Source organism: Chiloscyllium plagiosum, unplaced genomic scaffold (assembly GCF_037043375.1).
Source record: "Chiloscyllium plagiosum isolate Xiang-an unplaced genomic scaffold, Cpla_swu_hap1 HiC_scaffold_5, whole genome shotgun sequence".
Taxonomy (NCBI): domain Eukaryota; kingdom Metazoa; phylum Chordata; class Chondrichthyes; order Orectolobiformes; family Hemiscylliidae; genus Chiloscyllium; species Chiloscyllium plagiosum.
Genome location: NW_028270143.1, coordinates 118424016 through 118712373, shown reverse-complemented (window position 1 = coordinate 118712373; position 288358 = coordinate 118424016). Strand labels below are relative to the sequence as shown.

Here is a 288358-nt window from a genome sequence, read left to right as displayed (position 1 = left end):
GCATACATAAGGTCTAGGCAGCTAAGAACAGAAGGGGCTCTGGAAGAATATCGGAAGAGTAGGAGAAGTCTTAAATGAGGAATCAAGCGGGTGAAAAGGGGTCATGAAATAGCTTTAGCAAGCAGAATTAAGGAGAATCATAAAGCATTTTATTCTTATATAAGAAGCAAGCGGGTAACTAGAGAAAGGATTGGTCCACTAAAGGATAACGAAGGAAGGCTGTGTGTTGAACCTGAGAGAATGGATGAGATTCTGAATGATTACTTTGCATCAGTGTTCACTGAGGAGAGGAACATGATGAATGTTGAGATTAAAGATAGAAGTTTGATTAGTCTGGATCACGTTGACATAAGTAGGGAAGATTTGCTAGAGGTTATTAAGGTGGACAAATCCCCAGGACCGGATGGGATCTATCCCAGGTTGCTGAGGGAGGTGAGAGAGGAAATAGCTGGGGCCCTGACAGATATCTTTGTGGCATCCTTAAATACAGGTGAGGTGCCGGAGGACTGGAAGGTTGCTCATGTTGCTTATGTTGTCCCCCTGTACAAGAAGGGTAGTAGGGATATTCTGGGTAACTACAGGCCATTGAGCCTGACGTCGGTGGTGGGAAAGTTGCTGGAAAAGGTACTGAGGGATAAAATCTATTTATATTTAGAAAGGAATGGGCTTATCAGTGATAGGCAACATGGTTTTGTGCAGGCGGTGGGTGGGGAGATCGTGCCTTACCAACTTAATAGAGTTCTTTGAGGAAGTGACCAAGTTGATAGATGAAGGAAGGGCTGTTGATGTCGTATACATGGACTTAGTAAGACATTTGATAAGGTTCCCCATGGTAGACTAATGGAAAAAGTGAAGTCATATGGTGTGCAGGGTGTTCTAGCTAGGTAGATAAAGAACTGGTTAAGCAACAGGAGACAGAGAGTAGTAGTTGAAGGGAGTTTCTCGAAATGGAGAAAGGTGACCAGTGGTGTTCCGCAGGTGTCAGTGTTGGGGCCACTGTTGTTTGTAATACACATAAATGATCTGGAAAAGGACACTGTTGGTATGATCAGCAAGTTTGCAGATGACACAAAGATTGGTGGAGTATCAGAAAGCATAGGGGACTGTCAGAGAATACAGGAGAATATAGAGAGACTGGAGAGTTGGGCAGAAAAGTGGCAGATGGATTTCAATCTAGACAAATGTGAGGTGATGCATTTAGGCAAGACTAATTCTAGAGCGAATTATACAATGAACAGAAGAATCTTGGGAAAAGTTGATGGGCAGAGGGATCTGGGAGTGCAGGTCCATTGTACCCTGAAGGTTGCTGCAGAGGTGGATAGAGTGGTCAAGAAGACATACAGTATGCTTGCCTTCATTGGACGGGGTATTGAGTATAAGAGTTGGCAAGTCATGTTAACATTTAACAAGACATTGGTTCGGCTGAATTTAGAATACTGTGTACAGTTCTGGTTGCCACATTACCAAAAGGATGTGAATGCTTTGGAGAGGTTTACGAGAATGTTGCCTGGTATGGAAGGTGCTCGCTATGAAGAGAGGTTGAGTAGGTTAGCTTTATTTTCATTAGTTGAAAAGGAGATTGAGGGGGAACCTTATTGAGGTTTATAAAATCATGAAGGGTGGATAGAGACAAGCTTTTTCCCAGGGTGAAGGATTCAATAATGAGAGGTTATGTTTTCAAGGTGAGAGGTGGAAAGTTTAGGGGGATACACGCGGCAAGTATTTCACACAGAGGGTGGTGGGCGTTTGGAATGTGTTGCCAGCAGAGGTAGTCGAGGCAGGCATGGTAGATTTATTTAAGATGCATCTGGATAAATGAGTAGGTGGGGAGTAGAGGGATACAGATGCTTAGGAATTGACCGACAGGTTTAGTCAGTACATTTGGATCGGCTCAGGCTTGGAGGGCCGAAGGGCCTGGTCCTGGGCTGAAAATTTTCTTTGTTCTTTGTTCTTTATAAATGATTTGAATGAGAGGATGGGAGGCATAGTTAGTAAGTTTGGAGATGACACCAAAATTGGTGGTGTAGTGGACAGTAAAGGAGGGTATCTAAGAATACAACAGAATCTTGATCAACTTGACCAGTGGGCCAAGATGTGACAGACGGAATTTAATGCAGATAAATGTGAGCTGTTGGTTTTTGGTAAGACAAACCAAAGCCCTGGGGGGTGTTGTTGAACAGAGAGACTTAGGGGTGCAGGTACATATTGCTTGAAAGTGGCATCACAGAAAGACAGGATAGGGAAGAAGGCATTTGGCATGCTAGCCTTCATCAGTCAAAGCATTGAGTTCAGGAGCTTGAATCATCCAAGGAGCAGGAGAATCGACGTTTCGGGCATGAGCCCTTCTTCAGGAAGGACTCCCGAAACTTCGATTCTCCTGCTCCTTGGATGCTGCCTGACCTGCTGCGCTTTTCCAGCAACACATTTTCAGCTCTGATCTCCAGCATCTGCAGCCCTCACTTTCTCCTACAGGAGCTTGGATGTCATGTTATGGCCATACAAGACATTGGTAAGGCCACTACGTATAATTTTGGTCACCCTGCTATTGGACGGATGTTATGAAACTGGAAATGGTGCAAAAATGCTTCACAAGTATGTTACTGAGACTGGAGGGTTTGAGTTCTAATGAGAGTTTGGATAGGCTGAGATTTTTTCCCTGGAGTGTCAGAGGCTGGGGGTGACCTTATTGAGGTTTATAAAGTCATGAGGAAAATAGATAAGGTGAATAGCTAAGGTCTTTTTCCCAGTGTAGAGGAGTCCAAACTAGAGGGCATAGGTTTAAGGTGAGGGGGGAAAGATTTAAAAGGGAACTGAGGGGTAACTTTTTCACACAGAGAGTAGTGGCTGTATGGAACAAGCTGCTAGAGGAGTGGTAGAGTTGGGTACAATTACAACATTTAAAAAGACATTCAGACAGGTACATGGATAGGAAGGGTTTGGAGGGTTATGGGCCAAACTCGGGCTGCTGGGACTAGTTCAGTTTGGGCAATCTGGTAGGCATGAACAAGTTAGGCCAAAGGGCCTGTTTCTATGCTGTATGACTCTATGACTCTATAGTAAGGCTGAGACTATGGCCATTGCTGCCCAGCCTTGATGATATTCACAGCCTTTTCCTTTTTCACCTTCCCGCAAACCTCTTCGTTGCTCACTGTCTTTCCAACTGGCTCACTCCATCCTAGGATCATATTTCACAACTTTCTAGTCTTCTAACTTCCTAACTTAGTTTTAACTTTCTGTTTTACTCTGAAGGCAACATAACAATGCAAGTTGTTTGTGTAGGTGTTTGCTTATGTCACAGGGAAATCCATTAAAAAGTGGCCTATTTTTTGCAATTCCATCCTTCATGGGATGTGGGCACTACAGGCTGGACAGCATTTATTGCCCATCCCAAGTTATCCTTGATAAGGTGGTGGTGAGCTGCCTTCTTGAACTGTTGGAGTCCATTTGCTGTTGGTAGGCCCACAATGCCCTTAAGGGAGAGAATTCCAAGATTGTAACCCAGTGATAGTGAAGGAATAGCAAAATATTTCCAACTCAGGATGGTGAGTGGCTTGGAGAGGAACTTGCAGGTGGTGGTGTTCCCTTGTAACTGCTACCTTTATCCTTCTTGATGGAAGTGGTCACGGGGTTTGAAGGAACTGTCAAAGGAGCCCTGGTGAATTTGCTTGAAGGTACACAGTGCTCTGCTACCGAGCATTGACGGTGGAGGGAGTGGATGCTTGTGGATGTGGTGCCAACCAAGCGGGCTACTTTCTCCTGGATGGTGTCAAGGACCTTGAGTGTTATTGAAGTTGCACCCATCCAGACAACTGGAGAGTATTCCATCACACTCCTGACTTAGAGTCATAGAGATGTACAGCACTGAAACAGACTCTTCAGTCCAACTCGTCCATGCTGACCAGATATCCTAAACTAATCTAGTCCCACCTGCCAGCACTTGGTCCATATCCCTCTAAATCCTTCCTATTCATATTCCCATCCAGATACCTTTTAAATGTTGTAATTGTATCAACCTCCATCACTACCTCTAGCAGCTCATTCCATACACACACCACCCTCTGTTTGAAAAAGTTGCCCCTTAGGTCCCTTTTACATTTTTCCCCTCTCACTCTAAACCTATCTGTGTGAGTTCTGGACTCCCCCACCCCAGGGAAAAGACCTTGCCTATTTATCTTATCTATGCCCCTCATGATTTTATAAACCTCAAAAGGTCACCCTTCGACCTCCGAGGCTCCAGGGAAAATAGCTCCAGCCTGTTCAGCTTCTCCCTATAGCTCAAACTCTGTTTCCTACAGCAGGGAGACTGGTTTGAATGTGGTATTCCAAAAGTGGCCTAGCCAATGTCCTGTACAGCCACAACATCCCAGATCTGTTCAGGCTGCTTGATGTCACATTCGGTCAAATGCGGCCTTGATGCCAAGGGTTGTCACTCTTACCTCACCTCTGGAATTCAACTATATGAACCAAGGCTGTAATGAGGTGACTAGCATAGTGGCCCTGGCAAAGCCCAAACTGGGCATCATTGAGCAGGTGATTACTGAGTAGATGCAGCTTCCTGGCACCTTCCATCACTTTACTGATGATCGAGGGTAGGCTGATGGGGTGGCAATTGGCTGGGTTGGATTTGTTCTGCTTTTTATGTACAGGACATCCCTGGGCAATTTCCACATTATTGGGTAGATCCCAGTGTTGGAACTGTATTGAATAGCTTGTCTAGTGGAGCGGCAAGTTCTGGAGTACAAGTCTTCAATACTATTGAGGAATGTTGTCAGAGCCCGTCGTCTTTGCAGTATCCAGTGGCCCAAACCATTTCTTGGTATCACGTGGAGTGAATCAAAATGGATGAAGATTTGCTTCAGTGATGGTGTGGACCTCTGGAAGAGGCTGCGATGGATCATCCCCTTCAGCCTTATCTTTTACATTGATGTTCTGGGCTCCCCATTACTGAGGATGGGAATATCTGTGAAGCCCCTTCCTCTGTCCACCACCATTCACGACTGCAGAGTTTAGATCTGATGCAATAATGTTGAATTATTTTGATTTATCACTATGTTGTTTGGCACACAAGTAATCCTGTTTGGTAGCTTCAACAGGTTGACACCTCATTTTTAGGTATGCCTGATGCTGGCAAGCTCCTGACATGCTTCCTGCACTCTCCATTTGAACAGATTAATCCCCTGACTTGATGGTTATGATGGAGTGGAGGATATGGTGAGATTGGGAGCAGAGTACTGAGCTGAGGAGACATTTCTTTACCCAGACACTTGTGAGTCTGTGGAATTCTCCACCACAGAAAGCTTCAAGTGTTTTTTAGATGATTCGATTAGATTCCCTACAGTGTGGAAACAGGCCCTTTGGCCCAACCAGTCCACACAGACCCTCTGAAGAGGAACCCACTCAGACCCATTTCCCTCTGACTAATGCACCTAACACTATGGGCAATTTAGCATGGCCAAATTCACCTGACCTGCACATCTTTGGACTGTGGGAGGAAACCAGAGCACCCAGAGGAAACGCACACAGACACGGGGAGAATGTGCAAACCCCACACAGACAGGTGGGAATCGAACCTGGGACCCTGGTGCTGTGAGGCAGCAGTGCTAACCACTGAGCCACCGTGCTGCCCAATGTAGTTGAGACCAAAACATTGCATGTTTTCAAGAAGGAGTTATGTATAACTCTTAAGGCTAAAGGAATCAAAAGGTAAATGGAGAAACGGGGAACAAGATACAAAGTTGGATAATCAGCCATGATCATAAATCAGCTATTCCCAAACTAGTCCAGACGGTCAGGCCATTATCACTTTGCTGTCTTTTGGAGTTTGCATATTGGCTGCTGCTTTCTCAATATTAGAACAGTGTCTACTCTGCAAAACTACTTTGTTAGCAGGGTGGGGTGGGGGGGGGGGGGGACATGTAATGTTGAGGACGTGAGGAGGCAGCAAAAGGACGTGGACAGGCTAGAAGAATGAGTGAAGAAGTGGCAGATGGAATGCAATATCGGAAAGTATGAGGTTATGCAATTCGCCAGGAAGAATAGAGGCATAGACGGTTTTCTAAATGGGGAAAGGCTTTGGAAATCTAAAGCACAATGGGACTTGGGAGTTCTAATTCAGGACTCTTTTAAGCTTAACATGAAGGATCTGTTGGCAGTTTGGAAGGCAAACACAAATTAGCATTCATTTCAAGAGGGCTAGAGCACAAGAGCAGAGATGTACTGCTGAAGCTGTGTAAGACTCTGGTCAGACCACATTTGGAATATTGTGAACAGCTTGGGCCCCAAATCTAAGGAAGGATGTTGGTGTAGGAAGGGGTAGAGAGGAGGTTTATGAAAAGGTTCCTGGGGGTGAAGGGCTTGTCGTATGAGAAGCAGTGGAGGACTATGGGTCTGTACTCAATGGAGTTTAGGAGGATGAGGGGGATCTGATTGAAACTTACAGAATACTGATGGATCTGTCAAAAATGGACATGGAAAAGATCTTTCTATCAGTAGGAGAGACAAGGAGCTGGGGCACAGTCTCCGAGTGAAGGGATGACTTTAGAACTGAGATGAGGAGGAATTTATTCAGACAGAGAGTGGCGACACTGTGGAGCTCAGAGGGCTGTAGAAACCAAGTCATTGAGTGTATTTGAGACAGTTTTGATAGGTTCTTGATTAGTAGGGGGATCAAGGGTTACTGGAAAAGGCAAGTTGAATGGGGTTGAGATAGATATGAGCCATGATCAAATGGCAGAACTGACTCAATGGGCTGAATGGCCTAATGCTGCTCCTGTATTTTATGGCCTTCTGGTCTTTAAGTGCTTTGTGGAAATTCAAGCTTATAACAAGTTCTATATATGCTTTCATTCTTCCCTCTTCCCACTGAATTATCAAGCACTGCATCTATTACAAATCATTGGGGTCACGGAAATCTCTGTAGCTGTCTCCACAGGTATAAATTATTCAAATTCTGTCTCAACATTTTAGCTCTTGATGGGCTGACACATTTCTCCTCATTACCCCTTCTGGTCTCAAACAAAAATCCCACATCTAAAGGTATTTGCAGGAACTAGGGCCCTCATTTTCCACACCAATAGTTCTTATCCCCTCAGCAATTCATTTGTCTGTTCTTGAATGTTACCACTATGTCTGGGAAAATTCTTTTCATGACACTGCTTCAATACTAAACAGGATTCAGAGACTGATATGAAACTTATATGAGAGATAAACTCCTGCCCCAAATCAAACTTGGGTGTCCAATCCCTCAGGTGCTCTTGTGCTGTCATCTTTCTTGTCTCTCCTAAGTTTACTGAAACACTGGCATTTTCTTTCAACTTTCTTCTCATGTTCTATCCTCCAGAAACTGTCCCAGCCTTTGATTTAAATGCCCTTGGCCCAGCTCACAAACCTGATGAAGGGCTTATACCCGAAACATCGATTCTCCTGCTCCTTGGATGCTGCCTGACCTGCTGTGCTTTTCCAACACCACACTCTTCGACTCTAATCTCCAGCACCTGTAGTTTCTTCTTGCTTCCTCCATCTCACAAACCTGCAAAATCTTTGCACCCAATGATCCTGGTCTTTTGTACGACCCCAAAATGATTCCCTCCATCAGTGTGTGCCATTTGCTTCAGCGACCTCAACCCAAGCTCTGTGACTCCTTCGCTAATCCCTCCCTTGTTACCCCCTTGTTATACTTTAATAGACTCCTTTAAAAGTCCGGGGAATTTTGTTACTGTTTTTATCTTAATGCCAAACAATGTGTGGGTTGTAGATTTTTGCTGGGTTTTTTAAAATGTGATGAAGAAAGACCTGTGTCCAGTCATTAGGATTCAGCATTGTAATCACTACGGTCTAGTTTCACAGGGAATGAGGGCTTGTTTTGGGGTGGTTCAGTGGTTAGCACTGCTGCTTCACAGCACCAGGGTTGTGGGTTTGATTCCAGCCTCGGGCGACTGTCTGTGTGGAGTTTGCACTTCTCCCCATGTTTGTGTGGGTTTCCTCCAGGTGTTCCAGTTTCTTCCCACAATCCAAAGCTGTGTAGATTAGGTGAAACGACCATGCTAAAATGCCGATAGTATCCAGGGATTTGCGGGCTAGGTGGATTAGCCATGGGAAATGCATGATGTGGAGGTGCTGGTGTTGAACTGGGATGAACAAAGACAGGTTATAATCCAATAGGTTTATTTGAACTCACAAGCTTTCGGAGCACTGCTCCTTTATCAGGTATAGCCATGGGAAATGCAGAGATAGGGTAGGAGGTGCAATGCTCTTTGGAGGGTCAGTGCAGTCTCAATGGGTCAAATGGCCAGCTTCCACACACTGTAGTGATCCTATGATTGTCCTTCCCTAAAGAGCATTGGCAAATCAGACGGGCTTTCACACTGTTTACAGGCAACTGGCATAGTTTCAATTCCCAAAATATTTCAGCATGAATATATTTTTGAAAAGATAAAACAGATCCTGATGGTTGGCATTTCCCATAATGGGCTTTGCTGGTAAATATTCGACTGGTTACAAGGATGTTTTACTGGTGGTGGTTACCACTCAAAAAGAAGTAAAAACAGGGTCCTGGTTATTCTGACGGTGGGAAAGGTGGCTCGCTTCTACATAATCGCAGTTCTCAGTCAGAAAAAAAAGTTAAGCAGCTCCTGTTTGCAGTTACATTCATGCTGGGTGTCTTTGGAGAGGGAGTGTCAATGCTGTTGATGCCTTTCGAGGGAGGTGGGCACTACAGTGGGGGGGGAGGTGGAGAGCTTTATTTCCCCCTCTAACCCCCTGTTAGACCATAAGACCATATGAAATAGGAGTGGAAGTAAGGCCATTTGGCCCATTGAGTCCACTCCACCATTCATTCGTGGCTGATGGGCATTTTAACGCCACTTACCCGCACTTTCTGGTATCCCTTAATTCCTTGCGAGATTAAGAATTTATCAATCTCTGCCTTGAAGACATTTACCATCCCAGCCTCCACTGTGCTCCATGGCAGCAAATTGCACAGGCCCACCACTCTCTGGCTGAAGAAATGTCTCCTCATTTCCATTCTAAAGCTGTGCCCACGAGTCCTAATATCCCCGCATGATGGAAACAATTTCCCAGCATCTGCCCTTTCTAAGCCATGCATTATCTTATAAGTTTCTATTAGATCTTCCATCAACCTTCTGAACTCTAACGAATACAATCCCAGGATCCTCAGCCGTTCACCGTATGTTAGGCCTACCATTCCAGGGATCATCCATGTGAATCTCCATTGGACACGCTCCAGTACCAGTATGTCCTTCCTGAAGTATGGGGCCCAAAACTGGACACAGTATTCTAAATGGGGCCTAACCAGAGCTTTATAAAGTCTCAGTACCACATCACTGTTTTTATATTCCAACCCTCTTGAGGTAAATGACAACATTACATTTGCTTTCTTAACCACGGACTCAACCTGCAAGTTGACCTTTAGAGAATCCTGGACTAGCGCTCCCAGATCCCTTTGTACTTTGGCTTTATGAATTTTCTCACCATTTATAAAATAATCCATGCCTGTGTTCCTTTTTCCAAAGTGCAAGACCTTGCATTTGCTCACATTGAATTTCATCAGCCATTTCTTGGACCATTCTCCTAAACTGTCTAAATCTTTCTGCAGCCTCCCCACTTTCTCAGTACTACCTGCCTGTCCACCTAACTTCGTATCATCGTGACTTCACCAGAATGCCACCAGTCTCTTCATCCAGATCATTTATATATAAAGTGAACAGCTAGGGCCCCAACACTGAACCCTGTGGGACCCCACTTGTCACCGGCTGCCATTCCGAAAAAGAATCTTTTATCCCAACTCTCTGCCTTCTGTCAGACAGCCAATCCTCAATCCATGCCAGTAACTCACCTCGAACAACATGGGCCCTCACCTTACTCAGCAGCCTCCCGTGAGGCACCTTATCAAAGGCCTTTTGGAAGTCTAGATAGATAACATCCAATGGGCTTCCCTGGTTTAACCTACCTGTTGCCTCTTCAAAGAATGTAGATTTAGCCCCTACCCTCTCTCCCTGCTCCTACCAACCCCCTCATTCTTGATTGTTTTCATTGTCTTTAATAGGTTTTGCTTGTAAATGTTTGTTTGGCTATAGGATGATTATTGGTGGTAGTTAAAAGAAAAGAAAACAAAACCTAAGTGATTTTGGTGGTGAGAAAACTGCTCGGTTGTGCATGGTAACACCCCTAGTCGACCCAGGAGGCTATCTCTGCCAACTGTCAGCCCCTTAGTTGCAGTTACATTTGTGTGTTGGTGCCCTTGGAGAGGCAGCATCTGATGTCCATCAATGCTCCTGATGTCTTCAGACAGAGATGGGCACCATGGAGGATACAGTGTTTTATTTCTCTCTCCAACTCCATTTTGATTTAACTCTTACCACTCCTCCAGCCTCCACATCCAAAGGATCGTAGGCTGTCATTTCCATCACCTCCGGGGGGGGGGGGGCGACCATAACCCGACAATATCCTCCTCCCCTCCTTTGTCAGCCTTCCACAGGGATCATTCCTTCCGGGACATCTGATCCATTTGTCCTCCATTCTCACAGCCCCATGGCACCTTCCCATGCAACCACAGAAGGTATAATGGCTGCCTATTTCCTTCCTCCCTCCTCACTATCCAAGGCCCCAGACACACCTTCCAGGGGAAACAGAGATTTACTTGCACTTCAGCCAATCTAGTCTACTGTATTGGCTGCTCACAGTGTGCTCTCTCTATATTAGGGAGCTGAAATGAGACTGGGTGACCCCTTTGCAGAACACCTACATTCGTTCTGTAGAAAAGACCCTCAGCTTCCAGTTGCCTGCCACTTTCTCACACCACTGTGTTCCCACACCAACATTTCTATCACAGGCTTGCTGCAGAGTTCCAGTGAACCTCAGCACAAGATCGAAGTGCAGCATCTCATTTTCCAGTTGGGGAACTTGCAGCCTCTAGGACTCAACATTGAGTTCAATAAGTTGAGAGCCTGACTCCATCCTTCCATTTTTTTTTGCCCACCCCCACACCCATTCCTTTTTGCCCACCCCCACACCCATTCCTGTTACCCATTCTCTCTTTCTCTCAGCTCTCCTTACCATTAGTCAGCTTCTCTTCTGTCCTGGCCTACTATCAACAATCCCCATGATTGCCTACCTCTTCCAGCTCTCTCTCTCTCTCTGGCTCCATCTCCACTTACCTCTCCTCCCACCCCACCTCACCTGGTCTTCAGCATAAATATCATTTTATTTCCTCACTGATGTCAGTTCTGATGAAGAGTCACCAGAGTTAACTCTCTTTCTTTCCACTCAGATGCTGCGAGACCTGCTGAATTTTGACAGCAGTTTCTGTTTGTTCTGAAAGTCACAGTGGAGTTTGATGACAACTGCAAAGCATCTTCCTCAAATCACCTCTATCTGCACCAAAGTGCCAGCCAATTGTGTTACTTCATTTGTTCTGTTGTGACCAGACCTGTTGAGTTCCCCAAGTTTTTCCAGCTCTTTATGGATACATCAAGTTCTTAAGCATGTGTGTGCATGTGTACATGTGCGTGTGCGCACGCTCGTGTGTGTGTGAGAGACAGAGTGACGGGGGGGTACTCCCCTTCTTTATTTACCCATCTCTCAGTTGGTTACAACAAGGTTTTGTTAAAAAGGGTCCCTTCCATGTGGATGGCTTATTCCCAGACCAAGTGGTTTTATATATTAAACAGGCACTAATTTAACCAGGCTTTATTAAGTTTACACAACACTGGGTTTACTAGTTATTAAACATGAAAGAACTGATAACACAAGACACATACTCACAGATTAGGAATGAGAAATGAAGGCAAAAGAAGCATAAATGTTAAACACTATACAGATCAGTCTCTCTGTCACCATTAGTGAACAGGGGTAGTGGAATGCCAATAGTTGAACAGTCAATTTCAGGATTATTAGCTTGGGCAGGTTTGTTGAAATTCTTTTGTCCTGATTCCTTTTGATGGTGGGTCATTGATAGCACTACAGCAAGAGAGCCTTTCTATTGTTCTGTTTCTTTTTGACTGGCTTGTTGGTTAGCTAACTTCTAGCACTTAGCATAAATGAGTCATTTTACCTGCAATGCAGGGGTGAGTAGTGGATTACTTTTTGACTGTGACTTTCATGGCATACTAGAGCTCAGTCTCAGGATAGCACAACTTCTACAAGTACGCATAATCCAAGGTCACAGTTGGTTTAAACTCCCTTTTCCAGAAAACACAAAACACAATAAACCAACAAAAGTTGTCTTCCTGCTGAAGATAGGGGGAATGGTGGAGATATTCACTCACCTTGTTACCTCTTCCTGTCATGTCTGTCTCTCTCTCTATTTGAAGTTTTCCAAATACTGTATAGGCCCAACATTCCCAAAGTCCTGTGGGACTCTATTAGACATCATTAAATTTATAACTGTGGTCTTTTTGAAAATATGTAGTCTTTTTTAAAAAAGAAAAATAATATTTTAGCATTAAAAGTTAAAATGTCCGTAGTACTTTGGCCTTCTGTCTGTCATCATGACAGCAAATATATCATCTTGTGTTGAGAGCAGGACACCCAATGAGGAAAGTTGAGTACTAAAACAAAATGTGAAATCTTCCAAATTCAATGAAAAGAAACAACTCAACATGCCCTGAAGTCAGCAACCCAGCAGAGGCATTGAATTAAACAGACAAACGTCTTGTCCAGTCAAATAAACAACACAATAACATGCAGTTCTGCAAATGTGAGTGGAAGTAATGATGAAAAGATGGCCGGAAAGCATCAAGGAAACATCTGCTGTATAAGTGTTATTGGGAACACAGAGATTAACTGACAGCCCAAGATGGTATCTTGTACAAAGAATCTGTTATCCCAAAGGAGTTGAAAAAAGGGATGCCGATGTGCATTCATACAAGCCATCAAGTAATTCACAGAAGTGTTACAGTTAGAGGAGGCCATTTGGTCTACTGTTCTAGCACCAGCATGCATTGAGTCCAGACTGAAGAAGACAAGAGAAATGCTGTACTGTTTATATATGTGCAATGAGATTAAGGTCCAAACTAAGTAAACTGCTGAATACCTCATGACATCAGATAGATTTTAATCAGTAAAGGAATGAAAGGTTTTGGGGAAATAACAGATAAAATGGAGTTGAGAATGATCAGACCAGACATGATCTCATTGAATAGCAAAGCAGACTTGATGGGTTGAATGGCCTATTTCTATATCTTATGGTCTTATGACATCCCAGACACACCATGTGGATGAAGTCTGGAGTAGAACTGTTCATGCTCACAGGAGCTGATGATCTCCTCCGCATTAAATGCTGGGAGTTAGACCAGTTTACATCAACAAAGACCCGTGAGAGAATAGAATGCATGAAAGTACGCTTGACGACATTCCAGACAGTGTGAGGAGTGAGAATGGCCCTCAATTCATGAGTGAGGAATTCAGCCACTTCATAAAACGTTCAGGAAATTCAACACCATACGTCATCTAAATACTATCTCCAAACAAATGGAAAGGCTGAAGTGACAGTGCAAAATCACCAGATTAAGCAAATCCAACACAAACTTGTACAAAGAAACTTGCAACCAGAGAACTACACCTGCTGAAGGCATGGAAAGTATCCTAGTCCAAAGATTAATGTCATGTGACACCCTAACTACACGTCCAATAGTGAAAACTAATATTGACACCAAAAGTAGTAAAGAGCCATGAGTGACAAAATTAACTTGAAATAATAGGAAATCAAATTTCACATTGATGAAACTGCCGAGCCATTTGTGCATTGCAGAGATATTCAGAGTGCAAACACTCAACATTCTCAACAAGAATAAGCCTATGTGGCAACTTGCGACTTGTGTTGGGCAGCTGCCACCACAATCATAGACAGAGAACTATGAATGACCACACATACAGGTGCAGCTCAAGACATTCACGCACATCTAGAGAGGGCTGTGCCTTCACAGCAAGGAACTGATCAGGAAGATGTAATCTCACCACAATGCACAGAGGAAACAATGATCACCAATCCCAGAGACTCCATCATTCCCAAGCAATAACAGTGCATCAGCAGCAACAGTTCCCATATCAACAGCACTGTCTAGAGAAAGAACACCACTGAGCGAGCGTGCGGATATCAGACAAGCAACCAACAATAATGCACACATGTACTATTATGAGAATTCACAATTTACAGACTATGTATGAAATGCATGTGAAGAAACTGATGAAAATGGAACTGACTAGAATGAACACAGCTTTGTTCATGAATGATCATTTTCTTTGTGATATGCACACATGTCAGGTAACTTGCATAACTTGTAACCACACATAAAATACATCTACTTTACAAAAAGGAGGATGTTTATAAAAGTGCAATCATACTTATCATACTGGCTGGTTTTCCATAGTCTAGTAACTTCTAGTACTTGTGTATGTGCCTTTGTGTGTAGCCTGTGGCAGCAACAGTTCCCATACCAACATCATTTAAAACAAAAACAATCAAGGAAAAGTAACAGAAGATTACTGCCCATCATTTCCTGGCCTTAGGTTAAGGTCATGAGTTGCTGACTGATCCTGAGCGGAATGACTTGTTTTAAGTAACTGGATGGCATACTGCTTGATCCTGAAATCTGCTTTCCGCTAGCTCAGCCTTTTCCACTCTCACCCTCATCAGGCTCTTGCCTCTCTGAGACTGCCATTCCCTGGAACCCATTCACACTCTCAGTGTGCTCTCAGTCTCTCAGAATATTCATCTCATTAATCCACTCTTGTCACACTCTCTCCCCTCGCCATAATTTCAATTAATGCACTGCATAAATTGATTTTACAATTGCAAAGATATCCATGCAATAAATAAGTATAATGTAAGCACGAAACTCAAAAGGGGAGGGTGAAGCTGCAAATATTTAATGAAGCAAATGGGAAAAAGAACAGAGGTGAATCAGAGGTGAGAGTAATGCCCTATTTGTAATATAAATCACCTTTCATGATTTCAAAATGTCCCAAACCACTTTTCCGCTAATTAAATACTTTTCAAGTGCAGTCTGTATTAAGTGACTTTGCAAAATACAAAACCAATTTGCACAAAACGTGTCTCAAAACAGGACTGAATTAAGTGAGCAGCTGATTTTTTTTTGGAAGGGGTCTCTATTAGATACCAGAGACAACTTCCATGCTCTTCATCAAAATAGTGTCACTGGACTCTTTAATCACATACACAGGAGTGAAAGGGCTCTTCTGGTGTCATGGTAGTGTCACTATCTCTGAGCCAGGAGACCCCGGATCAAGTCCTACCCACTCCAGCATTGAGTAATAACAACTCTGAAGGGGTTAAGTTGAAAGTACCTCACAGGAATGGAGTTTTCCCACATGACCTTTGAACTCAGAGCCAGAGTGGTACAGACTGACACCCTGTTTATGAATCAAAGAAATGAGCTGAAGAAATTCACCATAATAAAGAACTGAAGTACAGCTTCCATTTTTGTCTCAATAGTTCCTCCTAAACCCAGACACAGAAGTGGCATTCTTGCTTCACACTTTGACCCATCGAGTGAGGTCTGTCTGTTTAGCACTGAAATTCCTGATGAAGGGCTTTTGCCCGAAACATCGATTTTCCTGCTCCTCGGATGCTGCCTGACCTGCTGTGCTTTTCCAGCACCACACTACTCAGTAGCTAGACCCTGTGCTACTTTTTTCCTCAATGTTGCCTTTTGAAAGTTACCAATATATCAATGTCCGCCAACCTTTCAGGCACCACATGAGAAATCAGAACGACTTGCTGCATTAAAACAATTCCTCTTCCACCCACTGGTTTCTCTGCTCATTATTATTAGTGTGTGGTGTTTGGTTATGAACACTCAAGGGACTGTTACTGCTAATTTCCTTTCTTGCATCTCCCTTAATTTGGAAACTCTGTTTTTTAAACCTCGACCTGAGCAGAGGATGCTCAGGTCCGGAATACACAAGGGCTAGAAACAAAAACCAAAAGGACCGCAGATACTGGAAATCAGAAACAAAAACAGAAGTTGCTGGAGAAGCTCAGCAGGTCTGGCAGCATCTGTGAAGTGAAACCAGAGTTAACATTTCGGGTCAGATTACCTTTCCTTGCGAAAGGGACCCTAAACGTTAACTCTGGTTTCTCTTCGTAGATGCTGCCCGTCTGGCTGCGCTTTTCCAGCAATTTCTATTTTTGTTATGGGGCTAGAAACATCTCACCTGCCCAACATCATTCTGACACCCCTTTCCCTTCCATCTTGATGGTCGAAAGTGGCTGTAGTGAATGACAGTGACGCTGCAGAAGTGCAAAAATGTTGAAAGCAAGACATTTCACTGTCAGAAAAGCAGTCGGCGGAATTCTCTTAATGTTGCAAGGCTGGAAAATTATCTTGCATTGGTCATAGCTGAGGTTTCATTTTACAAGTGATTTACAATGGAGGAGATGGCTATTCATCTCAAACTGTGGTTGATGCTTTGTTGATAAACCCCTTCCCTTCTTCCATCATCCATCGAGCTCATCCTCCTGTTCCCCATCCCTCACATACTTATCCAGAGATACCCTTTCAATGCACCACACAGACGGGTGTTCAAAGGCTGTGAATTCAGTCGCATTCTGGTCTGACAAGTTGTGCGAGTTATTTAGGTAACTATCCTACTGCCTTAATTTAAATTCAGATGCCATTCAGGTGAAAAGTAATGGTATTTCTGGAGCAGCACATTGTTGCACACCTTTCCCTTTAGGAATGGCTGGAGGTGGGGCAGAGAGTATCTTATGGTTAGGTTTGATATTCCAAAGATTGTGGATTTAGATCTCACCATGGCAGCCTAAGATGTTGAATGCAAGATTTTAGTATTTCTTTTAAGAAAGTGGTAATAAAAAGCTGGTATTGGGAAAAGTGACAATGACACGATTGGATTATCATAAAAACAGGAGAAAGTGAGGTCTGCAGATGCTGGAGATCAAAGTTGAAACTTTATTGCTGGAACAGCACAGCAGGTCAGGCAGCATCCAGGGAACAGGAGATTCGACGTTTCGGGCACAGGCCCTTCTTCAGGAATGAGCAGAGAGTGTTCAGCAGGAGAAGATAAAAGGTAGGGAGGAGGGACTTGGAGGAGGGGAGTTGGAAATGTGATAGGTGGAAAGAGGTCAAGGTGAGGGTGATAGGTCGGAGTAGGGTGGAGGCGGAGAGGTCAAGAAGAAGACTGCAGGTCAGGAAGGCGGTGCCGGGCTGGAAGGATCCGGCTGAGACAGGGTGGGGGGAGGGGGGATGAAGAAACTGGTGAAGTCCAAGTTCATCCCCTGCGGTTGGAGGGTTCCCAGTCGGAAGATAAGACGCTCCTCCTCCGACCGTCGGGTTGTTGTGGTTTGGCGGTGGATGAGTCCAATGACCTGCATATCCTCGGTGGAGTGGGAGGGGGAGTTGAAATGCTGTGCCACAGGTTGGTTGGGTTGGTTCGTCCGGGTGGCCCAGAGGTGCTCTCTGAATCCGGGTGGCCCAGAGAGCACCTCTGGGCCACCCGGACGAACCAACCCAACCAACCTGTGGCACAGCATTTCAACTCCCCCTCCCACTCCACCGAGGATATGCAGGTCATTGGACTCATCCACCGCCAAACCACAACAACCCGACGGTCGGAGGAGGAGCGTCTTATCTTCCGACTGGGAACCCTCCAACCGCAGGGGATGAACTTGGACTTCACCAGTTTCTTCATCCCCCCTCCCCCCACCCTGTCTCAGCCGGATCCTTCCAGCCCGGCACCGCCTTCCTGACCTGCAGTCTTCTTCTTGACCTCTCCGCCTCCACCCTACTCCGACCTATCACCCTCACCTTGACCTCTTTCCACCTATCACATTTCCAACTCCCCTCCTCCAAGTCCCTCCTCCCTACCTTTTATCTTCTCCTGCTGAACACTCTCTGCTCATTCCTGAAGAAGGGCCTGTGCCCGAAACGTCGAATCTCCTGTTCCCTGGATGCTGCCTGACCTGCTGTGCTGTTCCAGCAATAAAGTTTCAACTTATCATAAAAACAGCCAATGGAAGACCAGTGTAGAGCTAATATCACTGGAGCTGGTAATAAAAATTGTAAAACTCTCAGCATGTAAATTCATCACAATGGAGTAAAATGGTAGTATCAGTAACGGTGAGCAGGTAACTATGGGATTGTTCTAAAAGAAACCCTGATCTGGTTTCCTTTAGTTTAGGTGAGACACTGTCCTTACATGGCCTGGCCTCTCCAAGACTCACAGCAATATAATTGACTGGTAACCTGTGCTGTGCACTACCTCCAACTCAGAAGGTCTCAGTTTATGTCCCACCTGTCCTGGACATGTGTCGTAACATGTCTCAGCATTTAATACCCATCCCTAATTGCCCAGAGGGCAGTTAGAAGTCATCCACAGTACTGTGGGTCTGGAGTCACGTGTCATGTAGTTTAGTGGCATACATCCGCCATGGTAATTAGTGAAATTGGAATTCAATTTACAAAACAAAACTGGAATTAAAAGGTGTCTATATAACTGACTTCATAAAAACCCATCTAATGCTCTTTAGGGAAGCAAATCTGCCATCCTTAACTGCTCTGGCCTACATGTGTCTCCAGACCCTAACTGGCCCTGACACCAACCGGGAATGGGCAATAAATATTGGCCTAACTGGTGACACCCACATCCTATGAAAGGTTTTTTTTAAAATGCGAGGTTATTGAAGTTTGGACTTGGACTGTGGTTTGTAGCTGGAATTTTAAAACTTCGACTTAGTTTTCACTCAAGTTTTAGAACTTTTTTTTGAAAAGTTAAGCCAACCCTTTCTGTGGCTTTGTTTCTCCATTTTGCACATTTTGTTGCCTGAAGGTGCTGAGTGCTAGGCTCCGATGCCAAGCCTGCTAGCAGTCCTTTCATGCCCACACAGAGCAGCCACTCTCCATGTGAAGGCTGACAGACAAAGGTTGGCAGGGATGTGTCTGCTGCACATTTCCTGACCCTGTAATGAGACTGAGGAAGGAAGTAGCTGCTGGACTTGTATCAGTTAATGAGGTGGCACAGTGGTCAGCACTGCTGCCGCACAGCGCCAGGGACCCAGGTTCGATAACACCCTTGGGCCAATGTCTGTGTGGAGTTTATGAGTGCTCTCTGAGGATGTGTGGATTTTGTCTGGATGCTCACGTTTCCTCCCACAGTCCAACAATGTGCAGGTTGGGTGGATTGGCCAAGTTAAATTGCCCACACTGTCCAGAGGCTTGGTGGCTTAACTATAGTAAATGTTGGTTAGAGTGAGATGTTCTTCGGAGGGTCAGCGCAGACTCAATGGACCACATAGTCTCTATCTGCACTGCAGGGATTCTATAATAGCACAAAGCCAGGAACTGGTTAAAATAAAAGCAAAGGTGCTCTGAAGAACAGACATAACTGACTCAAAAGATTAACTTTCAACAGATAGTGCCTGAGTGTCTCCAGCATTTTCTGTTCTTGTCCCATGATTGGAACCTGGGACCTTCAGGTCTCCCTGGTAGAGAAATACACTGAATCCCATTACCCACAGAACGACGATATATCTATAATCGATTAAAAACATTTCATATCTCTGTGCACATCCTGGAACATTGTACATTGTAAAATGATATAGCCATATTGATAATGGGTCTGGGGTGGGGAACTTCCCCATTCAAATGGGGAAATGAGAGAAGCTGAGGATGTTCTGTTTAAAGTGGAGAAAGATAAGGGCAGATTAAAGGGAACATTCAAAGGTCCCCAATCTAAGGAAGGATGTGTTGGCCTTGGAAAGGGTCCAGACGAGATTTCCAAGAATGGTTCCAGCAATGAATGGCTTGTCATATGAGGAGCGGTTGAGGACTTTGGTCTGTACTTGTTAGAGTTTAGAATGATAAAGGGGAGATTTGATTGACACTTACAGAAGACTGGGAGGCCTGGATAGTGCAGACCTAAAGATGATATAAGAGTTGGGAGGTCATTTTGCAGCTGTACAGAACATTTTCAGACTACTTTTGGAATATTGTGTGCAATTCTGGTCTCCCTGCTATAGGAAGAATGTTGTGAACTTGAAAGGGTTCAGAAAAGGTTTACAAGGATGTTGCCAGGGTTGGAGGGTTTGAGTTATAGGGAGAGGGTAAATAGGCTGGGGCTGTTTTCCCTGGAGCATTGGAGGCTGAGGGGTGACCTTAAAGAAGTTTACAAAATCATGAGTGGCATAGATAGGGTAAATAGCCAAGGTTTTTTCCCTGGGGTGGGAGAGTCCAAAACTAGAGAGAATAGGTTTAAGGTGAGAGGGGAAAGATTTTAAAAGGGACCGAAGGGGCAACATTTTCACGCAGAGGGTGGTGTGTCTATGGAATGAACTGCTAGAAGAAGTGGTAGAGGCTTTTAAAAGGCATCTGGATAGGAAGGGTTTAGATTAGATTCCCTCCAGTATGGAAACAGGCCCAACAGGTCCACACCGACCCTCTGAAGAGTAACGCACCCAGACCCTTCCCCCTACTCTATATTTACCCCTGACTAATGCACCTAACACTATGGGCAATTTAGCATGGCCAACTCATCTAACCTGCACAACTTTGGATTGCAGGAGGAAACCAAACCACCTGGAGGAAACCCAAACAGACACAGTGACAATATGCAAACTCCACACAGACAGTCACCCAAGGCAGGAATTGAACCCAGATCCCTGGTGCTATGAGATATCAATGCTAACCACTGAGCCACCGTGCTGCCCTAAGGTTTAGAGGGATATGGGCCAAGTGTTGGCAAATGGGACTAGATTTATTTAGGAAAACTGGTTGGCATGGAGAGTTGGACTGAAGGGTCTGTTTCTTTATGACTGTATGATTCTAATAGGAGAGACTAGGACCTGATGTCACAGCCTCAGAGTGAAGAGAAGTCCCTTTAGAACGTAGATGAGGAGAATTCCTTCAGCCAGAGGTTGGTGCACCGGTGGAACATTTTGCTGCAGAAGGCTTTGGAACCCAAGTCATTGGAGTATATTTAAGACAGAGGTAAATAGGTTTGTGTTTAGTGAAGGGATCAAGGGTTACAGAGAGAGTAGGAATGAGGAACATATCACCTATGGTGGAATAGCAGAGCAGATTCAATGGGCTGAATGGCCTATTTCTGCACCTCTGTCCAATGCTCTTGATCTTCTGAAGGGTATTGCTAAGGTAAATAATGCAGGTAAGTGTGTGAGCAATCAGAGAATAACAGTTCAGCGTAATTGAAATTTAAGGTAAAAGAAATCAGAGTGTAACAGATTTGTAGAGCTAGCAAAACCTCACTGTGCAATTTCACTGGTGGATTAGCAATTGAAATATCGAAGCATAACTGCTGCACTACCTGCAGCGATCCCCAAAGATATCTGTGACTGGAGTTCTCCACACGCAATCTCAGTGACCTTTTAGCAAGTGCTTCTACCTCCATGGATGGATCTTGACAAACCGTGCTTTCCGAAGCAGGAGAATGGAGCTACAGAAATCCTATAGGAGCTGGGGTTCCACTGGAGGCACTCCCACCTCTGAAACAGGTGGTTCTCGCTTCAAGTCACACTCCAGGAGCTGACTGCTAAAAAACGAAGATTGATGTTCCCACGCAGTACTGCGGAAATGCTGCACTGCCAGAGATATTGTCTTTCAGATGAGATTTACACCTAAATATTTGATCAGAACATCAAATGCTATTTGAGTCATCGGTTTTCAGACTTCATTCTTTGCTTCATTTAATTGTCTCTAACTGCAAACTCTCTGTTCCATTACCACCCTGTGGAAGGCATAAGAGATAAATTTCCATAAACTGCTTAGGGATCAGCATAATGCTACAAGCTTACTGGAGGGTCAGAGATTGAAAGAAAAGATTGGAACACCAGACAAAACCGAACGTTTTCTAATGTTTCAATACCATCTTCCAGGAAAAGTTCAATCCCTGATTGAATCTAAAGTTCCCAAATATTCACCAGAAAGCATTAAAAATATTCTTTTTGTTTGACTTCCCCAATGAAGTATATTTGGAAGCACTAGATTTCTGAGCACTGTTACTTTACCAGATGGCTGATGTCTTTGATGAGAGAGCAGCGCTCCAAAAGCTAGTGCTTCCAAATGAACCTGTTTGACAGTAACCTGGTGTTGTGTGAATTTTAACTTCAGTTGTCTAAGCTTGCATAGGCCTCCTTTATGTACCTGATTTAAGTTCACAATCTTTCTTGTCATCCAAGGTTCCCAAATCTTGCCATCCTTATCCTTCATTTTCACAGGAGTGTGCTGGTCCTGAACTGGCCTTTAAAAGATTCCCACATGCCAGATGTGGATTTACCCCCAAACAGCTCCTGCAATCTACATTTTCCAGTTACTTCCTAATATTGGGGTAGTTGGTCTTCCCCCCAGTTTAATACTTTCACCTGAGGACTACTCTTATCCTTATCCATAAGTAACTTAAAGTTACGGAATTATGGTCACTGCTCCCGAAATGCTCTCCCACTGAAGCTTTAATCACTTGGCCAGGTTATTACTCTAATTTCAGGTCGAGTATAGACCTTTCCCGAGTTGGACCAACTACATAATGTTTCAAAAAACCATCTTGGACATGCCTAATAAACTTCGCACCTCCACGACTAACCAAACCCACAGCACTATGGGAGGCCCAGTCAAAATAGGGCAAGGTCAAATCACCCACCACAACAACCCTGGTGTTTTCATATTTTTTCCATAATCTGTCTACGTATCATAGAGTCCCTACAGTGTGGTCCTACAAGTTCACAACAACTCTCTGAAGAGCAACCCACCCAAACCCATTCCATTACATTTTCCCCTGACTAATGCACTTAACCTACACTTCACTGAACAATATGGGCAATTCATCCTAACCTGCATATATATTGTGGGAAGAAACCTGAGCACCTGGAGGAACCCCATGCAGACATGGGGCGAATGTGTAAACTCCCCGCAGACAGTCACCTGATGCTGGAATTGAACCTGGGTCCCTGGTGCTATTAGAAAGTGAGGATTGAGTGCTAACCGCTGAGACACCATGCCACGCCATCTGTTCATCTAACTCCTGCTGGCTGTTTGGAGGCCTGTGGTACAATCCCATCAAAGTGATTGCACCCTTCTCAATCCCAGACTCCACTCATATGGCCTCGCTGGATGAGCCCTCCAAGGTGCCTGCCGTCTGTGAGTTACTCCTGGAATCATTCTTGTAACTTGCTTCTGCACTCTCTCTGATGCATTCTCACCTTCCTATAATGTGGCACCCACAACTGTACACAGTACTCCAGCTGGGCTGTAACAAGTGTCTTATACAATTTCAATATCACTTACTTGCTCAGGTACTCTATTTACCTATTATTAGAGTTGAGGATACTCTATGCTTTATAAGCTGCTCTGTGCACAAGTCCTGCCACCTTCAATGATTTGCGCCCATATACTCCAGGTCCCTCTGCTCCTGCACCCGCTTTAGAACTGAAGCTTCTATTTTGTGTTGTATTCAATGTTTTTTCTACCTAGGTGCATCACCTCACATTCCTCTGTATTTAATCTCATCTGCCACTAATCTGCTCACTCCATCAAATTGTCAATGTCCTTTTGGAGGCCACACTGTCCTCCTCATGGTGGTACAGTTTTTCCAAGTTTAGAGTCACCTGCAAACTTGGAAATATTCCCTCACACGCTGTTGGCCCAGGGGATGCCCACACATCAAAGCAGCAAGCTTGTGAACTGGAGTTACCCAAGCCCAGCCACAGGCTTGAACTGGTTCAGCTCAGAGAAATGGCATAAGGTGTAAACCCTTATTTGGTGGAAGAGTAATGAGGTAATCCTAATAGTGGCCTTCAGACAATCAAATACTGAAAAGGCACAGGGTTGCCAGGTGAACAAGACACCACAGTTTGAGAAGGTTAGGAAAAAGGATAAAAATGAAGGATTTGGGGCATGCTAGCAGCGAAAACTCCAGAGATCAACCTTCATGAAGTTGAGGACCCTTTGCTTGGAAATATGGAGATAACACCAAAGACCTGGGAGAGATTGCCTGGCCAGGGTGCATTCCTATTCTTGGGTATTAGTCTTTGATTTTGTTGAATGTTCATAGAAACATCATAGAAACCTAATGGGAATACACCATAGATTATGGTCTTGTATGAATTGCATGCCTTAACCTTTTCTTAACCAAACAGTGTGAATTATATGTCTGTTTTAACTTAACTGATAAAGTTGGTAGTTAATTGAGACAGATTTGACTCTCTTTCTCTTTGTGCTGAGCCAATACGTGTTGTTGAGGGCAGAAACCAGGCAACAACACCAAGACCCAGATCATTAGTATATATCAGGAAACAAAGTAGTGCCAATACATACCACTGGGGAGCTCCACTACAGACCTTCCACCAACATGAAAAATATCCATTGACCATCCCGCTCTGATTCCGATCACTCAGCCTATTTTGTATCCACCTCATATTGACCATCTGATGCCTCATCATACAACGTTTGTTCATGTGACATTTATCAAGATTATCACAAGGCAGCTGAGTACCATTATCAAGATAGTGATGAAATATGAACAATTGATTTTTGAATTCCAATGTCTGATTTTAATACCTTGGCTTTCATGAACTTAAATGGCTTTTTAAAAAGGTGAAACATTGACATTAAATGGTCACAACAATCATGTGATGATTAGCCTAACTTAATCCAACCGAAGTGAAATAAATAAAACTGGCTGAAAAGGCAGGGAAGCTATTCAGTCCAGTTAGATATCAAAATGTTTTCATCTCCTCCACAAATATCAGAAAATACTGGAGAAGCTCAGCAGGTCTGTCAGCATCTGTGGGAAGAAAACGGTTAACATTTTGAATCTGGTGGCTCCTCATCAGAACCCGCTGAGTTTCTCCAGCAATTTCTGTTTCAGTTTCAGATCTCCAGACTGCAGTTTTTTTTGTTCTATCTTCATTTCCATGTTGATTTACACTTTCGTCACAATTTAAAGATGGGAATCTCACTCACAACTCGCAACCCTTAAACAAGCGAGAATGAACAGCAGTCAATTGGCCGAATCAAAGGTATATGTATTTCGCCCGAGTTCCTTGCACATCATAACCCTCACTTTTCAACTCTAACAACAACAGATGCATCATCCACAAGTCTCATGTCAGAACCCACATGATGAAATTCAGATGCCCAGAACTCAAACTCACACAGGAAAAGATGCTATTGAAAACTGACATCCAAGAAATTCTCTGCTATAAGTCCACTGGTGAAAACTGAATCTGCCCACAAACCATTGATGGCCATAAATTCATAGATTCATAGACTCATGCAGTGCAGAAAAGGCCCTTTGGCCCATCAAGTCTGCACCAATGAAACTGCCTCTAACGGTGCGCTCATTCCAATTTCATGTTCTTGTCCCATATCCTTGAATGTTATGATATTTGAAGTACTCATCCAAATATTTTTTAAAGATTGTAAGGTTTCCAGGTACCACTATCTTTCCAGACATTTCATCCCAGATTCACACCACGTGCTGAGTGAAAAAGTGTTTTCCCCAAATCCCTTCTGAATCTCCTGCCCCTTACCCTAAAACTATGCCCTCTCATGATTGACCCTTCAACCAAGGGGAACAGCTGCTCTCTATTCACCCTGTCCATACCCCTCATAATCTTCCATACTTCAATTATGTTTCCCCCTCGGTCTTCGCTGCTCTAAAGAAAACAGTCCAAGCCTATCTAGTCTCTCCTTATACCTCAATTTCTCCATCCCAGGCAACATCCTGGTGAACCTCCTCTGTACCCCCTCCAGTGCTTCCTTCCTATAGTGAGGTGACCAGCACACAAAACTCCAGTTGTAGTCTGACCAAAGCTCTGTACAACTCCAACATTACCTCCTTGCTCTTATACTCCATGCCATGACTGTTGACAGCAAGTGTCCTATATGCTTTCTTAACTATCCTATTCACATGTTCTGCTGACTTCACAATTGCGTGAATAATTACCCCAAGATCCCGCTGTTCCTTTCAGCCCCTCAGTGTCCTGCCATTCATTAAATACTCCCAGACCTTGTTTCTTCTTCAAATGTGCATCATCTCACACTTATCAGGGTTAAATACTATCTGCCACTGGTTTGCCCATTTCACCAACCCGTCTACATCTTCCTGTAACCTGCAACCAATTTCTTTGCTACTAACCACTCTACCAATCTTGATGTCATCTGCAAATTTGCTTAACATTCCCACCACATTTTCATCAATACCATTTATGTATATAACAAACAGTAAGGGTCCCAGTACTGTTCCTACTGGTACACCGTTGGACATCGGCCTCCAGTCATTCAAACAAGCTTCTACCATTAGCTTTAGTGTCCTATTGCAAAGCCATTTCTGAATTCCATGTGTTTTAACCTTCTCAATCAAACCTTGTCAAAAGCTTTGTTAAAATCCACATAAACCACATCAATTGAATTTCCCTCATCCCCTTGTTAGGCATGATCTCCCTCTGACAAAGCCATGTTGACTATCCCTAATTAACCCATGTCTTTCCAAGTGGGTATTAATTTGCTCCTTCAGAATTTTCTCTTATACTTTCCCTACCATTGACGTGAAACTCACTGGTCTTAAATTTCCAGGTTCATCTCTACCACCCTTTTTGAAAAGTGGAACCACATTCACTGTCCTCCAATCCTCTAGTATCTCCCCCGTAGCCAGTGAGGAATTAAAAAAATAGTGTCAGAGCCTCTTCAATTTCTTGCCTTGCCTCCCACAGCATCCTGAGATGCAATTCATCTGGGCCAGGAGATTTGTCTGCTTTTAATTCGAATAGAGTTTCCAATACCTCCCTATTTCCAATGTCAAAATGTGCAAGTTCCTCACAGTCCCTTTTCCTGAATTCCATACCTATATCCTCCTTTTCCAGAATGAAGGCTTGAAGAGGAATATTAATTCAACACCCTCTCATATCCTGTGGCTTCACACACAGGATGTCCCCTTAGTCCCTAGAGGGCACTACTCTTTCCCTGGTTAACCCCTTCCCTTTGAAGTACTTATAAAATATTTTAGGATTCTCCCTAACCCTTTGTTATGCTGCCTTTTCGTTTTTTCTAATTGACTTCTTAAGTTCCCTTCTGTGCTTCCTGTACTCGTCTCGGGCCACAGATAAATTGCTCCCTTTGAACTTGCCAAAAGCCCCACTCTTCCTCCTCATCCAGTCCTGAATTGTCCCAAACATCCAGGGTTCTCTGAATCTATTTCCCTCTAAAGGGTACTAAAGGGTATATGTTGGACCTGTACTCTCCTTCTTGAATGCCAACCTATTGCTTTGCTGTAGACTTACCCACAAGGAGCTGTTCCCAATCTACTGTAGCCAGATCCTGGTTTATTTTAATAAAATCTGCCTTCCCCCAATCCAAAGCCATCTTTTGCAGGCCATTTTTCTCCTTGTCCATAGTAAACACAAAGGAGCTCACTAAAAGCTGCTTCCCAGAATCCAGAGATTGTGTTTGCAGCACTTAGCCCATCATCGAGTGTGCACCAGAGAAACAGCACAGTGCTGCTGATGCTTTATCAAGGATCCCCGTCGACAGCGCAAACTATTTGCTCAAGAAGGCAAGGCCTTAACTATATATCCAAGACATTGACTTCTCCACCTCCTGATGCTGCCTGGCTTGTTGTGTTCTTCCAGTCTCCTGCCTGTCTACTTTGGATTCCAGCATCTGCAGTTTTTTATTGATTCTAACATGTTGCTTGTCAGCCACAGCGAAAAGGTTGCAAGAATTTCTCGAGGATCAGGTGCATCATGAGGAATGTGTACAGATACACACAGTTTGCCTGCAAGGTTGGACCTAATAGATGTCCACAAAGCCTATAATACAGCCGAACTTTGAACAATACCTTCACATCAGTATTGCCAAAAACGTTTTGGTCTACAGTGAGTCTACATGGTCCTGCAAGCTCTCTGCTTGGATGTTTTACAGAAGATCTGTCAGAGACATCTGAATACTTCCAAATACTGGGCCAGAGTGCAGCAATCTGTATGGTGGCCAAATATCTCACCTTCCCTTAAGGATGTGGTCTCCAACTGTGCTACTTGTATTACTCATTGACAGGAGCAAAAATAATCTTTTTTACCCTTGTCCTTTCCAGCTAGGCCACAGGAATACCTTGGCATTGAGCTCTTTGAGTTTCAGTTTTTCTCATCTTCATCACCCATTGCTCCCGATGGAGTAAGGTCCAGAAGCCCAACTCAGAGGCTTCAAGAACCACTTTGAAGTCTATGTTTCCCATGCATGGAATCCAGGGTGTAATCACCGCAGGCAATAGGCCCCAATTAACAAAGTTGTGTTTCCAATCCCTTGTAGCCTTATATGGTTATGTTCATAAACTATTCACCAAGATACCCTCAAGCCACTGAGGAAGCCAAGAGAGGATATGGACCATAAAAAAAACTTGGTGAGAAAGCATTAAGATTAGCCCTGCTTGGTTCACGCCATCACAGGATAGCTTCTCCTATGCCAGCGTCTGATGGGCAACATGTTGCAAACCCAACCTCCCTTCCTTTACAAATGGCAATTGCCACCGTGCAGGACCATGGGCAGGTAGATCAAAATGAGGAACGCTATACCACAGGTCACACTCACATCTTTAACTGGATTCACAGGACTCACCAGGGACGAGTGAACCTAGGCATGGTTCAGGGACCAACTGCCCAAGGGCATGGTGCAGGCAGGATCTTAACAATTAGGTTCAACCTTGTCCGAACACCAGTTGGCATCGTCTGGAGTGCTTAAATTTTGCTAGAAGTGGACAACAACTCAGGGATGTAAATATAACACAGTGACTAATTTATCCAAGAGGGAGCTCAGGAAATCCTCTTAACCCAACAACTAGTTACAATGTGGAGCTCACTGTTACAAAGAGACAGAAAGCTGGTTACACTTCAGCTGCATGCTCCTAATTTATTGGCACCATGCGCAGGAAGTGGGGGGCAAGTCAGAGGGTCATCTAAATGACCTTGACCAAAGTTGTCATTAACAGATCCAGGCAGTAGGCAGTGGAAGGGAGATAGTGCCTGCTCCACTTATGTGGTTATCTCTGCTCTCATGCGTCCATGGAGAGGGAGCATGCTGTGTCCATTGATAGGATGGAGACGTTAGAGATTGGTGGGCTGGACTGGACTGGACTGGGCCAAGCTGGGCTGGGATGCATCATCATCATCATCATCATCATCTTGGAAAACATTATTTTGATTCAGTAAGTTTTTGTTCATCTTTTATGTTTCCGTTTATGTTTTTGTTACGATGCCCATCAGGGGATAGTTAATCATTTCTTAATTTGAGTTTTGGAAGAGTAGATCTACATTTTTTCTTTCACAGGATGTGGGCATCCCTGGCAAGACAGCAGATGTTGCCTGTCCCTAATAGTACTTGAACTGAGAGGGCAGTCAAGAGTCAACCACACTGCTGTGGGTCTGGAGTCACATGTAGGCCAGACCAGATAAGGACAGTCCATTCCCTTCCCAAAGGACATTAGTGAAGTAGAAAGGCTTTTATGACAATTGTTTATGGTTATTATCACTGATAATTCACTACTACAGATAACAATCAAGGCCAAAATATTGTATGATTGGGGTGGCACGGTAGTTCAGTGGTTAGCACTGCTGCCTCACAGCACCAGGAACCCAGGTTCAATTCCAGCCTTTGGTGACCGTCTATGTGGAGTTTGCACATTCTCCCTGTGTCTGCGTGGGTTTCCTCCGGGTGCTCTGGTTTCCTCCCACAGTCCAAAGATGTGTGGGTCAGGTGAATTGGCCATTCTAAATTGCCCATAGTGTTAGGTGCATTAGTTAGACGAAAATGAGTTTGGGTGAGTTACTCTTTGGAAGGTCAGTGTGGACTTGCTGGGCCAAAGGGCCTGTTTCCTCACTGTAGGGAATCTAATCTAATCAAGAAGGAGTTGGATATAGCACTTGGGGCAAAAGTAATCTCAGGATATCAGAGAAAAGCAGGAACAGGTGATTTATTTGAATGATCAGCCATTGATCATAACAAATGATGAAGCAGTCTCAAATAACATACTCCTGTTTTCTTTACTGATTCCAAAGATGTTAATTAAAACTCTACCGGGTGTTAATTTGGGATTTGACCCTGTGTCCCAGACCACTGCCGTAGATTTCTGAATTCTGACATTATCACAATGCCACCATCTTCCCCTACAGGAATGTGGGGTGTGGGGGGCATTTAAATAAGAATATGAGGGTAAGATGAAAAAACATTATGTTGGTGCTGTTAGAGAAATGCCTCTTTGTCCTCTCCAAAGCAGTGCCATGGATTTTCTCTCTTCCACCTGAGAGAGCAGACGGGTTCTTAATTTAACATTTAATTGGAAAGATGCTCTCTCTCCCCACAAGAGGCAGCTCTCCCTCGGTACTGCACAAGAATGTCAGCCTGAATTGGGATTTGGAACCATAACCTTCAGGGTTCTGATTCAGGGTTTGCAGCGCAACGGAGGCAGCAATCCTTGAAGCTAATGTATTACTCGAGAAAGACATTCAGGGAATTTCAAAAATATCTCCACAAGATTACAGTCAGGGATATGGCACTGAAAATGTTCTTTTTAAATTGAGAAGTGAAGACCTTACAAATTTACAATATCCTGATATTAACGGAATGAGTAGTTTACATCAGCAATACTTGCTTGGAAGCTGATTGCCACATCAGGCTCCTGGGGTTATGGCCAATGTAATCCAAATGTCAGAAAGTGGCTCATTTCCTATGAACCATTCTGCACAGTGATTTATCTGATTTACAGCAACGCATTTACTGGAGTTGATGAGCAGTTTCAGCATTATCTTCTGAGAGTGATTGTCTGCAACTCAAAATTTCATCCACTGCTTTATTACACTTGCAGCAGTCAGTAAATTGGAACACTGGAACTGTTTCTGGTGTATTCCTTCATCCTAGGAGGAAATTGATTTGAAGGAGGCAATGCCTTTCAGAACAAGTTTTCATCCTTTTTTCTTTATCCTGAAGTTGCTAACTATTGTTTGAAATGATACTCCATTAAATTCGTGTTGGTGTTGGCTTCCCATCGGATTGAACATTAACGATAGCGAGGTGATGGCCAAGTGGCATTATCATTAGACTATTGACTCAGGGAACTCAGCTAATATTCTGTGCGCCTGGGTTCAAGTCTTGCCACAGCAGATGGTGGAATTTGAATTCGATAAAAATAATCTAGAATTAGGAATCTACTTACGACCCTGGAATCATTGTCAATTGTTGGAGAAACCCATCTGGTTTACTGATGCCCTTCAGGGAAGGAAATCTGCCGTCCTCACCTGGTCTGGCCTACATGTGAGTCCAGGTGCACAGAAATGTGGTGGACACTCAGCTGCCTTCTGAAACCAAGCAAGCCACTCAGTTGTATCAATTGCTCAGCAGGTGGACTGCTGCGGTTCAAGAGGGCAGTTCATCACCACCTTCCAAAGGGCAACTAGGGATGAGCAATAAATGCTGGTCGGCTAGCAACACCCACATCCCATGAGTGAAATAAAAACAAGAATAGAATTAGGAACAGGAGATAATCCCAGAGCTCCTCAGGCCTGTTCTGTCATTCAGTAAGATCCTGATTGACTGACAGACGGTGGCCATTCTTCATGAAGTCAATTGATCCATTTTAAGAAAAACAGAAGTCACAGCTGTGAGCTGAATCCTGCTTTCATTAGTTTTACAGAGAAGTTACCTTAGGCAGTAGTCGGAGCCAGATTTTCAGTGCAGGATGGGGAATCCCCCATCCAAATAAGTTCTGGTTCCCAACCCCATGCCATTCCTGTGAAGCAACTTTGCAACATAAATGGCCGAACTGACCTGGAGGCAACTTGGTGCCCAGTTCAAAACATTGAGGGCCTTACTGGTACCAGTAGCAAAGACAGACACCGAAGGGTGCTAACTAATTGCTGTCTTGTCCAATCCACCTGTTCAAGATTTTAAAAAGATGGAGCAGGTGCTTGTTAAATATCCAGAAACTTGTCTGAAACCCAATCCGCTATCATAACTGGAAACCTGAACTGAGAACAGTGGAGCCTTCCCCAGTTGACCAGACCTGTTGGTACCTGGATCTTTGAGGCTCCAACAGGTAGTTTTTCATATCAGGTTGTCTTATATGGCCGAGACATGAGAGGTGAAGGTAATGAAAATGTAAGATTTGGAGGGACCTTGACAGGTAAATGCCAAAAGGATGGTTCCCCTAATGAGGGAGCTTGGATCTAGGGGAGTTAAGTCCACATCAGATCAGCCACGATATTAGTGAACAAGGGAGTAGGTTCAAGGGACCTAGTGACCAAACTCTGCACCTATTCCTTACATTTTGTTTCAAATGTAAGTTTTCTTGAGGACGTAGAGATTCAGGGGTATTGTCGGGCCACTTTTGCATCTGACTTCACACCCCCCACCACCCTTCATCCCCTTTCCTGACTGTCGCCACATCCTCCTTCCACTTATCAGGATGATCCAGTGGGATCCCCACACCAATGTTATAGCCAGAGAGTGGTAGGGGGTGAAAGCAATGCTTGTGTTGAAGTGCAATGTCCAGCTCTCAACAGCTGAATACTAACAACCAGTGCTGGGAAAATTCATTTTTATCAGATACACAAAATGGCAACAAAAGATTGGTCACCTGTTAAACAGGTAAAGGTAAAATTGCTACAGTCCTATTGGATCACTCATTGGAGAGAGAGACACTCATAGGGGTTTAACCTGAGGGTCAGAGGTTGAGAAAGAGAGTAACTGCAGAAGGTGTGGGAATTGAACCCACACTGTTGGCTTTAACTCTATGTTATAAACCAGCTGTCTAGCCAATTGAACTAACCAGCCCCGTCACCCATTGTTCACCTCACCCAATTCTGTCGACCGACAGGAAATCTGAGCGGCATGCAAAACACAAGGTTGACCTCTTGCTCTGCATCCATTCTTTGAACTGGCTATGCCTCAGTTTTAAAATGCTCATCCTTGTTTACAACCCCCTCATGGCCACAGTCTCCACCAACCCCACGCCATTCTGATATCTCTGTGCTCCTCCAATTCTTGCTTCTTGAGCATTCCTAGATTTCTTTTCAGCGGTGCCATTGGTGGATACAGCTTTAGCTGTTTGGCCAGAGTTCCAGATCTGGACGCTCAGCCAATCCTCACTGACTAGCTCTTGACCAAGCTTTGGGGCCATCTGTCCTAATATTTCCTGCTGAAAGTCGAATTGTATTTTGTCACTGTCGTGTGCTCTGCAACACTTTACCATGTTCTAGATATTCAGGTTACTATTGTTGTTCATTGTGTCTTTCCGTGCTGTTCAGGTTCAACCACGTGGACTGATAGCTTGGGCAGATATTGGGCAACTTCATGACGGGATACCAAAGCAACTGCCAGCACCAAGGATTAAAGCACAGAGAAGACTGACAGGGCAAAAATCTGCAGGTTTTGCTCTGAATTCCATTGCCTAACGTTCAGAGTACCCTGAGCAGCTGCATCACTGCATGGTTTTGGAATTGCACCATCTCAGAACGTAAGGTCCTACAACGGATAGTGAGGACAGCTGAGAAGATTATCAGGGTCTCTCTTCCCTCCGTCACAGACATTTACACCACTTGCTGCATCCGAAAGGTTGAGGGCATTGTGGAAGACTCCACACATCCCTCACTCAAACTCTTCTCCCTCCTGCCATCTGGCAGAAGGTACCAGAGCATTCGGGCCAGACAGTGCAACAATTCCTTCCCCAAAACCATCAAGCTCCTTAACACAGTATGATTACACATTATTCCATCTGAAATATGTTGCAAGACTTTTCAAGTTACTGCTAAAACAATGTTTTTATTAATGTTCATTGATTATTTTGTGTTATTTGTTTGTGTTATTGTTGTTGTTCGTGAGGCACCTTGGTCCTGGAGGAACGCTGTCTCGTTTTTACCGGATCAGTTGTATATGGAAGAAATGACAAATAAAACTACTCTTGACTTGACTCTTGTCAGTCGTGAAGCAATAGTTGTAACAAAAGTTTAAGTTGTGCATTTTAGCTCATGATTTGGAGATGCTGGTGTTGGACAAAGTTAAAAATCCCGCAGCACCAGGTTATAGTCCAACAGGCTTATTTGGAAGTATTAGAAGTAGCAACACTCTGAAAGCTAGTGCTTCCAAATAAATGCATTGGACTATAACCGGGTATTGCGTAATTTTTAACATTTTAGTTCAGATTCCGCCACGTTCCAGGAGTAAAATAACCGAGTGGCATGCAGTCCCTGTAAACTCCAAAGAAGTGCCTTCAGGAAAGAAGACTTTTTTTAAAAAAGTACACACTATCTGATATTTCCACTTGCAACATGATCCATTCTTAAAAACCTCCTGCTGTTTTCGAAATCATTTTGCCCACAGGCAAAGTCTTGCTAAAATCAGGACACATATGCCTCCTACAGGCAGGAAAGAAAGTTGCATCCTCCTGGGCCGGACCTAAAATTACATTTGCCAGAGGCGAAAGCATAGGTTGAGAAGGAACTGCACCACCCTTGTTGTCCTAGAATGTGCTTGTTTACAGAAAGAAATGCCTGGTCACCTCCCATCAATTACAATCTCACCTTTAGCCTCCAACCTCTCCCTCCCTCTTGATTTGTCTCTCTCTCTCTTTCTCTCTCCCTCCATTGCTGCCTTTCCTATCTCCTTGTAATTTCCTGATCCAATTCCAATCCTATTCCTGCTCATTTTCTTCAGATTGTAAGCATATCACCTTTGCTGCCTCCCTGTCCCTTTAGTAAAATCGAGATTCTTCCTTCTCCTTCTATATTCAATATTCTCTGGGATTGGACACCTTTCCACATCCAATCTGTCATTCCCACCTACCGCCTCTGGATTATTAACCCTGAGGATGTCAACGACTCATTCTCACACTTCCTGATTTATCTCACCTCCTCTCCAATGGGTTTCAGCTTTGCCGGTGTGCTGGAGTTTGGATTGTTGATCCCTTACACAGCAGTACCTTTGGAAGGGGTGATCACCATTGATTGGATTGCCCCAACTGTTTGCATCCAGGTTCACAAGACCCAGTAAGAGCAATAGGACTTTTCCGGGCTGGGGCTGGATTCAAACTCAACTACATTATAAGTAAAAGATCGGTGTACAAACTATTTGAACCACCCAGTTCTTCCCTTCTATTGTACTTGTTAAAGATTTGTCCTCGAAAGTTGGCAAGTATCAACAACGTTGCTGAAATATGTAGTCTATTCTATTTCCTGATTCCTAGAATAAATTAAGGTTTTGTGAGTAAAGCATCACCAATGAATCCACAACTCGAGCAAAGACAAAAAAAAAATTTGGTATTACCTTCAGAAAATATAGGCTTCTCTCTCCATTGTCTCGTACACTATTACGTTCTCTATCACGTCACTTCAGAAGATTGAAGCTGTAGTTATTAATTGTTCCTAGTTACTGCTTATGATGATCTTCCTGCCCAAGGCCAGGTGGGAGGTGCAACACATGACAGGAAACGATGTAAATTTTAATCCAGAATCAAAATACGGTGTCATCTGGTATTTCTATCTGGTTAATGCACTGCTGCTCTTGTTGGGCAATAGTTATGCATGAGCTTTGTTAGGTTGTGTGTTTACTTCATACCAACAAGTGGCAAGGGTGTTCCCTGCATATGACTGAAAGCCTCTCTTTGTCTAGCTTTCAGTTATGACAAGCCCATTATTGGACATGCTGGGATTGCCTGGCCCATAAGGCATCCATACTTCATATATATACTAAGTATTGGTGCATTTCTGAGCCAAAATGCAGCTTCTTTTTTATAATATTCATCTAAATGTAGGTCCTCTGCTTTGAGAGTATGCTTGCAAAATGACACCCATTTTGTGAACAGAAAGTGCATGGTCTGATGGCAGTGGATAAGGATAGGATTAGGGAATGAAACATGGCTTAGATACAGCTCTTCCCTCCCTCAAATGTGACAGTCGCCACATGGGGAAGATCAAAGTCTTGTCCTGGGAGGTAAAATTGGATGGAGTGGAAAAGCAGTTCAATACCAAGAACTCAATAACTGAATAAAATTGGAACTTCTCACAGGCAGTTCCAGAAGTGGCATTGTCCAGGTCCATCCCTTGCTCACTTCTTCAAACACCACCTCACAACATTGACCTGAATCAAGGAAACGTTTGAGCAATGTCACTTCTGACAACATAGCATTTCCTCAGAACTGCATTGAAGCACAAGATTACATATTCAAGGTCTGTAGTCCCTCTTGGATCCACTAACCTTTAAACTTGGAAGAAACAGCATTCACCAAAGTGAGTCAATTGAGCTTTACAGTTTTGGTTTTACAAAAGGAGGCATCAACTTTCTACACCCTTGATGTGAATTCAATATCTTTGAGATATCAAAGCTCTGAACAGGTTGTGCATGGACTAGGAAAATTTAGCTGATTGTGCCACCAACTCTGATCACTTTGCTTGGAAATATAATTCTGAATGTCGTAATCACCGATGCGATCTTTGTTTTTTCATTCCACATTCCATGAACCTTTGATGCGCTTTCGCATGGCAACTTATGGTAGAGTCATAGAGATGTACAGCATGGAAACAGACTCTTTGGTCCAACCTGTCCATGCCGACCATTTATCCCAACCCAACCTAGTCCCACCTGCCAGCACCCGGCCCATATCCCTCAAACCCTTCCTATTCATATACCCATCCAAATGCCTCTTAAATGTTGCAATTGTACCAGCCTCCACCACTTCCTCTGGCAGCTCATTCCATACACGTACCGCCCTCTGCATGAAAAAGTTGCCCTTTAGGTCTCTTTTATATCTTTCCTCTCTCACCCTAAACTTATGCCCTCTAGTTCTGGACTCCCAGATCCCCGGGAAAAGACTTTGTCTATTTATCCTATCCATGCCCCTCATAATTTTGTAAACCTCTATTAGGTCACCCCTCAGCCTCCAACGCTCCAGGGAAAACAGCCCCAGCCTGTTCAGCCTCTCCCTTTAGCTCAAATCCTCCAACCCTCACAACATCCTTGCAAATCTTTTTGGAACCCTTTCAAGTTTCACAACATCTTTCTGATAGGAAGGAGACCAGAATTGCACACAATATTCCAACAGTGGCCTAACCAATGTCCTGTACAGCCGCAACATGACCTTGCAACTCCTGTACTCAATACTCTGACCAATAAAGGAAAGCATACCAAATGCCTTCTTCACTATCCTATCTACCTGTGACTCCACTTTCAAGGAGCTATGAACCTGCACTTCAAGGTCTCTTTGTTCAACAACACTCCCTAGGATCTTACCATTAAGTGTATAAGTCCTGGTAAGATTTGCTTTCCCAAAATGCAGCACCTCGCATTTATCGGAATTAAACTCCATCTGCCACTTCTCAGCCCATTGGCCCATCTGATCAAGATCCTGTTGTAATCTAAGGTAAACCTCTTCGCTGTCCACTACACCTCCAATTTTGCATCTGCAAACTTACTAACTGGATCTCTTATGCTCTCATCCAAATCATTTATGCAAATGACAAAAAGTAGAGGACCCAGCACCGATCCTTGTGGCCCTCCACTGATCACAGGCCTCCAGTCTGAAAAACAACCCTCCTCCACCACCCTCTGTCTTCTACCTTTGAGCCAGTTCTGTATCCAAATGGCTAGTTCTCCCTGTATTCCATGAGATCTAACCTTGCTAATCAGTCTCCCATGGGGAACCTTGTCGAACGCCTTACTGAAGACCATAGAGATCACATCTACTGCTCTGCCCTCATCAATCTTCTTTGTTATTTATTCAAAAAACTCAATCAAGTTTGTGAGACATGATTTCCCACACACAAAGCCATGTTGACTATCCCTAATCAGTCCTTGCCTTTCCAAATACATGTACATCCTGTCCCTCAGGATTCTCTCCAACAACTTGGCCACTACTGAGTTCAGGCTCACCGGATATTAGTTCCCTGGCTTGTCTTTACCGCCCTTCTTAAACAATGGCACCACGTTTGCCAACCTCCAGTCTTCCGGCATTTCACCTGTAATTAGAGATTCATTGATAAGGCATCCTCGACGCGGGATCTAAAGCATGTGAATCTAGGCACTCTTCAACCAATCACACAAAAGATTATTACAGATACACAAAGAATCAAGACAAGGAATTGAAAATTAGAATATTTCATTCAATGTTAAATTATATAAAATATAGAGTAGGATAAAAAAATTAGATTAGGAAAGAGTGAGATCAAAAAAAGAAAGAAAAATTTTATTCTTTTTCTTGTAAATCTCAAACAATAATTAAAATCTGAAGGAATGAGACTACGCACACTAAAATGTAAATTTTCAGTCTTAGGTTAATTAAGACTTACCCTGTTGTTGAAAATCTAAATAAATAATTATCTGGACAAATTAGTCCAAAGATGTGCAGGCCTGGTGAATTGACCATGCTAAATTGCCCACAGTGTTAGGTGCATTAGTCAGAGGGGAAAAAGCAGGGTTTGATTGGCTTACTCTTCGAATGGTCAGTGTGGACTCGTTGGGCTGAAGGGCCTGTTTCCACACTGTAGGGAATCTAATATTAGAAAAATTAACTTTTTTTATGTGTTTCATAGAATCATAGGATCTCTAAAGTGTGGAAGCAGGCCATTCAGCCCACTGAGTCCACAATGCCCTGCCAAAGAGCATCCCACCAAACCCACCTCTGTAGTCTATTCCTGTAACCCTGCATTTCCCATGGCTAATCTGCCTAGCCTGCACATTCCTGGACACTATGGGCAATTTAACATGGCCAATCCGCTAACCTGAACAACTTTGGACTGTGGGAGGAAACCAGACAACTGGGTTTTCTAACGCAACTTCCCACACTTAATGCATTTAATGATGGAGATATGAAACAAAACCAGAAATTGCTAGCGTCTGGCAATAGGTCTAGCAGTGTCTGCAGGAAGAAAGCAGAGTTAACAATTTGAGTCCAGTGATTCTTTATCAGAACTTCTTATCTTAGCAACGCTTATGGAAAAGCAGAGCAACTTGATTAGAAGCTTCCTGATGTCCATTGTAGACACCGGAAATGTAAATTATTTTATATTATAAAGTAAGTTTTGGTCACCCCACCTCCTACAAAATCCTGGTGATAATTCCTTTCCCCAGTTCACATTGGCTGGCAATAGTGTCATAACACCATTGGATGTTGACAAATAGACCCCTGATTTGTGTTATCTTCAAAGGTAAATTACAACAAAATGCGTGAATTCGCCTGAATGAATGAATAAGCTTGTATGTGCCCACAAATCTCATTCTTCCACATGTACTGACATACTGACTGTCAGCTGTGATTATATTCCATGTCAAAATCTTTTGCACATAAATGATCGCATTTAACTACACGTTACGCATAGAAATTAACCTGTGGTTCAGATGCACAGATATTAATTACAATTCATTAATTAAAATATTCAATTTTATAAAGATATTATGGCAATAAAATAATAAGTCGTTAGATAACACGAGAGATTGACAGGAGCCAAAGAAATGGATGAAAACCAGATTTTTGTTATAAATATTTTTATTGAAAACCTTTTTTAAATCTTTTACAAAACATTTATGTACAAAAAAAGAATAACACCATCAAAACAGAAAAAAAGGCAATACAAAAGAGGCCATAATACAGTACCATTGTTAATAAACGACCTACTCTTCTAGCAGAACAAACATATCTATTAAAATTAAACTACAAACATATTAAATAAATACTAACTTAAGCTAACTTCAAATAATTTAAGTAATATCTCACTATTTTAAACATTCACACCTCCACTGAGGCTCCTATGCCTGGGAGTACCATCTACAGTACCCCTATTCCTTTCCCCCGTCTCCTCCTCCCGGGGCCCCATGGGCACCCATACTGATTCCCATGGCTCTAATTAATATTGATGATAAGTCAGCATCTATATAATTTAAAAAGGGCTGCCACATCCTATAAAACTGTTCCGTTTTGTGTTGCACCATGTTTGTGAGGTAGTCTTGGGGGAGATGCTCCATCACCAGCTTACGCCATCCCATAAAACCTGCAGGTTTTTCTGATGTCCACTTCACTAGAATGTTCTTCCTCGCACAGTGGGCAAGAATATTACACAATCTCTTCCCGTGTTCCCCCAGAGATGACATATTTGGTAACCCCAGAAGAAGAAATACTGGATGCACGTCAATTTCAATCCCCAGGATGACCTTTAGCTCCCTTACTATAGCACTCCAGTGTCTCTGGATCCTACAACAGGACCAGTAGCAGTGTGTAAGAGTGCCGATACTAATGTTACATTGGAGACGCCCTGATGATACTCCTCCTTTGAACTTAGCTAGGTAGCTTAGCTAGCCATATGAGCCCTGTGTAAGATCTTCGACTGCATGGCCTGTGCTCTGTTACATACTGAGATTTTCCTTTAATTCCCCCAGATGTCTTCCTATACCTCAGATGAAATATCCTCTCCTAGCTCTCGATTTCATGTCCTACAGAGTCCTTCCATGTCCCCCAGGGTGCGACCTTTCTGTAAATGATATAAAGTGCTGAGTGAAAGAGTACCTGTACACCGGAGTATTCTTTTCTCCACGTCTGATTTGTAACATTGAACCAGAGCATGGTCTTCCTCTGTGTGAAGTCCCTTATCTGGAAATATCGGACATTAGACAACACATATTTCTGGCTTAACTGACTAAATGACATCAGGACCTCCCCCTAGAATAGGTCTCCCAAATCCCCTTATTCTCCCATGCCTTAAAGCCAGAGTCCATTGTCCCAGGTTTAAATCCTTGGATTCCCACCAACGGAGTAAATGGCGATGCCTTAGACCAATTGCCCTTGTTTTGCCTCATTATCCTCCAAGCTTTTATCGTATTTAAATTAATTGGACTTTTACACAGCTGGGTCACGGATTCCATCTTGTCCGTGAATAAGAAATTAATTAAAAAATATCTTGACTGCGAGGCTTCAATATCAAGCCAAATCGACTCCAAAATCCCCCCATACCCAGTCACCAACATATGTTAACCTCTTATTTGGTATTTCTTCAAATCTGGAAAATCCACCTCTCCCTCAGCCTGCGAAAGCTGCAATTTAATGAATTTAATTAGATGACGCCTGTGGCACCAAATAAGGGACCCGAGCCAACCATCGAGCCTCCGTAACACTTGTCTGGGTAACAACAACAGGAGCATTCTCATGGGGTACAGCAGGCGAGGAAGAATATTCATCTTAATCAGGGTTATTTGGCCCAACCACAATAACGGTAATCCCTCCCACCGCTGCAAATCCTGTTTTATTCTCTCTTGTAGCTGTACATAGTTCCTGAAGAAGGGCTTATGCCCGAAACGTCAATTCTCCTGTTCCCTGGATGCTGCCTGACCTGCTGCGCTTTTCCAGCAACACATTTTCAGCGCTGTACATAGTTAGCTTTATACAGCCAGTGGAAGGAAGGGGTAATAAAAATTCCCAAATACTAAAAACCTTTTGGCGACCATCTAAACAGGAATTGGATTCCATCCTTCAAATTAGGCATGTCCACTAATCCCCCGACTGGCATTGCTTCTGATTTTGGAAAATTGATCCTATAACCCGAGAAACCACCAAATGAATTAATTGAGGAACAGACTTCTCTGCATTGGCCAAAAATAAAAGGACGTCGTCAGTATATAGGGTGATCTTATGCTCCCCCATTCCACTATTTCAGGATCCCTCCTGATAGTTTCGGCTAACGGTTCAATCACCAAGGTAAATACTAGCGGTGATAAAGGACACCCCTGTTGACTACCTCTTCCAATATTAAAGTTATTTGACTTAATACCATTTGTAGTAACTGCTGCCTTAGGATCATTATACAGTACTGCTACCCATCAGGCAAAGATGCCCCCAAACCAAAACGCTCTAGGACATCAAATAGATACAGCCATTCTATCCCATCAAATGCCTTTTCTGCATCTAGGGAGACCACCAAACGCAGAATAACTCTTTACTGGCATACCTGTGCTGTGTTTAGTACCCTTTTGATATTATTGAAGGAGCTATGGCCCTTAACAAAACCCGTCTACATTCTGCAGCGAAATTGGTCTGTATGAAGCATATTCTTTGGGGTCCTTCCTTTCTTTAAAATGAGGGCGATATTAGCCCCTCCTAAGAGAAGGCGGCAGACAATCCTGTGTATAAGAATATTTATACATCACCAGAAGTGGCTCCACGAACATGTTTATGAATTCCTTATAGAATTCAGTTGGGAATCCATCTGGCCCCGGCGCCTTGCCACCCTGGAGATGCCCTTTTGCTTCCTGCACTTCCTGTACCGTTATAGGCACATTGAAAAGGGAAGCCTGTTCCGTGTTTATATTGGGGAGGTCCAGATTTTCAAAAAAAGACTGCATTCCCATTGCACCGTGTTCGCTCCCCTCTGACTGATGTAGCTCTGCAAAAAGTATTCCCTAGACCTAACACTGATGTTCTTCAATTCGTAGGTAATCATACCAGCCTTCTCCCTAACAGGCATAATAGATTGGGAAGCTTTTTTCCTCCTAGTCAAATAAGCCAGATATCTACCAGGCTTATCTCCAAATTCAAACAGTCTTTGCTTGGCAAAGGACACCTCTTTTTTAGCCACTTGTGTGTGCAATGAATTGAGAGCAGCCCAGAGAGCTGTGACCTACTGCAGCTTAACCAATCACAGCCTGTTATAATACGTTTTCTCAGCTACCTTCAGCCAGGCCTCCAGCATCCACTGCCGCTCCTCCCTCTGCCTCTTTCTTGACGTCGAATATGAAATGATCAGACCTCGTAAATATGCCTTAGTGGCCTTCCAAAGCATTGCTGGATTACTAGCCTCACCTGAATTAATATCCCAAAAGGGCCTGAACTCTCTTGTAATATATTCAAGAGAGCATGTTATTACCTATAATGATATAGATAATAATTTGCTATCCCCTAATGAAAATGGATCCATGCACCAGTGATGTGCATTCGTTCCACCAGCCTTGATTTTAACATCTAAGTACACTGGCGCTTGATCTGAAACAGCTATATTCCCAATGTTGCACGCTAATGTTCAGTCCAAACTGTCAGTTGTCATTAAAAACATGTCAATTCACGTATGGCACTTGTGTGGGTTGGAATAGAATGTGAAGTATCTCCCACCAGGGTGGAGGCACCTCCACACACCCACTAGTCCCAACTCATCGCACATGTCCACCAACTGTTTAGACTGTGCAGGTGTATCTGCCAGGCCTTTTGGCACCCTGTCAATCTCTGGATCTATTAAGCAATTAAATTCCCTCCTATAGTCATACGGCGAACCTCAAGATTCATTAATTTAGCCGTTGCATCAATTAGAAATTTAAGAAGGTGCGCCGAGGGACAATATACATTGAAGACGCCATACTCTTCTCCATGTATTAGGGCTTTAAGAAGGACAAACCGCCCATGTTCATCCTTAATCTGCTCCGTTACCTGGAAAGGGAGGTTCCTTCTTATCAGTATAGCCACTCCTCTACTCTTAGAGCTGAAGGATGAAAAAAAACCCTCTCATAATCCTCCTGCTGCAGTTTCTCCTTATAAGGTGCTCTTAATCAGTTAGATGTGTCACCCTTTCCTTCCTGAGGCTTGATAAGACCTTCTTTCTTTTAATAGGAGGAAGGCTCCCGTTTATATTCCAGGTGCACCACCTGAACAAATCACTAGCCATGGTCATCTCGGACAGCCCATGGTCTCCCAGGAGGAGGGACCTTATCTGAGGCATGATGGGTTACAATGATATTAACTCTATGAGATCTAAAAACTATTCCTATAAAAACAACTACACCTAAAACAAACACGACATTTAACTGAAACAGACACCCAAATAACCCAAAATTCACTCGAAATCTTCCCCCTTGCCCATAGGGGGCACCCCTTCCAATCCTTACTACCATCTTAACTCCCTCCAGCTGAGGCCGTGCCCTAGCTCCAGGCAATTCACAAATGAAGAAAACCCGTTATTTACATTCTGAAAGTTAAGAATGGATACCCATCCCCGCTGCCCGCGCCCCCCCCCCCCCACCACTCATCTTAGCCACAGATATAGCCACCCCCAATACAAAATCAAGAGGACAGTAGTTAAAAAAAAGGAGCCCTAGATAATGCACAACCGACCGATATCTAAAATAATTCTAATTTTACAATTTTACGACAAAACTGTACATATAAAATGAATAACCACAATAAAAACAAAAGGGGAGAGGGAAGTAGAAAGGGGGTAATTAAAAAACCCTCTCCAAATCACTGTCCACAATGATGCCCCCTCCCATCCAACCCTGACTCAGGTCCTTCATTTCAAAGACTTCACAAAGTCCTTCACCTTTTCTGTGGAGTCAGACTAATATTCCGCCCCCCCCCACCATGGGCGAAACGCAACACGGCCGGGTACCTCAATCGGTATTGAATGTTCATGTCCCTTAAATCTTTCTTGACGTCATCAAATATCCTTCTCTTCTTAATCAGACTTCCTGAAAAGTCCTGAAAGAAAATTATCTTTGAGCCTGTATACATTAAAGCTTGTGAATTCCATCCCAGTCTTCTTGCTGTTTCAACTATTAACTGTTTTTCTCTATAATACAGGAGCAGAACCAGGACTGCGCAGGGGGGTTGGGTCTGGTCCGGACCCGCGCATTGCGATCCGGTGGGCTAGCTCTTCGCTTACCAGGCCCGGCTCCGACTCCAACCCCAGGAACTTCGGGAGCCACCCATGCAGAAAGCCAACGAGGTCCTCACCTTTCTCGTGTTCCAGGAGACAAATGATCCGTATGTTTGTCCTTTCGTTTTTGTTTTTTCAGGTCGTCGACTTGTTCCTGAAGGACCCGAACCTGGTCTTCCAGCATTCGGATTCTTCCTCCTGAGACCTCTGCCACGGTCTCCGATGCTGCGGTCCTCTCCTTCACTGCCTCCAGTCTTCATTCCAGCAGTTGGATTTCCTGCTCATGTTTTTTTAGGATGGCAGTCAGTGGCTCACCTGCTGCTTGAATCCACTCTCGGAGTTTGGCAAACTCCAGGAGTAAGTGCTGCTGTCCAGCTGGATGCAAAGGGGCTGTCCCGGGAGTCTGAACATTGGCTCCAGGCACCCCCAGTGCAGTAGGGGAGTGCCCTGTCTTGCTGTGCTTCTTTAGGCCCCTTTCCTTTACTGGTCTTCGTCCTGGCCTGAAAGCTGTCCTAGACGATTTCAGCAATTCCAAATAATCAGTATGTTTAAATTAATATGATCATCATCAAAAAGAAGAGTCGCAAATTCAGGGGAGTCTCTTTTAACTAGACATCGGTTAAAATATGGAACAGGGTGCAGCAGAAAAAGATAACTTGTGCTTATGTCACACTTTTCATGACTACCATATATGTCAAAATGTTTCACCGAGTATATTTGAGGCAAAAGTTGGATGCAAAACTAGCTTGGTCGTAGAAGTGCTCCTGCTGTGGTCTCCTCTACATTGGGGAGGCAGGATGCCTACTCGCAGAGTGCGTCAGAGAACATTTCCGGGACACCCACACGAACCAACCCAATCACCCTGTGGCCGAACACTTCAACTTCCCATCCCACTCTGCCAAGAACATGCAGGTCCTGAGCCTCCTCCACTGCCAAACCCTTATCACCAAACGCCTGAAGGGAGAATGCCTCATGTTCCACCTCAGGACCCTCCAACCGCGTGGCACCAATGTGGATTTCACCAGTTTCCTTATTTCCCCTCCCCCCACCTTATCCCAGATCCAACCTTCCATGTCTGCACCGCCCTCATGACCTGACCTACCTGTCCATCTTCCTTCCCACCTATCCACTCCGCCCTCTTCTCCAACCTATCACCATTAACCCACCGCCATCTCCCTATCGCACTCTCAGCTACCTTTCCCCCAGCCCCACCCCCTCCCATTTATCTCACCACCCTCTCGGCTCACAGCCTCATTCCTGATGAAGGGCCTTTGCCTGAAACGTCGATTCTCTTGCTTCTTGGATGCTGCCTTAACTGCTGTGCTTTTCCAGCACCACACTCTCAACTTTAATCTTCAGCATCTGCAGTCCTCACACTCACCCGCTGGGAGAGCTGGTAGAATCAGATGCAATTACAACATTTAAGAACCATTTAGACAGACACATGACCAGGCAGGGAATATAGGGATATGGACCATGTGCAGGCAGATGAGATTAGTTTAGAATGGCATCCTGGCATCATGGTTGGCACGGTATTTCATCCTCACTAACATTCAACACTGGAGCCCCCCAGGCGTACATACTCAGCCCCCTACTGTACTCACTGTATACCCATGACTGTGTCGCCAAATACCAGACTAATGCCATTTACAAATTCATTGGTCGAATCTCAGATGGTGACGAAACATACCACAGACGGGAGGTGGAAGATCTGAAAAACGGTACGCTGAGAACAACCTAGCTCTCAATGCTGGAAAAACCAAGAAACTCATTATTGACTTTCAGCGGGATGCCCCCTACACATTAACAGCACAAAGGTGGAATGAGTGGAGAGTGTCAAGCTCATGGATGTGGTCATCCATAACAGGCTTTTTTGGACTCTTCATATGGACAGACTGATTACAAAGGCCCAACAACGTCTCTTCTTCCTCAGACAGCTGAGAAAATTTGGCATGATGGTGAATACCCTTGTCAACTTTTATAGGTGCGCCCTCGAGACTATTCTGTCTGGATGTACCATTACCTGGAATGGCAACTGCACCATTCAAGATCGGAGATGGTAACAGAGAATAGTGAACTCGGCCCGGACAATCACAAAGGCCAACCTCCCATCTATAGAATCCATCTACCAGGCCTGCTGTCAGGGAAAGGCTGCCAACATTCTCAAAGATCCATCCTACCCTGGCAATGTTTTTCTGCAAACTCTGCCATCGGGGAGAAGGTACAGAAGCCTGGACACATGCAACAGCCGGTTTCAAAACAGTTTCTACCCTACTGTTGTTAGAATACTGAATGGATTCACAAACTCTTAACATTCGCCTATACCTGTGTTTTGGTTTTTGCCCCTGTTTACATATTATTTCCTTATCTCTGCTATTTAACTATGTGATCTGCCTGTATTGTTGCAAAACAAAGCCTTTCACTGTGCCTCGATGCATGTGACAATAAATTCAATTCACAGACATAGTAGGCCTAAGGGCTTGTTCCTGTGCTGTATAGTTCTATGTTCTATGATATGTAATCACTGTTGTGATGTCGGAAATGCAGCAGCCAAACTACTCACAGCTAGCTCCCACAGACAGTAATGTGGTCATGATTGGACAATCACATTGCATTGATCAAGGGATAAATATTGGCCAGAGCATAATCATTACCTTCCCTGTTCCTCTTCAAATTAGTACTATGGAATATTTTACATCCACTGATGCAAACAGATCCCATGCTGTTTCTTTGCAGATGAAGATTTTAGGAAGATTGTACTTCTCGGTTGCAGGGCCTAGTTGGTGGCTAGTCAGGCCTGTCCCCATTGCAGGTCATGATGAAGATGCAGTTGCCACTGGGGACAAATGCATTTACCCTTCTGCTTCTCTGCCCTTTCGTGCTGGCTTTTTGATCAGCCTCAAAGGTGTCTATAGCATCCCAATGTGGGATCTCTTGGGATCACAATGTATGGCCTGTGCTACCCAGTGACAATGGTCAATGTAGTACACAGAGGAGGACCTCTTTGTGTAGTTGAAGTTCTAGCATGGGACTCCTCTGTCCCATTTACAATGATCTGCTGTATGTACAACATGGTCTTGGGCTGACTATTCTTGACCATCTGTACAATGTGAGCCACCTACATGTGGCACTGCAGGACCGTGGCCTCGCTGCTGGTGATGTTGGTGTTTCCAGGACACCGATGTTTGGGCTGTGGTCCTGCTAGCAGATCCTTGAGGAGGCAGTGCAGATGAAAGTGTTCCTGAGGAATACATGTCAATGGGGAGAAAGTGAGGTCTGCAGATGCTGGAGATCAGAGCTGAAAATGTGTTGCTGGAAAAGCGCAGCAGGTCAGGCAGCATCCAGGGAACAGGAGAATCGACGTTTCGGGCATTAGCCCTTCTTCGGGCTTATGCCCGAAACGTCGATTCTCCTGTTCCCTGGATGCTGCCTGACCTCATACATGTCAATGGACCAGGACCAACGCCTCATCACCAGTCAGAAGGCTAGTGATGACTCCTGCTTTGTACATTTTGAGCTTGATCCGTGTTCCAAGGCTATAGTTACTGACACTCATTTGTAGAGTCTGCCAAATGTACTGTTTGCTTTTGAGAACTTATTATTCACTTCCTTGTCTAGAAAGGCCATCAACAAGATGATGCTCCTCGAGTAAGTAAATTGTGTGACAGCTTCTAGCTCAGTTCCTTCCATGACAAACTTTGGTGGTCTTTATTGTTCTTGGGTGCTGTCTTTGATTTTCTTTCATTTTGACTTTTAGATAAAGAATTGCCTCCTGGTAAAATGTGTCATCATATGTTGCAGCTCGGACTAATTTACACGCAGTCATCAGAGAATGGAAGGTCTTGGATAAGATGTCCCTGTGCCTTAGTGTGAGTCGGAAGAGGTCTAACATTGAAAATACCTCCACCAGTCCAAAAGGCAAAGTCTTTCATCGCCTGTCACTGCATCATACTGAAGAAGATAGTGAATAAGGTGAGGGCAAGCACAAATCCCTGCTACATGTCGTTAGGGATTCAGAAAGATCCCAAGAAGTCACTGCTGTTCTTGTCTTGTCTGTAGAAAGTGATGTGTGGGCTTTTGTTTATTTATTCACTTATGGACTGTGGGCATCATTGGCTGGACTAGCATTTATTGCCCATCCCGTGGTTGCCCTTGAGAAGGTGTTGGTGCGCTGCCTTCTTGAACCACTGAAGTCTGTGTGCTGTAGGTGGACCCATAATGCCCTTAAGGAGAGAGTTCCAGAATCTTGACCCCGTGACATTGAAGGAATGGCGATATATTTCCAAGTCAGGATGGTGATTGGCTAGGAGGGGACCTTGCAGGTAGCTGTGATCCCATATACCTGCTGCCGATGTCCTTCCAGATGGTTGCTCATAGCACTTTTCTCTCTTTGGGCACTTTTCTTGTGTTTGTTATAGAGTCATAGAGTCGGGGTACAAATACATAGAAACTGAAAATAACAGCATGATTAAGCCATTCGGCACTCTGGGCCTGCTCTTATTCAATACGATCAAGACTGTCTCTGCTTTTCCGCCATATCCTTTGCTTGCTTTATCCGCAAGTTCTAGAATCAACTCCTTCTTAAAATCATACAATGGTTTGGCCTTGACTGTTTTCTGTGGTAATGAATTCCATAGGCTCAACATTGTCTGGGTGAAGAAACTTTGTCTGATCTCAGTCCTAAATGGTTTACCCTGTATCCTTAGACTGTGGCCTCTGGTTGTGGACACCCTGGTCATAGGGAACATCGTTCCTGTCATGTCTGGGCTGCCACTGCTCACTCTGAACCTGCACTGACGTGTCTTCCACTATTGTCAGTACAAGCCAATTCAGAATTATCCTAGCCAGAATCTTGCCATCAATGTAAAGTAAGGTGATCCCTGAAGCAATCTGGTCTGGAGGGCAGGGCCACCATGATTCAAAGCTTCAGCAGGAATTCCATCAACTCAAGATGCTTTGTTATTCTTCAGCTGTTTGATGGCAATCACAGTTCCCTCCAGAGTTGGCCTCCCAGTTCCTCTTCAAGAGCCTGATTTTCAGTGAAGTTGATGGCAATATTATACAAAGAAAATTAAATCAGATGAACAGGCCCTTCAGCCCACAAAGACTGTGCCGACACATGGCACCTGTTTAAACTAAAGACCTTTTGCCTCTACACTATTCATATATTCTCCGTCTATTCATGAATCTGTCAAGATATGTTGCTATTGTATCCGCCCTCACCACCTCCGCTGGCAGCGCATTCCGGGCACTAACCACCTTGCACATCTCCTTTAAACTTATCCCCTTTCACCTTAAAACTAGTCCAATAGTAATTGACATTTCTATCCCACCTGGTCTTTCTCTCCTGGTTGTCCCTCACTCCAGTTGGACCCTGGGCCCTGGGACTGGGCCTGTCTCTCCACTTCCCCCACCCTCACATCTACAAATGTTGTCCCTGCCAACCCTTCTGTCCCCTCCCCCTCCCATCGTTATACCTAACCTGCTCGCTTGGTGCTGAAGAGTGTTAAGGGGATATTTTACATCCACTCAAACAGTCAATTAAGGCCTTACTTTAAGATCTCATCCTAAAGGTCAACATCTCTGAGACTGTCACACCCCTCTCACTGACCAAGAATCAATCTTAACATTTGTGCTCAAACCTTTTAATGGGAATGAAGCCCTGGGCCGCATTACTGAGAGGCACAAGCAGTACCAATTGATCTAAGCTTGGCACTCAAAAGCAGAGACAAAATTAGATGAATATGCGAGAAAGAACAGAGTAGAGAAAACAATGATATAATTTAAAGATAACTTGGAGATGGTAATTCATATTGAGTACGACTACCAGCATGGACGAGTAAAGACGAGTTGCCTGTATCTGTGCTGTAAATTTAATGCTACGTGGAAGACTTGAGTCATAGAACTGTACAGTACGGAAATTTGACCCTTGGTCCAACCAGTCCATGCCGACCAGGTATCCTAAACTGATCTGGTCTCATTTGCCAGTATTTGGCCCATGTTCCTCTCAACCCTTCCTAAACACTTACCCATCCCGATGCCTTTTAAATATTGTAATTGTACCAGCCTCCAACACCTCCTCTGACAGGTCATTTCATACACGCACCACCCTCTGTGTGAAAATGTCATCCCTGAGGTCCCTTTTAAATCTTTCTCCTCTCATCTTAAACCTATGCCCTTCTAGTTTTGGACTCCACTACCCTAGGGAAAAGGCCTTAGCTAGGCAGAGGTGGGTACTGCATATACTGGAGATTAGAGTCAAGATTAGAGTCGCACAGAAAAACACAGCAGGTCAGGCAGCATCCGAGGAGCAGGAAAATTGATGTTTTGGGCAAAAGCCTCAGTCCTGATGAAAGCCTCATTCCTGAAAAAAGACTTTAGCTACTTACCCTATCCATGTCCCACCGACAATTTTACCCAGCTCCAATACCTATTCAGCCTTTCCCTGTAACTCAAGCCCTGGCAATATCCTTCTAAATCTTTTCTGAACACTTTTAAATTTCACAACATCTTTCCTGTAGCAGGGAAATCAGAATTGAACACAGTATTCCAAAAGTGGCCTAATCTTGGCCAAGTTCCCTGTCCAAACTTACACACACATTTTTTTCCAGCAGGCATCACTGGATACCATCAACCAGAGAGGATCCTGGGTTAGTTCTAGGTTATCCCTCTATCTTCCTCACCTTGCCCTCACCCCGCCCTCACCCCAATTCTACCAGGTCAATTCAGCACAGGATGGATGGCAAAACCAGGGTCGCTGGTCGGACTCATAATCTTAAGCAAATCCAACAAGGATTTGTTTTATGTTTTACATAATCTAAATTTAAACTTATGTGTCAAATGACATACCGGTAGTACATACACCCATTACACTGTCATGCAATACAGGTTCGAACAGTGGTGTGGTTAGAAGCTGATAAACAAGAGTAGCAACTTCAGTGGGAAATATTGCAAAGCTTTTCTTTCAGGAAGAGGCACAGAAAAAAAAGAATAAGGTTTCACAGAAAGAGGAAGGGATAGCTATAATGAGAACCTATCAATTTGAGGCTCTATGACAATTCCAGAGTGCAGGAGAAAGGAGTTGAAATTACTTTATAAATTACTGGTTAGACCTTGGTGAAGTATGGTGGCCAATTCTGGACATGATCCTTTAGGAAGGGTGACATGGTCTTGGAGGGGGTTCGGCTAAGATTTACTAGAATTAAACTTTAGATAGGTAGAAAGATCAGAGGAGTTGGAATTGTTCTCCTTAGAGCAGCCAGGTTTCCAAAGTGGAGATTTCCAAAATAATTAAGTGTATACTTCTAAATGTACACTAGTGGCATTATTGCTAGGCTATTAATCCAGAGATCTTTGTAATGCTGTCAGGACCCGGGTTTGAATTTGAATTCAATTAAAAAAATTTGGAATTAGGAGTCTAATGACAACCATGAGAAACCATTGGAAATTGTTGGGAAAACCCATTTGGTTCATTCATGTCTTTAAGGGAAGGAAATCTGCCATCCTTACCTGGTCTGGCCTACATGTGGCTCCAGACCCATAACAATGTGGTTGACTCTTAACTGCCCTATGGGCAATTAGGGATGAGCAATAAATGCTGGCCTAGCCAGCGACACCCCCATCCTGTGAAAGAATAAAATAAATTGCAGGGCTGGAAGTAAAGATTTGGAAAATTGGACTAATTATATAGATTGTTATTTATTCATGGGATCTGGGTGTCACTGGAAAGATCAGCATTTATTTTCTGTCTCTTATTCTGGTGACAAACAGAGAGACAATGGGCTAAAAGGCCTCTACGGTGTTGAATGGTTTTATGATTTGGTAAATGTATCTGCATGGTGGTGTTAGATAGTGAACATCATCAATGTTATGATTGATGATGAAGGAACAGCAATAAATATTCAAGATTGAATGGGGTGTGTGACTTGTAGAGGAACTGCCTAAAAAAATCTGATTTCAGGAGGCTAAACTTGGATAAACAAGACAGCCAAGGAGCAGGAGAATTGACATTTCGAGCATGAGTCCTTCTTCAGGAATGGGGAGGAAGAGAGCTTCTTCAAGGAAGGCATCCTTGCAAGAGGATTCGTAGTAGATTAAAATCTTCTAGGAGAAAGTGAGGACTGCAGATGCTGGAGATCAGAGCTGAAAATGTGTTGCTGGAAAAGCGCAGCAGGTCAGGCAGCATCCAAGGACCAGGAGAATCGACGTTTTGGGCATGAGCCCTTCTTCAGGAATGTTGAGGCTCATGCCCGAAACATCGATTCTCCTGCTCCTTGGATGCTGCCTGACCTGCTGCGCTTTTCCAGCAACACATCTTCAGTTCTGATCTCCAGCATCTGCAGTCCTCACTTTCTCCTAAACAAGACAGCCAACAATATTGGCAAACAACATGTGAAACAGAAATAGGCAACATTTAGAATTGTGTTCAACAGTAACAACAAAAAATATAATCCACTAATAAGCAACAGATGGTGCAGAAAGGGTGCAGAAAAGATTTACAAGGATATTGCCAATGTTAGAACTATCGGGAGAAGCTGAATAGGCAGGGGCTATTTTCACTGGAACATCGGAGGCTGAAGAATGACCTTATAAGAGTTGTATAAAATCATGAGGGACATGGATAGGGTGAATAGTTTCCCAGGGTAGGGGAGTCCAAAACTAGAGAGCACAGGTTTGGGGTGAGGTGGGAAAGATTTAAAAGGGAACTAAGGGACAAGATTTTCACGCAGAGGGTGATGGGTGTATGGAATGAGCTGCCAGAACAACTGGTGGAGGCTGATACATTTGCAATAATAAAAAGGCATCGTGAATAGAAAAGGTTGAGGAGGGTATGGGTGAAATTCTGGCAAATGGGACTAGATTAATTTAGGATATCTGGTAACATGGATGCGTTGGACCAAATGATCTGTTTCTGTACCGTATAACTTTATGATTCTAAGAGATGCAGAAAGGATGGGCTTGAGAAAGGACCTCCTAATAAATGGTCAGATTCTCTCTTGGATATACACATTTCCTGCAATAGGGACAGGAATAACCAAAGTAGTAATGGTGTAAACCTCAGGGTGGGTTGTTTGTAAGCTGCAGTTTTCAAACTGTAGGTGAAAGTTTAAACAAAATAAAATCCCAGTAATCCCCCACGCCTTCATAGTGATGGAAGTAGTGTTATGAAGTTGAAGGCGTGTATTGTACCTTTAAGAGAGAGTGAATGCAGGCACCTGTCATGTGACAGACAGCAGTCACAATGTGTGCTGGAAAATTGAAAGATGTAATGTATTGTGGCAACCTAGCTATTCTCGTTGTTTTCACAGCAGTTCAAATTTAACCAAACAATTTAAATTACTATAAACCGACAGACTCCCACAGCTACTTAGACTACACCTCCTCCCACCCTGCCCCTGTAAAAACGCCATCCCATATTCCCAATTCCTTCGTCTCCGCCGCATCTGCTCCCAGGAGGACCAGTTCCAAAACCGTACAACCCAGATGGCCTCATTCTTCAAGGACCGCAATTTCATGCCAGACGTAGTCGACGATGCCCTCCACCGCATCTCCTCCACTTCCCGCTCCTCCGCCCTTGAGCCCCTCCCCTCCAACTGCCACCAGGACAGAACCCCACTGATCCTCACCTACCACCCCACCAACCTCCATATACAGCGTATCATCCGCCGTCATTTCCGCTACCTCCAAACGGACCCCACCACCAGGGATATATTTCCCTCCCCTCCCCTATCAGTGTTCCGAAAAGACCACTCCCTCCGTGACTCCCTCGTCAGGTCCACATCCCCCACCAACCCAACCTCCAATCCCGGCACCTTCCCCTGCAACCACAAGAAATGTGAAACTTGCGCCCACACCTCCCCCCTTACTTCCCTCCAAGGCCCCAAGGGATACTTCCATATCCGCCACAAATTCACCTGCACCTCCACACACATCATTTATTGCATCCACTGCACCCGATGTGGCCTCCTCTACATTGGGGAGACAGGCCGCCTACTTGCGGAACATTTCCGAGAACACCTCTGGGACACCCGGACCAACCAACCCAACCACCCCGTGGCTCAACACTTTAACTCCCCCTCCCACCCCACCAAGGACATGCAGGTCCTTGGACTCGTCCATCGCCAGACCATAGCAACATGACGGTTGGAGGAAGAGCGCCTCATCTTCCGCCTAGGAATCCTCCAACCACAAGGGATGAACTCAGATTTCTCCAGTTTCCTCATTTCCCCTGCCCCACCTTGTCTCAGTCAAATCCCTCGAACTCAGCACCGCCTTCCTAACCTGCAATCTTCTTCCTGACCTCTCCGCCCCCATCCCACTCCGGCCTATCACCCTCACCTTGACCTCCTTCCACCTATCGCATTTCCAATGCCCCTCCCCCAAGTCCCTCCTCCCTACCTTTTATCTTAGCCTGCTGGACACACTTTCCTCATTCCTGAAGAAGGGCTTGTGCCCAAAACGTCGATTCTCCTGTTCCTTAGATGCTGCCCGACCTGCTGCGCTTTTCCAGCAACACATTTTCAGTTTACATTATGCCCCAAGATGCTAAAACCCAATCAAATTTGAATTTTACTGTTTTGACAACATTGAACCAATGAGACAATCTAATGTTTTAGGGTGTAATAAGCAGGCATTTTGGACAATTAGCCAGAGAAAGAGCACCACCTGCCATTGTCAGACAGACTGCCCGAAAACCCTCTCTCTAAAAGATATCAGGGAGATCTACAAACAGAGGAGAATTGATACCTAGAAACAGCAGCCACTTTCTGGTTTTGAAAATTGATTTGCTGTAAATTTAATAGGGATCAGTAATTGTATCAGTATATTGTCATGGAGTGGGAGGTAGATAACAAATCTTTAAGACAAAGGGGGCTTAGAGTCGTAAATAATTGTTGCTTAATGTTCACTTTTGGAGTTAAAGAATAGAATTGTTACTTTTTCTTTAAATAATGTAATTTAGGTAGTTCTCTGTCACTCATACTTTAACGGGTTAGGAGGTGAGGTGAGCTTTTCTGTGTGTTTGGTTTAATTAGCAGAAGGGTTCACTGCCTTGTTGTAATAGTTGTCAATGATGAGTCAAATTCCTGCTATTGGGTTAAATGCAGGCACTCTGATCAGGCATGCTGTCACCCAAACTATGCAGCTATGTGAATGTACCAGAAAGTCACTGTTGCGACTTCTTGGAGTAGAAGTGGAAGCAAACATAGTGAATCTCACCAACACCATCACTGAAGGCTTCCAACTTTACTGCAGTTATGAGAATAGGTTGGGACAGTTCTCCTTGGAGAGAAGGTTGACAGGAGGTCCGATAACCATTTTTGAAATTATGAGGGAGCTGTGTAGACTAGAGTCTTAGAGTCTCATAGAGATGTACAGCACGGAAACAAACCCTTCCGTCTGATTCATCCATGCCCTCTAGTTCTGGACTCCCCGACCCCAGGGAAAAGACTTTTCCTATTTACTCTATCCATGTCCCTCATAATTTTATAAACCTCTATTAGGTCACCCCTCAGCCTCCGACGCTCCAGGGAACACAGCCCCAGCCTGTTCAGCCTCTCCCTATAGCTCAAATCCTCCAACCCTGGCAACATCCATGTAAATCTTTTCTGAATCCTATGGAACCCCACTAATCACGGACCTCCAGCCAGAAAAACACCCTTCTACCACTATCCTTTGCCTTCTATGGGCAAGGAGAAAGTAAGGACTGCAGATGCTGGAGCTCAGAATCAAGAGTGTAGCGCTGGAAAAACACAGCAGGTCAGGCAGCATTCAAGGAGCAGGAGAATCAACATTTTGGGCATAGGGCCTTCATCAGGCATCATTTCCTGATGAAGGGCTCATGCCCGAAACATTGATCCTCCTGCTGCTCGGATGCTCCCTTCTATGGGCAAGCTAATTCTGAATCCAAGTCACCAGTGATTCCATGCATCTTAATCTTCTGGATGGCCTTACCATAACAGATATTGTCAAAAGTCTTACTAAAATCCACGCAGACAAGATTCACTGCTCTACCCTCATTGATGACCGACGTCACCTCTTCAAAAAGTTTAATCAAGACATGACCTGCCCTGCACATAGCCATGCTGACTGCCCCTAATTAGGCTATGCTTTTCCAAATGTGGTTTAGATAAAATTCAGTAAGGCCTTTGAGAAGGTCCCACATGGAAGGCTGCTGCAAAGGAGCCTGTGGGATGCAAGGCAAGTTGGCAAACTGGATCCAAAATTGGCTTGCAAGTAGGAGGCAAAGGATGATGGTAGGGGTAGGCTTGTTTTGTAATCGGAAGCCTGTGACCGGTGGCGTACCACACGGATCTGTGCTGGGAGCCTTGCTGTTTGTTATGTACATTAACAACTTGGATGTGAACGTAGGATGTAGAATTAGTAAGCTTGCAGATGATACAAAGATTGGTGGTGTTGCTGATAGTGAGAAGGATGGTCCCAGACTATAGTCTGATACATTCCTGAAGAAGGGCTCATGCCAGAAACGTCGATTCTACTGCTCCTTGGATGCTGCCTGACCTGCTGCGCTTTTCCAGCAACACATTTTCAGCTCTGATCTCCAGCATCTGCAGTCCACACTTTCTCCTATAGTCTGATACTGGGCAGAGCAATGGCCGATGGAATTTAATCCTGATAAATGTGAGGTGATGCATTTTGGGAGGTCTAATAAGGGAAGGACATACACAGTGAATGGTAGGTCCCGAGGGAGTACTGAGAAACAAAGGATCCTTGGTGTTGAAGTCCATAGAACTCTGAAGGTGTCAGCTTGGGTACATAGGGTGGTGAAGAAAGCATACAGAATGCTTGCCTTCATTTCCCAGAGAGTAGAGTATTTAGCAGGGAACTTTACAGAGCATTGGTTAAGCCACAGATGGAATACTGTGTGCAATTCTAGTTGTCACACTATCAGAAGGATGTGATTGAACTGGAGAGGGTGCAGAGAAGATTCACAAGGACGGTGCCTGGGATGGAAAGTCTCGGTTATGAGGACAGACTGAATTGACTGGGTTATTTTCCTTGGAGCTGAAGAGGCTATGGTGTATCTGACTGAAGCATACAAAATTATGTGAGGCATAGACAAAGCAGATTGTGAGAACCTTTTCCCCATGGCAGAAGGCTGGGACTGTTTTCCCAGGAGCATCGGAGGTTGAGGGGTGACCTCATAGAGGTTTACAAAATCATGAGGGGCATGGATGGGGTGAATAGATACAGTCTTTTTCCCAGGGTATGGGAGTCCAAAAATTGACAGCATAGGTTCAAGGTGAGAGGTGAAAGATTCAAAAGATTCTTAAAGGACAACTTTATCATGTAGAAGATGTTGCATGTATGTAATGAGCTGCCAGATGAAATGGTGGAGGCTGGTACAGTTACAACATTTAAAAGGCATCTGGAATGGTATATTAATAGGAACGGTTTCAAGGGATATGGGCCAAAAGCTGCCAAATGGGACTAGATTAATTTAGGATATCTGGTCGGCATGGATTGGTTGGACCAAAGGTACTGTTTCCATTGCATTAGATTACATTACAGCCCAACAAGTCCATACCGACCTGCCGAAGCGCAACCCACCCATACCCCTACATTTACCCCTTACCTAACACTACAGGCAATTTAGCATGGCCAATTCACCTGACCTGCACATCTTTGGACTGTGGGAGGAAACCGGAGCACCCGGAGGAAACCCACACAGACACGGGGAGAACGTGCAAACTCCACACAGTCAGTCGCCGAAGGCGGGAATTGAATCCAGATCTCTGGCGCTGATGAGGCAGCAGTGCTAACCACTGTGCCACCATGCCGCCCATGCTGTACATCTCTATGACTCTATGTGTCTAAGATCAGAGGACATAAGTTTAAAGTGAGGAGTAAGTGGAAATTTTTTCACCAAGAGGGTGGTGCAAATATAGAACGTGCTGCCTGAGAGGGTGCATTTAAGGAACATCTGGACTAGCACTTAAAATGTCGGGAAGTGTAAGGCTGTGGACCAAGTGCTGATAAATGGGATTAGCGTAGTTTGATGTTTGTTGGCTGAAGGGCCTGTTTCTAAGCTGTAAGACTCTATGACTGTGACTTACTCTGACTTGAGCATAACGAGAAAACTTTATTTTATATATTGAAGCCACTCAGGTCTGCCACTGGTCTGTATGCTTGCTTGTGAAACTCACTTCACCTGTTGAGCTCAGTGATGTTGACAGAACTGGTCCAAGCCTGTTTTGTATACTACACAATGGAACTTTCATATCCATGTTTTCCTGGGTTTTTTCCCCCCATATGTATCACATTGACAAATTACAAGCAGAAAGCGTTGGACTTATTCCGTCAGTGCCAGGCCATCATTTATTGCCCAGGCGACAGCATCACTGTGGGTCTGGAGTCCCAAGAGTCCAGTGCGGATACATTCTGAAGTGATATCGGAATGGAAACATTAACTGTTTTTCTCTCTCCACATGGCCTGCCAGACCTGCTGAGTGTCTCTGGCTTTTTCTTTGTGTTTGACTCAGATTCCCAGCACCCACAATGTCATACCATAGTCCTTCTTCAGACCAGAACATACTGTACAGATGCTGAGCATTTTAATTTTAATTTTGCTTTAATTTCAGGTTCACAGCATGTTATATTGATGTGATGGCTTGGGGAGGGGGGTGTGTGTGTGTGTGTGAAAGACATTGACTGACTCAGAGAGACACTGTCCCCAGGTGAGGAGGGCCTCACCTGCTGGCCCCGCCCACACTTCCGCCCGGGGCCGGACAGGAAGTGACGTCGCGGTGTCAACATGCAAAATGGCGGCCCATCATCGGCAGAACACCGCGGCCCGGAGGAAAGTCCAGGTGAGGGATCCGCTCGACCGCGCCAGCCTTGGAGCCCGCTCCCTGCTCTCCCCCTGACCGGAGCCTCCAGCTCCCTCACCTCCCGCTCCCCGAGGCCTCTCCACGGCCTTGCTCAAATCCCGCGCCTGCAGCCGCTACACGGCGGGGGGGGGGGGGGGGGGGGAAGAGGGAAGGAGTGGGAGGAGGAGGAGGAGGAGGAGGAGGAGACAAGAATGGCGAGAGGAGATGGAGGGGGAAGAAAGAGAGGGGAGAAGTGGGGAAGGTGTAGCAGAGGGAAAGGAGAAGTGGGTGGGGGGATGGTTGGGAGGAGAAGAAGCGGGAAGGAGGGGGGGTCTTGGTGAGGGAAAGGGAAGTTGGGGTGGGGGGGAGTCAGAAGAGTTGGAAAGGAGAGTGGGGTCAGGAAGGGGCTGAGAAGGGGAAGGGGATTGGGAGAGTGATGGTTGGGGCAGGAGAAGTGGATGAGGAGACAGAACAGGGAGAGGCTGTGGTGAACAGAGCAGCGAGTCTTGGGACAGGGAGAGGAGTGGCAATTTGTGGGGTTTGTTGTGACCGGGGAGAGGGGCTCACTGCCTGTGATAGGACTCTCTTTCTGAACCCCTCTTCTGCTGCGTTCAGTTCACGACATTCTAGTTCTTAAGGATACTGATCTTTTCTACCTGAAGTTTTGCACCTGAGAGCTATCAGTGATTTAAATAAGCGAAGAGTTGACAATGCTAGAGATTGGAGGGATATGGACTGGGTGCTGGCAGGTGGGACTAGATTGGGTTGGGATATCTGGTTGGTATGGATGAGTTGGGTCTGTTTCCATGCTGTATGTCTCTGTGACTCTGTTTGAAACAAAAAAAAGACAAATCACCGGAGAAACTTCCAAATTGCTGGAGAAACTTGGCAGGTAGCATCTGTGGGGAGAAAACTGAATTAATGTGTTGAGTTGTTTGACTGTCTTGATCTAGTGCTGTTTGGGAGCTGTTCCACTGGTTTCAGCTCCATCTGCTATATGTCTTGTCAATTTAGTTTTGTTTGTTGTTGTCCCCTTTATGATCTGTGCCGCAGTGGTTTGTTGGGGACTTTGAAGTAGTGAGGGAAGAGGCTCCTCTGTTGCAGAAATGCACTAACATAGCTCCAGGTGGGTCAAATGGCCTATCTGTGTGCTGCAAGTTCACTTCAGACTTTTTAAATTTTATGTTTGTGCAATGATTGTAGTCTATGTCAGTGCCCCATCAGCAACAGTGCTGGAGCTGTTCCCTCATTCTGATGTTCTTATGCTCAGAGTCCCTGATTTCACAACTCAAGCTGTGTACTTTACGGGTAAGTGACTACCCCTTCTGCAAGTTTCATGAGCAAAACATCATTCTTTGCAGTTTGTGGATTTTTCATATGTATTTTGCGTTTCGAAAGATCCAACACCCCCTTTGTAAAAGGGCAGAATAATCTAATGTTTTGAATAACCGAATGGCCTGATTTAAAATGGAATTGTAAATTGTACATTCTTTGGTTAAATGGGGCCTTTTTTTAGACCGTGGAATATGTCAAAATGTGGCTGCATCTTGGAAGGGAAATTTGTACAAACATTTGAAACCGTAGTGCATGGCAATGGGGAGAAGGTGACACACAGATAAGCAACAAATTGCTGTTGAAAAGCACAAGTGGGCACTTTGGAAGTTATAGGTCTTCTGCTGTGGTATAAGCATCCACGGTTCTATGAAAGCTACAAGATAGAAATATTTTCTGAAGTTTATGCAATGATGCTTAGGTAAATGGTCTCCTATAACTGAATGTTTTAACCCATCAGTGGTTAATATTTTGGTTTGCTTTTCTTTCTGTTTAACTGTTGATGTAAAACTAGTTGGTTTTGTAATAAACTGGAGAACATCCTCTATGTTCTAATGACATTTACAAACCATTGAGCTCGTCGAGTATTTTGTGAATTTGTCAGTAGCACTTTTTTGTGAGCTGATCAATGTTGCACACTGAAATGTATTAAGTGCAAAAACAAGGAAGCGGTTAGAAATCACTGGGGTATTGTTCTAGTCAGTTCTAAATACCACATTTTGAGAAGGGTGTCGTAAAGGACTATGCAGAAGTCTTCAGAGATTGCTACCAAGGCTGAAGGCATCAGTTATGCCTAATGATTCAAGAAGCTGATAAAACATTAACTGCTGAGGAGGTTTGATGGTCTGTGTGAAAAGAGAAATAGTCAATGTTTTATTCTGGACTTTCTTCTTCAGAAGGGTCCCCAACCTGAACTGTAACTTTTTTTGTCTTTTCTCAGACTCATAGACTTGCTGAATATTGCCAGAGTTTTATTTTTATTTCAGCTTTCAGTACATGCAGTATTTTACCTGTTAAAGGAGCTGTGATTTTTCTCAGCCTAGAGAATTGACAGCTACTAAGCTGTTCAAGAGTGTAAAGATTTTGGATAGAGCAGGTAAGAATCATTTCCTTAGGGTGAAGGTTTGCTCGCTGAGCTGTAGGTTTGATATCCAGACGTTTCATTACCTGGCTAGGTAACATCATCAGTGGCGACCTCCAAGTGAAGCGAAGCTGTTGTCTCCTGCTTTCTATTTATATCTTTCTCCTGGATGGGGTTCCTGGGGTTTGTGGCAATGTCATTTCCTGTTCGTTTTCTGAGAGGTTGATAGATGGTATCTAGATCTATGGTTTGTTTATGGAGTGGTGGCACCAACACTCTCAAACAAAAACTAACAAACTTAAAAGACCCAGTATAACCCATGGACAAAACCACATCATCTACAAAATTCCATGCAAGGACTGCCACAAACACTATGTAGGACAAACAGGAAGAAAGTTAGCCACCAGGATACATGAACACCACTAGCCACAAAAAGACACTACCCTCTCTCCCTTGTAGCCCTACACACGGATGAAATAAACCACCATTTCGACTGGGACAGGCTAAGCAAAGTCATGCCAGAGAATTCCTAGAGGCCTGGCACTCCAACCACAACGCCATAAACAAACGCATAGATCGAGATGCCATCTATCAACCCCTCAGAAAACGAACAGGAAATGACATCACCACGAACCCCATCCAGGACAAACATATAAATAGAAAGCAGGAGACAACAGCTTCGCTTCACTTGGAGGTCGCCACTGATGATGTTACCTAGCCAGGTAATGAAACGTCTGGATATCAAACCTACAGCTCAGTGAGCAAACCTACACCCTAAACCTCATCCTGAGCTACAAACCTTCACAAACCTTGCAATCATTTCCTTAGCTAGACAACGGGTAATCTAGACCATAGGTTTAAAACAACTGTCAAGAAGAAAAATGAGAAATATTTTTGTGTGGTTGTAAAATCCTGTTTGATAGGGTGGTGGAATGAGATTCCATAGACAGTCAAATCGAAATTTAAAATAGAAATTCTGAATCTGAAATAGAAACAGAAAATGCCAGAGAAACTCAGCAGGTCTGGTAGCATCTGTGGAGAGTAACAGGGTCAAAGCTAATTCCAATATGACTGAATCATTTTTGATTCAAAGCATAATTCTATTCTTGTTCTCTCCATAGATGCTGCGAGTCCTGCTGAGTTACCCCCGACATTTTGTTTTTATTTTGAAAAACAGTTTGGACATGAATTTGTAGGATACTTAATTATGGGAAGTTGATGAAAAGGCAGAGTTGTGTGACTAAATTGGACAGGTCTTTCAAAAAATAGATGTAATTGACCTCCTCTTGTGCTGTCATATTCCTTGATTCTGTGGTATGTAATCAGTGCATTTTCTATGGAGTATGACAACTTTGGATGTTGTCATATATCTGGTTGTGGCCTCTGCTGTATGGTTTGCATTTTAACTGTAGAGACTTAGGTCCTGTCATAATAGCTGACACTGAATTTGAAACAGTTTGTGATAGGAAATGTTTTATCTACTGTTGGTGGCAAATGCTGTAAATCGATCCTGAAAACAGCCTTTGTAGTACCTTACTTCCCATGACATTGTGTCACCTTGTGTTGTGTGTGCGCGCTGCTCTGATCAGAGTAGTCAGAATGCAACACGATCAATCCAAAAATGTGCTAACTGACTTTGCTATATTTGTCTGAACCTGAAGGATGCAATTATACCCAAATTGTGAGAAATAACATTGCTATTTTTGTATTAAGTTTCCAGTGAGCATTTCAGCACCTGGTTACACATTTTGATGTGACAATGAAAAAAAAATGATATTTTGCAGTGTCATAAAGATTTTTACAAAGTACTAAAGATTACAGTTGGGAGAACAGTTCAACTAGTATACCCAAGAGCTGTAGGTATATTGTAATGTTTTGTCTTTCTGAAGTGATTTATTAATTTGCCTAATTCATTTAAAGATGAGAGTTTGAATATAAAGACATGCTATCTTGATTTATTTTTGGAAATGCAATTGTGATTAATTCTGCTGTAGAATGGTAGTCAATTGGAATTAAAGTTTTGTATGTTTAGTTTGAATTGCTAAAATATAATTGTTAATCAGTTGAGGTGGGATTGATTATTTGGAACCCTCATGTAGCTGATTTGCTAAACATGGGGTAACTAAATTGCTGGCCCTTGTTATATGCTCTGTGTGTACTAGCATGGAATTTCTCAGTGTTGAACGTACAAATTAAAAGCATGAGTAGATCACTTGGCGCCTCAGGTCCGCTCTGTGAATCAGTAAGATAATGGCTGATCTGATTACTCTAACTTTTTAACCCCCTTGCTTCTCAAAAATCTATGTAACTCTGCTGTAATATTCAAGGACAGTGTTTCCACTACCTTTGGAAGAGAATTATAAAGACTTGACCTTCTGGGAGAAAACATTTTACCTGTTCTGTCTTAAATGGGTGACACTTTAATTTTTTGAAAATGTTCAAGTTCTAGATTCTCCCACAAGAGGCAACATCCTTTCCATATCCACCTGTCAAGACCACTCAGGACCTTTTCAGTTCAATTTAGTTGCCAGTTAATGTTCTAAACTAGAAACTTAAATCTAACCTATCCAACTATCTTCACTTCTAAAAGCTGTACTGTGCAAGAAGTATGTTGGAATGTACTGTTATTGAGTTAGTGTAACTGGGCCCCGAACGGAGCAATTGGACCAAGTTTTCCCACCTGATCCAGAGGTTGATTAGAAAATATCTAATAAAGTTAAATGTTCTTGTTGCTGTAAGCAGCCTGGATATGGATACATCAGTTGTTTAGGATAATCCTTAAGCACTTGGTACTTTAAAAAAGTGTTAATTGACATGGTACAACTTTAGGTTTATTTTGCTTTATTTTTATTTTATCTCGACTCTCTGCAAAATTGTGGGAGAAGGGAATGAGAAATTACTGCATTTCATGAAGATTTTCTACAGCATGGAAAGAGGCCCTTCAGTCCAACGAGTCCACGCTGGCCATGTTCCAAGACTAAACTATTGCCATCTGTTGACATTTGTCCCATATCCTTCTAAACCTTTCCTATTCACATAATTATCCAAATGCCTTTTAAACAGTGTAACTGTGCCCTGCATCCACCACTTCCTCTGGCGGTTCAATCCACATATGAACCACTCTGTTTCTTTAAAAAAAAGCTGTCTCTTTTGTCCTTTTTCAAACCTTTGTGTTCTCACCTTAATGTGATCCCTTGTTTTGAATTCCTTCCCCCTCCCCACCACCACTTCCTCAGTGGAAAGACCTTTTGCGAGTCATCTATGCCCCTCATGATTTTATAAATCTCCATAAGGTCACCCCTCAACTTCCGACAATCCAGCAAAAAAAATCCTAGCCTATGCAGCCTTCTCTCAAACCCTCCAATCCCTGAAACATCCTGAGGAATCCTTTCTGAACCCTCTCCAGTTTAATAATATCCTTCCTACAATAGGTTGACCAGAACAGCACACAGTACTCCAGAAAGGGCCTCACGGACAACCTCAACATTGATGTCCCAACCCCCATACTCAGTTTGAACAATGAAAGCAAGCATGCTAGATGCTGCCTTAACCACCCTGTCTACCTGTGAAACAAATTTCAAAGAATTATGTACCTGAACCCCTAGGTATCTCTATTCTAAAACACTAACCAAGACCCAACCATTAATTATATAAGTCATGCCCTTGTTTGTTTGACTACAGTGCAATACCTTGCATTTAACCAAATCAAACTCCATCTCTCATTCCTCAGCCCATTGACCCAATTGATCGAGATCTCATCATCATCTTAGATAACCTTCTTCAATGTCCACTACAGTTTGATGTTGGAGGGTGTCGATGTTTGTAGATGTGGTGCCAATCAAGCAGACTGCTTTGTCCTGGATGGTGTTGAGCTCCTTGTGCAAGAGCCTTCCACATCCATCAAAGTTTTACCTGCACATCCACTAATACCATTTATTGTATCCGTTGCTCCCGATGCGGTCTACTCTACATTGGGGAGACTGGGCGCCTCCTAGCAGAGCGCTTTAGGGAACATCTCCGAGACACCCGCACCAATCAACCACACCGCCCCGTGGCCCAACATTTCAACTTCCCCTCCCACTCTGCTGAGGACATGGAGGTCCTGGGCCTCCTTCACCGCCACTCCCTCACCACCAGACGCCTGAAGGAAGAACGCCTCATCTTCTGCCTCAGAACACTTCAACCCCAGGGCATCAATGTGGACTTCAACAGCTTCCTCATTTCCCCTTCCCCCACCTCATCCTAGTTTCAAACTTCCGGCTCAGCACTGTCCCCATGACTTGTCCGGACTTGTCCGACCTGCCTAGCTCCTTTTCCACCCATCCACTCCACCCTCTCCTCCCTGACCTATCACCTTCATCTCCTCCCCCACTCACCCATTGTACTCTATGCTACTCTCTCCCCACCCCCACCCTCCCCTAGCTTATCTCTCCACGCTTCAGGCTCACTGCCTTTATTCCTGATGAAGGGCTTTTGACCGAAACGTCGATTTCGCTGCTCGTTGGATGCTGCCTGAACTGCTGTGCTCTTCCAGCACCACTGATCCAGAATCTGGTTTCCAGCATCTGCAGTCATTGTTTTTACCTCCAACATCTATCCAGGCAAGTGGGGAGTATTCCAACACATTCCTGACAGGCTTTGGGGGTGAGGAGGTAAGTTACATGCCGCAGTATTCCTAGCCTCTGACCCTGCTCTTATAGCCACTGTAATTATGTGCGAGTCCAATTGAGTTTCTAGTCAATGGTAACCCCCCAGGATGTTGATAGTGGGGAATTCAGTAATGATAACACCAATGTATGTCAAGAGGCAATGGTTAGATTGTCTGATCTGCCTTTGGTGATGGTCATTGTTGCCTGCCATTTGTGTGGTGCAAATGTTAAAATTGTCACTTGTCCTCGCCTCCTGCTCCTTAACCACCACCCCCCCGCACCTCCACCTCAACCCCCCTCCGCACCACCACTTCCTCCTCAACCCCCCCCCCGCACGAGCTCCACCTCCTCAACCCCCCCCCCGCACGAGCTCCACCTCCTCAACCCCCCCCCGCACGAGCTCCACCTCCTCAACCCCCCCCCGCACGAGCTCCACCTCCTCAACCCCCCCCCGCACGAGCTCCACCTCCTCAACCCCCCCCCCGCACGAGCTCCACCTCCTCAACCCCCCCCCCCGCACGAGCTCCACCTCCTCAACCCCCCCCCCGCACGAGCTCCACCTCCTCAACCCCCCCCCCGCACGAGCTCCACCTCCTCAACCCCCCCCCCCCCCCCCCCCCCCCCCGCACCAGCTCCCCACCATCTCCTCAATCCACCCGCGCCGGCTCCTCTCCTCCATTCCCCCCCGCGCCGGCTCCTCCTCCATTCCCCCCCGCGCCGGCTCCTCTCCTCCATCCCCCCTGCGCCGGCTCCTCTCCTCTCCATCCCCCCCCCCCCCCTCCCACGTCGGTTCCTCTCCTCCATCCCCCCTGCGCCGGTTCCTCTCCTCTACCCTCCCCCCTCCGCGCCACCTCCTCTCCTCTACTTCCCCCCCCCTCCCCAGCACCAACTCCTCAATCTCCCTCGCACCACCACGTCCTCAATCTCCCTCACACCACCTCCAACCCACCCCCTGCACCTACCCTCCATATCCCCTTCTTATGCCCTCTTTAGCCCTCCAGCTCTTTGACCACGCAATGAAACAAGCTCCTTACTACAGCCACATAACATGACCATCCTTGGCCTCCTCCATTGCCGCTGCAAATTGGAGGAACAACACCTCATCTTTCACCTGGGCAGTCTACGGCCCGGAAGATTCAACATTGAGTTCTCCAATTTCAAATAACCTCCCTTCCCAGCCCCTCCCCCTCCCTTCCATTCCTCTCATCGACCCTTCCTTCCAGCCACTAACCGGATTTATTCCTCCCTCTACCCGTGTTCACCTATCCCGACCTTACCACCCTGCACCCTCCCCCCAGCTTTATCTGCAGCTCTCCTTACACCCATCCCAAGTCCTGAAAAAGGGTTGCGTTCTAAACATTGACTTCTCTGCCTCCTGATGCTGCCTGGCTTGCTGTGTGCTTCCAGCCTCCTGCTTGTCTACCTTGGATTCCAGCATCTGCAGTTTTTTTTGTCTCTGACCTAGTTTAGAGTGGAAGCAGCCACATTGATGGATCTGGACAACAGAACTATTGTAGAGAGGCAATATGATAAACTGTCAAGACATTATGCTTATTCACAGGACTTTAGAGCAATTTTGATGCATTGAGATAGCATAGCTTCTAATTGAAGCTAGTGGAGGCCTGGAGTAGCAGTATGGTCACCGGACTAAAAACCGAGAGACCCAAGCTAATGCTGTGCAGACATGGTAATGCCATTGTACGTCAAGAGGCAATGGTGAAATTTGAATCAGTGAAACGTCTGGTTTTGTTGTTTGCTATAAAATCCCATCGCTGAACATGGTGGCAGCGTGGTTAGCACTGCTAGCTCAGCACCAGGGACCTGGGTTTGATTCCAGCCTCTGGTGACTGTCTGTCTGTGTGGTGTTCTCCCCGTGTCTGCATGTATTTCCTCAGGGTTCTCTAGTTTCCTCCCACAATCCAAAGATGTGCAGGTTAGGTGAATTGGCTATCCTAAATTGCTCATAGTGGTCAGGAACGTATAGGTTAGGGCAGTAGTCAGAAAAAATGTAGAGTAATAGGGTAGGAGAGTGGATCTGGATGGGATACTCTTAGGAAGGTCAGTGTGGACTTGTTGGGCCAAATGGCCTATTTCCACATTGTAGGGATTCTGTGAATCTATACTGCCCTTTTTTTAAAAAGGACACCTGCCAACCTTATCTGGTCTGGCCTGCACCTGATTCTCTTTGAAGTGCTTGACTCTTAACTGCTTTCTGGAATGGCTTCGTTCAAGGGCAATTAGGGATGAGCAATGAATGCTGCCACAGCACATCCGGAATGAATTAAAAAAAAAATCAAAGGCAAAGAGATGATCATTGTAAACATCTTCTAGAAAAGAGAAGATAGAGATTTGGCAATGGTTTGAGAACAGGAGCGAAAAGCAAGTTTCCTTTTTTCTTTTTGAAAAGAGTCGAATGTCAGTTTCGCCAGGAAGATAATTCCTGAGGAGATGACCATTTGCAGTAATTCCCAGCATTCATTAGAGTTTCACATTGGCGAAGTTAGCCCTCTATATCAAATCTTTTAAGTTCAGTTTAACTGATTGTCCCCAGTTCTTTCCTGTAAGCTGTGAAGACTTGGCATGAATGCTATCAAAATTGAAAGTTTATGAATTCTCACCTTTTAATAACGTCCACATTTCCACCCCCACAATCCTGGGTGTGACAGGTTTGCAAATTAAGCTGGGGAGACAATGGTCTAGTGTTATTATTCACTGTTGAAACTTTATTGCTGGAACAGCACAGCAGGTCAGGCAGCATCCAGGGAACAGGAGATTCGACGTTTCGGGCACAGGCCCTTCTTCAGGAATGAGCAGAGAGTGTTCAGCAGGAGAAGATCAAAGGTCTTCACTGGACTATTAATTCAGGAACTCAGCTAATACGCTGGAGAGCGGATTGAAATCCCACTATGGCAGATGGTTGAATTTGAACTCAGTAATGAATCTGGAATTAAAAGTCTAGTGATGAGCATTAACTATCATCAGTTGTCAGATAAACCCATCTGGTTCACTAATGTCCTTTAGGGATGGAAATCTGTTATCCTTAACTGGTCTGGCCGAAATGCGACACCAAACCCATAGCAATATTGTTAACTCTTAACTGTCCTCTGGGCAATTAGGAATGGGAACTAAATGCTAGCCTAGACATAGATGCTCTCAAGATAAGTCCTTCATTCCAGGAATGAGTCAAATGAACCTTCCCTAAACTGCCTTTAATGCTATTACATTCTTTCTTCAGTAGGGAGACTATACACAGTACACAATGTAAAGTAATAGCAAAATCTCCCTACTTTATATTCCGTTCCATTTGCAATGCACAATAATCAATTTGCTTCCTAATCACTACCTGCAAACTGACTTTTCGTCATTCATATGTCAGGGGGTGGGGAGAAAGTAGCATAGAGTACAATAGATGAGTGGGGGAGGGGATGAAGGTGATAGGTCATGGGGGGGGGGAGGCTAGAGTGGATAGGTGGAGGAAATGACCTGGGAGTTGCGGTGGGAGAGGGACTCACTGAGATTCTCGTAGAGAGAAGAGGAAAACTTCTTCAAGGCATCCTTGCAAGAGGATTCGCAGTAGGGTTAAAATCAACTTGGTAAAAACAATGACTGCAGATGCTGGAAACCAGATTCTGGATTACACTAGCTTTAGGAGCGTTGCTCCTTCGTGAGGTGATCACCGTTGGATTAAACCTGGTGTCATGTGATTTTTGACCTGAAGTCACAGTCAGCACCCCTCTTTCCTGCCAAAGTGCATAACCTCCCATTTCTCCATGTTTCAAGTTTTTGCCCACTCATGTAATCTGCCTATATCCCTCTGCAGACTCTGTTATAAATGCTTTGCAATATATCCTTATATCTAACATTTTCCCAATACATGATTTTAATCACGTAAGGAATGCCATGTTCTTCCCTTCTTAAAATCCTTATCCCCCACTGGAATATGTTGTTGCTATGAGCAATGAGTTATTTTTTTAAATGTCTCCTGTTGTCGCTGAACTATCTTTACTGCTAAGTTCCTTTTCAGTCCAGCCAGCTCTGCCTTTATTCTTTTGTACTTACTATGTTTAAGCTTAGCACTGTTGTTTCTGACCCAAGTTTCTCTGTCTCAGACTGAATGTTAAATTCGACCATACTACGGTCAGTGTTTCTGAGGTGATCATTTACTCTGACATCATTATTAAACCTGCCTCATTACAGATCACCATATCCAAATGCTCTGATCCCTAATTGGATCCACCACATGCTGTTGCTGTTCTAACAATACAAAAATCATTGATATGGATTATAAATAATTGAGATTCCAGCATTGATCTCTCTAATACTCCATTTATTATAAAAATGTCAAAGTGATTTGAATATTGTCCGAGTTTTTTTGCTTTGTATGAAATGCTTTTTTTCATTCTATGAAATGTTCACAACAAAAATGTCCATTTAAAGAAGAGAAAATTCTGGATGTCTAGAAACGCACAAAAGTGGATAAATCCCCAGGACCTGATCAGGTGTACCCGAGAACTCTGTGGGAAGCTAGAGAAGTGATTGCTGGGCCACAGGTGAGGTGTCAGAAGACTGGAGGTTGGCAAACGTGCCACTATTTAAGAAAGGTGGTAAGGACAAGCCAGGGAACTATAGACCGGTGAGCCTGACATTGGTGGTGGGCAAGATGTTGGAGGGAATCCTGAGGGACAGGATGTACATGTATTTGGAAGGGCAAAGACTGATTAGGGATAGTCAACATGGTTTTGTGCGCGGGAAATCATGTCTCTCAAACTTGATTGAGTTTATTTTTTGAAGAGGTAACAAAGAGGATTGATGAGGGCAAAGCAGTGGACGTGATCTATATGGACTTCAGTAAGGCATTCGACAAGGTTCCGTATGGGAGTCTGGTTAGCAAGGTTAGATCTCACAGAATAAAGGGAGAACTAGCCATTTGGACACAGAACTGGCTCAAAGGTAGAAGACAGAGGGTGGTGGTGGAGGGTTGTTTTTCAGGTTGGAGTGCCACAGGATTGGTGCTGGGTCCACTACTTTTCGTCATTTATATAAATGATTTGGATGTGAGCATAAGAGGTACAGTTAGTAAGTTTGCCGATGACACCAAAATTGGAGGTGTAGTGGACAGCGAAGAGGGTTACCTCTGATTACAACAGGATCTTGATCAGATGAGCCAATGGGCTAAGGAGTGGCAGATGGAGTTTAATTTAGGTTAATGCGAGGATGCTGCATTTTGGGAAAGCAAACCTTAGCAGGATTTATACTGAATTGAATTTGTCACATGTACTGCGGCACAGTGAGAAGCTTTGTCGTGCAAGCAAGACAGTCGGATCACAGAATTAAGTAGCATAGAGAGTAAATAATAGGTAAACAGTGGCAAAAACAAAAAACACAGGTACAGGCGAATGTTAAGAGTTTGTGAGCCCATTCAGTATTCTAGCAACAGTAGGGTAGGAACTGTTACGAAACCGGCTGGTGCATGTATTCAGGCTTCTGTACCTTCTACCCAATGGTGGGATGGATCTTTGAGAATGGTGGCGGCCTTTCCTTGACAGTGGGCCTGTTAGATGGATTCTGTAGATGGGAGGTAGGCCTTTTGTGATGGTCTGAGCCGTGTTCACTATTCTCTGTAACCGTCTGCGATCTTGAATGGTACAGTTGCCATACCAGGTAGTGATACATTTAGACAGAATACTCTCGATAGCGCACCTATAAAAGTATTCACCGTCATGCCAAACTTCCTCAGTTGCCTGAGGAAGAAGAGACGTTGGGCCTTTGTAATCAGTGCTTTCAGATGAGTCCAAGAAAGCTTGTCGTGGATGACACTCTCCACTTGTTCCACCTCTGTGCTGTTAATGTGCAGGGGGGCATGAGTAATATCCTGCTGAAAATCAATAATGAGTTCCTTAGTTTTGCCGGCATTGAGAGCTCGGTTGTTCTCAGTGCACCATTTTTCCAGGTCTTCCACCTCCTGTCTATAGTCTGTTTCATCGCCACCTGAGATTCGACTGACTATGGTGGTGTCATCAGCAAGCTTGTAAAGTGTCTGGTATTTAGTGATGCAGTCATGGGTATACAGTGAGTACAGTAGGGGGTTGAGAACGGACCCCTGGGGGGGGCTCCAATGTTGAGTAAGATCCTAGGGAATGTTGCTGAACAAAGAGACCTTGGAGTGCAGGTTCATAGCTCCTTGAAAGTGGAGTCGCAGGTAGATAGGATAGTGAAGAAGGCGTTTGGTATGCTTTCCTTTATTAGTCAGAGTATGGAGTACACGAGTTGGGAGGTCATGTTGCGGCTGTACAGGACATGGTTAGGCCACTGTTGGAATACTGCATGCCGTTCTGGTCTCCTTCCTATCGGAAGGGTGATGTGAAACTTGAAAGGGTTCAGAAAAGATTTACAAGGATGTTGCCAGGGTTGGAGGATTTAAGCTATAGGGAGAGGCTGAACAGGCTGGGGCTGTTTTCCCTGGAGCGTCGGAAGCTGAGGGGTGACCTTATAGAGGTTTATAAAATCATGAGGGGCATAGATAGGATAAGTAGACCAAAGTCTTTACCCTGGGTGGGGGAGTCCAGAACTAGCGGGCACAGGTTTAGGGTGAGAGGGGAAAGATATGAGAGAGACCACACAGAGGGTGGTCCGTGTATGGAATGAGCTGCCAGAGGGATGTGGTGGAGGCTGGTACAATTGCAAAATTTAAAAGCCATCTGGATGGGCTTACAAATAGGAAGGGTTTAGAAGGATATGGGCTGGGTGCTGGCAGGTGGGACTAGATTGGGTTGGAATATCTGGTCAACATGGACAAGTTGGACGGAAGGGCCTGTTTCCATGCTGTCCATCTCTGACTCTAAGTTCCTAAAGTTTCTGTCGCCCCATGACCAGTTAAAAATTATGAATGTAACCTGCACTTGACATTGCAGAGGATGCATATTATTACAGTGAAGAAGCAGAATGGAGGTCGTTTGATGTAAATTGGTCTAAACATTATCAAATGGCTCTCAACATTTGGGAGGTACATGGAACCTGTTCCACTTACTGGAGGCAAACATTTGACATCTGCAGGTAGTTTTGGCATAGTGCATGTTTCAGCAGCATGATTTGGCTATGACATCACTGAAGAGTTAGGGAGCGGTATTTTGGAGAACACTTACCTTCGTTGGCAATAGCGCGATTCCAGCAGGGATCGATTTGCGCATCTTTGTGCGTGCCGAAATCTCCATGCCGTTTTGTACATGCACCAGTGACAGCACGTGTGTGATATTAGTGCCAGTCTTCATGCCGGTCGGTGCATGTGCAGCAGTCTCTGTGCCATTCTGCGCATGCGCAGAAAAGCAGCTTTCTGTGAGAGGTACTATACAGAGAGCTGCTTTTTTGTTTACATTTTTAAAAATATTTTGTTAAACTTTTGTTAATAAGTATAATTTCAACTGTCATTGATGCTGTGTTATACTTTGTGTTAAACTTCTGGGTGATTTTTGAGTGATTTCCAGGATTTTGACCAAGCGACAGTGAAGGAAAGGTGAAGTAGTCGGGATGTTGTGTGGATTAAAGGGAAGCATGCAGGCCGGAGTGTTCACACGCATCTGCGCACCACCTTCTTTCAAGATGCTCGAGGTCATGGTTTTGGAAGGTGCTATGAAAGGAACGACTGAGTTAATGCAGTTTGCCTTGTGTACACACTACTGCCACCATGTGTTGATGCTGGACAGAGAAGATGTTTAACATAGTGTATGGAGTGCCCGTCAAGCAAGCTGTTTTGTCCTAGATGGTGTTGAACATATCAAGTTGCTCTCATTTATGCAAGCGGTAGTTTTCCATCACACTTGTTGACTTATGCCTTGCACCTTGTTGGTGGTAGACTGGCATTAAGGAGTCAGGAGCTGAGTTAATCTATAAAGTTAGAGCATAGTTGGAGGCCATTCAACCTCTTATCTGTATTAGCTATTTGAAGTAACAATTCACACAGTGCCAATCCTCAGGGCCCTGCATTTTCTTCCTTTCCAGATAATCCAACTACCTCTTGAATGCTTCTATTGAATCGGCCTCTCCCTGAGTATATTCCAGATCCTAACCTTGTGCTGCATGAAAACATTTCTCCTCACATCTACATTGCTTTTTCTAATTTCTCGCTTCTGACCTGTTTTTGTAGCCATGGTATTTGAATAGAAGCATAATAAATAGCAGGAGTAGGCCATTCAGCCCTTCGGACTTGCTCTGCCATTCAACTAGATCATGGCTATAAGGATACACGTGACCAATTATGAAGACAGTCTGCTGACCCTGACAACTGGAAGCAACTATGCACGTGTGCTCATTCAGGGACAGACAGTTCCAAATGTTGTTGTCATGTACAAATGTTTCACTGCATATGCACAGAGAAGTGTGTGAGAGTTTGAATGGGCTTCTGTGGTGGGGAGAGGTGCCTGTAATGGTGGAGGAATCTGTCTGTTTCAGTGAGAAGAGCAGAGCACTGGAGCTAGGATACCCTTTCCCCACCAGTCCCTCCCCTTTCTTCCCGATGTCTCCCAGATCCCAATTTCCTTCATCTTTCTGGGTTACCTCCGACACTCGTATGTTCTCACTCATGTGCTCTTTCCTCTTGTCAGAAAATAACAACTGGTTATGATCCTAAACATCACATTTCCCCACAATTCTGTGGATATGGGTATTTCTTTAATACCAAGAAACCTCTGGGGAGTGAAAAAAAACATGCTTTTGTTAATACTTTCCTCACTTGCACTTATCAGAATGGTGCAGTGCCAATGTAAAGGGGACATAAAACCATAAGATACAGAAGCGGAATTAGGCCACTCAGCCCATCAAGTCTGCTATGCCATTCAATCTGATCTGTTTCTCCTGCCTTCTCCCTGTAACCCTTGATCCCCTTACCAAACCAGAATCTATTTATCTCTGTCTTAAATAACTGAATGGCTTGGCCTCCAGCCTCCTGTGGTAATGAGCTCCCAAATTCACCACCCTCTGGCTGAAGAAGTTCCTCGTCTTTTCAGTTCTAAAGGTTCATCCCTTCACTCAGAGGTTGTTTCCATGGGTCCAAAGTCTTTACTACTAGTTTAAGCATCTTCTCCACATCCATTCTGTACAGGCCTCTTGGTATTTTGTAGGTTTCAGTGAGATCATACTTCTAAATTCTACTGACTTACAGACCCAGAGTCCTCAACTACTCCCGTTATCCCCAGGATCATTTTTCTAGACCTCTCCAAGGCTAGCACCTCCTTCCCTAGGTACAGGCTCCCAAATTGCGCTCAGTATTCCAAGTGCTTCTGATCAAAGCCTTATGCAACCTCTTGTATTCTAGCCCCCTAAAAAATTAGTGCTAACCTAATATTTGCCTTCCTGATTGCCAACTGAACCTGTATGTTAAGCTTGAGAATCCTGAACCAGCATTCCTAAGTCCATTTGTGCTTCAGATTTCTGAAGCATTTTCCCATTTAGGAAATAGTCCATACCTTTGCTATTCCTACCAAAGTGCATAAACTCTCACTTTCCTAATTCTGTGAAACAATTAATCAATGATGGACATTTCTATGGACATACCCAGTTTCCCATGATTAGATTAGATTCCCTACAATATGGAAACAGGCCCTTCAGCCCAACAAGTCCACTCTGAAGAATATACACCCAGACCCATTCCCCACATTTACCTCTGACTAATGCACCTAACACTATGGTTAATTTAGCACGGCCAATTCACCTGACCTGCACATCTTTGGATTATGGAAGGAAACTGGAGCACCCAGAGGAAATCCACGCAGACACAGGGAGAACGTGCAAACTCCACACAGACAGTCACCCTTGGCTGGAATCAAAACCGGGTCCCTGGCGCTGTGAGGCGCCTGCCTGCCTGGGAATTGAACCTGGACCACAGCAGTGGGAGCGCCGAATCCTGACCACTAGACCACCATGATCTTGTGATACTTAACAGATATTTTAATTTCAGGCCATGGGATCTTTCTATGCAGCCTATTAATTCATATTCAAGAGTTAATCGTTATACTCCTTCGGGCCTCCCAGACTTACTTATCTGTAAGAATTGATTGAACTATGTTGTTCATTTCATTCCATGTGCTATCTCTCAAATTCTGTTATTTCTCTTATATTTTCCAGTGTCCCGATTATATATTTTTAAAAAAAGACAGTTGGGTCTAACTAACTGCTACAACGTTCATAATATCCATTTCTGTTATAAAGTTAGTTATAAAGTTATACAGCTAATTCTACTATTAATACTTCTGAACTAATGAGTTGCGAACAATCTATTTCGTGTCTGGCATTTTTTTAAAGAGAAGGAAAGCGTTTCCAAAAATTAACTTTTCACATCAATGTTTAAGTATTTTCCCCTAATGTTTCTATTCTACTTTGGTTAAATATGTGTATCCATAATTCTGTTGAAAGAGATCTCTATGATTATCTGAAGAACCTTTAACTAGAACCTATTTCTTAATATTGTGAATAATTTCAAAGCAACAGCTAATTATTACAAAATAACTTTAGCTGCTGTTTTTATAGCTGCGTAGTGAGTTAGTTGACTGCCTCATGGGCTGAGATTTACACTCCTTGGTTTAACTGTTTTACTGTTCATATAATGGGACACATCCTTTCTTTAATGAGACTAGAATCAATTGCTTATAGTAATTTAATGAACTTGTGCCTATCCTCAGTTACCCTCTTCACAATCTGTCTCGGATGACTGTGTAGGGCCTCCCCTTCACCTTGGAATAGGCCTGTTCAAAGGTTCCACTATGTTTCCTTAATGCAGTTCAGGTGCACAGTGAGCTTCCAACTGAACTGACCACTGTCTATCAGAACTTAATGCAGCAGACCCTCCTGTGTGACTATGCTCACGTTCTGAGCTGTCTCGGGAAATCCTCCCATGGCCCTTTCAAGCGGCACGGAGGCGTTTCCTATGTGGGCTGCTGCTGCACACTCTCCACTTCTGTGCTTTCGCCCACCGCTCGGATACACTTTTGTGAGCTGTTTTACCCTCTGGCAGGGGGTCCCCAGTGGAGGGCCCTCTATAAAGGGGTTCTTTCCAATTACGTTGTGGATCTTGGGTGAAGAGTGCTGCACGTGGTGCTCCTGTGCAATGTCCAAGTGAGTAAGTTCAGACACATGTTATTTTTGTGGCCTGGAAGAGTGTTTCATGTGTATGTCACGTGTCCCGACCAGCACAGGGTGGATTATGAATTAAAAATCCTTCTATCCTGGATCTAAAAGTAAACTAGAATGAAAATTCCTTTAACTCTTTTGAACTGAAAGTAAGATTCTTTGACATTATTCCCATCGAACACTCCCAGGACTGGAATAGCATAGGGTTGAACACCAGGTAAACCAGTGATATTGTTGGTGGACGATTCATTGGCGGTAATCCCATTAAATGCTAAGGGTTAGATTCCCTCATGTTGTGTAGGTCGTGATGCAAGTGGACACTGGGTCAGTATCTGGGAGTGTGGAGCTAGAAATGCACAGCTGGTCAGCCAGCATCCGAGGAGCAGGGAGTTGCCATTTCGGGCATGAGCCCTTCATCAGGCTTATTGTGATAGTATGCACCGCAACTGTGCATAGGTGGCAAAGGGAGTGAATGTTTCAGGACATAGTGCCAGGCTGTTTTGTCCTGAATGGTGTCAAGCTCCTTGTCTTGCTGGACCTGCAAAGATCTAACCAAATGGGGAGCACTACACCTCGAGGAGAAAGTGAGGACTGCAGATGCTGGAGATCAGAGTCAAAAAGTGTGGTGCTGGAAAAGCACAGCCGGCCAGGCAACATCCAAGGAGCAGAAGAGTCGAAGTTTTGAGCGTAAGCTCTACTTCTGACCTATGCAATATAGGTGGTGGACCAGCTTTGGGGTGTCAGGAAGTGTGTTATACCCTGCAGGATTCTTAACCTCTGACTTGTTCTTATAGCACAGTATTTATACAGTTCCACTCCCAGGAGTTGGCTGGGGAAGGGAATTCAGCAATGAATATCCCATTAAATGTAAGGGGGGATAGTTAATTCTTTCTTGTTGGACAAGGTCATTGTTCAGTACTTAATGCAAATTGTTGTGGTTCTGTTCGCCGAGCTGGAAGTTTTTGTTGCAAACGTTTCGTCCCCTGGCTGGGCGACATCATCAGTGCTTGGGAGCCTCCTGCGAAGCGCTTCTTTGATGTTTCCTCCGGTGTTTATAGTGGTCTGTCCCTGCTGCTTCCGGTTGTCAGTTTCAGCTGTCCGCTGTAGTGGTTGGTATATTGGGTCCAGGTCGATGTGTTTGTTGATGGAGTTTGTGGATGAATGCCATGCCTCTAGGAATTCCCTGGCTGTTCTGTCTGGCTTGCCCTATGATAGTAGTGTTGTCCAGTCGAATTCAAATATTACTTGCTGCTTGTCAATCTAAGCTTGGATGTTTTCTAGGCCTTGCTGCATTTGGACATGGACCTCTTCAGTATCTGAGAATTCATATGGTGCTGAGCATTGTGTATTCATCACGAAGCATGCCACTCCTGACTTTGATGAAGGAAACATCATTGCAGCAAACGATGGTTGGACCCAGAGCAATATGTTTTCCTGTGTAGTCAACAGTTGAGATCAGTTGATTTATTTTAGCATATGTCCAGAAACTTTGTTCCCCAGCACCACATGGTTTACAGACTTGATTTTGCTCGGATGGCAAGGGAACAGACGTATAGTGTGCAAAAACTGAGAGACTAGACAGCTGACCTTTCCAGTCAAGTGTCTGCTCTGCCCGGAAGATCTGTGGTATGTATGAGCAGTGCATGAAACAGTGAGGCTCTTCAATCAACCAGGTTGCAGTATCTTTATTGGGACACTAAAGCAGGAAGTTGTATTTAAATCGTGCATGAGAAACAAAATGAAGATTGGGACATAGTTTTGGGATTGAGAGAGAGAGAAATTAACAGCATCTTTTAAAATCAATTTTTAATCAGAAACAAAACTAACTTATTTTTGAGAACCTCTAACTGTAAAATTAGTTTTTCAGATCCACAGGGGTTGTTTAGAAGTGAATATCACCTGTTACACTATTTCAAAGCTCGCTCACTCCTAAATGTGCCATCTTTGCATTTTCAGCTATTTTAATGTAGAACGAGTGGGTGAGTCCTGTAATACATGGTGTCACGGTAATTTCAGTGTAGAATGCCGACTTCTGGCAGCACTTCTGGATTTTCATCTTTAACTGCACATGTGAGGATGGCACAAATTGCTATCAGCCTTTCTGTAATAACAATGAGTAGCTTTATCGTTTATTATTCCAACAAAATCTGACCCATTATGTTATCTGTGGATGTTTACCCTGTGGAGAACAGTTAAGTGCTCCATTCATATGAAGTACATTCTAATGGATTCTTGGATAGCATATCATAAAGTGGAAAATACAATGGCACCTTTTAAGAAGTGGGTGATTTATTAAAGATTAAATCGTAGTTTGCTTTTAAGTGAATTACAATGTAAGGTGGAAGAAATCAGACTATTTAGAGTCAGAATATTGGTTTTAGAAACAATCTGCAAATACCTTTTCAGTTTCAATTTAATATTGGGATAGACACTTGTTTCACTGATTGCAAACCTGCCACTAATTTGTTTAATGTATTGGTATAGTAGGCTGTAGGGTAGCCTTTATGGTAGCCAGATGATCAGTGAGGGAAAATGCTAATTCTGTGCAGGTGGAAAAGAGAGAAAAGGATATCCGTATTTATTTTGATTTAAGATATTTTGCACGAATTGCTCATGTCTAGAAGTTTTTAAATTTGTAACTTTGCTTTGGTTCTATCAATTTAATTTGGATGTTGTGCAGTGCTCTGAATTCTTCAACTCCAGTCTGGTGTCAACATGGTGATGAGCCTTATACCATGTTTAGTAGGACAAAGTCTCCAGGTCTGAAGAGTCCTGTTGTGCTCAAAATGTTTACTGTTTCTCTCCAATCATATACTCTGTTTCTGTCTCCACAAATGTTGACAGGCCTGCAAAGTTTCTCCAGCAGTTTGATTTATTTGAAAAGCTGCCTGTACTCCTGTCTGTCTTCTATACTCTGAGCAAATTGAAATTTCAGGAGCCCTTCAGTACGTATTGCAGAAATCCAAGCTACAACAGTGGAGGACTTGAAAGCAAAAGTAGCCAATGGGTTAGACTTTCTGTCTTGTCTGCAGGTTGCCTCAGTGAACTTCATGGCACTTTATTCTAGGCACATGTTTCTTAAACAAAAGCTTACTTTTCAACTTGTTTTTTTTTAAACTCAATTTAAGAAATTTAACATTTAGCTTTAAAATTTAAAACAACCTTGTACTGCAGGGCATTTTCTCTGTATTATTTATTGTTTTTTTTTAAAGCACTCTCGAGGTATGATTATTTAAATTGGTAAATATTCTAATCTTTACGTTCTTGTCATTAATTGAAACCACTTTTTGAAATACATTTGTATCTATATTTTCAACTTTCGGTTGCCTTTAAAATGAAAATAAAATTGTTTTCCGTATTGCCATGGCTACTTAAGAATGATACACTGTGCTGATTTGTTGCACAGGTTTATGATACAAATTACCGAAGTCACTTCAACTTTACAGGCCTATTCTAGGATTGTGGTAAATATTAAATACATTTGCTTCCAGTTAAAACTGTTTACACAATTTTAGGATTGCCTGGCATGTGCACTGAGATGCACTCTCTCCCCCTTGATATTTCCCAAATAGGCACAACATTCCCGTGCTAATCTTTAGCATACTTGGATCCAGAGCAGGAAGGTGAAAGGAGAGGGTGTGGGTGGGGGGGGGGGGGATCACTGAGCACTTGGATAATGGTTGGTTAGTGAAGAAAGTCAGACTTCCAATTTATGGTGTAAGAGACCTTGTCCTTTTTCAATTTTTGGGCTGTTTTCACTTGAAAGAAAAGTTGGACTGCTATAACTGGAATATCAGTAAAGTTTTATAATTTGAAAATCAAGTGTTGCAGATTGTTCAGCTTTGCTATACAATGCTTTTTGGAAGCAGTAACGAATGAATTAGAGACTGAACAGCACAGAATATTTCAAATTAAGAAACTTCTACCTGACAACAGCTGTCTGCTGTTAAACAAATGAGTTGAAAAGCTGTAAATGCCAAGAGAAGCAGAGCGGAAGGAACATACAGAGGCTGTCAAGAGACAGTATCTTTCTCTTCCTCCATCTTTCCAGGCTGAAAACAATAAATCAGTCAGAGCCTCAAAAAGGAGAATTCATACAAGAAAAGATCAAGTTCACCAAATCAGTCATCAGATTGAAGAGCAAATGTCACCCATAGGCAACAGCGTGTTGTCATTGCAAAAACAAAAAAGACTGGGGAAAAATAGTTTTCCTTTTTTTTTGTAGGTTGAACTCTGATCTTAGCGAGTTTTGAGAAGATTTTTAGCTCACCTTGAGGTTTTGGATGTAGGTTTGCTCGCTGAGCTAGAAGGTTCATTTCCAGATGTTCCGTTACCCTACTAGGTAACATCATCAGTGGGCCTCAGGTGAAGCAATGCTGAAAATTCCTGCTTTCTATTTATATGTTTGGGCTTCTTTGGGTTGGTGATGTCATTTCCTGTGGTGAAGTCACTTCCTGTTCCTTTTCTCAGAAGGTGGTAGATGGGGTCTAACTCGATGTTTATTGGTAGAGTTCCGGTTGGAATGCTATGCTTCTAGGAATTCTTGTGCGTGCCTTTGTTTGGCTTGTCCTAGGATGGATGTGTTGTCCCAGTTGAAATCGTGTCCGTCCTCATCCATATGTGAGGATACTAGTGAGAGAGGGGCTTGTCTTTTTGTGGCTCGTTGGTGTTCATGTGTCCTGGTGGCTAGTTTTCTGCCTGTTTGTACAATGTTGTGTTTGTTACAGTTTTTAGATTAGATTAGATTACAGTGTGGAAACAGGCCCTTCGGCCCAACAAGTCCACACCGACCCGCCGAAGCGAAACCCACCCATACCCCTACATTTACCCCTTATCTAACACTACGGGCAATTTAGTATGGCCAATTCACCTGACCCTGCACATCTTTGGACTGTGGGAGGAAACCGGAGCACCCGGAGGAAACCCACGCAGACATGGGGAGAACGTGCAAACTCCACACAGTCAGTCGCCTGAGGCGGGAATTGAAAACGGGTCTCTGGCGCTGTGAGGCAGCAGTGCTAACCACTGTGCCACCGTGCCGCCCATCAGTTCTTGCATGATATTTTGTAAATGATAGTTTTGCTCATTGTCTGTATCGGGAACTCTGATGTTTGGGATTTTGTTTACTGTCTACGTTTCTATCCATTATTTACGTGTTAAATACTTGCCTTTTTTAGTCTTGTTTGTGATTTTGTGTGTATATTTGCAGTTTTAAATGGAGATGGTTTGAGTTTCATAAATGAGAAGTCCTTTTCACTGCTGTTAAAAGTTGTGATATAAAAAAGTTACTGTTACTTATAATCTGGTGTGAACAGCTTTTGTCTTGAGTAGTAGTCAGTCAAGCAGTTTGCCATTTTGATCATCTCACTGGGTTTTATACATTTTGTGACACCTTGTATGCATCGTCATCAGTGCATTGTTCCCAGTTATGACATGATAATACAGTGTCTTCCATCACATCAGGATTCACCAAAGCACTTCCCAGCCACTTTACAGTGTGCTTACTATTCTGGCATAAACAGCAGCCAGATTGGGACAGGCTTGCACTTTTAGAGCCAGTAGGAATGTAGTCTAAAGCTTTCAGGGGCTTGAGAAGAGGTTTTATGATCTGTTTTGGCTGGACTCGCACCCTAGTCCCCACAGATGAAAGGGTTCTGTTCTAACTCATTGCATCTCTCAGACTTCCGCTCTTGTAAAAATATGCCCCTGACAGTATATAGAGAGATGAGTGGTGCTGGAAAAGCACAGCAGGTCAGGCAGCATCCGAGGAGCAGGAAAATTGATGTTTCGGGCAAAAGCCCTGATGAAGGGCTTTTGCCCGAAACATCAATTTTCCTGCTCCTCGGATGCTGCCTGACCTGCTGTGCCTTTCCAGCGCCACTGTAATCTAGAATCTGGTTTCCAGCATCTGCAGTTTTTACCCAGTATAGAGAGATGCAAAGCCCATATAACAGATCATCCTGTGCTCCTGCCTTAACCTTTGAAATATTCAAAAACTCATTACTCTATGTAATAAGTGTTTGATTCTACTATGTGACTCAATGAGAAAATACCATTTTGACTCATCTATTTGGAAAAATCTCATTTGCTCTCTTTCACCATCTCTGATCACAATAACCAAGTGTTAGCGTAATTTTACCTTACACTAATGATTTCAGAAAAGAAAATTGAGAGGGCGCTTGAGGTGACTAAGCCTACGGGATAGACAGGGAAATTGGAACTGACTAGACTACTCTACAAAGAACTGGCATTGACATAATGGGCTGAAAAGCCTCCCTGTATACAATAATGAATTCATGGCCCTAACTGGGTAGCTGCATGTGGAATCACTGTGCAGAGAGCTTCCTGACATTGTCACTGGCTGTCAAAATGTATAAGCAGCCAAAACATGCAGGCTTAACAATTGAAGTATCTCTGTTTGGCATCAATTCTGTGCTACTGTTAGAATGCATTTTAGACTTGTAATGCTAGATTTCAAACTCCAGCTATTTTAAACACTTGATCAACTGTCATAGCTATGAGATTTTATATGAAGTAAATACCGTGACCCAGTGCTTCTGTTTGGCAAATGCAATTACTATATAAACCATTACTTATGATAGACTTCAACACTGCTAAATAATAGAAGGGAACAGTCTAGCTTTAACAACTATATCCTGACATCATTTTCCCCTTGTCTTTTTCCAATTTGAACAAATGATCCATGTTGGATTCTCTGTTTTTCTCTTTTATTTGAGGGTGCAAAAATGTTTTTAAGTTATCCAGCTGAACATGTCGTCAAGCAACTTGCTCCCAGGTCTCTGTGCACTGGGCTTGTTTACGTTTCCACCTGCTTACGTGTAACCCCCAGAAACAACAGACATGGAGGGCATAGAGCCCAGTGGAATAACAAGTATCTTATCATTAGAGTAAGATAAATCCAAACATGTACTTAAAGCCCACTGTGGATACAGATCTGCATTTTTGACAATGGCTGCACCTTTTAAGGTAAAGCATCTCATTTACTGCCCAGAGCTGTGACAATTCTGAGATTCTGTCCCTCTCTGTGTGGAAGTTTCCAGCCTTTGCATTGCTCCTGCATGCATGATTGGGAATACTTTGTGCAATCCTAAATCCTACCATTCTGGTATTCTAATGCTCTGCACAATTAAGAATTCAAATCTGTATTTTACTGTAGTCCAATTTGAGCCCTAGGCTATCTCTCACAATTTGAACTTTTAAAAATGTTTAGTTTTCCCCATTTCCGCTCATGTTTGGGCATCTTCAGTGACTTGCTAGGAATGATGATGTTGTTGATCTAGACTTGGACCTCTCTTGGGGCATCAGTGCTGCTTTCTAAATTTGCTGCTGGTCTGAGTTGGTAGATTGAATTTCTCTTGTTCCTCTTTGCTACACCCATGGAAAATCATTTCAGCTTTTCACTGGAGTGAAGAAAGTAATTGCCCAAAATTTGCTTTATGTAGAATTGAAGAGTACGTTCAATGTTGAGATCTGGTCATCTACCAAGTCATTGCTTTGAGGTTAATGTTCATTCATTATTTTTTCAATTTTATGTATTAATTTTTGTGTCTCTGCATGTCGTCACCTGACTGGCAAATGATGCATTTTCGGCAAAGGAACATTTTTAAAGACTTTTTTTTTAACTAAAGCTCATTACCTCCTTATCTTCAATAATTTTGGAACCCCATGATATAGACATTGCATATATTAACACAAATCATGAATTGAAAAATACGTAACCAGAAATTTGACAATCAAAAGGAAATATTGCAAAAAGAAAGCAATTCGCCCAATTGTGGTACTGAATTGGAATGTTGGAGTGATCTGAAAATAATTAGTACAAATTCTCCTGTGTTTGGGTTTGGGTATGAAAACCTATTTAATAGATAATGTACTTTCATCATTAAACTTAGAATTCCTAAGTCTTTAAGACTCCAAGTCTTGATCTGGGAAAATATTACTTTTAAGAAGGTAATACTGCGCACAGCAAGATCCCACAAGCACAGCCACTTTTAATGATTTGAGGGATAAATATTTAGCAGACACTGGAAGTAGCTTCTCTGCTGTTCTTCAGAATAGTACAATGGGACATTTTATGTCTTACCTGAGGAGACAAAACCTTAAGCAACTTCAACAGTGAAGCATTCCATTGGTAAATACGCAAGAAACATCAGATGTTATTTTTTTGTGCCCAAGCCTACACCCCCTCATTCAGAGACAACAGGGGTACAAAGTGAACCACGTCTGGTTTGTCCTATGCTTGCTTGACTGTTTATTAGAAACCTACCTGTAAGTTGCATTTGCCAATTTGATTCTTGGAAATACCGTTAATCCCACTCTTTAAACACTGACATGTTGGTGAAAAAAGAAAAGAGACCTTGCACTTCAATTCTGTGCTTGGTACAAGCCTGTTTTTGCTTTTTCTACTGGGTGCTGTCTGCTTATTGTCAGGCACTGAATCAGCATTTGGTATGCTGCCTCTGTGTCTGTGTAGCATGAAATTGGTAACAGTGTGTTGACACTTCTGCATAAATTACATCCTGAATTTTTTTTCATATCCTTTCCTTCTGTAAGGTCTGTGTTGGTTCTGAGTAAATCTGAATATCTCCTCTCTGTTAGATTTCAATTAAATTATGCAATTTGACCTTTGTGCTGTGGAGCACACCTGGTGATGCAGTAATAGACTTTGCATTGAACTGTGAATGGTAAATGTTGCAAGATTGGTAAATTAAGTTAAGCACAAAAGTGTGTTTTGAGATAAAATTTAAAGTCCGTTCAGGCTTCTGTGTGATTATCATCCCAACCCACGACCCTCTTGCATAATCTTTACAATTGCGCAAATGAAAATCTATACAATAATAATCTTGCACCTTCCTATTCCATGCAAGCTACTTTGATTATAGTTGTTGGAAGCTTCTGAAAATCAGCAGTACAAAATGCTAAATATTGAGATGCTCACCTGAGCTGGCCTGCTAAGCATTTGGCCCTTATTGAGCCAGTCATAACTGCACAAGTTTTCACTTTTCATACCTTTTTAGCAAGAAATTATGATCTCTCTCTGACAATTTCAGCTTGAAACCACATTGCCTTGCCATTCTGTCTTTATATACAGAAAGGGTAAACAATACTTGTTTGGCATGAATGTGGGCTTTAAACAGAATAAGTCTGAAAAGTTCTGAGGAAGGGTCACTGGACCCAAAACATTAACTCTGATTTCTCTCCACAGATACTGTCAGATCTGCTGAGCTTTTCCAGCAATTTCTATTATTAAGTCTGAAAGGGGTGAAGCTTGCCATAGAATATGAACATAGTGTGGAGCTTCATGTTTGTTTCTTTGTGTTTCCACCTAAGTGTTTTGTATATTTCAATGAGATCACTTCTCACTCATTGAAACTCTAGAAAATAAAGGTCCTGTTTTCTCAATGTCTCTTCATGGGGCTGACCTGCTATTCTTTGAACAAATGAGTATGTGTATAGGGTATAAGCAGGCAGGGAAAGAGTTAAGTTCTGTGTTTTGTGAAACAAGAGGTTCAGCTAAGCATGACTCAGATCAGGTAAGAACTTAGTTAACAATGGGGTAGTGGAGACAAGGGTAATGGGTTAACAAGGTAGAAAAGCAGTCATTATGTAGATCTATTTAATAATATTGGAAACATTCAGTATGCAAGGTCAGCTAACATGGGGAAACGTATCCATTGTATGAATCCAGTTAACAAGGTTAAGAACATTCATTGTACAACAGTAAAGGACTTGGTCTCTGCTATTGATACTCGTTGATTGTAACAGTCACCCAGTTAATGTTTGCTGCCTTATCTGGATGCTTCTCCCTGTAAAATGACTATATAATTCATTGAGAAACTGCTCTTCCAGAGAATGCTGGCAACTCATGTCCCTGCGCTTTTTTTTTCTTTCTCTCTTCTTTCTTTCCTTTTTCTTTCCTTTTTTTTCTCGCTCTCGCTCTCTCTCTCTCTCTCACTAATATTCTAATGTCCTAATAGTTTGCTGCATCTGGAAATTAGTTTTCAGTGACATTGATAAGGACATCTAGGTCTCTTTGTACATCTACACTTTCCAACCTCTTACCGTTTAAGAAATACTCTGTCACTCATATCAAAATGGATCACCCCTCATTTTTCTACATTGTATTCCATCTGCCATGTTCTTGCCCCATTTATTTAGAACGTAGAACTGTACAGCACAGAAACAGGTCCCTCAGCCTACCATCTACACTGACCATAATGACATTCTAAACTAATCCCACTTGCCTGCACATGGTCTATTTCCCTCTTTTCCCTGCCTATTCATGTGTCCAGCACATTCCACACATCTACCACCCTCTGAGGTTTCAAAAAGAAAATTGCCTTGTGCAACTCATCTTCAAACGTTTTCCCCTTTTTATTTTAAAGCTATGCATCCTAGTATTTGACATTTCCAACCTGGGGAAAATACTTTGACTATCCATTCTATCTATGCCTCTCATAATTTTATATTGTTCTATCAGGTTACCCTTGGCTTCAGACACTCGAGCGAAAACAATCCAAGTTTGTCTATCCTCTTCTTATAACTAATACACTCCCATCCAGGCAGCATCCTGGTAAACCTCTCTTGCAACTTCTCCCAAACGTCCTTATTCTTATAGTATGGCAACCAGAACTGCATGCAATACTACTCCTGGCCTAAGTAAAGTTTTATACAATTGCAATGTCAACTTGTCCACTTTCCTCTTATATCTAACCTCCCAAAATGCATCACCTGATTCTTGTCCAGATTAAATTCTATCTGCCCAACTTTCCAATTGATCTATGTCCTGCTGTATCCTTTGGCAATGTTCCTCACTATCCAAAACTTTTATCAATTTTCATGTCGTCTGCAAACTTACTAATCAGACCACTTATATTTTCAGTCAGATCATTTTACAAACCTGCCCAAATACCTCTGAAACCACTTTACATCAAGTTGTGTTACAGTGGTGTGGGGAATATTTCTTACCTGCCCCGGAATATTATATATAGTTTTAGTTTCTGTATTTTAAAGAAGGATATAATTAGTTTGGAGTCGGTGTCTTGAAGGTTCACTAATTGGTTCCTAGTATAAGACAGTTGTCCTATGATTTAAGGTTGAGTACTTTGAACCCACAATCTCTGTGTAGTTGAGACGAAGAATGGTGGTCTTGGTGAAATATCCAAGCTTACAAAGAGGTTTCACCAGGATCTGCTGAGATGTTTATTTCTCTTGTTTGGGGAATCCAAAACAATGAGGTGCCCTATTTTAGGATAAGGATTTAAGTGTGCTGAGGTAGGATATCCTATTTTTAATAGAATTGTGGATGTGCCATCATTTCAGGCATTTCTGTTTGGGATAGACAAATTTTTGGTTTCTCTGGAGAGAAGATGGGAAAGTGAATTTGAAGACCAAGATCGGCCATGATCATCTTGAATGATATATAGCAGGCTCAAATGGTTGAATAATGGTTTCTCTTGATCCTGTGCATCTATCCAGTTTCAGAATTGGTTACCACCACCGCAAGCTGAACACTTGAGACAATTTAAACGTTTGATCTAGTGCAACCCTGTAAATTGAATATAGCTTGAATTCACGATTACTCTCCTTTTTAACATCCCATGTACAATCCTGTTATTGAATTGCCCACAGTCAATGGCATGAAGCTGGGGCTTTACCATTTAGTCTAGTTTAATTTCTAATCAGTCATAAAACATTATGACTTTAGGTCAGTTGTTTGGAATTCTGAGGAAGCTTATTTCTTGACTCATCAAAAACTGTCCATTTATAAGGCACAAGTCAGCAGAGTAATTGAATACTGACCACTTGCCTGGATGAGTGCAACTGCTCTAATATTCGAGAAGCTTGACACCATTGAGTGCCAAGCAGCTGTCTTGATTAGAACCCTATCAACCACTTGCAGCATTCTCTCTCTTCACCCAAGGCATACACTCACAGCAGCATGCACTTTATGCAAGATGCACAGCAGCAACTTGCCAAGTCTTCCTTTGACATCACCTTCCAAACCTGCAATTGTCTCATTCCAGGAACCAGTTTGTGAACCAGGGAAAGACGAGGGCTGTAAATTAATTGAAATACCACTATTTTCCATCCAAGCTCACATCATCCTGAATTGTCATTCTTTCACTGCCACTCTGTCAAAATTCTGGAGCTCCCTTCCTAAAATCCCTGTGGGAATATTCACACCACATGGATCATAGCAGTTCAACAAAATGGCTCACCACTGGTCTCGAGGGTGACTAGGAATTGGGAATAAATGTTGGTATTGTCAGCAATATTCACATTCCAAGGTGAATTTTAAAAGAAACTTGCCACATGATTTTTAAAAAGCTAAATTTGCATGATGCCATTAGCAGACTTGCTGCACCAAATTATGACCCAGCCCAAATGAACCCCTCTCGCCCCATTTTGTTTAATATTTAAAACACTGGCAAGGTGATCTCTGTGCTCCTCTGACAGTTTGGCAGATGCCATGTTTGAGAGATCTTTTTATTAACTGCTTCATTAACTTCTACTTTTTTTACATTTGTCCACATGGACATTGCTGGCTAGGCCAATCTTTTTTAATCAGCATGGGCGGCACGGTGGCACAGTGGTTAGCACTGCTGCCTCAGAACGCCAGAGACCCGGGTTCAATGTGTGAAGTTTGCACATTCTCCCCGTGACCGCATGGGTTTCCTCCGGGTGCTCCGGTTTCCTCCCACAGTCCAAAGATGTGCAGGTCAGGTGAATTGGCCATGCTAAATTGTCCGTAGTGTTAGGTAAGGGGTAAATGTAGAGTTATGGGTGGGTTGTGCTTCGGCGGGTCGGTGTGGACTTGTTGGGCCGAAGGGCCTGTTTCCACACTGTAAAGTAATCTAATCTAATCTAATATGTTATGAAACATCTATGGAGCAGGTGGGACAACTCAAAGGACTCCTGGCTTAGAGGTAGTGATAACTAATAATAGTTATTTATTAACTTGCACCAGAAAGTCAGATCAAGGCCAGTGCTTATTGTCCATTCTTTATTGCCTTGGCGGAGGTGTTGATAAGCTGTCTCTTGAACTGCTGCAAATCCTGGGGTATAGGACACCTTCAGTACTGTTTAGATGGAGTTCCAGGTTTTTGACCCAAAAACTCTGAAGGAATGGAGATACATTCCAAATCAGGATGCTGTGTGGCTTAGAGGGGAACTTGCATGCATTAATGTTCCCACATACCTGCTGTTGTTGACATCCAACTACAACAAACATCACCCTTTCTGCTAGGTATGTTTCCAATCAGAAAAGAGTTTTACCCTGAACTCCCATTGACTGTAGTTTTTGCTTGGGCTCCTTGATGCCATACTCTGTTCAATGCTGCCTTATAGTTAAGGGCAGTCGCCTCCAGTTCAACTCTTTTGCCCATTACTGGGCCAAAACTCTAATGAGTTTAGATTAGAGTGGTGCTGGAAAAGCACAACAGGTCAGGCAGCATCCGAGGAGCAGGAAAATCGGCGTTTCGGGCAAATGCCCTTCATCATGAACTCTAATGAGGTCAGGGGCCAAGTGATCCTGGTTGAACCCAAACTGAACGTCATTGAGCTGATTATTTCTTTTGAGTGTGATGTATAATAGTATTGTTCATTACTACTTCCATCACTTTGACCATTTGAGAGTAGATTGAAAGAGCAGTGATTGACAGGGTTGGATTTGTCCTGCTCTTTCTTCATTAGGTTTAGGATATATCTGGGCAATTTTTCACATTGGGTTGTGTTGTACCTCTACTGGAACAGTTTGACTATCATGCAGCTAATTCTGGAGCACAAATCTTCAGTATTATTATTGGGATATTGCAATATTGGTGTCTTCAAATCTTTTGATTTTGCATGGGGTGAACTGAATTGTTGAAGACTGGTATCTGTGATGCTGAGGTTCCCGGGTGAAGATGTAAAGATGTTTCTTTTGTTTTTGGTGTTTAGAATTATATTTTCAAAAAATTTATTTGCGCAAATCAGGCTGATTTTTTTTTAACTGGGTAAAGTTGGATTGATTTCTACTTTATAAAGATAATTGCACTAATTTGACAGTTATGAGAGTAATGAAGTTAATTCAAGTTTTTATTGTTTTCAACAGCAACACAAAAACGTAAATGTGGACCTTGCATTTATTAATGTAACAGATAATTTCAACCTCTTCCATTAGAAAATGGGTAATAGTTTGTTAATGTCCATCTTTGCCTCAATTTTATTTTGACTGATTTTATTAATAAATCTTAATATTTCAAGCATATGTCTCTCAAGCCTTGCTAAGGGCTGAAAGTGACCTTGTAAAAGGCTGTGTTTTGAGTTTCTGCTGTAAACTGAGGCTTACTGCAAGAGGCTGGAAGAATGCAGCAAGCCAGGTGGCATCAGGAGCTGGAGAAGGCGATGTTGTGGGTGTAACCCTTCAGGGCGCAGGGTGGGGTGTGTGTATGTGTGAAGGGGTGGTGGGGGCAGGGTGGTGAAGTAGGGATAGGTGAAGACAGGTAGAGGGTACAAGCTGGTTGGTCAATGGAAGGAATGAATCCAGTAGGTGGGCAGAAAGAGTGGAAGTGTTGGGAGGGGCTGGGAAGGGAGGTTATTTGAAATTGGAGAACTCGATGTTGAGTCGTCCTTACTTTAGGATGCCCAGGTGGAAGATATGGGGGGGAGGGGGGGTTAGTGTGCTAGCAGGTTTTGGATATTTTCTGGTTGCAAGGGAAGGTACCTGTGGGTTCAGTGGGGAGAGTGGTGCAAACCAAGGATTGGTGAAGGGAACGGTCCTTGTGGAAGGTGGGGAGGGGAAGATGTTCTTGATGGTGGGGTCTAGTTTGAGTTGGCAGATGTGTTTAAGGATGATGCATTGAATGCAGAGACTGATGGGGTGGTAGGTGAGGACAAGGATGCCTGTGACTTTATTCCACGTTCCACTGCTCTAAACCCCCACCCTCCCCCAAACCCAATAGAAGTGGTGCGGTGGAAGACTGTCTGGCTAATGGAGGGGGGGAAAGGCACGTTCAAAATAGATGGACATCTGGGATGTTTGGGAGTGGAATGTCTCCTTGTCTGAGCGGAGGAATTGGGAGAATGGGATGGATTTCTTGCTGAATACTGGGTAACAGATGGTGTAGTCCAGAAAGTTTAAAGTCTACGGGCTTGTAGTAAATATCTGGAGACTGTCGCCAGAGATGGAAATAGAGTAATCAAGAAAGGGGAGGGAGGTATCCAAGATCAACCAAGTGAATTTGAGGGCTGGGTGAAAGTTGTGGACTAAGTCACTGAACTGTTCCAATTCAACCTGGGTGCAGGATGCTACACAAATGCAGTTATTGAAGCAACTGCAGAAGAGTTGAGGCACAGTGCCTATGTAGGTACTGAAGAGGGACCATTTGACTTAGCTAACAAAAAGGCAGGTATAGCTGGGGCCCATCCAAGTGCCCATGGCCATCCCTTGGATTTAAAGGAAATGGGAAGAGTTAAAGGAAATGTTATTAACGGTGAAGACCAGTTTGGCAAGGTGGAGGAGGGTATGGGTGGAGGGGGACTTGATGGGACTGTTGGAAAGGAAGGAGCGGAAAGCTTGGAGGTAGTCTTGTGGGGTATGGACATTTATAAAGACTGCACGCCTATTGTGAAGGTAAAGCTCTGGGGACCAGGAAACTGGCCGTCACTGAAGAGGTAGACAGCATTGTTGGTGTCCCGGATGTAGGTAAGAAGTGCCTGAACTAAGGGGGAGAGAATGGACTTGAGATAAGGACGAGATGAGTTTGGTGGGGTAGGAGCATGCCAGGATGATGGGTCGGCTAGGGTAGTTTGGGCTTGCAGATCTTGGAGAAGGCAGAACTGGGCAACATGGTGCTGGGGAACTGAGTTTGGAAGCAGTGGTTGGGAGATCACCAGAGGCAATGAGGGCACAGACAGTGCAAGTGTTTTTGGCCTGATGGGTCACAGTGGGGTCATTGGCAAGAGGGAGGTAGGATGTGGTGGCGGAGAGTTGGCGTTTGGCCTCTGTGACATAGACTGCCGCCGTCCTGCTTTTGTCAGCTGGTTTGGTGACACAGGGGTAGAGAGTGGAGCACTGCACATTCGGAGGGGTGAGATTGGAGTGGGTGAGGGGTGTGGAGAGATTGAGGCAGCCGATGTCATGTTGGCAGTCTGCAATGAAGACGTCTAGGGTGCGTACAAGGCTGGCGGGAGGTGACCAAGTGGAGGAGGAAGGTTGGAGGCAGGAGAATTGGGGGGGTTAAAAGGGAGTTTGGGAGATTGTGTCAAAGAAGGGGGCACGGAGCCAGTAGTGGCAAAACAGCTCCATGTTGTGACAGGGGGCAAACGGGCACAAATGTGAGCCCTTTCCTGAGGACAGACCATTCAGTCTCAGTGTTTGAAGTCAGGGGCGATAGTAAATATGTGGCAAGGCTTGGGGGTGGGGTTTTGGGGGCTCCTAACGGGGCTGAAGGAGGTGAGGGGGTGGGTGGGGGGAAGGGTGTTGGCATGTGCTGGGTTGAGGGTTGGATGTGGTGTGGTGGGGGAAACTTAGGCTTGACAGCTGTCCTCGTTGATCTAGAATCAGTGGTTTGTTAATGTGCTGGCCCTGCTGTGGTTCATCATTTGAGTAAAGAATCATTTTCTTTTTAATTGCACTTTTAGACGTGAAGCAAATGGATCTTAATCCCTGGGAAGCAATCATTTGAAATGTAGTACAACTGTCATTCAGAAAAAAAGTACTTAATGGCAAGAAAATAAAGATGAATGTTGTAAGGTGGTATATTTTAGCAGTTGTAAAACAATATTGTAGTGTTTAGTAGTAAGTGGTAGTAAGTAAATTCAGTTGCTCCCATGTCTGTCCCAAATTCAGGTCTCCTTTTTATGTAGACATGAACATGAAGTGAACTGGACACTGCACAAAGTAAATGCAATCATTTTCTGAAAAGAAAATTGCAAAACAATTCGATGCAGGTATGAAAGCTGCAAATCCCATTCTTGAACTGACACTGAGGTCAATCAGTTTCTTTCAAAATGGATGCTGAACTACTTGGATCAATGATGGGCGTAAAAGTATTGAGTCTTCACGAGGCTATTCTGTGAATGCAGCTATCGAGCAAATGATGCTCTTGTCTGATTTTATGGGCAGATGCTCAAGCTTCTGTCTGGTCACGTACCAGGTATCCAGAAGTAGTCAAAAGTGGAGTAGTACCTGCCTCTATGGATGAATTAAGTTGCTGAAGCTGTTAATGAGTGGGAATCTAGCTGTCTTCCACATCCAGCAATGATGTTTCAATTATTGAGATGGACCAACATTACCACTGGAGTCTCTCATGAAATGCAGGAATGAAAGGGGAAAAATATTGCGCTCATACCGTACCTTTGACTGCATTTCATTATGCAAAGTGTCATACAACTGGTGTGATGTATTGTACAAACCTAGATTGCTGTTAAGTCTTTAATCACTTGGAATGGGCGCAGGATTCATTAATATCTAAATCTCATTCTTTCAAGTCACATTCCTGAGATAGCTTAAGGTTTTATATATTTTAAAGAAGTGAAATCTCAGCTCAGGCAATGCATTGAAGGTGTGTTCATGTCACAATACAGGTGACCCCGCTCTCACATGTGCACACAGCCATACACGCACCTGCATTCGCGTGCGCATCCTCTCGCAGGCATATACTGTCACACTCACACACACACACACACACGTGCGCACATTCTCCCTCTCTTCCCTCACGCACAAACTCTCTCTCTCTACGCGTATGTTTGTGGGAGTGAATTTATATTGGCAAATACATTTTGTTTTGTCAAAAGGCACACAATCTGTAGGCAGTCATCTTAAGTTATCTCAGCAATGTGACACAAAAGAAGTTCTGGGATTTACATATTAATGAATTGAAACCTGCAATCCATTCTAAATGATTAAAGTCTTAACAGCAATCTAGGTTTGTTCAATACATCACATCAGTTGTATGACACTTTGATCTCTCGCTATAAGTTCTGTGTACTGTGATCCTGCCCCACTAGCTACCTGACAAAGGAGCAGTGCTCTGAAAGCTTATAATTCCAAATAAACCAGCTGGACAATAACCTTGTATTATGTGATTTTAACATGGTCCACCCCAGTCCAACGCTGGCCCCTCCACAGATGTGGAGGCTGTTTAAGGTGCACTTGTTACGAGGGTTGAATACTCGTTGAGACAGGTAAGGAATGGTAAGATAAAGGAGCCTTGGATGACAAGAGGAGTTTCTCATCAAGAGGAAGAAGGAAGCTTACTTAAGATTGAGGAACAAGGATCTGACACAGCTTTAGAAGATTACAGGGTAGCTAGGAAAGGACTCCAAAATGGACTGAGGGGAGAGCTATGAAATGCATTGGTGGTATGATTAGGGAAAACCTAAAGATGTTCTACACTTAGATCAGAAATGAGAGAATAATCGGAGAGAGGGTAGGGCCAATCAAAGATAGTGGAGGGAACTTGTGCCTCACATCTGAAGAGGTGGAGGGAGTCCCCAAATAAGTTTTTTTGCTTCAGTGTTCATTAGAGACTGGTCTTATTGATGGTGAGAACAGCATGGACCAGGTTAATAGGCATGAACAGATTTTGATTTGATTCCCTCCAGTGTGGAAACAGGCCCTTTGGCCCAGCAAGTCCACACCGACCCTCCGAAGAGTAACCCGCCCAGACCCATTTCCCTCTGACTAATGCAGCTAACACTACGGGCAATTTAGCATGGCCAATTCACCTGATCTGCACATCTTTGGACTGTGGGAAGAAACCGGAGCACCCGGAGGAAACTCAGACACTGGGAGAATGTGCAAACTCCAAACAGACAGTCACCCAAGGCTGGAATTGAACCTGGGACCTTGGTGCTGTGAGGCAGCAGTGCTAACTACTGAGCCACTGTGCCGCCCAATATTCAGAAAGTGGATGTGCTGGAAATTCTAGGCAACACCAAGATAGATAAGTCCCCAGAGCAGGATCAGATATATATCCAAAGTTACTAGGGGAAGTGAGGAATGAGATTGCTGCACCTCTGGCGATGATCTTTGCATCCTCACTCTCTCCATGGGAGTAGTACAGGCTGATTGGAGGGAGACGAATGTTGTTCCTCTGTTCAAGAAAGAGAATAGGGAAATCCTTGGGAATTATAGACCAGTCAGTCTTATGTCTGTAGTAAGCAAGGTACTGGAAAGGATTCTGAGAGCTAGGATTTATGACTCTTTAATCAAACTACGTTTTTCCAAATAGTCAGCATGACTTTGTGATGGGCAGGTCATGCCTCACAAGGCTTATAGAGTTCTTTGAGGATGTGATGAGACAAGTTGATGTAGGTCGCGTAGTGGATGTGCTGAATGTGGATTTCAGTAAGGCATTTGATAATGTTCCCACGGTAGGCTCATTCAGAAAGTTAGGTATGGGATACAAGGAAATCTGGCTGTCTGGATACAGAATTGGCTGGCTGAAAGAAGACAGTGAGTGGTAGTGGATGGAAAGTACTCCGCCTGGAGGTCAGTGACCAGTGGTGTCTCACAGGGCTCTGTTCTTAGGCTTCTGCTCTTTGTAGTTTATGTAAATGCCATGGATGAAGAAGTGGAAGGGTGTGTTAGTAAATTTGCTGCTGGCACAAACGTCAGTGGTTTTGTAGATAGCATCAAGGGCTGATGCAGGCTACAACAAAACATTGACAGGATGCAGAGCTGGGCTGAGAAGTGGCAGATGGATTTCAAACTAAATAAATGTGAAGTGATTAATTTTGGAAGGTCAAATTTGAATGCTGAATACAGGGTTAAAGACAGGATTCTTGGCAGTGTGGAGGAACAGTAGGATCTTGGGGTCCACGTACATAGATCCCTCCAAGTTGCCACCCAATTTGATAGGGTTGTTAAGGCGGCATATGGCCTTCATTTAACGAGGGATTGAGTTTAAGAGCTGCATCGTCTTGCTGCAGCTCTCTCAAACCCTGGTTAGACCACACTTGGGATATTATGTCCAGTTCTGGTCGCCTCATTATAGGAAGGATGTTGCAGAGGAGATTTACTAGAATGTTGCTTGGATTGGAGGGCTTGTTTTATGAAGAGAGGTTGAGTGAGCCATGGCTTTTCACACTGGAAGGAAGAGGAAGAGAACTGACTTGATAGAGGTAATGAGAGGCACAGCTAGAGTGGATAGCCAGAGACTTTTCCCCAGAGCAGAAATGGCTGTCACGGGTCATAATTTTAAGGTGATTGGAGGAAGGTATTGGGGAGATGTCAGGTTGATTCTTTACAGAGTGGTGAGTGCGTAGAATGCACTGCCAGCAGTGGTAGTAGAGTCAGAGACACTAGGGACATTTAAGCGACTGCTGGACAAGCACATGGGCGGCAGTAAATTGAGGGGTGTGTAGGTTAGGTTGATCTTAGTTTAAGGTAAATGCTAGGCACAACATCGTGGGCTGAAGGGTTTGTACTGTGCTGTACTGTTCCATGTTCTGTGTTCCACATGGCCAGAATTAAAATATCACTCAGATACTAAAAGCCTATTTTACTTGCAAAGTAGTTGTAAAATAGGTTGGAAAGGTTAATACAATCTGACCATAAATCCGGATTTATGAGAGCAGTGAAGAATTGTCAGTCTAATTCTTTGATTTGCAAGCTGGCATTTTGAAAAGTTTCATCATAAAGTTTTATCCTGCTTTTGAGATCTACAGACGTTCTAGTGAGTTCCTCCTATGTAAGTTACAGTATGTGTAAGTATGTGTTATGTAGTATCTTATTTACATTTGTTAAACTCTAGTTCTAGTGCCTAGTTTGGCTTGACAACAATAGACATAAAGGACTAGGCTGACTGAGTGTTCAACATTGCTCAACAAATTACCAAAATAGGGAGGATGTTTTCATAAATAGTCTCCTTTCGCCTGTATGTGAAGAAAGGTGTTTTTTAAAAAGGGCTGCTGCAATCTTAATTCCCTGCGTCAATAATATTTGTTCCTATAAGTAGTCACGACATAATTCAGCCTATATGGCAGCTTTTGTTTTATGTAATGATGCGACCCTTGTGCAGTAATGTTATTAATGGCTGACTGTTATTGACTTCAGGTATCGTATGTGATTCGAGATGAAGTAGAGAAGTATAATCGTAATGGCGTTAATGCACTTCAGCTAGATCCCACATTAAACAGACTGTTTACAGCTGGTCGCGATTCAATAATCCGGATATGGAGCGTCAACCAACACAAGGTGAGAAATTTGGGAGCATGTCTTTGACACTGCACACAGTAAGAGTATTAAAATGTGCAATCTCAATATTTATTCTAGAATTGGCAGTAGGAGAATGTTGAGTTTCCATCTGTACAAAATGTACGTTGTGTAAATAGAGTTCCCACCAACCTTTTTGTATCACGATGCAAAATACCTGAAAATATTTTCATGAAATATTGAGATTATAGGGCTAATGTACATTAATTTTGATTTGGAGATTGTGTGGGGGAAAATAGTCTTGTGCTAGAGAATCGGTCATGATCAAATCAGTAGGCTTGATGGGCTGATTGGCCCATTCCTCTTCCTCTGTCCCTGTGGAATCTTCGAGTCAGAGAGGTTTGCAGTACAGAAGAAAGGCTCTTTGTCCATCAAGTCTGTACCAGTCATATCCACATACCTCACTGTTCTAAGCCCATTTTCCCATTCTTCGCCCATAGTCTTGTATGCAATGGCATCACAAGTTCATATCTAAATACTAATTTAATTCCTGGGATTGTGAAAAATTTGTCAATCTGTCATTCAGAATTCAAACTAATTATATCTTTCCAACAGTATTAACAATTTCTGGCTATTGAAGGTTGATTAAGTGCAATATTTGTAAGGGTGTTGGTGATTGTTGTCCTGGATAAACAGGTCAACGATAGGTGTGCCACATTGAAAGTAAATTTAATAAATCTGGTCTTTGAGCTAATAGAAAAGGGAGCCATTGAGGGTAAACCAGTCAGATTCTAAAATAAGCTACTAAAGATGCTAGAAACCTGAAGTGAAAGCAGAAAAAGCTTAGAGATATTTTAGTCAGACATGTGGAGAGAGAAAAAGAAGTTAATCTTTCAGGTTGATGACCTTTTAGATGGTTCATTTATTTCTAGTTTTATGAGGTGTCTTATTGGACTTAAAGCATTACAGTCATACAGCACAGAAACAAACGCTTTGGTCCAACTTATTTGTACTGACTCGACATCCCAATCTGATGCAAAGAACTTCAGCAAAAACTAAACATCTTGTCAGTGGATCCAATCACTCCATGCAACCGTCACCGGAATTCCTAGACAACTTCAAGAACAAAAACATAGACGAGGACAAAGCAATGGTCTCATTTGATGTAACAGCACTGTTCACTTCAGTTGACAAAACTTTAGCCATAGAGACAACAGCCAACCTCCTGGACAAGCAGAACAGCTGACATGATGGGAAACCTAGCAACAAGGGCAGCATACTCAAATCACTAGACTCACTTCACATTCAACAACCAAATATGTGAACAGATCAATGGAAAACCTGTGGGCTCACCCATCTCTGGGCTCTTAGCAGAAGCAGTGATGCAGAGACTGGCACAAACAGCCCTCCCACGAATCCAACCCAAACTCAAGATCAGAAATGTGGATTACACTTTTTTTTATCATTAAGAGAACAGAAATTGAGAACACACGCTGGATTATAAACACCATACTCACAGGGATCAGATTTATGTGAGAGGAGGAAACCAACAATCTACTCCCGTTCTTGAATGTGATGGTAGAAACAACAGAGAACGGTAAATGTACCAGAAAAGCGTACAGGTAAGCCCCACATACTGACCAGGTCCTGCACTACAACAGTAACCACCCAAACACACAAGAGAAGCTGCATTAGAACCCTGTTCAAAAGGGCTACAATGCACTGTTGACCTACGAAAGGAAGAAGAACACCTCCACAGAGTATTCACCAAGCACTGATACCCCCACAACTTTATCCGCAGATGCCTAACAGACAACGCAATAAGGACATGCCACAACTCAACACTAGCCATGCTACTGTATATTAAAAAGCATTGTGGAACTAACAGTCAGGTTTCTTCAACCACTGGGATCCATGATAGCCCATAAACCAACAGCCACGCTCATAACCACTCACTAGAACAAAAGACCCTCTACCCATGATGTGCTGGACTAATGTAATTTACAAGATACCATGCAAAGACTGCACAAAAATCTATATAGGACAAACAGGCTGACAATTAGCAATCTGTATTCACGCGCACCAACTAGCCACTAACTGCCACAAACAGCTATCCCGAGTAGCCATACACACAATGACAAGGAGCACAAATTCGACTAGGGCAGCACAAAGATCATAGGACAAGCTAGACAAAGGACAGTCAGAGAATTTCTAGAAGCATGGCACTCATTCACAGACTCCATTAACAAACACAGACCTAGACCCAATATATTGGCTGCTACAACAAATTATTAGAATCTGCAATCGAAAGTAGCTGGAACAGAACCAAATAAATTCAGAAGAGACAGTACAGCAGCGTTTCACAGGAAGCTCCAAAGCACTTAAGATGTCACCTAGACAGGGGACGAAACATCTGCAAATCACCTTCCCAACTCGGTGAACATGCCCACAACTATGGCAATGCCTTAATCCTTTGCAATTTGCCTAACAGCACAACAGATCCATGGCAGGTACCACCTTCCTGGCCTTGCACTCATCCCTGGAACATCTGGATAGCAAGGATATGTACATCAGGCCCCTACTTAACTACAGCTCTGCCTTCAACAACATAATTCCAAACAAACTCATTGCCACACTCTGAGACCTAGATCTCAGCTATCGCCTCTGTAACTAGGTCCTCAACTTCCTGATCCATAGACTGCAATCAGCAAGAATAGGCGACAGTATCTCCTCCACCGTAGTCCTCAACATTGATGCCCTGCATGCTCAGACCCTACTATATTCTGCCTCAACTTCATTTACAAGTTGGCTGACGACAACTCCATTGTAGGTTGGATCTCGAACAACGACAAGACAAAACACGCTGAAGGGATTGAGTGCTTTGCAGCATGGAGTAAAGATGACAGTTTCTCCCTTAATGTCAGCAAAACAAAAGAGCTGGTCATTGACTTCAGAAAGTGGAGTGGTGCTGAGGTGGAGATAGTCAAGAGTGTCAAGTTCCTGGGAGTGTTGGTCACCAACAATCTGTCCTGGTCGACCCACATCAATGTGATAGTCAAGAAAGCACAACAACTCTATTTCCTCAGGAGGCTAAGGAAATTTAGCATGTCCACAAAGATTCTTACCAATCTTTATAGGTGCACCATAGAAAGCATCCTATCTGGATGTATTACAGCCTCGCCTGCTTCTCCCAAGACGACAGAGTTACAAACGTAGCCCAGTGACTCCATCTATACTTCCTGCTGCCTTGTGAAAGCAACCAATATAATCAAAGACCCCCTCCCACCCCTGTTATACACACTCTTCCACCCTCTTCCATTGGGCAGAAGATGTAGAAGTTTGAATACAAGTGCAAACATGTGAAAGAACAGCTTCTTCCTTGCTATTATCAGATTTTTGAACAGACCTCTTGAATGTTAATGTTGTTCTCTCTGTCTGCACCTTCTTTGCAGCTGTAACTCTGCACTCTGCCCTTTGTGTGGTATGATCTATCTGTTGTGCAAGCAAAACAACACTTTTCACTGTATCTCGGTAAATGTGACAGCAATCAAATCAAATCAACTGACGTGAAATAATGTCCCACGTGCATGAATCCTTCTACCTTAGTTCCTGCGTACCCAACATGTCTGCTGGTATCGCCAGGGTCTCCCATTAATTATTGTCTACTAAACAATGTTAATAATGTGGTCTAATAGCATAGCCTGGCCATTGTAATTAATGCCACTGGAGCATACACTGGTGTTTATACTTCTCACAAAGCACCTTTTATCGAATTGCTTCTACATTTCCTTGTGAACCTGTCTCCTTTTGTGCTTCTCTAGCTTCTTAAATGCATTGGTGTTGTTAGCGTCAAACACCTTCTGTCATCGTGATCTCCACTTCTAACTACTTTTGGTTAATGATGTTGCTCAGAGTTCCTTCTTGGATTTATTGGTGACTATTATGGTCAATAGCTCTGGACTTATCTACCCGATCAAACTCCCTAATAATTCTAAAGATCTCTAGCGTGCATTCTTTAATCCTGTTTTAATTAGAAAATTGCCTGGTCTGTTTAATCCTTCCTGATAGCTAGATATGTCTCTGTTCTTGTATCATTCCAATAATTCTTTTCTTAATCATATCCTTTTTGGAACCTAATACAATTCCTACAAACTGTAAATTTTAGGAAACCCGCACAGACACCGGACGAATGTGCAAACTCCACACAGACAGTTGCCCAAGATCCCTGGCGCTGTGAGGCAGCAGTGCTAACTACTGGGCCATTGTGCCACCCGAAGTGAATACGCTTCTCCACATGACTCTGCAAATAGTCTAGCAAAACTGTCACTTTTTAAGATTGTGAATAACAGCATAGAAATTGGGTTTCTATTTATTATAAATGGCCTGTGCCATTCACTTAAATAAATCACTTAAATGTCTGCAGTTAAATTGCAAAGAGCACAGTTGATCTTGCTAAAAATAAATGCTTTTTCCCTTCCTCCTCCGCTCCTTAGCACAGTTTGTTCCATGCTGCAGAAGTCTGTTATTGGTAATAAAGTTTGAAATGTCAAGAGAGATTGAGGCCTAAGTACTGAGAAATCTAGAAATTTATTAATGCATTAACAATGTCAATCATCAATCCCCATTGCCTCAAGAACTCATGTATCCCTTGCCAACTTGCTCATGATCTCTATTAATATTTGTATAGTATCAGGATGGCAGTAAAGTAACTGAAGAATTTGAATATTGAGTTTTGCCAGACTAAAGGTGGTCATTCAAGCTGCTACGTGTATGTCATTTCCTTAAAAGCCTGGGAGAGCTGTGCAATTTAAACCCACACCCGTTTTTTCCCCCATTATTCTACAAACTGTCATCCCCAATGGCAAGTTCAGTTGAGGTTTGAATGTACGAGTATCTGCTTCCACTCACCTTTCTTGTAGAATATTCCAGATTTTTACAAGCCTGTGTGTGTGTGTGTATAGGGAAAAATCTCCACCTTTTCCTTGTGCTTCTCTGAACAGTTGTATGAAATATAGATGATTCTGGGAACTGACTCATTTTCCTGAGAGAATTTCGCCCTAGTTGCTCTATCTAAACCCTTATAATTTTGAATTTCTTCCTCTCTTTCTTCTCCCACATCCTTTGTTCTAAGAACAATTCAACGTCTGCCATCTCTCCACATATGTGAAGTTTTCTATTCATGGTATTTCCTATATTACTGTTAAATCTTCAACGTACCTTCACCAAGACTTTCACATCCTTTCTAAAGTGTGGTATCTTAAACTTCATACTCTATTTCATCTAAGGTCTAATCTGAGATTTGTAATGATTTATTATGACTGACCTGCTTTAGCGTTCAGTCTCTAAAGCAGGTCAATCATACTGAGTCATTACAAATGCTCCCACTCCTCTATTTTCAGCAGCAGCAAGAGCGAGGACCAAGGGACTGCCGGGAAGGTACATTAATCCTTTTAAAACTTAACTCGTGTATAGGCAGAGTGCACACTGAGCAGGAGCAGACAGGGACTGCTGAGGAAGTGCGGTATATTTGGGCAGTTGCTTTACCCAGAACGCTACTTAGGCAGTATCTCCCACACATCCTCCTCCTCTAACTTTAAAAAAAAAGTTCTGTGAGCCGGATTGGTAAGGTTGCTAGTTTGTTTTTTCAGTTGTCTCTTTGGGAATTCGGAGCAGTGAGAATAGATGTTATGGGAATAGATGCTAATGCTCTCCGGGAGGATTTAAACTAATTTAGCAGGGGTGGGTGGGAACCTGAATTGTTGCCCCAGTGTACAGAATGTTGAGAGTAGTGAGGTCATAAATAAGGTTTCAAGATCGCAAGAGTGTACTGGCAGGCAGGAAGATGGCTTGAAGTGTGTCTACTTCAAAGCCAAGAGCATCTGGAATAAGGTTGATGAACTGCAACTTGGGTTGGTACCTGGGACTTTGATGATGTGGCCGTTTTGGAGATATGGATAGAGACTGGACAGGAATGGTTGTTGCAGGTTCAGGGGTTTAGAAATTTCAGAAAGAACAGGGAAGGTGGTAAAAGAGGAGGAGGCGTGACACTTTTAGTCAAGGACAGTATTACAGTGGCAGAAATGACATTTGATGAGGACTTGTCTACTGAGATAGTGTGGGCTAAAGTTAGAAACAGGAAAGGAGAGGTCACCCTGTTGGGATTTTTCTGTAGATCTCTTTTAAAAAGTTCCTGAGATGTAGAAGAAAGGATTGCAAAGATTTTTCTGGATAGATGCAAAAGTAGCAGGGTCGTTGTTATGGGAGACTTTAACTTTCCAAATATTATCTGGAAATGCTATCGTTAGCGAACTTTACATGGGACAGGTTTTGTCTAATGTGTGCAGGAGGGTTTCCTGACACAGTATGTAGATAGACAAACAAGAGGCGAGGCCACATTGGATTTGGTACTGGGTAATGAACCAGGGCAGGTGTTAGATTTGGAGGTAGGTGAGCACTTTGGTAGTGACCACAATTCGGTTACGTTTACTTTAGTGATGGAAATGCACAGGTGTATACCGCAGGGCTAGAGCTAAAGCTGGGGAAAAGGCAATTATTGTGCAATTAGGTAAGATTTAGAATGCGGAAGAAACTGCAGGGATGTACACAATTGAAATGTGGAGCTTGTTCAAGGAACATGTACACTTATTTGGAAGGGCAAGGACTGATTAGGGAAAGTCAACATGGCTTTGTACATAGGAAATCATGTCTCACAAACTTGATTGTTACTTCTTCAAAAAACTCAGAGGTTTGAGTACAGAGCTGTGGACGTGGTCTATATGGACTTCAGTAAGGCATTCGGCAAGGTTCCCCATGAAAGACTGATTAGCAAGGTTAGATCTCATGGAATACAGGGAGAACTAGCCATTTGGATACAGAACTGGTTCAAAGGTAGAAGATAGAGGGTGGTGGTGGAAGTTTGTTTTTCAGACTGGAGGCCTGTGACCAGTGGAGGGCCACAAGGATCGGTGCTGGGTCCACTACTGTTCGACATTTATATAAATGATTTGGATGTGAGCATAATCTGTATAGTTGGTAAGCTTGCAAATGACCCCAAAATTGGAGATGTAGTGGATAGCGAAGAAGGTTACCTCAGATTACAACAGGATCTTGATCAGATGGGTCAATGGGCTGAGGAGTAGCAGATGGAGTTTAATTTAGATAAATGCAAGGTGCTGTATTTTGACAAGGCAAATCAGGGCAAGGACTTATACATTGAATGGTAGGATCCTAGGGAGTGTTGCTAACAAAGAGACCTTGGAGTGCAGGTTCATAGCTCCTTGAAAGTAGAGGTGCAGGTGCAGAAGGTGTTTGGTGTGCTTTGGTTAGAGTATTGAGTACAGGAGTTGGGAGGTCATGTTGAGGCTGTACAGGACATTGGTTAGGCCACTTTTGGAATATTGTGTGCAATTCTGGTCTCATTCCTATCGGAAGGATGTTGTGAAACTTGAAAAGGTTCAGAAAAGATTTAAAACGAATTTGCTGGCGTTGGAGGATTTGAACTAAAGGGAGAGGCTGAAAAGGCTGGGGCTGTTTTCTGTGGAGCATCGACTGAGGGGTGACCTTTATAGAGGTTTATACAATCGTGAGGGGCATGGATAGTGTAAATAGACAAGGTCTTTACCTGGGGTGGGGAGGGTCCAGAACCAGGTTTAGGATGAGAGGGGCAAGATATAAAAGAGACCTAAGGGACAACTTTTTCACGCAGAGGATGGTACGTGTATGGAATGAGCTGCCAGAGGAAGTGGTGGAGGCTGGTACAATTGCAACATTTGGATGGGTATATTAATAGGTAGGATTTGTAGGGATATGGCCCTGGTGCTGGCGGGTGGGATATTTGGTCGGCATGGACAGGTTGGACCAAAGGGTCTGTTTCCGTGCTGTACATCTCATGACTCCAGTATACTACTGAAGAAGTTAAATCGCTTGTCTAGAGGAAGAATGAGGCTAATGTAAAGATGAGACATGTAGGCTCAGTTAGGATGCTTGAGAGTTAAATGTTAGCCAAGAAGGACCTAAGGTGAGAGCTACAAGAGCCAGGAGGGGACAAGAGCAGTCTTTGGCAGGTAGGATCAAGGAAAACTCTAAAGCTTTCTATAGGTATATCAGGAATAAAAGAATGTTTAGAGTAAGATTAGGGCCAATCAAGGACAGTAATGGGAAGTTGTGCATGGAGTCTGAGGAGATAGGAGAGATGCTAAATGAATATTTTTCATCAGTATTCACACTGGAAAAAGACAATGTTGTCGCGGAGCATACTAGGATACAAGCTATTAGACTAGATGGGATTGAGGTTCATAAGGAGGAGGTGTTAGCAATTCTGGAAAGTGTGAAAATAGATGTGTCCTCTGAGCTGGATGGGATTTACCTAGGATTCTCTGGGATGCTAGGGAGGAGATTGCACAGCCTTTGGCTTTGTTTTTTGTCATCTTTGTCTACAGCAATACGGGTGGCATAGTGGTTAGCACTGCTGCCTCACAGCGCCAGAGACCTGGGTTCAATTCCCGCCTCAGGCAACTGACTATGTGGAGTTTGCACGTTCTCCCCATGTCTGCGTGGGTTTCCTCCGGGTGCTCCGGTTTCCTCCCACAGTCCAAAGATGTGCAGGTCAGGTGAATCGGCTATGCTAAATTGCCCATAGTGTTAGGCGAAGGGGTAAATGTACGTGTGGGTTGGTATGGACTTGTTGGGCCGAAGGGCCTGTTTCCACACTAAGTAATCTAAGCAATAGTGGCAAAAGACTGGAGATTAGCAAGTATTGTCCCCTTGCTCAAGAAGGGGAGTAGAGACAACTCTAGTAATTATAGACCAGTGAGCCTTACTTCGGTTGTGGGTAAAATGTTGGAAAGGATTATAACAGAGAAGATTTATAATCATCTGGCAAGATATAATTTGATTAGGGATAGTCAACACAATTTTGTGAAGGGTAGGTTGTGCCTCAGAAACATTATTGAGTTCTTTGAGAATGTGACCAAAGAGGTGAATGAGGGTAAAGCAGTTGATGTGGTACAAAACATTTGTTAAGGTTCCTATGGTAGGCTATTGCAGAAAATAGAGGCATGGGATTGCAGGTGGCTTAGCAGTTTGGATCAGAAATTGGCTAGCTGATAGAAGAGAGAAGGTGGTGGTTGATGGGAAATGTCCATTCTGGAGTTCAGCTACTAGTGGTGTACTGCAAGGATCTGTTTTGGAATCGCTGCTGTTTGTCATTTTTATAAATGACCTGGATGAAGGCGGAGAAGGATGGGTTAGTAAATTTGTGAATGATACTGAGATCGGTGGAGTTGTGGATAGTGCGGAAGGATGTTGCAGGCTACAGAGGGACATAGATAAGTTGCACAGCTGGGCTCAGAGGTGGCAAATGGAGTTTATTGCAGAAAAGTGTGAGGTGATTCACTTTGGAAGGAGCAACAGGAATGCAGGGTTCTGGGCTAATGGTAAGATTCTTGGTAGTGTGGATGAGCAGGGAGATCTCAGTATCCATGTACATCCCTGAAAGCTGCCACCCAGGTTGATTGGGTTGTTAATAAGGGGTACAGTGTATTAGCTTTTATTGATAGAAGGATTGAGTTTCGGAGCCATTAGGTAATGTTCCAGGTGTACAAAACTCTGGTGCGGCCACACTTGGAGTATTGCATACAGTTCTTGCCGCCGCATTGTAGGAAGAACGTGGAAGCATTGGAAGTGGTGCAGAGGAGATTTTCAAGGGTGTTGCCTGGTATGGAGAGAAGGTCTTACGAGGTAAGGCTGAGGGACTTGAGGCTGTTTTCGTTAGAGAGAAGGTTGAGAAGTGACTTCATAAAGACATACAAGATGATTAGTGGATTAGATAGGGTGGATACTGAGATCCTTTTTCCTCTGGTGATGGTGAGGATGAGAGGACATAGCTTTAAATTGAGGGGTGGTAGATATAGGACAGATGTCAGAGATAATTCCTTTACTCAGTAGTAATGCCCTGCCTGCAACAGTAGTACACTTGCAAACTTTAACGGCATTTGAATTGTTATTGGATAAATAAATGGATGATAATGGAATAGTGTAGATTAAATGGGCTTAAGATTGGTGCCACAGGTCGGCGCAACATCGAGGACCAAAGGGCCTGTACTGCACTGTAATGTTCTGTGTAGTCTTTCTATTTAGAAAACGATCTCTTTTTAAACATCTTGTTGAAGTTGTCTTGCCACTTTCAAACATTGTCAATGTGCACCATGCGGTCTCTACTCTGAGCCCCTTAAAATATTTGATTCAAATTATACTGATTCACTGTCTGTCTTCCCATGTGCATCACTACTGTTTAAGTCTCTATATCCAAGGAAGAGATAACAACTCTCTTAAGGATTCCACAGCAAAGTTCAGTCGATTGATAGATTGCTGGGATGAGAATGCTATAGGAGGAAAGTTTGAATAGAATGAACCTATATTTCCCAATATTTAGAGGAATAAGATTGAGAAGACCTGGGAAATAGCGTAGGGCGGATGACATGGGGGAGCACTTTGCGACCAGTGACCATAGTTCTGTTAATTTTTAAATAGTTATGGAGAGAGACAAAACTGGTTCACAGGTTCAGGTTCTAAACTGGGGTAAGGCAAATTTTGATGGAATTAAAACGGGAACTTGTAGGGGTTGATTGGAGTGGTTTGTTCGCAGGCAGAGGGACCTCTGGCAAGTGGGAGGCTTTTAAAACTGAGATAGCTGGAGTTCCAGATCTATATTCCTGTGAGGATGAAGGGCGAGGTTGGCAGGAATAGGGAACTTTGGATGACAAGATATTGAGGCTTTGACCAGAAACAAGAAGGCATGGCTCAGCTACAGGCAGCTCGGATCAAGGGAATCCCTGGAGGCATATAGAGGATACAGGAGTTTACTGAAGAAGGAAATCAAGCGGGCGAAAGTGGGCACTAGATAGCCTTGGCTGAGAAGATTAGGGTCAATCCAAAGAGGTTCTTCCAGTATATTAAAGTGAAAAGAATAACGAGAGAGAATAGGATCTTTCGAGGACCAAAGTGGACATGTATGTGTAGAACTGCAAGAGATGGGCAAGGTCCTCAATGAATATTTCTCCTCTGTTTACCGTGCAGAAAGACATGGAGACTTGGGGAAATTAATGGTAAAACTTGTGCACAGTCAATATCAAAGTAGAGGAGATGTTTGATGTATTAGAATGTATGAAGGTGGATAAGTCTCCTGGCCCTGACCAGATATATCCAGGAGCACTGCAAAAGGCTAGAGAAGAAATTGTAGGGGCCCTGGCTGAAGTTGTTGCATCGTCATTAGCTGTGGGTGAGGCCCCAGAGGCTGAGGATAGCAAGTGTTGTGCTCTTATTCAAGAAGGGCTGCAAAGAAAAACTTGGGAACTATACACCAGTAAGCCTAACATCTGTGATAGAATCTTCTCAAGTAAACTTCCCTGAGATAAGATATATATGTATTTAGAAGTAGTCCACATGGCGTTGTGTGTGGGAGGTCATGCCTCACAAATTTAAGAGTTCTTTGAAGTGACAAGGAAGGTTCACGAGGGCAGCGTGATAGACAGAGTCTGTATGGATTTCAGCAAGGTTCCACATGGTAGGCTGCTCTGGAAGGTTCGATCGCATGGAATCCGGTGCAGCTGGCAAATTGGATACACAGTTAGCTTGATGGTAAGAAGCAGAGGGTAATAGGGGAAGGATGATTGCCGGACTGGAGGCCTGTGAATAGTGGAGTTCGGTACTGGGCCCATTGCTGTTTGCTTTCTATATTAATAGAGTCATAGAAATGTACAGCATGGAAACAGACCCTTCGGTCCGACCCTTCGGTCCAACCCGTCCGTGCCGACCAGGTATCCCAACCCAATCTAGTCCCACCTGCCAGCATCCGGCCCATATTCCTCCAAATCCTTTCTATTCATATACCCATCCAAATGCCTCTTAAATGTTGCAATTGTACCAGCCTCCACCACATCCTCTGGCAGCTCATTCCATACACGTACTATCCTCTGCATGATAAAGTTGCCCTGTAGGTCTCTTTTATATCTTTCCCCTCTCACCCTAAACCTATGCCCTCTAGTTCTGGACTCCCCGACCCCAGGGAAAAGACTTTGTCTATTTATCCTATCCATGCCCCTCATAATTTTGTAAACCTCTATAAGGTTACCCCTCAGCCTCCGACGCTCCAGGGAAAACAGCCCCAGCCTGTTCAGCCTCTCCCTGTAGCTCAGATCCTCCAACCCTGGCAACATCCTTGTGAATCTTTTCTGAACCCTTTCAACTTTCACAACATCTTCCTGATAGGAAGGAGACCAGAATTGCACGCAATATTCCAACAGTGGCCTAACCAATGTCCTGTACAGCCGCAACATGACCTCCCAACTCCTGTACTCAATACTCTGACCAGTAAAGGAAAGCATACCAAACGCCGCCTTCACTATCCTATCTATCTGCGACTTCACTTTCAAGGAGCTATGAACCTGCACTCCAATGATTCGGATGAGAATGTAGGAGGCATTATTAGTAAGTTTGCAGTTGAGACTAATATAGGCGCTAACGTAGACAGTGAGGAATGTTATCAGAAATTGCGGTAGGACCTTGATCAGTAGGGGAAGTGGGCTGAGAAATGGCAAATGGAGTTAAATATAGATAAGTGAAGTTGGTGTACTGGCCTTTGTCAGTCAGAGCTGAGTATAGAAGTTGGGAAGTTATTTTGCAGATGTATAGGAGATTGGTGAGGCTGTACTTGGAGTATTATGCTGAGTTGCTATAGAAAGGATGTTATTAAACTAGAAAGAGTGCGGAAGAAATTTACAAGGATGTTGCCAGGACTCCAGGGTCTGAGTTATGGGGAGAGGTTGAACAAGCTAGGACTTTTTGTTTTCCCTTTGGAGCGTAAGAGACTGAGGGGGGATTCTTATCGAAGTGTGTAAGATCATGAAAGGGTGAAAGCACTGTCTTTTTCTCCAGGGTTGGTGAATTGAGGAGAGGACATCAGTTTAAGGTTAGAGGGGAAAGAATAAAAGGGAACCTGAGGGGCAACTACTTTTTACACAGAGGGCTGTACCCATTTGGAATGAGCACTAGGAACTGCTTGGTCTATATCCTTTTACTTATGTTTTTAGCTTTGTACTTATATACATTAAACTGTGTTGGTCTCAGCTCCACCTTTAGAGTCTCCTAACTTGCAGTGGACAGTTTAAAAGTCTGTTCATAATATCCTGAAATCTGCTATTGCTCCACTCACTACTCACTATGGTAATAAATTTGTTTAATCTGCAGTTATGTGTAAATCAAGAAAATCAATACTGACCCCTGGTGGGCTCACTGCACTCTTTTAGGTAAAAACAATGACTGCAGATGCTGGAAACCAGATTCTGGATTAGTGGTGCTGGAAGAGCACAGCAATTCAGGCAGCATCCGAGGACAGGCAAAATCGACGTTTCGGGCAAAAGCCCTTCATCAGGAAGGGCTTTTGCCCGAAACGTCGATTTTGCCTGTCCTCGGATGCTGCCTGAATCACTGCACTCTTTTGTTCAGTCAGAAAAGCTCCATTTCCAGCTACTTTCTGCACCCTGAACTGTAACCAAATATGGGTTCAAGATACTACTGTGTTTTTCGTACTATAGCCTTACCATTTTTTAAGTATGTCTGTTAGATGGTACTTCATCTAATGCCTTTTGAGAATTCTGTGTATACATATCTGTATCACTTTCATCAATCCTTTGATTTTTCAAGTGACTCATTCGGGTTAGTCGCTTCCAATTGCTTTCAGAAATTATTGATTGTCCCTTACTAACATACACTGACCCAAATAACAACTAATTTTGTTCCTGATTAAAGTGTTTTGTACTTTTCCCACCGCAGACATGAAATTGGTGAGCTTGTAATCACAAGCTTTATTCCTCTTCTTTTTATCTGTTTTTAGAATGCTGTAGAACAGAGGGCTGTGAATGTATTATCGTTGAGTGCACTGAAGGCTGGGATAGGCAGATTTTTAGTCTCTGAATCGAGGGATATGGGGTGTGGGCAGGAAGGTGTAATTGAAACTGAAGATAAGTCTTAGAATCATATAATACAGTCAAACCCTTTTGATCTGTCGAATCTGTACTGACAAAGCTATATATAATCTACACTAGTCCTCATTTTCCAATACAGGTCCAGACATTGAATGTTATGACACTCAAGTGTTTATCCAAGCACTGTTAAAAGGTTGTGAGGCTAAGGGCAGAACAGGCCCTTCTGCCCTCGATGTTGTGCTGACCTGTGAACTATTCTCAGCTTGTCTCCCTAGTGTCCCAAAATCATCCATGTGCTTATCTAAGGATTGTTTAAATCTCCTAAAGAGGCTGAGTTGACTACATTAGCAGTTAGAGCATTGCACACCCTTACCACTCTGGTAAAGAACTTACCTCTGACATCTGTCTTAAATCTATCACCCCTCAATTTATAGTTATGCCCTGTCATACAAGCTGACGTCATCATCTGAGGAAAAGGTCTTGTTACTAAAGTGGCTAACATGGTATACATGCCCTGCCACCTTTAGGGATTTGTGGATAAACACTGCGAAGTTATTTGTATTGAATGGCAAAGTTGCCCTCTGTTATATTGTCTTCTCCAGCTCTTATTTCCAAGATTTAATAAGCCAAGTGAAGGCACATATTTTCATCTTAGTCCTAAATGAATGGTGCCTTATTCTGAGATTGTGCTTCCATGGTCTAGATGCCCAGTCAGGAAACCCAAACTGTGAGTACCATGTCAAGACCCATCAGAACCTTTGTAAGTCTAAATAGATGATTGTATTTGGGTCTAAAAAGGAAGTACCATAAGCACTATATACGATGATAATATCAGGTAGACCTGAGAGTAGGACTGTTTAGATCTTGAGGGAAGAGACTGAACAATTGGCCCCTCTCAAAGTCTCTGTAACAATGTCGAGCATGCCAGTGTATGGTTTGACTAATTGTGAATGTGCCATAAGCTGCAAATTAAATATATTTAGAATCTTTTTTAAAAATTCATTTATGGCATGTGCGCTGTTTTGGCTAGACCAGCATTTATTGGCCAGAGGAGTGTTGAGATTCAAACAAATTGTTATGGTTTGGAGTCACATGTAGGTTAGAGCAGGTAATGACCACAAGTTCCTTCCCTCAAGGAGACCAGTGCACCAGGTAGGTTTTTCTGACAATTAACAATAGTTTCATCACTACATTATCTCAATTTCAGACTTTTGTTTTTGAGTTCAAGCTCCTCCACCTGCCATAGTGGGATTTGAACCTGGATCCCCAGCATACTATCTGTGTCTCTGGATTTAGTATTTCAGCAATTAATGCCACTTGGCCATTGCTTCCCCAGGGAATGGTTTTCTTTGACCACAGTAGACCAAGGTCCTGTAGTTTCCTACACTTCAATAGGGCAGCAGCAGCACCTTTCTTTATCTTAAATCTTCTGTATCGTAAATAACTGTAACCCTGGCACCAATATTTACATTCACTAGTTGCAGCTTGCCAACTTGAAAATTCCCCATTTGTCTCTACTCTTTTTGCTTCTTGTCTATTGACCAATCCTCTATCCATATTAACACCCTCTATCGATATGTTTTAACACCCTCTATCCATATTAACACCCTCTACTGCGTATCTTTGTGCTCACTTTTTGTGTTGCACCTTATCAAATGGCTTATTCAGAGTACAAGTACACTCCAACTAGTAGTTCCTCTTCATTTTGTGCTCCACACTCCAAAAAGTGCTGTAAATCTGTCCAATACAAATTCCCTTCTGTGTGCATTGTTATGGCTTCCTTGACGTGTTTTCGAAATTTCCTCACGACTGTCAGGCTAACTCCTCTCTAGTTCCCTATTTTCTTTTAACCTTCTTTCTTGAGTTGTAGTGTTATACTGTTAGACATTTTTTAAAAAATGTTTCCAAAATACTGAAGGAAGCCCCGACGAGATTTTTGAACTGCAGCACTGTCACCTACACCAAGGTTCATTTCACTTCTCACAACACAAGTGCATTTCACTCCATGTGACATTAAACCCAGGCAATATAAGGGTGCTGTCCCTGACGGTCTTTACTCTGTGGACAAATTGTGATCTAACTTTGAAGTTTGCTGCCCCCTGTGTGTCCATCTAATCATTTTTTCTTTTTTCTGTTTCAGCAAGATCCTTATATTGCCTCCATGGAGCACCATACAGACTGGGTGAATGATGTGGTGTTGTGCTGTAATGGCAAGACCTGTGAGTAATTCAGACTGACTTCATTGAACACAGTATTTAACAGTAATACAGTATTTTCAGACAGTCTGGTTTGTCCCCTTGTTTTATGAGGGGCTGTGCAACAGGTTACTGCTGCTTTGCACCATGTGATTTTTATTTCATCAGGCCAACACAAGGCTGGTATTGGCCATTTGAAGTGCTCAATAATGCAAGTGGCTGAACAAAATATCCTTTAAGCAACCTTGGACCAAAAGTGACCTCCTATTGTCACTTGTTTTTTCTCCAGGATTGCTCCAGATGTTTGCAGATGATCCAAAATTGGAGGTGTAGTGCACAGTGAAGAGGGTTACCTCAGATTACAACAGGATCTTGACCAGATAGGCCAATGGGCTGAGAAGTGACAGATGGAGTTTAATTCAGATAAATGCGAGGTGCTGCGTTTTGGGAAAGCAAATCTTAGCAGGACCTTACCACTTAATGGTAAGGTCCAAGGGAGTGTTGCTGAACAAAGAGACCTTGGAGTACAGGTTCATAGCTCCTTGAAAGTGGAGTTGCAGAAGGATAGAATAGTGAAGGTGGCGTTTGGTATGCTTTTGTTTATTAGTCAGAGTATTGAGTACAGAAGTTGGGAGGGCATGATGCACCTGTACAGGACATTGGTTAGGCCACTGTTGGAATATTGCATGCAATTCTGGTCTCCTTCCTATCGGAAAGATGTTGTGAAACTTGAAAGGGTTCAGAAAAGATTTACAAGGATGTTGCCAGGGTTCGAGGATTTGAGCAATAGGGAGAGGCTGAACAGGCTGGGGCTGTTTACCTTGGAGTGTCAAAGGCTGAGGGATGACCTTATAGAGGTTTACAAAATTATGAGGGGCATGGATCGGATAAATAGGCAAAGTCTTTTCCCTGGGAGAAAGTGAGGACAGCAGATGCTGGAGATCAGAGCTTAAACATGTGCTGCTGGAAAAGCGCAGCAGGCCAGGCAGCATCAAAGGAACAGGAGAATTGACGTTTTGGGCAGAAGCCCTTCTTCAGTTTTTTTCCCTGGGTTGGGAGATTCCAGAACTAGAAGGCGTAGGTTTAGGGTGAGAGGGGCAAGATATAAAAGAGACCTACAGGACAACTTTTTCTCACAGAGTGGCATGTGTATGGAATGAGCTGCCAGAGGAAGTGGTGGAGGCAGGTACAATTGCAACATTTAAGAGGCATTTGGATGGGTATATGAATAGGAAGGGTTTGGAGGGATATGAGCCGGGTGAGGCAGGTGGGACTAGATTGGTTTGGGATATCTGGTCGGCACAGACGGGTTGGATCGAAGGGTCTGTTTCCGTGTTGTCCATCTCTATGACTGTGTTCTTTGCCCACCTCAACAATCCAGAATTGTGTTAGGAGTACAAAAATGGAAATTGCCGGGGGCGCTCAGATTTTCAGCATCCGCCGTCTTCTTTCTTAAACTGATTTACTAAGTAACTAAGGCTTGCTTGTTTTATTTTTTTTAGCTCTACAAGGTTAGCATTTATTGTCCTTTTCTTGTTGTTAAAACAGATGGTAGCTTTTGAAGTGTTGTAGTCTGTATACTCCCACTGCACTGGAAGACATGAAGTTGCAGAGTTGTGACTTATAACCATGAAATGTGTATGTTGCAGTTGGAATTCTCTTTGACTTGGAGAATATCCGGTAGGTGATGTTCCCATACATCATCTGCAGTTGTCATTCTAGATGGTGAAGGTGGTATATTTGGGAGATTCTGGGAAAGGTTTGGGAAGTTGCTGCAGTGTGTTTAATATTATATGGCAGTGTGTAGTTGAGGGATTGTACTGCAAATTTTAGATTGGAGAAATTGGTGTTACTCCTCCTCGGAGTGTAGAAGATTGAAGGGGGATCTGATGGAGACGTACAGTATTATTACAGGCTTAGACAAGGTAAACAAAGGAAAACCATTCACATTAGCTGATGTACGAGGGCAAAGGAACAAAGAATTAGGGCACTAGGCAAGTGATGAGGGTGGACATCTGGAAGAACATTTTCTGCACATCAAGTGGTCATGACCTGGAACCTGTCGGTTATGACAGTGATTATCTCTGCTTCCATCAATTTCTCTACAGGGATCATGGTACGGGGCAGCACGGTGGCTCAGTGGTTAGCACTCTTGCCTCACAACACCAGAGACCTGGGTTCGATTCCACCTTTCGGAGACTGGTGCAAAGCTGCACACAGAAATTTTCCCTGTATTTGTGTGGGTTTCCTCCCATAGTCCAAAGATGTGCAAGTGAGGCAGATTGACCATGCTAAATTGCCTGTAGTGTTCAGGGATCTGCAGGCTAGTTGGGTTAGCTATGGGAAATGCAGGTGTATGGAGATGAGTCTGGGTGGAATGCTGTTCAGTGTGGAACCGTTGAGCTAAATGGCCTGTATCCACACTGTAGGGATTCTATGACTCTACAGAGAGTCTACATGGACTTGAGCCAAAAGGTCTCTCTCTTTGCTGTAATGACTCAAGTCCAAGCCAGTGGAGTGATTTTGGAGAGTCAGGAGCTGAACCACTTTCAAAATACCAAACTTGTAGGATTGAGATCCCACTTGGTGGTAAACGTGGGCAAGTCAGATAATAATCAATAGTAAGAAATGAAGTAGGGTCAGATGGTGCAGAATCTGTGTGGGTAGAATTGAGGAACTGCAAAGGTTTTAAAAAAAACATAGTTGGAGTTATGTGCAGGCCTCTAAATAATAGGCAGGAGCAGGGGTGCAAGATACATAAGATGTGTAGGAAAGGCAAAGTACAATGATCATGGAGAATTTCAAAATGCAGGTGGACTAGGAGGATCAGGTTGGGAATGATTTACAAGAAAAGAAATGTTTAAGAGATGGCTTTTTGGAGCAGCTTGTGATGGAGCCCATTAGGGAACAGGCAATACTGGATTTAGTGTTGTGCAATGAGGCAGACTTGATAAGGGAGCTTAAGGTGAAGGAACCCTTACGAGGCAGTAATAATATAGTTGAATTTGCTCCGCAATTTGAGATGGAGAAGATAGAATCCGAGGTAATGGTATTACAGCTGAATAAAGGCAACTATAGAGGCATGAGGGAGGAGCTGGGTGGAATTGACTGGGAGCCTAGCAGGAAAGACAGTGGAACAGCAATGGAAGGAGTTTCTGGGAGTAATTCAGGAGACACAGCAGAGATTCACCCCAGGGAAGAAGAAGCATGGTACAGGGAGGATGAGGCAACTGTGGCTGACTCGGGAAGTCAGGGATAGTATACAAGCAAAAGAGAAAGCATGTAATGTGGCCAAGGGCAGTGGGAAAGTAGAGGATTGGGAAGCTTGCAGTGACCAACAGAGGGCAATGAAGAAATATGAGGGAGAAGATGAATATGAGGGTAAGCTAGCCAATAATATAAAGGAAGACTATATATCCAAAGGAACTCTTACAAAGGGCAAAACAAAGGCAAAAGTGGACATTGAGCAGTTGGAAAATGGATCGATAGTAGTGAGGAACTGAATAATTATTTTGTGTCAGTCTTTACAGTGGAAGGCATAAGTAATATCCCAAAAATTCGAGAGTGCGGGGGCAGAGCTGAGTACGGTGGACATCCCCAAGGAGAATGTGCTGGAAAAACTGAATGGCCTGAAGCTGGATAAATCACCTGGACCAAATGGACAGCACCTAAGGGAAGTCTATGGGAGATACCTGAAGAGATAGCGGAGACATTAGTGGTGATCTTTCAGGAATCGCGAGAATCAGGGAGGGTCCCAACAGGACTGGAAAATCGCTAACATGACACCCCTGTTTAAAAAGGGCGTAAGGCAAAGGTTGGAAAATTATAAACTGATTAGCCTAACCTCGGTCATGGGTACGATCCTGGAATCCATTGTGAAGGATGAGAGTTCTGAATGCTTGGAAATGTATAATAAAATAGGGCAAAGTCAGCATGGTTTGATCAAGGGGAGGTCATGTCTGACAAACCTGCTAGAACTCTTTGTGGAAATAACAAGCAGATTTGACCGAGCAGAACATTGAATGTTATCCACCTGGTCTTCAAGAAGGCCTTTGGCAAGGTACTGCACAGGAGACTACTAAGTAAGATGAGGGTCCATGGTGTCAGAGGCAAGGTGCTAGCATGAATAGAAGCTTGGCAGTCTGGTAGAAGACAGAGAGTGGGGATAAAAGGGTCTTTCTCAGGATGGCAGCTGGTGACAAATGGTGTTCCCCAAAGTTCGGTGTTGGGACCACAACTTTTCACTTCGGACATTAATGATCTAGATGAAGGAACTGAGGGCATTCTGGCTAAGCTTGCAGCTGATAGGTAGAGGGACAAGTAGCATTGAGGAGGTGAGGAGGCTGGAAAAGGATTTGGACAGGTTAGGAGAGTGGGCAAAGACGTGGCAGATGGAGTACAAGCATGAGGTCACAGACTTTGGCAGAAAGAATAGAGGCATGGACTATTTTCTAAATGGGGAGAAAATTCAGAAGTCTGAAGTGCAAAAGAGACTTGGGGAGTTCCAGTCCAGGATTCTCTCAAGGTAAACATGCAGGTTGAGTCAAGTTAGGAAGGCAAATTCAATGATGGCATTTATTTTGAGACGGCTCGAATATAAAAGCAGGGATCTACTCCTGAGGCTCTGTAAAGCTCTGGTCAGACCACATTTGGAGTATTGCATGCAGTTTGGGCCCCATATCTCAGGGAGGATATACTGGCCCCAGAGCGTGCTCAGAGGAGGTTCACTTGAATGGTCCCAGGAATGAAAAGCTTAACATGAGCGTTTGAAGACTCTAGGTTTATACTCGGAGTTTAGAAGGATGAGAAATCCGATTGACACTTATAGAATACTGAATGGCCTGGACAGAGTAAATGTTGGGAAAATGTTTCTATTGTTAGGAGAGGCTAGGACCTAAAGGCATAACCTTAGAGTGAAGGGAAGGCCTTTTTTAGAACAGAGTTAAGGAGAAATCTCTTCAGCCAGAGAGTGGTGAATCTATGGAATTCATTACCACAGAAGGGTGTGGAGGCCAGGCCATTGAGTGTATTTAAGACTAGGTAGACAGGTTCTAAGTGTCAAGGAGATAAAGGGTTATTGGGAGTAAGTGAGAAACTTGTCAGCCATTTTTCAATGGCAGAGCAGACTATAGACAATAGGTGCAGGAGTAGGCCATTCAGCCCTTCGAGCCTGCACCGCCATTCAATATGATCATGGCTGATCATTCCTAATCAGTATCCTCTTCCCTGCCTTATCTCCATAACCCTTGATTCCACCATCCTTGAGAGCTCTATCCAACTCTTTCTTAAATGAATCCAGAGACTGGGCTTCCACTGCCCTCAATGGGCTGAATGACCTACTTGTGCTCCTTTATGTTCTACCCCAGAGTGAAACCCGGCTTGACAGATTATAAGTTTTACTTTTGCAACACGGTTGCTGTTTTGGTGGTAATACTAACAATTTACCTTCAAAGGTTTGGAGAAGATTTGTAGCTCGGGTGCTCGTTGTTGTGGTTCTGTTCGCCGAGCTGGGCATTTGTGTTGCAGACGTTTCATCCCCTGTCTCGGTGACATCCTCAGTGCTTGGGAGCCTCCTGCGAAGCGCTTCTGTGATGTTTCCTCCGACATTTATAGTGACTTGTTGATTATAGCCATGTGGCTTGTCCACCTCAATAGCTAATTTGGTGACTCCATGATCCTAATGGGGGTTCAGTGGTTATAATGCTGTTGTGACATCAGGAGGTAATTATACCTTTTTCTTTAAAAGGTCGTTGCATGGAACTTGACTGAAAGTGTGTTAATTGTCATTTGTAAGCCCGAGCCTGTCATGCAGACCTTGTATTCAGATATGGGTTGTCTTGTTTCCATATAATCTTGAATCTGAAATTAAAGATAACCATTGGTTGCCCTAGCTTTCAGAGTACTGCTGCTTCATCAGGTAGGTTGTGGAGTATAAGATCATAGGACACACAATTTATGGAAAAAGTTTACAGTTTTGCTATAATATTTATTTTTAAGGAAGTATCAAGTTTACTCTTGCTATAAATTCTGTGTCCTCCGATCTTATAGTCCATAAGACCATAAGACATAGGAGTGGAAGTAAGGCCATTCGGCCCATCAAGTCCACTCCGCCATTCAATCATGGCTGATGCGCATTTCAGCTCCACTTACCAGCGTTCTCCCCGTAGCCCTTAATTCCTCGAGACAACAAGAATCTATCAATCTCGGCCTTGAAGACATTTAGCGTCCCGGCTTCCACTGCACTCCGTGGCAATGAATTCCACAGGCCCACCACTCTCTGGCTGAAGAAATGCCTCCGCATGTCTGTTCTGAAATGACCCCCTCTAATTCTAAGGCTGTGTCCACGGGTCCTAGTCTCCTCGTTTAACTGAAACAATTTCCTAGCATCCACCTTTTCCAAGCCATGTATTATTTTGTACGTCTCTATTAAGTCTCCCCTTAATCTTCTAAACTCCAACGAATACAATCCCAGTATCCTCAGCCGTTCCTCATATGTTAGACCTGTCATTCCAGGGATCATCCGTGTGAATCTCCGCTGGACACGTTCCAGTGCCAGTATGTCCTTCCTGAGGTGTGGGGACCAAAACTGGACGCAGTACTCCAAATGGGGCCTAACCAGAGCTTTATAAAGTCTTAGTAGTACATCTCTGCTTTTATATTCCAACCCTCTTGAGATAAGAGACAACATTGCATTCGCTTTCTTAATCACGGACTCAACCTGCATGTTTACCTTTAGAGAATCCTGGACTAGCACTCCCAGATCCCTTTGTGCTTTGGCTTTATTAATTTTCTCACCATTTAGAAAGTAGTCTATGCTTTTATTCTTTTTGCCAAAGTGCAAGACCTCGCACTTGCTCACGTTAAATTCCATCAGCCATTTCCTGGACCACTCTCCCAACCTGTCAAGATCCTTCTGCAGCCTCCCCACTTCCTCAGTACTACCTGCCTGTCCACCTAACTTCGTATCATCGGCAAACTTCGCGAGAATGCCCCCGGTTCCCTCATCCAAATCGTTAATATATAATGCGAACAGCTGTGGCCCCAGCACCGAACCCTGCGGGACACCGCTCGTCACCGGCTGCCATTCTGAAAAAGAACCTTTTATCCCCACTCTCTGCCTTCTGTTAGACAGCCAATCCTCAATCCATCCCAGCAGCTCACCTCGAACACCATGGGCCCTCACCTTGCTCAGCAGCCTCCCGTGTGGCACCTTATCAAAGGCCTTTTGAAAGTCTAGATAGACCACATCCACTGGGTTTCCCTGGTCTAACCTACTTGTTACCTCTTCAAAAGTCCATAGCCACCTGATGAAGGATCAGCGCTCCGAAAGCTATTGCTTTGAAATAAACCTATTGGACTATAACCTGGTGTTGTGATTTTTAACTTTGTACACCCCAGACCAACACCGGCATCTCCAAATCATTGGTTGCCCTAGTTTGGATTTATCTTTTGCCACTGTGCATCAAGCTCTATCTCCATAAAAATTCAAGAAATGGGAGCTGGAATAAGCTATTTGACCATTGAAGCCAGCTCTGCCATTCAATAAGATTTTTGTTGATCTTTCTTCCATCTCAACTCCACTTTACCACAGAATCAACACATCCTTTAATTGTCTTGGTAACCAAAAATTTATCATCACTTGTCCTGAACATATTGAACTCCTGGGCGACACAGCCTGGTTGGAAAGGAATCCTAAATATTGACAGCTCTTTGAAGACATATTCTCCTCCTGATCTGAATAGCTGACCCCTTGTGGTCAGACTGTGACTTCCTAGATGCCCAACCTGGAGAAACATTTTCTCTGCGTCTATCCTGAAAAATCTTTCAATTAGGTCACCTCTCAATCAAGATGCTTAATGCTGTTCAGGGCAAAACAACAAGTTTGCGTGACACCATGTCTGCCGCTTTGAACATGCACTTTTTTTTGCTAATTTTGAATTTGCAGTTTGCTCCATTTTCTTACTTAACTAACATAAAGCCCTTAGGTTTTCTGTCTGATCCATGAGGGTGTACATAGACTCAATAGTGCAGCAAGATCATACAATACTCCAATATCCTAATTTGCTGGTTCCAGTGTTTTTATTTTGCAGAATTGTGTTGTATTGTTTTGGAGAACCACTTTAGAGATGATCCTGAACTAGTTTTTTTTAATTTTCTAGTAATATCAGCTTCATCTGACACTACAGTGAAAGTGTGGAATGCTCATAAAGGATTTTGCATGTCCACATTACGAACTCATAAGGTAATGTTTTTTTTGTAATGGGAAAGTTTTGTATTCCTTTCCTCAGTAATATGCAAAGTGTATTTATTTGTAATAAATCTTAATGCTTTTATTAAAGTTTTTAACCCCCATTCATGGTGAGGACAGTTATAAATTAATCTTCTTGTGAAGGTGACCTTTTGAGTAAAGCAACTGTTACGGACCTTGCGCTCCATATTATGTGTATGTACACATCCCGTTTTGAGAATGTCAGAATAAGTTTATATTAAAAATGGAATTATCCACTTTAATACAGTTAATTTGAAGAATGAAAATGTAAATCCTTTGCTTTTAGTAAATTAGAACTTAATTCATTGAGTAATCACCTTATTGGTTACTTATGGTACTAAAAGAGATGTATCACAGGAAATATTCTCATCAATAAAAGCATCGCATTTACTCAGTCAACGTCAGTTTTGTCTCATGAATCAGATGCTTGTGGTTTAAAACAGCACAGGAGCAGGATTTGAGTATGTAGTCTAGACTGCCATGCTGCAATATGATTGGGACACTGTATTGTTACACATGTTTACTGAATAAGATTTTAAATCCAATTTCCTGTCTGTTTAATCTGTTGGCTCAGGCATATTTCGTGGAATTAATTCTAAATACTTCTAACCTGGTGTTTAGAGAGAAAATGCTACTGGAATTGGTTTTAGTAATGTAGGAGTTTTGCAATAGATGTGTTTAGGAATGGTTCTAGACTGAAATAGGAAACTTGCATTTATTTTCCCTGTTGTGGAACTAAACTGTGCAAACTCAACAGATGGAAAATGTGCTTCCCATTCCTGATCTCTGACTTCTAATTATTAGGAAATGTGCTTGTTAATGTCAAGTTCTGTTGTGATGTACTGTGGTGAATACTCACTCACTTCGTAGTTGTGTGGAATTGAAATATAAGTTTAGAGAGAGAGAGAAGAAAATGGTGAAAGTTAACAGTTTTTTTCTTTATTTTATTAGGATTATGTTAAGGCATTGGCTTATGCAAAAGACAAGGAGTTGGTGGCTTCAGCTGGGCTAGACAGACAGATTTTCCTCTGGGATGTAAATACTCTTACAGCACTGACTGCTTCAAACAACACTGTCACCAGTAAGTTCTTGATTGGGAATGGAACTGAGAAGATGTCCTTTATCACAACGCAAATAAATTCTTGGAAGGTTTATAAATAAATGAGTTATTTGTGTTTTTAATTTGTGGATGAGATTTTGACAATTTTGATCAAAATGCATTTATTAACTTCTTGTAATTGTCCTCAAACAAAAAAAAGTAGGAGGCTGTGGCTTGCTAGATGTCTTCAGAAGGCACGTAAGTATGGATTGGCAAGGTAAAAACAATGCCTGCAGATGCTGGAAACCAAATTCTGGATTAGTGGTGCTGGAAGAGCCCAGCAGTTCAGGCAGCATCCAAGGAGCTTTGAAATCGACGTTTCGGATTGGCCTGCAGGTCAATGTAGGAATGGATGGACTAGACTTGATGGAGCATGTTACACAGTCTTTCTCGAAGCAAACGAGTGGATCAGTTGTATGTTCATCACAGTCCACTAGTTTTAATTCATTTTTATTCTGTTTGATTGTGAAGAAATATAGTGTCATTCAAAGTTTGTGAGAAGATTTGTAGCTCGGGTACTCGTTGTTGTGGTTCTGTTCGTCGAGCTGGGAATTTGTGTTGCGGGCGTTTCGTCCCCTGTCCCAAGGATGTCACCTAGACAGGGGACGAAATGTCTGCAACACAAATTCCCAGCTCAGCGAACGGAACCGCAACATATAGTGTCATTGTTCCAGTAAAATGTAATAGTGGCAGACTTGCAGAATTTTAGTACTGTGTTCACTTTGATGGGGTTTTATCTGCTTCACATAATCATGGGCTGCATGCGGTGATTTGAATTTATTTAACACTAGGGTAAAAGACTAGCAAATTTAGGGGAAGTTGATTAATCACTGTCATAGATGAATGCAATTAAATGGTTAATTTGAGTATATATTTGTCCATAATATTGTAGACTGGCTGGGATCTCACAGTACAAGGAGATGGTATGTGCTAATAATCACACTGTTTTAGTATATGATGCTTTTGGGCCAACAATTTGGGAACATGGAACAAATTCCACTGCAACTAATATCTGGATTATAAAGCTAGTCTCAGTAATAGTGAGCATAGCGCTTTCATTGTGAGAAAGACTGATTCACTAATATAGTTTGAGGGAAGGAAATCTGCTTGTTCTGGTCTACAGGTATTTCCAGACTTGCAGTAATGTGATTGACTCTAAGCTGTCCTTTGAAATGGCCTAACAAGCTAACTCAGTTCAAGGACAGTTAGGGATGGGCAACAGATATTGCCGTTGCCAATGACACCATGTTACATGAAAGATTAAATAAAAGGATGACTCAATGACTTGAACACTTTCTAAGAATTAGTAATGCCAAAAAGTCAGACTTTTAGCCCTAGACCTGGCATAAGAATTAGTTAGGAGCAATTTTTTTGAACTCTAATAATTACTATACTCTGCAAAGCAGTTTATTGATCTTGACTACTTCTGCAAATCTCTTGTCACAAAATGTTTTGCTTGTAACGATTACTACAAACTATCCAAGAACTTAATAAACATGGACAAAATTAACTAAGAGTGGGAACCACTGTTTGCAGGATTTTATTATCGTCCCATCTGGTTTACTAATGTTGTTTTGGGAAGGAAACTACTATGCTTACCTGGTCTGGCCTGTTTGTGACTTCAGACCCACAATAATGCGGTCTTAAGTGCCCGCAAGGCAATTAGGAATGCTCTATAAATGTTGGACTAGCCGGTGATATCCTCATCCTAGGAGTACATTTCTAAAATATTCCAGTTTATGACTGTTTCATAGGAAATTAGTATAATTTTGAGGAGAATTAGCAGAAAGACTGATTCTATTGCCTTGCTTTCCCTGTGTTTCCCCTACCCATTATATCTTCGGGTGTGTTAATCAAGATGTGAGGACTTTGCACAGGAAAACTATTTTATTGCTAAGTGCATATTTTTGTTTTGTAACAACAGCATCATCACTGAGTGGGAACAAAGATTCCATTTATAGCCTTGCAATGAACCAGATGGGAACAGTAATCGTTTCAGGATCTACTGAAAAAGTAAGTTAAATTATGAAGAAAGCCACGCTTGTTTGGTTCATGTAGCTGAGAAGATCTTTTCACATATCTCAAATGTTTCACATATCTCCAATATCAAATAGCACTTGAACTTTTGATTAACCTTTTTTAATGGTTCCATGCAATTAAAGTTGGGGCAAAAAAACAATGCATGTATTAAATTTCACACACAAAAACTTGCAGGTGTGAATGGGGAAATTATACTTTGCAGTTGCATTGGGCGCTAAATGTAAGAAGCGACTAGTGAACAATGTCAGTTTTTTTGAAATTTGTTTTGTGTACTGTATATTATCTAAGAATGTGGTGTAATTGTCTTCTATTTGGTTTGCTTAGAGTTGATGTTTGAATTTAAGAATTGGTAAATAATGTTGGAAGGCAAAAGTGAGGACTGCAGATGCTGGAGATCAGAGTCTAGGTTAGAATGGTGCTGGAAAAGCACAGCAGGTCAGGCAGCATGTGAGGAGCAAAAGCCCTTCAGGAATGGAGGCAGGCAGCCTCCAGGGTGGAGATATAAATAGGAGGAGGGTGGGGGTGGAGAGAAGGTAGCAAAGAGTATAATAGGTGAATTGGGGGTGGGGAGTGAAGGTGATAGGTCAGAGGGGAGGGTGGGGAAGGTAGCAAAGAGGAAGAGCTTCAGGGCAGAAGAGCTGCCCTGGGGGTTGCAGTGAGAGCGAGAGACTCCCTGAGATTCTTATGGAGCGAGGAGGAGAACCTCTTCAAGACAAATCTTGCTTGTTTTTAGGGCTAATGTTGCTTGTCCCAACAGTTCTGAAGTAGTATTGAGATATTGGTTGTCATTAACAGGTTCTGAGAGTATGGGATCCCAGAACGTGTGCAAAACTGATGAAGCTTAAAGGTCATACTGATAACGTGAAAGCTCTACTGTTGAACCGAGATGGCACACAGGTATTCCATATTTCTTGTTAGTGTTCTCATAAAGATCATTTTATATTACTCTTTGTCAACCTTGGCTAAAGGTGCTATATAAATTTAAATTGTTTTCTCCTTCTCCTTCTCCTTCTCCTGCTGCTTTTGTCATCCCCTTCTGCCTTTTAACTTGTTTCTTTCTCTCTCTCGCTCACTGTTGCCATAGTGTAGCTTTTTCTATTTCTTTAATATTAAGTTATAACAGTTGTTATTTTTGAATCTTTTGAGTACTGCAAAGTAATGATTAGGATTTTAAAGATAATGGACTTTGTACTTATTCACTTTGTGATGTTGGCATATTGAAGAGCCATTGACCGATTCCCATTCCCAGCAAATATTTATGGTACAATACGTTTCCAACCTGCGTTTAGATTTTGAATAAGTGATTTTACTCTAGAATTTGTCTTTGTTTATGGTCTATCCCTGTATGTGTGCCTTGTTCTGTCTATCATAGTGGTTTTACTTCCAGAAGAACAATTTACTGCACTTGAGTAATACGTGGAGTCCTTTGCAAATTGTTTCCTTTGGCTACTCTGACTGTAGTCTTTTTTTCCTTAACAACGCAGCTAAAGAATGTTAAAGTATATTGATCTTGAGCTTTAAGTACGAGCCCAACTTGAGTAAAAATAGAACAAATGACTAAAACATGTAGTATCATGTTTTCTTTTACATTTTTGCAAGCTCATTTCGTAACTTAAAAAATAAATAGTTAACATAAAAGTTGCAAACTGATGCACGCAGTTACCTTACCTGGGGTTCTCCTCTTTTCCTCACTACCTACATAAGCCACGTGGCCTGATTTAATTCTCCTTGAGATTGAGACCATAATACATAGAAGGAGAAATTAGGCCATTCAACCCATTGAGTTTGCTCCACCATTCAATCAGGGCTGATAGGTTTCTGAACCCCATTCTCCTGATTTCTCTCCATAGCCCTTAATCTATTTGATACTCAAGAGCCTATCAATCTCGGTCTTAAATATACTCAGTGACTTGGCCTCCACAGCCTTCTGCAGCAATGAATTCTATAGATTCACCACACTCTGCCTGAAGAAGTTTTGCCTTATCTCCGTTCTAAAAGGTCTTCCCTTTACTCTATGCCCTTGTGTCCTAGTCTCTCCTACCAATGGAAACATCTACCCTGTCCAGGCCATTCAGTATTCTGTATGTTTCAATTAGATTCCCCCCACCCCCCCCCCCAATCCTTCTAAAATCCATCGAATATAAACCCAGAGTCCTCTGGGACTTGTTGCATTTAAAAATAAATTTAAGAAGGTTATCAATGAAAACTGTATTTAAACAATTTGGAACATACTTTGTTTTTGCTCTGATTGACTTGGATCCTTGAGTAGATACCTATCATCAGGAACTGCACCTAAATTATAGGCACCCCTCATGCATGAATCTCGTCTGTTGACTGTCATAAAAGTAGCTAATAGCAAGTGGAGTGTTTAATGTGATACTTTTTTTGTCAGTGTCACAAAATTGAGAACAGTTCAACACTGGGGATTCCTGTGGTACTGAGGAATATTGTTTCAATAAGCTATATACTGATCTTTGCCTGATTGTTGTGGCAAGATGCCAAGTGTAAACATAATATTTCATTGATAGCTAGGAGTTGGAGGAACCTTGCACACAATTGACACAATAGACTGTGTTTATGTGAAAATGGAATACAGCAAACTTTGTTTTAACTGGCACTCTTGGTAAAGCATCAAAAATTACATACCTCAAATGTTGGAAGTTTATTGTGTTTTTGCGATCTCTGTGATTTCCAAGTTGAGGGTACAAGTGAGAAAGCTCTCTACTGGTAAGTTTTGTTTAAGGCAAAGTTGCATTATTATTTAAGTGATTTATGCAGTAAATAAAGCACAACAGTGATGTGTATTAGATTAGATTACATTACATTACAATGTGGAAACCGGCCCTTCAGCCCAACAAGTCCACACCGACCCGCCGAAGCGTAACCCACCCATATCCCTACATTTGCCCCTTACCTAACACTACGGGCAATTTAGCATGGCCAATTCACCTGAGCTGCACATCTTTGGACTGTGGGAGGAAACCGGAGCACCCGGAGGAAACCCACACAGACACAGGGAGAACGTGCAAACTCCACACAGTCAGTCCCCTGAGGCGGGAATTGAACCTGGGTCTCTGGCGCTGTGAGGCAGCAGTGCTAACTACTGTGCCACCGTGCCGCCCACACGGTGTATGACCCCCTATACACATTTATGTTTTTACACGACCTTTTGATAAACCGGCCCATTCCTGGCCCCTCTAGATGCTGGTTAATAAAAAGTTTGCTGTATTAATTTGTCTATGGTTTCTGTGTGAAGAGTGGGCCACCACACCAACTCTGTTTGCCATTAGGGATGCATAATAAGTGCTTGCCAATCCAGCAACATCCACATTCCACAAGCCAATAAAAGTGACAATTTAACATTTGTTTTTGGTGTTGATAACAGCATCATTCCATTTTTATCCCTTAGTGTTTATCTGGCAGCTCTGATGGGACCATCCGCCTGTGGTCCTTGGGACAGCAGAGGTGCATAGCAACGTATAGGGTCCACGATGAAGGAGTTTGGGCACTGCAAGTCAATGAAGCCTTTACGCATGTCTACTCGGGAGGGCGAGACCGCAAAATCTACTGCACAGACCTCCGGAACCCAGATATTAGAGTTCTGATTTGTGAGGAAAAAGCACCAGTTCTCAAGGTACAGCCGTAAAAATTGGGCAGAACTTTTGGCAACACTGCCGTGCTCAAGTAAAATAGATAGAAGACTGCAGACAGACCAAAGGTAAAGCAGTGAAAATAGTAAGCAGAACACTATCAATGTACTTTCCTATTTACGAACAAAACTCAACCTTCTGAACTCTCAAATAGGAAGCAATATAAAATTGTGGTGTAAAAAGAAAACCCAGCAGACAGTATCTGTGGAGAGTGAAACATAGTTAGCATTTTGAGTCCAATAATTCTTTGGAATAGATGAGAAAGGTGGAAATCTTGGGACTTTTTTGTTATTGTGAAGGGGGTAAGTGTAGATGCTCATGACAGACTAAAGATGAACTCTGACTGAAGGGAAAGCATGAAAAAGAAGGTACGGATACTAAGGAGGAGGGGAAACTATCAAAATGGAGGACAGAATTTGTGCTTTGTTGACCTCCATGTTGAGTCCAAAGTATGTAAAGAATCTAAATGCAAGTGAGGTGCTGTTCCTTCAGCTGGCTATGGTCTTTACTAGAACACTGTAGCGGTCCTAGGGCAGAAAGGTCACCTTGAGAAAATGGCAAGCACATGGACAGTTGGGGTCATGTTGGCAAACTTTATGATGTATTCCACAAAACTGATGCTCCCCCGTATCTGATTTAGTTTCCTCATTGTAGGAAAGAGTCAAGAGTGTGGTGCTGGAAAAGCACAGCAGGTCAGGCAGCATCTGAGGAGCAGAAGAGTCAACATTTCGGGAATAATCTCTTCAGGAATGTGATGGGTGGGAGAAAGAGGGCTGAGAGATAACTTAGAGGTGGGAGGGAGGAAGATAGCTGGGAAGGTGATAGGTGGATGCAGATGGGGGATAATGGTAATAGGGTGGAGTGAATAGGTGGGAAGAAAGATGGACAGATCCAGTCAAGAGGACAGTGCCGGGTTGGAGGGTTAGAAACGAGTGAAGTCGCTGTTGATGTCTTGTGATTAAAGGGTCCCAATGCAGAAGATGAGGCATTCTTCCTCCAGTCATCGAAGGATGAACCTTTGTACTGTGTCTTCCATCACACCCAGAAATTCCTGCCGTTGATGTACTGCCTTCCCTGCTAGGCTCTGCTTCCAGTCGATTTTTGTCAGTTCCTCTCTCATGCCCCTGTAACTACCTTTATTTAACTGTAACACCATTCCATCCGATTTTGCCTTCTCTCTTTCATACTGCAGACTGAACTCTACCATATTCTAATTGCTGCCTCCTAAGTGTTCCCTTACTTTAAGATCTTTTCTAAAGTCTGGCTCATTACATAGAACTAAGTCCAGAATAGCCTGCTCCCTTGTGGGCCCCATCACAAGGTGCTCCAAAAAGCCATCCTGTAAGCATTCCCTTTCGTGGGGTCCACCGGCAATATTATTCACCCAGTCCATTTGCCAATTGAGGTCCCTATGGTCACCTGACCTTTATTTTCTGACATGCCCGATCTATTTCCTGGTACATCTTGTGCCCCTGGTCCTGACCACTGTTAGGAGGTCTGTACATAACTCCCATTATGGTTTTTCTGCCTTTGTGGTTCCTCAACTCCACCCACACAGACTCCACATCATCTGACCCTATGTCATTCAGTGCCATAGATTTAATTTAATTCTTAGCTAACAAGGCATCCCCATCCCATCTGCCCATCTCCCTGTCTTTTCGATAAGTTGTAATTCCTTGGATGTTTAACTGTCACTTCTGAACCCCCTGCAACCACATCTGTGTGGTGCCTACCACATAATCATTCACGATGATTTGTGCTGTTAATTCATTTACTTTGTTATGAATACTACAAGCATTCAGGTAAAGCCTTAATTCCAGTTTTCTTATCCTCATGATTTCCAAAATCTCTAGTAATATGTCCTACGTTATCCTTCCTTCCTTGCTTGCTTTATTCCTAGTCTGCCTTGAACTTAAACCCTGCAAACGTGCTAACCTGCTGCTTATCTTTCTAGTTGACTCCATAATCCCTGTTGCTTTCCCTTTCCTTTCCAACCAACTCACAAGTTTAACATCCTAGTAACCACCATATTTATCCTTTTCACCAGAACATTGGTTCCAGATCGGTTGAGGTGGAGACCGTCCCATTGGTACAGATTCCCCCAGTTCCAAAACTGATGCCAATGTCCCATGAAATGCAATCCCTCTCACCCACACCAATCTCTTAGCCACGTGTTTCCTTCCCTAATTTTCCTATCCCTATGCCAATTCGCACGTGGCTCGGGCAGTAATCCAGAGATTATGACCCTCGAGGACCTGTTCTTCAATTTCCTTCCTAGTGCTTGATACTCCCCAAACAGGTCCTCCTTCCTAGCCTTGCCTATGTTGTTTGTGCCAACTTGAACCGCAACAACTGGATCTACTCCCTCCCGCTGCAATATCCTTTCAAGCCGGCCGGTGATGTCCTGCACCCTGGCATTGGCCAGGCAACACACCATGCAGGACCCCCGATCCGGCTTGCAAAGGATACTATCTGTCCTCCTCCTTATAGAATCCCCTATAACAACTACTTGTCTTTTTGCTCCCCCCTCTTGAATGGCCTTCTGCACCATGGTGCCGTGGTCAACTGGCTCATCTTGTCCACAGCCCTTTCCCTCATCCATACAGGGAGCAAGGATATCATTCCTGTTGGACAAGGTCAAGGGCTGAGGCTCCTCCAGTCCTGAACTCAGAATCCCCCTACCTGCTTCACTTACAGTCACACCCTGTTGTCCCTGATCACTTACTGAATTTGAATTACTTCGTCTACTGGATGTGACTGCCTTCTGAAACAAGGCGTCCAGGTAACTCTTCCCCCTCCCGGATGTGCTGCAGTGTTTGAAGCTCAGATTCTAGATCATCAATTCTAATCTGCACATCAACACTTGCTGCAGATGTGGTCGTTGCTGTTCACATTGCCAGATCCCACATCATACAGCTACAGGTCATGAGATACCCTTAGCGAGTGGGGTTAAGGAAAACCCCAAAGCCTTTTATTCATATATAAGGCGCAGGAGGATAACAAGGGAAAGGGTTGGCCCACTCAAGGACAAAGGAGGAAAGATACGTGTGGAATCAGAGAAAGTGGGGTGAGATTCTTATTGAGTACTTCGCGTCAGTATTCACTGAGGAGAGGGATATGGTGGATGTTAAGGTTAGGGATAGATCTTTGATTACTCTAGGTCAATTTGGCAGAAGGAGGGAGGAAGTGTTGGATATTCTAAAAGGCATCAAGGTGGACTTGTCCCCAAGTCTGGATGGGGATCTATCCCAGGTTACTGAGGGAAGCGAGAGAGGAAATAGCTAGCCTTAACAGATATCTTTGCAGTATGCTTGAACACGGTTAACGTTCCGAAGGACTGGAGAATTACTAATGTTGTCCCCTTGGTTAAGAAGGGTAGCAAGGATAATCCCGGTAATTACAGACTGGTGAGCCTGACGTCCGTGTAGGGAAGCTACTGGAGAAGATACTGAGCGATAGGACATTTATATCCATTTGGAAGAAAGTGGGCTTATCAGTGATAGGCAACATGGTTTTGTGCAGGGAAGGTCATGTCTTACAAACCTAATAGAATTCTTTGAAGAGGTGACAAAGTTGGTTGATGAGAGAAGGGAAGTCATATACATGGACTTCAGTAAGGCATTTGATAAGGTTCCCCATGGTAGGCTCACGAAGGTGAAGTTGCATGAGGTCCAGGGTGTTCTAGCTGGATGGATAAAGAACTAGTTGGGCAATAGGAGACAGAGTAGTCGTGGAAAGGACTTTCTCAAAATGGATACCTGTGACCAATTGGTGTTCCACAGGGATCCACGCTGGGACCACTGTTGTTTATGATATACATAAAAGATTTGGAGGAAGTTGGAGGGTGCCTGATTAGCAAGTTTGTAGATGACACTAAGATTGGTGGAGTAGCAGATAGTGAAGAGGACTGGCAGAGAATACAACAGAATATAGATAGGTTGGAGAGCTGGGCAGAGAAATGGCAGATGGAGTTCAATTCGGACAAATACGAGGTGATGCATTTTGGAAAATCAATCAAAAGCAAACTGTGCAGTAAATAGAAAAGCCCTGAGGAAAATTGATGTACAGAGAGATCTGGGTGTTCAGATCCATTGTTCCCTGAAGGTGGCAACGCAGGCCAGTAGAGTGGTCAAGAAGGCATGCGGCATGCTTTCCTTCATCGGACAGGGTATCGAGTACAAGAGTTGGCAGCTGATGTTACAGTTGGAATACTGCGTATAGTTCTGGTTGCCACGTTACCAAAAGGATGTGGATGCTTTGGAGAGGGTGCAGAGGAGGTTCACCAAGATGTTGCCTGGTATGAAAGGTGCTAGCTATGAAGACGGGTTAAGTAGATTAGGATTATTTTCATTGGAAAGAAGAAGGTTAAAGGTGGGGGGGGGGGAGGGACCTGATTGAGGTCTACAAAATCATGAGAGGTGTAGACCGGGTGGATAGCAAGAAACTTTCTCCCAGAGTGGGAGACTCAATTACTAGGGGTCACAAGTTCAAAGTGAGAGGGCAAAAGTTTAGGGGAGATATGCGTGGAAAGTTCTTCACACACAGGGTGGTGGGTGCCTGGAATGCGTTGCCAGTGGAGGTGGTAGAGGCAGGCACGATACTGTCATTTAAGATGTATGTAGTCAGATATATGAATGGGCAGGGAACAGAGGGAGATAGATCTTAGAAAATAGACGGCAGGTTTAGATAGAGGATCTGGATTGGCGCAGACTTGGAGGGCCAAAGGCCCTGTTCTGTGCTGTAATTTTCTTTGTTCTTGTTGTTCTTGTTACGGATATTGAGTCCAGAAGGCTGCAAGGATCCCAAGCAGAAAATGAGGTGCTGTTATTCCAGCTTGCGCTGAACTTTGCTGGAGCACTGCAGCAAGTCTGAAACAGATGTTGGCCAAGGAACAGTTTGGTGTATTGAAATGGCAGGCAACAAGAAACTGTCTTTTTTCATGGGCAAGCTGTATTGGGACTGATGTCCTCCCAAGTCATTTACTAATACTGTGGGGAATGTTTAAACTCAAGTGGCAGGGGGATTGGAGTAGGGAGAAACAAGAAAGGAAACAAAGTGAGAAACTGAAGAGAAAAATTGAAAGCAGAGCAAATTACTGCTGGCAGCAAATAGGTCCATAGCACAAAAAAAGTGTTTTGTTGAACAAAGATACCTTGGAGTGCAGGTTCATTGCTTCTTGAAAGTAGAGTCACAGGTAGATAGGATAGTGAAGAAAACGTTTAGTATACTTTCCTTTATTGGTGAGAGTATTGAGTACAGGGGTTGGGAGGTCATGTTGTGGCTGTACAGGACAATGGTTAGGCCATTTTTTGGAATATTGCATGCAATTCTGGTCTCCTTCCTATCGGAAGGATGTTGTGAAACTTGAAAGGGTTCAGAAAATATTTACAAGGATGTTGGCAGGGTTGGAGTGTTTGATCTATAGAGAGGAGTTGAATGAATAGGTTGGGGCTGTTTTTCCTGGAGTGTTGGAGACTGAGGGGTGACCTCATAGAGGTTTATAAAATCATGAAGGGCATGGATAGGGTAAATAGGCAAGGTCTTTTCCCTGGGGTGGGGGAGGGGTCCAGAACTAGAGGGTATAGGTTTCGGGTGAGGGGGAAAGATATAAAAGAGATCTAAGGGGCAACGTTTTCACGCAGAAGGTGGTGCATGTATAGAATGAGCTGCCAGAAGAAGTGGTGGAGGCTGGGACAATTGCACCATTTAAAAGGCATCTGGATGGGTATATGAATAGGAAGGGTTTGGAGAGGTATAGGCCAAGTGCTGGCAAATGTGACTAGATTAGGTTGGGATATCTGGTTGGCATGGGAGAGTTGAACCAAAAGGGTCAGTTTGTGTGCTGTACATCTCTATGATGGTACTGTATCTGAATATATCCAGCATTCACTCTACAATGGATGAACTGACAGTAGAAATAGACATGAAAATATAATATGATTGCAATTAACAGTACATGGCTGTAGGGTGATTAGGGCTGGGAATTAAATATCCAGAGATATTCAATATTTAGCAAGGATAGGGAAAAAGAAAAGTAGGTAATTAATGTTTTATCACTAAAGGAATAGTGCAATAGTGGTGAAGGATATTGACTGTGAAAATTATCTGGGTGAAGCCAAGAAGCAAAGCGATGGGAGCATTTATGGGTATTGTCTGAAGGCCTCCAAACAGTAGCAGGATGGTAGGGGATGGCATTCAACCAGCAATTAGTGAGGTACAGGAATCATGGGTGACTTTAGTATACATAGACCAAGTAAATCACATTAGAAACAATGGCTGAATTCCTAAATTTTTTTTTTTAAAAGGCCAGTATGCTTAGGAGCCAACTAGTGAAGAGTCTGTCGTAGATTAGATTACATTACATCACATTACAGTGTGGAAACAGGCCCTTCGGCCCAACAAGTCCACACCGATCCGCCGAAGCGCAACCCACCCATATCCCTACATTTACCCCTTACTTAACACTATGGGCAATTTAGCATGGCCAATTCACCTGAGCTGCACATCTTTGGACTGTGGGAGGAAACCGGAGCACCCGGAGGAAACCCACGCAGACATGGAGAGAACGTGCAAACTCCACACAGTCGCCTGAGGCGGGAATTGAAAACGGGTCTCTGGCGCTGTGAGGCAGCAGTGCTAACCACTGTGCCACCGTGCCGCCCAAAATGTGGTATTGTGCAGTGAGAAGGGATTTAATTGATATTTTTATGCAAGGATCACTGGGGAAGGCTGACCACAATATGATAGAATTCTTCATTTAGCTTAGAAATTGAAGTAGCCCAGCCTAAAACTAGGGTCTTAATAAGAAACAAATTGAACTACTAAGTTATGAGGCATGGTTAGCTACAACCAGTTGGTAACTTCATTAAAGCATGACAGCAGATAGGCAATGGCTGACATTTAGAAATGAAGGCATTCATTGTGCCAGTTATACCTTCCATTCTGGTACAAAAATATAACCAATAAAGCGGCCCAACCATGGCTAACAAAAGAAAGTAACTGTAGTATTCAATCCAAAGAAGACTCGTAGAGTTGCTAGAAAAATAGTAGCAAGTCAGAGTACTGGGTGGAGTTTAGAAATCAAAGGAGAGCGAAGTGATTGACTGGGGGCTAAATAGAGTCTGAGAGTAAACTTGCAAGGAATGTACAGAAGCTTTTAGAGTCAGCTTTTAAGTATGTAAAAAGGAAAAGGCTGGTGAAGATAAATGTAGGTCACTTACAGTCTGAAACAGGAGAATTATTGGAGGAGAAAATGGCATAGCAATTGAATAACCGTTTCAGTTCTGTTCTTCACAGAAGAAGACAAATAACTTTCCAGAAATGATTGAGAAGCAAGAGTCAATTTAGGAGGAGGAAGTTAGTATTAGTTTTTTAAAAAACAAAACTGCTGGAGTAATTAATGGGATTGAAAGTGAAAATCTAAATCCCCAACTCCTAAAGGTGGCAGCCATGAAATTCATGAATGGTTTGGTTGTCATCTTCCAAAATTCTGTAAATTCTGAAACATTCCTGGCAGATCGGAAGGTAGCAAATGTAGTCCCACTATTTTAAAAAAAAAAATAGGAAAACAGGGAATTACACGCTAATTAGTCTAATGTCAATTGGGAGAGGTGGTGTATAATGTTCATGTCACTAGACCTGTCATCCAGAGGTCTAGGCTAATGTGATTTTGTGAGGTTTGAACTTATCCTCTGGGCAGTTGGGTACAACAATAAATTTTGGTCAGGCCAGTAACAGCCACATCTCATGAATTAATTTTTTTTTAAATTCATAGTCTACTATGAGGATATGATAGCAGGGCATTTGTAAATTTACAATGGGATTACACAAAATTAACAAGGATTTATAAAAGAAAAATCACATCATATTTGACAAACTTACTGGAGGTTTTTGTTTTGAGCATGTTACTAGTGGAATATTTAAGGGAGAACCAGTTGGTGGATTTGGATTTTAGAAAGCCTTTCAGAAAGACCCACATAAATTAGCATGCAAGACTAAAGCAGATGGGATGTACTTTAAGAACTGACAATCTATCTAAGACTTCTTCCTTATTAATTTTAAACCCTTGTAGAGATGGTGTTTTCTCCTCTCTCATCATGGCTTGGGCAGTATCCTTCTCTTTTGTATTAACTTAACATCTCAGCCATGTTCCCTACATCCAAGTGAAAGTCCCCTGTTTGATGTTTAATTGCCTGTTTAATCACACTTTTACTTTTATATTCCAGTAGAAGACATTATAGGAAGACATTAATAAAGTTAGAGAATGGGCAAATAATTGACAGATTAAGTTCAGACAATTGAGATTGTGGAAGAATAATAAACTCATTAATTACTTGGAAGGTACAAATCTAAATGCGATTGAGTAATAGAGGAATCTTGGTGCACTTAGACACTAGCAACAAAATGATATCACAGGTTAGCAAGGCCATAAAGAAAACCAAGCACTAGACCTTATCTCAAGAAGAACGAGTGGCCATCTTATTTGTAACATCGATGATTCTGAGTGAGATTGAAAGAATAGATGCTGAGAGGATGTTGCCCCTCATGGGAGCTCTAGAACTAGTGAATGCAGACTTTTAAAATAAGGTGTCTCTCGCTTAAGATGGAGCTGAGAGAATGTCTTCTGACAGTGGTTGGTATTTGGAATTATCTTTCCTAGCAATCATTGGAGGCTGGTCATTGAATATATTCAAAGTTGAGTTCGAGTTTGATCATGGGGGAACTGGCAGGAAATGGAGTTAAGGCTACCATCAGATCAGTCGTGATTTTACCGAACAGTCCCAAGGAGTTATATGGCTTACCCTGGCTCCCTGTTTCTTATGTTCTTATGTTTCTAGAAGGATAAAATTAGCAATTAAGAAAGTTGAGCTGAACCTGTATTGAACCTTGGTTCAATCGGGCACAACATTTCAGAAAAGGATAAACAGACTGGATCTTTGTTCTTTTGCTTAAAACAGCTGAGAAGGTATCTAATAAAGATCTTTGAAATAATGAAAGGTTTGGCAGTGAATTGCAGAGAATCTTTCCACGTGATGAAAAACATCAACATAAAATAGTCAAGAAATCCAATAGGAAATTCAGGGGGGAAAGAAACTTATTTTTAAGACACTTTTAGTTTGCAGTCTGGTAAAACTGGAAAATATACACCTCTTCCCACCCTGCCCCCTGTAAAAACGCCATCCCATATTCCCAATTCCTTCGCCTTCGCCGCATCTACTCCCAGGAGGACCAAATCCAATACCGAACAACCCAGATGGCCTCCTTCTTCAAAGACTGCAATTTCCCCTCAGACGTGGTTGATGATGCTCTCCACCGCATCTCCTCCACTTCCCGCTCCTCCGCCCTTGAACCCCGCCCCTCCAGTCGCCACCAGGACAGAACCCCACTAGTCCTCACCTACCACCCCACCAACCTCCATGTACAGCGTATCATCCTTCGTCATTTCCGCCACCTCCAAACGGACCCCACCACCAAGGATATATTTCCCTCCCCACCCCTATCAACGTTCCGTAAAGACCACTCCCTCCGTGACTCCCTCGTCAGGTCCACACCCCCCACCAACCCAACCTCCACTCCCGGCACCTTCCCCTGCAACTGCAAAAAATGCAAAACTTGCGCTCACACCTCCCCCCTTACTTCCCTCCAAGGCCCCAAGGGATCTTTCAATATCCGTCAGAAATTCACCTGCACCTCCACGCACATCATTTACTGCATCCGCTGCACCTGATGTGCCTCCTATACATTGGGGAGACAGGCCGCCTACTTGCGGAACGTTTCAGAGAACACCTCTGGGACACCTGCACCAACCAACCCAACCGCCCCGTGGCTGAACACTTTAACTCCCCCTCCCACTCCGCCAAGGACATGCAGGTCCTTGGCCGCCTCCATCGCCAGATCATGGCAACATGATGCCTGGAGGAAGAGCGACTCATCTTCCGCCTAGGAACCCTCCAGCCACAGGGGATGAATGCGGATTTCCCCAGCTTCCTCATTTCCCCTCCCCCCACCTTTTCTCAGTCCCAGCCCTCAGACTCAGCACCGCCTTCTTGACCTGCAATCTTCTTCCTGACCTCTCTGCCCCAACCCCCCTCCAGCCTATCACCCTCACCTTAACCTCCTTCCACCTATCGCATTCCCAATGCCCCGCCCCCAAGTTCCTCCTCCCTACCTTTTATCTTAGCCTGCTTGGCACACCCACCTCATTCCTGAAGAAGGGCTTATGCCCGAAACATCGATTCTCCTGCTCCTTGGATGCTGCCTGACCTGCTGCGCTTTTCCAGCAACACATTTTTAAGCTCTGATCTCCAGCATCTACAGTCCTCACTTTCTCCTCATCATCCAGGAAGTGTTTGAAACAAATTGTATGGAAGGTAGAGAGAGTTACAGTAATAGATTTAGATGAAGAAACATAGAAGGTGGATCAAGTGGAGCATAAGAATGGCTTGGACTGGTTGGGCTATTTTGATTGTTCTAGATACAGAAGCTAGCTGTATTTTCTGCATTTCTGGGAGAAGAAAAAATGCAGAGCAACACCCAATTCAGGATTCCTTTGTCAAAAGGCTCCTATCTAATTTTTTTGTGGGTGATCAGGCAATTCCAGGAAGGTGTATAAATTGCAAATTATTTTCTGTACAATTTGCCTCAATGTTGTGACGACTTTTATTTTCCATAAATCCTCCTTGAAAGATTTCACCAACTTCTCAACCTACCCATGCAGTAGGATTCTGTTCACCTAAGAAGAGTAAAATGTGTATCCTCGACCTCCATTTGATTTAATTTTGTTCTGCCTGACCCCCATCACCTCAAATGCACTCTGTGCTTGCATGGTATTCTGCCCGTAATTGTGCATAGATCCATTTCAGTTTTGCAGTAGTGCACAACTTGGCAGATTTACCATTTTTCTTTCTTGTTACGATGCAAGTGTCGAGCAAGAACTTTAATTTTGCACTTATGCTGTGGTCTATTCTCGGAGAACACAGTTGCCCAACTACTTTTGGTCTGTACTGGCACTCTGAGTAGACGAGGGCCATCAGTAATGTCTCAGTTGCTGATGTTCTTGCTCCTCCAGCTTGTGATTGCTGGTTTTTGGACCAGGCTGATACATAGCTCCATCTTGTTTGCTAATATTCATTAAGCAATTGTGGAAGATGCTGTCCATTTCACTCCAAAGTATATCAGTTGTTGCACAGATGATCACTTTTTCAGGCTTCCCCACCAAATGTTCAGTTGGTCATTTAAAAAATCTTCAGTAATCCCTTTCCACGAAAGTGGGCCAAATCCATTTCAATGAAATCCTTATATTTTTGTGCAGCAATTGATGTATTAAAATATAAATCCCGATTACAAGAGACCTGAGCATCTAGTAAGTTTTCAGTAATATCAAGAAAATCATTTCAACATAGCACTTTCTTCGTCTTCATTGAGGTTCATTCTGTCATTAAGAGGTATTACATTTTGTGCTTCCTTTTAATGTCGTCGTATTTCAATGTGTTTTGCAGATGGAGATTGATCGATCAGCTGACCCAGCTCCAGCCATCTGGGTGGCCACCACAAAATCGTCAGTGAATAAATGGGTGAATATGTTTGTGCTCTTCCAGTCTGCAGCATACTTACTTAATGCAAATATTGCATAGATCTTAGTCATCTATCAGTTGCATTTTGTCTTGGCATCAAATCTGCTAATGTGCAGGCTCTAAGGGTAATTTGTAGGACTACTATATTGATGCATACATCAAGCCCCTCAATCTTGAGCACTATTTTGTTGTCCATCCTTCTGTTTCCTACTCTGCTAGCTCAAAATCTAAAGGAATTATTTTTTGTTTAGTTGCACCCTGGAATAGTCCCTTTTGCTAAGTTACAGTTCTTACCCACCCATACATTTATGGTTTAGTCCATAAGTTTAGTAGTTTGATGGCTTCAGTAAAATACAAAACTTAAAATTGTTGGTTCAAACAAGAAACCCATCTTCAGGTCTCTTTTTTTCAAATGCTGGTTTTTGGAGGGCGAGTGTGCAATTTGCCGTGGTGGAAAAATAGGATGGCATCACTCTGCTTATCTTGCCACCTAATGTGGAAGTCTTTCATTGTTTAGCTCTAAATTGTCCTGCTGAATTGGTTGTTCTAAAATGGAGAGGAGAAAGCATTTCTTAAAACCTTTGCACGTACCACAATGTGCTATACATGTAGTAAAGGCAAAATACTGCAGATGCTGGAAATCTGATCCTAACGGTGTGCTGGAGAAGCTCAGCTGTCTGGTCGTATCTGTTCAGCAAGAAACAGTTAACATTTTGAGGCATGTATGACTCCATTTATGTTTCCATAGATGAAATGGGATCCCAATTACTATTTTCTTTTGGAGTGGAATGATTTAAATATGCAGCATAGGAGTTGTGGCATCAGCATTCCCACCTGAGATTTACGGATGTTTTATGAATTTATGTTTCAATTGCTGTTGTAGCATCGTGACCGTGTGAGAGAGTGCAGAATAGGCAGCGAAAGCAGTTTATCATCAAAGAAGTTTATTGAATAAGATAAACATATTAGAATTAATTTTGTAAGGTCCTCAGATCTGGACATTCTCTTCTTTGTTTTCCCTGCCCGAGTAACCATGATCCTTCAGCCAAGGGGTTAGGTAAGCACAATCCAGCTCATGGCTTTAATTCAAATAAGGTCAACAGAAAACATTGCTCAACAATCCAGGTCTCGAATTGAACCAACTTTTACGTTGATGACTTCTTGTTACGAATCAGTGAAGTGTATGAGCTTCATGCTTTGTGTATTGAATATTTAAGTTTAGGTCTTTAAAAAAAAAAAATCATGTTACTGCTTCTATAACATCCTTGAGTAAGAGGACTATTAAAAGGCATTGTAAGCAAATATCATAGGTGACACTCAAAGTTTATTAAAAGGATACAATGTAGAAACATTGGGACAGAACAGTGGCTCAGTGGTTAGCACTGGGGTCCCAGGTTCGATTCCAGCCTTGGGTGACTGTCTACGTGGAGTTTGCACATTCTCCCCGTGTCTGCGTGGGTTTTCTCTGGGTGCTCCGGTTTCCTCCCACAGTCCAAAGATGTGCCGGTCAGGTGAATTGGCCATGCTAAATTGCTCATAGCATTAGGTGCATTAGTCAGAGGGAAATGGGTCTGGGTGGGTTACTCTTCGGAGGGTCAGTGTGGACTGGTTGGATCGAAGGGCCTGTTTCCACACTGTAAGGAATCTAAACAGGGCATTCTGACCATTTTGCCTCTGCTAACCACATTCCCCATTTTACTAATATTGTCCTGCAAAATGTTTGTATTCAGTTATGTATCCAATTCTGTCTTTAAAGCTTACTATAGAATATCCTTTTACTGCCCCATCAGACAGCGCATTCCATATCATCTTGTCCGACTGTTGTCTTATCATCTTACCATCATGTCAGATCATTACTTTGATCATATGCATTAAATATCCTTTAAACCTTCTCTCTGTTATATTAGCTGAGAGAGAGAGAGACACACTAATATACTCAAAAATTATGAAATTAAAGAAGTCATTATCCCCCTGAAACTTCAACTTCGTTGCTAAGCAGGTCTACTTGCAGTTTTAAGATGTATGTACATAGGAAAATATGCATGGATATTAAGTTAAAGTTTTCATAATTTGTTTTGCAGTCCATGAAGGGTATTCAGAATTTTAGAGCATCTGGTGATTATGACAATGATTGCAGTGCACCATTAATTCCTCTTTGCACACAGCCAGAACAAGTCATTAAAGGTGCGTACAAGTCACTTACCAAGCAATGTATTTATTTATCAGACGATTGAATAACTGTTTGTCTCGTTTGTTTAAAGTACGTCTGAAATGCGTTGATGCAATTAGCCTGGCTGAGATTCCTGCCAGACGACAGTGGCAGCTTAGGGTCTGCCAAGCAATTGAGATTTTCAGACAGCTGCTGCCTAACGTGCTGAATATTTCCTGTTTTTTCTCATTTTGCTTTTCGGGTTTCCAGCATGTAAAGGAAAAGAAAATCTTAGATTTTTATGTAAGCCTTTCATAATCCAAAGCCATAGCAAACTTGATAATTAGCTTGCACATTGCCAACTCCCCAAATCAGCAATGTTGTATTGACCAAATTTGTTTTTACATTGTAGTTAGGGACAAATTGTTATTCAAGTCACTGGTGAGAACTTCCCTACTCTTCAGAATAGAACTTAGGATCCATTATGTTATGATTCACTGTGTTAGAGCACTGGCCACTATTCCTGAATTCGTCAGAAAAGCAGGAATTTTGGAGAGGATTTGAGGAAAAGCTTTTTCACCCAGAGGGCGGTCGGAACCTTATAGTAATCACAATCTTTAAAAAGTACTTGGAAGAATACTTAACATTGTAACGTTCAAGGCTGTGGGCCGTGTACTGGAATGGGGAGGCAATGGCCTAGTGAAATGATCACTTGGCTATTAATCCAGAAACTCAGCTAATGTTCTGGGGACCTGGGCTCAAGACCTGCCATGGCAGCAAAAGAAAAATCTGGAAGTAAGAACCTACTGATGACCATCAGACCATTTGTCGATTGTCAGAAAAGCCCATCTGGTTTACTAATGTCCTTCAGAGAAGAATATCAGCTGTCCTTGCCTGGTCCAGCCTACATGTGACTCCACACCCATAGCAGTGTGGTTGACTCTCAACTGCCTTTGAGTGGCTTGCTAGACATTTCAGTTATATCAATCATACAAAGCTTTAACAAAGAAATGAAATCAGACAGACGACCAGAAAAGATGACGACAGAAGCAGCCCTGTCAACCATGCAAAGTTCTCCTCACAAGCATTTGGAAGCTACTGCCAAAATTGACAAATTCATTGAATCCCCCACGATCAACATCCTGGGGGTTACCATTGACCAGAAGCTCAGCTGGCTTCTCCACATTAATACAGTGCTTACAAGAGCAGGTCAGAGGCTAAGAATACTGCAGCAAATAATTCACCGCCTGGCTACCATGTACAATGTACAAGTCAAGAGCGTGATGGGATATTCCAAACTTGCCTGGATGGGTGCAGCTCTAAAAACACTTGAAGAAGCTTGACACCATCCAAGACGCAGCAGCCTGCTTGATTGGAACTTATCAACAAACATCCACTCCCTCCACCACCAGTGCTCAGTAACAGTGATCTAAGCTGTCAACAAGATGCACTGCAGAAATTCACCAAAGCTCCTTAGACAGCATCTTCCAAATCCATGACCACTTCCACCTAGAAGTACAAGGGCAGCAGATAAATGAGAATACCATACATGCAAGTTCCCCTCCAAGCCACTCACCGTCCTGATCAGAAATATATCGTCGTTACTTTACTGTTGCTGAGCCAAAATCCTGGAGCACCCTCCCCAATGGTATTGTGGGTCAGTTCTGCGGACCGCAGTGGTTTAAGAAAGCAGCTCACCACCATGTTTTCAAGGTCAACTAGGGACAGGCATTAAATGCTGGCCAGCTAATTATGTCTACATCCCAAGAGTGATTTAAAATGTGGGATTAGTGTAGTTTTAGTGTAGCTATGGCAGTACAGACTTGATGGGCAGTAGAGCTGATTCTATGATTTTTAAATAAGTACAATATTCCCCAATTTCCCTGATTTTTACATCCAAATTATACCAGATTTCTGAACTTTAATTATTAAACTCAGGTATAGGTAAACAGTTATAAATTATCCGCATATAACACTGCAAAATTAAATGCTAATCCCCATATAAACCTCCCCCTTACCCACATGCACAGATACACAGTCACACTCTGGTTTTTGCTTATGGGTTGCTGAGATGATTCTTGTGCTGTTGCTTTTCACAAGCTTGTCTTCCGAAGCTTCCACTGGTTTACAAATGACACAAGGTGGCTTGCTCATTCACAAAGGATCTTTTGACTTAATCAGTTAAAGATCACAGCTTACAATGAACGTAGAACATTACAGTGCAGTACAGGCCCTTCGACCCTCGATGTTGCGCTGACCTGTCGTACCAATCTGAAGCCCATCTAACCTACACTATTCCATGTACGTCCATATGCTTGTCCAATGACGACTTAAATGTACTTAAAGTTGGCAAATCTACTACCATTGCAGGCAAAGCATTCCATACCCTTATTACTCTGACATCTGTCCTATATCTATCACCCCTCAATTTAAAGCTATACCCCCTCGTGCTCGCCATCACCAATTGCTGAAGGAAAGATTTTCGTAAGGTTTAAAATGGGTTTTGACTGCAGAGAATTGAGTAGGTGGAGGTCAAATCCTTGCTCTGTAGCTTGTTCCCAGCCCAAAACTGTTCAGTTACCTGACAACCAATCAGATGATTTTGACAGGCACCAGCCTTTGTCATTGGCTGATGAACTAGTAATCAGTCAACTTCTTGTTGCCACCCTGCACATCAGTACATAACTCCTCAGCTCCAATCATCTACAGCCACCTTGTTTGGAGGCTGAGGGGTGACCTGAGGTTTATAAAGGCATGAGGGATATGATAGGGTAAATAGCCAGGGTCTTTTCCCCAGGGTAAGGACTCCACAACTAGAGAACTCAGATTTAAGGTGAGAGGGGAAAGATTTAAAAGGGGACAGCTTGTTCATGCAAAGGGTGGTGCGTGTATGGAATGAGCTGCCAGAGGAAGTGGTGGAGGCTGGTACGATTACAACATTTAAAATGGCATCTGGATGGGTATGTGAATAGGGAGGGTTTGGAGGGGTATGGGCAAATGGCAAAAGTGTTGGCAAATGGAACAAGATTAGTTTAGGATATCTGTTCAGCATGGATGAGTCGGACGGAAGGGTCTGTTTCCATGCTGTTCAATTGTATGACACTATAATTACTGTGTTCAGACAACTATTTATGATGCTTGTCAGATTACTTTTTAAAAATTACAGCTAGCCCTTCAAATACTGTTGTTTCTCATTTAGGTCCCCGGTTTTCAAAAGCACAAAAATAAAAAGACATTGGTCCTAACAATATTCAAAATGTCTCTTTCAAAAGAGTAGGCACTGGCATAGTGGTGTTACCGTCAGCCTGAATTATTTAGGTGTTCTTAGCACTCGCAATAAACCTATTGGGGTTTTTTTCTTATTGTTTATTTCTTAATGTTTATTTTTAAAAGACAACCCCTCCTTCCTTGCCGTAAAGAATGGAAGGTAAGGGAATTAAAATTGTAACAAATCAAAAGAAGAATATTAAATGCTGACAAGTAAAAGGTAGGGAATGGTATTTTTAGTTTATTGTGCACATGGCTTTAGCTGAAAATTATGTATTAATCCTACCTGTTTATAACTACCTAGTGTACTTTGTCATTTTATGTATCTTATCCATTTGCATTAACATGAATTAATGTAAATATATTTAGACACAGTTGGGTAAAGTAAGTGCATATTTGTGAACTATGTCCAGCTGTGGTTGCAATGCAAGCTAATATTCAATTGCATGTCATGAGGTAGAAAATCAATTAAATCATTAAAGGTTTTGGAGAAAACTGGAACAGCTTTTGATTATGTGCCTTATGTGAAAGCAGATGGTATCTAATCCCAAAGCATTATAGCAGTAGAGTTAATTGTTTTTAAAATTCTGAAAGGTTAAATCTTGCGCTCATGTCAGTCAGACCATGACATGAGGTCATTATGGTTCTACCTGCAGACCTGCTTCATTGTGCCTGTGGGCTGTTGAGTTAAGATTCAATGTTGAGTTAAGATTCAATACTATGCAACAATGGAATAGTAGGAGATGGTGTGTGCTTAGAGGACTACTTGAATGTTGTTGATTAAATAAGGGCACAGCTTGAAGAATAATATTTCATTACGATACAGTTTTGAGTTTTGTTCGTGCAGTCTCCACAGCTGTACATTACAATTGAAATCTCACGTTTCTCATTGGTGGTATGCTGGATTGAATCTATGTTCAGTCAGCCTGTGGTGTGTTATGTTGCATTGTTTTTGAGGGTTGAGCACTTTGAGTTTACCAAAACTAGATGGAGTGTAGCAGTTCAAGAATGCAGCTAGCTACCGCTTTCTGAAAAGCAGTTTGCGATGTGCAGCAAGTGCTCAGATTTTGCAGGTGGCATTAACATTCCACGAAAGAATTTTTAAAATTCAGCATTTAAAAACTTTGTTTTGTCAAAACACAACTTTAAAAAAAATCTGTTGCACGTCAGTTAAATTATAATTTCCTTAGCCTTTCTGAGGTTCCACTCACTCAGTGCCCACATATATTTGTTTCCATCGTGGTTTGTTGCATAGTATCGGATGAACAACTTTGGCTTACTGATGTATAGCCATTAGAAATACTAAACTTGACTATAGAACTCCCCCATTACTCCGCGACATCAGGATCAATGCTATTAATACGGCTGCCTCGGCTGAATTCAGCCATCTCAGTTGGTACCAAACTAAAATTGTCTAAGTCAGTACAACTGAGCTTCTCAATGGATAACCTCAGTAAGCCAGAAGGAGAATACTGTCAATGCATGATACTGCTAAACATTGTTTTAAAGTAGCTTGAAATAATTTACGATGATCAGTCAAATGAGTAACAAACTGCTTGAGGGATGTTTTTTAAACCTAGTTGAAACAGTGCAGTGCAATGCTTTTTTCTTATTAAAAAGCTGTACGTGTCTGGGGAAATTGGAAAGGGTAGGGGCTTTCCTGAAACGTATTCAAACCAAGTAGCTTAATTCAAATTTGATAAGAGTTTATTAAAGATGCATGAATAGGCCAGGAATAGAGAGATACAATCTGTAGAGGCAAAGGTTTATAGTTTCAAAAGACATGTCTGTGCCGGTCTGGTGGGCCAAGGGCTTGTTCCTGTGCTGTTTTGTTCTTTTTTGTATCTCTATGGTGATGGTACAAGTGCATCATCTTCAATAATTGAACTTTACTTGGCTTTTAATGAAGCAGAATCACTTTTGCTGTTCATTTCAATGGTCCAGTGTGCCCATCACTCCTGACTCCATTCCCAGCTTCATTGTTTCAAAGAAAATGTCCACTACAGAGTTTGCCTGTTTTGAAATTGTCATAGTCAATGCTCTCAAACAGAAAGTTATCCTGACCTCATAAATCTTGGCGAATCTGTTCTTGTTTGGGCTTTCTCCAGCAATTTCTCCCTTTTTTGTTTTTGCAATGAAGAAGCAGCTTCCATATGTAGACATAGTCATTTATAAATCAAAGCCAGCATCCTTGCACTTGCCAAGTCTGAGACAGCATGCCTGGGAACTCTAGTTTATATCTCACTCCCAAATCAATTGGAATCTCCTCCATTTTCTGTTGCTATTCCAAAAGTCCGTAAATATTGCATTGTTAGACCCTTGTGATCAGGAAACTGTTAGATTTATGTATTGATTTGATATTGTGCAGAGACAGAAAGACACAACAAGATTATCTATGGTGCAAGTAGTTAATAATGTCAGCCAACTGAAAAATGAACCAAAGCAGAGAACTTGTATTAATGTCTGTGTGCCAGAAGAAATAATTCATGTGACTAGTTTTCAGGTGAACTTTACAACAAAACTTTTTACATAACCCATTCAATGATGTTTAGCCATAATAAATTCTAAAATTTGCAAAAGCATTGCTTATTCTCCACACGACCAAGCATCAAGACGCCAAGTAATAACCAACTGTACTTTATGTACCATGTTTGGAATGTTAAATGTCACAAATCAGTCCAGATGAGAAAGGTTTGATATAGTGATGTATAAGGCAATATGAAGATAGAAAGGGGTGGTGGAAGAAGTACATTTTAAGGAACATCTTAAGGAAAGTGAAAGCACAGCCATCAATGGTACAATATTTAAAATAGCCCTGTATAAAATGTCTCCATTGAGGGAGTATAATTTTAATAATTTTAAATGTTTACATAGTACCTTTTCAATGGAACAAAACATTCCAAAGTGCTTCACAGTAGCATTATAAAACAAAGTATGATATTGACCCTCAAAGGGCACATTGGGTTGGATGACTGCAGATGTGATCCGAGTTGAGTTTTAATGTGCCTTACAGAGAAAGGTGAAGTAGAGTGGGAGGGAATTCCATAACTTGGGGCCTTGCAACTGAAGACATGGCACCAATGATGAAGCACTTAAACTTGGAAAGGTGCAAGACATCTGAATCTGAGGAGCATAGTTATCTTAGAGGGTTATGGTGCTGGAGAGATTTAGAGAGGAGAAGCCAAATTGTAAACAAGAATGAAAATTTTAAGAACAGAAATTGCTGGAAAAGCTCAGCGGGTCAGGCAGCATCTGCAGTTTTTCAGGGGTTTTTTGAATGAAAATTTTAAAATCCGCTTACTGCATGACGTGGAAAGGTAGATCAGTGAACCCAGTCGTGATGCAAAAATGGGACTTATTGCAAGTTAAGATGCAGGTGAATGATCTGAAGTTTGTAGAACAATATTGTGTGCAGTTCTGGTCTCCTTCCTATCGGAAAGATGTTGTGAAACTTGAAAGGGTTCAGAAAAGATTTACAAGGATGTTGCCAGAGTTGGACGATTTGAGCTGTAGGGAGAGGCTGAATAGGCTGGGGCTGTTTTCCCTGGAGCATCGGAGGCTGACGGGTGACCTTATAGAGGTTTACAAAATTTATGAGGGGCATGGATAGGATAAATAGGCAGAGTCTTTTTCCTGGGGTGGGGGAGTCCGAAGCTAGAGGGCATAGGTGTTTAGCATGAGAGGGGAAAGATATAAAAGAGACCTACAGTGCAACTTTTTCATGCAGAGGGTGGTGCATGTATGGAATGAGCTGCCAGATGAAGTGGTGGAGGCTAGTACAATTGCAACATTTAAGAGGCGTTTGGATGGGTATATGAATCGGAAGGAATTGGAGGGATATGGGCTGGGTGCTGGCAGGTGGGACTATATTGGGTTGTGATATCTGGTCGGCATGGAGGGATTGGACTGAAGGGTCTGTTTCCATGCTGTACATCTCTATGACTCTATAACAGTACAGGAACAGGTCCTTGGGCCAACTGCATTGGAGACCATTCAGGAGTACGTTGGATTACTTGATTCTAGGGTTAACAAAGATGTGGATGAGGGTTTCAACAGGAGATGAGCTGACAAGGGGGTTAAGTTAGGCAGTGTTATGAAGAGATGGCTCAAATATGAAGTCAAAATCTTCAGGAATTAAATGTCATACCAGGATTGTGAGCAGACTATTGGTGGAGGTGAGCACGGTGGACCTGGTGGCTGTGGTTACTAAAACAGGGAGGGACAAACCATGGAAGGGTTTGAAAACAGAATGAGAATTTAAAAGATGAGGGATTAAACTAGGAGTCAATGTTTGTCAGTAAGTAGTGAGATAAAAATATAACATGACACAAGCTAAGTCACAAGCAGCAGAGTTTTGGGTTAGCAGGTGCTTTTGCAGAATTGAAGCTGGAAGTAGAGCATCAGAATAGTTATATCCAGAGATAACAAGCTGTGTTAAGAGTTTCAGCAGTAGATGAACTGAGTTAGGATGAAGATAGGCTGTATTATTGGGTTGGAAGGATACTATTTTTAAAGTGGATGTAGTCAGATATTAATTTCTGGAACAAATAAGTCCAAGTTACAAATGGTTTTGTTCAGCTTAAGACAATTGTCAGGGAGAAGGATGGGATTGCTAGCAAGAAAATGACATTTGTTCTGTGGCCAGAGACAAATGTTTCAGTTTTCCTGAAATTTATCTAGCAAAGTTTCAACTTACTCAGGTCCGACTGAAAGTGTGATGGATCGGGTAGTTAAGAGCAGTGGTGAGGAGAGAGAGGGGGGTGTTGATAGTGTAAGTGTGGAACCTATATTTTGGATGATGAACTTGGAGAAGCCCAATGGTAGATGCTTATAGTACACTGGAATGGTGTGGGATCAGGAAGAGCAGACACAGCAGGTGAATCTGGCTGTAACTGAGTAAAACCTACAAGGACAGTCCCATCCATTGTCAGTTCCCCCTGCTTTGTTAACTTACCAGGCTATCAGATGTGCATGCACAGAATAGCAGGGGTGGTATTAAAATTGTTTGGACTTAAAGTGGCTGCTATCAGCAGCAGCATCTCTTTCCTTATAATCCCTATCTGCCACAAAATGCCTATTATATATTTGTTTACTAGTTATAAAGTTAACCCATCTTTTAGATTCTGATTCAACGTACCAATGAACTGGATAAAGCTGGATATTGGACTTTACTCGAGGCTACAACATCTGAAACATCTCAAAGGCAAATCCAGAAATCCTAGTCAAAACAAAATAAGAATTACTACTTGTTAAATCGGCAGCAGGTATATCTTGCCTGTTTGCAACACAAAAGGTCCCGAGGGTAGTTAGGAATTATCAATAAATTCTGGCCTAGTCAGGCCTGAGAGAGAATGTTTTTAAAAATTTACGCACTACCCCCTTAGCTGTAGAGCAACTGTTATGCACTATTCTGGCCATTTTGCATACAAATATAAATGCTGATTTAGTCATAAAATATTTTCTCTCCCCAAAAGAAACTCTGGGTTTGCCTGTTACACCATAGCAGAAGTCTTCAATGTCTTCTCCTCTGTTAGCAAGTACCAAGAGCTAAACTGAGCAACTCTTCCCTACCTTGCCATCAGTTTGTGCTCGCATGCTATTTATTATGCCAAGGAAAAAGGACCCTATAAAATGTCTGAAAAGTAAATCCATATTTCAGAAGGAAGTATTCTATTTTTCTATTCCAGCATAATTTCAGAAACAAACGTGATATGGTATAGAACATAGAAAAGTACAGCACGGCACAGAACAGGCCCTTTGGCCCACAATGTTGTGCCGAGGATTATTCCCAATCTAAAGTAAAATAACCTAACCTAACCTACGCGCTCCTCAATTCACTGCTTTTTCACACATCGGGTGGTTACAGTCTGGAATACATTGCCTGAAACTGAACTGGCAGTAGGTACAATCAAGGCATTCAGCATTGAAGTAGATGGTTATTTAAAAGGAAGGGGTCACAAGGATGGTTAGGAGAAGCTGTTGTGAGGCTGTAACAACTGAGATTCTGTGATAAGCTGTGTGGATGATGGGAGAAAGAGAGGCCTAATTTCTATCATGCTTTAATTTTTAATTAATTTGTAAGATTGGTTTCCAACAGAGTGTACACCCAAGTTATAATAAGAACAAAATGTGGATGCTAAAAATCTGAAAAAAAAGCGTGCCGGAGAAACTCAACAGGTCTATTCGTGTCTGTGGAGAGAGAAGCACAGTAAATGTTTCGAGTCCCATATGATGTAGTCCTGAGAACTTGTATCAGACTTGAAGGACTAACTCTGCTATCTCCACAGATGCTTAATGATCGCTGACGTAGGTTATGGGCTGTGTGGGAAAGCTAGTCATAGTCAACATGACTTCAATTGACAAATGGTGATACTGACTTTTAGTTAATGTAACATGAGAGGATAATTTGTACTTCAGCTTCCTTCCTGCCTTAATGTAGATTTGATTTGGTTACATCCATTGTGCAAGTATGAGATTTCTGGCATTTGAATTTGTCTTTCGTTGTAAAAACATCTCCAATTGGTATTCAATTTTATCCTTGTGCATAAATAAACAAATAAAATGCTTTACAAAAATTGTTGGCAGTTACAAGCTAATACAATTTTGCTCATTTTCACTGGCATTAGCTGTAGGATTTCTGCAGTTGACTGCCACACGCTGGAGTTAAGCTTAGTGGCAGGCAATTGATGAGGAAAGGAAGGTCACTCACTCTTCTAGCACATATGGAAATCTGAAGGTCAAGTTGTCTAATTTGGAAAGATATCCACAACCCTCAACATTTTTTGCCAAATATTCAAATTAATGAAATTAGAGGAAGACATTTCTAAATCTGCGTAGAAATACTTCGAGGAGGACTCATTTGGAGAATAAACAATAGCATGATCTGCTGGGTCAAATGGTGGTTCCAGCCTTTCACAATGAAGTTTTGTTTAAAAAAAATTATAATCACAAAATACAACCTCAACAGTGAAGTATTGCTTCTCTCCATATCCTCTAGGGGGTGCCAGTATCATCCAGTGTCATATACTGAATGACAAGAGACACATAGTGACTAAAGATACAAACAACATTGTTGCATTCTGGGATGTCCTGAAGGTGAGTCCAAATTTAAACTGGGGAGCTGCTCAGAGGGTAGCCTAATGTAGCCTTTTATACCTGAAGAACAGATTACGAAATAATCTTCCTCCCTTATAAAGGAAATGGAAATGGTTTATAATAGGACCTCATTGCAACAGCATGGCTTGGTTCAGTATTAGAATAGACATTAAAGTAATTTCTAGGCTGTCTTAAAATTCATTTTATAATTTTAATGTTGGTGGCTTTTTAAAAGTTGGTGACTGTATCTTTGAAACGTGGCACAGACGAGTTTAGTATATGGACTGGATGTAAAAGGAGTTTATCCGCTGAAAAAAATCTATTTTCTGCTTGAACTGCTCCCTGACACATCCTGCACTCCAAACTTGTTGAGCTGGTTGTCTCTGAGTCACTAACATTTGCCGGCTGAACCTGTCTTATGACCTGAATACTTCTATATTTTTTTAAAAATCATAATCTGAGATTTTACAGTTCCTCCTGCTTTACTTGCCCCCCACACCATGTATCCCTGGTCTCGGTGACAGGGAACTTTTGAACTAATAGCCAAGAATTGCTCTGGGGGAGTAAAGTCAACCGCATTAAATGATGCACTAATTTTAAGTAAATATTCTATTTTAAATAGGCTGGAAACTTTTGTTGTATGGCAACAACCTTGGAGCGATTCATATTCGTTTGTTTATTGCTGAAAAGTCAGTCGTACAACTTTGGTCCAACTGGTCTACGCTGACCATGATCCCAAACTAAACTAGTCCCACTTGCCTGAATTTGGCCCATGTCTGCCCAAACCTTCCCTGTTCGTGTACTTGAATGTCTTTTAAATGCTGTAACTGTACCTGCACCAACACACCCTTGGCAGTTCATTCCACACACCTGTTCAGACCTGATGAAGGAACAACGCTCCGAAAGCTTATGATTTTAGACAAACCTGTTAGACTATAACCTGGTGTCATGTGACTTCTGACCTTGTCCATCCCAGTCCAACACCGACACCTCCATATGTCACATTTATCCAAATTAAACTCCATCTGCCACTCCTCAGCCCATTGACCCAATTGATTAAGATCTCGTAATCTTAGATAACTTCCTTCACTATCCACTGTCCCACCAATTTTGGTGTCATCTGCATATTTAGTAATCGTGCATTCTATATTCTCATGCAAATATAAATGACATACAAAAATGGACTCAGCTGGTCACAATGTCTCCAGTCCAAAAAACAACTCTCCTCCACCATTCTGTCTTCTGCTGTCAAGCCAATTTTGTATTCAATTGGCAAGCTCAGCCAGAGTCCCATGTGATCTAATTTTAATTTTACTAATTAGTCTACCATGTGGAACCTTGTCAAAGGCTTGACTAAAGTCCATGTAATCAACATCTATCACTCTGCCTTCATCAATCTTTTTGGCTACTTCCTTTTTAAAAAAAAACTCAATCAAGTTTGTGAGACATGATTTCCTCTTACAAAACCATGCTGACTGTTCCTAATCAGTCCTTGCCTCCAAATCCTTTTTGAGTCCTAGTTTCAAAATCACCAAAAACTTATTTTGGAGAAACTTGGGTTTCTGTACTTGGACCAAAGATGATTGTGGGTTGATTTGATAGAGGGGTACAAGATGAAAGAATTTGGTAAGGTAGAAAAAGAAGAGCTCTTCCCATTACCTGAAAATGGGTAGAAGAGACAGGCTTGAGGTTTTAGGCAAAAGATGCTGAGAGAAACAAAGAAAAACATTTCTATGAAGTGAGTGATAATGAGCCATTGCCTGCGAGAATGGTGAAAGCAGAAATGATTGAGTCCTAAGATAGGTGTTTAAATTTGCAAAGCTACAGAGAGAAAACAAAGATAATGGAAATGACTGATTTGCTTGGCAAAGAGCCAACATAGACTTAATGGGCCAAATGGCTTTCTTTAGTGCCATTATGATTATGCTGGACTACCTGAGTGGCATTGATAATTTTCATTCAATTCATTATTTATGGAATAAAGGTGCACCCCCCCACCTTCACTTCAGTTGATCCTGAACAAATTCAATACTTTTCAATTTTTTACAACAGTTAACAGATTGCACACTCCAAAGCAATGACTGAAGCTCCTAGAAACTCACGTAATAATTGATACATTCATTACCCATGACCCCCCCCCCCCCCCCCCCCAAGAAAAGTATTCCTTGACATTTCCCTACTTGATTCTAAATCCCAACTCTGAGTTGCTAGGCATGTAGTTGGCAGTCATTCACGCTACTGTGGATCTGGAGTCATACGTAGGCCAGACCAATCTGATGACAAGTTTCATTTCCTAGGAACATTAGTGAACCAATGGGTTTTTAAACAACAATTGATGATAGTTATCATTGTCATCATTACTGGAGCTAACTACACATTCCAGATTTAGAGTTTGGGTTCCAGCAGCTACCTATGGTGTGACTTGAACCCATGTTCCAAAACATTAACCAGGGCCTCAAATTCCAGGCACATTACCAAGATATCACAGTCTTTCACTTCTTGCCATCAAATGATGATTAAAAATGCATTCCAGTCAGTTATAAAATTGTTTACATTTATAAAGTGCCTTGTGTGAAACCAATCAAGGATGTTTTAAAGTGCTATCACTGTTGTAAAAAAAATTGCAGCATCCAACTTGCCTACACAATTTCCATAGTGGCCATAACATTTTTTTTTTAAATATGTTAACTGAGGGATAAATATCAATTGGACACCAGGGGATAACTCTCCTCTTTTTCCAGACAATTCCATGGAATCTTTTATTCCCACTGAGAGCACAGGCAAGACCTTTGCTTAACCTCTGATCTGAAAGACAGTAGCTCCAAGTGTGGAGCACTCAACTTCAGCACAGCAATGGCGAGCCGTTGTTGGTTCATAACGCACAAACTGACATTTGGTTTCAGTTTCTTGATTAAACATTGTGTAAAAATGCTTCAATTTTGTGTAAATCCATTTACAATCTGGTTGCAATTGCAGAATTTGGGGTGGTTATATTCTACCCTCTCATGTCGAGACCCCAAGATCTGCCACTAATCCTCCAAAGGATGTAAAAGTATTAGTTGGTATTTTGAGTGATTTCTGTCCAGAATTTAAACAAGTGACGATGATTCAATACAGAGTACTGACCAGATTCCAATGACTGCAGTGTCTGGTTTATTAAATAGATATTAGAATATTGGAAATAAAACTGATACATTCTCCTTCAGGCTTGCAAGGTGGAAGAGCTTGGGAAAGTAGAATTTGATGAAGAAATTAAGAAACGGTTCAAAATGGTTTACGTGCCAAATTGGTTCTCCGTGGATTTGAAAACCGGGGTAAGTTTGGTCTTTCTTTTCCCAGTTGTTTCAGAATCCCACTATCCTTTTATTTGTGTATAATGTTCCGCTGGCAGTACTGCATTTATTGGCTTTCACAAGTTGCCCTGAAGAGGTTTAGCCTTTTCTTGGAACTATCACTATTCTGGTCCTTCCATCATGGCAAAACTGGGATGAAATAATTGTGTTGCGTGCCCACATTGATTTAGAAGTTTGGAAGTGAAGTTGGAAATGAAATAACTAAATGTTAGTGAATAAATACTCAGAATGCGTGTTGTACAGAGGTAATGCCTCCCCAAGGACCGTTTCCTCAACATAATTGTTTGATAAGCTGCCTTACAAGAAATGTTGTACTCTAGTTTTAGCGGAATAGGGCAAATCAGTTTTTAATTGGCACCTCTTCTATTGATAAACCTATATCAATGTTTCTTAGTGAAAATCAGTCTAGCCTTCTCCATCTTTCTTCATCTACAAAGTGCTCAGTATACTCATTTTCAGACTTGTCCTTTTATGCATCTGTAAAGAGGTTGGCTATCTGACCTGTTGTGACTTTACACTATTTATATATCAGATTACCAGAATTTGGGATTCTTCAACCGTCACCCTTCCCTAAGCTTCCTTTATAAAATTGGTGACAAAATAGGATAGCTTCTAGAAAATTTGTATCAATTTGTATCAGTTGAGATGCTGAAATGTGAGAGTTTCTAATGCATGGTTCATGCTTGTAGTTGTGTAGACATCCTACCATTGTAAAATGTAGCTTCCTTTGCATATTTGAAACAAATAATCTGATATGTGACAGACATTATCAAAAAAAAGTTAGTTAGTGTTTAGAAATGGGTGTTTCATTGCTAGAGAAGAATTTTTGGATGTCCTTGAAATACTGTGATGTAAAAACCACAAACTCACTTTACCATGTTCCCTGAAGACTTTGAAGCCACTATATTGTATTATCCTTCAATGTTACATTCATGCCATGATAGGTTCAGTTTAAAGAATGTAAACTGATACGTCCTCCTAAAAGCAAGTAATAACGGTGGCAGCTCATTTACAGTATGCGAATTCAAGAACATTGCATCAAAATGTAGTTTGACAAAACATTGATTGTTTAGTTTTTTTTTTCAGTTTGGCACTTTTAAATCTGTCTTTGTGCCACTCTCCAGTTCTATGATAAAGGCTGAAAGTTAATTTTCAGAATTTAATCTTTTCTAATGATGCTTTTTTCAGTTTCTTAAGCTTTTTTCTCCTAAACATGCTGGCTTTCCAGAAGAACCGATTTACTTACATTTTTCAAAGTACACAGTTGCCATTTCAAGTGTTTTCTCTTCAAATACATTTACAGTCCTGTCTGTTAATTATACCTCATACCCTGTCTTCTGAATTGTGATTTTCTTATTTAAAGAAAATCTGATTGTTTAGCAACCTGCACGTTACTGGTCCTAGAGCTGTTAAGTGAATTTGGAGCTAACTGACTTCCCTTTGTCTAATTGTTTAATGAGGTGCTTGCTGTACGTTTTAAAGGAATAGGTTTAGGACCGTGAGGGAGGTTAATATGGGGAACACAATGGAGGAAATGTTTAGCTAAGGACAAATTACAAAACTGCAACTATCCATTTTATTCAAAGCGCAGTCAGAAATGTAAAAGAGCTTATCTATAAACTAATTAAATATTCAGTAATGAAATATTGCTGGAACTTTGTTTTATGTATAGCTCTAATACAGTAATGATCATTGGTCCTTTCATGAAATAGGACAACCAGATTTCCACGATCACAACCATGTAGAGTTGATTTCAGCCTCTGCCCTTCTGCTGCTTCTGTCCTTCAACACTTAATTATTACAGGGTGGAAGTGAGGACTGCAGATGCTGGTGATCAGAGTCAAGATTAGAGAGGTGCTGGAAAAGCACAAAAGGTCAGGCAGCATCTGAGGAGCAGGAAAATCGATATTTCGGGCAAAAGCCCTTCATCAGGAATCCTTAAGAACTGCGAAAACCTGGTAAAACTTAAGCTGACTCCTTGTTTAATCTCTATTTATTAATTCTACTTCCAGTTCCTTTTGGCACATCTTCCTAGAACCCAACTTTCAAGAAAACCTCTCCTACAACTGTTCCAGGCTCAGCGATTTTGTTTGCATTATTCATCGTGGCCCCTCAATCCAACACCTCCAACTCTATTCCAGAGGAAAGTGGAGCAGTAGGGACTGTTGGCTAAACAGGATCTCTATGCTGACCCAGTTAGTGATCAGTAATCCGCTAATGCAAGCTTAAGATATAACTTAATTTTAAAGAACAAACTTCAGCTCTTCAAGTCATCTCATAATTCAAATGATGTTTGTTTTGGATGTGTCAGAGTTGCATTCAGTTTATTCAGTCAGTGTTTCTGTCACAATTATGTCCAGTGTAAATGTTGTTTGGCAGCATGTTCTTGGATTGTGATGACTTTCACACTGCTCCAAGATTAATGGTTATGGCGTCATTACTTTTAGGTTTATTGAGAATGGAGTCCCAGGAACATTATTAGTAAAAATGCCGAGACAAGAGATAAAGAGCAAAGCTCAAGTGTGGTTATCAGTGCTGCTGTGATAGCTGTAAAGCTGTGCAGTTTTACATCGAACCAATTAGCTGTGTCTAAATTTGTTTGTGTTCTGTTTCTTGTAGATGTTGACAATTACTTTAGACGAGAGTGACTGTTTTGCTGCCTGGGTGTCAGCAAAGGACGCTGGATTTAGCAGTCCAGATGGATCTGACCCAAAACGTAAGTGGCTAATGGTAAGGCTAAACCTAGGGTGGCAAACCTTGACAGTCAGTATAAGAACTGGCTTGGCTTACTGCAAAATGGATGTTGATATGGTAGGCCAATTTGCAGAGTGAAGTGGTGTTGCAGGAAAGCAGGTATTAACTTAATAATGTGGCGTTCATTCAATCATCACAGCAATCTGCCTGAGGGTAGTTCTTCTGCAGGATCATGAGGTATGGAAAAAAGGAGCAATTTCCTCTTTAGTTCTTAGTAGGAACCTCCCAGTTTCAATTCCAATGAGCAATTCGAGAGGGAAAAAAATGTTTTAATTCCTAAATATTCAACAAGAAATGGATGAAGCAGTCTGACTTCCACAATCTTCAGTCCATAAGTGCAGACTCCTGTTCTTTTCTACAGTTCAGTTCCTTTCCCAAGTTGAAACCAGATTTTAAATATGTACTACAATTAACATTAGTTGCTTTTAATTATATCTAATTGCATATCCACACTACGTGACTCCAGCATTTGCAGCATTAGTACTGTTGCACTGTTCATTGATGTAGAATGTTTGGCAGCATGTTCTTGGATTGTGATGAGAGAGATGTACAGCATAGAAACAGACCCTTCGGTCCAACCCGTCCATGCCAACCAGATATCCCAACCCAATCTAGTTACCACCTGCCAGCACCCGGCCCATATCCCTCCAAACCTTTCCTATTTATATACTCATCCAGATGCCTCTGGCAGCTCATTCCATACACGTACCACCCTCTGCGTGAAAAAGTTGCCCCTTAGGTCTCTCTTATATCTTTCCCTTCTCACCCTAAACCATTTGTACAAACACTTATTCTCTTGCTGAACATAGCTCCACTGATAAGTACTCATTGTGTTTCCAGTGTTCTGGCTTTTCCCCATCACCAAAAGTTTGCTCCTTCTGCCATTGGATGTGCTTTATAACCCTGAGCTAGGAACTTTTGCCTAAAGTGGCTCAGAAAAGGGCAACACCCTTTGGTCTCAAATGACTTTGTACCCTAATTTCAATGGAATTAATTCCATAAAATTGACAAATGTATTTTAAATAGCTTTTCTTGAAAAGATTATTTTGTTTCAAACAACTCCTCTGTTTGGTCCTACATTTTGTTTCAGTCCACATTTTTCCTCTGGAGCTTAAAAATTGGAACTAAGTGGAACAAAACTGCACGGGCCAAGCTCCTGTTGAGGCAGATTCTAGCGGTCCATGAGTTGTAAAGTCCCATTATTCGTCTCAGTCAAACATAGGCAGCTGAAGCAAGGTAGTGTCTCCTGCTGTTACTGATTGAACAGATAATCGAAAAGAGTCATTGAGCAATATGGCAGGTTTTTTTCATTTTGACTCCAACTAATTGTGCTGCACACTTTTTAAGAGCTCACAAAATAAATTAACTCTGAAGCTTTTTCCCATAATCCTATATATTTGCATTCACTCTCTTTCAAATTAGTAGCATCTTGTTTTTGCAAAATGCAATATTTAAGGACACCATAAAACCAAGGTATTTGTCAGAGCTGTTGGCGATATACTGATAACTTTTGTACATTTTGACTAAAAATAACACTAACCCAAAGAGCTCAAACTCCTTGCTGTTTATTTGTGCTGGCGAGCAACCTGAGATGTCATGTGTTATAAACATGCAGCTATGAATTGAATAATCTGAATTTGGTTTGTGGTTTAATGGCTGTAAATAACCAACTTGCTTTGGATCTGCTTTAACCCAGAGTCAACATACACTGGCTTGTCGAACACAATCCAAAGTGAAAAACTAGATTTGAGTAAATAGAGGCATTCAGCGTGGAAATAGACCCTTTTGTTTAACTCATCCATGCCGACCAGATATGCCAACCCAATTTAATCCTACCAGCAAGCAACCAGCCCATACCCCTCCAAACCCTTCCTATTCATATACCCATCCAGATGCCTTTTAAATGTTGCAATTGTACCAGCCTCCACCACTTCCTCTGGCAGCCCATTCCAGACATGCACCACCCTCTGCATGAAAACGTTGCCCCTTAGATCTCATTTATATCTTTCCCCTCTCACCCTAAACCTATGCCCTCTAGTTGTGGACTCCCCCACCCCAGGGAAAAGACCTTGTCCTATCCATGCCCCTCATGATTTTATAAACCCCTTTAACGTCACCCCTCAGCCTCCAACACTCCAGGGAAAACAGCCCCAACCTATTCAAACTCTCCCGAAAGCTCAAATCATCCAACTCTGGCAGCATGCTTGTAAAGCTTTCCTGAACCCTTCCAAGTTTCACAACATATTTCCGACAGGAAGGGAAACAGAACTGCATGCAATATTCCAACAGTGGCCTAACCAATGTCCTGTACAGCCGCACCATGACCTCCCAACCCCTGTGCTCTAACTAATATAGGAAAGCATACCAAATCCCACCTTCACTATCCTATCTACCTGCGACTCCACTTTCAAGAAGCTATGAACCTGCAGTTCAAGGACTCTTTGTTCAGCAACACTTCCTAGGACCTTACCATTAAGTGTACAAGTTCTGCTAAGATTTGCTTTCTCAAAATACAGCACCTTGCATTTATCTAAATTAAACTCCATGTGCTGCTCCTCAGCCCATTGGCTCATCTGATCAAGATTCCGTCGTAATCAGAGGTAACCCTCTTCGCTGTCTACTACACCTCTAATTTTGGTGTCATCTGTAAACCTACTAACTATACCCTTAACCTCGCATCCAAATCATTAATATAAATACAAAAAGTAGTGGACCCAGCACCGATCCGTGTGGCACTCCACCGGTCACAGGCCTCCAGTCTGAAAAACAGCCCTCTACCACCACCCTGTTTTTCTACCTTTGAGCCAGTTTTGTATCCATAGGGTTAGTTCTCTCTGTATTCTGTGAGATCTAACCTAGCTAATCAGTCTCCCATGGGGACCCTTGTCGAACGCCTTACTGAAGTCCATACAGATCATGCCTACCGCTCTGCCCTCATCAATCCTCTTTGTTTCTTCTTCAAAAAACTTAATCAAGTTTGTGAGACGTGATTTCCCACACAAAGCCATGTTGACTATCCCTAGTCAGTCCTTGCCTTTCCAAATACATGTACGTCCTGTCCCTCAGGATTCCTTCTGACAACTTGCCCACCACTGAGGTCAGGCTTACCGGTCTATAGTTCCTTGACTTGTCCTTACCACCCTTCTTAAGCAGTGGCACCACGTTAGCTAACCTCCAGTCTTGTGGCACTTCACTTGTCACTATCAATGATACAAATATCTCAGCAAGGGGCCCAGCAATCGCTTCCCTAGCTTCCCACAGAGTTCTAGGCTACACCTGATCAGGTTCTGGGTATTTATCCACCTTTATGCGTTTCAAGATATCCAGCACTTCCTCCTCTGTAATATGGACATTTTTCAAGATGTCACCATCTATTTCCCGACATTCTATATCTTCCATATCCTTTTCCACCGCAAACGCTGATGCAAAATACTCATTTAGTATCTCCCCCGTTTTCTGCGGCTCCACGCAAAGGCAGTCTTGCTGATCTTTGTGGGGCCCGATTCTCTCCCTAGTTACCCTTTTGTCCTTAATGTAATTTGTAAAAACCCTTTGGGTTCTCCTTAATTCTATTTGCCAAAGTTACCTCATGTCTCCTTCACAGTGGCTGAGTGATTAGCACTGCTGCCTCACAACACCAGGGTCCCAGGTTCGATTCCAACCTCGGGTGACTGACTGTGTGGAGTTTGCACATTCTCCCCGTGTCTGCGTGGGTTTCCTCCAGGTGCTCCGGTTTCCTTCCACAGTCCAAAGATGTGCAGATCAGGTGAATTAGCCATGCTAAGTTGCCCATAGTGTTAGGGGCATTAGTCAGAGGGAAATGGGTCTGTGTGGGTTACTCTTTGGAGGGTCAGTGTGGACTGGTTGGGCTAAAGGGCCTGTTTCCACACTGTAGGGGATGTAATCTAATCTAAAGTATACTCCTACTGCGTTTATACTCTTCTAAGGATTCACTTGATCTATCCTGGCTATACCTGACTTATGCTTCCTTCTTTTTCTTATCCAAGCCCTCAATTTCTTTAGTCATACAGCATTCCCTATACTTACCAGCCTTTCTTTTCGCCCTAACAGGAATATAATGTCTCTGGGCTCTCGTCTCATTTCTGAAGGCTTCCCATTTTCCAGCCATCCCTTTACCCGCAAATATCTGCACCCAATCAGCTTTTCAAAGTTCTCGCCGAATATCGTCAAAATTGGCCTTTCTCCAATTTAGAACGTCTTTTATATCTGGTCTATCCTTTTCCATCACTATTTTAAAACTAATAGAATTGTGGTCACTGGCCCCAAAGTGCTCCCCCACTGACACCTCAGTCACCTGCCCTGCCTTATTTCCCCAAGAGTAGTTCAAGTTTTGCACCTTCTCTAGTAGGTACATCCACATACTGAATCAGAAAATTGTCTTGTACATGCGTAACAAATTCCTCTCCATCTAAACCTTTAACACTATGGCAGTCCCAGTCTATGTTTGGAAAGTTAAAATCCCCTACCATAACCACCCTATTATTCTTATAGATAACTGAAATCTCCTTACAAATTTGTATCTCAATTTCCCTCTGACTATTAGGGGGTCAACAATACAATCCCAATAAGGTGATTATCCTTTTCTCACTTCTCCGTTCCACCCAAATAACTTCCCAGGATGTATTTCTGGGAATGTCGTCCCTCAGTACAGCTGTAATGCTATCCCTTATCAAAAATGCCACTCCCCCTCCTGTCTCACCTCCCTGTCTGTCCTTCCTGTAGCATTTGTATCCTGGAACATTAAGCTGCCAGTCCTGTCTGTCCCTGGAGGCACGAGTCATGGCGGATGGAGGTGTAGCAGTGGCATCCAATCCCTCTACACCTCCATCCGCCATGACCAGGGCCTCCAAGCCCTCCGTTTCTTCCTCTCCTGACATCCCCAACAGTACCCTTCCACTGACGTACTCATTCGTTTGGCTGAACTGGTCCTCACCCTTAACAATTTCTCCTTCGAATCCTCCCATTTCCTCCAGACCAAAGGGTTAGCCATGGGCACCAGTATGGGCCTCAGCTGTGCCTGTCTCTTTGTTGGCTACGTAGAACAGTCCATCTTCCGTAGTTACACCGGCACCACTCCCCATCTCTTCCTCTGCTACACTGATGACTGCATTGGTGCCACCTCGTGCTCCTGCAAGGAGGTTGAGCAGTTCATCAGCTTCAGCAATACATTCCACCCCGACCTTTAATTCACCTGGACCATCTTCGACACCTCCCTATCTCCATTAGTGACAACCGACTTAACACTGACATTTTTTTGCAAACCCACCGACTCCCACAGCTACCTGGATTACACCTCTTCCCACCCTACCTCCTGCAAAAATACTATCTCATATTCCCAATTCCTCCGCCTCCACCATATCTGTTCCCAGGAGGACCAGTTCCACCACAGAACACACCAGATGGCTTCCTTCTTTATAACTGCAATTTTCCTTCCCACATGGTTGAAAATGCCTTGGTCAACCACTTCAGAGTGTACTCATGAGTCAGCTGCATCCCGCACCTCCGTCCTCAAACCCCACTCCTCCAACCGTAACAAGGACAGAACCCCTCTGGTCCCTCACCTTCCACTCTACCAACCTCCACATAAACCGCATCATCCACCGACATTTCCGCCACCTCCAAACAGGACCCCACCACCAGGGATATATTTCCCTCCCCACCCCTTTCCGCTTTCCGCAAAGACCGTTCCCTCCGTGACTACCTGGTCAGGTTCACGCCCCCCCTCCCCCCCAACAACATATCCTCCCCACCTGGCGCCTTCCCCTGCCACTGCAGGAATTGCAAAACCTGCACCCACACCACACCCCCCCAACCCCCCACCACCACCATCCAAGACCCCAAAGGGGCCTTCCCCATCCATCAAAGTTTCACCAATGTCATTTATTGTATCCGTTGCTCCCGATGCGGTCTCCTCTACATTGGAGAGACTGGAAGCCTTCTCGCAGAACGCTTTCAGGAACATCTCCGGGACACCCGCTCCAATCAACCTCACTGCCCCATGACCCAACATTTCAATTCCCCCTCCCACTCTGCCGAGGACATGCAGGTCCTGGGCCTCCTCCACCGCCACTCCCTCACCACCCGATGCCTGGAGGAAGAACGCCTCATCTTCTGCCTCAGAACACTTCAACCCCAGGGCATTAATGTGGACTTCACAAGTTTCCTCATTTCCCCTCACCCCACCTTACCCCAGTTCCATCTTTCCAGCTCAGCACCATCCTCATGACCTGTCCTAACTGCCAATCTTCCTTCCCACCTATCTGCTCCATCCTCCTCTCTGACCTATCACCTTCATCCCCACCCCCATACATCTATTGTACTCTTTGCTACCTTCTCCCCAGCCTCACCCCCCTCCCATTTATCTCTCCACCCTGGTGGCTCCCTGCCTTCAATCCTGATGAAGGGCTTTTGCCCGAAACGTCGATTTTCCTGCTCCTCAGATGCTGCCAGACCTACTGTGCTTTTCCAGCACCATTCTAATCTAGACTCTGATTTCCAGATCTGCAGTCCTCACTTTTGCCTAGTTGACCTCTAACATGTCACCTCTCATCTTTCTTCCCTCCAATGAGAAAAGCACTAGGTCCCTCAACCTTTCTTCATAAGACATGCCCTCCAGTCCAGGCAGCATTACCTTGTGGCTCTCAAACGCAATTCCCCTGCTAATGAAACCCAACACACCGTACGCCTTCTTAACAACCCTTTCAACTTGAGTGGCAACTTTGAGAGATCTATGGACATCGATCCCAAGATCTTTCTGTTCCTCCACACTGCCTTTAACCCTGTATTCCATATTCAAATTCAGCCTTCCGAAGTGAATGACTTCACACTTTTGCAGGTTGAACTTCATCTGCCATTTATCAGCCCAGTTCTAGAACATAGAACATAGAACAATACAGCACAGAACAGGCCCTTCGGCCCACGATGTTGTGCCAAACTTCTAACCTAGATTAAGTACCCATCCATGTACCTATCCAAATGCCGCTTAAAGGTCGCCAATGATTCCGACTCTACCACTCCCACGGGCAGCGCATTCCATGCCCCCACCACTCTCTGGGTAAAGAACCCACCCCTGACATCTCCCCTATACCTTCCACCCTTCACCTTAAATTTATGTCCCCTTGTAACACCCGGGGAAAAAGTTTCTGACTGTCTACTCTATCTATTCCTCTGATCATCTTATAAACCTCTATCAAGTCACCCCTCATCCTTCGCCGTTCCAACGAGAAAAGGCCGAGAACTCTCAACCTATCCTCGTATGACTTCCTCTCCATTCCAGGCAACATCCTGGTAAATCTTCTCTGCACCCTCTCCAAAGCTTCCACATCTTTCCTAAAGTGAGGCGACCAGAACTGCACACAGTACTCCAACTGTGGCCTAACCAAAGTCCTGTACAGCTGCAACATCACTTCACGACTCTTGAATTCAATCCCTCTGCTAATGAACGATAATACTCCATAGGCCTTCTTACAAACTCTATCCACCTGAGTGGCAACCTTCAAAGATCTATGTACATAGACCCCAAGATCCCTCTGTTCCTCCACCTGACTAAGAACCCTACCATTAACCCTGTATTCCGCATTCTTATTTGTTCTTCCAAAATGGACAACCTCGCACTTGGCAGGGTTGAACTCCATCTGCCACTCCTCAGCCCAGCTCTGCATCATATCCAAGTCCCTCTGCAGCCGACAACAGCCCTCCTCACTGTCCACAACTCCACCTATCTTCGTATCATCTGCAAATTTACTGACCCACCCTTTGACTCCCTCATCTAAGTCATTAATAAAAATTACAAACAGCAGAGGACCCAGAACTGATCCCTGCGGAACTCCACTTGTAACTGGGCTCCAGGCTGAATATTTACCATCTACCACCACTCTCTGACTTCGACCGGTTAGCCAGTTTTCTATCCAATTGGCCAAATTTCCCTCTATCCCAGGCCTCCTGACTTTCCGCATAAGCCTACCATGGGGAACCTTATCAAATGCCTTACTAAAATCCATGTACACTACATCCACTGCTCTACCCTCATCCACATGCTTGGTCACCTCCTCGAAGAATTCAATAAGACTTGTAAGGCAAGACCTACCCTTCACAAATCCGTGCTGGCTGTCCCTAATCAAGCAGTGTCTTTCCAGATACTCATAAATCCTATCCCTCAGTACCCTTTCCATTACTTTGCCTACCACAGAAGTAAGACTAACAGGCCTAATCAAGTCACCCCTAAACCTTCTTTTCTCTAATGAAAACAGCCCCAAGTGTCTCAGTCTTTCCTCATACGATCTTCCCTATTCTTTGCCAGAACCGATCCCTGCTGAACACCACTGGCCACTGCGCTCCAGGCTGAATACTTTGCATCTACCAGCACCCTCTGTCTTCTATGACCCAGCCAATTTTTTATCCAGGCAGCCAAATTTCCCTGCATCCTGTGCCGCCTCATTTTCAGAATGAGCCTACCATGGGGAACCTTATCAAACCCCTTGCTACAATCCATTTGCACCACGTCCACTGCTCTACCTTCATCAATGTGTTTTGTCACATCCTCAAAGAATTCAGTAAGGTTTGTGAGTCATGATCCACCCTTCACAAAGCCATGCTGGCTATCTCTAATCAAGCTATGGTCTTCCAAATAATCATGAATCCTCTCCAATATTTTGTCCACCACTGACATAAGACTGACTGGTCTGTAATTCCAGGATTATTGCTATCCCCTTTGTTGATCAAGGGAATAATATTTGCCACCCTCCAATCATCTGACATTACTCCAGTGGACAGTGAGGATGCAAAGATCATCACCAAAGGCATCACCAATCTCTTCCCTCGCTTCCTGTAGTAATGTAGGGTATATCCTGTCTGGCCCAGGGGATTTGTTTATCCTTGTGTTTTTCAAAATTTTCAGCACATCTTCCTTCCTCATATCAGCCTGTTTCATGCTGTCCCAGAAACGTCAAGGTCCCTTTCAGTAGTGAATACTGAAGCAAAGTATTCATTAAGGACCTCCCCTGCCAACTCTGACTCCAGGGGCAAGATCCCCTCCACTATGCTTGATTGGCCCTACCCTCACTCTGACCATCCTCTTGTTCCTCACATAAGTGTAGAACGCCTTAGGGTTTTCCTTAATCCCACACACTAAAGCTTTTTCATGCCCCCTCTTAGCTGTCCAAACTCCATTCTTCAGTACCTTCGTGGCTACTTTGTAACCCTCTAAAGCCCTGTCTGATTCTTGCCTCCTCAACCTGAAGTAAGCTTTCTTCTTCCTCTTGACTAGATGTTCCACATCCCTTGTCACCAAAGGAATGCTTCAACCTACCATCTCTTCCTTGCCTCAGTAGGACAAACCTGTCCAGCACTATCAGCAAGTGCTTCCTAAACTACCACCACATTTCTGTCGTGCATTTCCCTGAGAACATCTGTTCCCAATTTAGGCAACCCAGTTCCTGCCTAAAAACACTGTAATTCCCCCACCCCCAAATAAATACTTTCCCATACCTTCTGCTTCAATCCCTCTCCATGAGTATAGTAAAGGTCAGGGAGTTGTGATCACTATGACTGAAATGCTCTCCTACTGCAAATCTGACGCCTGGATGGTTCGTTGCCAAGCACAAAATCCAAAATGGCCTCCCCTCTAGTCAGCCTAACTACATATTGCAACCCTTCCTGGACACACCTGACAAAAATTGCTTCATCCACTAAGGAGGTTCCAATCAATATCAGGGAAGTTGAAGTCATCCATGACAACAACCCTGTTACTTCTGCACCTTTCCAAATTGTGCTTCCCAATCTGCTCCTCTGCCTCTCTGTTATTGGTGGGGGTGGGGCGAGGGGGGAGGTGCACTGTAGAAAACTCCCAATAAAATGACTGCCTCTTTCCTGTTTCTGACATCTACCTTACTGACTGTAAACAAACCTATTGCTATTCATTGGATGTGGGTAGCACTGGCAAAGGTGCATTAATTACCCATATAAAATAAGACAGAACTGTAGGTGCTCGAAATCTGGGGAAAAAAAAGCAGATATTGCTGGAGAAACTCAGATGGTCTGGCAGCATTGTGCAGAGAAAGCAGAGTTATCATTTCAAGTCCAGTGATCGATCTTCAGAACAGTTGTAAAGATTGTTCACTGAACTCAAAATGTTAAAACTGCTTTCTCTCTGCAGATGCTGCCAGACCTCCTGAATTTATCCAACAGTTTGTTTTTGCATTTAATTATCCTTCCCTGGTTTTTCAAAGGAATTTGGTTATGCAGTTGTCATTTGGAAGTGTCGCAATTTCTGTCATAGTGCTATAAGAAATTGTAACAAGAATAGGCCATCTGGCCCTTTGAGCCTGCTCCACCATTCAGTGAGATCATAGGTGAGCTTTTTGTGGACTCAGTCCACTTACCCACCTGCTCACCATAACCCTTAATTCCTTGACTGTTCAAAAATCTTTTTATCTTTGCCTTAAAAACATTCAACGAGGTAGCCTCAACTGTTTCACTGGGTAGGGAATTTCACAGATGTTCATCAATTGTTATTAGTAATTCTTAGCTTGGTAATGAACTACCCTACATAGATACTACATGTGGAGGGCATATGGCACAATGGCATTGTTGCTGGCCTAATAATCTAATGATGACAATTAAACCGCTGTCAGTTTACACAAAAACCCATCTCATTCACTAATGTGCTTTATGATGGAAAATAGCTTTCCTTACCTGGTTCAGGCCTACATGTAATTCCAGACGCTCAGCAATGCAGCTGACTCATGAGTACCCTCTGAAGTGGTTGACCAAGCCATTCTGCTGTATCAAACCGAATAGTCTCAAAAAAAAGAATGAAACCAGATGAACTTGATATTGACCTAGGCACCAGAAATGACAACAGCAAACTCAGCCCTGTATCCCTAAAGAATTTGTCCTTAGCAGTAACTGGAGTCTATGCAAAAATTGAGATAGCAATCTCAAAGACAAGTCAAGAAACAGTCTGATATTGTCTATCGGGTATAATTCCCCAATTATCACTGTCCTAGGTAGTAACAGTACCATCCCTAGGTATGTCGTGGTCCAGTGCAGGTCAGACCTAGCATAGGTGATGGCACACAGTCTGGAGGGAGGTGCTCAGGGAATTCTTGATCTCATACTCATCAGTGTGTGTACTACAGATGTACCTTCCATGACAGTATTGGTAATGGAACCCACTGCCCAGTCGTGGTGGAGTCAAAGATCCATTTTCACAGCAAGATACCCTGCATCATTTTTGTGTGGTACTACCAGTGTACTAATGGAATGAACTTTGAACAGATCTGGCATGACCTGGCACTGTGGGCCATCAGCAGCAGAATTGTATTCCTACACTGCCATTAACATCAAGCAAAGGCAAGACCCTGGTTCAATGAAGATTGCAGGAGGGCATGCTGCACTGGGTACACCTAAAAGTAAGAAACCAACCTGGTGAAACCATAGCACAGAATTAATTGTATGCCAAGCCTGATTGGCAACAAGTGATAGACAGTAAGAGATTTCACAACCAACGGATCAGATCTAAGCATTGGAGTCCTGTATCCAGTCATGACTGGTGGTCAAGAATTAACTCTGTAAGAGGACGCTTCACAAATATCCCTACTGTCAATGGTAGAGGCAAAAGATCAGGCTCGAGTGACTGCAGTAATCTTGGGTCAGAGATGCTGAGTGGATGATTCCTTCTGCCTCCTCTAGAGGTCTCCAGCATCTTACATGCTTGTTCTTAGCAATTCAATTCACTCCATCTAACGTGAAGGAATAGCTAGAGGCACTGCATACTATGTGCCCACCCAGAGTACATTATGCAATGGGGCCTGCCAACATTCCAGCAATAATACTGAAGACTTGTGCTCCAGAACTTATCGCATCACCAGCCAAGCTGTTCCAATATAACTACGACACTGTATCCACCTGAACCTGAGTAATATTGCCCAGGTTTGGCATATGCACAAAAATCTAACTTGGCCAATTACCTCCTGAATCATTTGCTGTCTATGAGCAAAGTGATGGAAGAGGCCTTTAAACAGTGCTACCAACTAGAGCCCGCTTAGCAACAACCTATCCACTGATGCGGAGTATTCAGCACTTGACCTCATTACAGCCTTGGTTCAAACGTGGACAAAAGAGCTGAATTCCAGACGTAAGGGTGATTGACCTTGACATAAGGTCCCATTTGACTGAGTGTGGTATCATTGAGCACAAGCAAAGCTAGAGTTACTGGTCATTAGGTGGAAAGCTCAGCTGGTTGGAGTCATACCTGGCACAACAGATGATTGTGATGTTTCAAGGTCTGTCCTCTCAACTTCAGGGCATGTCCACATGCAGCAAGACCTAGACAATATCCAGGCTTTGGCTGATAGTGGTAGACGATGTTTATGCCACACAGGTGTTAGGCAAAGCCATCTCCAACAAGAGACATTGCTGACATTCCCATTATCAACACCCTGTGGGATTAGCATTGACCAGAAACTCAACTGGATTGGCTATATAAATACAGTGGCTAAAGAGCAGGTCAGAGATTAGACTCACTACAGTGAGTACTTCCTGACTCTCCAAAGCCTGTCCACCATCTACAAGGCACAAGTCAGGAGTACTTGAGTACAGCTCCAACAATACTCTAGCTCAACAGCATCCAGAACAAAGCTGCTTAATTAGCATCACAATCAAAAATATGCATTTCCCTCAGCAGCAGTGTCTACCATCTTAAAGATACATTACTGAAATTCATTAAGGCGTTTGAGCACCATCTAAACCCACTGCTACTGTTTTAGAAGCAGAAGGACAGTAGATACATGGAAACACCAGTAGCTGCAAATTGCCCTCTGAGCCACTTTACATTCTGACTTAGAAATATACCACCTTTCCTTCACTGTTGGATCTGAATCCTGGAATCTTCGAACAGCATTCTGGGGATACCTAATCGAATGACCTACAACTCCTTGTCACCAAAGTATGAGCAATAAATGCTGGCTCAACCAGCAACACCTACATCTGAAGGATAAATAGCTACCATGCTCATGCCATTTTTTGATATCATGACAATCACTTTTCTATTGTGTACTGCTGTAGTCTCTTTTTACTCCTCCACAAACAGATGAAGTAGCAACTATAACCTGAGACATTTGAAATGCAATTTTAAATTTCAGAACCCTGATTTTTAAAATAAAAATGTTCTGCCATTCAGAGTAGACACTGAAATGAAAGGCTTTTTTCACACAAAGGGCTTAGGATGCAGATCATATTACTGCAAGTAGCTATTGAGGCCAAGCTACTAACAAGGGAATTGTATTGAAGGATGTGAGAGAAGAACATGAAAATAGGATTAAACTAAATCACTATTGTGTGGAACTGGGCCAAGAAGGCCACTTAAGCACTGAAACTTCAGCAGTTTAATGTAAGGGTATTGAAATGTTATTATTTCACTTGCGTGTAATGTTACTGAATATGAGCATCAAGAGTCTGGTGCTGGAAAAGCACAGCCGGTCAGGCAGCATCCTAGGAGCAGAAGAATCAACATTTTGGGGCATAAGCCCTTCATCAGGAATGAGGCTTGATCTGATCTCCAGCATCTGCAGTCCTCACTTTCTCCCTGTTACTGAAGGTAATATGAGCCTGACCAATTACAACCCTTCCAAACTGTCCAATAATCAAACTTTTCCAGCAACACATTTTCCGCAATAATCAAACCAGCCCACTAGAAAAAACCAATAGCACGATGGTGAAAATATTTCTGAATTGATCAGAGGTCTGGACTGATGTTCAACTCCCACTCTGAGCTGTACAATTTAAATACAGTGAATTGATTAAATCTGGACTAAAATGTTAGTGTCGTAAGTATTGATCATGAAACTGTTATAAAAACCCATCTGGTTTAGGAATGTCCTTAAGGGACAGAAATCTGCTGTTCTGATAATCATCTCAGAACGTGGGCAATTGGGGATAGGCAATAAATCATGGCCCTGCAAGTAGTATTGCATCATGAAAAAAGGATCTGAAAAAATGATATCTTTTTGATTTCTCATAGCTATAACTACTTTTATTTTGGGAGGTTCATTTGCAATAGCAATCAGTTTGGCCAAATAACCTGTTCCTAAATTAAAACCAAAAGAACTGCGGATGCTGTGAATCAGAAACAAAAACAGAAATTGCTGAAAAGCTCAGCAGGTCTGGCAGCATCTGTGGAGAGAAATCAGTTAACATTTCAGGCGGAGTGACCCATAGTTCTGAGGAAGAGTCACTTGATTTCTCTTCACAGGTGCTGCCAGACCTGCGGAGCTTTTCCAGCAATTTCTGTTTTTGTAGCCTGTTGGTATAATGTAAATTCCATGTACTGCTACACTTGTGGACAATAGGCATTTGTTTCCTGAGTGTCTTTATGAAGCTTTACAGATGATGCAATTCACCTTAACTACTTCTAAATTTTGAGTAAATTTTAAATAGTAAGAGATGTAATACAATTAGGGCAGACACAGTCCTGCTGGGAAAGTAGAGAGATGTGTTGCCTGCTCTTAGTCAGGTTTTTATCTCCACACTCTGCGAAACCAAATGTCATATGCATGGGAATTCTGAGAGTCAGCTAAGATGCAGAATTGCTAGAGATTGCACTTGCACCCAATCAATTCAATCTTTGGGATGCAAGTGAACCAGCTTTTCATAATATATACTAATGGCTTAGATGAAGGAGCAAGATTAGTGTCTCTTAAAATTGTGTTGTTTTCTACTATGGATCTAAGAAATACCAATCAAGTATCAATCTTATGGTGAGAGGCTGGGAACCGTGAAGGAACAAATAGAATAGAGATTCCATAGTTGCAAATAACTAGAAGTTAATGAATATGAACCATAAACAATCAAAAGGACTATCAGGTTTTACCCTTGCTTACAAGAGGATTGGAATGCAGAAGTGAGCACTTGATGTTTCACTTGTACAAAGCCTTGATCCAGCAAAGTCACCCTGTTCACATTGAAACATTGGATTTCGAGGAAAGTATATGGGTATTGGAAGAAGTGCAGACATTTCCCAGAATTATCCCATGACTTAAACAGTTAAATTCTAACCAATACTTGGAGAAACATAGTTGTAATTCATTGTTTAGAAGTTATCCCTAAATTGATGGATTTGAAGTGGTAACTGCAGAGGAACTATGGTAATCCAGAACAAGAAAACTATAAATTAGAAAACTAAATTAAAGCCCAGCCCTATTAAAGAGAAATTGGAAAGGCATTTTCACTCAAATGGCCATGGAAGACTAGAACTTGCTCTCCCAAAGGACTCAGCATGCTTTCTATGAAAGTTCATTTCAAATTCTCAAGACATGTGATTGTTGATTCCTACTCGGCTCGTCTCGTGTTTGGATCAGAGTTGGGTAAATAGAATTATGACACGGCTCCCTGTGAGGCTTTTCCATTATTTATGCATGGGAAAAGCATGTGTATTTAAGATACTGTTAAATTATCCCTCTCCTGGAAATCAGTTTGATCTATTCAGGTCCAGTACACTTTTAAATTCTGATTAAGATTTTAAATATCTAATTTATTCTTGTCTAACTGCTTGAAAATATTTTATTAGCCCTTTCATTTTGATTAAATTAATTGCTTCCATGCTACAGTTAACCTTGGAGGACTATTGCTGCAGGCTCTGTTGGAATATTGGCCAAGAACACACATCATTCCCATGGATGAAGAAGAAAATGAAATGAATATGGGTCAGTATTTTATATCAGGGTTGGTGTTGAGTATAAAGTAAAAATTGCATGCTCTCTTTCTCCTTTTTCCTGCCTGGACTCTATATGGTGCACGTCACTGGCAGCTTAGAGGGTGAGCAAACGTCTCTTATTTGTACTGATACAATTGAGCAACGTACATCTAGTACTCTGGATCAGGCTGCTTTCCAGTCGAGCCAAATGAACTGTGTTGAGAACCTGATACTGATAACTCAGTGCATCAAGCAAGCGATGGCCTAATGCTCTGTGTTGCTTGTTCAGCAATTCTGATTGTTGCCATTAAATGGCAATTGTATCCAGTTTAAATTTAAACAGTCATACTACTATCTTAAATAAAAGTATGCATTAAGAAAAGAAATGTGCTAAACAGTGAATTTCATCAGTTGTTGCCTGTGATGGAATTTCCGTAAACTGCCTCCATTTATAATTCTTTCCCAACCGAACACACACAGACTAATCAAACCCTTCTGACTGCAGCAGATGCATAAAGTGGAAACTTGTGATTAAAAAGAATATTGCACTTGAAAGCAGATTAATGCAGGCTGAATTGAAAGAACTTGCATTTATATTTGTAATAAGTAATGCTGTAATGAAGTATACAGAGATAAAGGACTATTCATTCCACATTATGCACCTCACAAGCAAGACGGGAGTGTAGCATTGTTTAGCATTACATTGAGGAGGAAGAGAGCATTAGTGATGAGCAGGAAATGAAAAAGTGGAGAAGATAGGCAGGAGGACAAAGACATAAACTGTTAGAGCTTGAGCAAAACTTTGACAACAGTTAAGTAAATATAAAGAACAAGCTAATTTATGATCCTCTCTTCAAAAGTAGAAATTGCATTAGAAAAAGATAAAAGGAAATGAGTCTTTTTATTTTAATATTTTTAACTCATTAGCTAGTAGTGATAGATCAGCTACCATTCTCCTGTGCCCCCCGCCCTCCAGTAGATGATATGGAATTCTGTATTTGAACCACATTAAATGGTTTCTATCAGTGATTTGTTTCTTCACTTGATTACAAGTTGCCTACATCATTCTTGCCCAGATTTCCATCAAAGGAACAGAACCATTATATTATGTTAAAATTTATTATTTTGAGTACTACAAAATTGCCCTAGTTCAGTAATTGACTGAGCATGCAGCACTGTTTGGGAATGAATTGGCTCTTTCTAGTAATGCAATATGTTCAAACTTAATTGTCCTTGCTCGTTACATTAGTGGTTGATATCAGTGCGATTAGTGAATCTGACACTAATTTTTCAAAGTTGATAAAGCATATGTGGCTTGAACAGTAACATTATATGCAAGGAAGCAATATCAGTTTGCACTGTATAGTAGGAGGAAGTCAGGAGTAGTAATGAAAATCCTGTTTTGCAATATGTTGCATTGTTATCCTGTTATATTTCTCTTTAAAGATTTTAAACTTTAAAACAAAAGACGATTTTTAATTTCTAATCAGCTACATTCCCAGAACAATTGACAGATGCTATCTCTGGCTTGCACTGGTATCTAGCCAACATGTCTCTTTATCCAGACTGCAGATACACTGCAAATATAGCTCAGTGAAAGTGACTGATCTGCAAGAAACTGCAGCTGCAATCACAGGCCTTTCCTTGCCCAAGTTAATTGTTCTGTTCTATTTCTACTTTCGAAGGCAAGTTAATGTCTTGGCTCATCCATTCTTTTTACTTAGCTGCTATCAAAGTATTTCTTTAAGCTCAATACTTACACTGGTGAATCAATAAGCAGCCTACATGAGACCGAGGGGCTTGGATAGAGTGGTTAGAGCAGGCATGTTCCCCTAGAGGCCCAGAGGACATGGATTTAAGGTGGTTGACAAAAGGATTAAAGAGGATGTGTAGGAAACCTTTTTCACCCAAAGGGGTTGTGTGTCCTAGAACTGAAACTGAAGCTCTAATCTGCAAGACTATGGATGAGGTACTGGAAAGTGGGATCAGAATGGGCTCACTGGCAAATTGCTGTGTGCCATGCCATTTCCGTAGTTCATGGCAGTGAACAGTGTGAAAGTGAGTGGCTTCATTCAGCCTGAACTGTGAATGCTGGGATGATGATGATGAAGCTGTAAGGAAGAGGCTGCACGTCAGGCAGGAAAGATGCTCCATGCTCCCAGACAGACAGACAAGAAGGCGAGGTATTCTCGGTCCTGTGCATGCACCATTCTACCACATGTGGCAGTTGAGGCCAGTAAGATGGGTGCATTTATACAAAGCTGGATGAGCACATAAGAACGGAATAGATGGACCTACTGGGAGGAGGTTCATGTGGAGCATTAACGCAGCCATAGATATTTGGTCCAACTGGCCTGACTTGGTGCTATGATTCTATTTAGAAATAAACTATTTCTGAGCAACTGAGGTTGTTTGTTTCAGCTGTTGAATTTCTCTCATCCAAAAATGGCATGTTTATTTTTAAAAATGGTTCTACATATACCAGAGAGCTAATTTTAAATTAATTTTATTTAAGAAAATTGTTAATTTTTTTTTTCATTTTAGTTAATGGAGAGCAAGAAAACCGAATCCAGAAGGGTAATGGTTATTTCCAAGTGCCACCACATACTCCAGTCATCTTTGGAGAAGCAGGTGGTCGCACTCTCTTCAGGTATTGTATGCTACCATTACTTCCCATATTGTTGTGGCCAATAACCATATAGACTATATGGTGGCTTCAGCATGTGTTCAGGAGAATATTAAGTACACAGCCTAAATCAATGCCGAATTATGTTACAACTGCTAAATAAACCTACAAAAGATTGAACATTAAAATCTGGCAGTGAAACTCGAGAAATTTTCAGTTTGCACTGCAGGTTCAATTTTAGTCAAAGGAACCATTTTGTTTCTTGACTAAATTTGTGAATTTTTGATTTTCAAAACTGGCCTCACCACATGAGCATTTTCCCCTTTTCACTGTGCCTATTCCCTAAACATTGAGCAAAGACAGAATAACTTTATTTTGTTGTTGTTTGCAGGCTATTGTGCCGTGATGCAGGAGGTGAAACTGAATCAATGCTTCTAAATGAAACTGTGCCTCAGTGGGTTATCGACATCACTGTAGACGTAAGTAACCTACACGATTCAATTCCCCCACTTCCACAGAAATGCTCTTAACATCTCAACATCAAACGTGTAGGGCATTTGTTTGATGTTTAAATCAATGTTACTACCCTTACTGCAATAACTTGTATCTAAAGAGTACCGTTAACACAATGAGATGTCCCACAGCTTTTCACAAGCATGTTATAAAGACAAAGTATGTCACAGGGTCACATAAGAAACAAAACCCTTGTCAAAAGGATAGGTTTTATGAAATGTCTTGGAGGGTAATGAGGAAAAGAGATGAAGAGTAATGTGCAAGGTAATCTGGGACCTACATGACTGAAAGCATGGTCACCAATGGTGGGGCATTTATAATGGGAATGCACCTGAGGCCAGAATTAGAGCAATACTATACATATTGTTTCATGATGCTCTTAATAAATTAACAGTGAATAATAAGTGACTTAATCCAAATTCATCGTGTTCACTAGCAGTATTGCTGAGCACAATGATAAAAAAATTAGAGCCCAGATTCTGAACTGGATAGTGGTGAGAAACAGCAACACTTCGGTTTTCTTTCAACCGTTCTTCCCATTGGTATTACATTATTGTAAGGATTGCTTAAGCTGAGATCCACCAGCTCCACATGAACTGGGATCATCTTGGCTTGTACAGTTCAATAGACCCTTTAAACCTCCCTGTCTTTCATCTTGAAATTGCACCCCCTCCCCTCCCCATTATTTTTCCTTCAACTACAAGGAACAGCTGTTTCCTATCTATCCTGAACATGCCCCTCATAATCTTACGTTTATCAATCAGATTTCCTCTCAACCTTCGCTGCGCTAAAGAAAGCAACTCTAGCTTATCCAGTCCATCTTCGGAGCTGAACTGCTCCATCCCAGGCAATGTCTTAGTGAATCTTCTCTGCGCCCCCTCCAGTGGACTGCTGCAGTTCAAAAAGACAACTCACCACCATCACCTCAAGAGTGACTAAGAATGGGCATTAAATGCTAGTCCAGCCAGTGACCCCCATGCTCCAGAAGTGGAAACATTTGCCTACCTTCCAGATAGGAGACATGAGACTAACCACCTTGTTAACCTCTGTTTATAAATTCCAACTTACCAAAGTGCTGCAGTATTGTTGCCATAGTGGTTTGCCAAGACCAGCTGTCGTCATCTCAAACTTCAGTCAACTTACCTCAGTGTCCCTTTTAAAAAGCCGATTAAAGTGAATTTTGGTCAGGTTTTTCAAGTTTCTTGCATCACTTGACTCTGATGTCATCTTGCTACTTCACCTGCCTTTCCTCATAGCAGTTGCATTCTGTGTGTGATTAAATACCTAGAATGGTGCCTTATGTGGCCATTTCTAAATTGCTTTTCCCCTTCCATTTACTTAAAGCAGATTTGCTTGAATTGGAGCCACATTTTCATTTTCCATTAAAAGTCAGATGATGCGGAATCTTTTGCACAGCAGCCAAGGTGAATGTGCTAGAAAATCTGGCTGCTGTTGACTTATCTGAATGGGAATCTCAAAAATAAAGCAGCGCTTTTTATTTAAACACAATAACTTGACTCAAATAGTTCTTACAAAATCATCTTGGCTTTGTGTTCCCCTTTTTGAGTTTCTCATTTCATGTTTCTTTGTCATTGTGACAGCTGTGACTTAACTGTGCCACTCTTAAGTTTTTCCATTCTTTTTGCAGAAAAACATGCCCAAATTCAACAAAATTCCATTCTACCTCCAGCCTCATTCCTCTTCGGGAGCAAAGACACTTAAAAAGTAAGTTGGCAGAATTAAAGAGTCTTCAGTACAAATTTCAGTTCCCCAAGTAAATAAATTGACCCTGCTTTGATGCTGAGAACAGCTGCCTTTTCTCTGGTTCACCTTTGGACATTTTGTTCTTTGGCTCTGAGTTTGATCAGTGGGAATATACAAATGAAGTTTTAAGATTGTTGAATTTCTGAACTGGACATTGTGCTTAAGTTATCAAGGCGGTGAATTTTGTAAAGTGATACTCTAGTAGTAGAACATCTTTTGTTTAAAGAAGAGTTGAACTTAATCCTATTTGATTTATTCTTTTGGTATTTAAGGTGGTTGGGAAAACTGTTCACAGAAGCTAAACTGTCAGTATTAACTGCAAATTTTTTCCACTTCAAAGTGTTTGCTTAATATCACTGAGCTGTGTGTTCTGGAGTTACTCCGCTGATTTCAGAAGAGCGTTCAGGCATACCTGGACCTGACTGAGGTCTACAAAATTTAGAGGCTAGGGTGGATTGGAATAAATATCCCTCTTTGGTAGAAAGGTCAATAACTAGGAGGTGTAGACTTAAAATAAGAAGCAGGATGTTAATACGGGAGTTGAGGAAAGGGTTTCTCACCCAAGAGGCTGCTGAGTATCTGGGACTCACTATCTAAAAGGTAGAGGCAGGAGCTCTCAACATAAAAGAAGTGTTTAAATGAGCACTTGAAATGTCATAGCACATAAAGTTATCAGACATGTGCTGGAAAACAAGATTCAAATACATAGGTGCTTTCTGACCAGCACGACATGATGGGCTGAAAGGCCTGTTGATGTGTTGTAAAACTCTATGACTTTGTTACTCTCCAAGAACAAACCTGTCAAGCAATGCCATGAAGCCTTGAAGGATCTTCAAAATGGCCAACCGGAGAGAGGAGTAAACCATGAGGTTTATCCATTCGGTATGTGGATAACCATTCTCTCACGATACTTTCCCCATTATCAATCCCTTTGAACCCCCAATCTAACATTCTTCCCTGTTCTGTCTTTGAAAATGACAGGGATGATTGAGAATCGTTTTTAATAGATAATACATCTCCAAAAGAAGGTAGGACAAGAGGCAAGAGGAAGTATATTAGTCCTGTTATCTTAGTCTCTGGTAGTTTACCCGTAAACTTCAAAATGTGTCTGAATTGCTGCCCAAATGCATAACCCAGTGTCAGAGGATAAAAGCCCCTATTGTCTGCTATTCAGTCTAATAAAGGCAAACTTCTGCCCCAGAAAGAGCAAAGGCAAAATGAACTATAATGATCTTCTGTCTGTGATGTGATTGCTGCCATTAATTAATATCCAGCTGTGCGAGTTGAGTTCTTGACTGGTTCTGCACATGCTGTTACCGTCTGCTTTGATTTACAAGAAGTCTTTGTAGGTCTGCCAAAGGAATGTAAGAACTTGAAGCAGACCATTCAGATCACTGTACGTACTTTGTTGTTTTGTTAATCCTTGTGTCTCTTCAATTAATTCTGATTTGCTCCCCCTTCTTTCCCAAGCAAAGCCACTCATGTCAATTGGTCCAGCACTAGCTGGGCTAGTGCCTTTCACGTTCCCACAGTCCAATTTTGAGTGATTTGGTTTTCTGGGCTCGCTCCAGTATAAGTTCCACTTCCACCATATGTTTTTTCATAGGATGTGGTCATTGCTAACAAGACCTTTATTTATTGCCCAAACTTGATTGCCCTGAGAAGGCAGTGTTGAGCTTTCTCCAAACTGCTGGCTGTTTTACAAACAAATAGCTCAGCAGAGCTTGGCTGAGGAGGATAAAGAGTGAATCACACGCACGTTAAATCCACGTAAAAGACTTGTGATGGCCGCAGTGTATTTTAACCGTACAGAATTTCCTAGATGGACAATGCCTGGAGAAGAATGTTCGTTTGTGAGTGCTTGCCAGCAACTATTTTAATTTGATATATCTGCAAATGTTCCAGGTAAATTCAAGCTGCTAATTCTGATCCAATGCAGCTCAAAGCACTCCTGTGCTGTGATATTTCTCTTGTAAATCTAATACTAATCCCAAGGACAAAATGTTCTCAATAATTGGGTTCTTTGTGTTGAGCTCAGAAAATACAGACCGTGCTTTGCCAAGTTCCACCTAGAAGGAGCAGCAGCAGTTCACAAAAACAATCACAGTTATGTCCCCTCTTTTTTTTTTAATTTGAATTCCTGATCGAATGATGTGGTTTAAGATTTGCAAACCAATCATTTTAAGCTCCTAAAATCCTGATCTGATGCAAAAACTATTGGCCAACTTGATTCTGCATTTGCGTACAGTACCATGGCATCTTGACTTACTGTAATTGTGCAGGGCCTTCACCTGGAATATTGTTTGCAGTTTTGGTCTCCTGCCTGGAGAAGAATGTTCTGGCTATGGAGACAACAAAGATTTACTAGACTGATTTGTGGGATAGCAGCACTGACCTATTCACTGGAGTTTAAAAACGTGATAGAATTCATAAATCCTATAACATTCTCACAGGACTAGATAGGGTGAATATAGGAAGGATGTTCCCAATGACCAGGGAGTCCAGAACCAGGGTCACAATCTGAGGATATTGGGTAGGTCCTTTAGGACTGGAAGGAGAAACTATTTTGTCCAGAGACTGATGAGCCTGTGGAATTCTCTGCCACAGGAAGTAGTTGAGGCTAAAACTGAATGTCTTCAAGAAGAAGCTAGATATGGTTGTTCGGGGGAAAGCAATCAAAGGGTATGGGGAGAAAGAGGGAACAGGATACTGAGTTGGATGATCAACCGTGATCATATTGAATGGTAACGCAGATTAGAAAAGCTGAATGGCCCTTTCCTGCACCTATTCTGTACATCTTTATGTATTTGCTGTGCACTATAAATGAGAGCGACTCTAGAAAGTGAGTGCTTATTCTGCGTTTGTTTTTTTTTTAAAAAAATGCTTTCTTTATCATTTGATATCCAAAACTTGAATAATTGTTCTGCAGACCATAGCACTCAATGCAAAAATATGACAATTTAAAATAAAATTAAATGATGATTTCAAATTTGAATGGAGGTTTATTGGACCCAGGGCCTAAGTTATTAAAGTTTTTTCTTGCTGGCATGATTGCCTTTTAAGAAAAATAACACTTGTAGGTTCAAGTGCCACTATACTCCAGAGAGATCGGCACTAAATTCTCCAAGCCAGCAGTCCTGTCTAGTGCAGCACTGCGGGAGGGCTGCTCAGTCGGCGGGCCAGCACTGCGGGAGGGTTGCGCAGTCGGCGGGCCAGCACTGCGGGAGGGTTGCGCAGTCGGCGGGCCAGCACTGCGGGAGGGCTGCGCTGTCAGCGGGCCAGCACTGCGGGGGGGCTGCGCAGTCGGTGGGTCAGCACTGCGGGAGGGCTGCGCAGTCGGCGGTGCCAGCACTGCGGGAGGGCTGCGCCGTCGGCGGTGCCAGCACTGCGGGAGGGCTGCGCCGTCGGCGGTGCCAGCACTGCGGGAGGGCTGCGCAGTCGGCGGTGCCAGCACTGCGGGAGGGCTGCGCAGTCGGCGGTGCCAGCACTGCGGGAGGGCTGCGCAGTCGGCAGTGCCAGCTTTCAGAAAAGATTTTAGTGGCATCCTGTCTGCTTTCTAAGGTGTATGTAAATTATCCTGTGGAACTATCTTAGAAAAGAGTAGTGTTTTTTTTTTCTCTCTCCCCAGGTGCCCTGAACAATATTTATCCCTCAATCACCATCCCAAAAAGAGACCCTCTATATTATCATATTGCAGTTTGTGGAAGCTTGCTGAGCACAGATTGGCTGCTCTGTTTCAACGGTGACTGCATTTCCGAGTACTTATTGGCCGTGTGTAGCCCTTTGGGATGTCCAGATATTCTTACGTACTATTTTAATGTAATTTTTCTAAGATGCCAACAAGTCTGCTGTTAAATTAGTTTGAACTTTGACTTTTAACACATGAGCTTTTTTGTCCTTTCATTTGATTTATGAATACATTAATCAGTATTCAGCGATCAGTTGCAATCATGTATAACAACATCCACCTCTGAACAATTTTCCAGAGATCGTTTGTCAGCTAGTGACATGCTACAAGTTCGAAAAGTGATGGAGCATGTTTACGAGAAGATCATCAACCTAGACAATGAATCACAAACAACTAGCTCCTCAAACAATGAGAAACCTGGGGAGCAGGACAAAGAAGAAGACATTGCTGTGCTGGCAGAGGAGAAGATTGAGTTACTTTGTCAGGATCAGGTAAGCCTGTTCCCTTATTTGTCTCTGTTAACCTCAGAAGGTCTAGTAGTTGTGGACTTACTAATCTGTTGTAGCATTTCTGCTTCAAGAGTTTCTAGGCTCAAGAGTCACTTTAGATAATTGAACACATAATGTTGACAGATACTTGAAGGCAATGTTGAGGGAGTGCTGCATTTTTATTTTGGAGTGGTGTCTAGTGTTCATTAGCAAGAGGTTAAATCAAGGTCCCCAGGTGGTTTTAAAAGATACTATGGCACTCTTCTAAGAAAACATTCAGAGTTACAGAACATAAAACAGTGTAGCACAGCAAGATGTTGTGCTGAACATGACATCAAATCAAACCAATCCCTTCTGGCGGCCCTTCACCACATTGCATAATCATATGCTTATCTAAAGGTCCCTTAAATGTCCCAATTTATCTGCCTCCACCACCACCCTGGCAGCGTGTTCCAGACTCCTACCACTCTGTTTTAAAAAAAAATCTGCTCCTCATGTCTCCTTTGAACTTTCCCTTTTCACCTTAAATGCATGCCTCCTAGTATTAGACATTTTCAACTATGGGAGGAAAGATTCTGACCGCCAACCCTATCTATGCATCTTGTAATTTTATAGACTTCTCTCTCTGCTGCTCTAGAGAAAACAATCCAAGTTTTTCTAGCCTTTCATATTGTTCATGCCCTGTCATGCAAGCAGCATCCTGGTAAACCTTTTCTGCATCCTCTCCAAAGCCTCCACATCCTTCTAATAAAACCCCCATAGATACTGACACACTCGCCTGGGCCACCTGTAGATATCAACACACTCCCCGAGACCCTGCCTGTAAATACCAAAACACTCGCCAGGACCCCCTGTAAATCCCAACACGCTCCCTGGGACCACCTGTAAAAACTGAAACAACATGGGACACCCCATAAATGCTGACACACTCCGCGGGATGCCTCCGTAAATACCCACACACACCCCGAGACACCCTTGTAATTACTGACACACTTCCCTGGGAACTAGTATAAATACCAATACTCACCCCGTGAGCCCCCTATGGTGACCAGAATTTAATGCAATAGCAGTTCCAGTACCATGGCCGGGATAAATCCTCAAGCCAACCACTCCATCAAAGTGAGTGCTGTATTGTCAAAGGTGCTGAGCTGTGATTCAGGAATTCCATTTGCTTGCTTTTGTGGATCAAATGGAAATGAAAGACTTCGGACCAAATCTTGGCAGAATATTAGCCACTTTTCTATCACCAAAAAAGACAGATCAACCTGTTAATGAGATGTGGCATAGAATGTTCACCATGTTACCTCGTAAGTCTTTACCTGTCAAAATTATTTTATTATATAAAGTCCATGAAGATGTTTCTTGACAAAACTGTTGCCTAAAAACCCATACAATTGTTTGCTCAGAAGAGGTTGCGCGCAAACAGCCAGCTGAAGATGGTTCCACATTGATCATCCTACCCTGTTATGTAGTTTAATTTGTTTGGTAATTCTCATCACGTTAACATCCTCAAATGTTTTGATTCTCGTACTATTTAAATTTAACCCCCTCCCAGGTGCTGGATCCAAACATGGACCTGCGGACAGTCAAACATTTCATCTGGAAGAGTGGAGGAGACCTGACACTTCACTATCGGCAGAAGTCGACGTGATGTTTAATCGGAAATGGCAGAGTGTTTTGACTCAGAGGCCAATAGTCTCATTGCGAACTTTCTTGTCGGCGCCTAATCTCATTTACCTGTAAAGGGTTAGAAAAGCGGAGTGCTCCACGCACTGCTCTGCGTTAGACCCAGCTCACTGACCGATTTTAGTCCAGTATGGATAAAAGCGTCAAATTCTATGGAAAGATCTACTGCTACACAATATAGGAAGATTGCAGAATGTAAATTGAATTTAATCCCAGTGCACTGTCTTGATTTGAATGGGCAGGTTGGAGATTACTGTAGCTTTTATAGTATGGTGGGGAAGACACTGCCCAGTGTACAAAGCATAGATAAATGATCCAGATAATGGACGTAACTGATTCATCAGTAGGTGTCCTTTATTTGCTTCTAACACATTGCCTACCCAGCACCATTTCCTGCATGGGCACCACACTAGCTATTGCTGTCACCTTACTATGTGATGTTATCCATCACTGCAAATTCTTCTTTCCATACATTCCAGATGTTTTCTTGTTAGATGTCGTTTTAATGCCACTAATTTTGTTGGCTCATTTGGGAAGTGAGGTGTGCACGTGGAATTACAAGGCAGTGTGCAAAGACCAGATTCATTGCTGCTGTTGAACTTAATGTCACCAGTCGTTAAATGTGCTTGTTACTTGTGAACTATGCCCCAGATTGACTGTTCCTGCACCTTGTAATCTGTTATTTTGTTAAATTCAGCTAGTGGTGCTACATTTGTCAAAAGTTAATCTTTTGATGTGTCAGAGCAGGGGACTTTGTACAACTGCTATATTTGGGAAAAACTAAAAATAGATAGGACACGAGGGCACAAGTTCCCAGTTAACAGGACAGGTTTATGACAGATGCCAGTATATATTTCTTTGCGTTGGAATGATCACAGCTCAAATTGATTGAAGTCAAGCAATTGCACTTAGTTTTATGATATGATTGATATTATTAGAGGAGAAAGGTCCAGTGGGCTGCAAGTCATCTTGATCCAAGACCAATCTTGAGATGTTTGTTGTAAATAAGATTTTTTTTTTTATTCAACCGACTATTAACAGACAAGATTTTTAAAAGGATTTTTTAAGAAAAAGCTTTGAGACTTTGTAGTTGATTGCAAAACTAACTCCTTTTGGATGGTCCAGTTCCAGAGTTGAAACATGAAGGCTGGAATAAAGTAATATTTAACTCGATGTGGTACTTTCAATCTAATACACTGGATATACACAAAACAGACCGGATAACCTTGTGATGTTTTGTCACAGAACTTCAGTGTATATTTTATGTTGTAAATTATACTTGAGTTCCAGGCCTTTCCAATTTGAGAAATCCAGTTTTAACTGATGTTAAAAGTAATGAACAGTTAATAAGCTCATTCCGCAGAGGTATGTTATTGCTAGTTTTAAGCAATGGTCCATTTGGAGCCAGTGTGATTTTCTTGTAGCCTTCCTCTATCCATTGACCTATGCACACCAACTAATTTCATGCTGAGACCGGAGGTTGTACCAGAATGTGTGTCAAAGAAAAGTTTTTTTTGTGCTGATGTTAGAGGAAGTAAAATCACCACGAATTCAGAAAGGTCAGTTCTGAAGAAGAGTCCCTGGATTCTGGGGCGACACAGTGGCCTAGTGGTTAACATTGCTGCCTCACAATGCCAGGGCCCTGGGTTTGATTACACCCTCAGGCCACTGTGCAAACTCTACAGAGACATTCTCCCTGTGTCTGTAGGGTTTCCTCTGGGTGCGCCGGTTTCCTCCCACTGTCTAAAGGTGTGCAGCTTAAGTGGATTGGTCGTGGGAAATGTAGGGTCACATGGCTAGGGATGGGTCTGGGAGAGATGCACCGTGGGCACGTTGGTGTGGACTCAACGGGCCGAATGGCCTGCTTCCACATTGTGGGGCTTCTATAGATTCTATGCCCCAAAATGTTAACTCTGACTTCTCTTCACAGATTCCGCCAGATCTGAGTTTTTCTCGCACTTTGTAATTTCCGGAATCCACAGTTCTATTGGTTTGTTTTTGACAAGTTTGGAGATATGCAAGCAGCTTGAGGCTTTGACAACTCTGTTTTGAACTGAGGCTTTTTCTGTGGACAACAGTGATCGGCTGCACTACCTCAAACAAACAGCTGGGGAGAAATATTTAACTCTCAACCAACCTCATATTGCTCAACGTTTTATGTGACTGAGTGTAGGACTTTGCAGGAAATATGGGCTACTGTATTTTTACACCTGTCTACGTTTTTACATCTATCTATATCTGTCTTCCTTAGCTATAAAGTGGGGCTTTTTTTCTCAATTTTATTGCCTTCTAACACCCAAAAGTGTTTACAGTTTATTGATGTCCATGAATCAGAATTTTTTTAGGATTCTTGTCCTTATTATAATGCGCTCTACCATTAATGGAAGAAGAACTGTTTATTGGATGTGAAAGTGTCTTTAGTTCCCACATAATTCTGTTTTAAAAAATAGAATTCTTCAAGTTATTTTAAATATTGGAATACTTTTTAATTCATTCCAGGGTACCTGTTGATGTAGGAAGAACACCCTCACCACAATCTGCAGCATTATGGTCCAGCATATCCCCCACTCCACCATTAACATCGAGCCAAGGGATCAGCCCTGGTTCAATGAAGAATGCAGGAGGCCACACCAAGCACAGCATTAGGGATACCTAGTACTGAGGTGAAAGTGAGGTCTGCAGATGCTGGAGATCAGAGCTGGAAATGTGTTGCTTGAAAAGCGCAGCAGGTCAGGCAGCATCCAGGGAACAGGAGAATCGACGTTTCGGGCATAAGCCCTTCTTCAGGAGGGCTTCTGAAGAAGGGCTTATGCCCGAAACGTCGATTCTCCTGTTCCCTGGATGCTGCCTGACCTGCTGCGCTTTTCCAGCAACACATTTCCAGCTCTAGTACTGAGGTGTCAATCTGGTGAAGCTGCAAAGTAGGACTATTTGTGTGCCAAACAGTATGAGCAGCAAGGAGTGGTCATGGTTGAGTGATCCCACAACCAATAGATCAGATCTAAACTCTGCAGTCCTGCCACATCCAGATGTGAATGGTAGTGGACAAATAAACAACTCATTAACGGTAGAGGAGGCTACACAAATATCCAAACCTCAATGATGTGGAAGCTCAGCACACCAGTGCAAAAAGCAGGGCTGAAGTATTTCAACAGACTTCAGCCAGACGTGGATGACCCGTCTCATCTCCTCCAGAGGTTTTCCATGTTCAGCCAATTTGATTCACTCCATATGATGCCAAGAAACAGTTGAAGGTACTGGGTACCTCTAAGGCTCAGAGTACTGCCAATATTTCAGCATTAATACTGAAGACTCGTCCAGAACTTGCTGCTCCCCTAGCCAAGCTGGACCAGTACAGCTACAACTCTGGCATCTATTTCTCAGGTATGTCCTGCACACAAAATTAGAACAAATTCAACAAAAAGCCAGTTACCGTCCCATCAGTCTACTCTCGATCATCAGTAAAGTGATGGAAGGTGTCATCAATAGTGCTATCAAGCAGCACCTGCTCAGCAATAACCTACTCCATGATTCCCAGACTGGGTTCCACCAGGACCACTCAGCTCCAGACAGCATTACAGCCTTGGTTCAAACATGGACAAAAAGAGCTGATTTCAGAGGTGGGGTGAGAGTGATGGCACTCGACATCAAGGCTGCATTTGATCAAGTGCAGCATCAAGGAGGCAACCTGGAACCAATGAAAATCAGGGGCAAAACTTCGATAACTACTGTTGGAGCCATGCCTAGTACTAAGGAAAATGGTCATGGTTATTGGAGATCAGTCACCTCAGCTCCAGGGATATGTCTGCAGGGGTTCCTCAATAGTTTTCTAATTGACCTGTTGAGAGACATTGCAACACACTTCTAGAGCAAGTGGGGCTTGAGCACAGGCTTCTTTACTCCCAGGTATGGATACTACCACTGCACCAGAGGAGTCTGTGTGCTAGGTTCTGCCACTGTGCTGTTATGTATGGAGGGATCAGGGAGTGGTGGATGCAGGTACAGTTTCAACGTTTAAAAGACCTTTGGATGAATTCAAGAATAGGAAAGGTTTAGAGGAATATGGGCCATGCATAGGCAGGTGGGACTAGTTTAGTTTGGAAACATGGTCAGTGTGGACTAGTTGGACCAAAGGGTCTGTTTCCATTCTGTATGACTGTATATGATGGAGAAGGATTATCATGTTCCAAAAGGGGATAGTGTGATTGAGAGAGAACCAAACTAGCCTGTACTGGCATTTATGCTTCCCCCTTATGCACCTTCGTACCCAACTTCCCAAAGTTTCCCAAATCCCTCTTGCTTGTCCAGCTTATCCTTAAATCCATCCATTGGCTTCACCCACTACACTCCTGAGCATTGATATTTCTTTGATATCCTTATAGGATTTTTTGGTGGATGCCTTGTATTGATTGTTTCTAGTTTTACTGTCTCCCAAAAGACAGTAGCTATAATGGCCTGTGTAATGAAGTAGGCCAGACCACTCAAAACATTCTTAAGCATTCAGCCACACCGTATTCCCTCTGACATCTCTATCAAAGTCTTTCATTATTTTAAAGGTGTCTGGGTCACCCTTCCAACATTTTCTGAGAGAAAATACCACAAGCCTTTCTACCCTTTCCTGATATACATACCATATATTTCTAATATCATCCTTATAAATCCCAGCACCCTCTCAATGACCTGTTATATCTATTTTATAATATGGTAAGTAGAACTTCCATTCAGTAGACTTAAGGGTGAACTTTAATGATGGTCAATGCAGTTTTTACAATAACTTCACTACTTTTCACTTCAGCATTTAGAGTTAATGATGTTCCCTTCAATAAAAGCAAAATATGGCAGATGCTGGAAATCTGAAACAAACATTGAGGTTGCTGAAGAAACTGCCAGGTCTGGTAGTATCTGTGGAGAAAGAAGCAATATTTCAAGTCCAACGTGCCACCTCTTCAGAACCTAGATGTTCCCTAATAACTACTTTCCTCATGTATAGTGGCGATCATAAGTTTGGAAGTTCTTCTGAAGAATGGTTTAGATTTTCAAAGAAGCATTTAGATGGTTTAGACAGAAATTCAGATTCAGCAGCAATCTCACATTCTTCAATGAAGAGCAACAGACAACTTTTATTTTAAAAAAAAAAACCTGTGTTAGCAGGACAGGAAAGTACCCCTGACCATTAAAGGGTGGCAATTCTCACCTGTGTTTTTGTGTTAAAGTTGTATGCACTTCCTGGATTTTCATATTTATAGTAGAGCAACAGCACGAGTCCTAAGATTTTGGATTGTCACAAACACAGTTCCTAAAGTGTATCAGTCCAGCAAGAAGTGAGGATGACACAATCAACCCAGGAGTATAGACCAGGTTTAAACAAGTGGTCAGAAACTTGGCAAATGGAATATAGGAAAATGTGAAGTTATGCACTTGGGCAGGAAGAGTAGGAGAGCTGACTATTATTTAAATGAAGGACGACTGCAGAAGGCTACAGCACTTAGGGGGCCCTTGTACATGAATTGCAAAAGCTAGTGTAAAGTTCAGAAGATAATAAGGAAGACAACTGGAATGTTCATTTCATGATCTCGTTGAATGGCAGAGGAGATTCCATGGACTGAACGGCTTACGTCTGTTCCTGTATCTTAAACCTGGCATTCTTTGTCACAGAAGGCACCAGAATGGTAGTTTTGTGAAATGCAACTTGTACCCGCTGTGATACTGGGTATTTTACAGGAGTGGACTTTGAGGCAAAGTACAGCAGGTTTTAAGCATCTGTATCTGATGAATGAGTGTTTGCTGACTAGTTTATTGGATGAAAAAGTGTTTAATTTTGAGGGTGCCAAAAAAGATCATCAGATCTACTGTGATTTTCCCAAGTTGTTAATTTTACATCTTTGTTAATTATATATTTTGTTTTACGAACTTCACATGGATGCGACCAATTGGCATTATTTCGAATCTGGGCCATTTGAAGTTACGCGCACTCTTCAAACTAACCCCGTTTCACAGCAGGCAGGCTAGTGAGGAGGATGTGCAGGCTTTTTTATGTTGATCAATGAGGTTGATCTTTGGGGTGGGGCAGGGAGGCACAGTTTATTTTGAATCTTATTTTTAATTAATAGTTGTAGCAGCCTAGTACAGTGTATTGCAAATTTGACAGTGATGGAGGAAACGTAAGGCTTGGCGAACCTTGGTTCATTTGTTCAACATCCAGTAATAAGCAATCCCCATGCTGTCAGCTATTATTTCAAACTCCTACTCCAGAACTGAGAGTTTTGTTATTGAAGGTTCCAAATTATTGTCAAGAGATCAATGAAAAACATTCAAATGCCATGAAACCAAAAATATACTCAAAACCCAGAAAAATTAGCAATTAAATCAGTCTACATTTGAAAAGGAAAAGCTAATTATGGCTTAGTATGGTGAGCTTTTAACAGAAATGGCATTTACAGAATGGGATTCCCATCTCAAAATGTACAACTTCTTAATACCCCTTTTCAGATACTGATGGGTCATAATGAATATTCTGCATTTATTCTAAATAACAAACTGAAGTTATTCGAACACCTGATGAAATAACAACATGCTGGAAATATGCATCCAATCTCCGTATCTAACAGGTTTTAATCAAATCATAACCTAAAACATTTACCTGGGGAATCTTTCCTCCAATGGAGTCAGGCCATTAATGGGTCAATAAACCATCCCTTACTAACTGCTGTGTATTATTTTTTCTGTAAAACTAGTATTATCGAAGGGTTTGGTTAAACTTGCACTGTTGGCCATGGTTGTCGCCTTTACTGCCAATGCCTGTTTGCAAAATACCCTCAACACGGGATATAAATATTAGTTAATAAAAATACTGGTTTAATATGGGTTTTGCATATCCTGCACTGGAGGCTAAATACAAATGGGATCAGCCAGAATTGGTTTCTCAAGGTCTGTTTGCTTCACTGCTTCCTGTATTTCATCCATGCTGCAATGTTGTGTTGTATGATAGCCATGATGTGGAGGATCCAGTGTTGGACTGGGGTGGACAAAGTTAAAAAAGCACACAACACCAGGTTATAGTATAACAGATTTATTTGGAAGTACAGCTTTAATGGTGTGTGGTGAAAACCTTTTACAGACTACTTCTGTGACACACTCTGACTTACTCAAGTTACACCTTCCCTCCAGCCTTGCATTGCATTGTGAGCCTGTTAACCCAGCTCATTAAAGCAGACTGATCCATGGCGTATTTAATTGGAAATCTGTCAAGATGGTGCAACACCTAAGGAGTGACAAATGTGCTGAGTTTCCATGTGTTATAAATATATAGCTTTGTTTAAAAGATTTTTATATTTCTGGATTTCTAAGGCATTTATCCTTCAGGCTTTTTTTTTTGTATGGTGGAGTGGAAGGGAAGTTGAACTGATGAATTTTGAAAGGTGCTTCCAAATGCTTGCTGCGATGTAAACTTATAAGAGAAATTGTATAACAGGAAGCAAATCAGTTGGAGTTGAGGATCTGCTTTCTTTTCAGGTGTGGTGAGATAGAATCACAAACAGCAGTCTGACCTGTCTGGCTGCATTTTTGGATTATTTATAGATTCAGAATCCAACTCGAAGGGAAGAGTTTTCACCTTACAAAATTATCCTACAAATGTAGCATACAGCTTTTATGTTAATATTGGGATTTAGAGATTCCCTTTATATTAACAATACAAATAATCCTAATATAGTTTCAACAAATGAAAATCTAATTATTAAGTGCCAGTCTTGTGCTGTGACTCCATGTAAATGTAGCACACATGTGCCTCCAGGAAGGATGTCAATCCACTTCAGAGCATATGAACTGAGCTGATACTTTTGCACTACACCAAGCAAGTATTGCTTAACAGCAATCCTATACAAGGTGTTAAACCAAAACTTTCAAAGATTCTGTGATCAGTCAAAGAAAAGCAAGATGTCCTTTGTCCTGCCTAACAGATTGGCTGTCCATTTCTCGTCTTGCTGCTGAGCTTGGCTTTGGGTTTTTTTTTGAACACTACAATCGGGAAAAATAACTCGCTTGATGTAGGTAAAAGTTTTGAACTGTAAAGTAAGAGCAGCAGAATTTCATTTCCCAATCATCCCTTATAGTTAGCTGCTAGAAAAGTCTGTTTTAGTTTTGTTTACTTCACAGTTTTGGTTTTCAGTTTCTTAACCTTTTATTATTACGGTTGGGTTTATTTACTGGCTTTACCAGCACCTACAAAATAGGAGTCTATTAAAGACCAGTCTGTATGAAGAGGCTAAAAGCTAATTATGAAATACATGCTTTGAAGTAAAAGAGCATTTTTTCAATTTGACATATTTTTCAACCTCACATTTTGTAATTTTTTTTATTCGTTCATCCAAAGTGGATGTTACTTGCTGAGCCAATATTAATTGCCCATCCTGAGTTCCCCTTGAGAAAGTGGTGGTGAACTACCACTTTGAACTGGTGCAGTCTATTTGCTGTCGGAAGAAGGTCCAGGATTTTGAAACAGTGATAGTGAAGGAACAGTAATATGTTTCCAAGTCAAGTGCCTTGGAGGGGGACTTGGTGGTGATCGGATGTATCTGCTGCTCTTTTGAGTTGGTAATGGTCATGGGTTTGGAAAGTATTTTCAAAGAAGCCTTTGAGAAATTATGCAGTGCATCTGGTAGATGGTACACACTGCTGCTGCTGCTACTGAACATCGATGGTGGAGGGAATGAAGAGTTGTTGGTAACATGAAGAAGGAGATGTTTGGTGTCTTGAAAAATATTAAAGTCGATAAGTCTCCAGGGCCTGATTGGATCATCCCAAGCTACTGAGGGAGGCAAGGGAGATTTTGGGAGGTCTTGTCAGAGATTCTTGTATCCTCTTTAGCCACCGATGAAGTCCCAGATTGTAGAATAGCCAATGTTCCTGCCTTTAAGAAGGGGGACCGGGATAATCCAGGAAATTATAGGCTAGTGGTGAGGACATTAGCGACTTTTGAGAAGATTTGTAGCTCAGGTTAAGGTTCTGGATGTAGGTTTACTCACTGAGCTGGAAGGTTTAGTTTCAGACGTTTCATCACCATACTAGGTAACCTCTTCAGTGCACCTCCAAATTAAGCCTCCAGCCAAAGTTGGTGTATTGTGTAGTTCTGGTCACCGTACTAAAGGAAGGATGTGGAGGCTTGGAGAAGGTACAGATGTAGTTTACCAGGACTTTGCCTGGATTGGAGTGTATTAGTGGTAAGGAGAGGTTGGACAAACATAGATTGTTTTCACTAGAGTGTTTGAGGCTGAGGGGTGATCTGATAGAAATACATAAAATTAGGAGAGGTATCAACAGGGTGGAAATGTCAAATACTAGGGGTCATTGGGTTCAAGGTGAAGGGAAAAGGTTAAAGGAGATGTGCAAAGTGACTTGTTTTTAAAGAGGGTGGTAGGTGTCTGAAATGTGTTGCCAAGGGAGGTGTTAGAAGTACGGTGGCACAGTGTTAGAAGTATGGGTGGCACAGTGGTTAGCACTGCTGCCTCACAGCGCCTGAGACCCGGGTTCATTTCCCGCCTCAGGCGACTGACTGACTGTGTGGAGTTTGCACATTCTCCCCGTGTCTGCGTGGGTTTCCTCCCACAATCCAAAGATGTGCAGGTCAGGTGAATTGGCCATGCTAAATTGCCCGTAGTGTTAGGTAATGGATAAATGTAGGGGTATGGGTGGGTTGCGCTTCGGCGGGTCGGTGTGGACTTGTTGGGCCGAAGGGCCTGTTTCCACACTGTAATGTAATCTAGTCATCTAATCTAATCTAAGTAGACATGAAAGCAATGTTTAAGAGACATTTAGAAAACATATGATACAGACCATGTGCAGGCAGATGGGGTTAGTTTAGAATAGCATCGTGATCGGCATAGATGTGGGCTGAAGAGCCCTCTTCCTATGCTGTACTATTCTGTGTTCCGTGGATGGTGGTATATCCATAAACAATCAGTATGCTGTTTTGTCCTGGATGATGACTGAAAATGTGTTGCTGCAAAAGCGCAGCAGGTCAGGCAGCATCCAAGGAACAGGAGAATCGGCGTTTCAGGCATAAGCCCTTCTTCAGGAATGAGGAGGGTGTGTCCAGCAGGCTAAGATAAAAGGTAGGGGGAGGGACTTGGGGGAGGGGCGTTGGAAATGTGATAGGTGGAGGGAGGTCGAGGTGAGGGTGATAGGCTGGAGTGGGGTGGGGGCGGAGAGGTCAGGAAGAAGATTGCAGGTTAGGAAGGCAGTGCTGAGTTCGAGGGATTTGACTGAAACAAGGTGGGGGGAGGGGAAATGAGGAAACTGGAGAAATCCGAGTTCATCCCTTGTGGTTGGAGGGTTCCCAGGCAGAAGATGAGGCGCTCTTCCTCCAACCGTCGTGTTGCCATGGTCTGGCGATGGAGTCCAAGGACCTGCATGTCCTTGGTGGAGTGGGAGGGGGAGGAAGAGACTCCTTCATCGCCAGACCATGGCAACACGACGGTTGGAGGAAGAGAACTCCCCCTCCCACTCCACCAAGGACATGCAGGTCCTTGGACTCCTTCATCGCCAGACCATGGCAACACGACGGTTGGAGGAAGAGCGCCTCATCTTCTGCCTGGGAACCCTCCAACCACAAGGGATGAACTCGGATTTCTCCAGTTTCCTCATTTCCCCTCCCCCCACTTTGTCTCAGTCAAATCCCTCGAACTCAGCATTGCCTTCCTAACCTGCAATCTTCTTCCTGACCTCTCCGCCCCCACCCCACTCCGGCCTATCACCCTCACCTTGACCTCGCTCCACCTATCGCATTTCCAACGCCCCTCCCCCAAGTCCCTCCTCCCTACCTTTTATCTTAGCCTGCTGGACACACTCTCCTCATTCCTGAAGAAGGGCTTATGCCCGAAACGTCGATTCTCCTGTTCCTTGGATGCTGCCTGACCTGCGCTTTTCCAGCAACACATTTTCAGCTCTGATCTCCAGAATCTGCAGTCCTCACTTTCTCCTCGAAGATTTTGTCCTGGATGATGTCAAGTTGCTTGATAGTTGTTGGAGCTGCACCAATCCAGGCAAATTGGGAGTATTCAATCAAAATCCTGACTTGTGCTTTGCAAATACAGGACAGACTTTGAAGAGTCAGGAAGTGAGTTACCCACTTTTGAATTCTCAGTATCTAACCTGCTGTTGCAGCTGCAGCATTTACTTTGCTGGTCCAGTCCAGTTTCTGATCGATGGTAGCCTCCAGAATATTGGTGATGGAAACCAACAATGGTGATGTCTAGGAGTAATGTTTAGATTCATTCTTGTTGAAGATAGTCAATATCCATCACTCCATCACTCATTAGTCCAAGCCTGAACATGGTTTAGCTCTTGTTGCATTTGGATGCAGGCACTTCAGAATATGATTAGATTAGATTCCCTACAGTGTGGAACAGGCCCTTCGGCCCAACAAGTCCACACTGACCCTCCGAAGAGTAACCCACCCAGACTCATTTCCTACGGGCAACTTAGCATGGCCGATCCACCCTGACCTGCACATCTTTGGACTGTGGGAGAAAACCGGAGCACCAGGAGGGAACCCACTCAGACACTGGGAGAATGTGCAGACTCCACACAGTCGCCCAAGGCTAGGATCGAACCTGGGACCCTGGTGCTGTGAGGCAGCAGTGCTAACCACTGAGCCACCGTGCTGCCCCATGAAGAGTTATAAATGATGCTGAGCATTGCATCATAGCCACTCCTAGTAACTCTCTTCCACCACCATGCTCTGGAGTATAGAGTCTTGAACTGTCTCACTCAGCCTCCTTGAGTATTCTAGTTCTAGGTCATACATTCCAGAAACTGTTGATTCTCTTTCTGATGCTGTGAGGTATGCTCAACAGATTCTTCATTCCTGGAGCTGCATGTTGTAACATTTGGTAGAAATCTGCAGGTATTAAATGTTGAACAGTCATGGACAGTAGAAATAATTACACCGCATTCCATCTGCTTACTACCTATAGTTTCCAACTGGGCACATAGATGACCAAGAAAACTTTCTCAAACCAACCATTATCTGAGAAATTTTAATGTTGCAAGAAATTGTTTCCCAGTTTTTTTTAATAAGGTACACAGCAGTGTATCTTTACATTGGGTTGGGAAGATGTTCTTGTGCAGCACACCCAATCAAATCAAATATTTACCTTCTGTGCTGTAAATACCTACGCAATAGAATTGATTACATGTAATTTCAGGATGACTCATTTGCTACAATTGGACAGATTTTCCGATGGCTAGATCAGTGTTTCCATAGCTTAAGTGGAAGCTATGGGTGGGGACTTTGTGCAATCCTTATTGTTGATGACCCCAAAGTAATTTCCTGCAAATTGAAGATTCCACTACGTAATATCCCTACATCTGAACTCTTCTGAAAGTAGTCATTTAAAACAGAGAATTCAGAGGATTCCACCATTCTTAATAGTTACTCAGAAAAAAATAAACTGTTTGAAACTTTGTCCAATTTCTGATTAACTATTCGACTGATTCTCAGTATACTTACCCACCCCTGCCCCAAACTACTTAACTCTCAGCCCCCAACCTGATACACACCCACCCTCCCTGACCCACAAAAATTCCTTCATGCCCCGGAACCATATCTCCCATCCAACCTGAACCTATCCTGAACACTCCAGGATAGTTCATTTACCTGACCACCCTGGCATCCTAACCCCCTCACTTGCCTTAAGCACTATTAGCTGTCCAAGTGACAGTCTGTGATTGTGGACCTTTATGTTTCGGAATATAGCAGCTGACTGCCGTAAAAAGGGGGACTGTGGTTTGCCTTTCCCAATGGGTACTGCACTACTAGAGCCCTGTCAGAATGGAAATACAGAGGTGCATTTCAGAAGGAGCCTTGATCAGAATCTCCTATCAGAAACCTGGAGCTCATTCATGGCACTAACAAAGGATTTAACTCGAGAGTCAGCGGCCTCCATTTTCAGCAGCATCGGGAGGGGTGAGAGCAAGGAACTGAGTGGGAGTGATCGAATTTAGCTCTAGGAAGGTGAGTGAACTGATATATTTGGACAGTGGCTGAACCAGAGACACTACATGTATAGTGTCTTCCCCTCCTTCCCTCCCTTTAACCAAAAAGAAAAGACTGGTGTGGTGATAAAGTAAGGATTTTGTATTTATTTTTTATCATGCCATTGGTTAAAAAAAATTTTCATTTCTCTATTATTTGATATTATAAGTTGACTAAGTTAAGTTTAACAATGGCAGGAGATCTCAGACCCGTGTTATGCTCCTCTTGCTCAATATGGGAGCTCAGGGGCACGGCTGATGTCCCTAGCTCCTTCACATGCTGGAAGTGTGTCCAGCTGCAGCTCTTATTAAACTGCATGCCTGACTGGAGCTGCGGATGGACTCACTTTGGAGCATCCGCAATGCTGAGGGGGTCGTGGATAGCATGTTTAGTGAATTGGTCACACTGCAGATTAGGATTGCTGAGGGAGAAAGGAAATGGGTGACCAAAAGGCATAGAAAGAGCAGGAAGGCAGTGCAGGTGGTCCCTGCAGTAATCTCCCTGCAAAACAACAGGTAAACCATTTTGGATACTGATGGGGGAGATGGCTCACCAGGGGAAGGCAGCAGTAGCCAAGTTCATGGCACCGTGGCTGGCTCTGTTGTACAGAAGGGAAAAAGAGTGAAAGGGCTATAATCACAGGGGATTCAATTGTAAGGGGAGCAGATAAGACTTTTGAACGGCATGTTGCCTCCAAGGTGCACGGGTCAATGATGTCTCTGATCGGCTGCAGAACATTCTGAAAGGGGGAGGGTGAACAGCCAGCTGTCATGGTGCATGGAGGCACCAATAACAATTTAAAAAACAGGATGAGGTCCTACAAGAACAATTTAGGGAGTTAGGAATCAAGTTTTAAAAAGTAGGACCTCAGAGGTAGTCATCTCAGGATTGCTACCAATGCCACATGCTAGTCAGAGTAGAAACAAAAGAATAGGCAGGATGAATGAGTAGCATGAGATGGTGCAGGACGGAGGGGTTCAGATTTTTGGGGCATTGGGACCAGTTCAGGGGGAGGTGGGGCTATTACAAATTGGGCAGTCTACACCTGGGCTGTACTGGAACCAATGTCCTTGGGGGTGCTTTTGCTAACACTGTTGGGGATGCTTTAAACTAATATGGCGGGGGATGGGGACCAAATGAAGTTAGTGGACAGGAAAGAAGGAGTAACTAAAGCCTGTAAGGAACTAGATAATGAAGTCAGTGTGACTAAGGGGAAGAGCAGGCAGGGAGCAGATAATGAACACAAAGGGACTGGTGGTTTAAGGCACATTTTAATACGATGAACTTGGGGCCGGTGAATTTAGAGCTTGGATTAGTACCTGGACATTATTGCTATTACTGAGACTTGGTTGAGGGAAGGGAGTGATTGGCAATAACTATTCCAGGGTATTGATGCTTCAGGCGGGATACAGAGTGAGGTAAAAGGGGTGGAGGATTGCATTACTGGTCAAAAGAAAATATCACAGCTGTGCTGAAGGAGGGCACTATGGAGGACTTTAGCAGTGAGGCAATATGGGCAGAGCTCAGAAATGGGAAGGGTGTAGTAACAATGTTAGGGCTGTACTACAGGCCTCCCAGCAGCGAGTGTGAGAGAGGTACAGATATGTAAACAGATTATGGAAAGATGGAGGAGCGACAGGGTAGTGGTGAGAGGAGATTTTAAATTTCCCAATATTGACTGAGATTCACTTAGTGTTAGAGGTCTGGATAAAGCAGGATTTGTAAGGAGCATCCCAGGAGGGTTTTCTTGAGCAGTATGTAAATAATCCAACTCTGAAAGGGGCCATACTGGACCTGGTGTTTGGGAATGAGCCTGGCCAGGTGGTTGAAGTTTCAGTGGGGGATTATTTTGGGAATAGTGATCACAATTCTGTAAGTTTTAGAATTCTCATGGACAAATATGAGAGTGGTCCTAAAGGAAGAGAGCTAAATTGGGGGAAGGCCAATTATAGCAAAATTCAGCAGGCACTGGGGAATGTAGATTGGGAGCGGCTGTTTGAAGGTAAATCCACATTTGATATGTGGGAGGCTTTTAAAGAGAGGTTGATTAGAATGCAGGACCAGCATGTCCCTGTGAAAATGAAGGATAGAAAGGAACCATGGATGACGGATGAAATTGTGAGACGGTGGCACAGTGGTTAGCACTGCTGCCTCACATCGCCAGAGACCTGGTTTTAATTCCGGGAGTGTGGAGTTTGCATGTTCTTCCCATGCCTGCGTGGGTTTCCTCCGGTGCTCCGGTTTCCTCCCATAGTCCAAAAATGTGCAGGTCAGGTGAATTGGCCATGCTAAATTTCCCGTAGTGTTAGGGGCAGGGGTAAATGTAGGGGAATGGGTCTAGGTGGGTTGCACTTCAGTGGGTCGGTGTGGACTTGTTGGGCTGAAGGCCTGTTTCCACACTGTAAGTAATCTAATCTAATCTAAAGAGGAAAAAGGATGCATACATAAGGTCTAGGCGACTGAAGACAAATGAAGTTTTTGGAAGAATATCAGGAACATAGGACCAATCTGAAATGAGGAATTACGAGGGCTAAAGGAGGTCATGAAATATCTTTTGCAAACAAGGTTAAGGAAAATCCCAAAGCCTTTTATTCATATATAAGGAGCAAGAGGGTAATCAGAGAAAAGGATGGCGCAAAGGAAGGAAATTATGCGTGGAGTCAGAAAATGAGTGAGATTCTTAATGAGTACTTTGCGTCAGTACTCAGAGGAGAGGGACATGACAGATGTTGTGGTCAGGGATAGATGTTTGATTTCTCTAGGTCAAGTCAGCATAAGGAGAAATGGTGTTGGGTATTCTAAAAGGCATTAAGATGAATGTATCCCCATGTCTGGATGGGATCTATCACAGGTTACTGAGGGAAGGGAGAGAGGAAATGGCTGGGGCCTTAACAGTTATCTTTGCAGCATGCTTGAACACTGATTAGGTCCCAGAGGACTGGAGAATTGCCAATATTGTCCCCTTGTTTAAGAAGGGTAGCAGGGATGATCCAGGAAATTATAGACCAGTGAGCCTGACATCTGTGGTAGGGGAGCTGCTGGAGAACATATTGCGGGATAGGATCTATTTGCGTTTGGAAGAAAATGGGCTTATCAGTGATAGGCAGCATGGTTTTGTGCAGGGAAGGTCATGTATGACCAATGTAATAGAATTTTTGAGGAAGTGACAAACTTGATTGAGTAGGGAAGGGCTATAGATGTCATATACATGGACTTCAGTAAGGTGTTTGATAAGGTTCCCCATGGTAGGCTGATGAAGAAAGTGAAATTACATGGGGCCCAGGGTGTACTAGCTAGATGGATAGAAAACTGGCTGGGCAGCAGGAGACAGTGTGTAAGGGGCTTTCTCTAAATGGAGAATTGTGAGCAGTGGTGTCCCACAGGGATTCATGTTGGGACCACTGTTGTACAGTAGTATTAGTGAAGGGGTCTGTCAGAGAATGCGGCAGAATATAGATAGATTGGAGAGTTGGATAGAGAAATGGCAGATGGAGTTCAATCCAGGCAAATGCAATATGATGCATTTTGGAAGATCCAGTTCAAGAGTGAGCTATACAGCAAATGGAAAAGTCCTGGGGAAAAATGTATAGAGAGATCTGGGTGTTCAGGTCCCTGAAGGTGGTAACACGAGTCAGTAGAGTGGTCAAGAAGGTAGATGGCATGCTTTCCTTCATCGGACAGGGTATTGAGTACAAGAGTTGGCAAGTCATGTTACAGTTGTATAAGACTTTGGTTTGGCCACAATTGGAATACTGTGTACAGTTCTAGTTGCCACATTGTCAAAAGAATGTGGATGCTTTGGAGAGGGTGCAGAGGAGGTTCACCAGGGTGTTGCCTGGTATAGAGGGTGCTAGTTATGAAGAGAGGTTAAGTAGATTAGGATTATTTTTATTAGAAAGACAGAGGTTGAGGAGGGACCTGATTGAGGTCTACAAAATCATGAGAGGTGTTGACAGGGTGGTTGGCAAGAAGCTTTTTCCCCAGAGTGGGGGACTCAATTACTAGGGGTCATGAGTTCAAGGTAAGAGGGGAAATGTGTGGAAAGTTCTTTACGCAGAGGGTGGTGGGGGCCTGGAACATGTTGCAGAGACGGGCACGATAGCATCACTTAAGATGTATTTAGACAGATACATGAATGGGCAAGGGAGCAGAGGTATACCGATCCTTAGAAAATAGGCGACCGGTTTAGTTAGAGGATCTGGATCGGCGCAGGCTTGAAGGGCTGAAGGGCTTGTTCCCGCGCTGTAATTTTCTTTGTCTTTCCATTCGAAGAACAAAAGAACAATCTCCGTGAGGGTACAACTCCTCAGCAAATCCAGCCCACTCTGTTGTGCAAATACCAGTTGTTACATTGACATACAGTCATACAGCAGGCAAACAGACCCTTCGGTCCAACCAGTCCAAGCTGAGCTAGTCCCACCTGCCTCCTCTTGGTCCATATCCCTCCCAACCCTTCCTATTCATGTACTTATTTGAATGTTTTCTGAATGTTGTAACTGTGTCCACATCCACCACTTCATTCCACACGCAAAACCACACTGTTTTGAGAAAACATTTGCTCATGTCTTCTTAAATCTTTCTCTTCTCGTTAAAAATGTGTCCCCTCGTCTTAAAACCACCAATCGTAAGGAAAGACAATTACCATTCACTCTATCTATATCTCTCATTATTTTACAAATTTCTATAAGGTCACCTCTTATCTTCCTCTGGCTCCAGTGGAAAAGGTCCCAGCCTATCCAGCATTTCTTTATAACTGAAAATGTTTATTGAATTAGATAGATTACTTACAGTGTGGAAACAGGCCCTTCGGCTCAACCAGTCCACACCGCCCCTCCGAAGAGTAACCCACCCAGACCCATTTCCCTCTGACTAATGGACCTAGCACTATGGGCAATTTAACATGACCAATTCACCTGACCTGCACATCTTTGGACTGTGGGAGGAAACTGGAGCACCCGAAGGAAACCCACGCAGACAGGGGGAGAATGTGCAAACTCCACACAGTCAGTCGCCTGAGGGTGGAATTGAACCTGGGACCCTGGTGCTGTGAGGCAGCAGTGCTAACCACTGAGCCACCATGCCGCCCTATACCCAGCACCATCCTAGAAAATCTCTTCTGAACCCCTTCCAGCTTAATAATATCCCTCCTGTAACTTTGTGAACAGTATTCCAGAAGAGCCCTCACTCATGTCCTGTACAACCTCAACATGCTGCACCAATTCCAATATTCCAAGGACTGAGTAATGAAGGCAAACTTGCCATGTGTCTTTTAACTGTCATGTCTGCATGTGATGCAAACTTCAAAGATGTACCTGCACCCTAGGTCCCTCTGTTCTACAACACTACCCAAGGACTATGTGTATTCTATGAAGACTGGCATACTGTAGCATCAATCTCTTGCAATGGTACACTGAAAGTTTAAAAATGTAAAGCAAAAGTTGACCGTATGATCCCTTGGGCTTGTTCAACCAATCAATAAGATTAAAGTTAATTTGCTATTTCAACTCTACCTTCTCACCCTGTCTTCTTAATTCCATGGTGTTCAAAAATCTATTGACCTCAATCCTGGATGGACACATCAATTGTTCAAAGGCCTTTGTATTAGATTAGAGGATTCCAAAGATTCACAACCCTCCTGAGCTTTAAAATAACTCCTGACCACTTCAAAGTAAGAACCATTTAGGAATGCAAGGGTGATGCAAAGAATGATCAGCAATATTTGACCTCTATGTTTGTGCATCCATTACTTAGCAGGAAGTTGTACTGCAACTGGGAACCTGGGCAGAGAGCCCAAAATGGCCAGGCAGATTTACTGCTACAAAGTCAGATGTCACTGACTCTGTATTTGTGGCCATTTCTGTACCAATGAAGAGTAGAGTGGGGAAAGTGATTAGAGCAGCTTTCATGTAGGTCAGTGCTGCCTCTGGTATTAATGTTTGCAGGAGTTCCACCTGATTTCAGTGCAGGTTTTATTGAGTAGAGGTTTGTAACAACGGTATTAAATGTTACAGTAAACTGAGAAAGTGCAGCTATCAGAGCTACCCGGTTCGGGCTTACAGCGGTCAGTGCAGGTTCACTGGTGTTACTGGCAAAGCTCCCAGCCAACCAGCAAGTTCAATGCCTGCTCACTAAGCAAGACAAGCAATCTGCCGTGGAGAAACTGTGATTCCAACCATCTTCCGTCCGAGGAAAACATTCTTCCCTTAAATCTGACTGCTAATTTCTGTATTGTCAGCGTCTGTTAGAAGAACAAAACAAGTGGTAAAGTGAGCAGTGCTTTTTAAAAATATTTTCTCCACTACCAAAGACACACTATTTTCACTGTCCATCTACTTCTGGCTGCTGATCATTGGTTTCTTGTCTTTGTTTCAGAACATAGAGGTACAGCCAATTGATGGGCAAGTAACCCATGTCCAGGCATTTACTTTAATCTCTAAGGTCCTAGAAAGTATTGCTGAACAGGGAGACCTTGGAGTGCTGGTTCATAGCTCCTTGAAAGTAGAGTCGCAGGTAGATGGGATAGTGAAGGCGGTGTTTGGTATGCTTTCCTTTATTGGTCAGAGTATTGAGTACAGGAGTTGGGAAGGTCATGTTGCGACTGTACAGGACATTGGTTAGGCCACTTTTGGAATATTGTGTGCAATTCTGGTCTCCCTCCTATAAGATGTTGTGAAACTTGAAAGAGTTCAAAAAAGATATAGAAGAATGTTGCCAGGAGGTTTTGAGCTATAGGGGGAGGCTGTGGGGTGACCTTATACTGGTTTATAAAATTGTAAGGGGCATTAATAGGGTAATTATGCAAGGTCTATTCCCTGAGGTGAGGGAGTCCAGAACTAGAGGGCATAGGTTTCGGGTGAGGCAGGATTTAAAAGGGACCTAAGGGGCAACTTCTTTCACACCGAAGGTGGTGCATGTATGGAATGAGCTGCCAGAAGAAGTCATAGAGATGTATAGCATGGAAACAGACCCTTCGGTCCAACTTGTCCATGCCGACCAGATATCCCAACCCAATCTAGTCCCACCTGCCAGCACCCAGCCTATATCCCTCCAAACCCTTCCTATTTATGCACCCATCCAAATGCCTCTTAAATGTTGCAATTGTACCAGCCGCCACCACTTCCTCTGGCAGCTCATTCCATACCCGTACCACCCTCTGTGTGAAAACGTTGCCCCTTAGTTCTCTCTTATATCTTGAGGCTGGTACAATTACAACATTTAAGGCATCAGGATGGGCTTATGAATAGAAAGGATTTAGAGAGATATGGAGAAAATGAGGACTGCAGATGCTGGAGATCAGAGCCGAAAATGTGTTGCTGGAAAACGCAGCAGGTCAGACAGCATCCAAGGAGCAGGAGAATCGACGTTTCGGGCATGAGCCCTTCTTCAGGAATCTGGATTCCTAAAGAAGGGCTCATGTCCAAAACATCGATTCGCATGCTCCTTGGATGCTGCCTGACCTGCTGCGCTTTTCCAGCAACACCTTTTCGGTTTAGAGAGCTATGGGCCAAGTGCTGGCAAATGGGGCGAGATTATTTGGTCAGTGTGGACAAGTTAGACTGAGGGGTCTGTTTCCGTGCTGTACATCTCTGACTCTAAAAGTAGGATAATGGTTAATGTGCGCTCGCTCGCTTTCTCTCCCTCCCCCTCTCTCTTTCCCTCTCCCTCTCTCTCTTTCCCGCTCCCTCTCTCTCTTTCCCGCTCCCTCTCTCTCTTTCCCGCTCCCTCTCTCTCTTTCCCGCTCCCTCTCTCTCTTTCCCGCTCCCTCTCTCTCTTTCCCGCTCCCTCTCTCTCTTTCCCGCTCCCTCTCTCTCTTTCCCTCTCCCTCTCTCTCTTTCCCTCTCCCTCTCTCTCTTTCCCTCTCCCTCTCTCTCTTTCCCTCTCCCTCTCTCTCTTTCCCTCTCCCTCTCTCTCTTTCCCTCTCCCTCTCTCTCTTCCTCTCTCCCTTCCTCTCTCCCTTCCTCTCTTTTTCAAGCCTGTACACTGTAAGATATAGGAACACAATTGGGCCATTCAGCCCATCAGGTCTTGCCATTAGACTGAGTCCTGAAGAAGGGCTTATGCCCGAAACGTCGATTTTCCTGCTCCTCGGATGCTGCCTGGCCTGCTGTGTTTTTCCAGCACCACATTTTTCAACTCTGGTCTCCAGCATCTGAAGTCCTCACTTTCTCCTCTTTGCCATTAGATTATGGCTGATATGTTTCTCAACTCCTTTCTCTTGCTTTCTCCCTGTAACCCTTACTAATCAAGAAGATCCCTTTACTGATCAATCAGCATCTGAGACATCAGATTGCTGACTCCAGAATCTGATTTGATTATTAGTACTCGAAGAAGGGAAGGGGCAAAAATTCTCCAAGAAATCCAAAAGGAAAACAATGCGAGAACAACTTAGCAGTCCTAGAGGTCTGTGGATAGAAAAACAGAACAGATGTTTTGTCTGAACAGGGCAGAGTTTAACAAAGTGTAGATTTTGAGCAAGTGGGTGGATTGGTAGGGAAAGGATGGGGAGATCAAAAGGAAAGGTCTGTGAGAGGGCAGAGGACAGGAGAGATTCAAGAAGGTTTTGTGGTGCAAGGTCAGAAGAAGTAACAAGTGAAGAAACAAAGGATATGTATTGAGGAAAAACTCAGCAGGTCTGGCAGCATCTGTGGTCAGAAATCAGAGTTAACGTTTTGTGGTCAGTGATCCTTCCTCAGAACTCTCAATTTACAAGGATGTTGCCAAGGTTGGAGGGTTTGAGCTATCCAGGGAGAGGCTGAGTAGGCTGGGGTTGTTTTCCTTAGAGCATTGGAGGCTGAGGAGTGACCTTACAGAGGTTTATAAAATCATGAGGGGCATGGTGAATAGTAAAGGCTTTTTCCCCAAGGTAGAGGAGTCCAAATCTAGAGGGGAAAGGTTTATGGTGAAAGGGGAAAGATTTAAAAGGGTCATAAGGGACAACTTCTTCATGCAAAGGGTGGTACATGTATGGAAATAAACTGTCAGAGGAAAGTACAATGACAACATTTAAAAGGCATCTGGATGGGTACATGAATAGGAAGGGTTTAGAAGGATATGGGTCAAATGGGATTAGAGGAAGGGTCACTGGAACTGAAATCTTAACTTTGATTTCTGCCTTCCCTGCAAATTCTGTTTTTGTTTCTGATTTTGTTCCAGTATCTGCAGTTCTTTCTGTTTGGTTGCAACGTCAAGAGATAAAACTCGCTAAGAGAAAGGAAACAACATAAGGGCACAGGGTGCAATCTAAAATGGTTTGAGCCTGTAAGGCTGTAAAAGTGCCTGGTGAAAATGGGAGGTGCTGTGCTCTGAGCTTAGGTTGAGTTTCAATGGAAAGCTGCAGTAGCCATTCTCCACAAAGCTCTCATGTTTCTGAACTAAGTAGCTTTTGTTTACATTAAAGGAATTTTTTTTTCCACTTCAATCGGTCACATTCATCTTTAATAGAAGGTTGAGAGTTTAAATATGATACCAGTATCTGATCACCTAATGCCAGTCTTAACACTCTTGTTCAGTCCACACTTAGGAAAGACGTGAAGGTCAATGAGACGGTGTGGAGGAAGATTACCGGAAACAGGTCCAGCGATTGGGTGGATTAGGTTGGAGAATCCGGGGTTGTCTTCCTTAGTGCAAGCGAGATTAAAATTGAGGGGTTTGGATAAGATAAGGAAGCAAACTACTCAATAACTGATGGTACAAGAGCTACTTGTATAATAGTAGTTATCAAATGCAAAGGGAACTTTTGCACACAGCATGGTATGACATGGACCACAATTAACAAAAAATAACTTCAAAAAGAAATTTTAATGTACAGATTGCTTCTTGGAAGGCCTCAATGGGGGGTGGAATTTGTTTTGATTTATTTGTGGGACATGAGCATCACTGGCTGGGTCAGCATGTATTGCTTGTCCCCAATTGCCTCTTGAGAAGGTGGTGGTGGTGAGCTGCCTTCTTGAACCAATGCGGTCTGTATGCTGTAGGTTGACCTACAATGCCTTTAGGGAGGGAATTCCAGGATTTTGACCTAATGATAGCAAAGGAAAAGTGATATATTTCCAAGTCAGAATGGAGGGGAACTTGGAGGTGGTGGTGTACCTGTGTATCTGCTATTCTTGTCCTTCAAGTGGTCGTGGGTTTGAAAGGTGCTGTCTGAGGATCTTTGGTGAATTTTTGCAGTGTATTGTATAGGTGGTGGTGGTGGTGGTGGTGGTGGTAATAACTGAGTGTCAGTGGTGGAGAAAGTGATTTTTGTAGATGTGTCAGCAATCAAGCTACAAACATCCAGCCCCTCCACCACCGATGCTCAGTAGCAGTTGTGTGTACTATCAACAAGATGCACACTGGTGCTATTGAGTGGCTCATGTTGTCACTTACTTTGTGTAGTAAATGACTCTCTGACGATACTGTGTCAGCTGCACCACTTGGGGTAGCACTCTGACCTGAGTCAATGATTCAGGTCTGACTCCAGGCTGAGTAACACTAATGGAGGTGCTGTGTATTTCAGTTCAGCCGTTACATGAAACTTCACCTCGTGTACTTGAGAATGTAGAAATTCTGGTAGCACTGGTTCAAAGGAGAGGAAAGAGATGCTGCAGAGTGCTGACCAATATTTATCCACCAACCGACACTTTGACCATTTCATCAATGTTATTGTCTAATTGCTGTTTGTCGGAGTTAATTGGCCATCAGTTTTCCAACTGTGAATTTGCTTCAAAAACAGCGTTTCAAGATGCCCTGACTTCACCGATAGCAAGTCTTTCCTCACAGAAAGCCAGTGTCGTCATGGTAATGCCAGTGAACTGTGAATCAAGAACCCCAAGCTAATGTCCCTGCATGCGATTAAAAATTTGAATTCTGAAAAGATATGGAATGAGAAGCTGCCCTTGTAGTGAACACGTAACCATTGGCTGATTGCATTACAGAAGGCAGTATGTCTGAACTGGTCTAGCTTATATGTGATTCCAGATTCTCAGCAATGTGGTTGACACTTATTTGTGCTTTGACGGAGCCTACAGGGCAATTAGGAATGGGCATCAAGTGACCACCTTTGCCAAGGCCACCAAATCCCTTACATAAATATTAGTTTTTAAAAAGTCATCAAGTTCTTCTGTGCACTGGCCAAAATTCCTCATTCAGTCATCACAGAACCTCCTAAGAACTAAAACACATTATTTGAGCATTCTGGGTGATTGCGGCCTATGGGAGTGATTGAACCCACCTGGAAACTTTCCTTGGGGTGACCTTGTTTGGTGCATGAACCGACCTATAGTGGGGGATGTCGGGAGGTAGACTCGCAGTGATAGTGGAAGTCCGATTGCTTAGTTTTGTCTGCAGGGAGGAGACTGCTACCTTCTCTGTCCTCTCGTTACTGTCACTCCATTCTTCCTGAGTGGGGTTCACACTCGTGACCGATGTTCCCAAGGAGGTAGACACTCCTGACTTTCTCAGAACTCTCCTATTTGAATGGAGGTTCTTGGGCAGGTGCTGCTGCTTTCTCCTGGAGATGGCCTGATGGCTGTGCTCTCCTCTGGCCCTGGGATTGTTGGAGAGCGACCCGAGGGAGTGGCAGTGCTGCAGCGAGCTTGGGCTTGGAGGTGAAATGGATTTCTTTGGCTGTGACAAAGTAAAGTTTGAACATGTGTAAACTGGCAGCAGAGCTTCATACACTCTAACAGTGACTATACTTACAAAGCACCTTGCTGGTTATTCACTGCTTTGGGACATTCTGAAGACATGAAAAGTGTGGTATTATAAGGGGCCTTTCATCTCCTTTGTGGTTCTTCTTCCCTTACCCTCCCGTTGTCTTTTGGGGAGCCAAGACTTTACAATCTGTGGCCTTGTGCTAGAACATACTCCCTTAAGTCATGGAGCTAGAGCTTGTCATAGAATCCCTATAGTGCAGATAGAGGCCGTTCGGCCCATCAAGTCTGCACTGACTCTCCAAACTGCATCCCACCCAGATCCTCATCCTATGCTTGTAACTCCACATTTCCCATGGCTAACCTACCTAGCATGCACATTCCTGAACACTGGGCAATTTCCCATGGCCAATCCACCTGACCTACACCTCTTTCAACTGGGGTAGGAAACCGGAGCACCTGGTGGAAACCCACACAAACACACAGGGAGAATGTGCAAACTCCACACACAGTCACCCAAGCATGGAATATATAGTTAACTTTGTTATAATTTCTTCCAATCTTACCTTTCTATTTATAACGTAAAATATCTCGTGGACTGGAACAAAAACAGCAAAGTTCTCGTAACACTGGAAATACCTCTTCTCTGCAAACATACCGTCATGTTGTCCACCTGCAATCCAACATAGTGCATTAACCTGTGCTCCTCCACTGGGAATTTTTCTCTCATTCTCTGCTCAATGCCAATTGCTGGTTGACAAATGATTTATCCTGAATTCATGTGCAACCGATCCGCCTTAATCCAGAACCTACAACCACAATAGACTGAACCCCTTGGTGTCCCTGTCATGTCCCACGTTAACAATGAAGCAGAGACCTTGATCAAGGTCTTTATGCCTCCACATGGTGGATCAAGGCAGGAGTGGGAACGTTTTGACGTGTCCTTGCACCCATTTCTATCTGGGATTTGAATGACCCCTGGATAAAGCTGTGGCAGCTTCACCCACATTCAGCGGTGCTACCCTTTCTGGCTTCACTACAGAGTGGGAGTTCGAATCCTCTCACCCCCAATCATTTTGTGGTTCAGTTTGTTAGTTAACATGCTTTACATCGACTTTGAGCACTCTTAAACCGTGGCAGCAGCTGGGTTGTGACGTCAGGGATCTTTTGACGATGTTTAAAAATACAAGTGTCATCATTTCATGATGTGTGATAAGTTTTATGTATTTTTAATCTCATTGGTAGTAGGGCTCTGTCCTTAAAAAAAATAAATGACACTTAAATTGACCAACATTTATAAAGATTTTCACATGTATTCGAGTACAGTCGGTTCTGCTATAACCAGTAATTTTGTTCTCATACAATCCTGTCATGAGAAAATCACATAATAGCAGCACCGTTTAAACTAATGGGGCTGGAAATATGTTATAACCAATACACGCTTTAGAAACAAGTGTCCCCAATTTGTATTCACAACACACACGTTGTGGAAAAATGAATTGTACGTCATAAGACATAGGAGCTGAAGTAGGCCATTCAGCCCATTGAGTCTGTACCACCATTCAATGAGATTGTGGCTCATTCTGATCATCCTCAACTCCACTTTCCTGCCTTTTCCCCATAACCCTTGATTCCCTTAATGATTGAACATCTGTCTCAGCCTTGAATATACATAATGACCCACCTTCGACAAATTTCTGCAGGAAAGAATTTTGCAAATGCACTACATTCTGCAAAGAAATTCTTTCTCATCTCTGTCTTAAATTAGCAATCTCTTCTGAGGTGGTTTCCTCCGGCACAAGAAACTCCCCACATGGGGCAACAAGCTCTCTATATCTACCCTGCCAAGTACCCTAAGAATCTTGCATTCTTCAATAAGGTTACCTCTCATTCCAAACCCCAATGAGTGCAGGCCCAACCTACTCAACTTGTCTTCATAAAACAGTCCCTCCACACTTGCTTTCAACTAAGTGAATCTACTCCACTCTGCCTCAAACAACTTTTGGAAGTCCAAATATATTACGTCCATTGCTTCCTCTTTATCTCCCGAGCTTGTTAGGTTGATTAGAATTCTTGGAGAAGCTATCAGGGTTGACTTCCCCTTCATGAAGCTATGCTGACATTGCTAGATTTTTTTATGTACACACATACACAAAATTAAAATGAACTCTAACGTTTTCACAATAACAGATGTCAAGCTAACAAAACATCTGTTTTGTCTGCTTTTTTAACTAAAGTGGCTACATTGGCAGTTTTTCAATCCTCAGCAACTTTTCCAGAATGTAAAGTTTTAGAAAGATTACTCCTAGTGTATCTGTTTTATGTAATCAATGCCTTGAAAATTTCTAGAATGTAACTCATCCACTCTGGGGGACATATCACCTTTACACTCATTAGTTTCCCCAGTACTTTTTCTCTCGTGATAATTATTGCATTTATTTCCTCTCCTGCTTCTGCCCCTTGATTGAATATGTTTGGAAACAGTGTTATTAGTGTGAAGACCCATGCAAAATATTTATTCAATTTCCATGCCATTTTCTCGTTCCTCATTATGGCTATTAGATCATAATATGCACTTGTGCTGTTAATTCATTTACTTTGTTCCGAATACTGTATGCATTGCAGTAAAGAGCCAATAATAAGAAAGAATGAATCTTAGGTGATTCTGCGGCTGAGAGCGTGAATTCAGGATGGCATGTTGCCTCCCTGGTGCCAGGGTTAAGGACATCTCCAAACAGTTGCAGCACCTTGTCAAAGTGGAGAGTGAGAAGCCAAAACTTGTTGTGCACATTGATAACAATGGCAAAATTAGGGAAATAGTGAATACAAGAAGTTAGGAAGGAGGTAAAAAAGCAGAACTTAGAAGGTAGTAATCTCTGGATTATTCCCAGTGTCATGTGCTAGTGCGAGTAGGAATAGGAAGCTAGGACAGATAGATCAATGGCTGAGGAGATGGTACAGTGGGCAGGGATTCAGATTTGTGGATCATTGGGATCTCTTCTGAAGTAGAAGAGATCTATCCAAAAGGGATGGGTTTCACCTGAATGGAAAGGGGACCAATATCCCAGCAGGGACATTTGCTACTGTTATTCAAGTGTATTTAAACTAGTAGGGAGAGGGATAGGGGAATCCTAAGCAGTCATGAGACTAGAGAGACCGATGAGGATGGCTCTGAATTTTAAAAAGTGTGTTAATTAGAAAAGGCAGACAAGAGCTAGTCAGCGAATGACGTAACTCTGAATTAAGCAGCATTTATTTCAATGCAAGGATCTTACAGGGAAGACAGGTGAATTCAGGATATCCATGGAAACTTGGAACTGGGACATCACAGAAACAAGAAGGGGCCGATCACCTTGATGAGATTGTACGATAGGCCCCGCAATGGTCAGAGGGAAATTGAGCAAAATATGTAGAGCAATCTCTGACATAAGAAAGAATAACAGTGTTATAATAGGGGATTTTAATATTCTAAACATAGACTGGGACTGGCATAGTGTTAAGGACTGGAGGAGCCTGTTGAATGTGTTCAAAAAAAAATTTCTTTATCAAGCCAGGGAACTACAGACCAGTGAGCCGACGTCGGTGGTGGGCAAGTTGTTGGAGGGAATCCTGAAGCACAGGATGTACATGTATTTGGAAAGGCAAGGACCTATTAGGGATAGTCAACGTGGCTTTGTGCGTGGGAAATCATGTCTCACAAGGTTGATTGAGTTTTTTGAAGAAGTAACAAAGAGGATTGATGAGGGCAGAGCACTAGACGTGATCTATATGGACTTCAGTAAGGCGTTCGACAAGGTTCCCCATGGGCCACTGATTAGCAAGGTTAGATCTCATGGAATACAGGGAGAACTAGCCATTTGGATACAGAACTGGCTCAAAGGTAGAAGACAGAGGGTGGTGGTGGAGGGTTGTTTTTCAGACTGCAGGCCTGTGACCAGTGGAGTGCTACATGGATCGGTGCTGGGTCCACTACTTTTCATCATTTATATAAGTGATTTGGATGTGAGCATAAGAGGTACATTTAGTAAGTTTGCAAATGATACCAAAATTGGAGGTGTAGTGGACAGCGAAGAAGGTTACCTCAAATTACGACGGGATCTGGACCAGATGGGCCAATGGGCTGAGAAGTGGCAGATGGAGTTTAATTTAGATAAATGCAAGGTGCTGCATTTTGGGAAAGCAAATCTTAGCAGGACTAATACATTTAATGGTAAGATCCTAGGGAGTGTTGCTGACCAAAGAGACCTTGGAGTGCAGGTTCATAGCTCGTTGAAAGTGGAGTCGCAGCCATATAGGATAGTGAAGGCGGCGTTTGGTATGCTTTCCTTTATTGGTCAGAGTATTGAGTACAGGAGTTGGGAGGTCGTGTTGCAGCTGTACAGGACATTGGTTAGGCCACTGTTGGAATATTGCGTGCAATTCTGGTCTCCTTCCTATCAGAAAGATGTTGTGAAACTTGAAAGGGTTCAGAAAAGATTTACAAGGATGTTGCCAGGGTTGGATGATTTGAATTATAGGGAGAAGCTGAACAGGCTGGGGCTGTTTTCCATGGAGCAGCGGAGGCTGAGGGGTGACCTTATAGAGGTTTACAAAATTATGAGGGGCATGGATAGGATAAATATACAAAGTCTTTTCCCTGGGGTGGGGGAGTCCAGAACTAGAGGGCATAGGTTGAGGGTGAGAGGGGAAAGATATATAAGAGACCTAAGGGGCAACGTTTTCACACAGGGTTGTACGTATATGGAATGAGCTGCCAGAGGAAATGGTGGAGGCTAGTACAATTGCAACAGTTAAAAGGCATCTGGATGGGTATATGAATAGGAAGGGTTTGGAGGGTATGGGCCGGGTGCTGGCAGGTGGGACGAGGTTGAGTTGGGATATCTGGTCGGCATGGACGGGTTGGACCGAAGGGTCTGTCTCCGTGCTGTACGTTTCTATGACTCTAATATGTAGGTGTACCTACTAGAGAGAGCAAAACTTGACCTTCCCTTGGGAATAAGGTAGGGCAAGTGACTGAAATGTTAGTAGGGGAGCACTTTGGGACCAGTGATCACAATTCTATTAGTTTTAATATAGTTATGGAAAAGGATAGGTCTTGTAAATAAGTTAATGTTCTTAATTGGAGTGAGGCCAATTTTGATGATATGAGACAGAAACTTTCAAGAGGTGACTGGAGTAGACTGCTCGCAGGTAAAGTGATGACTGGCAAGCGGGAGGCTTTCAAAAGTGAGAAATCCTGTCTCACCGACTTGATTGAGTTTTTTGAGGACATAACCAAAACAATTGACGAGGGCAGAGCTGTAGACATTGTCTACATGGATTTTAGCAAAGCCTTTGATAAAGTTCCGCATGGTGGACTCTGTGTAAAGTTAGTTCACCTGGGATTCAGGGAGAGCTTGCCATTCGGATGCAAAATTGGCCTGACAGTAAGAGACCGAGAGTAGAGGATTTTTTTGGACTGGAGGCCTGTGACCAGTGGTGTTCCACAGGGATTGGTGCTGGGTCCACTGGTGTTTGTCATTTATATAAAACAAGTTGGATGAAAATTTAGGAGACATAGTTAGTAAGTTTGCAGATGACACCAAAATTAGTAATAGAGTTACGAGGTTTACTGTACCTTTAAGTTGCTATGAGACAAAAAACAAATTCAAATTCGGCCAATCAGTTTAAATCATGCCCAAGATACTAAGCTCCGATCAAGTTTGAATTTGGTATTTTGACAATGGTAAGACTAATGAAACCATCCGATGCTTTGGGGTATAAATATAAAACAAATTGAACAGTTGGGAGAGAACTGCCAAGCCACCAACATATACAGACTGCCTGCAGAATAGCTCTCTTAAAGGTACTTTTATCTATCAGTGACCTGTGAAGCAGAAACCCTAAGAAGAAAAGAAGACAGAAGATGACACAAAGAGAAGATTCGACAGCTGGCTGATGTTGAGATTTGAATTTTTTGATAAATCTTAATCAGGGGATTTATCGGACCAGTACTGTAGAGGGGGAAAGTCAAAGATACATTAGAGAAAGGAGTGGTAAATAGTTGTTAGTTAATTATTCCCTGTTAGACTTTAATAAAATAAAGTTGTTAATTTTTACTTTAGTGTCGGAGGCTGAGGGATGATCTTATAGAGGTTTACAAAATTATGAGGGGCATGGATAGAATAAATAGACAAAGTATTTTCCCTGGGGTCGGGGAGTCCAGAACTAGAGGGCATAGGTTTAGGGTGAGAGGGGAAAGATATAAAAGAGACCTACAGGGCAACATTTTCACGCAGAGGGTGGTACGTGTATGGAATGAGCTGCCAGAGGATGTGGTGAAGGCTGGTACAATTGCAACATTTAAGAGGCATTTGGATGGGTATATGAATAGGAAGGGTTTGGAGGGATATGGGCTGGGTGCTGGCAGGTGTGACTAGATTGGGTTGGGACATCTTGTCGGCTTGGACAGGTTGGACTGAAGGGTCTGCTTCCGTGCTGTACATCTCGATGACTCTATGACTTTTGGGATAGTTCTTTGCCTCTTGAATTTTAACAGATTATGCACGAGTTAAATGTTTTGCATTTGGGTTTAAACTAACGGGGGCGGTGGGTTGGGGGGGTTACCCAGTGTCGTAACAACAGTCAACGGTGAAGAAGGTTATCTAAGATTACATAGGGGTCTTGATCAATTAGACCAATGTATTGAGGAGTGGCAGATGGCATTTAATTTTGATAAATACGAGGTGTTGCATTTGGTAAAACAAAAAGGGCAGCACTTAGACAGTTAATGGTAGAGTTACCAACAGAGAGACTTAGGGTTCTTTGAAAGTTGCATCAGAGGTAGACAGGGTGGTTAAGAAGGTATTTAGCACAATTGCCTTCATTGCTCAGACCACTGAGTCTAGGAGTTGGGATGTCATGTTGAGGACATTGGTAAGGCCACGTTTGGAGTCCAGTGTCCAGTTCTAGTCACCCTGCTATAGGAAGGATATTATTAAACTGGAGAAGGTTCAGAAAAGATTTATCAGGATGTCGTTGGGACTGGACAGTTTGAGTTACAAGGATAGTCTGCAGCGTAGGAGATTCAGGGGTGATCTTATAGAGGTTTACAAAAACATGAGCATAGATCAGGTGAATAGTAAAGGTCTTTTCCCCAGGGTGGGGGCATTCAAAACTAGGGGGCATACTTTTAAGGTGAGAGGAGAAAGATTTAAAAGGAATTTAGGGGCAACTTCTTCATACAGAGGATGGTTCATGTGTGGAATGAACTGCCAGAGGAAGTGGTAGATACAAGCACAGTTATAACATTTAAAAGATATTTGACTAGGTACATGAATCAGAAAGGTTTAGAGGGATACGGGCTAAATGCAGGTAACTGGGACAAGTTTAGTTTGGGAAACTTGGTCAATATGGAGGGGTAAGCCTGAAGGGTCTGTTCCCGTGCTGTATGACCCTATAATTGTGTCTTTTTACCACGTTCCACCTTAAATCTCAGCCTTTCTGTTCACTACGTATAAGTGAAGTCTCTCATCCATCAGTAACCATTGGTTTAATTTTGACTTCTCCTCCTGAGGGTTTTGCCTTGTCTCCAGTTGGAACCTGCCTCCAATGATATGGTTTGGAGTTGGGAGCTCAGACAAAGGAATAGTCTGACGGGAGGTGAGGAGCATCTTATTGACACAGCAAGTTATGATCTGGAATGCAGTGCCCGAAAAGATGGATAAATGAGCTGTGTGGGTGAAAGAGATAGATTGGTAAAAATGACTTCTCCACTTGGTGAGTTCTTAATCTCAAATGCAGTAGGTGGATGTAAAGTGGAAGCCAAGCACACCTCATTGGATTTGGCATCTCCTTCAGGTGCATTCTTTATCTAGTCAGTTCACATGGTTGCTCACAGTCACCTGAGTGTATTGTTCTCGAAAGTCTTGTGCTCTGGTTTCAAGAAGCCCAAACAGAGGAATGCAGGAATAAGGGAAAGATCTTTCAATCTCAACAAAACAGAAACAGAATAGAAGTGAATTGAATTTATTGTCACGTACTGAGGCAGGATGAAAAACTTTGTCTTGCGGGAAATACAGGCAGAAGAAAGATCACGAGAAGACCAATCACAAGAAATAATCATGTGAATCAGGACAGAGGGTCATTTAAAGAACAGATTGAAGATTACATTGCAAACACAGAAACCCAGCAGGTCTGCAGCATCTGTGAAGATACAGAGTTAATGTTTCGAGTTCCCCCATTCCAATACTGAAGAAGTTATACCAGGCTCAACTCTTTCTTTATCCACAGATTGCTGCCAGACCTGCTGACTTTCTCCAGTATTCTGTGTTTGTTTCAGATTTCCAGTATCCGCAGGATTTTGCTTTTAGTGAAGATTAAATTGGCACATTTAGTGAAGGAGGCATACATACTTGGTTCGTCGAGCTCTACTCCTACAAACACGGCATTGGCCATTCCAGAACCATCCAAATGGCCAACATAACGAGCAGTGCCTGACTTGTTGCCATTTACAATCACGTAATCATTTATGTCAATGGGAAGTTTCTGTCTGTCAAAAGATCAGAAGGAAAGGTTATCACACTGACCATTCCACTTAGCTGTCTATACCAACCAAGGTGCATGGAATGAGCTGCCAGAGGAAGCGGTGGAGGCTGGTACGATTGCAACATTTAAAAGGCATTTGGATGGGTATATGAGTAGGAAGGGTTTAGAGGGATATGGGCTGGGTGCTAGCAGGTGGGACGAGATTGGGTTGGGATATCTGGTCAGGATGGACGAGTTGGACCAAAGGGTCTGTTTCTGTGCTGTACATCTCTATGACTCTACTTCATAGTTCGTTCTTGAATTTAGGAACTGATTGACCTTGGCTCTTGAGGGCTCTGGGACGGATGCATTAGGCTGACTGAGCCAGTAGTCTCTGCGATGAGCCTAATACACCAGTATCCCAGCACGTTTTCAATTATTGTGTTCTCTGATCTAACCATCTGAGTTTCAAACCACTTCAATAAAACACTTTACATTTGTCGTTTTGACTCCATAGCTCTATCGATACTTTGCCTTAGAGTAGAAAACTGAGTGTATCCCAGAACCTGGGGCCTAGGCAGCTGCTGCCATCATCGAGAAATACATTGGAGGAAACCCCAGCATGCCTGGGGAGAATGTGCAACCTCCACAGTCGCCCGAGGCTGGAATCAAACCAGGGCCCTGGTGCTGTGAGGCAGCACTGTTAACCACTGAGCCTTTTGTTAGTCCCCGGTAAATGGTCTCATTCAGTCATAAACATTCTCAAGACATAGGAGCAGACATTAGGCCATTCAGCCCAGTGAGTCTGCTCTGCCATTCTATCATGGCTGATGAGTATCAAGGGTTACGGGGAGAAAGTGAGAGAATTGGGTTGCGAAACTTAAGAACATATCTATCTCAGTCTTAAATACACTCAATGACCTTGCCTCCACAGCCTTCTGTGGCAATGAATTCCATAGATTCACCATTCTCTGGCAGAAGAGGTTTCTCCTTATCTCCATTCTAAAAGGTCTTCCTCTAAGGTTATACCGTTGAGTCCTAGTCTCTCCTACCAATGGAAACATCTTCCCAACACCTACTCTGTCCAGGCCATTCAGTATTCTGCAAGTTTCAATTAGATTCCCCCACATCCTTCTAAACTCCATTGAGTATAGATCCAGAGTCCTCAAATGTTCCTCATATATTAAGCTTTTCATTCCTGGGACCATTCTCGTGAGCCTCCTCTGAACACGTTCTAGGGCCAGTACATCCTTCCTGAGATATGGGGACCAAAACTGCAAACAATACTCCAAATGTGGTCTGACCAGAGTCTTTTAAAGCCTCAGAGGTACATCCCTGCTTTTATATTCAAGTCCTCGCAAAATAAATGCCATGATTGCATTTGCCTTCCTAACTACTGACTCAACCTGCAAGTTTATCTTGAGAGAATCTTGGACTAGAATTCCAAATCTCTTTGCACTTCAGACTTCTGAATTTTCTCCTCATTTAAAAAATAGTCCATGCCTCTATTCTTCCTACCAAAGCACATGACCTCACACTTTCCCATGTTGTACTCCATCTGCCACTTCTTTGCCCACTCTCCTAACCTGTCCAAATCCTTTTCCAGCCTCTCCATCTCCTCAGTGTTACCTGTCCCTCTACCTATTTTTGTATCATCTGCAAGCTTAGCCAGAATGCCCTCAGTTCCTTCATCTAGATCATTAATGTATGAAGTGAAAAGTTGTGGTCCCAACACCGAACATTACAGAACACCACTTGTCACCAGCTGCCATCCTGAGAAGGACCCTTTTTTAGATTAGATTAGATTACTTAGTGTGGAAACATGCCCTTCGTCCCAACAAGTCCACACCGCACCGCCGAATATCCCCACTCTCTGCTTTCTGCCAGACAGCCAAGCTTCTATCCATGCTAGCACCTTGCCTCTGACACCATGGGTCTTTGACTTACTCAGCAGTCTCCGGTGCAGCACCTTGGCAAAGGCCGTCTTGAAGTCCAGGTAAATAACATTCATTGGCTCTCCTTGATCTAACCTGATTGTCACTTCCTCAAACAATCCCAGCAGATTTGTCAGCCTTGACCTTTGATGAAACCATGCTGACTTTGCCTTATTTTACAATATCCTTGCAAGTATTCAGAAATCTCATACTTCACAATAGATTCCAGGATCTTACCCATGATCAAGATTAGGCTAATTGGTCTGTAGTTTTCCGCCTTTTATCTTACTCCCCTTTTAAATAGGGCGTCACATTAGCAATTTAAGTCTGCATTAGCACTCAAGTTTTAACCTACTCTGTTTTGTAATCCTTGCCAGTAGTTAGAGATGTACAGCATGGAAACAGACCCTTCGGTCCAACCCGTCCGTGCCGACCAGATATCCCAACCCAATCTAGTCCCACCTGCCAGCACCCGGCCCATATCCCTCCAAACCCTTCCTATTCATATACCCATCCAAATGCCTCTAAAATGTTGCAATTGTACCAGCCTCCACCACATCTTCTGGCAGCTCATTCCATACACATACCACCCTCTGCGTGAAAAAGTTGCCCCTTAGGTCTCTTTTATATCTTTTCCCTCTCACCCTAAACCTATGCTCTCTAGTTCTGGACTCCCCGCCCCAGGAAAAAGACTTTGTCTATTTACACTATCCATTCCCCTCATAATTTTGTAAACCTCTATAAGGTCACCCCTCAGCCTCTGACGCTCCAGGGAAAACAGCCCCAACCTGTTCAGCCTCTCTCTGTAGCTCAGATCCTCCAACCCTGGCAACATCCTTGTAAATCTTTTCTGAACCCTTTCAAGTTTCACAACATCTTTCCGATAGGAAAGAGACCAGAATTGCACGCAATATTCTAACAGTGGCCTAACCAATGTCCTGTACAGCCGCAACATGACCTCCCAACTCCTGTACTCAATACTCTGACCAATAAAGGAAAGCATACCAAACGCCTTCTTCACTATCCTATCTACCTGCGACTCCACTTTCAAGGAGCTATGAACCTGTACTCCAAGGTCTCTTTGTTCAGCAACACTCCCTAGGAGTGCCCAACATGTCTCCAATGAGTAAGATTGCCGGGTTGGGGAGGGAGATTTAACAGTAAATCATTGGTCCCTCAGACCTGTACTTACACTTGATAAGATCCCAGCTGTTGTGACTATGTTCTCTACTCCACGTTCCTGTCCATCCCTTGTACTTTTCAGATTGACTCCCTTCTTGGTCAAGAATCTAATTCAGCCTTAAAAATATTCAGTGGCCCTACCTCCGCTGTTTTCTAGGGAAGAAAATTCCACACACCCTGGCCCTCAGAAAAAATTCTCATCTGCCTTAAATGGGAGACACCCCAAATTTTAGACCGTGTCCTCTAGTCCTAAAACACCCCCCACACAAGGGGAAACATTTCCTTAACATCCATCCTGTCAAACTCCTCAGTGTCTTGCATTTCAGTGAGACACCTCTCATTCCTCTAAACTCAAACACATTCATGTCCAACCTTTCCTCAGAAAATAATCCTTTCATCACCAGCGGAGAGTGGTGTGTACCTTCTCCGAAATGCTTCTTGTGCTGTTATCTTTTCTCAAGTAAGGAGACAAAAGTTGTACACAGTACTCCAGAATATACTGCCCATAACCGAATCCTCACCAAGACCTTGTTCACCCATGGCAGCTGATCATGTGCCTATTTTAGCTCCTATATAAATAACACCTTAAAACTTGCATCCTTATTTTTAAATCTCTCCTTGGCCTCAGCACTCATCTCTGAAATCTCCAGCCCCCCACAACCCTCTCGGACATTGTGCTCCTAGATTTTGGGCGTCATGCAATTTCCCAGTGATGGCAACACCAGCAGCTGCCCAGGCCCTGAGCTCTGGAATACACTCCCTACATCTCTCTACCTCATTTCTTTACTCTAAGACATTTTAAAGCCTAGCTCTTTGACCATGCTTTTCCCCAATCGTGTCCTGTACAGAATGGTTTCATATCTTGTGTTACACTGGTCCTGTGAATAGCCTGGAGGATTTTATTACATTAAAATATGTAACTGTATAGCAACTTGTATTTATTATTGATTCCAATGCAGTAAGGTCTAGAATTTTAGTCATTTGGTAGTACAGAACGTGAGTATTATTGAAATGGTGTTTTGTCAAAGCTTTTCATCTTGTACTTGTCAAGAAAATATTATATTTGTTTTTTTTATTTATTCATTTGTGGGATGTGGGTGTCACTGGCTGGGCCAGCATTTATTGCCCGTCCCTAGTTGCCCCTGAGAAGGTGGAGGTGAGCTGCCTTCTTGAACCACCGCAGTCCACCTGATGTGGGTTGACCCATAATAATATTACAGAGGGAATTCCAGGATTTTGATCCAGAGACACTGAAGAAACAGCGATATATTTCCAAGTCAAAATGATAAGTGGCTTGGAGGGGAACATTCAGGGGCTGGTGTTCCCATGTAACTACTGCCCTTGTCCTTCTAGATGGAAGTGGCCACATGTTTGGAAGGTGCTGATTGAGGGTTTTTGGTGAATTTCTGCAGTGCATCTTATAGATCGTACACACTGCTGCTACTGAGTGTCGGTAGTGCAGGGATTGGTTGCTTGTGGATGTGGCGTCAGTCAAGTGGGCTGCTTTCTCCTGGATGGTGTGAAGCACCTTGAGTGTTATTGGGGCTGCACCATCCAGGCAAATGGGGAGTATTCCATCACACTCCGGACTTACGCCTTGTAGATGATGGGACAGGCTTTGTGGAGTCAGGAGATAAATTATTTGCTGCGGTATTCCTATCCTCTGACCTTTTCTTGTAGCCACTGCATTTATGTAGTAAATCCAGTTGAGTTTCTGATAAATGATAACTTCCAGGATGTTGATAATGGGGAATTCAGTGATGGTAACATGTCAAGGGGTAGTGGTTAGATTGCCTCTTTCTGATGTCCTGGAGCTGGGATGACTGACCTCCAACAACCACGACCATCTTTCTGTGTGTCAGGTATGACTCTAACCAGTAGAGTGTTTGCCCCCTGATACCCATTGATTTCAGTTTTGCTAAGGGTCCTTGATGCCACACTCCGTCAAATGCAGCCTTGATGTCAAGGGCTGTTACTCTCCCCTCCCCTCTGGAATCCAGCTGCTTTGTCCATGTTTGACCTAAGGCTGTAATGAGGTGAGGAGCTGAGTGACCCTGGCAGAACCCAAACTGGGCGTCACTGAGCAGGTGCTGCTTGATAGCACTGTTAATGATGCTACACTTTACTGATGATCGAGAGTAGACTGATGGGGTGGTATTTGGTCAGGTTGGATTTGTTCTGCTTTTTATGTACAGCACACACCTGGGCAATTTTCCTCATTGTTGGCTAGATGCCAGTGTTATAATTGTCCTGGAAGAGCTTGGCAAAGGGAGCTTGAAGTTCTGGAGCACAAGTCTTCAATACTATGGCCAGACGTTGTCAGGGCCTGTAGTCTTTGCAGTATTCAGTGTGTTCAGCTATTTCTTGATATCACATGTGGTGAATTGAATTAGCTGAAGACTGGTACCTGTAATGCTGGGAACCACTGGAGGAGGATCATCCACTCAGGAGGTCTGGCTGAAGATTGCTGGGAAAGCTTCCGTCCTATGATTTGCTCTATGTGCTGGGCTCTTCCATCATTGAAGATGGGGATACTTGTGGAGCTTCCTCCTCCAGTGAGTTATTTAATCATCCACCACCATTCACGACTGGATATGGCAGCACTGCAAAGCTTAGATCTGATCCATTGGTTGTGAAATTACTTAGCTCTATTGCTTGCTGCATGTACTGTTTGGTGGCTTCACCGGGTTAACACCTCATTTTCAGGTATGCCTGGTATTGCTCCTGGCATGCCCTCCTATAGTCTCCAATGAACCAGGTTGTTCCCCTTTCTTGATGGCAATAATTGATTGGGGGATATGCCGGGCCATGAGGTTACAAATTGCACTGGAGTATAATTCTGCTGCTGTTAATGGCCAGCACCTCGTGGATGCCCAGGCTTGAGTTGCTAGATCTGTTTGAAGTCTGTCCCATTTAACACACAACACCTGGTTTCGGTCCAACAGTTTATTTGGAAGTACAAGCTTTCAGAGCACTGCTCCTTGGTCAGGCAGATAGTGGGGCAGCAATTCACCAAAGGATTCTCAGACCACTTCCATTGAGAAGGACAAGGGGCAGCAGATCCATGGGTAACCACCGCTGGCAAGTTCCCCTCCAAGGCCCTCTCCAACTGGACTCGGAAATATATCGCCGCTCCTTCACTGTCGCTGGGTCGAACCCCTGGAACTCCCTGCATATAGCTATTGTGGGTCTACCTACACCAAGTGGATAACAACTGTTCAAAAGGGCAATTCACCACTGCCTTCAAGGGCAACTAGGGACAGACAATAACTGCTAGCTCAGCTAGTGACATCCACATTTCCAGAAATAATTTTGAAATCTCAACCAATAGGTGGCAGCCTGATCAATCAATTAGATCAATCTGCCTGGTTTAAAATGTAATCAAAGGCAATTTAACTTTCGATCATTATTAATGAATGCATTCTATTTGGTCATGTTCTGACCTGTCAGAGTCTAATGTCAACCAATCATCTTTCCCCATGAATCATTATTCTTGCAAGTTATCCTGATGAGAACAAGACAAAATGCTAAGGCAGAATGTATTTTCAGCAATATTCAGACTGAGAAACTCTCTTTGTGGTCTCCTCTACATTGGGGAGACGGGACGCCTACTCGCAGAGCACTTTAGGGAACATCTTGGGGACCTGCACCAACCAACCTCACTGCCCCGTGGTCAAACACTTCAACTCCCCCTCCCACCCTGCCGAGGACATGCAGGTCCTGGGCCTCCTCCATCGCCACTCCCTTACCACCTGATGCCTGGAGGAAGAACACCTCATCTTCTTCCTCAGACCCTCCAACCCCATGGTGTCAATGTGGATTTCACCAATTTCCTCATTTTTCACCCCCCCCACCCCAGTTTCAATCTTCCAGCTCAGCACCATCCTCATGACCTGTCCTACCTGTCCATCTTCCTTGCCATCTATCTACTCCACCCTCCCCTCCGACCTATCACCTTTTACCCCCACCTCCATCTACCTATCGCACCCTCCCTTCCCCCAGCCACCCCCTCCCATTTATCTCCCCACTCCCGAGGCTCCCAGCCTCTTTCCTGATGAAGGGCTTTTGCCCAAAGCGTCAATTCTCCTGCTCCTCGAATGCTGCCTGACCTGCTGCGCTTTTCTAAGACTGGTGTTTTCCTTAACTTTCAGAACAGCATTCCCCTTTGAACCAAGGGCTGCATGTGCCACTGTGGCTGTAGGCCAAAAGAACTCTATGTAAGTCATACCTGTCCCAGAGCTGTGTCATTACACATCTGGCCAAGATGATTAAAAGTGAATTTTTGTATTTTCTCTCCTCAGTTGAGCCCAATGTACTTTCCAGCTATCCCTGTAACTTTCCTTATTGAGCAGCCAATGCCATTCCAGCCACTGGCAATTTTCTGCAGGATCAAAGATCCACACTGACAGCGACAAACTCTATTCAGTGCAAGACCCTGAACAAGGAGCTGAGAGAGGGAAGTGATGCATTGAATGGACAGCAACACAAACAGGCACTTGGCCCAAACGTTCTTCACATCATCAAATCTTGGCCAGTGGATGGCACTTATAGACAATGTCCTAAACTGCACCAAGCCAAGTCTTGCGTCCCTGGGGATGACTGCGTCCACCAGGATGTTACATAACTGATTGATGTGTTCCATAAGTAACCAGTGAGGAGGTGTGGTATGATCCTTTTTTCCAATGAGAGACAATGCCAACCATTTGTTCAGTACAACACAGCCATCGCAAAGGGTCATATCCATCCATGGCACAGTATATTGATTGAAACATTGTTTTTGACAGAATTAACTCGAGGAGGGTGGACAAAGACTCACCTCTGCAGGTGCAGCAGTGTTTTGATTTTGTCTTTCTCGTGACCATTGCGGCCATTCGTCAGTTTGTAATTGCCGAAGAAGGAGATGCAGCTGGAGCACTGGCAGCCGACCAGAGGAAACGGAAAGATGGAGCAGCTTAGAGATGCATCGACCTGAAAATCAGGGCTAAAGCGGAAGAGAAGACAACCACACTTAGCAATGATGAAGTAAAATCACACATTACCAGAAATCAGATCACAGGGCATTGCAACCCTACTCACACAGAAACATCACGGCCAACAACACCCAAGTCTACATCTTTTCAGCCACCAATTTTCTCATTTACATCTGAACTGGCTTGCAAACCTGTGCCTCATCGTCTTCATTGGTCACTACAGATCCTTCCCTTCATAGTTCTTCATCTTTGCTCCACTGCCATCCTTCCTTCTCTTCCCTCCACATTGTCATCCATCCACCATCCATTAGGAGTCAGTGATGGCATTGTGGATAACATTGTTGCCACAGAATCAGGAAGCTCTGGGTTAAGGTCCCACTGCAGGGACCTGAGAACAGTCCTGCAAGAGCACTATGTTTGATTAGATTAGATTCCCGACAGTATGGAAACAGGCCCTTTGGCCCAACAAGTCCACACCGACCCTCCGAAGAGTAACCCACCCAGACCCGTTTCCCTCTGAATGACGCACCTAACACTACGGGCAATTTAGCATGGCCAATTCATCTGACCTGCACATCTTTGGACTGTGGGAGGAAACCAGAGCACCTGGAGCAAACCCACGCAGACAGTCACCCGAGGCTGGAATCGTACCTGGAACTCTGGTGCTGTGAGGCAGCAGTGCTAACCACTGAGTCACCATGCGGCTTGGAAGTGCAGTTTTTTGGTTGCCTGCAATTCTGGTCTCCTTCCTATCGGAAGGATATTGTGAAACGTGAAAGGGTTCAGAAGGATGTTGCCAGGGTTGAAGGATTTGAGCTATAGGGAGAGGCTGAATAGGCTGGGGCTGTTTTCCCTGCAGTGTTGGAGGCTGAGGGGTGACCTTATAGAGGTTTATAAAATCAGGAGGGGAATGGCTAGGATAAATAGATAAGGTCTTTTACCTGGGGTGGGGAGGGTCTAGAACTAGAGGGCATAGGTTTAGGGTGAGAGGGGAAAGATATAAAAAGAGGCAACTTTTTCGTGCAGAGGGAGGTGCGTGTATGGAATGAGCTGCCAGAGGAAGTGGTGGAGGCTGGTACAATTATAACATTTAAAAGGCATGTGAGTGGGTATAGGAATAGGAAGTAGGAAGGGTTTAAAGGGATATGGGCCAAGTGCTGGCAAACGGGACTAGATTGGGTTGGGATATCTGATCGGCATGGACGAGTTGGACCGAAGGGTCTGTTTCCATGCTGTAGAGCTCTATGACTTGTTTTTCTCTCTCTCTCTCTCTCTGTCATGCTGATATAAATATCCCAGGTTACAAACCCATAAAGAAAATCAGCAGGGGAGTATTCCCTGCATACTATGAAGGTGAAATCTGTTTAGAGGTGCAGGACAAGGCGAGATGCTTAATGAATACTTTTTGTTTCCAAGAAGTGAATCAAACAGTCAGGGCAGGCAGGGACAAGGTAGGACTAATAAATTAAACTGCATTTATTTCAATGCAAGGGGCCTAATAGGGAAGGCAGATGAACTCAGGGCATGGTTAGGAACATGGGACTGGGATATCCATAGCAATTACAGAAACATGGCTCAGGGATGGGCAAGACTGGCAGCTTAATGTTCCAGGATAGAAATGGTACAGGAAGGACAGAAAGGGAGGCAAGAGAGGAGGGGGAGTGGCATTTTTGATAAGGGATAGCATTACAGCTGTGCTGAGGGAGGATATTCCCAGAAATACATCTAGGGAAGTTATTTGGGTGGAACTGATAAACAAGAAAGGGATGATCACCTTATTGGGATTGTATTATAGACCCCCCAATAGTCAGAGGGAAATTGAGAAACAAATTTGTAAGAAGGTGCAAAACTTGACCTACTCTTGGGAAATAAGGCAGGGCAGGTGACTGAGGTGTCAGTGGGGGAGCACTTTGGAGCCAGCGACCATAATTCTATGAGATTTAAAATCGTGATGGAAAAGGATCACGAAGTCCAGATCTAAAAGTTGAAGTTCTAAATTGGAGAAAGGCCAATTTTGACGGTATTAGGCAAGAACTTTCGAAAGCTGATTAGAGGCAGATGTTTGCAGATAAAGGGATGGCTGGAAAATGGGAAGCCTTCAGAAATGAAATAACAAGAATCCAGAGAAAGTATATTCCTGTCAGGGTGAAAGGGAAGGCTGGTAGGTATAGGGAATGCTGGATGACTAAAGAAATTGAGGGTTTGGTTAAGAAAAAGAAGGAAGCATATTTCAGGTATGGACAGGATAGATCGAGTGAATCCTGAGAACAGTATAAAGGAAGTAGGAGAATACTTAAGAGGGAAATCAGGAGGGCAAAAAGGGACATGAGATAGCGTTCGCAAATAGAATTAAGGAGAATCCAAAAGGTTTTTACAAATACATTAAGGACAAAAGGGTAACTAGGGAGAGAATATGGCTCCTCAAAGATCAGTAAGGTGACATTTGTGTGGAGCCAGAGAAAATGGAGGAGATACAAAATGAATATTTTGCATCAGTATTTACTGTGGAAAAGGATATGGAAGGTATAGACTGTAGGGAAATAGATGGTGACATCTTGCAAAAAGTGCTGGATGTCGTGAAATGGTTAAAGGTGGATAAATCCACAGGACCTGATCAGGTGTACCCGAGAACTCTGTGGGAAGCTAGAGAAGTGATTGCTGGGCCTCTTGCTGAGATATTTGTATCATCGATAGTCACAGGTGAGGTGCCGGAAGTCTGGAGGTTGGCTAACGTGGTGCCACTGTTTAAGAAGGGCGGTAAAGACAAGTCAGGGATCTATAGACCGGTGAGCCTGACATCAGTGGTGAGCAAGTTGTTGGAGGGAATCCTGAGGGACAGGATGTACATGTATTTGGAAAAGCAAGGACTGATTAGGGATAGTTAACATACTTTATGCGTGGGAAATCATGTCTCACAAACTTGATTGAGTTTTTTGAAGAAGTAACAAAGATGATTGATGAGGACAGAGCAGTAGATGTAATCTATCTGAACTTCAATAAGGCGTTCGACAAGGTTCCCCATGGGAAACTGATTAGCAAGGTTAGATCTCATGGAATACAGGGAGAACTAGCCATTTGGATACAGAACTGGCTCAAAGGTGGTGGTGGTGGAGGCTTATTTTTCAGACTGGAGGCCTGTGATCAGTGGAGGGCCACAAGGATCAGTGCTGGGTCCTCTACTTTTTGTCATTTACATAAATGATTTGGATACGAACATAAGAGGGACAGTTAGTAAGTTTGCAGATGACACCAAAATTGGAGGTGTAGTGGACAGCGAAGAGGGTTAGCTCAGATTACAACAGGATCTGGACCAGATGGGCCAATGGGCTGAGAAGTGGCAGATGGAGTTTAATTCAGATAAATGTAAGGTCCTAGGGAGTGTTGCTGAACAAAGAGACCTTGCAGTGCTGGTTCATAGCTCCTTGAAAGTGGAGTCGCAAGTAGATAGAATAGTGAAGAGTTTGGTATGCTTTCCTTTATTAGTCAGAGTGTTGAGTACAGGAGTTGGGAGGTCATGTTGCGGCTGTACAGGACATTGGTTAGGCCACTGTTGGAATATTGCGTGCAATTCTGGTCTCCTTCCTATCGAAAAGATGTTGTGAAACCAGAAAAGATTTACAAGGATGTTGCCAGGGTTGAAGGATTGGAGCTATATGGAGAGGCTGAACAGTCTGGGGCTGTTTTCCCTGGAGCGTCGAAGGCTGAGGGGTGACCTTATAGAGGTTTACAATATTATGAGGGGCATGGATAGGATACATAGGCAAAGTCTTTTCCCTGGGGTCGGGGAGTCCAGAACTATAGGGCATAGGTTTAGGGTGAGAGGAGTAAGATATAAAAGAGACCTAAGGGGCAACCTTTTCACGCAGAGGGTGATACGTGTATGGAATGAGCTGCCAGAGGATGAAGTGGAGGCTGGTACAGTTACAACATTTAAGATGCATTTGGATGGGTATATGAATAGGAAGGGTTTGGAGGGATATGGGCCGGATGCTGGCAGGTGGGATTAGATTAGGTTGGGATATCTGGTCGGCACGGACGGGTTGGACCGAAGGGTCTGTTTCCATGCCGTACATCTCTATGACTCTATGTTTAGTATAGAGGAGGAATCTGACAAGATAGCTTTAGAAGGGGAGATGTTGGGTCCAGTGGATAGGGTGGAATTTATGAGGAGGAGGAGGAACTGGAAAAGCTGACCACAGGTAGTGTGGCTTGAATTCCAGGTTGTTGGAGAATATGAGTATGTCTGGAATATTGCGAACAGTTTTCCATCTCCTTATCTGAGGAAGGATATTTTTGCTCTTGAGAGAGTGCAGCAAAGTTTACAGACTGATTCCTGGGCTGGCGGGACAGGTGTACAATGAGAGATTAGGATAGTGTTCGTAGAGTATGGAAACAAACCCTTCGGCATGGTGGCTCAGTGGTTAGCACTGCTGCCTCACAGCACCAGGGTCCTGAGTTCGATTCCCGCCTGTCTGTGTGGAGTTTGCACATTCTCCCCGTGACTGCGTGGGTCGCATCCGGGTGCTCCGGTTTCCTCCCACAGTCCAAAGATGTGCAGGTCAGGTGGATTGGCCATGCTAAATTGCCCACAGTGTTAGTCAGGGGGAAATATAGGGTAGGGGAATGGGTTTGGATGGGTTTCTCTTCGGAGGGGCGGTGTGGACTTGTTGGGCCGAAGAGAATGGTGGAGAATCTAATCCACACTGACCATGTTCCCAAACTAAACTTGTCCCATTTGGTCCATATCCCTCCAAACCTTTCCTATTTATGTACTTACCCAAATGTCTTCTAAACGTTACAACTGTACCTGGCAGTTCATTCCACACAGTAACCACTCTGTGTAAAAACATTGCCCCTCATCTCCTTTTTAAGTAGTTCTCCTCTCACCTTCAAAATATGCTCCCTAGTTTTAAAAGCCCCTACCTTAGGGGGAAAAAATACTTTCGCTGTTCACCTTATCTATGCCCTTTATAAGGTCACCCCTCAACCACCCATGCTCCAGTGAAAAATTCCCAGCCTACCCAACCTATTTTTATAACTCACCTTCCATATTCAGCAAAATCCTGGTAAATGTTTTTTGAACCCTCTCCAGCTTAATAACATCCTTCCTATAACAGGGTGACCGGAACTGCACAGAGTACTCCAGAAGAGGCCTCACCAAAGTCCTGTGCAACCTCAACAAGATGTCCCAACTCCTTTCCTCAAAGGTCTGAGCAATGAGGCAAGTGTGCTAAATGCCTTCTTATCCACCCTTTATAACTGTGCCACAAATTTCAAAGAATTATGTACCTGAACCCCTGGGTATCTCTGTTCTACAACACTACCCAGGGCTCCATCATGAATTGTATATGTTCTGCCTTCATTTGTTTTACGAAAATGCAAAACCTCTCGTTTATCAGATGTTTCAGTAAGAACAGAGAAGATGTAAAAGAGGGGGAGGTGTGGCATTGTTGGTCAAGGACAGTATTACAGTTGTAGAAAGGATGTTTGGGAACTCGTTAACTGAGGTAGTATGGGCTGAGGTTAGAAACAGGAAAGGAGAAGTCACCATGCTGGGAGTTTTCTATAGGTCTCCGAATAGTCCCAGAGATGTAGAGGAAAGGATAGCAAAGATGATTCTCGATAGGAGTGAGAGAGGCAGGGTAGTTGTCAAGGGGGACTTCAACTATCCAAATATGACTGGGATCACTACAGTACGAGTACTATAGATGGGTTAGTTTTTGTCCAGTGTGAGCAGGAGGGCTTCCTGAAACAGTATGTAGACAGGCCAACAAGGGGCGAAGCCACTTTAGATTTAGTACTGGGTAATGAGCCTGGCCAGGTGTTAGATTTGGAAGTGGGTGAGCACTTTGGAGACAGCGATCACAATTCTGTCAGGTTTACTTTAGTGATGGAAAGGGATAAGTGTACTCCACCGAGCAAGAGTTACAGCTGGGGGAAGGGAAATTACGATGCAATTAGGAAAGATTTAGGAAGCGTAGAATGGGGAAGGAAACTGCAGGGGATGAGCACATTAAAAAGTGGAGCTTATTTAAGGAAAAGCTCCTGTGTGTCCTAGATAAGTATGTACCTGTCAGGCAGGAAGGAAGATATAGAATGCGTGAGCCGTGGTTTACTAAGGAAGTGGAATCCCTAGTCAAGAAGAAGAAAAAGGCTTATGTTAGGACAAAATGTGAAAACTCAGTTAGGGTACTTGAGGGTTACAAGGAAGTCAGGAAAGACCTAAAAAGAGAGCTCAGAAGAGTCAGGAGGAGATATGAGAAGTTGTTGGCAGATAGAATCAGGGTTAACCCTAAGGCTTTCCATAGGTATGTCAGGAATAAAAGAGAGTTAATTTAAATAACAAGAGTTAAATTAGGGCCAATCAAGGATAATAGTGGGAAGTTGTGTGTGGAGTCAGAGGATTTATGCACATCTGGATAGGAATAATGTGATCAAGGATAGTCAGCATGGTTTTGTGAAGGGCAGGTCGTGCCTCACTAACCTTATTGAATTCTTTGAAAAGGTGACGAAGGAGGTTGATGAGGGGAAAGCGGTAGATGTGGTATATATGGATTTTAGTAAGGCGTTTGATAAGGTTCCCCATGGTAGGCTACTGCAGAAAATACGGAGATATGGCATTGAGGGTGAGTTGGAGGTTTGGATTAGGAATTGGTTGGATGGAAGAAGACAGAGGGTAGTAGTTGATGGCAAAGTTTCTTCATGGAGTGCCGTCACTAGCGGTGTTCCGCAAGGATCTGTTTTGGGACCATTGCTGTTTGTCATTTTTATAAATGACCTGGAAGAGGGGTTAGAAGGTTGGGTGAGCAAGTTTGCGGATGATACGAAAGTCGGAGGAGTTGTTGACAGTGAGGAAGGATGTGGCAGGTTACAGCAGGATATAGAGAAGCTGCAGAGCTGGGCAGAAAGGTGGCAAATGGAGTTCAATGTAGGTAAGTGTGAGGTGATTCACTTTGGTAAGAGTAACAAAAAGATGGGGTACTGGGCTAATGGTCGGATACTTGGTAGTGTGGATGAGCAGAGGGATCTTGGTGTCCATGTACACAGATCTCTGAAAGTTGCCACCCAGGTAAATAGTGCGGTGAGGAAGGCATATGGCGTACTGGCTTTTATTGGTAGAGGAATTGAGTTCCGGAGTCCTGAGGTCATGATGCAGTTGTATAAGACTCTGGTGCGGCCGCATCTGGAATATTGTGTGCAGTTTTGGTCGCCATACTATAGGAAGGATGTGGAGGCACTGGAACGGGTGCAGAGGAGGTTTACCAGGATGTTGCCTGGTATGGAAGGAAGATCGTATGAGGAAAGACTGAGACACTTGGGGCTGTTTTCATTAGAGAAAAGAAGGTTTAGGGGTGACTTGATTGAGGTGTACAAGATGATTAGGGGGTTAGATAGGGTTGACAGTGTGAACCTTTTCCCGCGTATGGAGTCGGGTTTTACAAGGGGGCATAGCTTTAAATTAAGGGGGGGTAGATATAGGACTGAAGTTAGGGGTAGGTTCTTCACTCAGCGAGTCGTAAGTTCATGGAATGCCCTGCCAGTAGCAGTGGTGGACTCTCCCTCTTTATGGGCATTTAAGCGGGCATTGGATAGGTATATGGAGGATAGTGGGTTAGTATAGGTTAGGTGGGCTTGGATCGGCTTAACATCGAGGGCCAAAGGGCCTGTACTGCGCTGTATTCTTCTATGTTCTATGTTCTATGTTAGATAGGGAAGCACTAAATAAATATTTTTCGACAGTGTTTACTATAGAAAATGAAAATGTTGGCGAGGAAGATACAGAGATACTTGCATCTAGACTAGAAGAGATTGAGCTTCACAAGGAAGAGGTATTAGAAATACTAGTGTGAAAATAGACAAGTCCCCTGGGCCGGATGGGATCTATCCTAGGATCCTCTGGGAAGCAAGGGAAGAGATTGCCGAGCCTTTGGCATTGATCTTCAAATCATCATTGTCTACAGGAATAGTGCCTGAGGACTGGAGGATAGCAAATGCGGTTCCCTTGTTCAAAAAGGGTAGTAGAGACAACCCTGGTAATTATAGACCAGTGAGCCTTACTTCAGTTGTTGGTAAAGTGATGGAAAAGGTTATAAGAGATAGGATTTATAACCATCTAAAAAAGAATAATTTGATCTGGGACAGTCAGCACGGTTTCGTGAAGGGTAGGTTGTGCCTAATGAATCTTATTGAGTTTTTTGACAAAGTAACCAAAGAGGTAGATGAGAGTAAACCGGTTGATGTGGTGTATATGGGTTTCAGCAAGGTGTTCGATAAGGTTCCCCACAGTAGGCTATTATACAAAATTCAGAGGAATGGGATTGTAGGAGACATAGCAGTTTGGATCAGTAATTGGCTTGCTGAAAGAAAACAGAGGGTTATAGTTGATGGAACATGTTCATCTTGGTGTCCAGTTACTAGTGGCATACCGCAAGGATCGGTGTTGGGTCCACTGCTGTTTGTCATTTTTATAAATGACCTGGATGAGGGCTTAGAAGGGTGGGTTAGTAAATTTGCGGACGACACTGTCGGTGGAGTTGTGGATAGTGACGAAGGATGTAGTAGGTTGCGGAGAGACATAGATAAGCTGCAGAGCTGGGCTGAGAGGTGGCAAATGGAGTTTAATGCGGACAAGTGTGAGGTGATTCACTTTGGTCAGAGTAACCGGAATGCAAAGTACTGAGCTAATGGTAAGATTCTTGGTAGTGTAGATGAGCAGAGAGATCTCGGTGTCCAGGTACACAGATCCCTGAAAGTTGCCACCCAGGTTGACAGGGTTGTTAAGAAGGCATACAGTGTTTTGGCCTTTATTAATAGAGGGATTGAGTTCCGGAACCAGGAGGTTATGCTGCAGCTGTACAAAGCTCTGGTATGGCCACACTTGGAGTATTGTGTACAGTTCTGGTCACCACATTATAAGGAGGATGTGGAAGCTTTGGAAAGGGTGCAGAGGAGATTTACTAGGATGTTACCTGGTATGGAGGGAAGGTCTTACGAGGAAAGGCTGAGGGACTTGAGGCTGTTCTCGTTAGAGAGAAGAAGGTTGAGAGGTGACTTAATAGAGACATACAAGATAATCAGAGGGTTAGATAGGGTGGACAGGGAGAGCCTTTTTCCAAGTATGGGGACGGCAAACACGAGGGGAGATAGGTATAAGATAGATGTCAGAGGTAGTTTCTTTACTCAGACAGTAATAAGGGTATGGAATGCTTTGCCTGCAACAGTAGTAGATTCACCAACTTTAAGTACATTTAAGTCGTCATTGGACAGGCAAATGGACATACATGGAATAGTGTAGGTTAGATGGGCTTCAGATTAGTATGAAAGGGCGGCGCAACATCGAGGGCCGAAGGGCCTGTACAGCACTGTAATGTTCTATGTTCTATCTAAATTAAACATCATCTGCCACTCCTCAATCCATTGGCCCAATGGATTAAGATCTCTTTGTAACCTTAGATTGCCTCCTTCACTGTCCACTATACCACCAATTTTGGTGTCATCTGCAAACTTACTAATCATACCTCCTATATTCTCATCCAAATCATTTATATAAATGACAAACAAATGTGGATCTCGTACCTATTCCTATGGAACACCGTTGGTCACAGGCCTCCAGTCTGAAACACAACACTCCACATTCACTCTGTCTCCTGCGATTAAGCCAATTATATATCTAACTGGCAAGGTCACCCTGAATCTAACTTTATTAATTAGTCTACCATGCGCAGCCTCATCAAAGGCTTTGTTAAAGTCCAAGTAAACAACGTCTACCACTCTGCCCTCAATCTTTTTGTTTATGATCTCAAAAACTTAATCAACCTTGTGAGACATGATTTCCCATGCACAAAGCCATGCTGACTATCCCTAATCAGTCCTTGCCTTTACAAATGCATGTAAATCCTGTCTTTCAGAATCTCCTCCAACAGCTTACCCATCGCTGATGTCGGGCCCCAGCCTGTCATTCCCAGACTTCTCCCTGCAGCCTTTCTTAAAGGCACAGCATTCGCTGGAGTTCAGAAGAACGGAAGGTGTGAATTTATAGAATTCTGACTAGACTCGACAGGGTAAATGCAACAGGGATATTCCCAATGGTAGGAGAGTCTAGAACCAGGGGTAACAATCCAAGGATATGGGGTAAACTCTTCGGGACTAAATGAGAAATTTCTTTCTCAGAGTGTTGATCCTGTGGAATTCTCCAACTTTAGAAGCAGTCAAGGAGAAAACGTTGATCCTTTTAGCCCCAAGTGTTATATCCAACTCCCTCTTAAAATCAAAGGTTATGAGGAAAAAGCAGAGACAGGCTATTGAGGTGAATGATCAACCAAGCTCATAACGAATGACAGAATAGGTTTGAAGGGCCGAGTGGCCTACTCCTGCTTTCAGTGTTTGTCTTAAACACATAATCAGCTCACTGCGTTCTTTCAAACTAACTGTTTAACTTATAATCCAGGCTGTGCTTATGCAAAATGATGTTCTGAAGACCTGTTATCTTGACGTTGCCAACAGCACCTGACAGATGTTCAAACTCCACTGACCAGGATCTCGTCTCAGTTCTGGAGTGTGAGGGACTGTATCACATTTAGAAATACTTAACCTGCTGTCCCTGCCAGAAGAAAAACAGCTACACACCCTTCAATTTAAAACAACATCCTCATTTTATCTGTCCTATTCAGACTTAAGATGCAAAAAGAAACACAGTTGTGGTTTGAGATTCCAACAATTCTCATGACTTTAGTTAGTTACACCAGCAAAATACACACAAAATCCCAGGTTTCCGGAGTACTGAAGGATTACATAATCTGGCATCCAGCCACTCAGTCACAGAATTTGTACTGAAAGGCCATTTGGAGAGCTGTTCCTCCTCATCCACCCACCTTTTGATCAATTGGCATGGTATCCATCTGTCTCACACCACCATGCCTCCAGTACCTCACCTGAGGTGACCTTTCTTTCTACACAAGCCTGGGCAGCTAAATAAATACCGTGGCTGGATCGACAACACGTGGACTGAAGCAACTCAAGACGGAGGCTCAGCATTACCTTCTCTAGGGAAATTAGGGATGGGCAACAAATGTTGGCCCAGCCAGCAACACCCACATCCTGTGTAAGAATCCAACAAAATAAGGAGACCCATGCAGCATACAGTACTTTAGGTTTCAACAGCACTCCACAGTGTTGTAACAGCTCCCTATTTTTATACTCCATCCCTTTGTAATAAAGGCCAGCCTTCCACTCTGACTGTACAGAAACTTTTTACCTCTGCATTCTCAATGATATATACCTGGGCAGCACGGTGGCTCAGTGGTTAGCAATGCTACCTCAGAGTGCCAGGGACCCAGGTTTGATTCCAGCCTCGGGGAAATGTCTGTGTGGAGTTTACACATTGTCCCCGTGTCCATGTGGGTTTCCTCCCACAATCTGAAGATGTGCAGGTTAGGTGACTTGGTCATGCTTAATTGCAAGTAGTGTTCAGGGATGTGTAGGTTAGTACATTAGTCAGGGTTAAATAGAGGATATTAGGATAGGGGAATGGATCTGGGTGGGTTACTCTTTGGAGGGTCAGTGTGTGAACTTGTTGGGCTGAAGGGCCTGTTTCCACACTGTAGGGATTTTATGATTTCATAGAGCTATGTGGCCTCCCCATCACAGAGTTGCTTGAAAGATTCAAAGAGTATCTCCTTTTCCCTTCTTGATCACTCTTTGACTGGAGTAGCAGTGTGAAGTGCTCAGTCCTAAACTTAATCAGTTCATTCCTATGTTTCCACTGTTATCATTTAACCTGGATCAGCCTGTCTCTCAAATTACAACCAGAACAATGGGTCAACCCTCACAATGTGCATCACTCCATAACTTCATATAATGGACCCAGTGTGATGTTAATAACTACAATGACATCCAAATATTTATCATTGTTGTTCATGCTTCCTTTTTAAATATTTCGAGAGGATTACAGCCACAGGCTGTAGGTTTTGCCATGATCTAACTGCAAGTCTGCTTTTTTTAAAATTAAGGGATGTTAGCATCACCAATTGGCCAGCATTTATTGCCCTTGAGAAGGTGATGGTAAGCTGCCTTCTTGAGCCACTGTAATCCATGTGTTATAGGTAGACCCACAATGCCCTTAAGAAGGGAATACTGTACCAGGATTTTGACCCAGTGACATTTCCGAGTCAGGACAATGATTGACCTGGTGGTGGTGTACCCATGTATCTGCTGCCCTTGTCCTTCTAGATGGAAGTAGTCAGGTGTTTGGAAGGTGCTGTTTGAGGATCTTTGGTGAATTTCTGCAGGCAGCTTGTACATAATACACACTGCTGCTACTGGGCATCAATGGCGATGAGAGTGGATGCTTGTGGATTTGGTGCCAATCAAGCGGCTGTCTTGTCCTGGATGGCGTCAAGCTTCTTGAATGGTGTTGGTGCTGCACCATCCAGGCAAGTGGGGAGTATTCCATCACCCTCCTGACTTGTGCCTTGTTGAAGCTGGGAGCCAGTAAGGCTGGCCTTATCATGGAGGGAAGGTTGTGGGTGAAGCAGCTGAAGATAGTTGGACCGAGGACACTTTGGCATTTTAATTTAACGCCCAAGTCCAATAAATTACTTCCTGCAATAATTCCACAATCCAATTGCTTTTGTGATCTCTGCTCCTCCCCCCCCCCACCAAGCAACACAGACCACGCCTCTCTCCCTCGCTCTCTCTCTCTCTTTTTCTCTCTCTCACACACACACCCTACACACACACCCACACACAGACACAAACACAGACGTTTGCATGGAATCATTTTTAGAATGTTCGGGAAGCACACTTTACTAACCCCCTCACTTTCCATGTTCTAAGTGACTCTTGGTCATGTGAAGCTTGTAACCCCTTCAGATTTAACTGCAATATCCCAATTATTACAGGAGTTGGTTCATTGAAAACCTGTTTTAACACCAGAGCAACATCCTCAACCTTCAAACTGCAGCTCTGCAAATTTAAACGTTTTGGTCCTCAGACTTATATGTACTTGTCTCATCTCAAGCCAGAAGATCTGAGTTCAAGCCTTGCACTCCAGGACCTGAGCAAGACTGTATTACTTACACACACATACACAAAGTCCTGGTTTAAAAGATATGTACCCCATCTTTATTTCAACACTCACCATATCACAAGTTCCTCATTGGATGCAAAATGCTTTGGAGCTTCCAGAGATCATGAAAGAAGCTATATAAATGCAAGTCTTTCTTTATTCTTTCTAATGAGGAACTGAGCCAATCATTGAGACAATTTAGGCTAAAACAAAACGTGATTGGCAGTAAAAACTGGAGGAACTGTGCATTAAAAGAAACAACATTTAAATAAATGAGTTGGATGAGAATATAGAAGACACGGTCAGTAAGTTTGTGGATGACACCAAAATTGGTGGCGTAGCAGACAGTGAAGAAGGTTTTCTAAGATTACAAAGAGATCTTGATCAAACGAGTCAATGGACTGAACAATGGCAGATGAATTTCAACCTAGTTAAGTGTGAGGTACTGCATTTTGACACAACAAAAAGGGAAGGGCTTATATAATTAATGGTAGGGGCTTGGGTAGTGTTTGAGAATAGAGGGACCTCAGGGTGCAGGTACATAATTCTTTGAAGTTTCCATCACATGTAGACAGGGTGGTTAATAAGGCACTTAGCACACGTGCCTTCATCCCTCAGATAGGAGTTGGGAAGTCATGGTGAGATTGTACAGGACATTGGTGAGGCCGCTCCTGGAATACTGTTATCCAGTTATAGGAAGGATATTATTAAGCTGGAGAGGGTTCAGAAGGGATTAACGAGAATGTTGCTGGCTATAGAAGATTTGAGTTATAAAGAAAGGCTGGTTAGGCTGGGACTTTTTTCACTGGAGCATAGGTTGAGAGGCAACCTTATGGAAGTTTATAAAACTATGAGGGGTATAGATAGAGATAATGATTGTTGTCTTTTCCCTAGGGTGGGGGATTTCAAGACTAGGGGGAACTTTTGTTTTAAAATGGTGAGAGGAGAGAGATTTTAAAAAAGCATGAGGGGCAATTTTTTTATACAAAGGGCAGTTCTTGTGTGGAATGAACGTCCTGTGAAATGGTGATGTGGGCACAACATTTAATAGACATGTGGATAAGTACATGAACAGGAAAGGTTTGGAGGGATATGGGCCAGCAGCAGGCAGGTGGCACTAGTTTAGTGTAGGATTATGTTTAGCATGGACTGGTTGGACCGAAGGGTCTGATTCTGTGCTGTATGACTCTGTAACAGGTGACGTTGTTGTCAGACTAAATCACAGGGGCGATATTCTAGATAAGTTTTTGAACTTGCCACTCAAATGCTTAGCAGTAGTAATGAAAACACAACAGGGGGAACCTAATTTTTAAGGAATTCTACTTTTGTGTGGTTTGATAGATCATATCTGGCCCCAATTCAGATGAAGACAAGTCTTCAAATTGTAGCCGGTGGTGTAATTAATGGAAATGCAGTAGCCAATTATAAAATTGTGAGGGAGGTGGATAGGGTGAATAGCCAAGGTCTTTTTGGTAGGGTAGGGGACTGTTTTAATGATGAAATCATGGCAGGACAAGGCAGAATTTCCCAGAACTAAGAACGTTGCCCTTCCTCTGTGTGTGACTCTATTGAACATAATTGTGCTTGCAGGTTGTAAGAAAGGAATCAGTCCATAGAGACATCAAAGGAAGAGGGTGATTGTCCTGTTGTCTAAAAGTGTGAAGACAGATACCGTCTCCAGGATGCTCCCACTGTGGCTTATGAAGCCTTTCAGGGTCCATTCAACGTTAAAGGGAAATGGGTTGTTAGGATAACAAGATAAACTATGATTCTTAAGATACTTTAAAAGGAATTTTTATGCAGGTACTTAAGACAATTGGTGAGATGGAGAATGTAACGCTGAAACAATTATTTTGGACAGACCGAGGACGAGAAGCTGTAGGTTCAAAGATATTAAAGGAAGCAAGCCTTTCTTTCAACAGCCAGTAATTAATGTTTGGAATACATTACAGGAAGGACAAGTGAGACGCTGCAATGAAATGATGGTAGGGATTTTGTCTGGATGGTGAAGGATAATGCTGTGAAACTCTCTCAAGTGTTTTTTTAATTATTCATACACGGAATGTGGACATCACTGGCTCAGCCAGCAGTTAGTGCCAACCCTAACTTCCCAAATGGCAACTGAGAGTCAACCACATTATATCCAGTACAAAGGAGCAAAAGGCTTCCCTATGTGCTGATTCATTCTCTGTAGGACCACAGTTTCTTTCTATCAAGGTTTACAAATTGCAATCCTGAGTGTCAACGTGACCAGCAGAAGCTAAACTACTCTTTTCTGTCTACCCACCTCCTTGCCTTTGGTGTGTCAACATGGGATGTAGATTGTAACTGTCCCTCCTTTGTTGGAAGTGTACAACTGACCAAGTGCTTCCTCAACGTTCCCTTGTCTGTTCTATTTGTCTGCTGTCCAGAGTGTCCATCTTCTCTGTAATTGGTTAGCACTGTGTCCTGATTGGCACATCGGCAAGCTGTGGGGATTGGCTCTCTGTCTTGTAGTTTAGAGTCTTCTCTGCTCCTAGTACCTTGTCCATGGTATACATTTTCCATGGACAGAGTCTCCTGTGGCTCTTGCGTCTGGAAGATCAGAAATTACATCAATTTAGTTTGAGTGTTATTTCTCATCTCAAATTCTTAGCACACTCTTAATGCGTAGTCTCAGGGAATGGTCATCCTTTAGCATAGGTGCAGGAATGGAGGAGAAAGAGAGAGGCTGACATTTAGCTCTTTTAGCACTACATGTGGGGTTGGGCATCTTTAATGGTGACTGACATCCTTCCCCTGCCCTGGCAACCACCATTGAGTCACACAGCATGAAACAGACACTTCAGTCCAACTCATCCATGCTGACCAATATCCTAAATTAATCTAGTCCCATTTGCCAGCACCTGGCCCATATCCTTCTAAACCCTTCCTACTCATTTACCCATCCAGATGCATTTTAAATGCTGTAATTGTACCAGCCTCCACTACTTCCTCTGGCAGCCTATTCCATACACACACCACCCTTTGTGTGAAAAAGTTTCCCCATAGATCTCTTTTACATCTTTCCCTTCTCATCTTAAACCTATGCCCTCTAGATCTGGACTCCCCTAATCTACCAAAAAGACTTTAGCTATTCATCTCCCTCACGATTTTATAGACCTTTTATGAAGTTACCTGTAAGCCTTTGAAGCTCCAGGGAAAACAGCCCCAGCCTATGCAGCCCCTCCCTATAGCTCAAACCCTCCAACCCTTGCAACATCCTTGTAAATCTTTTCTGCACCCTTCCAAGTGGTTGAATGAGGGCAATCAGGTCAGTGGTAGGCTGCGGTCTTCAACTGGTCATTGATTGACCAGTTGAGACCCTTAATTAGTTGTGATGCAAGTGACCCCTGCCCCATGGACCCTCCCATCCAGAAAAACCAGGGAGAGCTGGAGAAACTCAGCCAGTCTGACAGCATCTTTGGAAAGAACAGCAGAGTTAATGCCTTAAATCCTGTGTGACTTTTCTTCAGATCACCTGGTACATGACTGCTGAGATCGCAGGTATCTTCCTGTGGCTAACCTACAGGGTTGTTTGCCCTTTCCACCACTTCTAGGGTCAAAAGAAGAGAGATAGTAAGCAAAAAAAAAGAGAAAGTACCTTTTTAAAAATTTGTTCATGAGGTGTGGCCATCACTAGCTAGGCCATCCCCAACTGCTCAATGGGTAGCTAAGAGTCAAAGTGTGGTGCTGGAAAAGCATCCGTGGAGCGGGAGAGTCAACATTTCAGGCTTAAGCCCTTCATCAGGAATGTGGGGGTGGGAACAAGGGATGAAGGTAGCTTGAAAGGCGATAGATGGACACAGGTGGGGGCGTGATGGTGATAGGTCGGAGCAGGAGGTGGAGCGGATAGGTGGGAAGGAAGATGGACAGGTGGGACAGTTCAAGAGGATGGTGTCGAATTGGAGGGTTCGATCTGGGATGAGGTGAGGGGAGAGTAGATGAGGAAACAGGTGAAATCGATGTTGATCCCATGTGGTTGGAAGATGAGGTGTTCATCCTCCAGGATTCAGGTAGCTTGGATTTGGTGGTGGAGGAAGCCCAGCGCTTGCATGTCCTTGGCGGAATGGGAGGGGGAGTTGAAGTGTTCGGCCACACGGCGGTGGGGTCGTTTAGTGTGTGTCCTGGAGATGTTCTCTGAAACGTTCCGTGAGTTGGTGTCCTGTCTCCCCAATGTGAAGGAGATCACATCAAGGCCAACTGACACAATAGATGAGGTGTTTGAATGTGCAGGAAAATCTCTGCCAGATGTGGAAGGATCCTTTGAGGCCTTGGATGAAAATGAGGGCACAGGTTTGACACCTCTTGCATGGGCAGGGGAAGGTTCCAGGCATGCAGAGTAGGTTGGTAAGGGGCGTGGACCTAACAAGGGAGCCGCAGAGGGAGTGGTCTCTGCAGAATGCTGAAAGGGGTGGGGAGGGAAATGTATCTCTGGTGGTAAAGCCAACCACATTGCTGTGGGTCTAAAATCACATGTAGATTAGGTAAGGATAGCAGATTTCCTTCCCTAAAGGGCATTAATGAAGCAGATGGGTTTCTACAACAATGCAACCCCATTAGGCTAACATTGAATTCCAAATTTTGTACTGAATTCAAATTTCACCATTTGCCCCGGTGGGATTGGTACCTGTGTCCCCAAAGCATTACCCTGGGCCTTTAGAATACTAATGCAGTCATTGTGAAGATTGGTCCTTGTTTAAATGTACAGTCATTAGCTACTGAAAGGTAGCTGAGGGGGTTGGGAGTCAGTATATGTTTTTCCACCCAAAAATGTATTCTGGACTGTTTTGTGTCTCCCCCTCCCCATCTTCATCCTTCTCCCTTGAAGGTTGGATCTCTGATGTCTAACACGTTGGTCCCACATGCCAGGATGAGCGGGGGTAGTTTTCCCTGGAATAAAGGAAACGGAGGGCAGAGCTAATCGAGGTGACAGTGTGAATAGGAAATCCTACTGACCTTAGTGGAGAGGCCAGCAATTGGGACACTCATTTAAAATAATCAGCAGATTATTAGAGGAGGGTGGAGTGTAGAGAAGATGTAGTCAGCATCTGCCTGAAAAGGTGCTGGAGGCAGAAAAGCCACTTTGTTTTTCACGTAATTCATGGAAACGCACTTGCGTTGTCATCAACGCCCATGGGTTGTGATTGGATATAAACAAAACACCATGGATACTGGCAATCAGAAATAAAAACAGAAAACATTCACCAGTAGAAAGAAGAGCTATATTTGACTTGTAACACTAAGTCTGTCTCTGTGTCCACACAGGCTGCCAGAGACTGAACTTTTCCGCCTCTTTCTGTTTTCATGAGCCAGCAAGTGAGTTTCGGTTGGAGAGTTCTATTGTGACTGAGACAGATAGAAATGGGAGAAGTGGTCACCGGTGTTGCACGACCTCCATGTTTTCTATCAATGTGTGACATTTGGCAAGGAGTCCCGAGTGCACTGTTCAACTGCAGATGGTTATAGAGTGTGCACGCCCTGTAGGGACGCACCCTTTTCCAGAAGCGTTATTGGATATACATCAGGAACCAAGGACCCTAAGCAATTTATTCTTCACCAATCCAGGGTACTGCAATCAGATACAAAAATGACATGACCAACTCTTCCGAAGAACAGCCAAGGGACTGCATTATGCAACTTTTGTGAACAAATCATGCCAAATGCTGTCATTAAGCCAAGGATTAAGGCAGGGCGCCTTTTTTTATTAAGAATCCCTACAGTGTGGAAACAGGCCATTCGGCCCAACAAGTCTGCACCGACCCTCCAAAGGTCATCCTACTCAGACCCATCCCCAACCCTATCCCTGTAACCCTGCATTTCCCATGGCTAATTTACATATCCCTGGACACTGGCTCTTGTGGGGCTGTGGTAGTGTTCCTACCTCTGAGCCAGTAGATTCAGTTTCAAGTCCCACCTTGATGCAGAGGGTGTGTCATTATGTGTTGGAAACAGGTTGACTTTAAGGCAGCCTTCTGATTAATTACAGATATCCTTCTTTAAATCACTGCATGGATTTAGAGCAATCAGAGAAAAACAGGCATTCAGCTGTGTGTGCTTGTTCTGCCAATAAGATTATCACCAAAGTGTCACAGCACAGGAAAAGGCCATTCAGCCCAGCACTAGCTCTTCAAACAAGAGTCATTACCAAGTGCCAATCTCCTACATTTTCCTAATACCTTTCAACATTATTTCTATCCAAACTACCGTCTAATGCCTTCTCCATAATCTCCGTTATCCATAGTCACCCATCTTGGGTCCATGTCCCTTAACACCTTCAACATCAGAATCTATCAGTCAATTCGGAAATTCTCTCATAACGAAAGTGGTTCAACTTTATAGTCTGCAAGTTCTGAAACTGTACCCTGTGAACCCAAATCCCCATCGCACCTTCCTCCTGTCCAAAAATCAACCAATCCCCACTGCTTTGTTGCCTGTCACTCAGGTTAATTTCATATCCATGCTGCCACAGTCCCTTTTAGACCATAAGCCGTAACACCGCTGACCATCCTGCTATGTTGTACTTTTTCCAAGTGTCTTTTGAAAGTCCATGTACATTACATCAAGCCCTTACTGATTCTCTCTGTTAACCCGGTTCAGTATTGACAGTAGATAAGGACAGTCTATTCCCCCTGGTGGAGAGTATGGGCTACGAGGTGCAGGAGTAACTTAACCTTTGAATCAAAGATACACCATTCAGAATGTTGTATTAGAAAACACGTCTTCAAACATGACTTTGTGGAAGATGGGAACCTGCTACCCCGCTACCCCATAAAGCTGTTGAAATTTCTGGTAATTTTTTAAAAGCAAAATAGATAATATAAAAGATATTAAGGATCATGGATGAAGGTGGGTAAATGCTGTTACAACAGAGACTGATCATGAATAGGAAAACAGACCTCTATTGTCTACCTCTGTCCTTTGGTTCCAATAACAGCACCATTAAGACTAAATAGTAGTATTTGCAAATGACCTCGTACAACTAATTTTGGGAGCTCAATTGGTATTGTCAAAAATATATTATTATTATAAAGGTATTATTTCTTAATGAAGAAACATGCAGGGTTTTCAATTTTATTCCACCCCTTCCTGCTGGATTTCCAGAATGTTCTCTGTCTGGTTTATCTTGTCAAAACATTGTGTGGATGTTGGAGAACACTTGTGTTTTGTCCTATCCTCCCAGCTGTTGGCCAACACGCGCTGATTAAATTAAAAAAAGCAATACCTCACTCTGTCTGAGACGGTCACGTAGATGTTCAATCTGATTCCAAACACCTCCCAAACCTTCCGTCAGCCTGGAGTCTAACAGCAGTGCTGGAAAGGTCAAGGGAAGAAAATAAAAAGTTGAGAGAGAATTTGTTTCAGGAGTTCAAAAACCAGGTGGGGCCTGGACAGAATAGAAAGGGAGAAAGTGTTGGCGCAAGGGCAGGAAACTAGAGGGCACAGGGGGGTCACAGTGTTTGGCAAAAGAATCAGAGGTGAGGTGAGGGGAAACACTTTTCTAAATGAAACAGAGCAAATAGTTAGAAAATGCCCTGCCTGGAGGCAAGTTCAACTGTGACTTTCAGAAATAAATTACAGAATAATTTTCAGAGAACAAAATCTGCAAGACTATTGGGAAAGGATAGGGGGAGTGGAATTGGTTGAGTTGGGAGCAGATTCTGGCATTCTTGGTAATTCAGAAAGTCAAACCTAACGCTCTGGGAGCACAGGTTCAAATCTCACCACGGCCGCTGGAAAAATTAAGATACAGTTAATTTTTTTAAAAATCTACAATCTAAAAAACTCTGGTCTTGGTAACATGACCATGAAATTATCACCAATTGTTGGAAAAACACATCTGGCTCACCAATGTCCTTTAGGGAAAGAAATCTTACCTTTCCTGACCGACACGTGACTCCAGACCCACAGCGACGAGGTTGACTCTTAACTGCCCTCTGAAGTGGTCCAGTGAGCCACTCACTCAGTTCAAAGGCAGTTAGGCATGGGCGACAATTGCTGGTCTTGCCACTGGTGCCCAAAATCCCATGAAAGAATTCATCGGAGTCGGTCTTACAAAGAGCCAGCATGTAGATAATGGGCTGAGTGGCCTCTGTTTTTTAACCATCCTGTGTTTCTACATATAATCAGCCAAAAGAAAGCCTACCGGCTGCTCATTTATTATTCACACAAGATAAAAATAAAAGCAATCGCTGTAATAAATACATAAATAAAAGAATTATCCATTAACTGTGCTGCTCTCATACATACTTTCCATAAGTTCCTGCTCACACCTCTTCTGCATAAGGAGTTGGGGGCATTCCACTTGGACCTCCCCCTGGGAGACTGTGAACTCATGTCCGGGGACTGGCTTCTGTAGTGACTCCACATTCTGTGGTGGGGAGACGCACTGGACCAGTGCCTCCTGGTCCGATTGACGGGGAGATACTCGAAGCTCAAATTGCTGTTGCTCCTCACACCTAATCAGTTCTGCTGTCTGTATTCAGAGAGAAAAAGAGAAAACAAAACATGCATACAACTTAAACAGTGCAATTTTTTACTGTGAATTGATATTTGTAAATTTCATCAATGGTCCCCTTAATTTAGATTAGAACATCTGCTCAGTGTCTACACAGTAAGCAGTCCTTCTCTACAGCTGACAATACCAGATAATAACAAGGCTATTTGCATTTACAGGGGATCCCCGATGTATAAACACCTGACTTACAAACACTTGTACTTACAAATATGATCCCACACTGTGTAATTTCAAAGGCCCCCATACTAATGTTTTCAGTACTTACAAATGGCTATTTTATATTGTTCTGCATTGTGTTCTGACTTCTGTACAAATGGACTTCGAAATGGACTCAAGGACAGAGCCCATTCATAACCCAGAAACTGGCCATATTCAGCACCGTTAGCAGAGTGACACCTGCTAAGGTACCTCAGAGGAGCATCATCAAGCAAAATTAGACATCAAAGTACATTGGGCAGCATGGTGGCTCGGTGGTTAGCACTGCTGCCTCACAGCACCAGGGACCCAGGTTCGATTCCAGCCTCAGGTGACAGTTTGCACATTCTCCCCATGTCTGCGTGGGTTTCCTCCCACAGTCCAAAAATGTACAGGTCAGGTGAATTGGCCAAGCTAAGTTGCCCGTAGGTGCATTAGTCAGACGGAAATGGGTCTGGGTGGGTTACTCTTCGGAGGGTCGGTGTGGACTTGTTGGGCTGAAGGGCCTGTTTCCATAGTGTAGGGAATCTAATCAAAAGATATTTGGGCACAGGACAAAATGTTTAGTCCAAGAGAGTAATGTTTTAAGGAGCAGCTCAAAGGAGAGGCAGCAAAGGTGTATTCCGGAGTTTGGAGCTACTGAAGACACTGTCATGTTCGGGTCTGGGTACTACTCACTGGCAGTTATTGTCAGAGTAAATAAAAGTAAAGTTGCCCAAGTCTTACCAGACCATAGGGCTACCCTTTCATTAGACAGAGAGACAACTGGTGGTGGTTTAACCTGAGGATCACCATGCCTCAGGCAAGGGGACAGAGAGATTGAGAATCCTTCATGGTATCCTCAGCTGGTCTGGGAATTGAACCTATGCTGTTGGTATGACTCTATATTACAAACAAACCATCCAGCCAACCTTCAGAGTTGTTTGAAATAGACCAGGTCATTTCACCTCTACCTTTTCACATAGAGGGTGGTTCGTCTATAAAATGAACTGCCAGAGTCATAGAGTCATAGGGATGAACAGCACAGAAACGGACCCTTCAGTCCAACTCATCCATGCCGACCAGATATCCCAACTCAATCTTGTCCACCTGCCAGCATCCGTCCTATATCTCTCCAAACCCTTCCTATTCATATACCCATCCAAATGCCTTTTAAATGCTGCAATTGTACCAGCCTCCACCACTTCCTCTGGCAGCCCATTCCATACATGTACCACCCTCTGAGTGAAAAAGTTGCCCCTTAGGTCTCATTTATATCTTTCCCCTCTCACCCTAAACCTATGCCCTCTAGTTCTGGACTCCCCGGCCCCAGGGAAAAGATTTTGTCTATTTATCCTATCCATGCCCTTATGATTTTATAAACCTCTATAACATCACCCCTCAGCCTCCAACACTCCAAGGAAAAAAGCCCTCGATGCAGGTACAGTCACAACATTTTTTTAAAAATGGATAGGTACATGAATAGGAAAGGTTTAGAAGGCTATGGGCCAAAGACAGGCAAATGGGACTAGTTTAGTTTGGGAAACTTGGTCAAGGTGATCAAGTTGGACCGTTAGGGTCTGTTTCCATTCTGTTTGACTCTATGGCTGAAATTTCTGTTTCTTTGGAGATAGTATCCAATCAGATAAGAGATTGACATTCATTCCTGTATCATGCTTAAAATTAACAACATGTCCAATGACAGAAATAAACTCTCTAAGTCAGTTTGGAAGAATTACTCATTTCCCCTAGTAATGTATTGCGTTTTTTAAAAACAGAGGTACATTATCTAAAGCAGGTATCTTTTGTCATGAAGCTGGTCCAACCACAATAACCTCTTTGTATTGGCAGGCATTTGTCTTCTTGCTGCTCTGAAAATGTGTCATATATCTGCACATCTTCTGGAAGTAACCTAAACTTTGACAGATATAGCATTCTTTTATCATGGCTGGGTACTGTATGTGCCTTTGAGGCTTTGTTGTTCCAAAATGGCAATAATGACACTTAGTTTACTCATTTTTGGCTTGTTTGTCAAGTGACTCTTTATAGTGACTGTGCCTTATATAGTGAGTAGGTTTTGTTGCTTTTCTCTCAAGATCTGAGAGTCTTTCTAGTTCCTGATTCTTGATGTTTGAACAGCTTTTCCCAAAATTAAATTTTCTTTAAACTGTAAGAAATCTGACAAAGACTTATCAATAATTCCAACAACTATTCTATCTCTGAAATCCAATCTCTGAACTCCATTGTCACAGCTCTCCGTTAACCTACAGAATTGGCCATGCTAAATTGCCTGTAGTGTTAGGTGAAGGGGTAAATGTAAGGGAATGGGTCTGGGTGGGTTGCGCTTTGGCGGGTCAGTGTGGACTTGTTGGGCCGAAAGGCCTGTTTCCACACTGTAAGTAATCTAATCTAATTTGTCAATGAAATTACTGATTTCAGTGGAAGCATAACTCCTCTGTTAAATCTTGTTCATTTAAGAATGTTATTTGTTTTCAGATTGAAGTTATGGTCAAAGACATTAAAAGTTCATCAATGCATTTGCAACTCTTTTGATATTTTGGCAGTTTATAACATTATACACAAGAGGTCCTACTGAATACAATAGTGTATTAACTTATTCAGCTTCAGAGTTAATGTTTAATTTTGAAGCAATTTGGTATCTCAAACTTGTTTTCTCCAATCCTGTATCTGTCTGGCATTTCTCTCATTATTCCTTCTTTCATTTCTTTTTTATGTCTTTATTTATTCATTCATGTTCTCATAAATGTGTTGTAAATCTGCAGCAGTCTTCAATTCTTGCATAAAATCAATGCTGATTAAATTATGTTGTCTTAAATTTTCCTGAATCTTTTAAACTCTACTATAGCAATGTTGCAGGATTTTCTTTGCAAAGTTTTAAATTCTGTGTGTTGGCAACATTGAATGAACTCCCTCCAATAAATATTTCAATTATCTAGACAAACCTGTTTACTTGTCACTCAGACTGAATAGTTGAGGAGATTGTGGTGGCACTGGTGGTAATCTTTCAGGAATTACTGGAGTTAGAGAGGGTCCCAGAGGACTGGAAAGTGGCTAATGTAACATCCCCGCTTAAGAAGCTAGGGAGACAGAAGACAGGAAACTATAGGCCAGTTAGTCTGACCTCAGATGTTGGTAAGATTTTAGAGTCCATTGTTAAGGCCTGGATTGCAGTGTATTTGGAAGGGGGCTGGTAAAACTGGGCTGAGTTAGCACAGCTTCAACAAGGGGAGGTCGTGCCTGACAAATCTGTTAGAATTCTTTGAGGATGTAACAAACGACTTAGACGAAGGGGAGCCAGTGGATGTGATCTCTTTGAATTTCTAGAAGGCCTTTGAGAAGCTGCCACAGAGGAAGCTGTAAAATAAGACAATAGCCCATGGTATTAGGGGCAAGGAACTGGAATGGATAGAGCAATGGCTGACTGGCAGAAGGCAAAGAGTGGACAAAAAAGGGGTCTTTTTCAGGATGGCAACCGGTAACAGAAGCTAGGGAAGAGATTGCTGGGCTTGTTGCTGAGAATAGTTATATCATCAACAGCCATGGGTGAGATTGACTTACGTGGTGCCATTATTTTAAAAAGGCTGTAATGAAAAGCCAAGGAACTATAGGCCGATGAGCCTGACATTGGTGGTGGCTAGGTCGTTGGAGGGAACCCTGAGAAATAGGATTTACATCTATTTGGAAAGGCAAGGACTGATTAGGGATAGTCAACACGATTTTGTGCATGGGAAATTATGTCTCACTAACTTTATTCATGATTTGGAGGTGCCGGTGTTGGACTGGGGTGTACAAAGTTAAAAATCACACAACACCCGGTTATAGTCCAACAGGTTTAATTGGAAGCACACTAGCTTTCGGAGCAACACTCCTTCATCAGGTGGTTTGGAGCATCGCTCCGAAAGCTAGTGTGCTTCCAATTAAACCTGTTTGACTATAGCCTGGTGTTGTGTGAGTTTTAACTTTATTCAGTTTTTTGAAGAAGTAACAAAGAAGATTGATGAAGGAAGGGCAGTAGACATTTTCTATATAGACTTCAACAAAGCATTCAACAAGGTTCCACATGGTAGATCACATGAGATCCGGGTAACCTAGCCAATAGGATACAAAATTAGCTTGAAGGTAGAAAACAGAGGGTGGTGATAGAGGGTTGCTTTTTGGAGGTATATGACCTGCGGTGTGCCACAAGGTTCAGTGCTGGGTCCACTGCTTTTTACCATACATATAAATTTTGGATAGTTAGCAAGTTTGCAGATAACCAAAATTGGTGGTGTAGTGGACAGCGAACCAGATCATCTCAGGGTACCAAGGGATCTTGATCAGATGGGGTGAGAAGTAGTAGATGGATTTTAATTTAGATAAATGTGAAGTATTGCATTTTGGAAAGGCAAACTAGGGCAGGACTCATACACTTAATGGTAGGATCCTGGGGAGTGTTGCTGAACAAAAAGACCTAGGGCTGTATTGTTTCTTGAAAGTGGAGTCACAGATAGACAGGGTGGTGAAGGTGGCATTTGGCACACTTGCCTTCATTGGTCAATGTACTGAGTACAGGAGTTGGGAGATCATGTTGTGGCTGTACAGGACATTGGTAAAACCACTTTTAGAATACTGCGTGCAATTCTTGTTACCCTTCTATAGGAAGGATGTTGTTAAACTTGAGAGGGTGCAGAAAAGATTTGCAAGGATTTTGTCAGTACTGGAGATATTAGGAGAGGTTGAATAGACTGGGGCTGTTTTCCCTTGAGCGACAGAGGCTGAGGGGTGACCATATACAAGTTTGTAAAATCATGAGGCACATGGAAAGGGTGAATAGTCAAGTCTTTTTCCGAGGGTAGAGAAGTCCAAAACTAGAGGGCATAGGTTTAGGGTGAGAGGACCTGAAGGACAACTTTTTCACACCAAGGATGGTGAATATATGGAGTGAGCTGCCAGAAGAAATGGTGGAGGCTGGCAAAATTACAACACTTAAAAGGCATCTGGATGAGTATACAAATAGGAAGAGTTTAAAGGGGTATGGGTCAAATGCTGGAAAATGGGATCAGGTCTGAGTGGACGAGTTGGTCCAAAGGGTCTGTTTCAATGTTATATAACTCTATGATGAGTATCCTTCTGCAGGGGTCAGTGTTGGCTCACAACTATTCACATTAAACATTAACGATTTGGATGAAGGAACTGAAGACACTTTTGTTAAGTTTGAGATGATAACAGAGATAGGTGAAGGGACAGATTGTGTTGAGGAAGTTGGTAGGCTGAATAAGGACTCAGACAGGCTAGGACAATGGGCAATGGAATACAATATGGGAAAAATGTGAGGTTATGCACTTTAGTGTAAAGAATAGGCGTGTAGGCTATTTTCTAAATGGTGGGAGGCTTTGTAAATCTGAAGCACAAAGGGATTTAGGAGTCCTAGCTCAGGATTCTCTTGAGGTTAACATGCAGGTTCAGTTAGCAGGTAGAAAGACAAATGCAATGATAGAATTCATTTCAAGAGGGTTAGAATACAAGAGCAGAGATGTACTGCCGAGGCTGTGTAAGGCTTTGGTCAGACCGCATTTGAAAAGTTGAGTGTTTTTGGTCCACGTATCGAAGAAAGGGTGTGTTAACATTGGAGAGAGTCCACAGGAGGTTGACAAAAATGATCTTGGGGATGAAGGGCTTGCCATATGAGGAACGTTTGAGGACTCTCAGTCTGATGGAGTTTAGAAGGATAAGGGGATTAGGTCAGTTTGGTTGGAATTGTGCACCTGTCTAACCCATGCTGCCTTCACCAATTAAAGAACAGATAGTTCTTTGTGAAGCACGTCTCATTCATCATTAATATAGAACCCCAGGCAAGAGCCCAGCCCCAGGATTAGTCTGGTTGGAGCAAACCAAAGAAATCCTGGGAACTAGAGTGAACACAAATGGAAATGTGTTATCCTGACTCAGGTTACCGTCCTCTCTAAGTCAGAGAATGGTGCATTTCACTCTCACCACTGAGACTTCACACCCTGAATCTGGGAGTACTGAGGGAGTGCTGCACTATCAAGAGGCGCCCTCTATAGGTTGTGACATTCAATCCTGAGAATGGTTAAGGAATAGGTCCCCACTGTGCAGCAACAGTCAGCAGGTTCAGGAACCTTTGAGGATGTAGAGGGTCTTAATTCTTCAGACTTCACCTCCAGCTTCTGATCTCTGCCCCCATCCCCACCCCTCACTTGCCTAGCAATGGATCACCGATGAGCTCCTCACTTCCTGGCACGTTTGCTTCATTTGGGGGAACATGGTTGGAGGTTTACAGGATGCTTCCTACCTGTGAGGCAGAGCGGTCACTTGAAGAAGGGACTGGGCTACCAGGGCCACTGGAGTAGGTCTGAGTGCTGGCCGAGGACTGACTGCAGTGTGTCCGTGACATGCTGAGCAAGCGATGGATCTCCAGTTGCTGAGCTTTGATGGTCCGTTCTAATCTGGAAAAGAGAGAGTTGCCAAATTTTCATTTTGCTTTGCACGATCTAAGAATTCTTTTGCAAGCTCAACATACTAGTCAGGAGGAGCCATAGTCTGTGAGGGTTCAAGGCAATCCGTGAGTTGACGCTCAAGTGAGTTGAAACAACAATGATCAGAGAACAACATTCTGAAATGAGCAATGGGATATACCTGACATTCTTTCAGGATTACTCCAGCAGTACACAAGCCCAACTACTGCTCTTTCATAGCACTTCCAACTGATGATCAACAATCTGAAGGAATCTTCTAAAAATCTTGTGATAACAGCACAGAGAGTGTACCTCCTAGACAATTACACACCAGAGCAGAAATTCCTCAACCTTGTTTTTTTTTTAATTCATTCACGTTGTCCCAGCATTTATTGCCCATCCCTAATTGCCCAGAGGGCAGTTAAGAGTCAACCACATTGCTGTGAGTCTGAAGTCACATGTAGGTCAGACCAGGTAAGGATGGCAGATTTCCTTCTCTGAAGGACATTAGTGAACCAGATGTTTTTTTCTGACAATCAGCAATGGTTTCCAGGTCCTCATTTCAGATCTTAATTAAATTAAAATTCCACCATCTGCCATGGCGGGATATGAACCCCAGAACATTACCTCGGTAACAGTCCAGCAATAACAATATTAAGCCATTGCCTCCCATGAGTTGAGCAGGCTTCAAGCTCAGAGGTAGCAATGGCTGCTGTAGAAACACAACAGAGCTGTAACCCCTCACACTCTCAGCCTGCACTCTCTGTTTTACGCCAAGGGGTCACGGACCATTTTCAGGTCTGAAGGTGAGCTCATAGGGTTTGGGAAACTCTGGGCCAGAAACACTGCAGGCAGCATGTTGTAATATCAACTATGACCAAACATGAATTGGGGGAGTGGGGAGGCTTGCAGAGAGGAGAAACCAGTTGTTGCAATTCATACAATTACAGAACGGTTACAGCAAAGAAGATGGCCATTCTGCCTGCTATGTTTATGCCAGCTCTCCACAAGAGCAATCCCATCCCCGGTCTCATTCCCTTGTCTTTCTCTTTGGGTGAGCATCAGATTCCCTTTTAAAATCCACAGCTGAAAACCTGCCTCCCCTACACTCTCAGATTGTACACTCCAGACCCTCACCACTTGAGTGAACCTGCCTCCCCCACACTCTCAGACAGTACATTCCAGACCCTCACTACTTGAGTGAACCTGCCTACCCCACACTCACAGACAGTACGCTGAACCTCCAAGGGGTGCTGTTTCTTGTGAGAGTTTCACAGATTGTGAAATAAGTCAATTACGGAAGACCTAACCTGGGAGGGGCTGCTGGCTCGGAGGTGCTGAAAATGTGTTGCTGGAAAAGCGCAGCAGGTCAGGCAGCATCCAGAGAACAGGAGAATCGACGTTTCGGGCATAAGCCCTTCTTCAGGAAACTGGGAGGTGTTGACAGGCAACCACAACGCTATTGTGTGCAGTTCTGATCACCACACTATCATAGCAAGGAAGTGGAGTGTTTGGAGAGGGTCCAACAGAGGTTTGCCATGATGTTGCCTGGATTGGACTGTATTGGCTACAAGGAGAGGTTAGATAAATATGGATTATTTCCACTAAAATGTCAGAGGCTGTGGGGGTGGCTGATAGATGTATATAAAATTATAAGAGGCATGTAGAGGGTGGATAGTTGGAGCCTTTCTTCCAGGTTGGCAATGTCAAATATTAGGAAGCATAGGTTTAAGGTGAGAGGGACAAAGTTTATAGGAGATGTGTGAGGCAAGTTTTTTTTTAAACACAGCAGGTAATAGGTGCCTGGAACATGCTGCCAGGGCAGGTGGTAGAAGCAGATAAAAACATTTAAGAGTTATTTAGTCGGACACATGAACAGGCAGGGAATACAGGGACACAGACCATATGCAGGCAGATGAGATTAGTTTAGAAAGGCATGGTGGGCCAAAGGCCCTATTCCTATGCCATACTGTTCCACATCACATAAGGCCAGCTCTAGATTGGATAAGAAGGTGCTCCTTTTCCCAGGGACTGGTGGACCTTTGACATAAGCCACCAGCTCCTGCACTGACATCAATTTGTTGCACCTCTTCAAGCTTCTAGTGAGAGCAGAACATTTTTCTGAAAGAGGTGGAGTTTTAGTTGTTTAGAAGATAGATGCTGCAGGAAACTATCAGGACCAAGTGATCCACTGGACTGATGTTGATCACCTAAGGGGATCAGAGAGGAATTTCTCAGACCTTTTCAACTTTTCCTACCTCAAAATAGACTTCGCTTAATGTCTCTCCCTGCAAGGTCAGAAGGTGTTGAGTAGGGGAATGAGGTGATGTGTGTTCTGTAGTGCAAATTGTCACAGAGGCTGAATGGAGCAGGGAGTCTTTCCCTGCCCATGGCTGTTCGTGTCTTAAATAACATTATCATTCAAATAGCCACAGCCAAGGCTCCCCCAATAGCTCAGAGAGCACCTGAACCATCCAGCCTTGGGTTCAGTTCCTGACCTTCCACAGTGTAGTTCTGTAAGTGCTGCCATTTTAACGCTGAGGATAAAAGAAGGGGAGGCAATACACCTTTTGAATCCGACTCCCCAGTTAATAAAACCAGAGCTAACCTTCTTCCTCAACACTGAGTGAACTACTCATTCAGAGAGCCAGGGCAGACATGTCGGGCCAAATGGCCTCCTTTGACTCTGTAACAATTCGGTGATTGCACAAACATCACTTTTCTGCCCTGTTCCAATATCCATTGGTGTTCAAATAGCTGCCTCAGTGTTCCTGAATTAGGGAAGGGGGCCAGGTGAGTCAGGTATCAATCTCTTGAGGGAGGTCAACACACGATGAAAGGTAAGATCTAAAGCAACTGCGAAAAAAAAAGCATCCGCCCTGCACATTGGCCTATACTAGTGTAGTCACACAGAAGTCAATAGAAACACTAGGGAATTAAAAAAAACAAGAGTGGAGGAGGATGATGGCTCATTGCTAACCACTAATGCTGTGAGGTGCTAAAACGTGTGGACTGCCCAACTGAGAAAGATAGCCAGGGGCTAACTGAACAAATACAAAAGAAACTAGAGGGCATAAGTGAGAGGGGAAACATTTAGAAAGGACCTAAGGTGCAACTTTTTCACATAAAGGGTGGTGCATGTATGGAATGAGCTGCCAGAGGAAGTGGTGGAGGCTGATACAATACAACATTTAAAAGGCAGCTAGACGGGTATATGAATAGGAAGGGTTCAGAGGGATATGGGTCAAATGCTGGCAAATGAGACTAGATCAATTGAGGATATCTAGTCGGCATGAACAAGTTGGTTGGTTTCCATGCCTCTAATATTCTATCTAGTGAGACCATGCAAATTGATACAAACAGGATATAATATTTCCCACGCATTGGGTCTGATCTGATGGGATACAATATCTTTTCAATTCTGGTCATTGTTAGCGAGGATAACGATGAGAATCACAAATATTAAAACTCAATTTCCCGATCGCCTTGAAATTAAATGGTTTGGTTTAATATTATACAAACTCCTAATTCTCTTGCTCAAAACCTTCACCGATCCAGGAGCAACTCTGGCTGGTAACTATGGAGACAGTAATGGGCTCGGCCAAGCTGTCCTCCCAAGCAAGGAGGGAATGTAGATTCGAGGAATTGCTAAGTGCTTTTGGGCAGTTGGAAGATTTGATATAAAGGTTTGATGACAGCTTACTTGAAAATTAAAATAAAAAGTCTTGCTCAACTTTCTGCTTCAATGAAAGGCACTAAGACATTGTTTCTTTCAGGCACTGTCACACAGGATTCTGCAAAGTTAAAAATCACACAACACCAGGTTATAGTCCAACAGGTTTAATTGGAAGCACACTAGCTTTTGGAGCGACGCTCCTTCATCAGCGTTGCTCCGAAAGCTAGTGCGCTTCCAATTAAACCTGTTGGACTATAACCTGGTGTTGTGTGATTTTTAACTTTGTACAGCCCAGTCCAACACTGGCATCTCTGAATCAGGATTCTGCAGGTTTACAGTAGAAACCTGTATCTCCTCTCACTTTCCTATTTAAACCCCATCTGTCCATTTTTACCCACTCACTATCTATATTCCATTGCATTAATGTTGTTCTTTCATCTACAGCCAAAGCAGTACTTTTTGAGGTGTAGGGAAGGCGATGGCTTAGAGGCAGTATCACTGGACCAGACGCCTCAAGCTAATGCTCTGGGTCATGGGCTCAAACCCCATAATGGCAGACGGTGACATTCAAAGCCAGTACAAAGCTGGCCTAATTATAATGCGTTGTTGTTTCAAAAACACCCATCTAGTTCACTAATGCCCTTTAGGAAAGGAAATCTGCCATCCCAGTCTGGTCTACAGAACCATACTCTTTTCTGTACAAGCACATGGTTTTGGGCGTAATGGAGATTGAGGATTGGTTAGCACACAAAGTCACAATGAATGGGTCTTTTTCAGGTTGGAAAGCAAAGGGTCCCAATTATTTACTGTCTACATTCCTGGCTTGGAGGAGGAGGCAGAGTATAACATATCAAATTTGCTGATGATGCAAAAAATAGAGGTGGGAGGGCATGTTGCAATGAAAACTTAAGGGATTTGCAATGGAATATAGATAGTGAGTGGGTAAAAATTGACAGATGGGGTTTAAATAGGAAAGTGAGAGGAGATGCACTTTGGCAGGAAGAATCATGAGACTGACCACTAGTTAAATGGAGAGACTTCCAAAAAAAAGTGCAACACAGAGAATTCTGGGTGTTCTTGTGCATTGAACACAAAATATAAGTATGCTGCATAAGTAAGAGATTAAAAATGGGGAAGTCTTGTTACAAGATGTTTTTGAGGCCACACATGGAGTACTCTGTATAACTTAGATCCCCTTGACCAGAAAGGCCATAGTGGCATTGGAGGCTGGTTAAGAGAGATTCACTAGGCTGTTTCATGGGATGTAGGTGTTGAGTTATCGAGAACAGCTAAACAGGTTAGGCCTTTATTCATTAGGCTTTAGAAAAATGAGACGTTACCTTCTTCAAACATGCAAGACACTCTGATTGGTCTTGAGAAGGTAAAGGTTGGGATGATGTTTCCAAGCATAGGGCAGTCTCAAGCTGGGGGTTATCAGTACAGAATAAAGGGATACTCATTTAAAACTGAGATGTAAAGGACCTTCATCTCTCAGAGGGTCTGGAACTCTCTACCCCAGAGAGTTGTGGAGGTTGGATCACTGAAAGTGGTTAAAGAGAAGGTAGATAAATTTAAAAAAAAATTAGCTGTTGAGGGTTATGTGGAGTGAAAGAGGAGTGGAGAACTAGAGTAGATCAGCTGTGGTCTTCTATCGAAAGGCAGGGTTGGCTTGAGGGGCTGAATGGCCTACTCCTGTTCTTATGTTATATTCATATTCAAAATTGGTGATGAAAAAATCATATAATGCACACTAATGAGACTTGAAAGTAATTTGTCATAAATTACCCAGTTAAAATAGACTCATTTTCAGACTAAGATCGATGGGTAGCACAGGCCATCAATGAAGATGATTTATGAGCTGGTTAAGAGGAAGGAAGCAGACTGAAACTGTAAACAAAACTAGCTGAAAGGAGGGGAGGAATTGAGTGCGTACTCCAAAGTTCAGTAAAGCACATGAACTGTTGCTGATTTATTTGGATGTGTTGGGAGGCACACTATAATCCTAAGTGCATAGTGTTCGCTGCTAACACTTGGCGGGGGAAGGAAGGATATTGGAGAAAATAAGAACTTTCAAATAGAGGGTTTTAAACTGTGAACTGAGCAGGGGTGCTCAGACAGTGGAAAATATGCTTGTGTATTAGTCTTCATTACTGCATGGATTTTCCAAAGGGAAATTCAAAAACGTTGAGTGAATTCTTGGTCTACTTTCCTTTCACCCCTTAACACTACACCAAGCACAGGAAATGTAACATTTATCCTTTGGAATCATAGGAGGCCATTCAGCCCATTGAGTCCACACTGACCCTCCGAACAGCATCCCACCCCTTACCCTATCCATGTAACCCTGCATTCCCCATGGCACATCCTTGGACACAATGGGCAATTGAGCATGGCCAATTTACCGAAGCTGCCCATCTTTGGACTGTGGCAGGAAACCAGAGCAAACCCACGCAGACACAGGGAGAACGTGCAAACTCCACACAGACAATCGCCCAAGAGTGGAATCCAACCCAAGTCTCTGGCAATGTGAGGTAATACTGCTAACCATTGTGCCACCATGTCACCCCTTTAAGTCCTGCTTTTCCACTATCCATGGTCCCAAAAGCCTCTTTCAGGTTACATAGCAGATTACTTGCACACCTTTCATTTTACTGTGGTGTTTTTGGGGCAGGTCTCGAAGTTCCTCATGTATTCTGAATGGCCACACCATGGGACCTCTCCTCATGTATCATGCATCAATGTGTGTCTCTTCCCCAACACACAGGCTTCCCTGTCCTTGGAGAAGGAGCACGCGGTGTCCACCAACACCCTGGAGTTGTTCAGGGAGAGGTGGGCGCCGCAGGGAGTGGAGTGCATCATTTCTCCCTCCAATTCTATTTTGATTTAGTCCCTACCCTCCCCTTCACTGTTTTGATCACACAGCACTGCCCTTTGATGTGAAGGGCAGTGTTTGTCACTGGCCACCCGGGTGTTTTCCTATCTTCCTGGTGGTGGAAATTGAATAAAGATTGGTGCACTTTGTGTCTTTCACTGTGTCTCACACCTGCACACACACACCATGGGTGCTGGGGATAAAATAAGCACTACCGCACTTAGGTGGTAGTGTGGGGGTTAAAACAAAAAAAAAAAATCAGCACTCTCTAAAAAAAAATAAACAGGGGAATAGGAGGGCAGGTCTGAAGACCTCCTCGTGGGTCTGCTCCTGGGCCTGGCCAAACTGGCCATCAACAGGTCCAGGCAGCGGGCCGTGGAGGGGGTCGTTAAGGCCGACTGCCTGCCCCTCTTCCGCGGTTATGTTAGAGCCCGAGTGTCCTTGGAGAAGGAGCACGCGGTGTCCACCAACACCCTGGAGTTGTTCAGGGAGAGGTGGGCGCCGCAGGGAGTGGAGTGCATCATTTCTCCCTCCAACTCTATTTTGATTTAGTCCCTACCCTCCCCTTCACTGTTTTGATCACACAGCACTGTCCCTTGCTGTGAAGGGCAGTGTTTGTCACTGGCCACCCGGGTGTTTTCCTATCTTCCTGGTGGTGGAATTTGAATAAAGATTGGTGCACTTTGTGTCTTTCACTGTGTCTCACACCTGCACACACACACCATGGGTGCTGGGGGAAAAAATAAGCACTACTGCACTTAGAAGAAAAAAAAGAAAGAAAAAAAAGAAAAAAAAAAGAAATCCCCCCCGGTCTCTCTGGGGAAGAGGCACCGGCCCTCGGAGGGGAGGGACTCTCCTGCAGCGCGCCGGTGGTGCTGCCCCTCTCCGGGGGACGAACCAACGGTGCCCCTCGAAAAAAAAAATAAACAGGGGAATAGGAGGGCAGGTCTGAAGACCTCCTCGTGGGTCTGCTCCTGGGCCTGGCCAAACTGGCCATCAACAGGTCCAGGCAGCGGGCCGTGGAGGGGGTCGTTAGGGCCGACTGCCTGCCCCTCTTCCGCGGTTATGTTAGAGCCCGGGTGTCCTTGGAGAAGGAGCACGCGGTGTCGACCAACACCCTGGAGTTGTTCAGGGGGAGGTGGGCGCCGCAGGGAGTGGAGTGCATCATTTCTCCCTCCAACTCTATTTTGATTTAGTCCCTACCCTCCCCTTCACTGTTTTGATCACACAACACTGCCCTTTAATGTGAAGGGCAGTGCTTGTCACTGGCCACCCGGGTGTTTTCCTATCTTCCTGGTGGTGGAAATTGAATAAAGATTGGTGCACTTTGTGTCTTCCACTGTGTCTCTCACCTGCACACACACAAAAAAAAGAGGAGAAAAAAAAAAAGAAACAAGGGATTAAAAAAGAAAAAAAAAAGAAAAAAATTAAATAGGAATGTGCTCTATTTCACTGTTTTGATCACACAGCACTGTCCCTTGATGTGAAGGGCAGTGCTTGTCACTGGCCAAAAAAAAAAAAAAAAAATAAACAGGGGAATAGGAGGGCAGGTCTGAAGACCTCCTCGTGGGTCTGCTCCTGGGCCTGGCCAAACTGGCCATCAGCAGGTCCAGGCAGCGGGCCGTGGAGGGGGTCGTTAAGGCCGACTGCCTGCCCGCCCCTCTTCCGCGGTTACGTTAGGGCCCGGGTGTCCTTGGAGAAGGAGCACGCGGTGTCGACCAACACCCTGGAGTTGTTCAGGGAGAGGTGGGCGCCGCAGGGAGTGGAGTGCATCATTTCTCCCTCCAATTCTATTTTGATTTAGTCCCTACCCTCCCCTTCACTGTTTTGATCACACAGCACTGTCCCTTGATGTGAAGGGCAGTGCTTGTCACTGGCCACCCGGGTGTTTTCCTATCTTCCTGGTGGTGGAAATTGAATAAAGATTGGTGCACTTTGTGTCTTTCACTGTGTCTCACACCTGCACACACACAGCAAAAAAGAAAAAAAAAAGAGAGAAAAAAAAAAATAAACAGGAATGTTCACTGGCCACCCGGGTGTTTTCCAATCTTCCTGGTGGTGGAAATTGAATAAAGATTCGTGCACTTTGTGTCTTTCACTGTGTCTCACACCTGCGTACACACACCATGGGTTCTGGGGATAAAATAAGCACTACCGCACTTGGGTGGTAGTGTGGGGGTTAAAAATAAAAAGAAAAACGAAGAAGAAAAAAAGAAAAAAATAAACAGGGGAATAGGAGGGCAGGTCTGAAGACCTCCTCGTGGGTCTGCTCCTGGGCCTGGCCAAACTGGCCATCAACAGGTCCAGGCAGCGGGCCATGGAGGGGGTCGTTAAGGCCGACTGCCTGCCCCTCTTCCGCGGTTATGTTAGAGCCCGGGTGTCCTTGGAGAAGGAGCACGCGGTGTCAACCAACACCCTGGAGTTGTTAAGGGAGAGGTGGGCGCCACAGGGAGTGGAGTGCATCATTTCTCCCTCCAACTCTATTTTGATTTAGTCCCTACCCTCCCCTTCACTGTTTTTGATCACACAGCACTGTCCCTTTGATGTGAAGGGCAGTGTTTGTCACTGGCCACCCGGGTGTTTTCCTATCTTCCTGGTGGTGGAAATTGAATAAAGATTCGTGCACTTTGTGTCTTCCACTGTGTCTCACACCTGCACACACACACCATGGGTGCTGGGGATAAAATAAGCACTACCGCACTTAGGTGGTAGTGTGGGGGTTAAAAAAAGAAATTAAAAAAAAGAAATAGGAATATCAGACATTCTGTCACTAAAAAAAAAAGAAAAAATAAACAGGGGAATAGGAGGGCAGGTCTGAAGACCTCCTGGGCCTGGCCAAACTGGCCATCAACAGGTCCAGGCAGCGGGCCGTGGAGGGGGTCGTTAAGGCCGACTGCCTGCCCCTCTTCCGCGGTTACGTTAGGGCCCGGGTGTCCTTGGAGAAGGAGCACGCGGTGTCGACCAACACCCTGGAGTTGTTCAGGGAGAGGTGGGCGCTGCAGGGAGTGGAGTGCATTATTTCTCCCTCCAACTCTATTTTGATTTAGTCCCTACCCTCCCCTTTACTGTTTTGATCACACCGCACTGCCCTTTGATGTGAAGGGCAGTGCTTGTCACTGGCCACCCGGGTGTTTTCCTATCTTCCTGGTGGTGGAAATTGAATAAAGATTCGTGCACTTTGTGTCTCTCACTGTGTCTCCCACCTGCACACACACACACACCATGGGTGCTGGGGATAAAGTAAGCACTACCGCATTTAGGTGGTAGTGTGGGGGTTAATAAAAAAAAATTTTTTTAAATAATAAATAAATAAAAAGAAGAAACAAAAAAAATAAAAAGTGGTTAATACCGCACTTAGGTGGTAGTGTGGGATAAAAAAAAAATAAACAGGTGAATCAGAACATTCTCCTTCAGGAATTGACTCTGTGCTGGTTGGTGCTGTAGTCAGTGTGTTACTGTTGGTTTCTGACCCTTTTTTTGGAGGGGGAAAAACCCTGATTCCTGAACTGGCTGAATTATTTAGCCAGTTTGTCAACTGGCATTCCTTTTAGTGAGAGAAAATGAGGTCTGCAGATGCTGGAGATCAGAGATGGAAATGTGTTGCTGGAGAAGCGCAGCAGGTCAGGCAGCATCTAGGGAACAGGAGAATCGACGTTTCGGGCATTAGCCCTTCTTCAGGAAGAAGGGATTGGATTGATTCCTGAAGAAGGGCTAATGCCCGAAACGTCGATTCTCCTGTTCCCTAGATGCTGCCTGACCTGCTGCGCTTCTCCAGCAACACATTTCCATCATCTTCCTTTTAGTGAGGACTGATTGTGCATCAGGAGTTTAACATAATGTGTTTCAGGTGTAGCTCAGTTCTCAGGGGATTGTTGTTTCACTGGCTGGTTACAGCCTGTGTTATGCTTTTTTTCTTTTTTCTTACTTGTTGAGGAAAGGACAACGTTAATTTTGTAGTTGGACTTAGCCCTTGGACTCTAGTTTCCTTTGTTTTTTGGATGTATCCTCACTATTTTTGGTATTTGGACTGAGCCCTTGTGGAAGACATACATTTCACCAGAGGAGCTGTTCCTGTGGGGAGGCCTAGCCCTGGGACTGGGCCTCTGAAGATTGAATACCTGTGTGTGTGCTGGGAGGTGAGCACTTGCTGTATCCTGGAGTTTGGGAGAAGACCTTTTCTTCAGGAGTGGACCAAACCCCTGTGAGTTAACTGCACCTGTACAATGTACTATGTTCCTGTGAGTGGGCCTGGTTTTCCAAGGCTGGGCCAGGACTCCATGGAGACCGAACATCTGTGCTGTGCATTTGCTGCCTTCAGGAGTGGACTCTGCCATTGGTTGCGGACTTTGTTTTTAGCAATGGACTCTGCAGTTTGGAGCGGACTCTATTTCTGACGATGCACATTGTATACTGGAGTGGACTGTGTTCTTGGCAGTGGACTCTACATTTTGAAGACTCTATATATTTGGACTGTGTTTTTCAGTAATTAACTAACTGTATCGTGTTGTTTGTTGGGTCTATCACCTGCACTGTCTTGTGTCCCTGGGTCTGGCCGGTCTTACTGGGAGGCCCATGGGTTGTCCTGAGAGCCGGAGGGTGGGTAGGCCATCCTGAGCCTGAAGGTTAGTAGGCTGTCCCAAAACCAGAGGGTGGGTAGGCCACCCTGATCAGTTTCCCTGAGAGCCAGATGGTGGGTAGGCCGTTCTCGGAACGACAGCGCTCAGAAGGGGTGATCAGGACGGGCTGTCCTAGAGGTGGTTGAAAGGTGTCAGAGCAGCCGAGAGCCAGAAGGCACCTAGGGGCAGGCTGAGATCCAGAAGGCTTGTCGGCTACCCTGCACCCTGTTGTCCCAGGGAAGGGGACGGGCTGTCCTAGAGATGGCTGAAAGGTGTGCCAGGATAGCCCACTGGTCGGATGATGCAATGGGGTGGGTGAGAGACCAATGGTACATAGGGGCAGACCGAGAGCCAGAAGGCGGGTAACCGTCTTCAGTGCTGTCACCCTGGGCGGGTACCAGGGTGGGCTGTCCTAGAGGTGGTCGAAAGGTGTCAGGGCAGACCGAGAACTGGAAGGGGTATAGGATGGACAGAGCCGGAAGGTACATAGGGGCGGGCTGCCATAGAGTGGCTGGAAGGTGGGAGGGATGGGGGCTTGCTGGGTCTGTATTGTTTGCACTCTTTATGTAATTGGATTGTTTCATGTACAAATGTCATTGATGTATTTTCATGTTTGAAACTGGGATTTGAGGTTTCTCCTCATTTCTCTGTAAACTGATTGAACAGTAGGGGTTTGGCACCTGGCTTTGCTGTTCCTCTCCCTTGTAAAATTGCTGTTGTATACAGCTGTATACATGTTGACTGTTTTTCTGTAAATTCTTGTAATTGTTTAATAAAATATAAAATAAGGAATCAGAAAATTCTACTTCAGGAACTGCCTCTGAGCTGGCTGGGCATAGAGTCATAGAGATGTACAGCCTGGAAACAGACCCTTCAGTCCAGCTTGTCCATACCAGATATTCTAATCTAGTCCTATTTGCCAGCACTTGACCCACATTCCTCTCCTCTCAACCCTTCCTATTCATATACCCATCCAGCTGCCTTTTAAATGTTGCAATTGTACCAGCCTCCACCACTTCCTCTGGCAGCTTATTCCATAGATGCACCACCCTCTGTTAATAAAGGATGACTTGGTGACAGGATACCAGCCTGTGTGCAGTATAACAGCCTAGCAGCTGCTGCTACTCACCTCCCTTTGATCTTCAAAAGGTTAGCGACGTCAGCACAGAGTGGGACAACACCCTTTCGAGAACTTCTGATTACAAGTGCCACAGCTCTCGAGGCAATCTCTTTATCTTCATCCCCACCATCTATTTCCGAGCCACTCCCTGAAGGCAAAGATTTTAGGAACAGGGAAGAGTTTAGAAACAATTCCATTAAATCAGGCTCACCAAGCTACAGATTGCCCTGGGTGAGGGAGCTTCATAAACACCCCCACCTGCCCAGTCAGGTTGGAAGGATGCTCTAAGATGTGACTTGCATAAGATCTGCATTGATAAAACACTTTGTCAGGCCCACTGAGAGACTTCAGAAGCAGGGTCACTGTTGTAATATAGGAATGATGTAGAGGTGCCACTGCTGCACCGTGGTAGACAAAGTTAAAAATCAACTAGGCAAAAGTAAGGACTGCAGATGCTGGGAACCAGAGTTTAGATCAGAGTGGTGCTGGAAAAGCACAGCAGGTCAGACAGCATCCGAGGAGCAGGAAAATCAACGTTTTTGGGCAAAAGCCCTTCATCAGGAATTTTGTGTTCTATTATGTTATAAATCACACAATGCCAGGTTATAGTCCAACAGGTTTATTTGGAAGCACTAATTTTTGGAGCTACTGGATGAAGGAGCAGCACGCCAAAGCTAGAACTTCCAAGGAAATCTGTTGGATTATAACCTGGTGTTGTGTGATTTTTAACATAATATGGGAAACATGACAGTCAGTTTGAACACAGCAAGATCCCACAAAAACAGCAACACCGCACTGACCAGATGATCTCTTTTTACAAGGGACAAAATGGCCACGACATCAGGAAAGACGTCCCCAGTTTCCCTAATAGCTCCATGCAATCTTCTACAGCCAGCTGAGAGCAGGTACCTTTAAAATATCATCCAAGAGACAACACCTGCAACAGCAGGGGCACATTACTGCAGATGCTGGAATCTGTACTGAAAACAAAACATGCTGGAGATCACAGCGGGTCAGGCAGTATCCATGGAGAGACAGCAAGCTAGTCATAGAATCATAGAGACGTACAGCATGGAAACAGACCCTTTAGTCCAACTCGTCCATGCTGACCAGATATCCCAACCTAATCTAGTGTCATTTGCCTGCACTTGGCCCAAATCCCTCTAAATCCTTCCTATTCATATACACATCCAGATGCTTTTTTTTAACAATACAGTGCAGAACAGGCCCTTTGGCCCTTGACGTTGTGAACTAATCTAAGCTCATCCTCCTACACTATCCCATCATCATTCATGTGCTTATCCAAGGATGGTTTAAATCTCCCTAATATGGCTGGGTTAAATGCTGTAATTGTATCAGTCTCCACCACGTCCTCCAGCAGTTCATTCCATACACGTGTGAAAAAGTTGCCCCTTAGGTCTCTTTTATATCTTTCCCCTCTCACCCTAAACATATGCCCTCTAGTTCTGGACTCCCCCACCCCAGGGAAAAAAGACCTTGTCTATTTATCCTGTCCATGCCTCTCATGATTTTGTAAACCTCTATAAGGTCACCCCTCAGCCTCCGACGCTCCAGGGAAAACAGCCCCAACCTATTCAGCCTTTCCTTGGAGCTCCACCCCTCCAACCCTGGCAACATCCTTGCTTGTTTTGAGTCTAAATGATGTGAAGTGTGGAGGCAGCAGCATTTATGCAATAGTGTGAGGGTGTGGAAGGGAGAAAGGCTGTTGATAGGTCACATTAAATGATTGGAATGTGGGAATAGCAGAACAACGGTGTCGAACAGACAGGCCCACTAGGGTGTTGGGGGGTGGTGAGGGAGAGACAGGACCTTGTGACAGAGGATGGAACAAGTAAAGCTAAAAGAAAGGGAAGGAATAGGAGAGGGTTCACAATCTGAAGGTGTTGAACCCCATATTAAGCCCAGAGGCTGCAAAATGCCTGGCCTAAAGATGAGATGTTGCTCCTCCAGTTTGCGCTGGGATTCACTGGAACACTGGAGGACAGACCCATGGGCATGCGAGCAAGGCGCTGTGTTAAAATGACCAGGAAGCTTGGGGTCTTGCCATGGCCACATGCATCCCATGATTGCAGACAAGCAATATTACCAAATATCTGCAAACAGTATGTGCCAGACCGACAGAACCCTCCTGACACATTTCCAATCCACTTACAGGACATGTCTGCACTCCAATGTGTGACTTCAGACTGCATTTTTCATAACACAAACATTTTAAACACCTCAACTCGATCACCCTTTTATGCAATCTGTGCTTGTAATTAAACCCTTCAGATTCAGGTATCATTCTGCTGAATTGTCATGCACCTCCTCCAAGGCCAATATTATCTTTCCTGTGATCTTGGATGTCTTCAGGAAAATTTGCCATGACCCAGTTCTTCACTGTAGAAGTCTGTTACCATTTGAGAGAGCACCATCAACAAATGTACACAGTTTGTCAAAGTACAACAAATCAATTGTGCTCTTAATCCTGTCTTTGAGCATTAGATCAGTCATTCCCAAAATAGTCATAAACCACAGGGCTGGTAACCACACCTACAGACACTGGCAGTTTGGGGCCACAATATAACATTGTCAGGGCAACACGGAGAGTGACAGAAAGAGAGTGTGAGAAATGGCAAAGACTGTTACAGAAAACACCTATCCTGAAACTGTCTTGCATACTCTGTTAGCTCCAGATTCAACTCATCCAGCACTCTCACACTCACTTGAACCTTCCCACCTCCATAAACCACGGCTCATTCAAAACCTCCAAATGCATGTCAAGTTCCCTACACCCTTCAGGCCCTGACCTACATGGACTCTGAGTCAAATAAGATGCTGACTTTAAAATTCCCATTCTCTGTCTCCGCATTTCTGTTCTGAATTTACCCCCTCTAATTCTAAGGCTGTGTCCACGGGTCCTAGTCTCCTCGCCTAACGGAAACAATTTCCTAGCGTCCACCCTCTCCAAGCCATATATTATCTTGTAAGTTTCTATTAGATCTCCCCTCAACCTTCTAAACTCCAATGAATACAATCCCAGGATCCTTAGCCGTTCCTCATATGTTAGACCTACCATTCCAGGGATCATCCGTGTGAATCTCCGCTGGACACGCTCCAGTGCCAGTATGTCCTTCCTGAGGTGTGGGGACCAAAACTGGACACAGTACTCCAAATGGGGCCTAACCAGAGCTTTATAAAGTCTCAGTAGCACAACAGAGCTTTTATATTCCAACCCTCTTGAGATAATTGACAACATTGCATTCGCCTTCTTAATCACAGACTCAACCTGCATGTTTATCTTTAGAGAATCCTCAACTAGCACTTCCAGATCCCTCTGTACTTTGGCTTTACGAATTTTCTCACCGTTTAGAAAGTAATCCATGCTTCTATTCTTTTTTCCAAAGTGCAAGACCTCGCATTTGCTCACATTGAATTCCATCAGCCATTTCCTGGACCACTCCTCCAAACTGTCTAGATCCTTCTGCAGCCTCCCCACTTCCTCAGTACTACCTGCCTGTCCACCTAACTTTGTATCATCGGCAAACTTCGCTAGAATGCCCCCACTCCCTTCATCCAGATCATTAATATATAATGTGAACAGCTGCGGCCCCAACACCGAACCCTGCGGGACACCGCTCGTCACCGGCTGCCATTCCGAAAAAGAACCTTTTATCCCAACTCTCTGCCTTCTGTCAGACAGCCAATCCTCAATCCATACAGTAGCTCACCTCGAAAAGCCACATGCAGAATGGGAGAGAGATCTCTGCTACATACTGTTTTTCATTTGTGCTCTATGGTTTGTTCCTTCGGACGCACACTGAGACAAACATCAACTGCGCTTGGAGGACCATCAACTCGGTGAAAGGTGCTCTTTGATCTGGCAAAACTTGTTGGTCTTCCAGAGCCAGGAGTTGACCTTGACTGAGTGTTGCAGACTGGCACATTCCAAGGTCCAGGACTATGTGCTGAGGGACGCAATGAAGCTTGGGGCAGCTGCCGCCAAGGAGCAGTGAGGAAAAACCAGTGTCTGTGGTCTTTCTGCTGAAGTTACATTTGTGACTTTGTGTGTGTATACATTTTTTAAAGAATAAGGTATATTTTGAAATTAACGAAAAAAGGGAAAAAAAATCATCGCAGTCAATGAATAGGTGCATTCGCTGTCAAAGTTTAGAATTGATCAGTTGAGTTAAATACCAGAGGACAACTATAGTTTAAATGGTAGCCCAGTACCATTACAGCTGATCCTCTGCCTTAACTCCACATTTCTATCCACTCCCCCTATTCCTGGATTCACTAAGAGACAGAAAACTGTGTCTCAATCTTAACGGTATTCACCGATGGAGCATCACAATCGTTGGGGAAGAAAATTCTGAAGATTCACAACCCTCTGAGTTAAGAAATTACTCATAAGTGGATGGCCCTTAAGTGCCTTGAGATCTATGTACCCCAGCCAGAGGGAAACAACCTCTCAGTGTCAACCCTCCCAAACCCCTTTTCTGTTTTTTAGTTTGTGTTTTGAAAGTTTGCACTTTGCAAGAGGAAATAGTTCCAAGCTGTGATCATTCCATCTGCACCGTGGTCAATGAACCCCAGGTGAGTCAGGAATCCCAGCAATCTGTGTGGTTATTATGATATCAATGCCCAACCATTTAGACATAACTTGTGATAGCTTCAATTTATTATCACCAGGATCCATAATCTTTTTCAGTGTCCACACATGTTATTCTCTTTCCATTTTATTAACATTCTCCTCCTGGGTTAATTCACTTCAGAATTTAAAACTAAAACCGCCAATTCAACCTATCTGGTTCATTCATTTAGGGAAGGAAATCTGTCGTCCTTACCCAGTCTGACCCACATGCGAGTCCAGGCCCACGGCAATACGGCTGCCTCTCAACTGCCCTCTGAACTGGCCCGAACAAACCAATATAACAAGCGTGTAGTGCAGATGAAAATGGCTGCAGCCACAGCCAGAGCGAGTGGAATAGGTGTTACATTTTGTGAGGGGAGGGGGACTTCAATTCTGGGGGATGTGAGACCTTTCAGAGAAACACATCAATGGCATAGATTCCTGCCCGGTACAGGTGAAAGACCCCTGTGAATGCTATATGTTTTGTGAATGTCAGGTGTTAACCTACTGACCGGAGTCCAAATCCCACCCCCCCCGATCCATAGCCTGCTCGCTTCACACCATGACCCATCAAACATTGCATCCTGTTAAAGATGGTTAGGCTCTGGACCTTCAATGTAAAAATTATGGCTAGACAAACATTCCCAAACACACCAGATGTAGAAAAATAAACATATATTTCCAAATGTGATAACATATTTACAGTACATGCCACCTGTGTGCCCTCAGAAGATGGTCTTCTCTCCCTCTTTCACACCATGTCCTGGGATGAAGGGAGCCTGCTCTACAATGGGGCCTGTTGGTTTCGGAGCTAATGTTGGGTGGTATTTGTGTCTGGATGGCCCAGACTTGTTAAGTGTGTCCTGCCCTGAGGGAGGTGCACCCCTCTTTGAATTGATCTCCCACGGTGGGGGGCTGAGGGTCACTAGCAGCGAGAAGCTGAAAGGTTGAGCCAACTCGCGAGTGTTCTGAGAGGAAACATCAGAGGGTTCCTCTTCTGTCTCGATACCTACTGTCTATGCCCTATCAGAGGAGTGAGCTTCAGAACCTCCGTATCCTGCAGACGTGGAGACTCTTTTGACCTGGTTCTCCATGGAAGTTGCCAACATGGAAGAAGCAAAATGCTTACATGCCAGAGGCAGCTGGTCCCCTAACCCATTGCTGCCTGACTGCAGCATCAGGTTGCTCAGTGCTAGTCCTGTATCTACTCGTTCAGGCCAACAAAATGGCGACTGGTGATACCCGGGCCTGAGCAGGCGCCTGGCCTCCAGCTCTCCTCAGAGTGTATGCGTTCCTTCCTCCTGTGGGGGTGTGGCACTGAGGTGCCCACCAGCCCCTGACTCTAATCTAGATAACGTACCCATCGAGGTGTCAGCGTCTGAGCTGAGGGAGGGCTGCAGGAGGCAGCCTGGCCGACACTTCCTCTGTGACATCCGTGCCCTCTTCCTCAGAGGTGGGGGTGGGGATGTCTTGAGGGGCCATCCTCTTGACTGCGGAGAACACGGTGATGTCACTGGGACCTGCAGGAGACAAAGCAGAGAAGGCATCTTGGACACAGGGTAGACGTTCTGAGATGTGAGGAACACACTCAGAGTGATGGTGACTGGACAGTAAACAACGCTTCTTACTTGGTTGCCTAGACACGGATGTTTCTGCACCTCCACAGGACTGTTCATCGCTGGCGAGAGCCAAGGTCCTCTCCTTGTTGGGGCTGGAGGACCCAAATTACGGGCACTCCAGCACCCGTCCTGGCTCTTTCAGCACAATTATAGGATGGTTTCGCCTGGAATGAGAGCAAGGGAGTGATTGAGCAGCGGAGAGGTGGTGGTGCAACTGTCACTACTGGGTTAGATGGGGTAGTGTTGTTGGGGTTTGTGGTGGGTGAGAGTAAGTGGGGGAAGATGATGCATGGAGAAGTGAGAGTGGCAAGCCCTCAGCATTGGTGCGAGCGGACACAGTTGGAGGGAGAGAAGAGTGGGTCTGAGACCGATATTTAAAACTTAAATAAAGGCAATTGTGAAAGGACGAAAACACGAACATGAACCGGCAAATTAGAATCATAGAGTCACTAGTGTTGAAACGGGTCATTTGGACGATCAAGTCAATGCTCCAACCAGCATCCCACCAAGATTCACCCCACTACTCTATCCCTGTAACCCTGCATTTCCCATGGCTAATCCACCTAGCTGGATTAGCCTTGGACTTCACCAGTTTCTTCATCCCCCCTCCCCCTACCTTGTCTCAGCCGAATCCCCCCAACCCGGCACCGCCTTCCTGACCTGCAGTCTTCTTCTTGACCTCTCCGCCTCCATCCTACTCCGACCTATCACCCTCACCTTGACCTCTTTCCACCTATCACATTTCCAACGCCCCTCCTCCAAGTCCCTCCTCCCTACCTTTTATCTTCTCCTGCTGAACACTCTCTGCTCATTCCTGAAGAAAGGCCTGTGCCCGAAACGTCGAATCTCCTGTTCCCTGGATGCTGCCTGGCCTGCTGTGCTGTTCCAGCAATAAAGTTTCAACTTTAATCCACCTAGCTGGCCCATCACTGGATATTATGGCTGAAAATGTGTTGCTGGAAAAGCGCAGCAGGTCAGGCAGCATCCAGGGAACAGGAGAATTGACGTTTTGGGCATAAGCCCTTCTTCAGGAAGTTTATGCCCGAAACGTCGATTCTCCTGTTCCCTGGATGCTGCCTGACCTGCTGCGCTTTTCCAGCAACACATTTTCAGCTCTGATCTCCAGCACCTGCAGACCTCACTTTTCCCATCACTGGATATTATGGGCAATTCAGCATGGCCAATTCACCTAACCTGCCCATTTTTGGACCGTGGAGGGAAATCAGAGGACTCAGAGGAAATCCACGCAGACACGGGGAGAATGTGCAAACTCCACACAGACAGTCGTCCAAGGTTGGAATCAAACCCCGGTCCGTTGCCACCCCTTAAGATTAGGTTAAGATTAATGTCAATACCGTTGCAGTGGCTGACAAATGGAATGTTTCAGAATACACAGAATAGTTGCTTTCCACTGAAAAAGAAAAATTCTAAGAGGAGAAACCACTGTTAAAATTAAAGGTAGCAAATTTAAAGAAAATGTACATAATTATGCAAAGGTGAGTTACAGAATAGAAAATTGTTGTTTTTTAGTAATGGTGGAAACAAGCTCACGTTAGAGCCCAGTATGAAGGTGAAGTTGCCCACAGATTGATTTAGGCTCCATTTATTTGCTGGTGAGAGGGTTGGAATCAGTGACCAGGAAATCTACTGGGTTTTTTTATTCATTAATGGGATGAGGGTGTCACTGGCTAGGTCAGCATTTATTGGCCATCTCTAATTGCCCAAAGAGCAGTTTAAGAATCAACCACATCGCTGTGGGTCCAGACCAGACAAGGATGGCAGTTTCCTTCCCTAAAGGTCATTAATGAACCAGATGGGTTTTTCCGTTTCATGGTCATCATTAGACTCTTCAGTGCAGATTTCTTTTTGAATTCAAATTCTACCATCTGCATTGGCAAGATTTGAACACAGGTCCCCAGAAATCCACCTGGGTCTCCGGAGCAACAGTCCAGCAATAATACCACTAGGCTATCACCTATCCACCAGATAGCAACCGTTATCCTAACATCTGAACAGAGAAAACTTCTGTTTGTGCATTACTGAATACTGGACAGCTTGACAATTTAGCCAAGGAATGGGAAGAATAGCATGCAAGGTAGTGTGGGATCTATAATGATATATAATTACTGTCAAATCAAGAGATAATTAACATGATACATTTTTTAAATGTCTTCTTTTGATGTGGACATTGCTGGCAGGGACAGAATTTATGGTGATGGTGAGTTGCTGAGAAATCTGATTGTATTATAGAGTGCATTCTATAAATGTCTTGATATATGTATACTGTTATAGCTTTCTCCCACTAATGTACATTCTATACAGTACATTTTCTTCAGAGAAAAGAGATCAAGATTATAAATCATTCTTTCCTACTGCTTCTGACATTTTCTCACAAACAGTAACATGAAAGGGTTAACACCAATTTCCAAAAATCCCTTCACATCTCTCTGTGATATTTTGTGGCAAGTTCCTGCTATTCACAAGGAGTCATCTCCTGACAGAGTTATTGATGGATTGGGTCTTGGCTATTCACAGTCTCCTATATATCCTGTAGCAACACCCCCTTCCCCCATCACACTGCTCCCTGAGATTGGAGCTGCAGATCACGTAAGTTTTATAGTAATTCCCATCACAATGCAGAACTAGTTGAACCAGAGGAAGCCAATGAGCTTCAACCAGCTCCTCCTGATCTACTTCCATTTACCAGGGTTTAACTATGAGTTATGATTAATAATATAATGACCCTGCCTATGACCTATTAAGGGAAGGCAATGGCCTAGTTGCATTATCGCTAGGCTATTAGTCAAGAGACCCAGGTAATGTTCTGGGGACCAGGGTTCAAATCCTGCCATGGCAGATGGTGGAATTGAAGTCCAATGGTGATCATAAACCATTGTTGAATGTCGGAAAACCCCATCTGGTTCACTAATGCCCTTTAGGGAAGGAAACTGCCATCCTTTCCTGGTCTGGTCGACATGTGACTACAATGTGGACATGGGCAATAAATGCTGGCCTGGTCAGAGAAGGTCAGATCCTGTGAATGCATGCACCTTCTACCCCCCATAAAGTGTAACTCTCCTCTGACATGACGATACAGGAGAAATGCAGGAAGGATGTTCCCAATGACTAGAGGATCCAGAATCGAGGTGGGGATAGGTCTCACAGTTTAAGGATATAGGGTAGGCCGTTTATGAGTGAGTTGAGGAGTCTGTGAGACTCTCTCCCACAGAGAGCAGTTGAGGCCAAAACATCGAATGGTTTTAAGAAGGAGTTAGATATAGTTCTTAGGGCTCAAGGGATCAAAGGATCTGAGGAGAAAACGGGAACAGGGCCCTGAGTTGGATGGTCAGCCTTGATCATACTGGATGGCAGAGCAGGCTCAAAGGGCCAAATGTCCTACTCCTGTTCCTATTTGCTCTGTGTCTGTGTTGGTTCTAACCACAGCTCAGTCACTCTGACGCACCACAACCCATTCATCCATCATCTCCATTAGCTCCTCAATTTTCCAATCTACTGATGTCCTTGTCCCTCCTGCAGTGAATTTGCTTCTTTCTTCTTGAGTGAGAAGATAGAGTGAGACAAGCAGGAGGGAGGTTTTCCTGCCTGATTACATTGTTCTCAGCTCATTACATAGTCGATACCAAACTGTTATGGGCAGCAAGCTCAGCGCCACTTGCCTGGTCTCAGCTGCCTGACTCAGGGGGGCCTGGCCAGGTCTCACGCCCCCCCGCCCCCATCGTCTTAACACTTAGCAACCACCAAAGCTGGGCCACAATTGTCTGGAAGTTCTCAACGGCTGACCGACATGCAGAGGCTTCACCCCAACATGCGAAGAAATTCTTCGGAGAATGGCGCTTTGGTAATGATGCTCACTGGCACAAACACAGTTAGCCAAATGACCTCATTCTGCACAACACAGCAATTCTGTGCTATCACTACATGTGGTGGCGGCGTTGTGTGTGTGTGTGTGTGTGTGTGTGTGTTGTGTGTGAACAAGGAGGGAGCATCTTGTGAATTGGGGTGGGGGAGGAGGTGATAGAGGGAAGACAGGAGGGTGGTGGGAATGAGACGTGGAGGGTCAGGATGTTGCAACCATCGTGGGGCAGCCTGCATTTACCAATTGGCACTCGCTGGCCTCTCAACTTTGTGGTTTCTTCAGGAAGAATGGGGAGAAAGTGGATGTGGGAAAACAAGGTTAGAATGCCTTTAGTGTTTAGCGCTGACATTTAATTTGATCTGCTCCTGGGCCTGCAAAAGATCTAAACTCAAGTTAACTGCAGCACTGCAAGTTTGCCAAACAAATCCTGTGGTCTTGGTTCTGGGCACTGATCCATATTTAATAGGGCAGATCACAGCACACTGCTGTAACACTGACTACGTAACAATGCTCACAATCACTGGAGCCGAACCAGCACACATTTCAGCCTCAGGTGTTGGGCCAATAGGTAACCTCACACCCACGACAGGACAATATAATGAAGCCAATTTTTTTAAAAACATTGATTTCAGAAGCTTGAAGGAATCGCAGTGATTGCAAGAGAACCAAAGACCAACAAGTGAGCAATCAGTCCACCAAGCTCAACTAAACTCCCAGCTCCAATCAACAGGAGATTGAGTGGGTCTGTGTACATGTGCACGTGCGCGCGTGTGTGTGTGTGCTTCCCCATTTATCTGTGTGTACCCTTCTCTCTCTGTGTGTATGTATTTATCAGTCTGTGTGTGCATCTGTGCATGTGTCTGTGCCTGAGTGTGCCTGTCTGTCTGAGTGCCTACATTTCTGCTTTTCACTAATTTTGAAATACAAGAATAAAGCATTCAGCAAGATGACGATATGGATGCCTGAGGGTTCAAAGTAGACTTCTCAGCAGGTAACATTCTCACTACGGAGTCAGAGGAATGAGGATTTCATGAGTTCCAGAGATCAAAGCATGCAATCCAGGTCTATACCCGTTCACACACTGCTGATGGAGTGCTGCACTGTCAAAGGGGCTTTTTTATGGATGAGATGTGAAACTGGAAAACCGTCTGCCCCCTCAAGTGGATGTAAAGTGTGAAGAAGGTTGGGGGTTCTCCCTGAAGAAGGGCTCATGCCCGAAACGTCGATTCTCCTGCTCTTTGGATGCTGCCTGACCTGCTGCGCTTTTCCAGCAACACATTTTCAGCTCGGTTCTCCCTGGAGCCAATATTTATACTTTAACCCATGTCATTGAAAACAGATAACCTGATCATTGGTCATGGTGTGACAGCTTATTGTGCACAAACTGACTTCTACATTACAACACTGAACACACTTAAAGTATCTCACTGGATGCAAAGTGCTTGTGCAACCTTTGGTTGTGAAAGGTGTTACATAAATGCAAATCATTCATTTTCACTTTTTACACATGCACATCCAGGCAAGGTCACTGAATTTGAACAGTACAAGAATTTCAAAGAATCATACAGTACAGAAGAGGCCCTTCGGCCCGTCAGATTCTTAACTTACTTTAGAATTGCTGCATGCTGAAAGATCAAGGACTGTGATCCTGTCCGCGAGTGAAAAACAAATCACATCATCAAATGTTTGACCAATCACAGTAATTAAATCTCTAGTGATAGAGAGCATTGGTCACCTCTTTCTGATCAACATTTATCCCAACACCAACAGATGAAACAGGTCATCGATGTTAATGGGAACGGAACAATGAATTGCCACATTTCCTACATTATAAGATTACTGAATCTTACCATGATGTGGAGGTGCCAGTATTGGACTGGGATGGACAAAGTTAAAAACCACACAACTCCAAGTTATATTTGGAAGTACTAGCTTTCGGAGTGCTGCTCCTTCATCAGATACCTGGTACGGGGTTAGGGTTTGAAGATGGCGTGGGCACCAGGAATCCTGGGAAGTCCTGGCAGTGATCTGTGGTGAGTGGGACAATGTGACACCTGATGAAGGAGCAGCGCTCTGAAAGCTAGTACTTCCAAATGAACCTGTTTCACTATAACCTGGTGTTGTGTGATTTTTAATTGAATCTTGCCAGACATCAGCAAATTGACAATTTTTGGCAGGTTTTACAGAAGATTTCTCTCCGCCAACCCCACCAAGTGATCTCTTCCCAAAACCCCCATGACTCAATCACTGTCCCCCACTCTTGTCACATTCTCCCACTCACCACAGATCACTGCCACGACTTCCCAGGATTTCTGGTGCCCACGCCATCTTTAAACCCTAGCCCCGTACCTGGTCACTCATTAGCAACCTGCAATTGGCCCAGACAGGTCGGGCAGAGTGGTATTCACACCCCGATTTGCAACGCGGGGAATCCAAAGGTTCTGTGGATTGGGGGTGGGGGGTAAAATGCGGCCTGTCGCTACGCACGGAGCATGCCCATGAGGTGCTGGTGTCTGGTGTCCATGATGGAGGACTAGAGGAGCAAGCTGCAGTCACCAGGCAATCGCTCTGACTTTCATCGTCAGGAACTGTCACTGCCTGGCTTCTGTCAGTAGGTGGAAGAATGGGAAACTGTGTCTGAACGAGGTGCGGGGACACAATAATGGGGATGTCAAGACAGCAGAGAGGCCTCACATTGCTCACGAGTGGGAATCCTGTCTCGTCATTCACCATTCAGTTGGAAAATAGAGGTTAATAAAATTATGAGAGGCATGGATACGATAAATAGACAAGGTCTTTGCCCTGAGGTGGGACAGTCCAGAACTAGAGGGCATAGGTTTAGGGTGAAAGGGGAAGGTTTTAAAAGGGACCTAAGGGGCAACTTTTTCACGCAGGGGGTGGTGTGTGTATGGAATGAGCTGTCAGCGGAAGTAGTGGAGGCTGGTACAATTACAACATTTAAAAGGCATCGGGATGGGTATATGAATAGGAAGGGTTTAGAGGGATATGGACCAAGTGCTGACAAATGAGACTAGATTAGGTTAGGATATGTGGTCGGCATTTGAACTGAAGGGTCTGTTTCCAGGCTGTACATCTCTATGACTCCAGATTATCTTGGGGATCATGTTCTATTGTAAACATGAGTATTAATCACTGAGCACACAGCATTTAAGAAAAGTGCACCGATCAGATATTTCCTGTATTGTGTAGTTTGTGAATGTTGGCAGTGTACGTGGTTTCTGTGCTACCCCTTTGGTGATCGTGCTTCATTGCAGATCCATGACATGTCTACAACTGTCTCTTCAGATCAAAACTCTAAAAGGAACCAAGTGGCCAACACAGAGCTGCCTTACACTCTCCAGGGATTCTGATCACTCAAGACCTCTCGGAGATAGATAATACAAGGAATCTACACACAAGGAGGGGGGGGGGGTCTTAGATCAGATTGGTGCTGGAAAAGCAGGCAGCATCCGAGGAACGGGAAAATCGATGTTTCAGGCAAAAGCCCTTCATCAGGAATAGAGGCAGGGAGCCTCCAGGGTGGAGAGATAAATGGGTGGGGGTGGGAGGTGGGGCTGGGGAGAAGGTTGCAAAGAGTACCAAAGGTGTATGGGGGGTGGGGATGGAGGTCATAGGTCAGAGAGGAGGGTGGGGGAAGGTAGCAAAGAGTACAATAGGTGTATGGGGGTGGGGATGGAGGTCATAGGTCAGAGAGGAGGGTGGGGGAAGGTAGCAAAGAGTACAATGGGTGAATGGGGGTGGGGATATTTAATGCCTCATTTGAACTGATGTCCTCAGTTTCAGTAGCAATGACTATGTATAAATCAAAAGCAACATATGCAGCCACTGAAAATCTGAAATAAAACTGAAAATGCCAAAAACATACTAGTGACCTGAACCAGTAATTCTCTTACTCGTCCAGGGATGCTGGACATTTGGAGCATTTTGTGCTTTAACTTCATTCCTAATATTAATTTATGGCTATTTCAAACATGCTCAATAACTGGACAGAGTTAACAAAAAAAACACTGGTTACAGAAAGAACATCTCCTTATTAAAAAACAATCTTATAGACCACAACTTTCCAGCGAGTTGGAGTATAAGAGTAGGGAAGTCTTACTGCAACAATGTACAGTGTACAAGGTGCTGGTGAGACCATGTTTGGAATACCATGGGCTGTTTTAGTTCCCTTACTTAAGGACAGATATCATTTCAATGGAGGCAGTTCAGAGAAGATTCACAAGGATGATCTCCAACATGGAGGAATTATCTTATAAGCAAGGGTCAGACAGATTAGGGCTATATTCACTGGAGTTTAATACAATGAGAGGTGGTTTCATTGAAACATATAGGAATCGTGGGCGGCACGGTGGCACAGTGGTTAGCACTGCTGCCTCGCAGCGCCAGAGACCCGGGTTCAATTCCCACCTCAGGCGACTGACTGTGTGGAGTTTGCACGTTCTCCCCGTGTCTGCGTGGGTTTCCTCCGGGTGCTCCGGTTTCCTCCCACAATCCAAAGATGTGCAGGTCAGGTGAATTGGCCATGCTAAATTGCCTGTAGTGTTAGGTAAGGGGCAAATGTAGGTGTATGGGTGGCAGGTCGGTGTGGACTTGTTGGGCCAAAGGGCCTGTTTCCACACTGTAATGTAATCTAATCTAATCTAATCTTAAGAGACTCGACATGGTAAATGGTGAGGATGTTTCCAGTCATGGGAGAGTCTAGGGCATAGCGTCAAAATAAAGGGATGCCAATTTAAGGCTAAGAAGAGGAGGAATTTCTTCTCTCAGAGGGTTGTGAGTCTTTGGAACTCCTTGCCACAGAGAGCTGGAGGGGCAGAGTCCTTGTGCATATTTAAGACTGAGTTAGAGAGATTCTTGATCAGTCGGGGAATCAAGGGTTACAGGAAAAGGGCAGGAACGTGGATGTTGGAGCAACCATGATCCTAGTGAATGTGTAGCAGGCTTGAGGGGCTGAATAGCCTTCTCCTGTTCTTTTTTTTTAAATGGTCTTCATATGGTTCTATAAATGAATTTCATAAACATTAGCCCATCTGGTCACAAGTATAACAGTCTATTCAGTAAACATGTACATTAAATATGATGGCATATCTTTTAATGGCATCATCACATAATTTCATTATGTGCTAATCTGTAAACAAGTCTATTGATTCTGGCAATGCACGTTAATTGTCTCTGACCTAATAATGTCATAAGCCTAGGATTAGTTCAGTCAATGCATCACCATAGTCTGTAAACTCTAATTGGTCAATTGAATCATTTTTAATTATAATTTGAGATTTACAAGATAATCTGAAAACATATCAAATGGCCACTAAATATGGCACTTACTCAATAGACTGACACCAATTTCATAATGAACACCTTGTTTGCAATGAATATCTAAAAGTTGACTGGCATGTCCTTTATCCTCACATCATTGTGAAAAATTGTCAATAAAAATGAATTTTGATTTGACTTAGCATTAGCAACACAAGTATTGTCTAGCTTCAATTGCCTTTCAAGGGGGGAGGTGTATTTTTTTGTCCACAATGAACATGCAGTGCATCCAATGTTAATAACAGACTGGCTTACAACTTATTACCATGATAATTACAGATAGGGCACTAAAGACTCAGAATACAAATGGTATAATCGTTATGGAATGGAGACTCACAGGCCGGAGAAATGCCAATAATCAATCATGGCGCTGTATCACGTTAGTTGATCTTGGTTAGACAGGTATACTAGCACTATAGTTGATCTCAGTATTCTCATGTAGTGGAAAACAGGAATAAAAAGATGCAACTGGCTAGAATTTCCAATCTTGATTATTGCATTACATACTGCCAGATATTCTTCAAAGTTAAACCAACAAGCAAAGAAATGGTGTCAAATCTGATGCCTTTGCAGTTGAATAGCCTTCTGACACACACTTCCTAGATTCACCACGAGAGTGTAAATCAGAATAAATCACCATAAAGCACTTGCAGGAGCTGAGCATTTTTAGGATAGGTAGCTGGAAAATTGGAGTAGGCGTTTGATTTTTGCAGAGGTGCAATGAGAAAATTTGCAGGCCTTCCAGCTATAGTACTGTTAGCCTGGAGGCTGCATAAAGTCCCTCAGACTGTACCCGACATTGTGGATATCAAGAGAAGTGAAATCATATTAAGTGAAATCATTTTAAGAAGTTGAATTTTATTGCACTTTTAATATTCAATTCAAATTATTTTCTGATGTACCTTTTTTAGAAATTTTATGAATAAAATGTAATTTTGGAAATAGAATTCTTTGACAGGTCATGGTAGCAACAAGGGCCCTTCCCGTTAAGTTCTTCTTGAATACCTGGAGTCTCATCCCCTCTCTACATTACCCTCGAGCCAGCCACGGACAGAACTTCATCCACCTCCGTTTGAATTGTGCTTTTTCAAATCAGGTCTGGAAGAGAATGTGATGGCTTTTAAAGTTAAATATCCCACAACACCAGATCAGTCCAACAGGTTTAATTGGAAGCATAGCTTTTGGAGCGTCACTTCTTCACCAGGTGGTTGTGGAGTACACAATTGTAAGACGCAGAATTTATAGAGAAAGTTTACAGTGTGATGTAACTGAAATTATATATTGAAAAAGACCTGGATTGTTTGCTAAGTCCCTCATCTTTTAGAATGACCAAGTTGGCGCTATACAACTGAAACCAACATGGTCATTCTAAAAGATGAGAGACTTAACAAACAATCCAGGTCTTTTTCAATATATAATTTCAGTTACATCACACTGTAAGCTTTTTCTATAAATTCTGTGCCTTACAATCTTATTCTCCACAACCACCTGATGAAGGAGCAGTGCTCTGAAAGCTAGTGCTTCCAAATAAACCTGTTGGACTATAACCTGGTGTTGTGTGATTTTTTAACTTTGTACACCCCAGTCCAACACCGGCATCTCCAAATCATGATGGTTTTTGTTGCAATCCTAGCAGTTTCTGGGATTCAGGGCCCTGCGCAGTACAAACCACTCTCAGGAACAAATATTCTTTGGTCTGCCCAAAACCTGTTAGTACTCCACTGAAAAGAGCTCTTGACAACTCCGTGATGCAGACTTGCACATTCCCAGGTCCAAGACTACTTGAAGCAGCAATTGCACAGGCTCAATGGGGAAAATCCATTTAATAAGGACCATTTTCCATAGTTTAACAAGGGAGTGGATATTGTGTAAAAGACCACTTGGGCTGAGTCTAGGACATGGAATTTGTATTGTAAATATAAAATACAACTGTGCGTATAATGAGTCACCTCAGGGTATTTCACACCATTTTGAAAATAAATCAATCTCAATTGCACTTTATGTATAGTCAACTTGAATGTTTATGAATAATGTACATTTTTGGAAATCGAAATTGTTTGACTTGAACTGAGTCCTGAAAATATACCCTGTAAATGGGTCTGTAATGCTGCAATAATGTATTGAAATAAACTGATCTGTTTTAAACTGTATATATTGTTAAATCTCAACTGTGGCATGATGCACATTGACAAATTCTATGAATAAAGTACAATTTTGGAGAAGAAAATTATAAATATTAATCTGAAGGCTCTCTCTTTTAATCTATCAGCCCCGTCGTCAGAAGTTTGCTGAGCTCGGCTCCCAGTGAGACAAGGAAAAGCAGAATTCTCAATGAACCATCTCAGCTGGTGCAGTATTTGAACCCACAGCATCAACATTATTAAGCACCATGCTCTAACAAATTGAACTAGCTGGTCCAACTTCATGATACATAGCATACAACGCAAATGGAATAGATCAGTGAATTTTTCACTCAACTTTGCATAGCCAAGTGACAAGCAACACTGACCTTTCAACAGTGGGGTAAACAAGTCTGGAGGTCAGTCAATCTACAAATAACACCAGGTTATAGTCCCACAGGTTTATTTGGAAGTACAAGCTGTCGGTAGCTACCTGACGAAGGAACAGCGTTCCAAAATCTTGTACTTCCAAATAAACCTGTGAGACTATAAGCTATTTTGTAATTTTTAACTTTGTCCACCCCTTCTCAACACTGGCACCTCCACATTAAATCTACAAAATAAGTCAGGTTTTATATTAGATAAGTCAAACACACATGGTGAAGTCAGAAAATTAAGACTGTCCAAAATTATCCCTTGGCAGAAGTGGGTACTGCTGATGCTGGAGATTAGAGTGGTGCTGGAAAAGCACAGATCAGGCAGCATCTGAGCAGCAGGAAAATTGACATTTCATGCAAAAGCCTTTCATCAGGAGTGAGGCCTTTTTCCTGATGATTGGCCTCACTCCTGATGAAGGGCTTTTGCCCGAAATGTCAATTTTCCTGCTCCTCAGATGCTGCCTGACCTGATGTGCTTTTCCAGCACCACTCTAATCTTGACCAAAATTACCCCTTGCCAGCCAGCGTAAAAAAGTCATTGGAGAGAGTGGTAATTTAATCTGAGGGTCACCATGCCCCAGGCAAGGAGATAGAGAATCCTTCATGGTAACCTTAGCAAGTGAACCAACACTACTGGGCATCGCACACTGTATCGCAAACCAACCTCCGTGCCAATCGAGCTAACTGGCAACACACCACATCAAACATGCTCACATCAGCCCACAGTTCCAAAAGCCATGAATGTTAAGATTACAAAATGAAAGGAACATTTGTTTAAAAATCAGCATTTCTTTAAACTTTCCCTGACGGCAAGGAAAAGGCCTGTGACCCTTATTGAGCAGATTGGGATGGTTCCCTGGTGCCAATCTGTGTGTGGAGCTGGTACAATGAGTTAGAGAGGGAGATGAAATAACAGCAAGGACGGTTCTATGCAGCTCCAAATAGTGCGGGAGGGTGGGGGCGGGTGAGGGGTCTGCCTTAAGTTGATGTCCACCATCAGGACGCGGGACGGCAGAGAGGGACACCCTCTGAGCGAGATGCTGGTACATTTGCAAACCATTGCGGCTCCCGGTGCAAGGTAGAGGAGAGAATGCATTCCCAGAGAGAGAAATAATAAAAGCGAAGGTTCAGAAAGACGAGGGACTTTGCTGAGGCGTCGGAGATTTTAGGGAGAAGGGGGTGGTGGAGATTTTCCTACCGGTGTTCAGAGCCGACAAGGAGCTGCTGTTGTCCCACGTTCGCATCCAGGGGTTGGAGTTGGAGCCGGCGCTATCGCTGAGGGATGGGCTGTTATCTCCAGCAGTGCTCTCCATCGCCGTCCCCTGGCTCCCACACTGACTCAGAGAGAGAGAGAGAGACTGTGAGCAGAGGTTAGATCCCGCCCGGTGTCGCCGTCACGGTGAACTGGGATGAACAGACACAGGCGTTAGCCATATTACTGGCTGTGATGATGTTGTTGTTGTCGGGCGGGGACTCCGGAGCCCGGGGGGGAGGGGAGAGAGGGACTGACCGGGCAACACTCACACACTCCCAGAGCCTGGCTCAGGGCAACACACACATACACACTCACAGAGCCTGGCTCAGGGCAACACACACATACACACTCACAGAGCCTGGCTCAGGGCAACACACACTCCCAGAGCCTGGCTCAGGGCAACACACACATACACACTCACAGAGCCTGGGTCAGGGCAACACACACTCCCAGAGCCTGGCTCAGGGCAACACACACTCCCAGAGCCTGGCTCAGGGCAGCACACACACACACACAAACACAGAGCCTGGTTCAGGGCAGCACAGACACAC

At 43.4% G+C, this 288358-nt stretch overlaps 2 protein-coding genes across 6 annotated transcripts; one reads left to right on the top strand and one right to left on the bottom strand.

Annotated features, from left to right (window-relative positions):
* Window positions 1-59380: 59380 nt before the first annotated feature.
* On the top strand, window positions 59381-187909 carry wdr48a (WD repeat domain 48a). 2 transcript variants are annotated; one of them, XM_043690779.2, is made up of 19 exons: window positions 59381-59487; window positions 98735-98875; window positions 114956-115034; window positions 123170-123252; window positions 124231-124360; window positions 126303-126391; window positions 127214-127315; window positions 129828-130052; window positions 141567-141641; window positions 143723-143825; window positions 154055-154152; window positions 157359-157466; window positions 160125-160221; window positions 175886-175981; window positions 178516-178621; window positions 178989-179076; window positions 180759-180835; window positions 184861-185053; window positions 186606-187909. In XM_043690779.2, the coding sequence occupies exons 1-19, from the start codon at window positions 59440-59442 to the stop codon at window positions 186699-186701; spliced, it is 2034 nt and encodes a 677-aa protein (XP_043546714.2). In that variant the 5' UTR covers window positions 59381-59439; the 3' UTR covers window positions 186702-187909. The 2 variants fall into 2 exon arrangements, with proteins under 2 accessions (XP_043546714.2, XP_043546713.2); XM_043690778.2 differs by lacking the exon at window positions 59381-59487 and adding an exon at window positions 60774-60795.
* A 17811-nt stretch (window positions 187910-205720) lies between these two features.
* On the bottom strand, window positions 205721-288082 carry LOC122550137 (uncharacterized). Of its 4 annotated transcripts, none has more exons than XM_087987583.1 (13): window positions 287751-288081; window positions 274791-274945; window positions 274523-274682; window positions 268539-268677; window positions 256083-256236; window positions 249328-249553; window positions 248303-248391; window positions 243347-243633; window positions 227840-228004; window positions 219796-219932; window positions 211969-212075; window positions 211113-211376; window positions 205721-206007 (listed from the first exon to the last, which is right to left on the bottom strand). In XM_087987583.1, exons 2-13 carry the CDS (start codon window positions 274836-274838, stop codon window positions 205852-205854), a joined length of 1932 nt encoding a protein of 643 aa, XP_087843709.1. In that variant the 5' UTR covers window positions 274839-274945; window positions 287751-288081; the 3' UTR covers window positions 205721-205851. The 4 variants fall into 4 exon arrangements, with proteins under 4 accessions (XP_087843709.1, XP_087843711.1, XP_043546711.2 ...); XM_043690776.2 differs by having other exon boundaries at window positions 205872-206007; window positions 210982-211376; window positions 287751-288078; XM_087987585.1 differs by lacking the exons at window positions 274523-274682; window positions 274791-274945 and having other exon boundaries at window positions 287751-288082.
* Between the last annotated feature and the right edge of the window lie 276 nt (window positions 288083-288358).

What these genes read in the sequence shown, in the direction of transcription:
- wdr48a (XM_043690779.2), top strand. Translation starts at nt 59,440, where the DNA reads ATGGCGGCCCATCATCGGCAGAACACCGCGGCCCGGAGGAAAGTCCAG. An exon ending in CCGTGGATTTGAAAACCGGG is followed by an intron (nt 157,467 to 160,124) that starts GTAAGTTTGGTC and finishes TGTTTCTTGTAG; the next exon opens with ATGTTGACAATTACTTTAGA. An exon ending in AGATGGATCTGACCCAAAAC is followed by an intron (nt 160,222 to 175,885) that starts GTAAGTGGCTAA and finishes TCCATGCTACAG; the next exon opens with TTAACCTTGGAGGACTATTG.
- LOC122550137 (XM_087987583.1), bottom strand. Translation starts at nt 274,838, where the DNA reads ATGAACAGTCCTGTGGAGGTGCAGAAACATCCGTGTCTAGGCAACCAA. An exon ending in ATCCGTGTCTAGGCAACCAA is followed by an intron (nt 274,683 to 274,790) that starts GTAAGAAGCGTT and finishes TGTCTCCTGCAG; the next exon opens with GTCCCAGTGACATCACCGTG. An exon ending in AGACGCTGACACCTCGATGG is followed by an intron (nt 268,678 to 274,522) that starts GTACGTTATCTA and finishes CTTTGCCTTCAG; the next exon opens with GGAGTGGCTCGGAAATAGAT.